At 38.4% G+C, this 288358-nt stretch overlaps 2 protein-coding genes and 1 pseudogene across 8 annotated transcripts; 1 reads left to right on the top strand and 2 right to left on the bottom strand.

Moving 5' to 3' along the window:
• The first annotated feature begins 47717 nt into the window (after positions 1–47717).
• Ptpn13 (protein tyrosine phosphatase non-receptor type 13) lies at positions 47718–244352 on the top strand. Of its 7 annotated transcripts, none has more exons than XM_070012346.1 (48): positions 47718–48183; positions 88857–88976; positions 101133–101311; positions 107028–107093; positions 109187–109372; positions 112951–113038; positions 125635–126201; positions 141352–141447; positions 142031–142124; positions 150116–150335; positions 156363–156437; positions 156549–156723; positions 159312–159465; positions 160193–160331; positions 161492–161644; positions 166549–166731; positions 170896–171058; positions 176567–176984; positions 177127–177221; positions 179295–179351; positions 187869–187958; positions 189654–189761; positions 189915–190046; positions 194528–194988; positions 195879–196010; positions 197604–197697; positions 198643–198728; positions 200412–200574; positions 202660–202874; positions 202973–203071; positions 204083–204447; positions 205814–205997; positions 207400–207558; positions 208626–208797; positions 208886–209096; positions 210869–210939; positions 214516–214577; positions 217246–217339; positions 219209–219343; positions 219806–219891; positions 223458–223519; positions 226908–227011; positions 228985–229133; positions 230681–230771; positions 235785–236122; positions 237121–237336; positions 239387–239449; positions 243475–244352. In XM_070012346.1, the coding sequence occupies exons 2-48, from the start codon at positions 88862–88864 to the stop codon at positions 243568–243570; spliced, it is 7461 nt and encodes a 2486-aa protein (XP_069868447.1). In that variant the 5' UTR covers positions 47718–48183; positions 88857–88861; the 3' UTR covers positions 243571–244352. The 7 variants fall into 7 exon arrangements, with proteins under 7 accessions (XP_069868447.1, XP_069868446.1, XP_069868448.1 ...); XM_070012345.1 differs by having other exon boundaries at positions 195879–196025; XM_070012347.1 differs by lacking the exon at positions 195879–196010 and having other exon boundaries at positions 243475–244351.
• On the bottom strand, positions 188627–189515 carry LOC138820915 (thioredoxin reductase-like selenoprotein T pseudogene; annotated as a pseudogene).
• Positions 244353–250038: 5686 nt separating the features above from the next.
• Positions 250039–287886, bottom strand: Slc10a6 (solute carrier family 10 member 6). Its single transcript, XM_070013022.1, has 6 exons — positions 287095–287886; positions 269850–269968; positions 264900–264988; positions 260075–260250; positions 255083–255240; positions 250039–253567 (listed from the first exon to the last, which is right to left on the bottom strand). Exons 1-6 carry the CDS (start codon positions 287469–287471, stop codon positions 253362–253364), a joined length of 1125 nt encoding a protein of 374 aa, XP_069869123.1. The 5' UTR covers positions 287472–287886; the 3' UTR covers positions 250039–253361.
• Between the last annotated feature and the right edge of the window lie 472 nt (positions 287887–288358).

Raw genomic sequence — 288358 nt, 5'->3', positions numbered from 1 at the left:
TAAGGGAAATGGAGAATGCAGAAGGAAGAGTAGTTGTGAATCATTTAGAGGAAATACCTGAACTGCCATCATTAAAGGTAGGCTGAAATGTTCTATATTTTCAAAAGGAACAAAAAGTTGAACATGAATGAAGGAAGGACTCCTAAGTGCTGATATTTTTCAGGGTTTTATCCTTTATAGCCTGTTTCTTTTACATTTTAAGGTATATTTCATTCTCATTCTAGAAGCTATTTGTATATTATGTTCCCAAGTCTGTCTTCAGGTCTCAATTCTCCAGCTTCAATTCCACAACTTTTTCAAATGTTTCTGCATTCTGCTCTACCACAGACACTCTAACCAATTTTTTTTTTGAGGGGGAGGAGAGGTACAGATGCTTGAACTCAAAGTCTCTTGCTTGTTTGGCTTGCTTTCTATCATTTGAGCCCTCCAGGTGAGCCTTTTGCTGGTTATTTTGGTGATGGAGCCTCTCAGATTTGTCTGCCCAGATTGGCTTCAAATTGGATCTCAGCCTCCTCTGTTTCTAGGATTACAGTTATGAGCCACCAGCACTTGGCCCAAACTCACTTTTGTGTGTGTGTGTTTGTCAGTCATGGGGCTTGAATTCTGGGCCTGGGCGCTGTCCCTCAGCTATTCAACTCAAGGTGAGCGCTCTATCATCTGAGCCACAGCTCCATTTCCAGTTTTCTGGGTGGTTAATTGGAGATATGAGACTCATGGACTTTCCTAGCCTGGGCTAGCTTTGAACCACGATCCTCAGATCTCAGCTTCCTTAGTAGGCATGAGCCACCAGCGCCCGGCTCTAAACACACTTTTTAAAAACTTAAATGGTCATTATCTTCCAAAATATTTCCATATTCCTAATCACAATTAAAGCAATCAACCTTCTCAAAACTCCCCTAGTCAGAAAAAATTCTTTCTGGACATATGGCTACAATCCCTGCACTTGAGAATCAAATCTCTAGTTTGAAGCCCAGTGTGGACTACATAATAAGACTGCCAGGAAAGGAAAGAAAGTAAAGGAAGATAAGACAAAAGAAAGAAAGAAAGGAAGGAAGGAAGAAAGAAAGAAAGAAAGAAAGAAAGAAAGAAAGAAAGAAAGAAAGAAAGAAAGAAAGAAAGAAAGAGAAGGGAGGGAGGGAGGGAGGGAGGGAAGAAAGGAAGGAATGAAGGAAGGAAGGAGAAGGAAGCAAGGAAAGAAAAGGAAGGAAGGAAGGAAGAAGGAAGGAAGGAAAATGAAACATTTTGGATTCCCTCATGTTTTTAACTATCCACAATTAAATCCTGTCAATTTTCTTTCAGACATAAATCCACAAACTGATCATTTTCCGTTTCTACAGCCACTAATTCAATTCTGGATCTTATCATTTCTGTCCTATTTCTATCCTATTATTTCTGCCATGTTGTCATATCTGATCTATTCTCATCAGTATTTCCTGAAACTCTTCTTTTTACATTTCTGTCTTATTATTTTCTTACCAAACAAATACAATTATACCCTTCCATTTGTGACATTTCCCTTTGATTTCCCACTAGCCACCCTATAAAGTTGAGCTCTTTTCCTGGGTACAGTCTCCTTCATGATGTAACCCCAATACACTGTTCCAATTTCATTTCCTTCCACTTCCCACAACAACCTTAGGCTCCAAACCACAATGAACGTCTCACGTATCTTTACAAAACTGCACGCCTCTGCACATTTTGTTCTCTTTGCCTGAAATGCCCTTTCTTCCTCTCCTGGATGCAGCAAATTCCTACTCTGTCTTCAGGACTGTCCAAAATTCACCCTCTGTCAAATCATTCTAGATTTTCCTACTGTTTACCAGGACATTTATTTCTGTGTTCTCCTCTTACACTTGACTGAATTCTTTAAGAGTGCATACAGATTGTATATCGTTCATTTTTGTATTCTGGGTGCCTAAGTAAAATGTCTTGAATATATATTAATATGTTGATTGATATAATAATGAATGCCCTAGACTGAAACCAGTTGTTGGGCAACTAAAAGCTGGTGTTTATGTATTTTGCAGAGCTTTTATTAGCTTTAATTTTAATCTTTTCTTGATTCTCTTTATTTTGGTTTACACACAATAAAATATCAGCTGGGAAAGAAAGTAAGTCTAAATATTTGTACCTTATTACTAAAATTTAGTTAAGGGCTCAGAATGTGGCTTAGTTGTAGAGTGCTTGCCTAGCATACATGAAGCCTGGGTTTGATTCCTCAGTACCATATAAGCAGAAAAAGCCAGAAGTAGCACTGTAGCTCAAATGGTAGAAGGCTAGCCTTGAGCAGTCAGTACCCAGGCCTTGACACCAAAAAAAAAAAAAAAAAAAAAAAAGAAAAGAAAGAAAGAAAGGAAAAAAGAGACCAAAAGAAGGAGAAAGAGAAATATGGATATTTTTGTTACTCTTGTTTTTGCTTTTAACTTTTTTGTAGAATTATTCTAATACACTAAAAGTATACATATATGGGGTGCCATGTGGTGTTCATAAATATATGTATATATGTAATATATTATCTACATATAAATAATAGATAATATATTACACATAATATATTACATATATATGATATATCTATATTTAATATAGATATAGATACTGTTCAAGTGAAGATGAAATATTACATCAAATATTTATCAATTCTTTATGGTGAAAAGGTTCAAAATCATTTTCTTCTTGCTTTTTTGAACTGTATGATGATTGCTGTTATTTATAGGCAACATACTGCACAATAGCACACCAAAGCTTCTTATTTTATCAAATGATAACTGCTTCTCAACATTCCTCCCTATTTTTCCTGTACTCTCCCCAGGCTCTACTAAATAGCATTTCTCTCAATTTTACAGAAGTGAGATTATGTAGTACTTCTCTTTGGGATCTGACTTCTTTCATTTGGTCTCATGTTCCATTCATGTCATCATAAATAACAAGTGAATATGTATTCTTATACTTAATGTAATGTTATATATCTTCAAGTTGACAACATTTGAGGAAATCTGAATTATCTACATTAGCTATTCTAGTAAGTTACAATTTCTCTCTCCATCAGAGAGTTTTTATCTGTCTTTTTCTCCAGTGAAAGTATTTTGCAATTATCTTTCTCATTATATTAAATAGGAGGCTTTTTCACTTTACAATATTCTTGATGTGATTCTAATAAAATTTACTTACCCACTTATCTAATATAATAAAACATAAGGTATGTGTGCCTAAGAAAATAAAAATGTTTACTCTTACTCTTATGTAATATTTAACAAAAGTAAATAGAAAGGTTTTCCAGACAATTTTGGGGAAGAGGAACCTGCAAAAATAATTGTTGATTTAATCATTGGGGATGAATTCAGTTTACTTCTGAAAACTAAAAGCAATAATACATGAAACAGATATGAGAGAAAGGAGACATTTTTCTTTCACAGAACACAGAACTGTGATTGCAAAAGAAAAAAAGTAGATGCTGAGCAAAGCAAAAAAAAAATGTTTATTTATTCATGGAATTCTTTCAAGTCTCAGATTAAAAAAAAAAACTAACTGAACCAAAAGATAACTTGAAAAAGATTTCTTAGACTCTTAAAGTCTTTAAAATTTTAAATGTACCAGTGTGAAAAATGAAAAACACTGTCAAGAAAATAAAGTTACAAGATATCTTTAAATTTTCATGGTTAGCTTGAACTCTGCTGTAACCTTCCTGACTTTTATTTTTCTGAGTAGGCTGGGCAGTGAAACTCATAAGATTTGCCCTCAGGGACAGAGCCATTTTAAATACAGTCTTCTTCCTACTCATCAGACACAAGAAAGCAGTGAATCAGTCATCTTCTAACCAAAATTGCATCACTATCAACCTTGACAGTTAATGTTTACATTCAAAATTTTGGATAAAGAGTAAATGAGTTATTAACAAGAGAAATATGAAGTGAATCATTTGTAAAAGTGTAACTAAAGTGAAACCAAATATTTTCTTTCTTTTTTAATGGTAATAGTAAATGTTTTAAAGATGTACTACTGCTTGTTTGCCAGTCAGTCTTTTTCTTGACCACAACCAGTATAGGATATAATAATTCTAAAATAACAACCTCTCAAGCTCTGTTATTGTAGACTAGTTTTACAACCCAACCCATACAAAAATAAACATCAGTAATGAATTGTTCCCATGAACTGACATAAGGAAAGCTTCTAGTCTGCCACTAAAAACTAGCATTTTTACAAAGCAGAGTGGTACTCTGAGATATGAGTCTTGCTGCAAATTTGTATTATCTAAGACTGTCCAACTTCCTCAAGAAATAAAATCTCAAGAACATTACTGACTTTAGCTGCAATCATTCATTGATGAATTTAATGATATTACAAAGGGTAAAATTGTTCATTTACTTAGCTGTTGTGATTAATGAAACTAAAATATTCTTCAGTCACAGCCAAAAGTAGGAGACTAAAATTTATTTTATTTATTTATTTTTGTCGGTTGTGGGGCCTGAACTCTGGGCCTGGGCACTGTCCCTCAGCTCTTCAGCTCAAGGCTAGCATTCTACCACTTGAGCCACAGTGCCACTTCCAGCTTTTTCTGCTTATGTGGTGCATGCAAGGCAAGCACTCTACCATTGAGCCATCTTCCCAGCCTCCTAAAATTTTTTTCTAATAATATAACATACATAGAGGTGACTAGAATATAGAAGTGACTGATTCATCAAAATATTTGTTTCATTTTTTGTAATAGCTGGTATCCAATAAACTCAATATGTCATGGGAGTGGGGCGTAGTAGAATATTTCTAAAATTAAAATAGCCAAAAAAATTAAATTAAATTAAATTAAAATAGCTGTTTTTGCATTCATTTTATTGACTCCTAAATTCAAATAATTTAAAGAAAAATATTTTCCTTGACTCAGTAGAGATTAGTAATACTGTATTCTAAGATGAAGTAATTCTAAGATGATAAATTATTACAAAAAATTGCGTATCCCTAAGAAGCTCTTCTAGACTCAGTTATTCTTGGGTGGCACTTAATTATCTCACTGATACAACTAGAGGAGAGATAATATTTAGACAGAATATATATTTAGGTAGACTATATTTAAATACATTTATAAATATGTTATATATTTTATATTATATTATTTATATTTATACTATATATTTATATAGAATACCATTAGCTATACTTTTCCTATATATATACTTTTAATGTATATTTATTTAGCATGTATATTTGTATATATTTATAAATATATGTTCTATATTTATATGGAACACTCTACCACCAGCTACACTCCTCCCAGTCTTAAGTGGCCATAATTTTGATTTACGATTTTGTTCTATTACTCTAGCTTGAAAATTTTTAAATATAAAACACATTTATGAGCCAATTCATTATTTAGGTAACACAAACCTAAGAAAGTATGTTCTTATTTGATGTTTCCGAATTTTTCCACCAATGAATAAGTTCTCATATTCCATCAGCTTCTGTGCTGATGAGGCTTTGTACTTAATATGACATCTTTCATCTTGGGCCTCTGAAACTCTTCATCGGCTTTAATTAGTTCTCACCACACCCCTCAGAGACAAGTTGGTATTATGTCCTCTTTATAATTGAAGAAATGGAGACAAAAAGAGATTAGGACATAGTGACATAGAATAAATCAGAGAGGAATTCAGTGTGGGCTACAGATAAAGGTTCTTCGGCCTCTGTTTCTCTTTTCTCTCAGTACCAATGTTTTAACATCCTCAATAGAGAAGGATATTCTCTTAGCAACATAGGTTAGTCAAATCACTTTTTCACTCTGAAAAACTTACATTTCATCTTTGAAAAAAAGAATGTTTTGTTTTCTTTTTGCAACAAACTGGATTTTTGTATGATTTAAGCATTTGCAGTTAAATATATCTGTTGGTATCCTGTGGAAATTAGAATATGCATTATTTATGATTAGATAGAAAACTTTCAGATAATGTATAGCATGCAATCTCCAATTATAGAGACAGTTTAGGGGCTACCAAGGCACTAGAAATCTTTGTGGTAATATTATGATATATCCTCCTTAAGCAACTGGCGTTGGCTTGTTCAGACATGTGCTCTTTGTGAACTGAAGATTTGCTGTAAACCCAGTTATAACTAGTTTCTCTACTTTTGCATTATGCCTCACACTGACTGGTAAAATAAATCTGCGTGCTTTTTTTTTTTTTCTATCAGAGATCAGTGGTGACTATCTGCTACAGAAACTCCAAATGTCCAAAAGGCACTTTTTTTTTTTTTTTTTGGTGGTAGTGCTATAGACACAACCCAGGGCTTCATGAATTCTGAACATGTGGTATATCACTGACCTATACTTTCAGCCTCAAGATATATTTCTCTTGGGGGCTGGGAAGGTGGCTCAGTGGTAGAGCACTTGCCTTGCATGCCTGAGGCCCTGGGTTTGATTCCTCAGCACCACATAAGCAAAAAGAAAAAAGCTGGGAGTGGCGCTGTGGCTCAAGTGGTAGAGCGCTAGCCTTGAGCTGAAGAGCTGAGGGACAGCGCCCAGGCCCAGAGTTCAGGCCCCACGACCTGACCCAAAAAAAAAAAAAAAAGATATATTTCTCTTGTTATTTCTTTTGTATCTTGTTGAAATACTCCAGTTTATTTTATTTTATTTTATTTTGGTCAGTTATGGGGCTTGAACTCAGTGACTAGGCACTGTCCCTGAGCTTTTCTGCTCAAGGATAGTGCTCTACCACTTTGAACCACAGCTCCACTTCCAGTTAATTGTGGTTAATTCGAGATAAGAGTCTCGTCAACTTTCCTGCCTACGCTGGCTTTGAGCCACAATCTTCAGATCTCAGCCTCCTGAACAGCTAGGATTACAGATTATGAGTGGTCAGAGCTTGGACTCCAGTTTATTCTTAAACATAACCATATCTAATGGCTTTGCTGTTTACCCTAGCACACCATCAGCAACGCTTTCTATTATTCTATTAGCATTTTTATTAACATGTTTACTGTACAAGGAGGATTTCATTCATTATGACATTTCCATACATTCATACAATGTATGCCCTTAAACTCAACCTCCCCACTTTTCTCCCTCATTCCCTTCTCCCCATTTAGATTATATTTACCCTCAATCATCCTCTCCATTGGCCCTTTTCTCTCCTGCCTCTCCTCTCTGCCAATTTTATTTTCTATCATTTTTCTGGTAACGATGAATTATACAAAGTAGTTTCATAATGGTATTTCACATGTACATCTATTATAATTTAGCCTATGACTATGAGCATAAAACAGCAACCTTTCTTTTTGGTGGTGAATTGGAGATAAGGGTTTCAAAGACTCTTCTGCCCAGACCTCAGCCTCCTGAATTAGCTATACAGGTGTGAGCCACCAGAATCTGGCAAAATCAGTAATTTTTTTTTTTTTTTATGGTTGTGGGTCTTGCTTGAACTCAGGGCCTGGAAGCTGTCCCTGAGCTCTTAACTTAAGGCTAGTGTTCTACCACTTTCAGCCACAACTCCACTTCTGGTTTTCTGGTGGTTAATTGGAGATAAGAGTCTCATGGACTTTCCTGGCTGCGCTGGCTTTGAATCATGACCCGCAGATCTCAGCCTCCTGCGTAGCTAGGATTACAGGTGTGAGCCACCAGCACCTAGCCAGCAACTCTTTTAAGAGAAACTAATACTACCTTTCCAAAGAAATAATAAATCATAGAATTTAAGACATAACTAAGGGGCTGGGAATAAAGCACAACAGTAGAATATATGCTTATTATACTGGGTTTGATCTCCAACAACAATAAAGAAACAAATTTTACTCTTTCATTTGCCTTCTCTAAATGATGATCCTCTTTGATATTCTCAGAATGTCATACTCCACTAAATTATATCCAGTCATGATATTAGTCCCTCTCTCTCTCCTTCCCTCCCTCAGTCCCTCTCTCTCCCTTCTCTCTTTTTCTCTCTCCAAATAAAGTCTCTGTTTTCATCTTTACTTTGAATAATTTATGTAAATACAATGTAAAGTTTATCTCAGAGGTAAAGGTAAAGGTAAGTAGGGGAAAAATACCATTTTAGTTTTGAAATTTTATCACTGAAATATTTTAACATTCATTTTGTACATATTCAGCTTTCTTACACAAAACCAGCAAATTGTGTGGGGTTTTTTTGTTTTTTGTTTTTTTTTAATTTTATTTTATTTTATTTGTGAACATACTGTACAGAGGAGTTACAATTACATGGGCAGGATAATGCGTACATTTCTTACCAAGCATTGCAGCCTCCTCCTTTGTTTACCCTTCACCTCCCTTCCCAGCCTCCCCCCTACCCCCCAATCCCAATCCTTCTCCTTCCCCTCCTCTTCCCCCCCCCCACCGACGTTGTAAAGCTCGTTTTGGACATGACAACTTGTACTTCTCATTGTTGCAACAGGTCCACCTGTATCCTTAAACAACTGGTTTTTCCCCATCTCCTCCACAAGTTATACTGACATCAAATATAGTGAAAGCAGAGGTTATACTGTGGGGGAGGGACATACAAAGCAACAAAGAGATAATCTTATAAATGCATTAGAAACACATGCATAAAAGAAAAAAACATTAAAATACACATCTAAGGGTTCATTTTCCTGACATCACATTATCTGACCTTTTCCGCTTAACTCATACTTATACTAGATATTACAAATAAGGGAAACCATGGGACCTATGTTTCTTTGGGCCTGGCTTACTTCACTTAATATAATTTTTTCCAAACCTTTCCATTTCCTAACAAATGGGGCAATGTCATTCTTTCTGATGGAGGCATAGAATTCCATTGTGTATATATACCACATTTTCTTGATCCATTCATCTACTGAGGGGCATCTGGGTTGGTTCCATATCTTAGCTATAGTAAATAATGCAGCAATAAACATAGTTGTGCTGGTAGCTTTAGTGTGGTCTTGTTTGTAAACATTTGGGTAAATGCCCAAAAGTGGGATTGCTGGGTCATAGGGGAGCTCTATGTGAAGTCTTTTGAGGAACCTCCATACTGCTTTCCACAGTGGTTGAACAAGTTTACATTCCCACCAACAATGAAGTAAGGTTCCTTTCTGTCCACATCCCCTCCAGCATCTGTTGTTGTTAGAGTTCTTGATTTTTGCCGTTCTAACTAGAGTGAGGTGATATCTCAATGTTGTTTTGATTTGCATTTCTTTTATGGCTAGGGATGTTGAACATTTCTTCATGTGTCTATTGGCCATCCTTCTTTCTTCTTCAGAGAAGTTTCTCTTTAAGTCTTTCGCCCACTTATTTATTGGGCAGTTGTTTCTTTGAGGATTTGTTGTTGGGGGTTTAATTTTTTGAGTTCCAAGTATATTTTAGATATGAGACCCTTGTCCATTGTATGGCTAGTAAAGATCTTCTCCCAATCCGTGGGCTTTCTATTGATCTTGCTAGCTATGTCATTTGCCCTGCAGAAGCTCTGCAACTTTATGCAATCCCATTTGTCCAACCTTTCTTTGATTTGTTGTGTTTCCGGGTCTCTATTCAGAAAATTTCGGCCTGAGCCAAGGAGACCTAGGGTTTCTCCTATTCCATCCTGTAATGTTTTCAGAGTGTCTGCTTTGACTTCAAGGTCTTTGATCCATTTGGAGTTGATTCTGGTGCAGGGTGATATATAAGGATCTAGCTTTAGTTTTCTACATGTAGTTAACCAATTTTGCCAGCACCATTTACTGAAGAGGTTGTCTTTCTTCCATTCTATTGTTTTAGCTCCCTTATCGAAGATTAGATGGCTATAGGTCTGTAGGTTCATTTCTGGGTTTTCAATTCTATTCCATTGTTCCTGAGGTCTGTTCTTATGCCAATACCAAGCTGTTTTGATTACTATGGCTTTATAGTAGAGTTTGAAGTTTGGTATTGATATTCCTCCAGCAGTGTTCTTTCCATTGAGGAGTGTTTTTGCTATTTGGGGTCTTTTATTGTTCCATATGAATTTTTGGATTGCCTCTTCTATTTCCTTGAAGAATGAGGTTGGAATTTTGATAGGTATTGCGTTGAATTTGTAGATAGCCTTGGGAAGTATTGCCATTTTCACGATGTTAATCTTTCCAATCCAGGAGCATGGGAGGTTTTGCCATTTCTTAAGTTCTGTGTTGATTTCCTTTTTTAAGATTTTAAAGTTTTCATCATAGAGGTCCTTCACTTTTTTAGTTAAGTTAATTCCTAGGTATTTTATTTTTTGTGGGGCTATTACAAATGGAGTTGCTTTCCTAATTTCAGCCACACTTTTCTCATTGTTGGCATACAGAAAAGCCATTGGTTTTTGGGGGTTAATTTTATAACCGGCTACTTTGCAAATTGTGTGTTTTTTAGAATGCAATTGAGTCATATGATTTCAGTAGGAATCACTTTGCTTTAAAGTCCTGTTGCATTAAATCATGGTGAGTATAAAGTCTTTGTATACAATCATATAGAGAGAGCCTAAGGGAAATAAGATTTTTTACTGTAAATGAATAATTTACTCAGAGTTTCAAGGACAATCAGATTGAGACCTGTTGTTAGCAAATATCAGTTTGTAGAAACATTACATAGTCGCCAAATGCCTCCAGTGTGGGCTTATGAAGTATAAATAATCTTTTCCTTTTGAACTGGGAATAAGTTCTATTTTCCTCAAAAGAAGGAGCCATCTTCTTTCAATATTTATTACAACTTACAATGGAATTCTTGTTCAAAGGTTTGTATACAATCAGTTATATTCATTTGCTATGTACTCCCAAATATTTATTTTAGGGAGTAGCTGATAAACCTGCTGGTTCTATCTGGACGTTTGAAACTAGGTCAATTTCAGCATTTGGGGCTAAGCACCATTCATCACCCTTATCTGTCTAACAACTACTCTGGAGTAGTTGACTAGTAATATGTTGGCATTTCCCTTCATAACTGATGCAGTAAGCTATAAACAGCATTCCAAAACAGAGGGAAAATTGCCATAATCTTTCTTGACTTTTGGGGTAGACATGTTGGGAAATTATTCTTTGTTCAAAATAAGAGATCTAAAATTATTTTTGTGTACTTAGTAGATTCTTCCCTATGCAGTCTTAGGCTAGAATATATTATATTTAATAAGCAGTACAATAAATGAAGCTTTTTTGCTGCTAGTGAGACCAAGTCAGAAATAGTACCTGAAATTCTGCTCACATCATACATGGCTCTGTTCAGCTGCAAGTGACTCTGTCAGTTGCTGGGTATCATGAGTTTTTATGATATACTGTGAAGAATAGAGTGCTTGTTAGTGGTAGTGGTAGCATTTCTAATATTCATTCTATCGTGCCTTAATAGTTCAGACTCTTATGTGCTCCAGGCATATTGGAACTCAGTTTCAAAAGCTCTTTCATTTTTTACTGAGAGTAATTCACCAAAACTGCCTCCCTCTTATTCACAATCAACTCTTCATTGTTGCTTTTCTTGTTATTTTACAGTGAATGAAACACTGCTTTGATATTACTGAGGTCTGCTTTTTTTTTTTTTTTTTTTATGGAAAACTAGCTGTGCTGGCTATCCAAAGAGAAGGCATAATTTTTTCAAATAAACTGAAGCATCTTGATTGTATTTGTCTTGTTAGACAGATACAAAGCACAATTACTCAAAATCAGACCATATAAAAATGGATGAAATACATTATAAAACACTATGCCAAGCAATATGGCATTAGGAAGACAAAGAACCATAGCCCTTGGTTTCACAAAGTTAACATCTAATTAGAAGAAATAAAAACTAATTTGAGCATTTACCACTTTATCATGGTAATTCATGACCCCAAAGATAAATTCCAGTCTGATAAATTCCTCCACTGGATCCTTCCTAGAGTGACTCTTCTGACGTCTACATTCTTTGTTTACATAGCTATTCTGTACAAAAGGCTGAAGAGTTGTCTTTGAAATAAAGTTTAAATTGTGTGTGTGTGTGTGTGTGTGTGTGTGTGTGTGTGTGTGTGTGTGTGTGTGTGTGTGTGTGCTCATACTGGAACTTGAATTTAAGACTTGGGCACTGTTCCTTAGCTTTTTCACTCAGGGATGGCATTCTGCCACTTGAGCCAGAGCTCCACTTCTGCCTTTTTGGTATGTAATTGAAGATAAGAGTCTTACAGACTCTTCTGGCTTTGGTCCACAATCCTTAGATCTCAGCTTCCTACGAAGCCAAGATTTAAAGCCAGCCACCAGTGTCTGTCTTTAAAGTTTTAGCTTTTTCATCCAGCTTCAGTCTCACTGCATCTAAAGTCAGATGCCATTTTACCCATCGACTCTCTGGCTGCACCATCCCCATGAACACTACATGTAACTTCATTGTAAATCATTCCCTGTATATGAGACACACTTTCCCTATTTCTCCCTTGGACTACAATGCTACCTATGCTCAGCATTGCCAGTGTTGAAATCCTACTCTAGCTGGGCACTGATGGCTCATGTCTGTAATCGTAACTACTCAGGGGGCTAACATCTGGGGATCACAGTTCAAAGCCACGGATAGCAAAGCTCCAAAAAAACGATTCAGAAAAGGCCATAAGTGGTGCTGTGGCTCAAGTGGTAGAGTGCTAGCCTTGAGTTAAAGGAGCTCAGGGACAGCACCAGGCCCTGGGTTGAAGTCCCAGGACTGGCACAAAAAAAATCCTAACCCATGTAAGGTCAAGCTCATATACCACTGCTTTCATAAAGCCTATTCAGAATTCCTTGCGATGAAACTACCTAAATGCTTGAAATTCATTCTTGCGTCACCTCCAGGTGCCAGTCAAATACTACCTTGTATTGTAATGCTCACTGCATTCTTTATTATGAGCCTATAAAAACCTCACATAGCCCCTGGCATTTGTCTTAAGTATATTGGGTCCTCAGTAAATATTTGTGAGGTGTTGAGTGAATACAGGGGAACAAGCAAGTTTAGAGAACAGAAGAACAAATGTGTAGGTGGAAATATATGTCTTGGGAACCTTTTTTAAATGAAAAAAAAAAAAGGATGGGCTGAAGTTTCATGTTGAAGAAAGGAATTTTATTCATATCTTGGCTTATAATTTCCTTACAAGAAACCTTCCATTTCTCACATCAACAGTTAATTCATTTATAAATGGAGGAGGTGCAAAAAAAAAAAAAAAAGTGTTGAGATCAGTGGGTAAAACCACCATGGAAATTTCAGGAGATAAATAAAATCATAATACCTAATAAAGAACTTGTTTGACAATTTTTATGCATCTGTTTTTAAAATAAAATATTTTAAATGGCGCAGTGTTCTTTGTATCTAGACAATGAAGTGCCCATAGTTATGTACTGAAATACCTATTCATCTGTACTCTTCTGTTGCTTTTTTGTTTTGTTTTATGACAGCTAGGCCCATTTTAGGACATTTTTGATTACCTGATAAGTCAAACCTGGGTATTTTGGTTGCATAGCTTTGCGGTGAACAGTCTCCTGGTAACTGAAAAGTGTCGGGATGTGTGGTGTTTTGAAAAAGAAAAAGAAACATAAGGCAAGAAGAGAGAAGGGCTAAAACGTAAAGCAACAGTAGCTGCTTCCCTTTAAGTAACTTGATTTAGAGCCTCTTCTTCTACATTGCAGTCTTTTCCCCTCTCCTCCCCCACTTAATATATAGTACAAGGCTGAAAAGGAATGCAAGTCAACCACAGAACAAGATAAGGAACAATTGTGTAAAGCATTTGTTTGCTGTGGATGAAGCAATGCTAACACTCCCTCCCCCCAGATGGACCCTATTCTCCCAACCCCCCCTCCTCCCCCCGCCCCGCGCTGCAGCAGATGGAAGTCTGAGCAGATTCCCTGGAAGTAGGGGATGTTGGAGTGAGACCAGCACTGTTTTAAGCAAAGTCTTTGGGATTTGTTTTAAGCCTCAAAGCCCAGAAAAGGGTGCCTTTCCGGTAGGGCAAGATAGTCTTGGGAAGGAATTCGTCAAGCATACATGGTCAAACTCCTCTGAGAGAAACACAATGAAGTCTTTGCCTAGGCTTGCGGAACAATCTGAATTCGCGCACCCCAGAGATGATGAAGGAGGTTTCAGGGCCTCCCACACTGGAAACTACTTGAAGATTTGGCATCCTGAAACCTTATCCAGACCAGCGGGAAGAAGTCTAGTTCTACCACCGTGCTTCTGTGAGAATCCTCCATACGTACGTACTCCCTTTCTCTTGATAGTACTGTTGGATGCACACGTGGCAGCCAGATTGCCCTGATGCTCACTCAGACAGGACAGAGGAAGGGTCAGCCTCCTACTGGACACTGACAGCACATTAGTCAAATCAATTTTATCTACACAGGGTTCACTTTCAATAGCTCAGGGCAATTCATTTTACTGTATATTTTCAAGTACATACCTCCATCTCTCACTTTGCTCCGAAAATTAAATCATGTTAAATGAACTACTAGTTCTAAATTCTATCCGTTTTCTGCTCTGCAGTGATGGGTTTTGTTTTGTTTTTATGTCTCAGACTGGATTCAGCAGCTCAGCTGAGATTACCTGCCTGTAATCACTTTAAAAGGGTAGGTTTGGGACAAATCTTTTTTTTTTTTTTTCAGTCGGTCCTGGGGCTTGAACTCTGGGCCTGGGTGCTATCCCTCTTCAGCTCAAGGTGAGCGCTCTACCACTTGAGCTACAGTGCCACTTCCGGTTTTCTGGTGGTTTATTGGAGATAGGAGTCTCACGGTCTCTCCTGCCCAGGCTGGCTTTGAACCGCGATCCTCAGATCTCAGCCTCCTGAGTAGCTAGGATTACAGGCGTGAGCCACCAGCGCCCGGTTGTGGGACAAATCTTAAATGTACAAGCTATTAAGTAAAAATCCTAACAATGCAATGGGCTAAAAACAAGTACTTCAGTTCATCCAAATGTAATAATTGAATTTTGAGAATGAGAGGAATGATACACAGTAGAGACACATGAAAAGCTTCAAGATTCTTCACAAAGGTTAGCAATAAAGTTGTACGCAAGTTTTTGGAAACCAACTCTAATGGAAATAAAGCACAGTGAGAAAGGTACATAAAAGTAGTATTTTAATATTACAAAAATAGCCGGGCGCAGGTAGCTCACGCCTGTAATCCTAGCTACTGAGGAGGCTGAGATCTGAGGATCACAGTTCAAAGCCAGCCCAGGCAGGAAACTCTGTGAGACTCTTATCTCCAATAAAACAATAGAAAACCAGAATTGGCAAAGTGGCTCAAGTGGTAGAGCACTAACCTTGAGCTGAAGAACTGAGGGTCAGAGTTCAGACCCAGAGTTCAAACCCCATGAATGACAAAAAAATAGATATATATATATTCATATACATATATATAAAATAATTGGCAGTATTCAAAACATCAGCCTAGGAATAAAAAAGATTTAGTTTGCCTAGAATACTTGCAGCCTTTTCCATCCTTATTTTCCTGTCTAAATTTCTTTGACTATTCATCATTTCCTGCAGTCAAATTTCAGTCTCCTTTTCTTGACCTTCCTCATCACATTCCTCTCACCATTGTAAATGGATCACCAACTACTTCCTTACATAAAATTTCTGCTCAAGGCAAAATGGTAAATTCATTGTTACTGGACAGATATAGTCTACCTTCATGGGTTTGCTCAAGCAAACCCATTATTTCTTTTTTGTTCATTATTTCTTTTTTGTTTAGGTTGTACTTTACCTTGACTATGTAAATTACCTTGTATTTCCTTCAGGATCTTTTCTCAATGATCTCTCTATCAAAAGATCTGCACAGTTTTGCATGCTTCCTTCTATTTTTTAGACAAATATTCTCTGTACCATCGTTTAGCATTGTTCTTCAGTTTATTTATTGCTATCATGTATGAATTTACTGAACTACCTCTTCCTCGTGTCTCATATTTTTTTATCACTGGAAACTAGAATTGAAAAGAGCACAATAAACACTGCTGTTGGTAAGTAGTATCCATGTGGTGCTACAAATGGAAAACAGACTAGGCTGGAATACCTTAGGAAATTACTGGTCAACAAATGTAGATAAAACAACAACAAAAACCAAGTTGACTTCAGTGAAGACTTTCTTGTACCTGCTATTCATTCACCAGATAGAAATTTATAAACTGATGACTTCATGTCTTCATATAAGCATAATAATAATTGCATTGCTTTATATCTTTCAAGATTGCATGGTCAAATTATGTAAATTTTACATTGCACAAAAAATAATAAAAAATAATATTTTGAGGGGGAGAGAGCAAGGAAGAGGTGACATTGTCCAAAAAGAAATGTACTTATATAAGGTACCACATGATTTTTTTGTTGCTTTCTATGTTCCTGCCCCACAGTATAACCCCTTTTTTCACTGTATTTGATCTTGGTATAATTTGGGGAGGGGAAGGGAAAAAACAAATTGTTTAAACAGGGATACAGGTTGACCCATTGCAACAATGAGATGTACAAGACGTCATGTCGAAAAACAAACTTTACAATTTAGCAATGGAGGTGGGGAATATAGTTGTGGAGATGGGAGGGAAGGGATGGTAGGGGAAAAACAAAGGAGGAGACAAGAAATGTATTCATTACCTTGCTCATGTAACTGTAACCCTTCCTTTGTACAATAAAAATGTATTAAATAAAAAGAAATATACTTATTACTGACTTATAAAACATAACTTCTCTGTGCATCATCTTTATAGTAAGAATTTTAAAAATACATGGCATTTTATACTTAAAAACTCAGAACAAAACATTATTTCTAGGGCTTTTATTTAAGTAAAATTTATAGGGTTTTTCTCCCCCAAATGCTCTAGCACATGCTGTTTACTTAAGCCTCTGATAAATTCTGTTTACTTTTCTTCTTTTTTAAAAAATACTTTTTATTGTAAATATACTACACAGAGCGGTTACAGTTACATGAGCAAGGTAATGAGCACATTTCCTATCAAGCATTGTTACCTCCTCCGTTGTTTTTCCCCTACCATCCCTTCCCTCCCACTTCCACAACTACACTCCCCTCCCTCTACCTAAATTGTAAAGTTCGTTTTTCAACATAGTGGCTTGTGCATCTCATTGTTACAATGGGTCAACCTGTATCCCTGTTTAAGCATTTTGTTTTTTCCCTTCCCCTCCCCAAATTAGAAAAGTGTATATACAAGATTCAGGGCACCGACATCAAATACATTGAAAACAGGGGTTATACCATGGGGGAGGAATATACAAAGAAATTTAAAAAATCACATGGTACATTATAAATACGTTAGAAACAATAGCAAGAAAGGAAAAAAACAAAACACTTGTGTCCCTATCTTGGAGTTCATTTCGCTTAACTTCATCTTATCTGGTCATATGTACATAGCTTTTGACCTTTTCTACTTGTCCCAGACATATACTAGTTATTGCAAATAAGGGAAACCAGGGGACCTATGTTTCTTTGGGCCTGGCTTACTTCACTTAATACAACAACAAGCTGGGCATTGGTGGTTCACGCCTGTAATCCTAGCCACTTAGAGGCTGAGATCTGAGGATCTTGGTTCAAAGTAAGCCCGGGCAGGAAAGTCCATGAGACTTTTATCTCCAATAAACCATTAGAAAACTGGAAGTGGCATTGTGATTCAAGCGGTAGAGCGCTGGCCTTGAGTTGAAGAGTTGAGGGACAGCGCCCAAGCCAGAGTTCAAGCCCCACGACTGACCAAAAAATAATAATAATTTATATATATATATATATATATATATATATATATATATATATGTAACAACAACAGATGCTGGAGGGGATGTGGCCAGAAGGGAACCCTACTGCATTGTTTGTGGGAGTGTAAAGTTGTTCAACCACTTTGGAAAGCAGTATGGAGGTTCCTCAAAAGACTCCACATAGAGCTCCCCTATGACCCAGCAATCCTACTTTTGGGGATCACAAACAAGGCCACACTAAAGCTACCAGGACAACTATGTTCATTGCAGTATTATTCACCATAGCTAAGATATGGAACCAACCTAGATGCCCCTCAGTAGATGAAAGGATCAAGAAAATGTGGAATTCTATGCCTGCATCAGAAAGAATGGCGTTGCCCCATTTGTTAGGAAATGTAAAGACTTGAAAAAATTATATTAAGTGAAGTAAGCCAGGCCCAAAGAAACATACTTTTCTTCTTTTTTTTTAAGTCGGTCTTAGGGCTTGAATTTAGGGCTTGGGCTCTGTACCTGAGTTCACTTTGCTCAAGGCTTACTCTCTACCACTTTGAGCCACAGCTCCACTTCCAGTTTTCTGGTTGGTTAATTGCAGGTAAGAGACTCATGGACTTTCTTGCCATGATCCTCAGATCTCAGCCTCATGAGTAGCTAGGTTTCCACGCATGAGCCACCAGCACCCGGCTAAGAACACTTTTTTTATTTTTATTTTTTGCTTGTCAATCGTGGGGCTTGAACTCTGGACCTGAGTGAGCACTGTCCCTGTGCTCTTCAGCTCAAGGCTAGCACTCTACCACTTGAGCCACAGCACCACTTCCAGTTTTCTGATGGTTTATTGGAGATAAGAGTCTCACAGACTTTCCTGCCTGGGCTGGTGAACCTCGATCTTCAGATCTCAGCCTCCTAAGTAGCTAGGATTACAAGTGTGAGCCACCAGTAAGAACACTTTTATTACCATATATTAGTTATGCAAAGAGTTTTCATTGTGATACATGCATACATGCATTCAGTGTGTCCAGGCCAAATTCACTTCCTCTATCAGTTCCCTTCATCCCCTTACCTAACTTCTAAAAACAATATCAATAGGTTTCATTATTCCATTTTAATGCATGTTATATTTTTAGTTAATTAAGGAAACTCCATACTGCTTTCTCTCATTGCTACACTAATTTACATTTCTATGAACAATGTATAAAAGGGTCTCTTTTCTTTCCTGCCTGCTCACCATCATTTGTTTTCTTTTTTTTTTTTTTTTTTTTTTTTGGTCCAGACATGGGGCCTGAACACTGGGCCTGGGCGCTGTCCCTCAGCTCTTCAGCTCAAGGCTAGCACTCTACCACTTGAGCCACAGCGCCACTTCCAGCTTTTTGCTTTTTTACTTATATGGGGGTGAGGAATCAAACCCAGGGCCTTGAGCATGCAAGGCAAGCGCTCTACCACTGAGCCACCTTCCCAGCCCCCATCATTTGTTTTCTTGATGACAGCCATTCTGATTATCATCAAGGAAACTAAGTGTTAGAAACTAAGTGTCAGTGATACTATGACTAATCTCTGAGTTTTCAAATAATTCTTAAATTTTAAAATGTGCATATTCTTTTTCCTGTTGTATATTAAATAGCAGAAATAAAATAAATCTGAAACTTCTTATAGGAAAGGTAATAAGTACATGAAGTCAAGATAATATCCAGATGAATGAATGTCTGAGGCAATCGAATTTCTTTATAGCTTAAAAAAATGATTTTTTGGACTGGGAAGGTGGCTCAGTGGTAGAGCGCTTGCCTTGCATGCCTGACGCCCTGGGTTCAATTCCTCAGCACCACATAAGCAAAAAGCAAAAAGCTGGAAGTGGTGCTGTGGCTCAAGTGGTAGAGCGCTAGCCTTGAGCTGAAGAGCTGAGGGACAGCGCCCAGGCTCAGAGTTCAGGCCCCACAACCGGACCCAAAAAAAAAAAAAAAAAAGATTTTTGGAAGTGGGGCTGTGGCTCAAGTGGTAAAGCACTAGCTTTGAGCACAGACAGGCTCAGGGACAGAGCCCAAGAGTTCAAGTCTCAGGACAGGGGAAAAAAAAAAAAGATTTTTAAGTTTTAAGTACCTATAATGTGTTGCCTTGGAATACAAAGATGAGTAAGATTCAAGACAAGTCCAAAAATCTCCAAATGTAGTAGGAACACAAAGTTAAGCAAACAGATCAAGGGTCAGCAGATGATACTGAGTATCTTTCTAAAACTTGTGAGCTAAAAAATGTTTCTTATAGACTAAAAATTTGAAATTTATTTGAGGACAGGACTAATAACTTTGAGCACCAACTAAGAAAATTGTTACCCTCCACCTAAAGAATCCTATTCCACTAACATACTGCTATTACCAAAAGAATAAATCTACTTGTTACATATATTCAATTTTTTTACTTAAACAAAATAACTTTTTTTTTAATTTACAGAACTACATTAAGCTAGAGTGCTTCCACCATCATCTCATGTTCTTTATCATTGTCCTTTCTTCCCTTTGTCATTTATCCCAACTTATTTTGATGTGCTTGCCTCTAAAATGAAGGGGTATTTTTTTAGTATTATATTTTATTTATTTATTTATTTATTTATTTATTTATTTATTTATTTATGGCAGTCATGGGGCTTGAACTTAGAGCCTGAGCTCTGTCCCTGAGCTCTTTTGCTCAAGGCTATGCTCTACCACTTTGAGCCACAGCTGACTTCCAGTTTTCTGGTGGTTAATTGGAATTAAGAGTCTTAAGGGCGGGCTGGGAAGGTGGCTCAGTGGTAGAGTGCTTGCCTTGCACGCATGAGGCCCTGGGTTCGATTCCTCAGCACCACATAAGCAGAAAAAGCTGGAAGTGGTGCTGTGGCTCAAGTGGTAGAGCACTAGCCTTGAGCTGAAGAGCTGAGGGACAGTGCCCAGGCCCAGAGTTCAGGCACCATGACTGGCAAAAAAAAAAAAAAAAAAAAAAAAAAAGAGTCTTAAGGGCTTTCCTGTCTGGGTTAGCTTTGAATCCTGATCCTCAGATCTCAGCCTCTTGAGTAGCTAGGATTATAAGAATGAGATACCATGCAGGGCATGAAGAACTTCAAAAAAAATCTTTCATAATGCTCACTGCTTTTTTCTTATTATTCCAATATCCAGATCAATCTAAATTTTCTGTTTTTCTTTTACATGTGAAATGGATATTAATAATAGAGGTTTCACCAGCACATTTTCAAGATTAAAATTTAAGACTAAGAAGGCATTTCAAAGAAATGGCATGCTATTACATTTTTTTGAGGGGGGAGGGTCCGGTCATGGGGACTGAACTCGGCCTGGGCGCTGTCCCACAGCTCTTCAGCTCAAGGCTAGCGCTCTACCACTTGAGCCACAACACCACTTCTGGCTTTTTTCTTTTTTACTCATAAGGTGCTGAGGAATCGACCCCAGGGCCTCAGGCATGCAAAGCAATTGCTCTACCACTGAGCCGCCTTCCCAGCCCCTACATTTTTGAGAATTTAAATATCACTGTTGGTACTAAAAATTAATATTCAGTTTCAGAGGCATATTCTTTCATTGGACATTATTTGTAATAAATAATCTAGTTCATTACCATTGTACTGATTTCAGATATATAGTGTGACTCAAAGTATACAACTCTGTACATATTAGAAACATCCATCCACATATTAGAAACATGCCACCAAGACAAGTGTTGCTCTAAGCAAGTCTTAGGGTTCACAGCCATATTAACCACATATCTTTTCCATGACCTGCCACCCTAGGAGAATTCTGACCAGAGGTCAGAACGAAGCAATATGCTTTGTTCCCAATAAAACAAATACTAGAAAAGCACTATGATTAATGTCTGAGATTTGAATTGAGCCAAGTCTTTCAAAAAATATGTGTAATCTTAAAAAAATTCCTTTCCTTCATGAATCAGCAATGCTTCATCTTCAAATAAATCACAATCAGGTCTTAGTTCACCTCATTCAACATATGTTCTCATTCAGCATTTTCTTGAGAGCATCACAAAGATTTTGTAAGTGAAGTTTAAATTTTCCAAAGGGTAGGTAGATAGATAGATAGACAGACAGACAGACAGACAGACAGACAGACAGACAGACAGACAGACAGACAGACAGACAGACAGATAGATAGATAGATAGATAGATAGATAGATAGATAGATAGATAGATAGATAGATAGATAGATAGATAGATAGATATAGATATAGATATAGATATATTATTTTGCCAATAAAAACTGTGGGAATTTTTTTATTGTAAATACCTTGTCTCTTGACCTGCAAATTCTAAAGTATTTACTCACTGTAACTGAATTTGAGAAGTTTTCTCAAGCTGGGCATTGGTGGTTCACACCTATAACCCTAGCTACTTAGGAGGCTGAGATCTGAGGATCATGGTACAAAGTCAGCCCAGACAGGAAAGTCCATGAGACTCTTACCTCCAACCAACCTCCAGAAAACCGGATGTGAAGCTATGGTTCAAAGTGGTATAGGACTAGCCTGAGGAAAGGTGCTCAGGGACAGCACGCAAGCTCTGAGTTCAAGCCCCATGATAGACCCCCCTCCCCCCCAAAAAGTTTTCTCACCCTAACAATAAACAATTCACTATAATATACTGTAGTAAATACAGTGATAGGAAATGTACCCTGAGAATTCAAGTCATTGTAAAAGGTAGGGAAGAAACACTTCAGTCAGATTGGTATGATGGTTTCAAGGAAGTCTTCCTGGGGTAGGCAGTATTGAGCTGTGTTTGCAAAGCTAAATAGGTCTACAAATGAGCAGAGGAGTCACTAGCATGATTAGTGGAAGAACTTCCATCACCATGGGAAATGTGGATCCTCAAAGAAGCAGTTATCAGGATAAAATTTAGTAGTCTCAGTCTTGATAGATTTGCAACTGTATCATAGACCTGTTCCCAATTATAATCAGTTATAACATTCTTAACCACTTGTGGAAGAACTCTGTCCATACCATCACATGGGTTTAATATATAGATACATATGTGGCTATGTCTATACTCCCTTGATCTCTATATCCTTTCATACTCCTGTGTTATAATGGCCTTCCTATTGTAGCTTCATAAGTTTTGAAATCAAGTAGTGTAAGTTCTTATGTTTCAAAGTCATTTTGTTTATTATACTAGGTTCTTCACATTTCCAAATAAAATTTAGAATATGCTGTTAATTTCTGACCCAAAATCTGGTCAGGTTTTGAGTGTAATTGTATAGATTCTCAAAAAAAGCAATTCTTAGCTGGGTGCCAGTGGGTTATACCTGTAATGCTAGCTACTCAGGAAGCTAAGAGCTGAAAATTGCAGTTCAAAGCCAGCATGGGCAGGAATGTGAGACTTATTTCCAATAAACTACCAAAAAAAAAAAAAAGCCAGAAATGGAGCTGTGGCTCAACTAGGTTGAGTAGCCTTGAGTAAGAACTAGTGCCAAGGCCCTGAGGTTAAGCCCCAGGACGGCACACAAAAAAAGTCTTTCAGTTCCGAAATTATATATCTCCATTTATTCTTTCTTTTTGCTTACCAGCCTTATAGTTTTCACTATAGAAATTTACATTTAACAATTTATCCCTTGATATTTATGCTTTATAAAAATGATATTTATAGAAAATATAGAAATATAATTGGTTGTATATTTCAATCTAATCAATCAATATTTATGTTAGAATATTTTGTGATTTTTTTTTTTGGGAAAACAAATGTGAAAATTCCGATAGTCTTGTATCTTCCTTTACAATCTGAATACTTTTTGATTTCTCTGGCTGTAGCAGGATAGCTGAGACTGAGTTATTTATAAAGGAAAGGAGTTTACTTTTGCTTGCAGTTTGGGAGATTGCAAAGTCCAAGGGCATGGTGCTGGCATCTGCTTGGCTTCTAATTGAGGGCCTCACTGTGAATGGGCAAGTAAGTGTGTGCAAAAGAGATAAAATAAGAAAGGGGGACTTGATTATAACAATCATATTTCATGGCAATGAATCGAGTGCTCTGTGATGAAGAACTTGGACATGGGAGAATGGGAGAATATATTAATCTATTTATAGAAGTTTTCTATGTGACCCATAAACCTACCACTAGGCCCCACCTCCTAGCACTGCCACAATGAGGAGTTTACTTTCTAAGTAACCTGAGGACCTCCTACGAGGTCCCTCTCTTCAAAACATCACCAACTTCTAACAAGTGGACCCTTGGAGGCACACTCAAACTTCACATGCCCAAGTGATGTCAATGTCTTTATTAGGTTGTTAAATGCTTTTTTTAATTTTAGAAATGAATATTATCATTATTATTATTGTCTACTGATATTGATTGGATTTTCAAATAACAAACCACCTTTGCATTCTTGGGATATCATTCTCAAACATGGAAAGATAGAAAAGGATAACAAAAGATTTGAAGGAAACCTCTGACATAAAAGAAAAGATCAAAATAAACTGTAAAAAATAGAAAACATTGAAAAACATCATTATTAGAGAGATAAAAAGATACTGTGTGCTAAGAAAGAAAGAACTATGTGCTTTTTCCCCAAAGATGTCTTTATGGAAATTAAGTAAGTAAATAAATTTCACAGTACTGTGGCATAGTTATGCTCAGCTAAAGTTATAAACACATTTTGACATTCATAATGATAGGCATCATTATTCTCATCTACAAAGTTTATGAATAAAGAAAAATACAAAAATCTCATTTTACATAAGAAAAAAAGTTTAACTCTATGAAATTAACAGTTAAATTATTTCTTCCTGATCAGGTGATACGTACATTTCTTTTTCTTTCTTTCCTTTTTTTTGCTTAGTATCAGATGTTCCTTCTTTCTCTCTCATTCTTCTTCTCATTACTGCCTTTGAGTTGCTTAGTTCTCTTTTATCAATATCCAGTGCAGTTGATGGAACCCTCTGTTGTACTTTTTCACCTGCTTTCCACTGATCCTGTGCCCTCCTCTCACCTTCCCTCAGATAGAACTTTCATTCAGAGAGAGAGAGAAAGAGAGAGAGAAAAAGAGAGAGAGAGAGAGAATTGCTGTAAATTTAAAATCTAAGGCATATATGTCTAACTGGGCCAATTGGAACACATCTGTAATGCTAGCAGTTGGAAGATGGAAATCCTAAGTTTGAGACCAGCCTGGGCTGCTCAGAGAGGCTGTTAAACAAACAAACAAAAACAGACATAATGGGCTGGGAAGGTGGCTCAGTGGTAGAGCGCTTGCCTTGCATGCATGAGGCCGTGGGTTCGATTCCTCAGCACCACATAAGCAGGGGGGAAAAAAGCCGGAAGTGGTGCTGTGGCTCAAGTGGTAGGGTGCTAGCCTTGAGCTGAAGAGCTGAGGGACAGCACCCAGGCCCAGAGTTCAGGCCCACCACTGGACAAAAAAAAAAAAAAAAAGACAAACATTTAATTAGAAAAAAAACATACCATTTATAAAATCTTCCCAGTTGGGGTGACACTAATTGAGATGCATTGCTCTCATGAACTGATATGTTGAATTGTATCCTCTGTACAACTATTTAAGGATAGCAAAGAAACAAAAATATACTTTTTATAAAAGGACAAAATAACATCCCAGAATGATGTGGGGTAGGGGAACAAGAAGTTATCAATAAAAAGCAGAATAAAATTACAGTTTCAGCATTTGATCAATAGCTACACAAAGAATATGCAAAAATATTGATGTGGATGTAGGAAACACAGGTAGGTGAGTTAATGGGGTTACAAGAGCATTTCCCAGACTGAAAGACTAGTTTCCAATGCATAACATAATTATTAGAAAGATCTATGTAAGCCTCAGAATTGTGAAATTTCTGAGTATTATTAACAAAGATGCTGAACCTTTCAATGAGAAAAAATTACAAAAATGCAGGAACTGGAATGCAGACCTTTCAATTCTAATTTTAAAAGTCAAAAGACAATTCCTTTGCTATCTGGATGGAAAATTATTTTAAATACTATATATAGAATAAATATATATATTAGACATTCCATGATTCTATTGGAAGTTGTATTTCACTGAACCAAAGTAGGAAACTGAAAAGAAAAAAAGCATAATACCCAGAAATAGGGAACAAATCCACAATAAGAAGAATCCCAGGACAATGGTTCAAAGGAATTCCAGGATATCTATGCTGCAAGACTGGAGAAGCCTGTATTGAGGCAAAAGTAGGTCTCTGGGGGGGGAAAACTGTCAAATGTGTACAATCTTATTGAGAAATATTTAACAATAATATTACCAATTTCTATAAGTATAAATATAAAATCAAGCAAACAAAAGTGTAAATTATTTATGCTGTGTGTGTGTGTGTGTGTGTGTGTGTGTGTGTGTGTGTGTGTAACTGGAGACTGAACTCGAGTGTTCTACTACTTGAGATAAAGTCCAGACCTGTGACTCATTTTTGAGAAATTACCCTGGTATAATCATTTTAAGGGTGAATATTTATATAAACAGAAGTCATGACAATTGCTTTGGAAAACTGTGGAGGAGGGGGAGAATTAATGTCTCATAGATAAAACATAGAAGGAAAGAAGGTTAACGATCATTTTATTGAGAAAAGATTTAAAGACTACTCCATTCTAGGAAGCGTTTTGCAAATATTGTCCATTTACTCTGACAAAAACCCTGAAGTAGGTATTATTATTAATTCCAGTTTGCTGATGAGGGCACAAAGACATATGGAAAGCAATCAGCTTCTCCAAGATGAGTAGTTTTTAACTGGCAGTGATTGTATCAACTCCCCAGGGTTCATTTGGCAATATCTAGAAGATATTTATAGCTGTTGTAGCTGAAGTAGGGGTTCTTCTGGACTAGTGAACAGAGGCCAAGAACTCTGCCAAACATCCTACAGTGATAAGACGGCTTTTTAAACAGAGCTACCTGGCACAAAATGTCACATGGGGAAATACAATAATCATGTGGCACAATTGTGCCTTAGTTCAAAAGCTACATCTATTCTTAGACATCATGGCACTGCAAATGAAAATTTCACTGAGATTGGCTATCATTAAAAAATTTTTAAAGTTAAAAAAAAATGAAAAAGTAGGCTGGATTGGAGAATGAAAGCCAGTAACATCACTGGGTTTTTTTTTTGTTTTTTTTTTTTGTTTTTTTTTTGAGGGGGAGCTATTTTCAGTTGTTTTCTTAAAGACTTAAGGAAGAACTATTTATGGTGTTTATAATTATATGCTCTTTTAATGTGCAGATTCAAATAAGACTAATTATCATTTTCTGTATTTGAGTGTTTATTAAAATGCATTTTTAAAGAATTATCTCTGTAAGTCTTTGTAATGAATACAAATAAAAAAGTTCAGATGGGCACCGGGCACCAGTGGCTCTCACCTGTAATCCTAGCTAACTCAGGAGGCTGAGATCTGAGGACTGCAGTTCAATGAAAGTCTGTGAGACTCTTATCTCCAATAAACCACTCAGAAAACCAGAAGTAGCGCTGTGGCTCAAGTGGTAGAGCACTAACCTTGAGCTGAAGAGCTGAGGACAGCATTCAGGCCCAGAGTTCAAGCCCCATGACTGACCAAAAAAAAAAAAAAAGTTCATAGAGGAAAGAATATATAAAAAGAATAATTTTCTTTTGACTGACATCTTGCACATTGAGGTCCAACTTGTAAGAAGAAACATTTCAGAATGAAAATCCTAAAACTCCAGATTTGTTACAGAAAGCCATGTAGACCTTAGAAACAAATAAAAAATTATTACATGTATAGAAACATTAGCATCAGAGAAACAATGAAGTTAAAAAACACTAAAAAGCAACTAAAATAATGATGGCATGTATTCATAATTGCTTCTAAACTCATAAATATAATCTTTAAAAATCCATATCCCTTGTATTTCTTTCTTTTTTTGGGGGGGGGGTCCGGTTGGGGGGGCCTGAACTCTGGGCCTGGGCACTGTCCTTCAGCTCCTCAGCTCAAGGCTAGCACTCTACCACTTGAGCCACAGTGCCACTTCCGGCTTTTTTCTTTTTGCTTATGTGGTGCTGAGGAATGGAACCCACGGCCTCAGGCATGCAAGGCAAATGCTCTACCACTGAGCCACCTTCTCAGCCCCTCCCTTGTATTTCTTACCAGCAACAATGTATCTTTAATGTAACAGGGTACTCCTTGAAGAATAGGAAAAACAAAAAAACAAAAAAAAAAAAAAACAAATTTATGTCATTACCCACTAATTTACTGTATCATCAGACCCTCTCACTCTTTAGCCTCAGAGATAGCAAAAACTATCTGCAGGAATCCTGTCCATCTCCATTTCTTTTTCTTTTTTTCTTTTTTTTTTTGGTCTGGTCGTGGGGTCTGAACTCTGGGCCTGGGCGCTGTCCCTCAGCTCCTCAGCTCAAGGTTTGCACTCTACCACTTGAGCCACACCTTATATGGTGCTGAGGAATCAAACCCAGGGCCTCATGCATGCAAGGCAAGCACTCTACCACTGAGCCACCTTCCCAGCCCTCCAGTTCCTTTTCCATATCCCTCTTTCCTGCAGTGTCTTTTTCTCTTTAAGGCTCACTATGTGTGCTCTTTTTTTTCTGATTAGGTAATTTTACATGTTTCAAAAATCTAAAAGATCTCAAGAGATATATAATGGAAAGTCTTGAACCTTGTACTGTTCATATCTGCCACATTCTTCTCAGTCCCTTATAGCTAACCTTTAGTTGTTATTGCTGTGCTGGGGCTCAAATCTAAGCCTCATGAATGCTAGACAAGCACTATGGACTAAACAACAGCTACAGCCCTCAGATAAACATTTTTAATAATATGGATCCTCTCAGCGTTTGTTTATGTACGTATAAGAAAACACATATGTGTATACCACATCTTTAATGTCTTGCTTCGATTCAAATCATGTTTTAGAATAATATTTAATATGTTAATTGTAGTCTGGCTTCTTAAAAATCCTTAATATTTAAATTCAGAGAGTTTTTAATCTATTAAAAATGTTGAATATTATAATAATTATTTAACAAACTTTAAAGTATTTTCAGTTCTCAGAAAACTATTTTCTTAAATTAAATATGATTCTGGGGTATTTTTAGGGCTTTCAAAAGTGACTAGAGCCAGTTTCTGGTGGCTTACACCTCTAATCCCAGCTACTTAGGAAGCTGAGATCTGAGGATTGCAGTTCAAAGCCAGCCCAGGCAGAAAAGTCTATAAGACTCTTATCTCCAATTAACCACCAAAAAGCCAGAAGTAGAGGCTCCAATGCTAGTGTACTAGCCTTGTGCAAAAAAGCTTAGAGACAGCATCCAAGACCCTGAGTTTAAGGCATCAAAAGAAAAAAAAAGTTGCTAGATAGTGTAACCTTGTACTTTTACAAATAGTGTATTTGGAATCAAATTCATGATGGAACCTCAAAATACCCTTTGTATAAAAGTGTATCAATTACTTTAATTTGACTCAATTTTGTACTACTTTCTGTACTTCGAAGTAGTAATTACTAAATATAAAATGCTATTCAGCTTTATTAAAATGAATATGTCTCTTGTATACTCAAAATCACAATGTAAATGTTAAAATCACATTGAAATTAATTAATTGGAGCAAAGTTATAATGGAAAGCAATGTATGGTAGCACATGTCTGTCATCTTAGCATTTAGGAGCTAGCAGTAGGAAGATCTGGAGCTCAAGGTCAGGTTGGGCTACACATCATATTTCAAGAAACTAAAACAAATTGAAAGACCCCCGGCGTGGAGTGTCCTTCGATCTAAAGAGACCCTTCCCCAAGGAACAACGAGACCACTTGTACGGATGCAAACAGCACGAGGTTTATTCGGGCATGCCTCGGCTCCCAGGTGCACTTAACCACGAGATCCACAAGGTTCGGGTCAAGTGTCTGGGAACCGGTTACACGGGTACCCGGGGCGACAAAGTCTATCGGGAGACTTGTGCGCCGAGTGCTTGAAAGCACCCTCTTTTTATGGACAGCAGAAGCAAGGTTACAGAAGCGAGATGCTTGGTTACAGAATATTGATTGGTTAATTTCAAATTACGCTCAGGGTGGGGATTGGTCAGGTTAAGCTGGCCAGATGGGGCAGGTGGGGTTGGGGGAAAGCTGACGTGTCGGTACTTGCCCTGACAAGTCTGTGCTGGTCGTCATGCACCGAAACTGTTCGTTCCCTAATTTTGACAAGTGATTTATTACCTCCTGACCTACCCTGCCATTATAGCTAAGTTTTACAGGAAGGGACGGGAGGGTCGGCTATTTTTCAGGAATGCCTGGCTTTAGGGCATGTAATGACTTGCCTGTGTCCTGCTTCGCTCTCTTAGGTATGCAGGGGAAGGGGCAGTGGTTTTTCTTAAAGAGCTCAATGGATGAACGTATTCTGGGGTCTGGGGTCTTTTCATTCCCCCATTTTCTTTTTGCCTGAATGAAATCCTTCATTCAACTGGAGATTCCTCCGTTAATTTAAGTTGATGATATTGTTGGGTTAATACTAGGGCCTGCACGACCGATAGGCGGTCCTTACAAATTGTATTAGGCGATTTACGATGCAGGGGCCCACAGTAAGGATTAACATGAGGAGTATTAGGGGTCCCATTAAGGATGATATTAGGGTAGTAAACCATGGAGTCCACAACCCTTCATACCAAGTTTGTTGAGACTCAAATTCTCGCTGTCTATTGTTTAATCTTTCTTCGAGTTTGTCTAGGGTCCTGATTACCACTCCTGTTTTGTTAGCATAAAAACAACATTTTTCCTTTAAGGCTGCACATAGGCCCCCTTCCTTTAGAAAAAGCAAGTCTAACCCCCTTCGATTTTGGAATGCTGAGTGCTGAGTGCGATTTTACGGAGTTTGTCAGCGCCCAGACAGACTAATGTAGAGGATAACAAACTTTTATCAGCAAAAGGTTATACAATCTTGCTGCAAGGCTTCGTTCTTGGATGGTCACCAGCTGGTCGCCTGATATACCAGCTGTACTTGTAAGCTCCAATTTTAAGACATACTCATACCATTTGCGACATACTTAAACTTTCTGAGGTTTGTCTTAAAGACAATCCTTACTTTTTAAATTTCCCCAATTCTCTTTCCAAGGCTTTCTTTACTTCTTTCTTTACAATTTCTTTCCCAAGGCTTTCATTACCACCCTCTTTCCTTACAATTTCTTGACCATCTTTGTGGCTGTAGTTTAAAACTGCCCAATTTTTCCTTTGGCTTGCGGAACCTTTATCTTAGAACAGCCTTAAGGCACCACCGTGATGCAGAAGCTTGCTAGATTTTAAGGCTAAGAGTATTACCTCTATTGATAACACACTCAGGTTATTACCATATCAGAGTCAAACTAGGCTGTGAACATAGAGTGGATTTCCAGTTACTATGCACTGAAGTGCCTAAGACAAGCAAGCCAGTGATATCCTTGTCCCCAATATCCACTGTGGGAAGAGAGGGTTTCTGGATATCACCCAAAAGAATGTCCCACAAGATCTTAGATTTAGCAGCTTTCAACCAGGAAGCCGACTCAGGTGATGGAATCAAGCAGGAGTTCCTCCAGGTGACTGTCAGGCCGTCGTTGAACTTTACCCATTACGGTGTACAGCAGCAGCAGCAGCAGCAACCGGAACAGCAGGGTCTCTCAGTGGCTCCAAGGGACTGTCACACTTCATGCTGGGCTGTAAATTCCTACACAGACTGGTTAAAGATACATTGCCTAGGCTTGGCAGGCTTTGATCCTGCTGGTTTTTAAGATCTTTTAAACAATAGCTCAGGACAATTTACCAAAATCACAACTTTTTACTAACCAGATATTTTTGTAAATAGACACAGAAGGCTTAGTCTTGTAACCATCTCTGACAAATGCAGTCTCCACACCTTGCACACCTACAACAGTTAACACTATTTTTTATGCCCTTATTAAAAATTATTTTATCTATTTTGCCTCATTTTTCCAAAACTGACTCTGGACTCTTGATCTTAAAATGGGGGTAGAAGGGCGAAGGTCCATCTTCTGTAACTTCTTCAAGCTGACTTTAGGGGCGTTGATCTTACCTAGCCAGGAGCCTATAACCTTACAAAGAGGCCATCAGGGTTAGAAGTCATTAAGAACAATATTTAACTTTTGACAACTGCACAGACCTTTTCTCCAGCTATAGCAGTATAGCTTGTTTAGCACTCTGGTTTGTAAAAGCATCTTTCTGGATGACTTAGGAATGTGATCTCTAGTAACCCTAACACAATGCCTGAGTTACCTTTGCAGGCCTTTAGACAGATATCAATAGAAACACACTCTCAGGTTTACAAACTTTTTCCTGAGAAGATGAATTTCATGTAACTGGTGTCAGCTCAATATTACCGCCAATTAGAGCTTTTGGCACATAAAGGGGTTAAGATTTAAACTACCCCCCACATTTTATAACATTAGCTTTTTACTATCACAGAGGACTGGCAAGTTCCTGTCCCTTACAAGGTAGTCATGAACATTAGGCATGCTTCCAAACTATCTTCCTATGACCTCCCGGCTCTGACCAGTTTTGAAGGGCCACACACAAATGACTCCAGGATCTGACATTTCTGCCATCCAAGCAGTGGCTTACTGCCTCTGGATGCTTCACCATTGCTTTTGTCTCAGGAGTGTCTTCTCTACATTGGGATAAATGCCTCATTGGCATTTTCCTTAGCTGGTTGCTGGACTTGAACTCAGGGCCTGAGCACTGTCCCTCAGCTCTACAGCTCAAGGCTAGCACTCTGCCACTTTGAGTCCCAGACTCGGGGCTTGAATGCTGTCCCTTAACTCTTCAGTCCAGGGCTAGTACTCTGCCACTGTGAGTCCCAAAGCATTTCTGCTTGCTCTTTCAGCACTCTGCTGGCTGAGTAGAGGTGACAGTCTCACAGGGACCTTTTTGTGCCCGGGCTGGCTTTGAACCGGTTTGCAGATCAATGAGTCTTACAAAAGGCCATTTTACTCCAATTAAAAGCAACAAGGTGGTCAACATAGAAGTAGCTTTTAAGCATGCTCTTACCTGAAACTTATTAAGATTCAAAGTTACATCTGACAACTTGTAAGAATCCTCTGTGCTTTGCTTTGGGCTTGCTGGAAACTTGAAAAACCTATAAGAGCAAACTAGAATAGCAAATATTTTGGTAATCCTAATTTTTCCTTTGTGCACATTGAGGCCAATGTTAAGAACAACTTTACCTTTAAACTTTATATCCAAAAATCCATTCCTAATTTTTAAAGCCTCTTATTAATCATTTTTAATATTTTATACTTTAGTTTTCATTTGCATTTTGAAAAGATCCCTTGAAATCTTGAGGCCAAGTGTCACTCATTGTCTCTTGGCTGCTTGTTTTAAAACAGACACACATTAAAAATTTTAAACTCAAATGACAATTTTCCTTAATGCAAGAATTACAGTCACCTTTACTATATCACAAAGCTAGACTTAACACCGTTATAACTTTTAAAAAGCATCCTAATTGTGGAACATAATTGAAAGTAAGCCACATTATACAAATAACTTTTTTTACCCTCTTTTTAAGGCCTTCCTAATTTTAATGTTAACACATCCAAGGGAAAGTTTTAGCAATACTAATCAGATCATCACATCATTCATTTTAACCATCATGTTTTCAGTGCCTATCTGCAGGGAAAAGAGACAGAACAACGATGGGCCACTTGGCCCCTCCTATGGAATAGGCAGGCACACACCCAATCCGACTCTTTAGGGTTAGATGAACTGCGTTTGTGCCAGTTTGCCTCATCATGCTTGGACTCCTCCCAGGGCCTGTCCCACTGCATGACCAGCTGAACTGCACTTCTGTTTGTTCACCCTTCACCCCTAAAGATAGGTCTTCTGTTGGTTTCTAAGTTTTTCCCCGTCTCTTCTCTTGGTTCTCAAATGAAATACAGTTTTAGATAGAACAGGTAACATCTTTGACAGTGTTAAACTAACCTTTACATTTAAATTTCTAATATTTATCCCCAAATTTTAGCCAAGGGAATTAGACCCCAAACAGCCAATGCATTTTTGTTAAGCCAGATAACTTGATTACAGTATAAACAGACTTATGCATTTTAAAATATTAGTTTTTAAAATACCAGATTTTCTAATTTGCAAGTTAAAGAACCTTTTAAAAAGCCATTTAAAACAATGTGAAGATTTTTAAAAATTTTTGGTAATGTCCAAACTCATAACCTTTTGAAATTTAAATTTAAATCACCCAATTGTTACAGCATGCTGACAATTTTTTTTTATCTTAGAACACGTTCACAGACACACACAAAACACACAGATCTTAAAGTGCGCAAAAATCAAAATCAGTTGTACGTACACTTTCTAAAGGTTTTAAACAAAAAAATTTAAGACAGTATTTCTTTTAGAACTAGGTACCTTTGTTGTGCTTCATTTTCACAGAGCTTGCTTGTTAGCAAGGCTTATGAATCTCTTCTGAGTTGGAGGAGGGCTGAGGGAGGGAGTCACCTAAGACTAAACTGGCCTGATTTTTTTTTTTTTTAACCCAATTTTAGACAGAACTAGCTGAAAAGTCCAATCCAGGTACACAGCCTTCTACGCCCTCACCTGTCCTCCAGCAGCCTCCACTGGGAGAAGGTGCAGCCTGAGGCTTGAAGGGAACCAAACTAGCCCAGTAACCCTTCATGCCTCGCGGGGAGGGTGGGCATAGCAGGTCTGTGACTAGGCCCAGCTGGAACTTTTATTCCCTCAGAGATGTTTAAATAAATAAATAACAAAAACACAGATAAACACAAAAACCAAGGATCCACATTTAAAACTGGTACCAATTTTAAAAACAGAACTAGACAAGAACTGAAGGCTGAGTTGGGGACTAATGGGCCCCAGTTTATCCCTACCGGAACTCTGTGCTGTTCCCACTCAGCAAGCTGAATCCAGAGTCTGCTGGGTGAGCCTGCCACACTCACCCAGAACTTTCCTACCCCATAAAACAAACACACTAAAGTTAACAAGACAAACATGTGGCCACAAAGACAGAATCAAGTCTCAGTGAATAGGGCGACATCTCACCACCATTCACTTACCAGGGGACTCAACCCCCCTACTCACCTCCGGAGGATTTTTCTCTTAGAGTCCTGCAGACGTTGACCCGGGGGTCTTCCAAGGCAGAGGCGAATTCCCAGTCATCTTGGGGCAAGGGAAGGAAGTCCCTAGCGGCTGTTCCCTCAGACTGACAGGTTCTCCCCCACGCTCAGACCCCCCGAGCCAAGGCCCGAGGCTGAGATCTAACTGAGGCCACCTGCAGATGGTCAGTGGCAATTTCATAATTGACAAACAAGCAAGTTCCCAAAACCTGACAATCTCGGCTCAGGCTGTGACTTCCAGTGATCTATAGTCAGACTTAAGGGGGTTGTTAGTTGCTGCCCCATCCCTTTAAGGACAACAAAACAGACAACAGAAACAATTAACACTAAACAGAAACACAAAAACAGACAGGCGCCAAACAGAAAAAGCGACTTCAGATGGGAGTGGCCGACCATGGCTAAACTCCCCGGGAAGGAGAGAGAGCTGAGGTTGGGAAATTGGAGAGGGAAGGAGTGGGGGAGAGAGCTGAGGGGCAGATGGAAGGGTTAAGTGGTGTCGCGACAGTTTGTCCCATTTTAAAACTGTTAACGAACACAAAAACAATACAGACAACAATACAAACAACAATACAGACAACACTTGGCTTCGCTGCGCGCTGTTGTTAATAAACTGAAAGCAAAACCTGATAGAGACCTGTGTAGTTTTAACTTAAGGTTTTCACAGTAACACACTCTCCCAAATTTTCCACAGCGAAGGCAAAGACAGCAGATCAACAGAAAAACAAACCACAAGGGCAGAAGCAATGCAAGCAACCAAAACTCTACAACAAACAACATTACAATTATAACTGGTCACGTTACTTTTTCGCTGCGCGGTTTCGGCGATCAACCGAAGGCAAAAACCAGACGGAGACTCGTCTCCCAAGCAATCACGCGTCTAAAAAGGACGGAGTTCCAGAAAACAGGCGGGCCACTTTTTCAGGCCCCGGACGAGCCACTCTTTCAGGCTCCGGACGGGTCACTTTTTCAGACCCCGGATGGGCCACTCTTTCAGGCCCCGGACGAGCCACTCTTTCAGGCTCCGGACGGGTCACTTTTTCAGACCCCGGACGGGCCACTCTTTCAGGCCCCGGACGAGCCACTCTTTCAGGCTCCGGACGGGTCACTTTTAAGTCTGCTGAGTGAGCCTGCCACGCTCACCCAGAACTTTCAGACCCCGGACGAGCCACTTTTTCAGGCTCCGGACACCCCCAAGACGTCTCCTGGGGGCTGCGGTCGGGAGTACGAGCTCGTCAGCTCCTCCACGGGTCCGCCAGATACAGACGAGTACGGCCGAACTCACAGAATCGCAAGCGCACAATAATTGGACACACAGATTGACTTTAAACAGCACACAGACAATACACAGACAATACACAGACGCTGGCCAGCTTACCTCCCGAAAATGGGTCGGTGGTCCCTGGGTGAGGGTCTCTATCCCGGACGAGCCCCCAAGATGAAAGACCCCCGGCGTGGAGTGTCCTTCGATCTAAAGAGACCCTTCCCCAAGGAACAACGAGACCACTTGTACGGATGCAAACAGCACGAGGTTTATTCGGGCATGCCTCGGCTCCCAGGTGCACTTAACCACGAGATCCACAAGGTTCGGGTCAAGTGTCTGGGAACCGGTTACACGGGTACCCGGGGCGACAAAGTCTATCGGGAGACTTGTGCGCCGAGTGCTTGAAAGCACCCTCTTTTTATGGACAGCAGAAGCAAGGTTACAGAAGCGAGATGCTTGGTTACAGAATATTGATTGGTTAATTTCAAATTACGCTCAGGGTGGGGATTGGTCAGGTTAAGCTGGCCAGATGGGGCAGGTGGGGTTGGGGGAAAGCTGACGTGTCGGTACTTGCCCTGACAAGTCTGTGCTGGTCGTCATGCACCGAAACTGTTCGTTCCCTAATTTTGACAAGTGATTTATTACCTCCTGACCTACCCTGCCATTATAGCTAAGTTTTACAGGAAGGGACGGGAGGGTCGGCTATTTTTCAGGAATGCCTGGCTTTAGGGCATGTAATGACTTGCCTGTGTCCTGCTTCGCTCTCTTAGGTATGCAGGGGAAGGGGCAGTGGTTTTTCTTAAAGAGCTCAATGGATGAACGTATTCTGGGGTCTGGGGTCTTTTCAAAATAAAAACTTTAGGCAATAAATAATCAGACCTCACTCAGCCCTGTGCAACGCAGTCAGCTCAATTGGAAAACTGAGATTAAAATGAGGACTTGTTATGGAACAGATTGAAAAAACAACACATGACAACTACACACCAAGTTAAACTATGAATATCCCTCTTCTAAAGCTTATCAGCTCTGCTGATTTGTCCTAGAAATGTGAACTAAAAGGCAGCTTGGAGTTTTCTGTGTGGTTCTGCCAAGATTCTTCCAGGGAGTGAAGCCTATTCAAGTCATAGGAAAGTCAATGGGATTTTGTTTTTGTTTTTGTTTTTTCAGTACTGGAGGCTTGAACCCAAGCCCTTGAACTTGGGAGGCCAAAGGCTCTAGCACTTGATCCTCCACGTCCCAGCTGTTTTCACTTTAGTTCTTTTTCAAACAATCTACTGTTTATGCCCAGGCCAGCCTAACACTCCTATTAGTATCTCTTCTCTGTGCCTTTCTCTTCTTTCCCCAACAAACTAACGAAGTTTAACATTTGCTGAACACTTATACAAACTATTATGCTAAGCACTGTATGCAGATTTTGCAAAATAAAAAAGCTCTACTAAATGACCTCCATTCAATCAAATCATTAGATTAACTAAGGTTCTCCAGTCCCACTACAAAACATACATACTAATGTTTATGGCAACTGAATGTTTATAAATAGTCTACAACATAGGATATTTAGGATTCATTACTATGAGCTCCTCATTTATCTCATTAGTGATCTCTAAGTGCCTATTTTGTGACCTACACTATCCTAGGAGCTCTACCACTGATGTGCAGCCCAAGCACAAAGCTGTTGTTTGGTGCTGCAACTCAGTGGTAGAGTGCTTGCCTAATAAACAAAGTTTTAGCTTCAATCTACAGTACAGCAGGGGGAAAACTCTTATTTTCCATTGGGGGGAGGGGCGCCAGCTTTTGCTAGCCATGTGCTCTGTGCTCTATTGCCTGAGCACTCAGCCCTTTAGTTATTTTTCACATAGGGGACCATATTTTTTTATCCAGGCTTTCCTCAGTCCAAAATCATCCTCCCTGTGCCTCCCAATTAGCTGGGTTATTACAATGTCCAATTATTTGAAATGGGAGTCTTGCTACCTTTTTGCCTGGGTTGTCCTTGAACCAGGATCTCTCAATCTCTGCCTCAACTGAACAGTTAAGATTACGGTTGTGAGCCATTGGGCCCAGTCCTCCCCAAATACTTCAGGAGTTATTCTGCTAATGTAAAAAATGATTTAATGTTTATATGTTCAATTAAAAGTAAGTGAAATGATGTTTTCCTATTACCCATGAGATCACACTAAAAATGGCTGGAATAGAAACTTTGATGCTATGTATATTTTATCATAGTTAAAACAAAACAGCTGGCTGCCCGTGGCTCATGCCTGTAATCTTAGCTACTCAGGAGGCTGAGATCTGCAGATCACAGTTCAAAGCCAGCCTGGGCACAAAAGTCTGTGAGACTTTTATATCCAACAAACCGCTAGAAAACTGGAAGTGGTGCTGTGGCTCAAGTGATAGAGTGCTAGCCTTAAGCTGAAGAGTTGAGGGACAGCGCCCAGAGGTAGAGTTTAAGCCCACTACCAAAAAAGAAAAGAAAACTTCAATTGCTGTTATCAATTACCATGGGCAAGAAGACTGGAATATACTATACTACACATATAAGATAAAGGCATCCGAAACTTTTACTGTCCCACTTGTGTCCCTTAAATTCTACATTCCTTTAACAAATGAACAGAAAAAAGTAGATTTTGCTTTATGGGAGGTGTTTATATTAAAAAAAAAAAAAAAGACAATAGAGAATTTTCAACAGTAGATCCATGGTCAAAAATCCTTATCCCAGCATTAAAAGATCATCTAATGAATGTGATAAGGGGCTTTTAGTGAAAGGAAAGCATATAAGCTATGTATGCATAACGTTTACAAGTTCTCCATTTTTGTTTTGTTTTGTTTTGTTTTGGGTCCGGTTGTGGGGCCTGAACTCTGGGCCTGGGCGGTTTCCCTCAGCTCTTCAGCTCAAGGTTAGGGCTCTACCACTTGAGCCACAGCACCACTTCCGGCTTTTTTTTTTTTTGCTTATGTGGTGCTGAGGAATGGAACCCAGGGCCTCATGCATGCAAGGCAAGCACTCTACCGCTGAGCCACCTTCCCAGCCCAATGTCTCCATTTTTGTTTTTACCAAAGAACTACTCAACCATTTCAGCTCCCTAAATTTCCACCTTTTATATTGTTTTCAAATACCAAAGTTTAGCATTTCTCTTTTATTTCCTTTTATATGAATACTATGTCTGGATTTGGCCCTACAATGATAATCAGTCTCTATGTACAACCATTTTAAGTTTTTCTTTAGATACTATAGACAGAGGAAATATAAGAATCTGGACAGTCAACTTCAAACATCCTTTTATTAAAAAATAAAAAAGCAAGTGATACCTTGTTTTATGAAACACTACCTACCAACACCCTTAATGACCAGCTTTCTTACACAGCATCTCACGCCCATCCAGTAGTGATCCCTTCCAAATAAACAGAAAGCAGAAAGCTTACATTCTGTTGTGGTCTCCATTTTGGAGAACACTTTCAAAAAATTAAGATTAGCAGCCATGAAATTTAAACCATCTTTCTACAGGCCAGGTTTAGATGACAATCTATTCCTACGAATTACTTAGTATATATTTAATCATGGCTGTTTCAAAAAATAGAAGGGTTATGCTTATTTACCACACTTCCTTCAACCGAATTGAACAGGCAGTTATATAACTTGCCAGGGCAAGCAGTAGAAATGAGTCAGAGACAGGACCAACCCTAGTAAAAATTGTGAATTAGGCAGTTTGACTTTAGTGCCACACCCCTTTAGTACTGTATAGACTTCCCTGAACTCCTCCCTTGGTATTATCAGCCCTAAGGGGCACTCATACCACATCCACATCCCTTCCCCCCCCACCAAAGTCCCCCCCTCCCCCTTCTTTCTCAGCATTGAAACTGGTTTATCCTCTTTTCCTTTCATTAACCAAAATGTCAGGATTTAAAGTGACAGCTACCTAAATTGATAACCCAATAGACACTACTGTAATGTGTACAGAGAGAAAGGTAGAAGGGGAAATGAATTTTTAACTATGACTTTCTAAAGATATCTTTGCAGCTTAACTCATCAGTGGCAAAGTGAGAATGTCTAGTCAAGGAATATGGGTGAGGAAAAGATTCTGGTTTAGACTGAGCCTTCAAACACCTGGAAAATCAGATAGAAATAGATAATCACATTTAGCCTAATCCTAGTAAGTAATCAGTCCTGGTCAGTGTAGAATGGTGAGGGACACTGGAAGATAGCAAAATAAAGTTGGTTGGCAAAGAAAATGAAAATCACAGGATTACTACACTTAAATATTTCTGTCTTAATCTTTCCTAAGGTTAGCTAGTTCTAATACTTAATACATTTCCCCAAGTTTTTCTTTAGAGGGAAAGTGATAATTTTTATTTTATTATTTTTTTTAATTTTTATTCTCTAGGAGTAGGTAGGACATTTTATTTAATGGCCAAAAATGGAGTAGAGAATCTCATAAAGTGTCTTCTTCAAAAAAGTTATTAGCATAAATTAAAGAGATTATTTTAAAAATATATCTCACCCCCCCAAATTCACTAATTCCAAAATATGTTTGGCTTTTTGGTTTTGTTTGACTTTATAAACCAGTGCTTTAAGCCAGGTGCCAGTGGTTCATGCCTGTAATCCTAGCTACTCAGAAGACTGAGATCTTAAGATCAAGGTTGAAAGCCAGCCCAGGCAGGATTTTAGGATTAAGGTTGAACGCCAGACCCTTATCTTCAATTAACACACACACACACACACACACACACACACACACACACACACACACACACACACACACACACACACGCCAGGTGTGGAGCTGTGGCTCCAGTGGGTAGAGCACTACCACTTGAGCACAAAAGCTCAGAAATGGCGCCCAGGCCCAGAGTTCAAGCCTCAGGATAGGCACAACACAACACAACAACAACAACAAGTTAAAGTTTGCAATCAGTTCTCTTACAGCTATTTATTTCACTTGGACCTGCTGGCTATTTCCAGTCTACCATGGGTGGAACATATTAACTATTCTTATTTTGTTCACTTTGTAAATGTGGGAAATGAGGGTCAGAAAAGTTTGGTGGCTTGCCAAGATTTGTACCTAGGTCTTTTGAGTGTCATACTGCACTCTTTTCAATGCATGGGACTACCAGGCTGCCTCCCTACATTTGGTTATCTATGCCATTGCTGTCATGTAACTCTACATCCTAGGGGAATTCTCAGATTTTAAAGAGGATTCAGCTTCCACCAAAAGAAAATAACCTGTGTATTCAGTGGAGTTGAGGGTAACTGTAGTTCTATCTGTTTTCCATCTGCATTTTTTTCCCCCTGGTTAATTCTTGCTTCACTTGGAAGTGTGAGGACTGCCTCACAAAGTCTTCCTTGAGCACTGTCAGAATTTGTGCTCCAATTACCTACTCATGTTTTGGTGAATTACTTATCTTGCTTCTGCTTCTCACCTGGGCAAAGTTCCCAGCACAGTCCTTACTCTGTAAGCAAGAAAGGGTAATAAGTTTCTGGGCATGAAAAGGAAGAAAACACTAACATAGCTGGTCCAAGCCATAATACAAATATTTCACATTGAGATGAACACAAGAAGCCAGCTGGGAAAACATTAATGTTTACAGATCAGGATTAGCCCAGAATTAATTTCAGGCTTTGAGGTAAATGGTGGTGTTTTAAAATCATTGACATTTAAAGCACACAATCTTAAAATTTGAGAGTGAGAGAGAGAGAGAGAGAGAATGGGGGGTGAGAGAGATCCCTTTGTAAATTTGTCCAAACATATTATGAGTGTTTTCCTTAAGAAAAAAAAATAAGACTTGTGCACAAAGTAGCATGTGGTTCTCAGGAAGTCAATGACTTGTATGCCATCTTTTGACACACTTAGTCAAGAGTGTTTTGTGTACAATGTATAGATTATCCCATAAGAGACTCCCCCAACTATGTGTATTTGTGTTTATAAACCCTTTACCATGTGACATACATTGAAATTGCATTTTGAAAGACAGCAAATCCATCTATAATCCTACGAATCATCATATTTCTTTTACATAGTTTCACCAACAACAATTACATTTTTAAAATATTTCCAATGTGATAGCTATAAATGATATCTTGTTTCTGTTCTAGTTTGTCTTCTTTATTAAAGGTAATTTTAATTTCAAATACTCAGTGCTATTCTGTATTTGTTCATGTGTGTGTGTGTGTGTGTGTGTGTGTGTGTGTGTGTGTGTGTGTGTGTGTGTCTGTCTGTCTGTCTGTCTGTCTGTCTGTCTATCTGTGGTCCTGGGGCTTGAACTTGGGGCCTGAGCACTGCCTCTGTGCTTTTTTGCTCCACTAATGCTCTTCCACTTGAGGCACAGCTCCACTTCCAGCTTTTTGGGGGTGCTTATTTGGAGAAAGTAGTGTCACAGACTTTCCTGCTCAGCTGGCTTTGAACCTTGATCCTCAGAGCTCAGCCTCCTGAGTAGCTAGGACAAGCCTGAGTCACCAGTATTCAGCAGTTTTGTCCTTTTGTAAATTTCTTGTTCATATCTTTTTCTCCACCATATACAGATCCAAATCATTCTTACATTTCATATTGATTTTTTTTAGGGGGGGGCGGTGGTTGTTATAGGGCCCTGTTCCTCAGCTCGTCAGCTCAAGGCAAGCACTCTACCACTAGAGCCATAGTGCCACTTCCGGTTTTCTGGTAGTTTATTGGAGATAACAGTCTCATGGCTTTTCCTGCCCTGGCTGGCTTTGAACCGAGTTCTTCAGATCTCAGCCACCTGAGTAGCTAGGATTATAGGTGTGAGCCACCAGTGCTCAGCTTTTTCATATTGATTTGTAAAGTCTTTTTTACACTGAGGATTTAGCCTGTTCTCAGTAATAACTACCAAAAGGGCATTTTGAAAACTCTAATGCTGGGGCTGGGAAGGTGGCTCAGTGGTAGAGCGCTTGCTTTGCATGCATGAGACCCTGGGTTTGATTCCTCAGCACCACATAAGCAGAAAGAAAAAAAAAAGCCGGAAGTGGTGCTATGGCTCAAGTGATAGCGTGCTAGCCTTGAGCTGAAGAGCTGAGGGACAGCATCCAGGCCCAGAGTTCAGGCCCCATGACCGAACCCCCCCCCCAAAAAAGAAAACTCTAAGACTTTTTATGTACTATTTTCCATTACCCTACAGAAACATTACTTATTATACAGCAAATTGATAAATTCTTTCCTTTAAAACCTCTGTTTAAAACCCTGTTTGGGGAAGACCATCTTTACTCTAACAAACTCACTGTTACCTCATATATTCTACATTGACATCTAAATATCACTGGATTGAATAGGATCAGAAGTAGACTTGAAACCACAATTTGTATGTGATATAAAGAACATTTTGTAACTCTGGGCAGGGGGAGGGAGAAGCTGAATGATGTGGTAAGGATGTGATAGTCAGATGGCAGCTGCTGTCCCCAAAGTAAATTACATTTGGATCAAAATATAAAATATGGGGCTGGGAAGGTGGCTCAGTGGTAGAGTGCTTGCCTTGCATGCATGAGGCACCCAGGCCCAGAGTTCAAGACCCACCAATGACAAAAATAAGTAAATAAATAAAAGTATAAAATATGATAAGGCCCAACAAGTTAAAAAAAAAAAAAAAAACAACAACAGGAAAGCCGGGCGCTGGTGGCTCACGCCTGTAATCCTAGCTACTCAGGAGGCTGAGATATGAGGATCACGGTTCAAAGCCAGCTCGGGCAGGAGAGACCGTGAGACTCCTATCGCCAATAAACCACCAGAAAACTGGAAGTGGCGCTATAGCTCAAGTGGTAGAGCGCTTGCCTTGAGCTGAAGAGCTGAGGGACAGCACCCAGGTCCAGAGTTCAAGCCCCACAGCCGACAAAAAAAAAAAAAAAAAAAAAACCAGGAATGGATTTTTTGACAATAGAAAAGGAAATGACTTGGAAACATCTAACAGTTGCTCACCAGAGAACTAAAAATTATATTTGTAATGAGTAATTATTATATTGCAATGGTCAGTAAAGTTTGATAATGCTATATTTGTTGAATACAATTTTTCATATTTGTTAGGATGACTATAACTCTCATTCTAGTTTTCTGGCAGGTAGATTTTGTCTATCAAAATATTAAATATGTCTATTTTTTAAACAACCAACTATACTCCAGGAGCTAAATCATATGTAAGCCAGGGCTAAGTAAGAAGAAATGCATTGCAACTTGTAAGGCATGGCAAAATCTGTGTGTACATTAAAAAGAGAATAGTTAAATTATGCTACAAAAAATACTGGACAGGGGCTGGGAAGGTGGCTTAGTGGTAGAGTGCTTGTCTTGCATGCATGAGACTCTGGGTTCGATTCCTCAGCACCACACATAAGCAGAAAAAGCCGGAAGTGGCACTGTGGCTCAAGTGGTAGAGCGCTAGCCTTGAGCTGAAGAGCTGAGAGACAGTGCCCAGGTCCAGAGTTCAGGCCCCATGACCAAAAAAAAAAAAAAAAAAAAAAAGGACAAAAAATTACTGTATATCCTCTGGAAAGAACTAAAGGTTCTGGTGCAAAGATCAAAAAGTATTAGAAAGTGAAAAAAAAATCAAGGTATTAGATGTTTGATAGCCTTTGAAAAGGTGAGTAAGATAGATGTTTGTCTAAACAAGAAATTGGTTTTTCAACATAGTATGTTACATATCCTCCTTTACAGTACTCTGCTGATAGCATTGTCATTCATAATTTATTTCAGCATTTTCATGTAATTCTTTACACTTTTCTTCTTTTTGAATATTTTTTATTCTCTTCTACTTGTTTTTAAACTTTTCTGTCAAATTCCTTAAAGTATTGTGTTATTTAATTAGCTATTCTTCATATGTAAATTACTGTTTAAAGATTTATAATTATACAATGTTGGCATCTTTGTATTTTTTTAAAATTTTGTTACTATAAATGTCATGTACAGAGTTGTATTTTTTTTTTTGGTCAGCCTTGGGGCTTGAACTCTGGGCCTGGGCGCTGTCCCTCAGCTCTTCAGCTCAAGGCGAGCGCTCTACCACTTGAGCTACAGCACCACTTCCAGTTTTCTGGTGGTTTATTGGAGATAGGAGTTTCAAGGTCTCTCCTGCCCAGGCTGACTTTGAACCGAAATCCTCAGATCTCATCCTCCTGAGTAGCTAGGATTACAGGTGTGAGCCACCAGCGCCCGGCAGAGTTGTATTTATTTTTAAATAAAAATAAAGTTCTAAAATTCTTCTGTCTCAGGTGTTATATTGTTATATACATTTATCTCTAAATTTTTGTGATTATTATAATGTATTTTCTAGTTAGTTATGGTTTATATATAGAAAGTCTCTGGGGTTTTATATGTTAATTTATAACTTCTTACCTTAACTCATCTTTTATTGCTTCTAAATAAAAAATTTAGCTGATTTTTTGGTATAATTCAAGGTATCTCTTTCCAAATTAAAAAAAATATATTAGTAACAATGCTGGATTTTACAAAATCTTTGCAGCATCAATTGAAATATACTATTTTTCTCCTTGGACCTAAAAATATAGTCAAATATGTAAAATCAACCCTACAATTATGGCTATGTATGCCATTCCTATGTGCCACAATTCCTATATAGCTACAGTAATTCTCACAATGTTTGCATATCATTTGTAATGCAGTTCTAGGCTTTCTTTGTTAAGATTTTATTTTGATTTTTACATTATATGCAGAAGAAGATTAACCTGTAGATTTCCTTTTGTGTATCTGGTTTTATTTTAAAACCAGTCTTTCAGCTCATCCTAAATAGAGGGATTACTGGTGAAAAAGCCTTGGGGGCCACCACCTGAAATGGCCTATGGAGAGAGAAGAGAGAGAGAGAGAGAGAGAGAGAGAGAGAGAGAGAGAGAGAGAGAGAGAGAGAGAGAGAGAGAGAGAGAGAGAGAGAGAGAGAGAGAGAGAGAGAGAGAGAGAGAGAGAGAGAGAGAGAGAGAGAGAGAGAGAGAGAGAGAGAGAAGGGGAGGGTCGGGAGAGAGAGACAAAGAGAGACAAAGAAAGAGAATGAGCTTACAACACACAGGCTGTTAAAAGCATGGTGGATACTACTTTTCTTTCCAACAAATACGTAAACTTTTTGTCAGTGGCTAACAGAGGCAAATGTTCCATGAGGGTTTTTGTGCTTGCAAACTGTTTTCTCCCTATCTTACCTTACAGAATAGAGAACCAGAACATTTAAAACTAGGAGAAGAGCTAGAAAAGGGCAGCAAGTCTTAACACTTTCTCCTTTTCAAGAAGGTTGGCCTATCTTACTTATTTACCTGCCCTATTCTTTCCTCCTGCTAGTAAGTTCATGTTTTTTCTTTTGTCTTTGTCTTTGCTTTGTCCAGTTAAAGTCCAGTTAAAGTCTCTTGTTCCAGAACTTTCCCTTATCTGCTGTTCTACTCTAGGTGAATGTTTTGGCTACAGTCCTTTTAAAAATTATATAGCTTTGTTTTGTAGACTCCAGGTTTATTAATGAGCTCCTTGAAGGCAGGAACTTTTATCTTAAAAATCTGCTGTACCTTTTCCATTGTGTTCTACCTTGTAAGTGGTCACATTCAATGTATACTTGCCAGGTAAAATTGACTGAAGACTTATATCACAGTTATTCATTTAGCAAATGAGATAATGAAAATTCAAATACTAGCCAAAGGTAATCATTATTTCTACTTCCCCCATTCTTTCTGTGTGTATGATAGCTTTTGGGGGCCAGGGAACACAAGATTGCAGTTTTCTTGGGAAAGTTAGATAAGCCTCAAAGATTTTGTTTTTGACCTAGCCTTGAAGTAAAAATTCACTTTCGGGTCTTAAAGTATTCAGAGGCTAATCAGAGGCGGGGGAGGTGGGGAAAAGGGAGGGTTTCCCTGAATGGAAACTGGTTGGTTATCTTGTACCTCCGAGAATAACTCAAAACCTTCAAAATTCATATCACAGATACTTCGTTGCTCATGGATTCCGCAAGATCTCCTTGTAAAATAACTGATACTGAAATCTTACAATTTTCTTACAGGATACCTACCAGGCTATAGCTTGTTCAAGTCGTAGGGATAGAAAAATGGAGATTAAAAAAAAAATCATGTTAGCTAAACCTCTTAAAAATGTTAAGCTTTAGGATTAACTTAGTTTTATAGAGAAAAATAACAAAACGAGAAGTACTATTTTTTGTTGTTGTTGTTGTTGCAAAAATGAGTGAGTTTTCCTGAGGGCATTTTGGGTTGTGCTGCTACCACACCTTTGAAGATCATTTTAACAAGTGTGGGAAACGCACCGAGCTGTTTTCATTGACCTCGCCATGGCTAAGTTGCTATATTGCTCCAGGGAGCTGGCACCGCTCTGCTCTTTCTCCCCCTGGCTCCTCCACTCTCCCCTCACCCTTTCAAAGCCCAGATTGCCAGGAAAGACCCAGGAAACTGGCAGTGGGGGAGGGGCTGCTTAGGTCGCTAAGAAGAGCTGGCAGGTCGGCATTTCTCCCTGCACACGCTCCTCAACCACATAAAGTTTTGTTCTGCATCAGGAGTCTATAACTCGGAGACTCGAAACTTTGTGGAGCAGCCATCAGCCTGAGCTTCTGGGTAGTCAAGAGAACATTGAAAACCAGGCCCAAGGCACCGGTTGTCAAGGGAACCCGAGCGCTCATCTCCCCGGCGACCTCGTCCCCTGGGAGGGGGCGTGGCCGAACGCCCCGGCCAGCCAATGAAGTGGAGAGGAACACAGGGTCGGAGATGCGCTGTCCTCCCAGAGCCCGGGAAGAGATGAGTGACAGGACGTGGAGGGGCGGTCGGTGCGGCCGCCCGAGGCGGGGCTTCCCGAAGTGCGAGTAGCTGGGGCGGCCTCGCCGCGGCGAGGGTGACACACCATGATCACCGTCCCTCGAGGTCTCAGAGCTACTGCCGAGCGGCGCTCGCTGGTGCTTCCGTCTCCCTCGGCCGCCTCGGCCGCGTTCGGAGCCCGTGGCCAGCGTTGAGGTGCTCGCGCCCGAGGGTTTGGACGGAGTTGTGGAGAAGGGGCGCGGAGCACCGTCGGACGGCGAGACGTGAGCGCTCGGCTCGCGAGTCAGGCCGCCGGCGAGGGTCGCCCGCCCGGGGCCGTTTCCAGGGCGTGGTGGCGGCGGGGGGAGATGCGGCTGCCCTTCGCCCCTGCCCGAGGCTCCTCGCTCCGCTCCTCCGGCCCGCGCCCGCAGCCCCTCCGGGGAGAAAAGGTGGTGGCTTTTCGCGCCCGCGGCGGCAGCGGGCGGCTCGCCGGGAAGCCGCGTCCCCACAGCCCGCGCCCCGCGCTCCAGTAGCCGGACCCGGGGTTCCGACGAGCCGGTAAGGACCGCGGCGGCGGGGAGACGCCGGAGTACACCGCGCTCCCCCCGCAGCCCTCGTCCTCCTCCTCCTCCACCTCGCCGTCTTCCCCGTCCTCCTCCCCGTCCCCCCCTCCCCGCTCCCCTCACCCCCAGCTTTCGCTCGGGCCCCTGGAACCCAACTTCGGTTGAGCTTTCCCTGGCTTTGGCGGGTGGGATTTTGGACTTGTTCTGGGTCTGGGAGAGGAGGAGGTGGGCCGGCTGGGGTGGGGAAGGATGAGCTGAGGCTTTCCTGTAGCCGCCTTCTCGGGAAATGAAAAGCCCCGGAGGGGTGGGGGGGTGGGGTGGGGGGTGGGGGACGGTGGGGAACGGTGGGGGGGGGGGTAATGGGGAATGACACGGCCCCGTCGTGCTTGTACAGACAGCGAGCTCTGCCCCGTGCGTGCTTTGGGAAGGACTCCCGGAGTGTCTGTTTCTAATTTCTGTAAATGATTGTGGGGTTAGTGTGGTGAAGAGGCCGCCCTGAAGAATGTGTGTGTGTGTGTGTGTGTCTGTGTGTGTGTGTGTGTGTGTGTGTGTGTGTGTGTGTGTGTGTAAGAGATGGGGTGGGGAGGGGCGAGAAGAGGGCTGAGAGACACACTGCCTGCTGCAACCTCTTTTGTGGCTTCTCTTCTCCTTTGACGGAGTTCAAACTTCACTCCTTTGCTCATTCCAGGATCGCGTCCATGCAGAGAGCTGACACGTTAAACCAAAGTCGTGAACATTCTTAGGAACGTTCATTTCCTCCCGTGGTGGTGAATAGATTGGGGAAGGGGACGCGGGGAACTCAAGAGTATCGCTGAGAACGATGTGAGGAATACCGTTTTCGTTGGTCTCCCAGGTCTCTCTGATCGACAGCGCCTCACACTAACACACCTAAACCTTTTAGACAGCCTTGTGTCATTTTTTTTTTGTTTTGTTTAATTGCATCTTTGCAACAACAAACGCCGTGACCTCATAGGGAGCTGCCTGGAGCTGAGTTTACCTCTCAGAAAATGGGGCAATCGGGTTTGTTTTCAAGGCGGGATCTAAACAAAATGTGGGGCATCCTGATGTACGTGGGTTGAAGGACGCTGGAAACTAATTAGCAGGATTTTAGTTTTGTATCTGTAGAACATGTTAGAGGATGGGCAAAATAAAGTTGCCATATTATGAAACAGTACTTGGTATTTCCAACTTCCTGACAACTGGGTTGACAGGGTCAAGGGGAAAACTTGGTACATTTTCGTTGGCTGTTGATAGTGGTGCGATGATGATACAAATTGTTTTAATATCACTTGACACTTTTTTTAAAACTAAGTTTGTGCATGTAGTAATGAGTTCATAAGGTTAACTGCCTTACCATCCAATGCTAAATTTGTTACAACTTTTTTCATTACGTTTTGTTCTGGCTTTGATGATCATGAGGCTTTGTGGGAGTATGTGTGGTTGAGAGAGCGAGATGGAATTCTGCATTAAAAAATAAAAAATAATAAAAAATAAAAATTTAAGGTTAGCTATTAAGAAAGGCACTAAGTTTATAGCGTGTTTCCCTTTTACCATTAGAACCCACACTTGCTTTACCATTAAGTAGATTTATTGTTGAATTTATATTTGTCCCACCAAATTTTTTTCTAGCATGTAAAACCTATTATTTTTCAGGATGATTACTAGCATGCAAAACTTAAGTTTCAGCCCCGGGCGCCGGTGGCTCACGCCTGTAATCCTAGCTACTAGAGAGGCTGAGATCTGAGGATCATGGTTCAAAACCAGCCGGGGCAGAAAAGTCCAGGAGACTCTTATCTCCAAACCACTGGAAAGCCCCAAGTGGTGCTGTGGCTTAAGCGGTAGAATGCTCCCCTTGAGCTGAAGAGCTCAGGGAAGCGCCCAAGCCCAGAGTCCAAGCCCCATGATCGACAAAAACAAAACACCTTTAAGTTTCTTTTCGTGCTAACAAGTAAGTCACATCACCATCATCATCATCACAATTATTATTGGAGGAGTACTCTTAAATGCAGTAGTTCAATTTGAGAGCAGTGGCTATAATCAGTTGCTTGTAGGAAGAGATAGGTTTAGGTGTTCTTTTTTTTTTTTCTATTTGTTTTGTTTTTGCAGTGCTGAAGATTATTAATCCCAGAATATTGTCCATGACAAGCAGGTGTCCAAGCCCTAGTGTTTATCATTAAATGAATGGAGTTTATTCTTTAAGAATAAGATTTGTCTCACTTCTAATAGGCTAAGGATTGGATAGGGAACTTTGTAACTCCATGAATATCAGTTGCATGTGTATTTTTCTAGTTTGTATTCCTGAGCAATCCCTAAAATATTGAAGGAAAGGACTGAAAGCTAAACTAGAATTTCTTTTATATCTTCCTAGTTGCCTCCTTCTGCTTCTGACAGTGCATAGCTATTCAAATACATTTTTATGGTTGGATCAAATGATAATTAATATTTGAAATAGAAAAGAAATACCATCATACACTAAATCAGGGCATTTAGTAGTTTCTCCTTGTTAACATATTTTTTACTTTATAATTTGTTTGGGCAATCTGGGTTCTAGGGGGTTGATAATCCTAGCTCTCAAGAGGCTGAGATCCAGGGGTTTGTGTTTCAAAGCCAGCTCAGGAAGAAAAGTCCTTGAGACTTCATCTGCAGAATAACTAAACCAGCCAAAAGTCAGACTGCACATGGTTCAAATGGTAGAGCCTCAGCTGTGAGCAAGCAAACTGAGCAAGCTGGAGGCTTTAGGTTGTAAAACCCACAATCAGAAAAAGGAAAAAAGTGAATTTTCAGTGAAAAGTTGTGCTATTAATTTGAGTAGCAAGTTGAACATATTTTATCAGGCCTCTGATGAAACCAAATATAACTATTTGAGTTAATGTAGGGGCCTAACAATAGAGAAAAAAGGTTTGAATCCCCCAAAAAGAAAGGTTAGTGTTGAGGGAAAGGGTGGGGAATCAGTTGCTGAGTTCTCCCTTCCCTCTTTTTTTTCCCTGAAAACTTTTCTCTCTAAATTTGAAAATCAGTATTTGTCAAACAACTCAGAAACTGGATTTAAAAAAGACATCTTTAATGAATTCTTAACATGACTTTTAATGATCTAAAGTTATCAATTCCACATTTTTTTGCAAATATGTCATATCAAAATGTGGGGTGTAAAGTGCATTCAGAGGAAGAGTTCCAATATTCATTTGAGTTGGGGGGTGGCGGGAGTGAAAATGTCTTTAAGATTCTTCTTTTCTAGTTTCCTGAATAAGCTTCTGTTCTCAAAGCTGTTCCCAAATAGTTTGTGAAGCAGAAGACCAGTTGTTTAATTTTAAGAGATCTAATATATAGGCTGGTGTACATCTATTCCCTAAACTTCTAGTGTTTTTTTTGCAGTTTGTTATCAGATGTATAAGAAGTTTGGGAGCAGTGTTTAATTCTAGTACTTGTTTGAACATATTTGCTTTATCTTATCCTCTAACATTGAATCCTACCTTTTCCTATGTTTTTCTTTTGTTCTTTTTTGGTTTTACAATGGAAAAATGTAAAAAAAAAAAAAAAAAAAAAAGAAAGAAAAAAGAAAAAGAAAAAGAAACAAGTTGCCAAAAGAAAATATTTCTGTTTTGAAACGATAAGGACATACCTAGATGACCTCTACCTGGTGTCTAAATCCTAAAGAACTACTTTGTGTGTTTACTTTTCTTGTTCATAAATAATCATGTCTTCCGTGTCTTCCACTATTATGTTTATAATTTAGATGTAACTTCCACATAGGAGAGTAAACTGCAGTCTCTTTGAGCCTAACTTACTTCAGTTAGTTGTCTTTGTTTTCATTATTTACATCAGTATGCTCTGGGTCTAGAACTAAATGGTTTAATTGCCCTTATATCCCACAAAACTTAAGCTTTTTGAAATGTAATATTCCAAACACTGAAAATAATAGCCACCATTTCATCTCAAGACTGGAAAGATTTTCCTTTTTTGTTGAGTTTCCCCCCTCCCCTCTTTTGTTTACATATGAGGATCCTTACAGCAAGATCAAAAATTTTAACAGAAAACTTTTACAACATTTTTTGTTGTTGTTGTTGGTCCTAGGGCCTGCCTGAATTCTGGGTCTGGGCACTGTCTCTCAGCTCTTCAGCTAATGTACTACCAATTGAGCCACACTAGCACTTGCAGCTTTTTCTGCTTATATGGTGTTGAGGAATTGAACCCAGGGCCTCATGCATGCAAGGCAAACACTCTATCACTGAGCCACCTTCCCAGCCCTTGTATGATTTTTATTATTTTTGTTTGTTTTATTGCTCTGTGTATGTGTGTGTGTGTGCACGCACCTGCCTGTACTAAGGCTTGATCTCTTGCTCATAGCTGACACTCTACCACTAGAGCCAGGCCTCCAGTCCAGCACAGTGCTGCTGGTAAGTTGAAGTTGGGAGTCTGTAGAGTTCATCAGATGGAGTCTGGTTGTCTTCAAATCCAATTTTTCATGTCTCAGTCTAAGTAGCTAAAATTCTATGTGTGAACCACTGGTGCCCAGCTCTTATTAATTTTAAGATGAACATATGCAAGACAGACTGTTTTTTTTTCCCTACAAGAAAAAGCATTTCCTTAGGGAGGAGGGAATAAGGATAAGATCTTATAGTTAGAAAGTAACTCTGTCATTGAATTTAACATTTGCCACTTGTTAATTAATGAAACACAGAAGAAAGAACTATAAAGTTTTTCCTATCTGCATCGTCTCATTAAAAGAAAAGATGTCCTTTAATCAAGATTTTATTGGTTTAGTTTGTTTTGAGTATAAGAGAGCAAAAATTAAATTAAAATATCCATTCTTGGTGGATGGTGCTTATTTTTTTCCCCAGGCTGGCCTTGAATTCAGGACTCAGCCTCCTGAGGATTATAGATATGGGGCATTACACCCAGCACCACTTCCTTGTCTTCATGCTTCTCCCCTTAGATTCTTTTTTTCCCCTTTTTCTTTATTCCTTCCTTCCTTCCTTCTTTCCTTCCTTCCTTCCTTCCTTCTTTTCTTCCTTCCTTCCTTCCTTCTTTCCTTCCCTCCCTCCCTCCTATCCCTTCCTTTCCCTTCCCTTCCCTCCCCCCTTTTCCTTTCCTTCCCTTTTCTCTATTCTTTTCCTTTTCTTTTTTCTTTTCCTTCCTTTCCTTTCCTTTTCTTTTCTCTTTTCTTTTCCTTCCTCTTTTCTTTTCTTTAATTTTCTTTTCTTTTCTGAGCCTGGGGCTTGAACTTAGATCCTAGACACAGTCCCTGAGCTCCTTTTGCTCAAGGCTAGCTAGCGTTTCTTTTGAAGGCTAGAATTCTGCCACTTGAGCCACAGCTTCACTTTGCACTTTATGGTAGTTAATTGGAGGTAAGATTCTCTTTCCTATCTGTGCAGGCTTTGACTTGTGATCCATAGATCTCAGCCTCCTGAGCTAGGATTCAAGCATGAGCCACTGGCACCCATCTCCCCTTAGTTTCAAATATAGTCATGGAATAAAAATGAAACATTCTTGGTGAATAACCAGAGTAGAATGACTATATAACCTGAAATTATAGTAAAGATCCTTAAAGTTGTATTTGTTTTGTTTTTAGAAGATAGTCTACAAAGTTTTTAAAACACAATTTTTTTTAAAAAGGAAATTTATTTCCTAATTTTTGTAAAAAAGGGGACTCTGGCAAGGGAATCAGCAGGAAACAGGACAGGAAAAGGAGAGGTTGATGGAGAATGAATATGATCAAAGTGCATTATATCTAGCATGTATATATTATAAGCATATATATATATATACATATATATATAATAGCATAGTGAAACCCACTAAAATTTAAAGAGGAAAGAAGGGGTTAAAGTAGTGGGGTGAATTTAATTGAAGAATATTGTATACATATATGGAAAGATAACATGAAACCTCTGTATAATTAATTTATACTAATAAAAGAGAAATTTAGTTTGTTTTCCAGCACAGTGATTTATGTTTAAGTATCTAGAAAAATATAACTAAAAATAGACATTTAAACTATTTAGAGATTCTTAATTATTTTAGCTCTCATGTAAATATTTCCTCTGAAAAATATAATGTGGTTAGGGTGTAGGTTTATTTTATTTTATTTTATTTTATTTTATTTTGCCAGTCCTGGGGCTTGAACCTCAACGGTCTGGGCACTGTCCCTGAGCTTCTTTAATTCAAGGCTAGCACTCTACCACTTGAGTCACAGCACCACTTCCAGCCTTTTCTGTTTATGTGGTACTGAAGAATTAAACTCAGGTCTTCATGCATGCTAGGTAAGCACTCTACCACTAAGCCACATTCCCAGCTTTGTGGTTAAGTATTTTAAAGAAGAGAATAATAAGTATCCTTGAAAAATGAATTCAGTTTTTGATTAACTGATTAGTTGAATTGAAACAAATTAATAATTACATTCACTGGGCTGGGAAGGTGGCTTAGTGGTAGAGCACTTGCCTTGCATGCCTGAGGCCCTGGGTTCGATTCCTCAGCACCACATAAGCAAAAAAAGAAAAAACCAGAAGTGGCGCTGTGGCTCAAGTGGTAGAGCGCTAGCCTTGAGCTGAGGAGCTGAGAGACAGCACCCAGGCCCAGAGTTCAGGCCCCACGACTGGACCCCAAAAGCAAAAACAAAAACAAATAATTACATTCGCTGATATGAATTGCTTGCTTCTTTCATGTTATAGCTTTCCTATTCCTGACTTGAAATGGTATATAATTTCTGTTTTAATTTTATTATGATACTGTTTTCTATGTCCAGTTCAAAGAATGAATTTATAACCTATCTTAATTTTCTAAGTACTTTACACAATGCCAGAATACGCATTTGAAAAAAATCTGAAAAGTTGAAAACTTCAATTTAATAAATATAATGGAATTTTAGGTCATAAATGTTCATTTGTCAAACCTAACCTAGACAAAACTGTGTGCTATTCAATTGGAGTTCAGTTAGAGCCTTAAAATACTGCCTTAAGTAGTAGACATGCAACCCAGCAATATTGTAACGTCAGTATAAATCAAATAAACATATTCTCCCATGTTTATTGCTATTATACCATATATCTTTTAGAGTCACTATGAAAAATCTAGAACATATTATTCTCCAGTATTAAGATTAGTGGGAATATCTTTCAATATTCAAACAAAAGAAAATATTTTATATGGTCACATAATATATCACAGTATGTGACCAAAGACTAATCTAAGCTGTTTAAAAATAATATTGCCCCTTGAGTCTTTCTCCAGGTTTTTTTTTTTTTTTTGTCGGTCGTGGGACTTGAACTCTGGGCCTGGGCGCTGTCCCTCAGCTCTTCAGCTCAAGGCGAGCGCTCTACCACTTGAGCTACAGCGCCACTTCCGCTTTTCTAGTGGTTTATTGGAGATAGGAGTCTCACGGTCTCTCCTGCCTGGGCTGGCTTTGAACCGTGATCCTCAGATCTCAGCCTCCTGAGTAGCTAGGATTACAGGCGTGAGCCACCAGCGCCCGGCTTCTCCAGGTTTTTTTGCACACATCAAAGCTACTTCTAATTTTAAAGCAATTTTAAGATTTTGTTGATAAAGTTTAGATACAGTTCATTAAGATTAAATTGAAAAATAGATACTCTCCTTGCTTTTAGAGGGATTTTAAAGAATTCACAGTTGATAAGTCACACCATTGGAGTGTTGTCCAGTAGTAAATCTGTAGTGGTGAATCTGGGCACACTTAACCACATTCTTATACCAATTTTGTTGTTTTCATTTTTTTTTTTAATTCACAAATTCTTATCCTCTGGTAGGTATTCTACCAGGCACCATATGTAATAGACAGAGGGGACATATCTTCATATAGCTTAGATACTAATTTTGCTCACTCTAATATCACTGCAGTGAACTATTTGTGTTGCTTCTTGTAGCAGTTACAAATTTTTACTGGGTAGCACAATAATGAGTGACCTGAAGAAGGTTGGGATTTCATTTCTGTTCTATCATCAGGTATAACCCTTTGGAATGCTTGATAACTTCAATGCTTGACAGACAGTAAACACAGATAGCTATTTTTCTGAAATGAATGAATCCTCAAAATGGCCTTATGTCCTCCAGAATTCAATTTAAAAATGTCCTTTGAAAGTAGAGAAAATATGGAAGAAGTGGGAAATATAGTAAAAATATTGTGCCTTGTAATGGAATCAAATCCTTACAAAAAGTTGAAAGTCTTACCAGCGCTTTCTTTTTGGTTTAGCCATTCCTATTTAAGGGAAGTTTAGAATTGTATTTTTTTCCCTGGGAATTTGTTACCACAAAGTAAAAAACTAGCAATATGTATATTACTAGTTGAGCTTTTTTGCTCAAGGCCTGCTCTTTTACCACCTGAAATACAACTCTATTTCTGCCTTTTTGTTGGTTAATTGGAGGTAAGGTCCTCATAGATTTTTCTGCCTGGGTTGGTTTTGAACCAGTATATTCAAATCTCAGCCAACTGAGTAGGCAGGATTACAGACACAAGCCACTTGCACCCAGCTTATTCTTAGACTTTCTAATATCTGGTCTCTCTCTGTTGCTTCTGGTTTGGTGGAATTTGGTTTCAGTGAGCTTAGAAGTATTATTTTAGATGAAGTACAAGGTTTCTTTTTGTGAGAGGAGCTGTTTTGTAAATTTCACTCCTGATGCTAGTAAAGGGCTTTCACCTAATTATTTATATTTGTTTTACTTTGTTTTTGTGACAGTCTTACTATGGCTGGCTTGGAACTTGCTATGTAGATCAGGCTGGCCTCTTAATTCATGATCCTCCTGCCTCAGCCTCCCAAGAGCTAGCACTACAGAAGTGTGACACATAAGGCTCTAGAAAATAATTGACACAGTAGAGTTACTCTTCATGGAAGCTGATTCATAGCCATTAAGATTATCTGGAACTTTTGAATTTTTTTTTGCTTTGTTTTTAATTCCTGCTGTTAAAATGCTGTTAGTATTAACCTTTTAACAAAACACAATGTTTGTTTATGTTCATTTGTAACTACTTAGCTCTTGTGAAAACTGAATCCAGAGAGTCACAGTTTATGCATATGCAAACATGTTAGAAACACAGTATAGAAGAAGAGTTTGGATTTTGAACTTAGGTGTAGTTCTCCATCTGAGTTTTAGCATTTTTTTAAAATGGAGTGATTTTTGGATAACTAACTTAAACTTCATGAATCTGTTTTGTAAAATGGAAATAACACCTGCTTGTTTTATATAGCCATCATTTTGAATTATAAACATAAATGATTGTGTATATATCACCATTCCATCTCATAATAATTCTTTAAATTCGGGCTGGGAAGGTGGCTCAGTGATAGAGCGCTTGCCTTGCATGCATGAGGCCCTGGGTTCATTTCCTCAGCACCACATAAGCAAAAAGAAAAAAGCCGGAAGTGGCGCTGTGGCTCAAGTGGTAGAGTGCTAGCCTTGAGCTGAAGAGCTGAGGGACAGTGCCCAGGCCCAGAGTTCAGGCCCACGACCGGACCCCCCCCCAAAAAAAAAAAAGAATTCTTTAAATTTTACTTCTTTCTGCTGTTGGAGGACTTGGGGAGAGAGTAGCCTGAGAAATCTGATAATAATGCTGAGACAAAAACATAGCTTACCTGTCATCACCTAAATTTTAGCCTCACTAATATAAACTATGTCTATGTTCTTTGATTTTCAAATTGCTTTTTTCTGCAAGGTCGCGTGTGTGTGTGTGTGTGTGTGTGTGTGTGTGTGTGTGTGTGTGTGTGTGTGTGTGTGTGTGTGTGCGCGCGTGCGCGCGCGCACGCACGTGCCAGTTCTAGGGCTTGAATTCATGGCCTGAGCTAGACTGTCCCTGACCCTTTTTTGCTCAAGGCTAGCACTCTACAACTTGAACCACAGCTCTGTTTCCATTTCCAGCTTTGTAAGATCTTTTTAGCAAGCATAAATAGATAGAGGTCACAGGACAAAAAAAGGTAAACAGTTTAACGGAACTAAGTGGGTAAATCTGCCAGGTGCCTTGGGGTATTTGAAAAATACGGAAATAGGCAAAAAAAATGTCCACAGTATTTTTGGCTACTGAAATAGCAACAATCACAAATGTTTTGTAAACATTATAAAATTAACTTTATTCTGAATGTCTTGTTTCTTCTTTAAACAAATGCTTCTCAAGTATTGGCTTAACCATTCTAGTATCCTGAGATAAGCTGAAAAAGAAGAAAAATGGTTCCTACCAAAACCTTAAAATCTAGGTTAAAACCACACTCATTGGAGTGGAGAACCAGAGCACTTGGAAAGCCAAATTTCCTAAGAAGGGGCTACACTACTACCCAGGTGCAGGCTACCTCTGCAGGCACAGTGAAGACAGGACTGCCCCTCTTTCCTGAGAGTATGTGTGGGGGGGAGTGGAGAGGAAGGCGGGGAGAATCTACCTCCAAACAGGCAGTCCCAGAGGGCTAAGGATGCCTGAGTTCCCACTAGTTGAGCCCCAACTGGTCAATTCCCAATATCCTGTGAGAAGCCCAAGTGTTTCTCTATATGGTGAAAACATAACAAAGTCCAATTTTCTGCCTTTACTGACTTCCTTGGATCTCTATCTAAATGGAGCGGTATGGTGCCTGGTGGTGCTAAAACCACAAAAGAACAAAAGATTTACTGCTGTCCTAGCTTATGGGTATGCAACATTTTATCTTCCCCAAAGACTTCTTGTTTTTATCAATATGCCTACCTCCATGTCAGGCAAAAATATTTTGATTACTTAAGAATAAAATGTTTTTATAAATTGTATGTACAAATATATTTTAAGATTATTTTCTTTCTTGGTATTCATTTAAAAATGCTACTGAGTACTGAAAAAAGTTCCATGTGAATTAAAAAAAACTGTGCACATTATTTCAAAATGAAAAGGGAAATAGAAAAGGGATTTTTCTCAAGTAGTTAAAATACAGGAAACTGTTTTGGGGGAAAGAAAGTTAAGGGAATAAATGAGAGGGATGGTAAGGGTGAGACTGATCAATATGCATTGTACACATTGATGTGAAACCCATTTGTTCATTAATGAAAGAAAAGGAAAGAAACAACAACAAAAAGAAACCACTCAATGGAAAGTACAATAAGATGTATTCTGATGTCAGTAGTAGATTCAATTGGGAACAGAGCTTGCTAAGCTGAGCCCTGAAGATAACATTAAATGTCTTGGAATGAGCATGCTGTTTTCCAGATCAAAACAGATGATATGAGCGAGTGGATTCAGGAGAAAGAAGTTTAAAATAAGGCCTGAAGATGGCATGAAAGTCAAGAAAAGGGAATATTTAGAAAGAAAGCAAAAGAAAGGTACTGTTAAAAGTGCTTTAGGGAAGTCAATGCAATAGGGAGCCCACCAGTGAAGACTAAAGACAGCTAGAAGAAAAATGTGACAAGCTTGATATTGTTGCCTGCAAAAGAACCATTTTATACACTTATATGGGGTAGGGACTAGGAAGAAAATTAAGGAATATCATAATTGGTGGCAAATAGATGAGAGTTAGATGTTCTGGGAGATTTCATAGGGTCAGGAAATGGAAAAAGAACATTATTCTAGGAGTAAGAGATTTAAAATGGCAGAGAGAGCAAGAAATATCATTTTCTTTTATGAGGATCTGTCCAGAGAAATGAGATAGAGTTGTTACTTGTAACTGAAGAGACAGACTTTTCTCCATGAGAATGAAGGGAAGACTACAAAGATGTGTGTGGTTCTACTGGTAAATAGAAAGAAAAAGAAAGTTCTGTGAGAGAGAATTGACTCTTAATGTTATTGTCTTCAGAAACTAATGTCATAGGATGCATAACTTTCAATCTTTTAGATATCATTTGGATAGTGGAGAAACAGTCACTATTGGGAAAGTAAGAAGAGATTGATAAGGATCTGTAGAGATCTTACCAATCTAAAGCTGAATAATTTGAACAGTTATGGCCTCAACATCTGCAGAAGATTAAGGTGTAGAGCTTATGATGGTGAAGTTAAATATGGAGGCTGAGGTAATGAGTTTGAAAGACTGGGATAGGTAGGGAATAATTTTAGGGTTCCGTGTGGTGTTTCACACCCCAGTAACTCAGGAGGCAGAGATAGGAGAATCATGATACAAGGGCAGCTCAAGCAAAAACTTAGCAAGATTTAAAAAACAGAACAAAACAAACAAACAAAAAAACAAGCCAGATGTGATGGTAACTCCTGCTATTGAAAAGGTGCATGCAGAGGATCAAGATCCGAGGTAGAGGTAGTTCTGCTTAGTCTATACAGAACAAACCAACTCAGAGGTGGGAGGAGGGGGAGGGGGGGAGTGCAGAAAAGGAACTAGGGACATGGCTCCAATAAGAGAGTGCTTGCCTAGGAATCAAAGGCCTTGAATTCAACCCCCCAGTAACACACACACACACAAACACGTACATACACACACATTCTGAGTTTCCCAAACACACACACACACACACACACACACACACACACACACACACACGTACATACACACACATTCTGACTTTCCCAAAACTCAACTATTAAGGATCTTTACCATTTTCTTCAGTATTGTAGTTGTTTGGACAAACTGTCAAAGGATCTTGAGTCTCAAATATATGTGGTGTTTAATGTAAAGTGTTCTGTGGAACACTTTTGGGGCTTGGGGATTGCATTTAAGATCAAACAGCCAACCTACTCAGCAAACTGTTTAAATCAAACCTTATCTTGTTGGTTAATATTAAGCTATCAGAGTGGGTTTTAATTTGCCATTACTCTGATAAGCATAAAGTAGCCTTTATATTTAGTTTATTATGATAATCAGTAAAAATCAAAGCTCAAAGTTAATTAGCACTGTTTTATGCAAATTGTTTTGACTACAGAGTAACTTTTTCATTTTTATTATTTATTTATTTATTTATTTTTGGGTCTGGTCGTGGGGCCTGAACTCTGGGCCTGGACGCTGTCCCTCAGCTCTTCAGCTCAAGGCTAGCGCTCTACCATTAGAGCCACAGCGCCACTTCCAACTTTTTTCTTTTTGCATGTGGTGCTGAGGAATCGAACCCAGGGCCTCATGCATGCAAGGCAAGCACTCTACCACTGAGCTACCTTCCCAGCCCCGAGAGTAACTTTTAAAAAATAATTAGCATTCTACTTGGTATCTAAAAAAAACTTTTGAAATGAATCTCAGCTTTCCATCTTAAATCCAGTATTCTATCTAGTATACTATCAAATGTGATACAAGTCACTAATCACATTTAGATTATTACCCACTCAGAACTTGATATGTACATTTTTAATTCCAGAAAAAAATTATGAAACTCCTTGGCTTATTAACAGGTACTTAGTTGATTGCCTAACATAACTTTGTAGATTGTAAATTAGTTATACAATTTAGCATAGGCTTAAAATAGCATCTTAAGTAGACAGATATCTGGAGGACTGTCTCACTGCCTTGATAAACAAGATGTGTGTAATGTTGGCCATTATTTTCAGCTGCTTTTTATGCTACCAGACATTTCTAAGGAAATAATCCTTGAGAATCTAATGTTAGTATGTATTCACTTAGCATCTCTTTAAAAAATTTTAAGTTAACTCCTGTTGTCAGATGCCCTGCATCTTCTATATACATATTTCTAATGTGAGGAGGGGAAGGGAAATAACAAAATGATGAAACAAGGATACAGCTTGACCCATTGTAACAATGAGATATACAAGACACTATGTTGAAAATGAACTTCACAACTTTGGGGTGGGGACAGGAGGAGCTGGGGAACTGGAGAGGGAAGGGATGGTAGGGGAAAGACAAAGGAGGGGATAACAATGCTTGACAGGAAATGTACTCATTCCCTTACTCATGTAACTAACCACTCAGTATCTTTACAATAAAAATATTAAAAAATTTAAGTTTACATATGTATCAGTGGTTTTTAAAAAAATTTCTATACATGCATACAATACACTTAGAACAAATTCACCCCTTACTCCATATTCCCATGGTTCCTCACTTTCCTGTCTCTGTATATTTTCTACAATTGGCTTTTTATACTACACACAAAATATTTGAAAACTCAGTTGCAAGGCTGTAAATATGATTCTATTATTATACACTCTCTGTACAACCTAATAAGATTAATTTATATACATGCTATAAGTCTATATATTTATTTTGTCTGCATAAATGAATACTGAAAATTGTTAAAATGACAAGATTCTATTGCAATATTTACTGTTTGCCAGGTATTTTTTTTAAGAATTTGACATGTATGCAGCTAGGCATGAAAGTACATGCCTGTGTCTTCAGTTTGCCTGGAAAATATGAGAGATTTGGGCATTCTAATTTGGAACTTGTACTTATGAGATTGTTCATGAGCTTTTGAATAGCTTGTACTTATATTTTTCTTTTAATTCCCTTCCCCCCAACCTTTTTTTCCCTCACCCCCACTCTCCTGTCACTTTTATCTCTCTCACTTAGCTGTCTCTTATGGTCTTTAACAGAAGTGAGTTGCTGCAAAACTTATGTATAAAGATAAAAAAGTGACATTTTGAAAAACCATAAACATTCCAATGTTTGCCACATCACTTAACTGTAGAGTTATACAGTTGGAAGTTATGTAACAAAGATGATTTAAAGTATTCTGAATTTTAATGACTTATTTATTTAATCAGTCGTGGGGCTTGAATTCTGGGTCTGGGTGTTGTCCCTCAGCTCTTCAGCTCAAGGTGAGTGCTCTACCACTTGAGCCACAGCACCAGTTCCAGCATTCTGAATTTTTACAGTAGATTTTGTGATTAGCAAAAATTCAAGTGATGAGAAAATATGTTGTTCAATAAAAAAACTAAAGATTGTAATTATAGTTCTTGTTTTTCTTAGTTTTTGAAAACTTTGATCTAATACTATTAAAAAGTATTCCTAATGATATATAAGGGAAAATCAAACTTGTGAAGAATTTTTAAGAGTGTAGTATCTGCTGAGTTGAGAAGCAGTGGATTTATGATACTCTATCCAAGAGGCTCTTTCTTTTTCTTTTTCTCTTCTTTTTTTTTTTCTGTTTCATTTTCCCTGTCTTTCCCTTCTTTTCTTATTGCTGGGAATCATAGGGCAACCACCCTACCACTAAACTACATCTCCAGTCCTTAGGACTTCCTTTTTTTTTTTTTTTTTTTAATGTGGATGTGGTTCACAGATTACCATGTGTTATATTATTTTAGCCAGTTCTTCCATTAGATCTATTAGACATAGTTAAAGCTGGGTGGATATTTTACAAAGATATTTAGATAATAGTAATTAAGAATAGTATATATTTACACAATATACTGTTTAATGTGGTAAACAGTTCCTCTAAACAATCTTAGAGTACATGCTAGTACTATTTTTCAGATGTGAAACACATGACAAAGCTTATGTGAAGTATCTGACCCAGGGTAGTATAGATTATATGTAGGAGAGCCAGTCCTGGATCCAAAGCTTCCAAGGTCTTTGTACTTAGACACTACACACTAGATATTTTAATAGTGAATATCATGTCTAACTTTTGGTTCAGGGTTAGAAGTAAAACATGCTCTTAAAGACAGTTTATAACCAAGTTTCCATTCCATGCTTAGTACAATTAAAAATTGTTCTTTAACTGGTGCTATGGTAGAGTGTCAGCCAGGCAAGCAAAGCTGAGCTAATGTGAGACTCGGAACTCAAACTCTTGATACCTGAAAAAAAAATTCCTTAAAGTTAAAAACTAGTTGGCATGGAAAAATGGTAAGTGGTTCATATTTGTAATGGAAACTATTCGAAAACTAAGAATAAGAGGATTATGTTGCAAGGCCAAGGCAGATAGAAAGTTATTGAGACAACCCCACTCCCAACCCCCACCTCCATTTCAACCAAAAACTGAGCATGATGATGTATACCTTTCCTCCCAGCTACAGGGAAAGCTTGAATAGGAGGATCATGTTCTACACTCCCCCTGGCAGAAAGCAAAACCATTTGAAAAATATCCTGATGTGTAAGTCAGGTGGTCTGCCTGTTTCGCATGTGCACAACCCTGAGTTCAAACTCCAACATTGCCAAAAGAAAAGAAAAGAAAAGAAAAATCCTCATTGACAGCTGTTATTAACAGAGCCCCAAACTGCTGGTGACTGAAACAAAGTTTCTTTTCTTCTTCTTTGAATCAAGTCTTTCACTAGGCCTGGATGCTTTGTATGTGGCAGGATAAAGAGTGTCTAATAGGAGGACTACAAGAGTTTCTAAATTTTAGTTTATTGTATGGCCTTAAAATTCAGTCATAGTATAGTTGGCTGACATTTGGACAAATATATTTATGTCTTAGAGTTTGCTTGAGACATTAAGTTAACATCACTTTTAACCATTTCCTTCAAACTGTTCATGCCCTTTCTCTCATTTTTGTACCTAAGAGTTATGTACAGATACCACATGCAAAGAGTTTTATAGTACATTTTTTTAAAGTAAAAGTTTTGTTGTCCACTGAAGGGCATAAATTATATAGATTTTATTATAGTAGATATAGTTTGTCTTAGTATTTTTAAGTATCTTATGATTTAGAATAGTTGAAACTTGCATATTGAACAAAGTTGAAAACACATTGAGGTTGAAAAATAAAATCACTTTTCTGTGTTATCTTCCCTCTGTGGGGTGCTTTTCTTTTTTTCTTTTTCTTTTTTTTTTTTTTTGGGTCCAGACGTGGGACCTGAACTCTGGGCTGGGCGCTGTCCCTCAGCTCTTCAGCTCAAGGCTAGCGCTCTACCACTTGAGTCACAGCGCCACTTACGGCTTTTTTTTTTTCTGCTTATGTGGTGCTGAGGAATCGAACCCAGGGCCTCATGCATGCAAGGCAAGTGCTCTACCACTGAGCCACCTTCCCAGCCCCCCTGAGGTGCTTTTCTGTACACTTCATTTCTATAATGTCACAAAAGCCAGGAGAAAACAATAAGGACATGCCAGTTGATGTTTTAGTCTTTCCTCCCATGAAACTATATGTACCCTCTTAAGATGATAAAAAGTCTGAAGACTTTGAAAAAGTTTTTTCAAATAAAATTTTCCTTTTTTTTTCTGTGCTAAATAACATTCCTTTGTTTTTGTTTGCTATTTTCCTCAAATGACCTCATTAGTCAAAATATTCTCATGACTCTGATCTGTTAGTCTTGTTATTAGCAGTTTAAGCATCTGTTGGTAGGAAAAACAAACTTGAATGTATTAACATTGATCCTAATTTTAATGTTTAAACTAATTTTTTTCTTTTACCTGGATTTGACAAATTCTGAATACAACTGAACCTGGATTATTTTCCATTTTAATGATAACTTAAACCTACTTTAGTTCCCTTTTAAAATATGAGAATGCTAAGAAGTTATGTATATATTTTTTCTTTGAGTTTAACCATAAATAGGGAAGACTAAATGTAGATTTGTTCTTATTATGTATCAGGTTTATATATTTTTTTCTTACTTAAATATAGTTCCAGAAGAAAGACATGCCAGAACATGATTTTCTCATAGCTTCACTTCAACTATTTGCATTGTTTTTCATTGAAATAGAGATAAATAGAGGGTATAGTGTGGTTCTCAAGCATAAACTGTATCTGGATGATCTGTGAGCTTGTTTAAAAAAAAAAAAAAAACAACAAACCTTTGGGATCCTGGTGTAATGATAGAAATCTGTAATACCAGCTCTCTGTAGGTAGAGGCAAGAGGATTGTGAGTTTAAGGCTAGCTTGGGTTATATATTGAGATCTTATCTCAAAAACCAAAACTAGAAACAAAAATAAAACACATTTAGAATATTTTCTGGATCTTCAGGAATCTATAGTTTTTTGTTTTTTTGTTTTTTTTTTTTAAGTCCCAAAGACCATTTTCCTCTATTGGCAGAAAATAAGTACTCTTTTTGGTGTATCTTTCTAGGAGTTTTAAAATCCTCCTAAAGAAATTATCTTGTGTTTTTATTTTCTTGCTAAGAATACAAGTTCATTTCTTGGGACATTAGTATATATACTCCACATCAGGTATCATTATCCTAAATGTTTAAGGGACAAAGAAGGCAAAGGGGCAAAAGAAATTTGAATGGAGATGAAAATAATTGTGTGACTTTAAGAGGTCAGACTCTACTTACTTTGAGTGCTGCAATTTTTTTCCCTCAAGATTTTTGTATGAAATCTCTCTTTAATTTTTTAACCCTCCTCATTTGTATTGGCCACAAATCCACAATTTTGCAAGATGTGGTGTTGACCATTGCTCTGTAGACCAAACAAAAAATGGCTGTAAGCCAAGAAAGCACATAGTTCAGCAGTGGGCAACATATGCCTTACACTAGCTTCGCTTTATACTTACACGAGCTTACCATATTTTGTTTTTGACATTTATTAGGGAGTAGTAGTGGTAATAATGATTCTAGGTGTCTTTTTCAGTTAACATTTCACTTTAGCATCCTACTAAATTTTGGACTCTTATGGAGAAAAAAAGAAGCAAACTAAAAGATAGCTCCTGAAAAGCACAGAGGATGGTATGTTACTTGTAAATGTATCAGATTCCTGGTCTCCAGGATTCTGTTAATTAGTTAATTAATTAGTGATGATGCTAGGGTTTGCTAAGCAGACATTTACCACTTGAGTCATGTCGCCATCCATCCATGATATTTTATGAATTTTATAATTAATCTTTCTTTTTAAGGCCTACTACTCTTCCCTTTACATGCCTTTATATTATCCCTCTCACCATGAATGTTCTTTTCATTTGCAAAGTTATAACAGAAAAATTCTTCTTAAACTATAGAAGGAAAATCACTTTGTGTCTTAACTTAGTTAGCTACACAAACTTCCAGACATTCTTCCCCAAAGCACTAAAATTCCTTAGCCTTAATACTATTTCTTTCAAATGTGCTTTTTAAGTAAAAGAATGCCTGCCTTTAAGGATATTAATGAAAGAACCACAGAAATAATTTAGAGGGGCAACCTCTTCCAATCTATCAACTGAGATGCCATTTGCTGTGGCTTATTGCAGAGAAACAAGTATAATAATCTAGTGAAACTTCTTTTAGTCGTAATGGAATAACAGTGGTGAAATTTACCCTCCTGCCTACAGCAAGTGAAATATGAACAAAATACCTGAAGCAATTTTCAATACTTAGAACTTCAGATAATGAAAAAGATGGACACAAGATGGCCTGATGGCTGCCTTGGGAGAGTTTCTAGGATGTGGCATGTGATAGGGAAACTAGGGGAGAATGCTGGCCTCAAAGAGTTTAGAAGATGGAGCTGGAAGTCTAGAGAGTTAGCAAAGTAGAGTACTGAGGAATGAGAATTGCAGAGCTGGAGAGCTACAGAGCTTTTTCAACTGAGTTATCAGTATCACATGCATGTGAGGAAATTATCTGAAACCTGGAAAGGAACCAAAGAAGTAAGGAAAGTACTTGTACTCACAGAAGGCCCACAGAAGGCCTGTTTTGATAGACTGGAAAACCTCAAGACTCCTAAAGTGTCTTGCCCAAAACAGAGGAACAATAGGTATTGGTGTGGACAAGCCTAACAAATCTTAAAAACCAAGACCTGAAAGGAGCAAAATTCAAGAATATCGACAGTCATTTGTCACCCAACCTGTATAAAATTCATACTGTGTCCAACCAAAAATTTCCAGGAATACCAAGAAACAGAAAGGTATGATCTATAATGAGAAGATGAGTCAACAAGCAAAACTAATTTAGAAGATAGTATTGCCAGATAATAATTTTAAAATAGGTTTTATAACTATATATTACATGTTCAAAAGTGAAGTCTAAACACAACTGTTATAGTTTAGATAAAATACCTCTAAAAGACTCACATGTTAAAGGCTTGTTCACCAGCTGATAGTGATATTAAGAGGAGAATCAAAGATACTAATCTCACCAAAGGTCTGGGAAAATGGGTCATTGGGGACATGCCTTCGAAGGGGTATGTCCCTGACACACACACACACACACACACACACACACACACACTTGCTCTCTCTTTCCTTTCTTCCCTTATATCCCCCCTCCCCTCTCTCTGTCTCTCTGTCTCTGTCTGTATCTGTCTGTTTCTATCTGTCTGTCTGTCTCTGTACCACATGCTTCCACTTAAGGTCTCCCTCACCATAGCCCAGAAACAACTGAGTGAAATGACCATGGGTTGAAACTTCTGAAACCATGAACCAACACAATTCTTTTTTTAGATGGATTTTCTCAGGTGTTTTTGTTGTAACAGCGGAAAACTGAATAATGCAGTTAACAGATCTACAAAGATAGAAAAGTAAATAAGAACATCAGTGACTTGTAGGAATATTTTAAAGGGCTTATTACATGTGTAGTTTGAGTCCCTGAAGAAAAGGAGAGGCATGCTTTTTGTTTTTGTTTTGTCAATTCTGGTGATTGAACTCAGGTCCTGGGCGCTGTTGCTGAGCTTTTGTGCTCAATGCTAGTGTTTTACTACTTGAGGCACAGTTCCACTGCTGGATTTTTGCTGTATAATTGAACATAAAAGTCTCATTTACTTTTTTGCCCAGGCTGGCTTCCAACCACCATCCTTAGATCTCAGTCTCCTGAGTACCTAGGATTACAGGTAGTCAGCCATTATTGGTGCCCAGCTGTGAGAAATTTTTTAAAAAGTGAAATTTTGACTGAAACTTTCCTAAATATTATAAAATTACAAACCTTCAGGTTCAGAACTGAGTCCCAAGCATATAAAATATGGGAAAATTACACCAAGGCACATCTTATTTAAATAGTTCCTGTAAAACAGCTAAGTCTGTAAATTAAAAAAAAAAAAAGCTTGAAGGCTACCATAGAAGAAAGATACACTATGTGTAAAGGAATAAAGATGACTGAATAATTTTTTTGTCAAAGCAATGCAAATATGAAAATAGTAAAGTACTATATAGCTTTCATAACAGTTGACAGACAAGTGATAAAAACTTGGTAAGATATATACTTAACAGCATATCAGCAAATCTTACTTGACATTTACAGGATACTCTACCCAACAATACATTTTTTTCCCCAGAAATTATTTACCAAGATAGTTCACATTCTGGAACATCTGAAAGTATTCAACGGATATAAAATAATATCTGAGAAATTCCCAAATAAAAGAATATATAGTATGGGATACATACAAATGAAAATTCAGCATATCAAAACATGTGAGATGTAAGCTCCAAAAGACAGAGTCAGGGTTAATTTGTAGAATTAAATAACAAAGTGAAAAGAAAATGTTTCAAAAAATGACTTCAACTTTCACTTACAAAAATTAGCAACTCAGAAGCATTTGCAAAGTAGAAGGAAAAAAGATCAGAGTATAAATACATAAAACTTAAAAACCTAAACTTGTCTTTAAGGAGATTACCTAAACCAATAAACTAGTAAGCAGACTGATCAGAAAAGGGAGAAATAAATTACTAATACCAAGAATGAAAGAGGTAGCCTGGCACTGATGGCTCCTGCCTATAATCCTACCTACTAAAGGGCCTGAGATCTGAGGATCATGGTTTGAAGCCAGCCCAGGCAGAAAAGTCTGTTATTTCCAATTAACTACCCAAAAGCCAGAAGTGAAGCCATGTTCAAGTGGTAGGTTGCTGGCCTTGACTGCAAAAACTCAAGGACAGCTCCCAAAACGTGAGTTCAAGCCCCAGGACACACACACACACCACCACTACCACCACCACCACCACCACTACCATCAATAACAAAAGAGGTTATATCACCAGAGATTCTACACTTACTAATAAGGGATAATAAGTAATAATTGATAAGGGATAATAATTAAAGTTCAGTAAGAGAGCAAATGCATATCATGTACAATTCCCTGATTCAATCACAGCATAAATGTGAACACACACACACAGACTTACAAGAATAAGAGAATATTATCTGTGACTGTGTGTTTATACATTTGACAACTTTGAAAATGACAAGATTTGAATAATTTACTTGAACTCTAAATACCTTAAACTTTAGAAATTACTAAAGAGTTATCATGAAATGAAATACTAAGTAAATTAGTTTTATAGTATTGTTTTCCTTAAGAAATTAATCTAAAATAGTCAATAATATCCTATCTTTGCATAACTAAATTTTTAAAAGTATGATGATTCATTCATTGTAAATGATGAAATACATTATTTTAAAATACTGAATATAAGAGGTAGGAAGTTCAAAGGTATATTCATTGGCTTAGTCATTAATTTCATAAAGTCTACAATAGTACCAAGTACTGCCCATGGACATCTCTCTAGCTAGTGTCAAGGATCACCCTTGTGTTTCATGGTTTGCTAAGGGGACTTAGCACAACAGATTTATTACAACAAGAAGATCGAAAATAACAGAGAAGGCAATGCAACAAAGACTGGAGGAAAACATGCCCAAGTCCAAGGATCCTTTTCCAGTAGAGTCACAAGATGTCCTTAATTTCATTTAGCAATGAGTTCTGACAATACATATAAAATGTTGTCTTCTTTGAAGAAGCTCATTAGAGATTCAATGCTGAAGATTTTTACTGTGGGTTGATCATGTGGACACACTAGCACATCTTAAAATTCCAGATACCCAGAAGGAAAGCAGGTGTTCAGCCTAAACCACAGGTTGCACAAACAACTTAGACACAGTGACCCACTCATAAGTGGTTCTGGGAGTGGTGGGAACCTGCCTAAAGTCTAAGTTCCCAGTTACCAGCCAAAAGCCAACTTTGCAATTAGGCCTGTCATTTCAATTCTTTTCTGCATGGCTAGACATGGAATAAAATCATTCCTCCTTATGTATATTAATAGGAAAGAAAACCCTTGGTTTCTGTCACTAGATTTTGAATTAGCTAAGTAATGGGTATGGGTTCTTGCTCATATCCTAACTGCAGTGATGCTGGAAGTTAATTAACTGGCATTTCCATTTCTGGACCCTCCTGTAACCAGGAGGAAGGACAGAGTGAAGTAGAGTGTCTTAGGAAGCTAATTTTTTTTTTTTTTTTTTACATGAGTCAGTCCTAGTAGTTTCTGTTTTTGTTTTTGTTTTTTGCCAGTCCTGGGGGTTGAACTCAGGACTTGGGCACTGTCCCTAAGCTTCTTTTGCTGAAGGCTAGTGCTCTACCACTTTTTTGTCAGTTGTGGGGCTTGAACTCTGGGCCTGAGGGCTATCTCTGCGCTCTTCAGCTCAAGGCGAGCACTCTACCACTTGAGCCACAGCACCACTTCTGGTTTTCTAGTGGTTTATTGGAGATGAGTCTCATGGGCTTTTCCGCCTGGGCTGGCTTTGAATGGAGATTCTCAGATCTCAGCCTCCTGAGTAGCTAAGATTACAGGTGTGAGCCACCGACCGGTGTCCGGCTTCACTTTGGCTTTTTTTGTGTGGTACTGAGGAAGGGAACCTGGAGCTTTAAGCATGCTAGGCACACACTCTACCACTAAACCACATGCCCAGCCCAGTTTTAGTATTTTTGAGGATAAAATGCTGAGACTTGTGGCTAGAAAAAATAAGCACTTGATCATTTAATTTCCACATAAAATATAAGGGGTAGGGAGTATAATTCTGGATTATGTCTTTAGTATACATAAAGACCTGTGTTTGATTCCTAGCACCACTAAGAAGAGAAAGAGGAAGAAAGATAATAGTAGAGTTTATTAGCAGATTTTTAGTTATTTCAGGTAGCATTTGCTACATTTTAATCCACAAAATGGGTTGGTAGACAAATTAAGACACAGGAAAACGAAGTTCCAAATTACTCCCACTTACAAACAGAACAAGGTAATTCCCCTCTAAATGTCTCAGTTGGCTTATTAAAGAAGCTGCTTTTATTAAAACTGTGTTACTGTATTATTTCATACAAAAATTGAATCAGTAGTCAATTAGCTCAGATTAGTTACAGCATAATTACTGATTTAAAGGATTATCACCCAGATTCTGCTAACAAGTTTGAATCTAGTATTTAACTGTGTCTAATGTTAGCATATATTTTACAAACACAATTTGTTTTTTGCTGACTCAAGAACTAAAGAATTAATTGACTGGTTGTGAGTTGAAGGGTGATTCTCATGATACACTGATTGGAACTGAGAGCTCACTATGGTTTTGTTGGTTTAAGTGAAGTTTTGTAAGAAGGCTTGTGCTATTGAGTTGATTTTGTTTGGCTTAACAAATATATTTAAGGATGATTCTCTAGTTGTAACTATACTAATAGAATCAGAGTTTAGGTTGAACCAATAAAGATGGTCATGTTAGTTTCATGCGGCTCACCTCGTACTTGGGTCTATTTCTATAAGTACAATATGTTCTTAATTTTTCAGTAGAGTATGTAACAATTTTTTCTCATTTTTATTCCATGCTGTCTGTCAACATTGAAAATTATTATAATAAGCAGGAAGCAATTGTTAGAAATGACTGAAGTATTAATATTCTTTATAGTATTTTACAGATAATATTAGAGTTAGAAAACCTGTTAGAGGTTCTCAAAGGCTACCCACTAATTAATTAAAGACTACCCACTAATCTAATTGAGCAAAATGTCCGACATACCCTATAGATAGCTATTTCTTCTCTTCTTAACCAGTTTAGAATATTTCTTTTTTTCCCCTTCCTTCCTTCCTTCCTTCCTTCCTTCCTTCCTTCCTTCCTTCCTTCCTTCCTTCCTTCCTTCCTTCCTCCCTCTCTCCCCCCCCCCCCCCCCCCCCCGTCTGTTACCATGAATGGGATTCAAACTTGGTATCTGACACTTGCTTTCTCTCATTGGCTGGTGCTTTACTACCTGAGCCATACCTCCAGCCCCAAGGACTGGCTATTTCTTCTCTTTCTTTTTTTTTTTTAAGAGTAATATCTTGAGGTTTTGTTTTTTTGTAATTACTATAGGAAAATCTAATATTGAACTAAAGAAACTACCCAACTTGAACACTATGAATTCTTAATTCTGCTAGGAATATCATAACAAAGATTACTATTTCAGGATGGCAAATGCTTCATCATTGAAAGAGAGACATCTTAGCCAGGAATGGGGCACAACCAGTAATTCCAGCCCAGCAGGAGACTAAGGCAGAATGATCATGTGTAACCTATGCAATATATCAAGTTCACTGTCACCCTGGGCTATATAGCAAGACAAGTAGGGAGGGAGAGAAGAAAGGAGGGAAAAAAGGGAAGAAAGGGAATGTAGTCTTAGTATTTCTCACTCTCTTAGCCAAGAGAAACAGTTCCAATCATTTCCAACTGAATTCATAGGCCTCCAAACTTTTGTATTTAGAGAATTTTCATTTATTATGGTAATCTAATGATAAGATCTAAGCTCCTTTCAACTTGAATTACACTTGTTGTCTAATGAAGTGCCTTGTAGATAATTAGCACTGAAAAGTGTTATTCAAATCTCAGTAACTGAGCCATTATTGAGATTTGTAATGACTCAGTTACTGAGATTTGAGTTTTTCATTTAATGATTACTAAGAATCTACTGTGTGCCAGGAATTGTCCTAAGCATTTGGGGATCAATCATTTAACAGTTAACAACAAAAGCCTTTTGGAAGAGTAGTGTTCAAGACAAATAGATCATAAGAGTTTCTGCGACAAGAGTTGAAAATGTCAGAGCTGAAAGGGAATGTGAGTGCTTGAGATAGAAGGGAGACTGAGGAAAACTCACTTGGGGTAGGGATTTGAGACTTTGTTCTAAGTGTGATGGGAAGTCATGTTGTAGAGAAGTGATGACTGGACCTAAATTTGAAAAAGATCATTATATAGTAAGAATTGTCAAAGGGACAAGAGAGGAAACAGATTTGTTATAATTCCATTATCATCATTTTCTAGACCTTTACTACCTAATAATGGTAGGCACATCACTTGTGGCCATTTAAATGCATATTCATTAAAGTTAAATATAATAAAAATTCATTTTCTGTTGCATTAGCCACATTTCAAAAATTTGATAAGTGTTTTGTGACTTTACTCTGTTGTACAACACAGATATGTATCCATCATCACAAAAAGTTAATTAGGCAGTTAATTAGATAATACAGAAATTGTAGTATAGCAGTAGAGGTCATGAAATGAAGCTCATCAGATGTCTTCAAGATATATTTTGAAGACAGAACCACAGAATTTTCTAATTTATTGGATGTGGAATATGAGCAAAATCAAACAACTAGGTCACTGAACTTTGTGACCTGAATAAATGGTTTTGGTTTCTGCATTGAATAAATAATGGAATTGTTAGATATGATAAGGGCCATTGTGTAATAGCAACATAAATGTTATTTATTTTAATTATTTCTAGTTATTAATTTTTGAATTTATTTTCTGTTATCTACACATCAGGTCTATATAATTAGAACTTTTCTACAAATGAAGGTAAAATTGTTTTGTGCATAATAACAGAAATGTACCCTGCTTTCCAATTTATGCAGGCATAGATTTATGCACTCAGTTTTCAAAGTCTCTATCTAAATAATCACACAATGTGATGTCATGTCACCAATTCAGAAGATAGAGATCTGATGGAATACAGTCTGAGAACAGTTCAGACAAAAATGAAAACTCTACCTGAAAAATAACTTAAACAATAAAATGATTTAGGATGGGGTAGGCCTTTTGCCTAGCAAGTAGGGGTCCTGAGTTCAAATCCCAGTACTGTTAATTTTTTGTTGTTGTTGTTATGGGGTTTGAACTCTGGGCCTGGGTGCTATCCCTCAGCTCTTCAGCTCAATGTGAGTGCTCTACTACTTGAGCTACAGCGCCACTTCCCGTTTTCTGGTGGTTTATTGGAGACATAAGTCTCACCGTTTTTCCTGCCCGGGCTGGCTTTGAACCATGATCCTCAGATCTCAGCCTCCTGAGTATCTAGGATTACAGGCGTGAGCCACTAGTGCCTGGCTTTAAAATATTTTTTATAGTACAGAAACTTGTATTCATAATAGAGTCAATTTAAAAAGCAAGTGATAAAAATTATTATCTAGAAGTTCTAAAAACTTCCAAATCAGTATAAGGAGCCAGGGTATGTGAGGAAACAAGTTAGAAACAGAATGAGATTTACAAGAAAGAACAAAAAAAGGACAGACCCTTCTTTTCCTCTTTTCCTCAGAAACCCAGGACAAACCTAGATAGAGTTGAGAAACACAGATAATGAAGGAAAGCAGAGTAAGAGATGCTATATCATGCTTCATTTAAAAAATTCCACTAAATTATTGAATTTTTATATATTTTTAGCATCTGTCCACAAAGTCTTAACGTATAAACAGCAAATCATTTTTGCTTATAGTTTTCAATATATCAAAGATGGAAGAAACTCCAGGCCTTGACCATGTATGTACTGCTTATATGTTGAGCTATTATTTATCTTTCCTTGGGGAGACAAATATATGTCTCACTTAATTTAGAAGGGGTTATGAGAATTACAATGAAATATTAAAGGTGAAAGAGTCATTTTCAAGCTCTTCCTCTCCTATTTTCTTACCCTTTCCTTCAAACACAGAGGGAATCAGGAAGAATTGCCCTTTAGCCATAATATGGCAGAGGCAGTACAAGTGAATCTGTCACTTTATTTTTTTCCTCCATTCTCTTTTCCAGTAGTGAAGCTGGTAGCCTGAAACTAGACCCATCAGATCCATTAGACCCATTAGAAAAAAAGAGAGATACACATGAGTTTAGAGAAAAGCATCTTCTAAGAACACTTTTTAGTTATATATGTAAATGTATATACTTTGTGCTCTGTGCATGCATATGTGTACTGGGCTTAAACTAAGGGCCTGGAATGTACTAGGCAAGCTTTGTACCACTCTTTTTTTTTTTTTTTTAAAGTGTTTTTCTGGTGGAATCTTGAGCTTTTGCCTGGAGCTTGAGCTTTGACTTGATTAGCTGGGATTATGAGTATATAACACACACACACACACACACACACACACACACACACACACACACACACACACACACACACACACACACACACACACACACACACACACACACACACACACACACACACACACACAGCTGTGTTGGCTATTTGGACATGAGGTTCTCACACCATTCTGGGTCAGGAAATTTGGAAGCAAGTTCTAGAATTTCTTTGTTTTTGTTTTTGCCATTCCTGGGGCTTGACCGCTGGGCATGGGCACTCTCTCTGAACACCTTTTCATTTTATTTATTTATTTAGTTAATTATATTCTCGAGGTAATGTATAGAGGGGTTACAGTTATATAAGTAAGGTAATAAGCTCATTTCTTGTCAGACTTGTTTCTCTTTTGATCACTTTTTCCTACCCCCCCATGCAAATTGTACAGATCATTTCCAACATATTGTCTTGTGTATATTGCTGTTGCATGGGTTCCCCCCTTGTCCTTTGTCTCACCATTCTGTTGTTTCCTTTCCCTTCCCTAGTTCAAGTAATGCATCTGCAACACTAAGGTCCTGAACACCTTTTTGCTCTACCCCTTGAGCCATATGCCACATCCCGCTTTTTCTGTGATTAATTGGAGATAAGGGGCTATTTTGGGCTTTCCTGCATGGGCTGGTTTTGAGCCGTGATCCTCAGATCTCAGCCTCCTGAGTAGCTAGGATTATAGGCCTGAGCCACCAGCACTCAGCTTCTAGAATAATTTTACTACACTCCCCTATACAAGTATGTTCTATGTTAATGTACCTTTTTGCTGAATCCTCTACCTCTACCCCCACCCTGTCCTGGGCCTTGAATTCAGTCGGGGTCTGAGTGCTGTCATTGAGCTTCTTTTTCTCAAGACTGTCTTTCTACCACTTGAACCACAGCTCTACTTTTAGCCCTTTTTTATTTTATATTTTTGATAGTTTATTGGAGATACGAGTATCAAAGACTTTCCTGCCTGGGCTTCACACCCAGTCCTCAGATATCAGCCTGGGTAGATAGGATTACAGGTGTGAGCTACACAGCTTGAGTCCTCCATTTTAAGGAATAGCAGTTTCTTAACCTGTATTTCCTACCCTCATGATCTTTGCTACATACAAATGTCATTTTTAAGTGTCTCACTTTGAAAATATTTATTTTAAAAGGAAAAAAGTACCATTTCCTTGAATGGTAAAATGTTCCATAAGTGAAAGATTAATACAGAGCTAATATCAATGTGAAACATAAAACTCAAGGATGTGACTAAATATATGCTATGGCAGGTTGACCTGACTGTGAAGTGATACTCCCATCTTGGGCCAAGTATCTATTGGTTAAAAGGGGAGATTAGCTGAACACTGGTAGTTTACCCCTGTAATCCTTGCTACTGGGAGATTTCAGGATTTGGTTTGAAGCTAGCCTGGGCAGGAAAGTCTGTGAGATTCCTGTCTCCAATTAACCACCAGAAAACTGGAAGTGGAGCCTTGGCTCTTTAAAGTGGTAGAGAGCTAACCTTGAGTATAAAAACTCAAGCCCTGCGTTCAAGCCACATGACCACCAACAAAAAAAAAATATTAGCAAGTCAAACTAGCACCAAACTGGGACTTTCTTTCCCCCATAACCTAATTGAAAGTATTGAAGGAGAATTAAAAGTGCCAGTGGCTCACACCTGTAATTCTAGCTACTCAGGAGGCTGAAATCTGAATATCAAGATTGTAAGCCAGCTTGGGCCACAAAGTCTGTGAGACTCTTATTTCCAGTTAGACCAAAACACAGCAGTGAAGCTGTAGCCTTGAGCATGAAAGCACAGGGACAGGGGCCAGGCCCTGAGTTCAAGTCCTAGTTATTACACAGACACCACACAAATGTAAATCTTGCTTATTTGCCTTGAATTTAATTCATTTGTTACTAGTGGTAGAACTCTAGAACTTAAAGTGAAAGGGAAAAGAAAATCAAACTTAAAAGTATAACCAGTGCCATACTATAATGAAGGAATTACTATTTTATGTTAAAAGTGATAACACATCGTATGTACCTTGTTTGGATCATCATTTGAACAGATGTTATTTAAAAAGCCAAATCTATTTTGTGATATTCAAGGATCTCTGAAGGAGAAGGGCTTGGGGAAAAGCCATACCTACTTCTCTCTTTGTTTCTCTCTTTCTCTGTCTCTTGGATTTGTCTTTTATCTTTATATATTACTTTAGAGATCTCATGACGTTTCAGGGCTTTAAAGTATCATTTATATGCTCTCTATATCTAAATTTATATCTCTATCTCATGTAAATATTAGTCTACTTGGCTTGTCATTTGCATGCCTAATTGGCATTTCAGACATCAAAATCAAACCACACTCTAAACTCAGAAACAAAAACGAAGTCTGAAGCCGGGCGCTGGTGGCTCACGCCTGTAATCCTAGCTACTCAGGAGGCTGAGATCTGAGGATCGCGGTTCAAAGCCAACCCGGGCAGGAGAGACCGTGAGACTCCTATCTCCAATAAACCACCAGAAAACCGGAAGTGGCGCTGTAGCTCAAGTGGTAGAGCGCTCGCCTTGAGCTGAAGAGCTGAGGGACAGCGCCCAGACCCAGAGTTCAAGCCCCACAGCCGACAAAAAAAAAAAAAAAAAAAAAAACGAAGTCTGAAACCTTTCCTCCAAACCAACTCTTCTCACAGTCTTATCTTTAATGGCAACTTATCCTTCCAATTTATCAGGACAAAGAGTATCAAATTCCATGTTACCCCCTTCAAAATACTTCCAGCATCTGATCATATCTTACCAGTTCCATGGCTACCACTTTGGGCTGGCCTATCATCATTGCTTGCCTAAATTCAGTATATAGCCTCCATATAAGCCTTCCTGTCACTCTACCCTTGCCCTTCTATAGTCTATTGTCAAAACAACAGCCAGAGTGATACTTTTAAAGCACATCAATTTTTTTGTCGGTCGTGGGGCTTGAACTCTGGGCCTGGGTGCTGTCCCTCAGCTCTTCAGCTCAAGGCGAGCGCTCTACCACTTGAGCTACAGTGCCACTTCCGCTTTTCTGGTGGTTTATTGGAGATAGGAGTCTCACGGTCTTTCCTGCCCGGGCTGGCTTTGAACCGTGATCCTCAGATCTCAGCCTCCTGAGTAGCTAGGATTACAGGCGTGAGCCACCAGCGCCCGGCTTCAAATTTTTTTTTTAAAGCACATCTCAAAACCTTACAGGAAGTTTTCCATTTTAATGTCAAAGTCAGTATTTTCAGTGGTCTAGAACAAGTTTATCTTCTTTTTTTTTTTTTTTTGTCGGTCGTGGGGCTTGAACTCTGGGCCTGAGCGCTGTCCCTCAGCTCTTCAGCTCAAGGCGAGCGCTCTACCACTTGAGCTACAGCGCCACTTCCGGTTTTCTGGTGGTTTATTGGAGATAGGAGTCTCACGGTCTCTCCTGCCCGGGCTGGCTTTGAACCGCGATCCTCAGATCTCAGCCTCCTGAGTAGCTAGGATTACAGGCGTGAGCCACCAGCGCCCGGCTTATCTTCTTTTTTTTATTGTGAAAATACCATATTAGAGGGGTTACAATTACATGAGCAAGATAGTGAGTACATTTCTTATCAAGCATTGTTGCCTCCTCCTTTGTTTCCCCTTCCCATCCCTTCCCATCTCCCACTCCACAAGTTTATCTTCTTTTGCTTCTCTCCTGTACTCGCTCACTGTGCTTCTTCTCTCTCTTCCTGAGATAACTTCCTGCATCAGAGCATTTTCAATTTCTGCCCAGAATATTTTTCTCCAGTATCTGTGTGGCACATTCTCATCTCCTTCAGGTCTTTTCTCAAGTGATAAAATCACAGCTAGGGCTTCTTTGGTTATCTTATGTTAAATGTTCACCATCTAATCTTCCTGATTTTTGCTAGCCCCAATTCTTTAATTGCTTCCCTCCATAGCATTTATCATCATACAATATTCTGCTTGTTGTATTTATTATTGTCGGCTTTGCCTAATTAACTGTAAATGGCATAAGTCTAGGTATTTTTGTCTGTATCCTTGATATCTAAAAGTGTCTGCCTCATAAGAGGTACTTAATAAAAAACTTAGCACCTGCTAATGTCTGGCACATACTTTGAATCAATATTTGAATAAAATGTTTAATTTTCTAGTTGGTTTATCATTTTATTCTGTCCAATCTATTTGCCTTTCTTCTGGATTTATTTTCTCTCTATTTTTCCCCCCTCTCTAAATTCTCTTGAAAGTTGTCATAGGTACCGCCGCATTAGCCTTGGGCATCTTCATTCGTATGTGTTCATTGCTAAGTACAACCATGAAAAACGCTGAGGATTTGACCCTGGTGATGATGATTCTGTAGTATCTGAGTTCTGCAGCGCTAGCATTGTTTTGCTTTAGTTAGTTTTTCAGTTTTATACACTGGAAGGACACTACTTAAAAATAGTAATTTTGTTCCTTTGTTAGTTTAAGAACCTCCAACCTTCTTTTGAGGCATGGAAAGGGAATGATGAGCTGGCTGATCTCTTGAGTAATAAGGATTTTTTTCATTTATTGTTCACCTTTTAGAATTGATTAAACTCATAAGAGTTATTGGGATTGAGGGTTAAATTTTTATTAAAAGATGTTTAATGTAGTGATTCCATAATATTACTTTGTATGTAAATTACCCAGGGGACAACAGATACCTTAATAGAGCCCCAAAGAAAGCCAATTTTTGGATGTGGCAAATATCATCATGTGTTGAACAGCCACCTCACTCTGTCAATGAGGCCACTAGGCAAGAAGTCTTTCAACTAGCTGGTTCTGTGTATACACATCATTTTTTTTTCTTTTCTATTGTGGACCACAAGGTAGAAGAATAAACTCTTCTAACCTTTATGACTTTATCAGTGCCTTCTTTCTGTACCATCAGCCTCTACTGGCTCTTGCCTTTAGCCTATAAACATAAAATACATTTTAAAATTGAAGCAACATTATCCAGTCCACCTTCAGATATGTCATAACTTTACTCTTTCTACCACCAGCCAAGCTTCTATAAATTGGTCAATACCTAATATTGTTTTCTATTCTGTATCAATTTGCTTCTTCACCCTCTTCCAGACTGAAACCTTTTGATGAAGTTGTCAATGTTATGTATATAGTCAGTTTGATATGTGTTGATTAAGGGCAACTCTGTAGAAATCAGTGGAATGATGATGAACAACACTTACTATTTTTTCTCTGTCAGGCCTTGAGCCAAGGATATCACGTGCAACTCATTTAATTCTTGTCAGAATCTGTGAGACAATAACTGTATATTAATAACTTGTTTTTAAAAGAAATCTGAACCTAGAAATATTAAATGGTTTGCCAAAAGAAATAGTTCTTGGGGCTTGAACCTAGACAATATGGCATAAAAATTCACATTCTTTATCTTCTACTGATTACCTGTGTGAATCTTCTCTTTCATACTTTTTAATGTGAGAATCCTTTATAATAGTTGTCTTTGTAGGTCTCTCCCTCCTCCTCTGAGTAGTCTCAGGTTCTTTATTTGGCCCTTTTTCTTGATATGATCTTCTTCACTGATTATGCAAACCCATGACTTTCTCCAACATTTACATATTGTTTATTCATTTAGTGGTTCCACTTTATTATTTAATACTTTTAAAAGTTCAAATTTCATAATTGTATGACCTCTGAAGTCTATCAATACCTTCTCAAAGGTTTCAGGATAAAATTTAAACTAACTAGAAAATCATACACAAAAAAAGTTTTTATGTCTAGTTCCTATTTATCACTGTACTCTTACCTCCTTTCCATTTCTAGAATTTGAACACCTACTCCTTACTGTTTTTTTTTTTTTTTTTTTTTTTTTGGGGTCCGGTGGTGGGTCTGGGTGCTGTCCCTTAGATCTTCAGCTCAAGGCTAGCGTTCTACCTCTTGAGCCACAGTGCCACTTCCGGCTTTTTTTCTTTTTGTTTATGTGGTGCTGGGGAAACGAACCCAGGGCCTCATGCATGCAAGGCAAGCGCTCTATCACTGAGCCACCTTCCCAACCCCTACTTACTGTTTTATATATCTCTTCATATAGGTTATTTCCTCTCTCTGGGAAATTTTAGTTATAATTGCTTTGTATCCTCTTTATTTGTTTCCTACTTATCTGATTGTAATCACTCAAAGGTCTTCTCCACTCTAGTATCAGCAGATTTTCTACAATCTTTCTTTCTGGTGTGATAAAATGTCCCTTGTAAAAGCTCCGGACACTTTCAGTCTTTATCACGTAGAACATACTATTCTGCTGAATTTTAAGAATGCTCTATATATTCTGGATAAAAATCCTTTATCAGTGATGTGGTTTGCAGATAGTATATTTTATGGCTTCTCTCTCGGTTTTGGGATTTTGTAGCAGAGACTGGTCTCAAACTCATAACCCTCTTGCCTCAGTGTTGTAAGTACAGAGGTTACAGACATCCACCACCACGTCTGGTTTTTAATTAACAAAAGAAGTCTTCAGAGCCTGTCGCCAGTGGCTCAAGCCTGTAATCCTAGCTACTCAGGAGGCTGAGCTCTCAGGATCACAGTTCAAAGCCAGCCCAAGCAGGAAAGTCCATGACACTCCTATCTCCAATTAACCACCAGAAAATTGGAAATGGCACTGTGGCTCAAGTGGCAGAGTGCTAGCCTTGAGCTGAAGAGCTGAGAGACAGTACCCAGGCCCAGAGTTCAGGCCCCACGACCGGACCAAAAAAAAAAATAAAGTCTTCAGTTATTAAATGGGTCCTTGCTCAAAGCTGATCGTATACATTGAGCTCCATTTTTCACTCTTCCTGAAACATAATGCTCTTATCTTCTTAGATTCAAGTTAAATATTCTTTATTGATATACCCAGAAAAATTATTATATCCCTTGATTGGGTTCAGTTAATTTTCTTACTGGCTAATTTTGTTCTGCTTCTCTCTCCTTTTTTTTTTTGGTCAGATGTGGGGCTTGAACTCTGGGCCTGGGTGCTGCCCCTCAGCTCTTCAGCTCAAGGCTAGTGCTTACCACTTGAGCCATAATGCCACTTCCAATTTTCTGAGTAGTTTATTGGAGATAAGAGTCTCAAGGCCTTTCCTGCCTGGGCTGGCTTTGAACTGCGATCCTCAGATCTCAGCTTCCTGAGTAGCTAGGATTACAGAGTGAGCCACTGGTGCCTGGCTTCTGCTTCACTTTTTTTTTAAATTTAAATTTAAATTTTAAAATTTGAACCCAGGACCTCACATTAGGCTTTTTGCTGGTCATTTGGAGATAGACAACTAGGGACTTAAAAAAAAATCTTTAACTTCTTTTTTTGTAAAGCATCTGAAAATCTGTATGTATTCTGTTGCTTAGATGATATCCTTTTGAAAAACAAATGTTCCTTCTCTGCTTTTGAATTCTTTTTCCAGCTAAAAGTAGACATAGAAATCCTATACTAAAAAGACAAAAAAAATTATCAGTGGATTAATAGTATAACTCAGAGCTGCAATCAGTATTAATTACACCTCTAAAGCACCAGAGATGTAATCTTTGCAGGTAGAAAACTCATGGCAGTTACTTTGGCGTGTTTTTTTTTGTTGTTGTTTGTTTGTTTTTTTGGCCAGTGCTCAGGCTGAATTTAGGTCCTGGGCACTGTCCCTTGGCTTCTTGTGCTCAAGGCTAGAACTCTACCACTTGAGCCACAGTGCTACTTCTGGCTTTTTCTTTTTATCTGATATAGAGGAATCAAACCCAGGGCTTCCTGCATGCTAGCTGAGCACTCTACTACTAAGTCAGATCCCAGCCCTACTTTGGCTTTTTAAATTTCTTATTTGTAAAAAATAATCATGATTTAAACCCTAATTTCCTTTAAAAATGTAACCAAAACTCAATATCTTAACCCAAAATTTAACATATATAAGCCATATTTATAATATAAAAATCTGTGTAAAATATGTCCCATTTCTTTCACATGGAATACATGAGACTCATAAGCAATAACAGTCATTTAATTTTAAAAGTATTGTCATTTTCATGATTAAAAGTAGTTACTTGGTATATTAATCGACATTTCAAAGCTACATCTATTTCTTTTTTTAGCTAAAGTTACCTATAGATAGATTGGCGGGGGGGGGGGGAGGAGGGAGTGAAGAGGGTGGGAGGGGGTGGCTTTCCTTTCTCTTGCTTATTTTCTCACCCACTGAAAACTTGCTGTATTGACCCTGTCATAACTGGAACTGAGAAAAGAGATAGTGATGCAGTTCTTAATAACTCGCCTGTGTGTGTGTGTGTGTGTGTGTGTGTGTGTGTGTGTGTGTGTGTGTGTGTGTGTGTGTGTGTGTGTACACGTGCATGTGGTTGAATTCAGGGCTGAGTGCTGTTCTTAATAACTCGCCTGTGTGTGTGTGTGTGTGTGTGTGTGTGTGTGTGTGTGTACGTGTGCATGTGGTTGAATTCAGGGCTGAGTGCTGTCCCTGAGCTTTTCTGCTCAAGCCTAGAGTTCTAATACTTGAGCCACAGCTGCACTTACGGCTTTTTGGAGGTTACTTGGAGGTAAAGAGTCTTGTGGACTTCCCTGCCTGGTTTAGAACCACAATCCTCACATCTCAACCTCCTGAGTAGCAATGACTATAGGTATGAGCCACTGGTGCCTAACTGTTTTGAACTGTTTAGTTTGTTTTGAACTTTCTATGTAATTGGGAAAGGCCAAAGCTTTTCTTTGTGCATATTTAGTTGGATTTTCATTGGAATTGTACCACCTGTGACACTCCACAAAAATGTTTCTCCAAGTAGAGAGTACCCACTAAACCTATGAGCCTTCAGCCTGCTTTTCTATTGGGGCATCCTGTTCTATCAGTTCTCATTCTCCTCTAACTCCTTTCCTCCCTCTTCTTCCTATTTCCTTCCTCCCCTTGCTCCTTCCTCCTCCTTGGAGGTGCTCTAGGCACTTCAGATGTTATTTTGAAATGTAATTTACTGATTTAACATGTGCTTTCAATAGTATTTTTTTTTTTAGTATCTACATAGAGTTGTGTAAACCACTGGCACTATTAAACCTTAGGATGTGTTTATCCTCTGGGTAGGATTTTTCATAGCTCCTGGCTTGCCCTTTGTGTTGTCCTCCTTCCTTGTCTCTCCACTGTATTTGTAGTACTGTATTTGACTCTCTCTACAGTGTGCCCCTCCTTGCTTCTGCCTCATGGTGATAGGTAGCCCCAGCCTTTTATAGTCAGTGCCTTCTAGAACTCTGGAATGTCTATCAAGCCATTACAGCCTCCTTAGTTAGAGGTGAAAAGAAGTTTTCCTACATGTCTTATGCTTTGGGGAGACATGAAAATCATCTCAACTCTTCAACGAAATCATTCTTGTGTAATCCTCTTTTTACTATCCTGTGGGTAGGTTTTGGCACAGTCTAACCAGTTCTCAAACATAACACTGGAAATTTGCTACAAGGTAGTCTTTCCCACATGTCATTCTGGTATCTGATAACTAATAGCATCTTGATGCTTCTGTGGAAACTTTTAGTTCACTAATATGTTTTGTTAGGAAGATAATAACTCATTCCTCTGAGAAAGAAATTCAGCTTCTAAATTGTTTTTCTTCAATAAATGTGTTATTGTTACAATAAAGAATAAAAACCTAAAGACTATATGGGCTAGAAGTCTGAATAAATGATCACACTTTTTTTTTTTTGTCGGATGTGGGGCTTGAACTCTGGGCCTGGGCGCTGTCCCTCAGCTCTTCAGCTCAAGGCGAGTGCTCTACCACTTGAGCTACAGCTCCACTTCAGATTTTCTAGTGGTTTATTCACGATAGGAGTCTCATGGTCTTTCCTGCCTGGGCTGGCTTTGAATCTCAATCCTCAGATCTCAGCCTCCTGAGTAGCTAGGATTACAGATGTGAGCCACCAGCACCTGACCTGATCACACTTCTTTTAAGTTCAATAAAAATCCTTTGGCTTGAAATTTTCTTAATAGAGACCCAGAAACACAACAAATCAAAGAAAGGTTGGACAAATGGGATTGCATGAAATTGCAGAGCTTCTGCATGGCAAAGGACATAGCTAGCAAGATCAATAGAAAACCCACAGATTGGGAGATCTTCACTAGCCATACAACGGACAAGGGTCTCATATCTAAACTACGTGAAACTCAAAAAATTGAATCCCCCAACAACAAATCCTCAAAGAAACAACTGCCCAATAAATCAGTGGGCTAAAGACTTAAAGAGAAACTTCTCTGAAGAGGAAAGAAGGATGGCCAATAGACACATGAAGAAATGCTCAACCTCCCTAACCATAAAAGAAATGCAAATCAAAACAACACCTCACTCCAGTTAGAAAGGCTAAAATCAAGAACTCTAATAACAACAGATGCTGAAGGGGATGTGGACAGGAGGGAACCTTACTGCATTGTTGGTGGGAGTGTAAACTTATTCAACCACTTTGGAAAGCAGTATGGAGGTTCCTCACAAGACTCCACATAGAGCTCCCCTATGACCCAGCAATCCCACTTTTGGGCATTTACCCAAATGTTTACAAACAAAACCACACTAAAGCTACCAGCATGACTATGTTTATTGCAGCATTATTTACCATAGCTAAGATATGGAACCAACCCAGATGCCCCTCAGTAGATGAATGGATCAAGAAAATGTGTATATATACACAATGGAATTCTATGCCTCCATCAGAAAGAATGACATTGCCCTATTTGTTAGGAAATGGAAAAACTTGGAAAAAATTATATTAAGTGAAGTAAGCCAGGCCCAAAGAAACATAGGTCCCATGGTTTTCCTTATTTGCAATATCTAGTATATGTCTGAGTCAAGCAAAAAAGGTCAGATAAGTTAATGTTAGGGAAATGAACCCTAAGATATGTATTCAAATGTTTTTTTTTCTTTCATGTGATTGTTTCTAACACATTTATAAGATTATTTCTTTGTTGCTTTGTATGTCCCTCCCCCACAGTATAACCCCTGCTTTCACTGTATTTGATGTCGGTATAATTTTATGGAGGGGAAGGGGAAAAACAAATCGTTTATATATACAGGTGGACCCATTGCAACAATGAGATGTACAAGTCATTAAGTCGAAAATGAACTTTGGTGGGGGGGAGAGGTGGGTGGGGTGGGAAGGGGAAACAAAGGAGGAGGCTACAATGCTTGATAAGAAATGTACTCATTATGTTGCCCATGTAATTGTGACCCCTCTGTACAGTATTTTCACAATAAAAATTAAAAAAAAATCCTTGGCTTCTTTAAAATAGTATCTTATATCTTCCCTTTAACTACATTATGTCTGTAAGGAAACATGCCTCAGAAGCAGACTTTTAAACTTAAAATATTACAGTAAACATTTGAAAAGGGAAATTGAAAGACTAAGCTAGCCTTCTCTGTAACTAGAATAGCTTTTACTCAGTCTGGATTAATTATCATCAGTGTAAATTAAGAGTATTAGCTGTTCTTGTTAGTTGGGGAAACAAAATTAACTTATCTAAATCAGTCAAACCTATCAATATTTAAATAAATACATATATGTTGTTTTTTTTTTTTTTTTAAGGAAATGATGTTTCTAAGTACCATCTAACCTCTTTTTCAAACAACAATTTCTGGCCATCAAAAATGTGTGTGTGTGTGTGTGTGTGTGTGTGTGTGTGTGTGTGTGTGTGTGTGTGTGTGTGTGTGTGTGTGTGTGTGTGTGTGTGTGTGTGTGTGTGTGTGTGTGTGTGTGTGTGTGTGTGCGCGCGCATGCGCGCTGAAATTGGCTAGAAATTTAGCAATCACTATTGAAAAAAAACCACAATGTTTTCTTCAAGGCATTTCAGTTCAGTAAAGCTTATAGGACAATTTTGAGTAGCTACATTTTTTTTTCTTACAGAATAAAAACAGGATCATTGAGCCCCATAGAAAAATTTAAATTTTGTAAATATATCATCTACTTAATTAAATTTTGAAAAAAATTGATCCTATCAGATAATTATCCCACTCAACTTTGTAGAGTCTTAATTCATCAATGTAGAGTCTTAACTTACAAAGCATGTTCACAGACATAACCTCTTCCCTTCCCATACCTACTCCAATATGGCATTACTATTACAACTACTAGGGCTGGGAAGGTGACTCAGTGGTAGAGCGCTTGCATTGCATGCCTGAGGCCCTGAGTTCTATTCCTCAGCACCACATAAGCAAAATTTAAAAAAGCCGGAAGTGGCCCTTTGGCTCAAGTGGCAGAGCGCTTGCCTTGAGCTGAAGAGCTGAGGGACAGTGCCCAGGCCCAGAGTTCAGGTCCTACGACCGGACCAAAAAAAAAAAAAAAAGAACTATTACAACTACTACTTTTATTGTTATTAAATCAAATCACCTCTAAACACAGATTAGAGGAGCAAAGGGTAAGTTGACAAAATAGTTCCATTCACTGCAAAACTTGCAACTATAGTACATGTATATGTAAAGTATTATATATAGTAATAAAACGAAGATAAATTATGGAAGAAATGTGTTCCCCTTTATTCCCAGTTTCCTATTATGATTGCTATAGAATCTCTTCTCCATACTGTGTCACTCTTTGTACTTGGGATGGATAGGATGAAAATTGGAAATGAACTCTGAAAGACCTTGAATTGCTTTGGTTTCATGAGCCGATTTTGGTGCCTCCTGGTACACTGGTTTCTCTGTTCTCATGAAGCAGTCACTAACACTGTTTCCTAGTTCTGTCTCTGAGATTAATTGTTAGGCTAGATCAAGGGGTTATTTTGAGAGTTTTTCCCTTAATTCCCTTATACTTTTTAAGTTTTTAGATTGCAATACTGTATTTATACTGAAGGCAGTATTGAAAAATTAGGTAGAAAACTGGCTCATGGTATCCCGCCATGGACCTAGAGCTTTCACTAATAGAAGTGCAGTTGAGTGGCTAATGTGTGGACCATCCACTGCATTGTTTTTCAGGTAATATGCATGTGACGCTAGCTGAGGCCCTGGAGGTTCGGGGCGGACCACTGCAGGAGGAAGAGATATGGGCTGTACTAAACCAAAGTGCCGAAAGTCTCCAAGAACTATTCAGGAAAGGTAAGGCATTTAAAAAAATATTTTATTTTTCATACTGGATAACTGAAAAGCAGATACAGAGTTAGAAATTAGAATTTTTACTTCAGTATTGCTGTTTCTGATAGTGCACCATGCAATGAAAATGTCATGTTATCAAAATAAAAAAAAACTATTTCTTGTCTGATTGGACCTTAACCCTTAAGTGTAGAAAGTAACTATTAATAAAAGTGATTGTTGTTTTTAATTTTGTTTGATAGCGATGAGGATTTTACTCAGACCCTTGCACTTTTCTGGGCAGGTGTGAATCTCATCTCCAGCCCCTTTTTGCATTAATTACCTTCAAGGTATGGGCTTGCTTAATGTCCAGGCAGGCCTGGTCTACAGTTCCCCTAATTGTGCTTCCCTGTGTGTCTGGGAGTGACAGGAGTGCCACTGCTCCCAACAACTGTACTTCCACTGTACCTGGGATGACAGATGGGCACCACTGTACCCAGTTACTGGTTGAGAGAGAATCTCATAAACTTTTTTTGTAACCCTGATTGGTCTTGAACCTGAATGCCCTGATCTCTGCCTCCCAAGTAGCTAGGATCACAAGCTTGGGCCAGTGTGCCCAAACTAATAAAACACTATGTAAACAAATACAAAACATGTGTACCATTAAGCCGGGTGCCAGTGGCTCATGCCTGTGATCCTAACTCCTCAGGAGGCTGAGATCTGAGGATAATGGTTCAAAGCCAGTCTGGGCAGGAAAGTCCATGAGACTCTTATCTCCAATAAGAAAACCAGAAGTGGTGCTGTAGCTCAAATGGTAGAGTGCTAGTGTTGAGCTGAAGAGCTGAGGGATAGAGCCCAGGTCCAGAGTTCAAGTGTCATGACCGACCCCTCCCCCCCACAAAAAAAGTATCATTAAAAAAAAGTGAAGCCATGACAGGTGCAAAAAGGAGGATGTTTTGTGGTCCTGAGAACATGTAATAGGAGGATTTTACTTGGTAAAATCCATATAGAGAAAAGAAAGTCTTCCCTGCATAAATTGTTCCCGAACATAGACCTGAAAGAAAAGTAGAAGTGGATAAAAGGGAGGGGAGAAATTTCTGCAAAGAATTGTGCATTCTTCTTAAAGTAGGATAATGTAGGTCTAGTAAGTAGTTTGGTGCTTCCCTGTCAGTGGCCACTTCATTCAAATGGTTGTGTGGCATTTCAGTACTAGAAAAATTAGGCACCATTTGATTGTCCAAAACCATTTGGCATACTGATAAAGTTCCATATGAATACCATGTTTGTGGTTGACATCACATGTGTAACACCTATTTTGCAAAGAAGGAGAATAAATCAAGCTTCAACTAATGGAAGAATCAGGATTTATTTATTTATTGATTGATTGATTGATTTATTGGGTCTGGTCGTGGGGCCTAAACTCTGGGCCTGGGCGCTATTCCTCAGCTCTTCAGCTCAAGGCTAGCGCTCTACCACTTGAGCCACAGCGCCACTTCTGGCTTTTTTCTTTTTGCTTATGTGGTGCCGAGGAATGGAACCCAGGGCCTCAGGCATGCAAGGCAAGCGCTCTACCACTGAGCCACCTTCCCAACCCAAGAATCAGGATGTAAAACAGCATTAGTCAATTAGATGCAAGAAATGTGACAAATAGGTGAGTTTGTAGGTAGCAAAACTTATTAGAATGCTAATACTTGGGCCACATTACACACCTAAAATAAGAATCTCTGGTATGGATCCCAGTGATCTGTGTTTTAACAGGGGAATTTGGGTGCCAATCATGTATAGGATAGAATTGCTAAAAAGTAAGAGCCATGGGAATCTTTTGAAAAGGTGTAGGAATAGCCACTGATTACAAATCTTGTACACAGTGGAAGAGGGTTTGATGACAGATAGTAAAGCTTTATTGATGATATGGTTTTCCAGTCCAGGGTAGGAACAGTGTTAAGTACTAATAAATTTGGAAATCTTTGGTTAGCGGTACGATTAATCTAAAGAAAATGCATTATTTTTATTCAAAACCTTGTAGTTTTAAATTTACAGTGCTGCTTTCCTGGTTTCACTTTAATTTTTCAGAAAATTCAGAAGTATAGCCACTCTAGAGTTTTGTAGAGCAGAAAACCATGCTACAGAGGTGTTGTTGAAGGAAAGATAGGTTGGTGGAATTAGTATATTAACAATTAACAATAATCAATTACTGTTAAGAAACATCTACTTATGAGGTATTATGTGGATGATCTGAATAAATACAGTTGCCCAGAAGGGGTTTATTTAGATCAGACAAATGAATGTGCAAAATTTAGCACTTCAAAACATTGAGCCAAATGAATGACAGAGACAATGAATACTACAGACGTTCAGAGGAGGAAGAGATAATACCATATTTATTGTACTGATGGCACTGCTGTAAGTGATCAGGCCATGATTCAAAAAATATAAAGCAACTTACACATTGCAAGTACCTAAGGATTTTTCCTTCTTTCAAATTGAATGCCTGAATTTACTTGTTATTGTGAGATAGTTATTGCAGTAGACTTAGTGGATGTGTTGTAAAATTTATTGTGAGGCAGCTGTGTATTTACTGCTCAAAGGGAGCTGGTTTACCATAAGGCCTAAATTGCAGAGTAATATCGATAATACAGAGAAATTAAATTTGGCTGCTTTGGCAGTAGGAGATTAGCAATTATTACCATTGCCCAAAATTTATTTGGAGAAAACAAATGCTTATTTTTCATTGCTTATGTTTGCTAATTGTGTCATTTTAATACAAGTTCTTCTGTTGAATCATACCAAACTGCTGCTTTTTTGGGAATGAATTGTAGTATTTATTCTCTAATTACTCTTGAGTAAAATCAAGAATGATAATGGAAGAGCAAGTAAGATATGATGGTCTCTAAGAAGTTTGATCTTCTAAAATGTATTCTCCTGTGTGGGTTATCTTTGTCTTTATATCTGCTATATAAAACTTGAACTTGTTTGTTGCTTCTTTCTTTTTCAGTAAGTGAGAACAGCATGCTATAGGTATCTAAGCAGGTTTACTAGTGAATTGTGTGTGTGTGTGTGTGTGTGTGTGTGTGTGTGTGTGTGTGTGTGTGCGTGTGCGCGCACGCGCGCGCATCTGTGTACACTAAACCTCATGTTCTATTATTTATTGCTCTACCACTTGAGCAACATCTCCACTTCCAGTATTTTGTTGATTAATTAGAGATTTATTTCTTTATCATTTTGCACTCCTAGTAATTTAAAGCTATGAACATTTTTTAAAACAAAGTCTTTATGGTGACCATTCATAAAGAAAAAAAAAAACTATATCCAACTATGACCTTGTTGAAAGACACAATCTTCAAATTGAGCTTTTCTTCTGAGGCAGAAAAATGTAAAACTTTTAATAAACATGCAGTTCCAAACACAAAACTGATGGTGATGATGGTAATTGGTTATCCTTTTGTCATAAATTTCTTAGTTATTACCTTGTGGTCATTACTATGTATATCTGAATGATTACTGCTTGGAAATTTGAATTTTTTTCTTGTGGTCTTTTATGTGATCTAGCTATAATATATATAGCTATAATATATTTAATAATATATAATATATTATATAAAATATAATATGTAATATATAATATATATAATATAATATATAATATATAATAATCTAGCTATAATATATATTCTCTGTACTTTCTGCTTCAAAGCTTTAACTTCAGTTTGTTAATGCTGTGACTTCTACATTGTCTATATCATCATTATTACTTTCTGTATTTGGCCTCTAAAAATTCTTAGAGATAATTAAAATCAACTGTGATCCCATGGGTATGGTTTTATAATTATGTCTTTTGTAATTATATATTTTCATGTAATTATTATGATACGTATAATGATTGATGACTAATATAAAACTACTACTCTTTGTATTAAATTCTCTGTAATTTGCTTTTGATATTGCCACCTTACATAGTTAGATTCCATATACTTGTCCTTTATCTATAACTTCTGTGTTTTATAAAGAGTGGAGAATTGGAGAGTGTGTGTGTGTCTGTGTGCACGCACGTGCGTGTGTACGTGTAGTACAGTGTTTGGCTTTGGGGCACAGTATGCTCTACCATTTAAGCCAGTCTGCTTTTTTCTGGTGGTTATTTTACAGATGGAGTCTAAATGGGCTTCTCCAGATCTCAGCATCCTTAGTAGTTCGGATTATAGGCATGAGCTACCAATTTGAGCTACCAGCTCAAATTTCCATTTTCACTTAATTTTACCTCTTTGCATGCATGCATGTGTGCGTGTGCGTGTGCGTGTGCGTGTGTGTGTGTGCGTGTGTGTGTGTGTCTGTTGGTCTTGGGGCTTGAACTCAGGGCCTGGAAGCTACCAATACCAGCTCAAATGTCCATTTTCACTTAATTTTACCTCTTTGCGTGCGTGTGTGTGTGTGTGTGTGTGTGTGTGTGTCTGTCTGTCTGTCTGTCTGTCTGTCTGTCTGTCTGTCTGTCTGTTGGTCTTGGGGGGGCTTGAACTCAGGGCCTGGGCACTGTACCTGAGCTTTTTGTTGAAGGCTAGCACTCTACCACTTTCCATTATAGCCCACTTCCTGCTTTTTCCATGTTTAATTGGAGATAAGGGTTTAATGGATTTCCCTTCCAGGGCTGGGTGGGAATTTTGATCCTTACATCTCACCTTCCTAAGTAGCTTACTTTATTTACTTAAGAAGTGAAATTGTCATCACTGAAATAAAAGTTGGGGAAGAAGTTCATTAAAAGTCTTAATGCTTTATGTCTTCCTAATTATAGGCCTCTCAGTCCCATCTTACTAACTGATTGGGAAACATAGCTTATAATAATAATAATAATAACAATAGCAACATGTAGGTACAGGGCAAACAAACACAGTTTCTCTTGTACTTTCAGTCAGTACACCTTTGGTCACAGTAATATTTACTGAGGAGTGAGTCTGACAAGATATGAGGCCATATATAATGGATTGGAGAGCTTTGCTTTGTTCCTGGGTAGGAAAGCTCTGTCAGTTTCCTGTAAATCTATAGACTCAATGCAGTCCCAACAGACTTTATTTTTGTGGAAACTGAATTCATTCTAAAATTGATATGGAAATTCAGTGGATTTCCAGTAACCAAAACAACTTTTAAAAAAACAAAGTTTGTGGAGATTTACTGCCTAATTTCAAGACTTACTTTGAAGCTGTGGTGATCAAAATAGACAGATCAATGGAGCATAATAAGAGTGTGGAAAAACTCATATTTCTAATGAACTTCAAATTGGCCTTTTTAAACTTTTGAAAAAGAAAGCTTTTTTGGATTAAGAGTTTTTAAAGTAAATCTTTGTATGGTGTGTATGGCTTTTTTGAAAGCTAGATCCTACCTACTCCCTTTTTTATTACATTCCTAATTATCTACAGCCATAATTTTGTTGATTAAGAGGGTGTATCAGTTGTCTTTGACATGCTACATCTTGCCTTGCATTATAAGGCCAGAACTAGCAGGTCCTTCAGGTTAAATGTGTTTGAGTCAGATAAAATTATTCCATTTGTTCTCTGGAAACAAACTATAAAACATGAAATTAAGCTTAATATCTAGCATTCATAAAATGAATAACACAGATTGTTTGACAAGTACATGAAACACTTGTAACAAATGAACATTCTCTTACTCACAAGCACCAGTGATACATTGTACTAATTTAAACTTATCTTAACTTTAAATATTCTGAACAATTTTATAAATTTGAAGATTTACACATTTAATGGGAAAAGTTACTAGAGATCATGCTTTCTTGTCCTGTCTTTGGTGATAAATGTAATTTTGCTCACTGCATTTAAGTTTTATACTTACAGAAAACTTTTAATGTTGGGTATAACCTGTACAGTTTTTTAACTGTACAGCCTAATGAATTTCTATGAATGCATGTACACATCCATGTCCCCCCCCCCCCTCAGAGTGAGATATAAGACATCTTTAGCACTTACTTAGAAGGCTTCCTCAAGCTCTCTTTTTTTTCCTCATCAATTCTTGGTACTCAAGGATAGTCACTACTATTACATATCACAGACAAGTTTGGTCTAGTTTTGGGGATCACATAAAAAGAACCATAAGCCAGGCACTTGTGCCTCATGCCTGTAATCCTAGCTACTCAGGAGGCTCTAGAATGCTACATGTCTCCCACTAGAAACTGGAAACGTACTAATCTACTAACCTTTCATCTGGCTCTGGGAAAAAATGGAATAAATTCCAGTCCCTTTGGATGTTACTGGTTTTTCTGCCTTTGTATATTCTAGGCCCCAGAAAATAAAATGAAGTAAATGAGTTCGTTCTTTTAGTTTAACAAAGCCTTTGGTTTTATTCAGATAGCAAAGGTAGAAGAACAAGAATATCCTTTTTTTAACTTGAAACTTTTATCTGCAGTTGGCAGGAGAGAATAAAACCTACTCTTTATAAAAGACTTTTACCATAAAACTAACTTCTTTTACTAATTATGTCTATTAGCATTTGGCAAAATACAATGTGACAGATGATCAAGAGTCCAAGGTTGTTAGATGGCAACACAAGTGCCAGCACTTTGAGAAGCTAAGTACTTCATTCCAAAATTTCTGAGGCAAAATTGTTAAAAGCTATAGCAAGAAGATTGTTTTAAGTAGATGTTACCATTCACAATTAACATTTTTAAACCATATAAATATGATGGTCAATCAAGATATGATTGTTGCTCAGGGAGAGCACCCAGACCCTGAGTTCAAGCCCTATAAACAACAAATAAACAAATACATATGTACATACATACATAAAATAATTACTTATGTAACCCCTTCTGTACATCACCTTTACAATAACAATAAAAATATATGTTAAAAAATGAAACTAGAGGGAACTGTTTAGATTTTTCTCTGTATCCTGTAGCTTCAGAGATAAGAATGTGCCTTTCCTCTAGGCTTAAGGAGGGCAGAGTATAGGTATTAAAATGGATCTTATGGCCTCTCTAGGACAGTGACTTTCTCTGTAAACAGTTTTCACTAATGCCAGTGTGTCATATTTTAGGGTAAAACCTACAACCTATCAGTAGGAAAGACACTTTCTAAAAGCCAGTGTCTTCCTTTGTTATTTAGCCAGCTTCCTCTTTATAGACAAAAAAGCTATTTTGATCTCATTTTAGTCAAAAATTATTTGATAACTCTTTGGCCTTTGTAATACAATGATTTTATTACAGTTTGGATAAAATAGTTTGTAACATTTCCTGGCTTATTTTTGCCTCACTTTTAGCTCGTTTTAGCTTTTCTTGTTTTTTGTATTACTTGTAGTTGTCAAGAAGGGTGAATTAAAGACTGATTCTAATTTAATTTAACTAAGTAATTCTAATTTAATTTAATTCTAATTTATAAGCTGTAAAATAATTGCAAAACATTCTGGAAGTATATAACACTCATACAGATGCCATTTTAGGATGAATTAGCAGGTTGACATAGAATTGGAAATAGGTATAAGAACAGAAGCATAATTGAGCTGTGATATCTTTTTTTTTTTTTGGTTGGTCATGGGGCTTGAACTCTGGGACTGGACATTGTCCCTCAGCTCTTGAGCTCTTCAGCTCAAGGTGAGCACTCTACCACTTGAGCCACAGCGCTACTTCTGGTTTTCTAGTGGTTAATTGGAGATAAGAGTCTCACGGACTTTTCTGCCCTGGCTAGCTTTGAACTATGATCCTCAGATCTCAGCCTACTGAGTAGCTAGGATTACAGGCGTGAGCCACCAGCGCCTGGCATCTTTTTTTTTATATAGTACAATTTGTGTTAGCCTCCTGATTACAGTTGTGCACCACTGTGCCTGATTCTTAGTCTTTACATAAATGTGGGACAAAAAAAGCTGAGGGGTGGCCTAAAGGAAATGAAAGATTTCTCAGCGAAGAAAAAGCATGAACATTTAGTACTCTGGGTTTTAAGAGAACTTTGAAGAGAGGCTTGAAGATGTTTCTCTGCATATCAGATTTCTGCTTATTTCTAGCTTTGTTCTTCTACTTGAAATTCTGTCTGAGAAACTTTTTCTGAGGAATGTTGGTAAGTCTCTGAATAGAATCACTTGATACTGAAATTAGTTCATATTGGTTTACTCTTTCATAATAGCATTCTTGAGTACAAGTGAATGAACAACTGAAATATAGGACATAAAACTAAACTTCTGGAATTCTTTTGTTAGCATTCTTTGATTTTGGAAACATTTCCTTTAAATTCCTTCCTTTTAGTTGTCAAGAAGGGTGAATTAAAGACTGATTCTAACCACAACTCTCGATTTCTTCACTTGTTGGTTTACATAACTCCTTACAATTACTTAAAAATGTATTTTGTGGTTTGACTGTTTTCTCAATACTCTAATACTTAGATGTCATGTGTGTGTTTTGGAAAGTTGACAGCAATATAGTTGTGATCACAGTTGTACTAGCTTTATTATTTATCAGTTAAATAACACTTTGAAAATGTATCATTTCTCTGTTTTTTAAAAAGCAAAATTATAATCCATCAAGATAATTTATTTCTCACTATTCCTCTGCCAACAATTCTTGATGTTCGCTCTCCAAACTTAATCATTTCCTGACTACATGCCTTTGCTTTGGCAGTTTGTTCTGTTTGTAATACTACCTTTAGCTACAGTTACATGTTACCTTCTTAAAGAGACACACATACTAAAAAAATTTCTCTGTACATTTCAGTTAAGGTAATTTTGCTGTCTGCAAAACTCTCTTGTTTTTCTCTTAAATACGTTTTATATCTTGTGTTTATGTGTACGTTTTATTTTTCAAACAGTATTTTTGATTTTATTAGCAAATGACTTTCAGTGTTGAAAAGATTATGCTAATCTATATAGTACTTAAGATTATTCTGTCCATTAGGTGTTCCACAAAAACAAATGCAACTAAAAGTCTATTACCATTTCCTGCCAAGGGCCATTTGGATATTATAACATCATTCACAGACCATATAAAATCACCAATACAGATAGATAGAACATGGAAAGCCAATTAAAAGCATATATATTTGTTCATTGTGCACCAAGTGATTTCAGGGACTTTATATGGCTCAAGTGTCAAGAATTTCTCACCCCTTTTTATACTATGAAGTTGAAGGTAAAATACACATTTTTGCCAGAGTAGTAATAGTTTTATTGACTTTAGTTGTATTGGTCAATGAGTAAATCTCAGTTTTAGAGTGATAAGCCATAATAGACTGCTTTCACTTTCAACGTCTTCTAGTTGGTGTTACCATGGTGAAAACAAGACAGAGTTGGTCTGTGGCCTAGGATGAGGAGGAAGAGTATAGCAAGCCCTTTTCTAGTTTGTGCAGATACCAGTATCCAGCTGATCCCTACCTATTCTGTATACCACTATTCTACATACCACTGCAGGATATAGTATTTAGATGTGATCATCTATACATTTGAAACAGTAACAGCTGTATCGGAAATCATTAGGAAACTGTTCAAATTAAAGGCTGTCAAGAATTAGCCATGGGAATTAGAATGTCAGCCTCTGACCTATGTTGAAACCTGGAACTTGGGAACTGACAGAAAGGCTAATAAGAAAAATTAAGAGTAGGGTAAACATTAGCAGTGGTGAAAAAAGTATTAGAGGGAGTTATAGCACAATACTTTCAAGTATACACAAGAGAAGAGGAAGATCCTGGGGAAAAAGGGAGAAGAAACAGTTTATGCCCATTTTAGGAGTGCCCTAGGGTCTCTTCATTTCCTTTTTTTTTTTTTTTAAGCAAAACTAACCAGTATTTAATGAATAGAAAGACAAGCTTCCTTTCTCTCTCTCTCTCTCTCTCTCTCTCTCTCTCTCTCTCTCTCTCTTAAACACACACACACACACACACACACACACACACACACACACACATTTAAATTTTATTTTTATTTAATTTTCTTTTCTTTTTTTCTTTTCGTCGGTTGTGGGGCTTGAACTCTGGGCCTGAGCGCTGCCCCTCAGCTCTTCAGCTCAAGGAGAGCGCTCTACCACTTGAGCCACAGCGCCACTTCCAGTTTTCTGGTGGTTAATTGGAGATAAGAGTCTTGTGAACTTTCCTGCCTGGGCTGGCTTTGACTCCGACCCTTAGATCTCAGCTTCCTGAAAAGCTAGGATTACAGATGTGAGCCACCAGTGCCCAACTTCTTTCCCATATTTTTGGCAGACTGTTTCCTAATTTATTCCATCACAGAAGGGAGAGTACATCTGAAGACTCATTGCTGCTCTGACCCTGTTTTTTCTAGTCTTAAAACCTTCCCTTCCACATAGGAGGGAAAGCATGCAACCTGTGTCTCTTTGGGCCTGACTTCCTTCACTGAACAAAACTTGAAGCCTTTTAAAAAACAAACAAACAGACACATAACTCATTTTATTGGTGATGGATTCACATAACTTTAAATACAGTCTTCTATATCAGGAACTCGCATATATCTCTGATTCTGACTCTCACACTTCAGATCCAAGTGTCTTTGACATCTCTGCTATCAAGGAAAAATTTTATGTTTCCAGTTACTCAGTTCAACCTGTTAGCATCATCAGATTGCTTTCACTCCCATGTAATCTGCCAGGAAATTCTGTTTTTACTACCTCAAAAATAAATTGTTTCCATCAAATTCTCACTTCTACTGCTCTTACCTTGATTTCAAACCTTTATCACCTTGTTCCATGTAGGATTACATTGGCTTCCTAGTAAATACAATAAAAGTTATTTTCATAAAATTATATACTTTTTTTGATAATACTATTCCATGATCTTCTGTAAATTCCTTATATCTTGACCTACAATGATATCAGAATAATGCACTCAGATTAAATAATGGAATTGACAGTCATAGCCTTCTGTGAACCCAGGTCACCCAACAGTTAGCTTAAACCCTACATCGATATTAGAAGGCAAAATTAAATTCCTTCAAATGAGTCTTTTGACCTTTTTAATGGATTGCTTGCTTTACTTTTAGGAAGAGATCACCTAACTCTAAAGAATATTTTTAGCCTTCATATATAGTGAGCTTTCCAGCTATACAGGCAAACATTAAAGCCAAAACTTAAGAGACCCTAGTAGTTATATTGGTAATATACAACAAGCTGCCTGAAATTCTAGTGTAATGATGAATCAAAATAAATGACAAAATTCAAATTCAAGAAAAGAACATTCTGGGGCTGGGAAGGTGGCTCAGTGGTAGAGCGGTTGCCTTGCATGCCTGAGGCCCTGGGTTTGATTCCTTAGCACCACATAAGCAAAAAGAAAAAAAAAAGCCGAAAGCGGCGCTTTGGCTCAAGTGGTAGAGCGCTAGCCTTGAGCTGAAGAGCTGAGGGACAGCGTCCAGGCCCAGAGTTCAGGCCCCATGACCGGACCCCCCCCCCAAAAAAAAAAAAAAAAAAGAAAAAAACATTCTGTTTGGTTGGTTGGTTTGAGTTTTGATTTGTTTGGATTTTTGAGAAAATGTCTCACTAGGTAGCCTAGGCTAACCTCAAACTCTTGATCCTCCTACCTCAGGCTCCAGTGTTGGGGTTATAATACCATGCATGGCAACCAAAAAATTTTGACTTAAAAAGCAAACAACTGCCTCTCCCAGATCCTTTAATTATAGTTGGAACCCTTATTAATCTTAAATCTGAGGAAATTAGTTTATGAACATTATGGTCCAAATTAAGGAATCTTAATCAGGGAATTTGGCATAAATGAGATACATGTGTATTAGTGAAGTTCAGAACCTATGTATGGAGTTTTGTATTGGGGTACCATGTCTTGAGGGACTATAGCTTTCACTAATTTCTTAAAGGAATCCAGGGAATTTAGAGGGAATTGTGGATTCCCTCTAAAATTTAAACCTACTGATCCTTACCTATTCTATATACCACTATAATAAAACAATTGAACCAACATTAATTTTTATAACCAGTAATAAACATTCACAAGTTTTTTAGATCTGTCTTCCAGATTTGAATTACTAAACTAAATCAAGTCATTAACATTAACAATGCTAGCATTTGCATTTATATAATACCTATTGTTGATTTCAATGTGTATAACCACAACATCTATGCATATATAATATATATGCTGGAATATATTGGTACTAATGTAAGTAGTACAGTGATATTACTTCTTCTGATAATAATTTTAAGAAATTTTATCTTTTTTTTTTTTGGATACAATTATGAACCAGTAAGCATAGCTGATCCTGCTGCCCTTGGCTTCATCATTTCTCCATGGTCCCTTCTGTTGCTGCCATCTGGTAGTGTGTCATTTACAGATGAAAATATTTCCAATCAGGACCTTCGAGCATTCACTGCACCAGAAGTTCTTCAAAATCAATCACTGACATCTCTCTCTGATGTTGAGAAGGTAACTTAGATTTTAAATCTTTACTTTGTTTTAATATTTGTTTTAATATTTTAATGTGAGTAGGCAAGACAATGGGCTACGCCAGCCCCTGAAAAAAAACTTAATAATTATGTGTTCAAAAAGCTTATTTTACTTAAGAATTTCAAACAGTTCTAGACAAAATTATGAATTTCAGCAAAATACTAAAACAATTGAGAGACTGTTAATTCATGCCTACAAAGAGTTGTGAAATACCTGTCGTGTATACAACACTGCTGTAGGAAAGATACAAAACTGAGTTGGAAGTAGGTTCTGATGAAGGTGTACAGAACAATCTGTAATATGTCAGGATGAGATGATTTCTGTGTAGAGGAATAAAATGTTAAGTAGCATTTGCCTTGGGCCATGAGAAACTACTAGATTTTAGATGAGTACAAATACATAGAAAGAACATTTTCCTCAAGGTTAATAGTGTGGAAAATGACAAGACGTATAAATTATTCACTGTGGATGGAAATGGTTTATCAGAGCAGCTAGGCTAAAGAAACTGTAGCTAAAGAAGCAAGGGGACTTGAGAGATTTTGTCCTAAATGTACTAGGGATCATATTAATAGAATTGTGATACAATGAGTTTATGCTCCCCCTCCCCCCAGTTTTTTGGTGGTTAATTGGAGATAATGAGTTTGTGGACTTTTCTGCCCAAGCTGGCTTTGAACTACAGTCCTCAGATCTCTTGAGTAGCTAGGATTACAGACATGAGCCACTAGTGTCGGCTTACATTGTATTTTAATCTGGAGAGAAGAACAGATAACTCTATCCTGGAGAATATATAAAAGTGAACATAAAGAAATGAAGGCAAAACTAAGAAATAGACAATTCATGTGAACAGTGAAGAAGAAGGAAACATTATGTTAGAAACAATCTGGCTATGATGATATTGACATAAAAACTTTTGTGCAAATGTTTAAAATATCAGACTATGGGTCCGGAATTTCTGGAAAATTCAGAATCTGCAGTGAACCAACTTTCTTTTCATTCATCATTCCACATAAATGTAAAAAAAAACTTAGTAATTTCCTGATAATAAAATTGCTGTCAAAATGCACATTTTACTTTTTGCTACCCATTGCTAGTTGCAATCTACAGTGATGCTAGCCCTTTTTGCTGATGGCAATATTTTCATTTTCAGAGATTAAACTAGAGGTCGGCCTCTTGATTTAGTCCATCAGTAGTATATATGAAGAAAAAACTGATGAGAATTGGTAGGATATTTTGGGATTAAGATGATCTCTCTTTTATATTTTAAGAACTACATACATTTTGGAAGTATAAACAATCAGCAGAGGGAAACAATAGCTTTGAGGTGATTGCAGTACTTTAAGGCATTAACCCTAAGAAACTTCTCCATGAGATGAGGAACTTGAAAAGGACTTTGTTTACTGTAGGTATATACAGTATTGGTCATTGTTCATGGAGTTATTAAAATGTATAGATAATGTTTTATTTAGCTGAAAAAAATATATATAGTTACGCAGTATTTTAACAGTATGAATTCATCCTGTGCCTTGTCTGATTTCATTTAATAGTAATATACTTTTTGACTCTTATGTCAGTGAAATGGCATCTTTTTTCCTTCTTTATTAAGATTAAGTGATTAAGGATTACATAAATTTCACAAAATTCATAATATTGTGGGATAGTGATACTTAGTTTAAGTCACAAACACATTTTTTTCTCTTTTTTTTTTTTTGATTGGTTGTGGGGCCTGAACTCTGGGCCTGGGTACTGTCCCTCAGCTCTTCAGCTCAAGGCTAATGCTCTACCACTTCGAGCCACAGAGTCACTTCTGGCTTTTTCTGCTTATGTGATACTGAGGAATCGAACCCAGGGCCTCCTGCATGCAAGGCAAGCGCTCTACCACTGAGCCACCTTCCCAGCCCCACAAACACATTTTAACCTTCACCAGGTGCATTGTCATTATCATGGTCTATGAAGCTTATAAACTCTACAAACTTTGACACTACAGCTATTTTTTCCAAATCAAGTGATATGGACATTTCTTTCCTTTTGCTTGGTGTAAGCTGTTCCTTCTTTCTCTCTCATTCCCTTCCTCCCATCGCTGCCCATGAGTTGCTTAGTTCACTTTCATTCATGTCCAGTGCAGCTGATGGGCTCCTCTGTTGTATTTTTCCCCTGTTACCCTCTGATTCTGTGCCCTTCTCCTAGCTTCCCTTAGATGTGTACATGTGTATACCATATGTGAGGTCAAGAACATGGAGTCAGGCTGGGATGTAGCTCAGTGGCAAAGTGCTTACCTAGCAAGTGCAATGTCCTGGGTTCGATCCCCAGTACCAAAAAAGAAAAGACAAAAAAATACAGTTAAAAAAAAAAAAACCCAAACAAGAACATGGAGTCATCTAAAAATGATGTGACAAATTAAGAAGAGGTCCTTTGTTTCTGGAGTTTACTTTGTCATATCTCCTTGCATTTTGAATTTAACATCTGCATATTACAGAGACCATGTGCTGTTTGTCTCTTTGAACGTGGCTTATCTTGCTTAACATGATTTGTTTTAGTTCCATACATTTCCCTGAAAATGCCATTATTTTGTCCTTTCTAATGGCCGGGTAACATTCCATTGTATATAGGTACCATAATTTTTTGATCCATTCATCTGTAGTGGGGCATCTGAGTTGTTTCAGTATCTTGGCTATTGTGAATAGTGCAGCAATGAACATGAAAGTGCATGTGTACTTGTATCCTGGTTCCTGTTGGTTGATGCCTAGCAGTGGTATGGCTGGGTCATAGGGAAGGTCTATATTTAGCTTTCTGAGGAATCTCTAGACTGCTTTCCAGAGTGCTTTTATTAGTTTACATTCCCACCAGCAATGCAGTAGGGTTCTTCTTTCTCCATATCTCAGCCAACATTTGTTGTTGGCTGAATTTAGGATATAGGCCATTCTGACTGGGGTAAAGTGGTATCTCAGGGTTGTTTTTATTTGCATTTCCTTTACGGCCAGGGATGATGAACATTTCCTCATGTGTTTCTTTGCCATTTTTGTTTCTTCTTCTGAGAAGTCTCTCGTTAGTTCCCTTGCCCATTCAATGATTGGTTTATTAGATTTGGGAAGGATTATTTTGTTGAGTTTCCTGTATACAATAGATATTAAGCTTTTGTCTCTGATATATTGCTGGTAAATATCTTTACGCTGTTGGTTGGCTGTCTTTCTAGTTTGGAAGCTTAGGTTTTTAGCTGTGCAGAAACTTTTTATTTTAAGGTAGTCCCATTTGGCGAGTCTCTTTCCAATTTGTTGTAACCCTGGGACTTTGTTCAAGAAGTTCCTGCCTGTGCCTATAAGTTCAAGTGTCTCTCCTACTCTGTCCTGCAGTAGTTTCAGAGTTTGGGGTTTGATGTTGAAGTCTTTAATCCATTTTGAGTTGATGTTAGTGCATGGTAACAGGCCGGGGTCCATTTTTAGTTTTGAAATGGCATCTTAAATTCTGTGTGTGGTCATCACTTTAGGAGATAATCTCTTAAATGGGTCTAATGTCTCAAAAAAATAACTACTTAATTATAGTAAAGCCATATGTATCTGAGATTTACAAACTTAAACTGATTTATACAAGAATCTCATTCTCTAGTTATGAAAAATTTTGTGTAGGCATCTATGAATCCTTTCTGTAAGGCATTTAGAATCTACAACAAAAGAAAAAAGTAGGACTGAACCGTGATACCTCATCACACTTGTATTCTCAGCTACTTGGAAGGTGGAGCACAGGGAGATGATAGGTAAAGACTAGCCTGAGTAAAAACTTACTGAGATTGCTCCCCCCCATCCTCAAAACATAAACTAGAAGCTGGGTGCTGGTGGCTCATGTCTGTAGTCCTAGCTATTCAGTAGATAGAGATCTGAGGATCATGATTCGAAGCCAGCCAGAGCAGGTGGTTTATTGGAGATTAGAGTTTCACGGACTAGGAAAGTCAGCCCAGGCTGACTTTGAACCATGATCCTCAGATCTCAGCCTCCTGAGTAACTAGGATTACAGGCGTGAGCCACTAGCGCCCGGCAGTGTGAATACTCTTAACACTATTGAAATTATATATACACTCAAAAATAGTTCATATTATGTGCTTCCTTTTTAAATATAACTTTATTGTTGCTTAATAACAACAATACGGAGGGATTACCACTACATAAGTCAGGTAATGTGTGCATTTCTTTTTTTGGATGATATCACCCCTTCCTTGCTTTCTTTTTTTTTTTTTTTTTTTTTTTTGGTCCGGTTGTGGGGCCTGAACTCGGCCTGAGCACTGTCCCTCAGCTCTTCAGCTCAAGGCTAGTGCCCTACCACTTGAGCCACAGCGCCACTTCCAGTTTTTTTCTTTTTGCTTATGTGGTGCTGAGGAATCGAACCCAGGGCCTCAGGCATGCAAGGTAAGCGCTCTACCACTGAGCCAACTTCCCAGCCCCTTCCTTGCTTTCTTAAAGGTGTTTCTTTTTAAAACAATTTTTAAGGCCTTAAATAGTGGTTTTGATTTGTTTTGTTTTGTTTTTGTTGGTCATGGGGCTTGAACTCTGGGCCTGAGTGATGTCCCTCAGCTCTTCAGCTCAAGGTGAACGCTCTACCACTTGAGCTACAGCGCCACTTCCTTAAATAGTGGTTTTGAGAAGTATAAAAACATTGTAGAAATTTAGCTCTTGGACTGGGAAGGTGGCTCAGTGGTAGAATGTTTGTCTTGCATGTATGAGGCCCTGAGTTCAATTCCTCAGCACCATATAAGCAGAAAAAGCCAGAAATGGCGCTGTGGCTCAAGTGGTGGAGCACCAGCCTTGAGCTAAAGAGCTGAGGGACAGTGTCCAAGCCTAGAGTTCAGGCCCCACGACCAACAAACAACAAAAAAAGAAATTTAGCTCTTGGTTTTGGAAGTATAGAATGATAGAAGGCTTCCTTTAACATTTAGTTCAATCCTCAGAACTGCTAAAAAAGAAAAAAGAATTTGCATCTTTAAATAAAGGATCCCTTTATCATTCTGTTGCACTAGCTATAAACTAATTTCTGGTAATATATATAGTGTAGTGCCTTAATGAGATAGTTCTATCATGTAACATTTTCATTATATCAGTTTTTAAAAATGTAGCATCTAAACTTGGCAGACCTTGGGCTGTGTACATGTTAGAACATCTTAACTTGAAAGCAAAATAATACAAATTCTGTATACATTACTTCAGGATTAACTTAAGAGAAATTGCTCCAGTGTATAAAATGACATTAATGTTTGCTAAAACATTATTGATAATGTCAGAAATGTAGAAAAACCATACCTGCCTATTAATAACAGATTGAGTAAATTAATAGTTTACAGTACACAGTAAAATTCTATGCAGCAGTCAAATAAAGGTTTCCAAGCAGAAAAATCTCTTTTGGAAAGTTAGAAAAATAGGCCATGAGTAAATTTTAATGTTTCTCACATTCTATAAAAGAAGAGGAAAGTAATATATATTTGTATTTGTTAGAATTTGCATTAAAATTTTAAATAAAACATAATAAAATGATTATAACATGAGTTCAGAAATGAAAAAAAGCATTGTAATAATTTTTAATCATTTTGTTTTAAGCTCTCATCTTTTATGTAAGATATAAAATGACAGTCTCAAAATACATGTTATGCTTTCTTTGGAACAAAGAAATTTGTTTTATCTCATTTTATCGTAATTATAAAAATTTCTGTTCCTAGATCCACATTTATTCTCTTGGAATGACATTGTATTGGGGAGCAGATCATGAAGTACCTCAGAGCCAAGTAAGTCAAGATTTTGCATTTGTTATGCTTTTTACATTTTAGTTTTACACATATAGAAAAGCTCTTTGTGTTATATGTGTTCTACAGCATTATGCAAGGCATGCTACTATTTATGTACTATCGGGATGAAAGTGCAGTATTCTCAGAAACGTAGCAATAACTACCCAGATTTCAACAATTCATCCTGAGAGAAGGAATTGACCACTGATAATACTCAACCAGGCATGGTAGTATATATCTGTAATCCCAACATTCAGGACAGAGACAGGAGAATCTCAAGAGGACTATAAATTAGAGGCTGAGAGACATACCACATTCAATGGTAGCCCTTTTTTTTTTTTTTTTTTGTCAGTCATGGGGCCTGAACTCTGGGCCTAGGCTCTGTCCCTAAGCTCTTCAGCTCAAGGCTAATGCTCTATCACCTGAGCCACAGAGTCACTCCCAGCCTTTTCTGTTTATGTGCTGCTGAGGAATCAATCCCATGGCCTCATGCATACAAGGAAGCACTCTACCACGGAGCCACATTCCCAACCCAATGGTAGCCTTTTTGAACTGTGTATGTATGCACATACACATCATATATAAGAGAAATCATGTGTAAGAATTCAGAAATATAAGAGAAATATAAGAGAAATGAGAGTATATTTTATTTCTTCTATTATGATGACTTATAAGAGGGATGATAGCCAGGTGCCAGTGACTCATGCCTATCATCTCAGGAAGCTGAGATTCAAGAATCAAGCTTATATGGCCTGAGGGCTGGATGTTTCCATCCCTAGTACATGTCAGTTTTTTCCCCCCATCAGCACTAGAGGAAAGCCCAAGTTGCTCTACTTGCCATTCCTTGGTATTATTACTATTTTTATTTGTGGATGTACAGGGGGGTATTTTAAATGTTTATATAGGGGGTGGGAAGGTGGCTCAGTGGTAGAGCGCTTGCCTTGCATGCATGAGGCCCTGGGTTCAATTCCTCAGCACCACATAAGCAAAAAGAAAAGAGCCGGAAGTGGCACTGTGGCTCAAGTGGTAGAGCACTGGCCTTGAGCTGAAGAGCTGAGAGACAGCGCACAGGCCCAGAGTTCAGGCCCCACGACCGGACCCCCCCCCCAAAAAAAAAGTTTACATACATACATATATATATATATATATATATATATATATATATATATATATATATATATGCATGTGTGTATTCATGTATGGATGGATGGATGGATGGAGGATGGATAGATGTACTTACTTATTTTGGTGGTGCTGGGGATTGAACCTAGGGACCCACTCATAAGCAAATGCTCTATTACTGAACTCCATCCTCAGAACTATAGTGGCTTCTTTTAAGTTTACTTGAATTTCTTAGTGGATGATGTTGATTGTCTTTCATAATATTTTACAAGTTTGGTTAAAAGTCTCATTCTAGTTTCTTAATTTCATCAGATAATTGGAAGTTGTGTGTGAGTGTGCACGTGTGCACATATGCATGTGTGCACATGCTGGTTCTGAGACTTGAACTTGGGGCCTACCAGCTGCCCCTGAGCTTCTTTGGCTCAAGGCTAGCACTCTGCCATTTGAGCCACAATTCCATAGTTCTTGATTTATTGCAGTATCTGATATCTTCTACTTTATTGTGGAAATGACTAATTAATTTTATGGAGAAAATAGATTGTCTTATGGAATATTATTAGGAAATAGTTTACTTTCCCTAATGATGTATATATAAATAGCTATTGAATAATAGAAGATAACTTATTACCCCCAGTAGTTCCCACTAAATGGTATAACATGGGAATTGATTTTCAGAACATTTGAATAACCAAAGAATTCCATGTCTTAATCAAAAGAAAGAATTTTTTTTTTCTGTAATACTTCTTGTCTGGGAAAATATATGCTAACCATTTTCTGTCAAAAATATCTTTGGTCTAAGGAAAGATGAAATATAGAGATCAATTCTAGAAAAGAAAGAACACATTTTCTCCAAGTATTTGAAATGTGTTTACTGTGTGTCCTGGGGTTCCAGAATGGTTTTTTTTTTTTTTTTCCATAGTAGAAATAGGATTTAATACTAGTGATTAACATGGCTTTTCTTTTATTTTTAGCCTATTAAACTTGGAGATCATCTCAACAGCATACTGCTTGGAATGTGTGAGGATGTTATTTATGCTCGGGTTTCTGTCCGGACTGTCCTAGATGCTTGCAGTGCCCACGTTAGGAATAGCAATTGTGCTCCTTCCTTTTCCTATGTGAAACAGTTGGTAAAACTGGTTCTGGGAAATCTGGCTGGGGTAAGCTACCTTTCCAACTTGTAAGCATAATCACATTTCAAATTTAGTATTTAAGCATTTTCTTTAAAGATGGCATTTTAAAAAAAGATAACTTCAATTTTCTTCATGAAGATTACATATAAATAAATAAACAAACAAATAAATAAATATTATCCAGGAGTTCTTATCTAATGTGCTATAACCATTTGCTTAAGTATAAAAATCCAAATAAGGCTATGAAAAATAATAGAAAAAATTAAAATTCAATTGGAATTTGTGGGAAAGGGGTACAAATTATAATTGCATTTAAAAAGTTGTCCTTTGAGACAGATGCTGTCAACTAAACAGTTGTTGTCAGATGAAAGTGAACCTCAGTAAAGGCTGTGAAATGGCAGGTAGCAGAGTATGTTTGGGGAATGGTAATAAATTTGGCATGGATATACTGGGGGTTGTTCAGTGGGAGAGAAGAATTGAAGAGACAATTGGAATCTGCAGGTAGAGAGAACCTTTCTTGATAAAGGCAATTTTACTTTTACGGAGTATAATAACACTTCCCTCATTTTTCATTGCTCTTTTCAGGCTTCTGGACAGAAGCAGCTCCAGCAGCTATATCTTATTGCAGACCCTGTGCTACATGGTTTATTTGTATTATCACGTTAATTCGTCTTAACAACCCCTTCCTAAAAACATGCTTTTTTCTCCTTTAAAGATGATGAAACTAAAGCTTAATTAGATAATTTGTCTGCAGCCACTCACATGGCAAATAGACAGCTTACTTGTCTTGTTTCTCCCAATATTGTAGAATTTTTTCCTTGGATTTATTCATCTATCAAACAGGGATATTGGTACATGTCATCCGTACATACTACTGAACATTACTAAAGATAATTTTCAGGGTTGAGCTTCTTTAAGGTCCTTACAAATTTCTTTGCTATTTTTCAATTTACCTGTAGTATGAAACTAATAATATCTACCACATGAGGTTGTGTGTGGATTAAATAAAATTTTCAAGCCCTTCAGGCAGTGCTTGGGACATAGTAACTATCCAATAAGAGTTCAATAACTATTATTGATCCCTGCCTCAGAGCAGGTATTCCCAAATATGCAGGATATTCACTATGTCTTCGGTTACCAACAATACAGTATAATCTATACTAATGTCATAGATGCAGTTCAAGAATACTATATTTAGGCAACAGAATGCTTGAGCCTTGAATATACTACTTTTGATAGGTTTCTAATTCATACTCATTCATATTCAAATTTCAGTAAGAAAAGGATAAAAGGGAATGTGTCAGTATGCTGGAGTCTATCCAAACATACAAGAATGTATTCATGTCCTTGGTACTAGGTTTAAGCAATTACTCTTTACCATTCTTGCTGCTTCTACTTTGTATGTCAATGTTATTACTATTCAGCTGTCTGAAAAAAAAACATTGTCCTAACTGTTAGGTTTTTAAAAAGAGGTAGCCGAGTAAGAACCACACCATGCATGTGGTATTCAGGTAAGGGGTAGGTTTATTCATCGTTTCGGCTGGCACCAGGACATCTTGGTCCTCCACGTGGTGGGGAAAGGCCTGGGAAAGAGAGCTGAGAGAGCCAGGAAAGAGAGAGAAAAGAACTAAAAAAGAGAGAAAAGAGCTAGAAAAGAGAGTGTCTGGGAAAGATGGGAAAGAGATAGATAGCTAGGAAAGAGAAGAGAGCTGGGAAAGAGAAGAGAAGGAAAGAGCTGAGAAAGAGCTAGAAAAGAGCAGAGAGAGCTCGTCTGGGCCCGGGCTAGGCCTTATCTAGGATATGGGTGGAGAAAGGTGTGGCCATATCAAATTCAGATGTGACCTCACCTGGTGCAGATATGACCTCTTCCAGGTGTCCCAGTTGCCTAGGTAACACAGATACTGGGTGGAGACTTTGCTGCAAGGAGGGTGGAGTCTGCTAGCCATCCTGGAGCGGACCTTACACTAACTTTCCATTTCTTAGAATGTGAAATTTGAACTAATTTGACATGGTTTACTTTAAACAAATAATCCTTGGGTAAAGCTATTGACATGTAAGACTAACAAAACATTTAATTATTGAAAAGACCCAAAAGAGCATGGATGCTGGCCACCAGTGGCTCATGCCTGGAATACTAACTACTTAGGAGGCTGCGATGTGAGGATTGTCGTTCAATACCAACCCGGCAGGAAGTCTGTGAGACCAGTTTAACAAACAAAACCATGCAGAAACCACACACGGAAGTGTAGCTGTGTTTCAACTGGTAGAGCATGAGCCTTAAGCAAAATAATTTAGGAATGGGGCCCAGGCCTTGAGTATAAGCCCTAGGATCAGCACTAAAAAGAGCATTGACGGAAGATGCTGATGGCTCACCCTTGTAATCCTATCTACTCAGGAGCCTGAGATCTGAGGATGGAGGTTTGAAGCAGACAAGCAGAGAAATCTTAAAGACTCGTAATTCCATTTAACTAGCAAAAGCCAGAAGTGAAGGCATGTTTCAAGTGGTAGTGCATCAGCCTTGAGCAAAACAAAGCTAAGTAAGAGCTTGAGGCTCTGAGTTCAAGCCATACTACTAGCACAAGAAGAAAAAAATTGAAATCTGTCATGGTCAGTGTGTCCATACAAATAATTCTGGCACGTAAGATCTAAAAAATATTTCTTTTCTTTTTTTTTTTAAATGCTAGTCCTGGGCTTGAATTTAGGGCCTAGGCACTATCCTTGAGCTTCTTTTAGCTCAAGGCTAGCACTCTACCACTTGAGCCACAGTGCCACTTCCAGCCTTTTCTGTTTATGTGGTGCTGAGGAATTGAACCCAGAGCTTCATGCATGCTAGGCAAGCACTCTACCACTAAGCCAGATTCCCAGCCTCTAAAACATGTTTCTTTAAATAATAGCTTCAGTGAATGGTTACAATCAATATAAAAACTAAAATAATTAGAAATTTTTATAAAATTTATTCTTAATTAACTTTAAGTAGTTGTACAAAGAAATTTGAATTCAATGTATCAGTTATGAGTACAATACACCTTTGTGTTTTTTTTTTTTTTTTTTTTTTTTGGTCCTGTCGTGGGGCCTGAACTCTGGGCCTGGGCGCTGTCCCTCAGCTCTTCAGCTCAAGGCTAGCACTCTACCACTTGAGCCACAGCGCCACTTCTGGCTTTTTTTTTCTTATGTGGTGCTGAGGAATCGAACCCAGGGCCTCGAGCATGCAAGTCAAGTGCTCTACCACTGAGCCACCTTCCCAGCCCCAATACACCTTTGTTTTAAAATTTTAAAACTTAGAGATGAAAGTAGTTGGGAAAAAAGAACATTTTGAGTTTACTGTTTTAAAATATAATTCATTTTAACTACAACTTTAATATAGTTAACTGTGTACCTAGGTAACAAATTACTATTTAGTAATTGTTTCTTGCCTTTTAATTTCCTGAAATGAATTGGCCAGTACTTATCTACATAAATCTCTTAGTCAAGGAATACAAATGACAAGATAGTCTCTTTCCTTAATGCTGATGCCTCCAAAACTAATTAGTGTCATTCTGTAGGCAATTATTGTAAAAACAAGAGAGATTCTTTGTCAAATTTGATTTTTGATTACCTGTGTACAGATGGATCAGCTTTCCTGTAACAATGAGCAAAAGTCTGACCGAAGCCAAGCTATTCGGGACCGTTTGAGAGGAAAAGGATTACCAACAGGTAAGAATACTGTAGAAGTTTTAAGACTTTAATCTCATTCTATTGTTTATAAAACTAATACTTACCTGACTTGGAAATCTAATAGTTATTACTATGATGAGCTAGAACATTAGGATGTGAAGTGAGGGTAGGGAAGCCAACATAAATACTAGCTGCATGATAAATAAATTCATTCATGGTAGGTAGAAAGCATTTCATATCAGGACTCCCACAATAAATTATTTCCCCTTCCAACCTTGTTTTATCAATAACATCATCACATATTCAGTTTGTCATAGCTTTTATATAACAAACAATATGTTTTAAAGCATGACTAAATTACATATATAATATAAACTTATATATATATGAAATGAAACATCACTGAAACCAAAACATTTCAGAGATTAACATTGTTTCCATGTGCTGATATTTTCTTTTTTAAATGCTAGTGACAACCCACTAAATTGCTTTTATGACTAACTAATCACATAACTTGTACTTACTGCCTTAACCTAACAATACTTAAGAATTCAGACAAATAATGAGTAGTGGTTTTGTTATTTGCCAAAGCATTATATAAGTCCTATAATAATTATCCTGGAGATTTAAGAGAAATGCATGGAAATTCCAAATATTGACATTTCCAAATATAAAAGCAGAATATATAGAATTTCACAAAGCTGAATTTTTTATTTTGTTCATTGACTTCTTTTTGAACTACTTAAAGCAGTATTGAAAATCATGATTTACATAAACATTAACAAAAATATTTTGTGGGTAAATATTTTTTATACTCTTAAATTTTGGGTGACGCAAGATGCAAATGTAGAAATGTGTTCTAATTGTTATTATATAATAAAATAGATAAAAAGTCAACATCTAATTTTTAATCTGGCAAATAACATACAACTCTCTTATTTTAAAATTCTATGAGAAACTCCATGTGAAAATTAAATAGACATTTGATTGGCTGGACCAGATATTTTGCAGAGGTGAAATCTCTTATCTGAGAAAGAAGAATGTGCCTTAAACAAGTGTATTGCTTATCTTGAGAGTTAAAGAAAGGCAGTAAAATTTGGACTGATTCTTTAATGACACAGTTAGTTAAATGTCTGTTTTAGTGCTCCTTTTATTTATTGTGAATAAAGACTACTTTTGCATTGAGATAAAGCTGCTTCTGAATAGATTTTCTATTCTTTCTCTTTAAATTATTTTTATTTGAAAATGCTAAAAACAAAAAATTACTATATTCTGATAATTGCCTATTCTGACATATTTGTTATTAGTTTATATGTGAATAAAAAATACAGGATGAGCTTTGTCTAACTTTTCAGATTGTTTTGATATTAAGTACAGTATTTTAGTCCCTTTTCCCAAGTGTTTGTTTTTACCATATTTCATATGTTTATTTATTTCCTGTTTATATGGAAACATTTTCTTATAGATAAAAATGTATTTCCTGTTATACAGTAGTAGGATTTGAGATAAGATAGAAATTATGAGTAGAACCTTGCTGCTAAAAATAACAGCAGGTTGTTTACCCATCAAGTTTCCAGTCACTCTCCTGTTTAGAATGAGATAATAGCAAAGGGTTGATAAATGTCAGACATAAGGACCACTTACACAAGTAAAACATTAAAGTACACTATTTTCTTCTTTACCCTCTTTACCTCTTTGCTCCATATCCTCTCTCCTCCCTTTCTTCACATTTCCTTTTTCTCTCTTTCCCTTCTTCTCTCCCTCTTTCCTCTCTCCCTCCATTTTTCTTGCCCTCTACTTTCCCCTCATTTCCACTTTCCTTTCTCCCTTTTTCTTTCTCTTTACTGTTATCTGTAATCGCTTTCTGACATTCTCTATCATCTCCTACTACTATTAATTGACTATTTTATGGAATTGAAGTTTATTTGCTTATTGTTTGCAATACATAATTTTGTATTTTTTTTCTTTTTCTTGTTGGTCGTAGGGTTTGAACTCTGGGCCTGGGCGCTGTCTCTTCAGCTCAAGGCTAATGCTCTACCACTTGAGCCACAGTGCCACTTCCAGTTTTCTGGTGGTTTATTGGAGATAAGAGTCTCACATACTTTCCTGCCTGGGCTGGCTTTAAACCGCGATCCTCAGATCTCAGCCTCCTGACTAGCTAGGATTACAGGCATGAGCCACTGGCACCTGGCCTAATTTTGTATTTTTAAGGATTAGTTTTTATAACTTGATTTTGCTTAAAAAAAAACAAAACAAAACTGTTGATGGATAGATACAAGACTTATTCTATCCCATCATCAGTTTATAAAATAGCACATTTGCCATAGCTTACTAAAATTTGAAGATTATCAAGTATTAACATAGATTGTTTAGATTATATTACTTTCAGGTACAGAACCATAGCATCATATAAGTAATTACTGTAAAGTATTTTAGAGATGATAGAAATTGAACTGGATCTGTACCCACTCTATAATTTCTTTCTTCTTAGTACTAGTGTTTTAACTCAGGGCCAGGGACTGTCTCTTAGCTTCTTTGCTTAAGTTTAGTGCTCTACCACTTGAGCCACATCTTCTGCCTATATAACATCTTGATTCTCAGACTTTTTACCTATGTACATACTCTCAAAATATAGTTGTTAAGCCTTCTGAATATGTAGATCCTAGAAATAGGGAAAACTCTATAACAGATTATCCATTGGATTTATTCTAATATTCTGTTATTATATACCAGAGTCTATCAGAGAATAAAATCTCTTATATCTAAACTTAAGAGAATGTTTAAGGAATTACAGTTAGTCTCAGAATAAACCAGCATTTGTTTCTTTGTATTTTTATGTAGAATTAGAAGTTGTTTGGATCAACTTTGACAGAAGAGTATTTGTCATATCTTCTTAGCCAGTGCTTCCACAGAAGTAATAGTAGTGCAGAGGAACACTTTTTAATTTGCCATTTGCAAATATATAAATCCTCTTTTCAAGGACAGAAGTATACTAAGCATAACCACTACTAAGTAGAAACAATTATCAGCTAATAGTCATATACTAATTTAAGGAGTTTGAGACTGAAATGAAAAAGAAGTATTCTTCTATGAAATTGACATTACTTTCTAGGGCACAAATAGTCCATTCTTGCTGGTGACTTTCAGCAAAGCAACCTGTTCTATATTGCTTGCAAAGCATTCTCTTCAGTGTGCACCCAACTTAAACATTTATGTGGTGAAAGACTTAGTTTATTAGGTTCCTCACCAATGAAGAAACATCAAGATGGGTAGTGAGATACAGAATTAGATTAAAAGAAATAAACAAATTTAAGAATAATGCCTTATTATATTTAGTAGTTTAGTTGTTCAAATAGAATTTAAGAAAATCTTCCATCTATGACTAAATGACCTTAAAAGATGTCTCCTTATATCTTACCTCTGAAGTCTATTCAGAAGATAAAGCTAACTTAGTGGGCTGTCTACCCCTCCTTTGTTACTTAATACTGCCAGTGCTGATAAAATGGCTTCCCTAAGCAGAAAGAAATCAAACATTTCCTGCCAACTGCAGAACCCTACACCACATGAGATCAGCATGATAGCAGTTCAGAACCTGGCTGTATTGACAATCTCATGTTTCTTATTTTATGTACTTGAACACATCTGTGAAGACAGATGGGGAATTGAACCACTTAATACTGAAATATCATATCAGTATTTCAAAGCTAATTTCTAGAGATGATGTGAATTTTTGAGTCTCTGTGTGAGGGGAAGGGTAAACGATGATGTTCATGACATCCAACTAAGGATAATGTTAATTACACATAACAAAAATAGTTACAATACAATGGACATTGTTAAGGAAGATTTTTTTTCCAGTTTAAAATAAATGGGGGAAGTGCTGCTGTGGCTCAAGTGGTAGAGCGCTCACCCTGAGCTGAGGAGCACAAGGACAGCGCCCTAGCCCAGAGGTCAAGCCCCACGACCGACAAAATAAATGAATAAATAAGTAAAATAAATGGGACATGTTCTATTATAAAAGTATTTTATGTTCTTAAAATCTATTATTTGTTCTCCCTGTATGATAATCTATTTAGATACTTAGCTATTACAAGCTATAATTCTCTAGAAAGAAAATGTTTATGATTTAATTTTAAATTTGGATGCTTAAAATTGTGTCTAATCTAATGCTGTATGTAAACTACCTTCTGAAGTCAGAGCTCCTCCCCAAGAGGTGGAAAATTCACTTACAGTCACATTTTTGCTCTTTTGAACAATGTGATACTTTTATTAATGTATTTAAAACTTTTTTTAAAAGAGATTTTCCAATATCTAGTTTCATTATTTTCTCTCAAAACAACTCTCCCACCCCCAGTAGATAATTATGTGCTTAGGAAGGAAAGCAAAGCAGAAATAGAAAAGAGAGGCAAGGGTAACATGGGTCATAAAGAAACATACTCATTATCTTACTTATGTAACTGTAACCCCTCTATACATCACCTTTACAATAATAGTTTTAAAAAGACAAAAAGAAAAGGGAGGCTTTTTTTGTCAGTCATGGGGCTTGAACTCTGGGCCTGGGCACTGTCCCTCAGCTCTTCAGCTCAAGGCGAGCACTCTACCACTTGAGCCACAGCGCCACTTCCGGTTTTCTAGTGAGCTCGCTTTGAACCCAGATCCTCAGATCTCAGCCTCCTGAGTAGATAGGATTACAGGCGTGAGACAGAATTTAAGAGCTCAAAATAACTCATATAGGTTAGTTCACTAATAGTATCGTTGCTTTAAAAATGTATAATAGGGGGGCTGGGAAGGTGGCTCAGTGGTAGAGCGCCTGCCTTGCATTTATGAGGCTGCATGCATGAGGCCCCAGGTTCGATTCCTCAGCACCACATAAGCAGAAAAAAAAAAAAGCCAGAAGTGGGGCTGTGGCTCAAGGGGTAGAGCTGAAGAGCTGAGGGACAGCACTAAGGCCCAGAGTTCAGGCCCCACAACTGAACACCCCCCCAAAAAAAAAATGTATAATAGGTTATTTCCATGTTTTGAAGATAACTGAATGGAGAAACAGGAAATTGAGTGGCTTTTACAAGATTCTAGATTGAATAGAAAACTAAAATTAAAACACAGATCTTTTGATAGCTATAAACAATGCTATTTTAAATTGGTATTAAAAGTTTTTAAATATTTCATAGTCCATTTTATTACTGTTCTTTTGAATCTACTTTATTAGAACTGGAATACAAAACAAATCAGACATGGTCTGTATGTTTTTATTCCAGTTGAGAGTAGGGGAAGCTAATGGGAGTAATGACAGATACATATATATACAAATACATATATATGTATATGATTGTTTTTATACACAGAGACAAAACAGACTCAGCATGCTTTGTGAGTACAAAATAATAGGGGAAATACCAAAAAATGTGCCTTCTGCCTGAAATAATTTGAGTAGCTCCTTTTTTTTTTCAAATTTTTTATTGTGATTAAGTGGTTACATAATTTTCCTAATTTCACAGTATTGTGGGATAGTGATGCTCAGTTAAAGTCACAAACACATTCTGACTTTTAATTTGAGTAGTTCTAATGGCAGTGCTTTCATCCAAAAATATTAACATAATTCCTTGTGATCAAAATGGATAGTGATCGTAGCTATTTAATGATTCTAACACTATTATTTATCTGTTAAGTAAAATAATTCAGGTAGCCTGTACACATACTTAGAAAGCTTTGGAAAGTAGTTATATGCAAATTATTAAGTAACACTAAATTTAACAATAATCCTTAATCTTTACTTTTTTTTTTTTTTTTTTTTTTTGCCAGTCCTGAGGTTTGAAGTCTAGGCCTGGATCCTGTCCTGAGCTCCTTTTGTTCAAAGCTAGCACTCTACCACTTGACCTACAGCACCACTTCCAGCTTTTTCTGTGTAGTTTATTGGAGATAAGAGTCTCATGGGCTTTCTTACCCAGGCTGGCTTCCAACCTTGATCCTCAGATCTCAGCTCCTTGAGTTACTAGAATTATAGGCATGAGCCTCAGGCATCCAACTTTGATCTTCACTATTATAGTTGGATTAAGAATCAAATAAATATGAACCCAGAATTTCATTTCTTTTTCCTTGTATGGCCAGGTTCTACATTTGAGTTTTCCTTTGGAGTTACAATATTAGTGAATTTTTCCCTAATACTTGAGCAACATGAAACAACTATAACGCGTTGAATCATTACTTTATGTATTATTACTTTATTTAGTAACATTTGTAAATTCAGGACTTATTATTATAAGTAGTGTGGATTTTATTTTGTTTATTGGTGGTACTATGATTAAAGCTCAAGTCTCCAGTAGAGGAGAAAGAAAAGATGAAAAATAAAAATGAACAATCCAAGAGGAACTAGAGGGAAACCAAGCTTGTAAAAAGAGGAAAGTGGTTCAGTAAGGAATTATCAGTTATTGTCTAGAAGTAAGATTTAAGAAAGGATGAAATAAAAGCATCCACTGACTTTCACAACATGGAGGTCATAGGTGATACTGAGGGATTCCCAGTCATGGAGTAATTAAAAGCTATCTAAAGCAGGTAGAAGAAGGAATGGGAAGACATTGGAGACAACAGTAGCTAAAAGGAAATGTGGAAATAAAGGAGGAACTGGTTTGGTTTGTTTATGAAGAGATTATATTTGAAGCAAATGATTCAGTAAAAAGGGGAAATAGCCAGGCACCAGTGGCTTACACCTGTAATCCTAGCTACTCAGGAGGCTGAGATCTGATCAAAGCCAGATCAAAGCCAGCACCGGCAGAAAAGACTGATACTCATCTCCAATAAACTACTCCAAAAGAGGCAGAAGTGGCTCTGTGGCTCAAGTGGTAGAGCGCTAGCCTTGAGCACAAAGAGGCTGAGAGACAGCACCCAGGCCCTGAGTTCAAGCACCAGGACATGCAGAAATAAGGGCAGGGGTGAGGGTAGTGGAGATATAATCAGATAGCAGCAATGTTAACCACAAAATCAAATTAATTGGAAAAGTAAAAAGAATTCATATTGGGGACTGGCCTTCAGTGGGTAGGAAATCTCATGCGTTGAGATGACAGGAAAAAAAAATCTGTGGACACAGGTAGATTATGTAGAATTAGTCATGGAAAGATGAGACAGCACTACTCAGACAGCTACTCAGACAGCTTCTTTTTCCTTGGTGGAATATGAGACAGGGTCATCATCTAAATGAGCAATGAATTAAGGTAAGAAATTTATGAAGAATGAGGAAAAATGAAAATTGCTGTGGAGAGTGAATGAACTTACTGGTAGCACATGGTATTGATTATATAAATGTGTATTTATTGTGTTGTCAGAATACCCATTTGTTTGAAATTTTTTTTCCCTGGGGGTACTGGAGTTTGAACTCAATGCATTACACATGCCAGCCTGGCACTCTATTACTTGAGTCAGTTCTGCCCTTTCCCAGTTAATTTTGGAGATGAAGTCTTGCCAACTTTTCTGCCCAGGCTGGCCTTGAGCTGTAATCCTCCAGACCTCAAGCTCTTAGGTAGCTAGGATTACAGGCATGAGCCAACTTGTGCCCAACCACTTCTTAGAATTGGTTTCTTAAGTTTTGACTAGCTATTCATAGACAAGGCATGGTGTGTGTGGGGGAAGCAGGAAGGCATACAGTGGCCTTTATGATTCTGAATTCTTTCAGTTAGTACATCTTAAGTGAATTTCATCAATATGTAAAAATAGCACTATTTCTTTTTTTTTGTAATTTAATTTAATTTTATTTGTGAACATACTGTACAGAGGGGTTACAATTACATGGGCAGGATAATGCATACATTTCTTACCAAGCATTGCAGCCTCCTCCTTTGTTTACCCTTCACATCCCTTCCCAGTCTCCCCCCTCCCAATCCCAATCCTCCCCCCCCCACCCGCACCGACGTAAAGCTCGTTTTGGACATGACAACTTGTATTTCTCATTGTTGCAACAGGTCCTCCTGTATCCTTAAACGACTTGTTTTTCCCCATCTCCTCCACAAGTTAAACTGACATCAAATATAGTGAAAGCAGGGGTTATACTGTGGGGGAGGGACATACAAAGCAACAAAAAAATAATCTTATAAATGCGTTAGAAACACATGCATGAAAGAAAAAAAACATTAAAATACATATCTAAGGGTTCATTTTCTTAACATCACATTATCTGACCTTTTCCGCTTGACTCATACATATACTAGATATTGCAAATAAGGGAAACCATGGGACCTATGTTTCTTTGGGCCTGGCTTACTTCACTTAATATAATTTTTTCCAAGTTTTTCCATTTCCTAACAAATGGGGCAATGTCATTCTTTCTGATGGAGGCATAGAATTCCATTGTGTATATATATCACATTTTCTTGATCCATTCATCTACTGAGGGGCATCTGGGTTGGTTCCATATCTTAGCTATGGTAAATAATGCAGCAATAAACATAGTTGTGCTGGTAGCTTTACTGTGGTCTTGTTTGTAAACATTTGGGTAAATGCCCAAAAGTGGGATTGCTGGGTCATAGGGGAGCTCTATGTGAAGTCTTTTGAGGAACCTCCATACTGCTTTCCAAAGTGGTTGAACAAGTTTACATTCCCACCAACAATGAAGTAAGGTTCCTTTCTGTCCACATCCCTTCCAGCATCTGTTGTTGTTAGAGTTCTTGATTTTTGCCATTCTAACTGGAGTGAGGTGGTATCTCAATGTTGTTTTGATTTGCATTTCTTTTATGGCTAGGGATGTTGAGCATTTCTTCATGTGTCTATTGGCCATCCTTCTTTCTTCTTCAGAGAAGTTTCTCTTTAAGTCTTTCGCCCACTTATTTATTGGGGAGTTGTTTCTTTGAGGAATTGTTGGGGGATTTAATTTTTTGAGTTCCAAGTATATTTTAGATATGAGACCCTTGTCTGTTGTATGGCTAGTAAAGATCTTCTCCCAATCCGTGGGCTTTCTATTGATCTTGCTAGCTATGTCCTTTGCCGTGCTGAAGCTCTGCAACTTATTGAAAGAAATTCTTGCCTTTTGTTCTTGAAGCTGATCTTGGGGCTCAAACTGAGGCCCTAGGTTCTGTCCCTGAGCTTTTTTGCTCAAGGCTAGCACTCTAGAACTTGAGGCCCAACTTCACTTCTGGGTTTTGGGGTTGTTAATTGGTGATAAGAGTCTCACAGACTTCCTCCCTGGACTAGCTTCAAACCATAATCCTCAGATCTCACCCTTCTGAGCAGCTAGGATTATGTGTGAGCCACCAGTGCCCATCTGGTCTGCCCTGCTGAAATGTGGATTGTGAAAGATTGTAACTGACCCCTATATCCTGTAATACTGTATAGTGTACTTCAGTTTTTGAGATATAGTAGATTAGAAGCTAGAGTCTATGATATGTTCAGATGTAGTTGTTGTTTATATATGATGTTGTTTATTATATGCCTCCACATGAGTATTATCTGTACTTGACTGACTATCGATAGATCTTTGTTCAGAGGAAGATGGAGTATAAGGAAAGCACAAAGTTTGAATATAATCCTCAAGTAAGCAATTATTCGTTGCCATTTTGAAATGAATCTCCTTTTCCTAAGTTTTTTGTTTTGTCTTTGTTTTTTGATTTTGGTGCCAGTCCTGGAACTCGGGGCCTGTGCACTATCCCTGAGCTTTTGCTCAAGGCTAGTGCTCTACTACTTGAACCACAGCTCCACTTTTTTTTTGCCAGTCCTGGGGCTTGAACTCAGGGCCTGTGCACTGTCCCTGGGCTTTTGCTTAAGGCTAGTGCTCTACTACTTGAATCACAGCTTCACTTTCTTTTAATTTTACCAGTTCTAGGGCTTGAACTCAGGGCCTGGGCACTGTCTGTGAGCTTCTTTTTGCTCAAGGCTAGCATATTGCCACTTGAGCCACAGCGCCATGTCTGTTTTTTTCCTGTTTATGTGGTACTGAGGATTCGAATCCAGGGCTTCATGCATGCTAGGCAAGCATTCTACCACTAAGCCACAGTCCCAGCCCACAGCTACACTTTTTAGGTAGGGTTTTTATTTTTATTTATTTATGCATGCTAGGCAAGCACTCTACCACTAAGCCACAGTCCCAGCCCACAGCTACACTTTTGAGGTAGGGTTTTTATTTTTATTTATTTTTATTTTTTGTCTGTTGTGGAGCTTGAACTCTGGGCCTGGCCACTGTCCCTGAACTCTTTGGCTCTAAGCAGCACTCCACCACTGATCCAGAACACCACTTCCAGTTTTCTGGTGATTAAGTGGAGATAAGAGTCTTACAGCATTTCTTGCCTAAGCTAGCTTTGAACGGTGAATCTCAGATCTTAACCTCCCGAGTAGCTAGGATTAGAGGTGTGAGCCACCAGTGCCCAGCTTTTGGTAGTTTTAATGGACATGAGTCTCACACACTTTGCGGCTCTGGATGAGTTTGAACTGCCATCCTCAAATCTCAACCTCCTGAGTAGCTAGGATTACAGAGCTCCAAGTCTTGCTTGCTTGCCTGCCTGTCTGCCCTCCCTCCTCCTTTCCTTCCTTCCTTCTTTCCTTCCTTCCTTCCTTCCTTCCTGTCATCCTGGAGCTTGAACACTGGGCTTGGGCTCGTTCCCTGAATTCCTTTTGCTCAAGGCTAGCACTCTACCACTTTAACCACAGTGCCAATTCTAGTTTTTTCCTGTGATTAATTTGGGATTTGCCTGGGCTGGTTCCAATCCTTGATTCTCATGTCTCAGCCTCCTGAGTAGTTAGGATTACAGGCATGTCGGTGGACACCCAGCTTCTAAGGCTTGTTTGTTGGTTTTTTTAAAGATAAAATTTGTTGTCATGGAATTAAGGATTATAATTGTTATTCTGAAGAGGCAGTTAACAGCTTCAAATTAAGCAATTTGTTACTAGGAAGGTTTTAGTGTCATTACTCTACATTATATTGAGTAGATTCCTAGAATATCAAAGAGAAATCACAGAGTGCTGCACAGAGAATCAGTACTTATGGGCTAATTGGTTAATAACTATACTATACAATTATACAACTATACAATATTTTCCCACATTTTTTTTTTTTGGGGGTCTGGTCATGGGGCCTGAACTCTGGGCCTGGGCACTGTCCCTCAGCTCTAGGCTAGCGCTCTACCACTTGAGCCACAGCACCACTTCCAGCTTTTTTCTTTTTGCTTATGTGGTGCTGAGGAATTGAACCCAGGGCCTCATGCATGCAAGGCAAGTGCTCTACCACTGAGCCACCTTCCCAGCCCTCCCACATTTTTAAATAGCACAAATTACTATTTTATAAATCTTAAAATTCATATTTGAGTGGACATTTTGGTATATTTCAATGTATTTATAGACTGCTGCCTTAAAAACAAAGAGAGGCCCTAGTTTTAACTAAATCAAGTTTCAAAGAATAAGAATTGACATTTTATTCCAGTTGACAGATAATACACTATGTTCTAAATGGAAAAAAAATACTATGTAGTACTTGATGGTCTACCATGAAGAAATTTAGTATTCTTTTATAATTTAAATGAAATCAATCTTATTTTTACATACTACAAACATTTCTGAAGATGTATCTGATTATAATAAAATTTTGAATTTATGGCTGGATGCTAATAGCTTACGCCTATAATCCTAGCTACTCAGGAGGGTGATATCTGAGCAGTTTGAAGCCAGCCTGGTCAGAAAAGTTCATGAGACACTTATTTCCAATTAACCACCAGAAAACTGGAAGTGGAACTATGACTCTAGAGCAGAAAAGTTCAGGGTCCTCAGTTCAAGCCTCACAATCAACAACAACATTAAACAAAAAAACCCAAAAACCCCCCTTGAATTTATGAATTCTAAGTACTTATGGGTACCAATGGCCCATATCTGTAATCCTAGCTACTCAGAAGCCTGAGATAAGAAGATCAAGATTCTAAGCCAGCCTGGGCAGAAAATCAAGACATTCCATCTCCATTTAACCAGCACAATGCCACACAGTGAGTCATGGCTCAAGTTTAGAGCACAAGCAGAGAAAACAAGCTGATAAAAGTGCAAAGCCTTGACACATAGACACACACAATTTCAAGTACTATAGTACTATTTAAATATATTAAAAATTATACCACTTAAAAAAGTTCAATAAATATATTGCTTATTTAATAAGAGGCATTGCAGGAAGTGGTGCTGTGGCTCAAAGTGATAGAGTACTAGCTTTGAGTGAAAAAGCTGAAGGCAGCACCCAGGCCCTGAGTTCAAGCCCAATGGTCAACCAAGAAAAAAAAAAGAGAGAGAGAGAGAGTAAAAAAAGAAACATTGCACAGGGTATATATAGCTCAATGGTAGAAGTGTTTGTTGTTATTGTGTGGCAGTACTGAGGTTTAATCTCAGAATTCTCAGCTTTCTAGGCAGGTGCTCTATCAGTTGAGTTATGCTGCTAACCTAGTTCAATGATTAAGAGTACTTATACATACAAGTCCCTGGGTTTGATTTCCTAGCAGTACAAAAATAAAAAACAAAAACCAACATTTTTTGTATTTCCACTGTCATAATTGTTATCTCATTTCATCTCTGATTTCCCACTTGGAGAATTTAGAGAATTGCCACCACTTTCATTGTCAATAGTGGGTTGCCTTCCAGTTTATTTTCTAAAAAGTCTGTGCATACATGATAGATTCTTATCATTCCAGGAAGAAGCTCTACTTCTGATGTACTAGACATACACAAGGCTCCATTCTCTCATCAGACCTTTCTTAACAAAGGGCTTAGTAAATCTATGGGATTTCTGTCCATCAGAGACACACAAGATGAGGAAGATTATTTCAAGGACATTTTATCAGATAATAATTCTGGACATGAAGATTCTGAAAATATCTGCTCCCCTTACCAGTTCAAAACTAGCAGTCCACAAAAAAATGTTATCCCTGGCATTGAGGTACTTCCCAAGAAGAAAACTTGGGCTTCGTCCATGGACTTGCTTTGTACATCTGACAGAGACTTTTCCTCTGGAGAGACAGGCCAATATCAACTCTGTCACCCTGAGGCTGTAACAGGACGGACTTCAACTGTTCCTAGAAAAAGAGAGGCAAGATACTCTGATGGAAGCATAGCCTTGGATATCTTTGGTCCTCAGAAAAAGGATCCAGTATATCACAATCAAGAATTGCCCACCTCCTCTGCAATCTCAAGTGCTTTGGACCGAATTCGAGAGAGACAAAAGAAACTTCAGGCTCTGAGAGAAGCCATGAATGTAGAAGGTTAGTAATTTTGTGTATGTGTGAGACAGAATTGAACTAAACTATTTAAAATTCTATTTTGAAATAATAAAGGGTTATTAAGCCATTCCATAAGTCTTATTTCCATTGCCAAGCTTTTGTACCCAGGTTGACTTGTTCTCTGTCCAATTCTGTTCTCCATTCCACCAAAATCCTAGTCAGTCTATTGCTTTCCTAAGTCATCCCTACTAAACATGCCCAGTTCAGGCATTAAGTCTCTTACTATCTTCAGACTGAAACCTTTCAAAGGCAGGAGGCATGTTTTCAACTTGATTGGAAGCTTCACTAAATGATTGGTTCATGGAAATGAGGAGCAGCAAATAAAAATCAGCCACCCAGCCCAGCACCAGTGGCTCACGCTTATAATCCTATCTACTCAGGATGCTGAGGTCTGAGGATGGTGGTTTGAAGCCATCAGGGCAGAAAAGTCCCTGAAAGACACTTATCTTCCAGTTAACCACTCAAAAGTCAGAAGTAGTGCTGTGGCTCAAGCAGTAGAGCACTAGCCTGAGCACAAAGAGGCTCAGGGACAGTATCCAGGCCCTCAGTTCAAGCCCCATAACGAACCATAACAAAAAAAACAACAACAAAAAAATCGGTCAGTCACTCAGTGGGACAATAGTGTTGGGATAGGGCAGTGCTTTCAGATCACTAGTTTTATAGCACACAGTACCATGACATTACAGTTAGTGTGTCAGAAGTAAGTTGAATATATGTACCTAAAACCATAGTATCTAGTTTTGTAGTTTATTTATAGATTTAGTCAACTTATAGATTTAGAGTTCTTTATTCCATTTAGTATATCTGTGACCTTTAGCAGTTTAGTGATCTTCCCAAGTGTAAGTTATCCCATCTTTAAGAGTGGCCTGGTCCAAAATAGATTATTGTATAATGAGTGTTTAGTAATTAAACCAGTTGTATTTTTTTAGTGTGAGAAGCACAAAAACAGCTTTTGAAGTGATTCTTATTATTTTGGGGTAAAGCTGTGTTTCTAAAATAACTGGATTCACACGTACACAAACAATATCAAAAGTGACTATGGTCCTTAATTAAACTAAAAAGCACTAGAATATTCCTTTCAGTCAGCCAGGTTACAGGTTTGTTAAGGGTTTGTTTAGGAAACAAGAGTAGTTACAAAACTTTAATATGAAATAATACACAGGTTAATTAAAAATTCTTTCATCTGTTTGTACTAAAAATAGCTTCTATCGACAAGTTTAGAATAATCCATGTTTTGTTTACTCACCATATTACTTTTTAACTTTTAGAATTGTGATGGCTACAAGTAGGCACTCTCCTAGAAGTAGCTTAAAAGAAGAAACTCCTGGGGCTGGGAAGGTAGCTTAGTGATAGAGTGCTTGCCTTGCAAACTTGAGACTCTGGGTTCAATTCCTCAGCACCGCATAAACAGAAAAGGCCAGTGGTGGTGTTGTAGCTTAAGTGGTAGAATGCTTGCCTTGTGCTGAAAAGCTGAGGGACAGCTCCCAGGTTGAGTTCAAGCCCCATGACCAACCCCCCCCCCCCCAAAAAAAAAAAAAGCTGGGCCAGGGCAGGAAAGTTTGTGAGACTTTTATCTCCAGAAAACCAGAAGTGGCACTGTGGCTCAAGTGGTAGAATACTTGCCTTGAGCTGAAGAACTAAGAGACAACACCCAGGTCCAGAGTTCAAACCCCACGACCAAAAAAAAAAAAAAAAAAAAAAAAAGACATAACCTTAAAACAAAGAGACAATGGATCCTGTCTATAATCCTAGCTACTCAAGAGGCTGAGAAGAAGAATCAACTTTCAAGGCTTGCCTGAGAAAGAAAAGTTTGTGATATTATCTTGAAAATAACCTGCCAGAAGCAGGGTTGGAGGAGTAACTCAAGTGGCAAAGCCACTAGTCTTGCAAGTGCAAACCCCAGTACCATTAAAACAAAAAGAAGAAATTCTCATATCACATCATGTTTATGTAATATTACACAACAAATAGCATGTCATAACAATAATTCAAACTAGTCTAGCTAATTATGAATATGGTATATCAAAGACATTGATATAAAGAAATTATTCATTGTGAAAAATGAAAGTGATTCAAACATAAAATCATTATAATGGAAAACAAATAGGTATCTGTTAATCTAGGGGTTATTTCAAACACCTTAAGGATTGCGTGATATCTTTTCTTAAAAGATAAGTATTAAATGTGAAACCACAGTTTCTAATATTCTTGGGTTTTTGTTTGTTTGTTTGTTTTTATTGGTCATGGGGCTTGAACTCTGGGCCTGGGCACAGTCCCTGAGCTCTTCAGCTCAAGGCTAGTGCTGTACTTGAGCCACAGCACTACTTAGGGTTTTCTGAGTGATTTATTGGAGACAAGAGTTTCACAGACTTTCATGCCTGTGCTGGCCTTGAACTGAGTTGCCCACTTCTAACGTTCTTATGTGTTAATTTCAGAAGATCATTTGCTTTGGTGTTTGGCAAATCAATAATATGGATTAATAGATTAGGAAATCTTTTTTGCACTTGAGACTTGGTTTAAGAGTTAAATAGGAAAGAGCTCAGACATTTATAGAAAGATATTTGCTCTGATAAATTAAACTATAGTCAATTTAACATTTTGTTGAATTTTTGTTCAAAAGGTCATTAGTCACAGGGTATGACTCAAATGGTAAGAGTATTTGCTATGAAGCCCTGAGTTGAATTCCCAGTACCCCTCAAAAATAAAATAAATAGATAACCCAAACAGAAAAACTATTACAATATCATTTAGAAATTTAGAAAATTGAGATTTGTAAAGGAAATATAAACAAAGAAAAAGCTTTCTTTAAAGAATAAAATGTGCTTTGAATTATTTAATACATGACAGTTTTTATGCTGGAATATTTATTTGGTACTGCAAAGTTTTCAAAAGCATTTGCTGTCACAAAAAAAAGTATTGTACTGTTTCAGAAGATACTTTAACCACCACCTTCCCAATTAAGTAAACAAATAAAACATGAAAATGTGGTTTGGTATGGAAAACAAACATTGCTTTAAACAAAGCTCCATGATTAGATTGGTAAGGAGTAAATAATCACATTTGCTTTATACTAAAAGCATTATTTGAAAGAAATGTTTGAGGTTTGGTATTCAAAAGCAGTAATTCTTATTAGTTATTTAAACTGTTTGTAACTTGCTAGTTTTTTGGCTGTGGTTTTTCTAAAGTTTAGGTAATTTACATTAGCAATGCAAACAAAAGTGCAATTGTTAACATGAATATTTTAACTATTATGCAGGAAAAAATGGAAATAGGAAATATATTTAATTCTCATGAAAAATAGGCATCAGAGATCTTGTTCATATATGATAAATCAAGCAGAACAGTACAAGTTACAGCTATGTGTGGTTTACGTATTTTGTTCTAGATATCCATATTTTAAAACATCTGAAAATAAATAGCCCATACAGTTTTTATTATCTTTAGATTTGGTGGTTTGCTAATGGATTTCAATAGTTTTAGGATTAGTTAAGTTTTTAGAGCATGTTGTGTAAATATATTATTAGACTTGTTGAGATTTAATAACATACTATCACATAACTGGTTAATGATAAAATTTCTATCATTTGGAGATTAGAGATTTCCATTATGGATTTTCAGAATTCTGGTATAAAGATTTTCTACTTTATGTTACTTCAATTTTTAAATTGTTTTTAAGATGGGTTCTGAGGCTTGTGTTGTAGCTCATGGTGGAGTGTTTGCCTGTCAAGACTCAGTTCAAACCTCAGCATTGCAAAAAAATTACAGGAAAAAAAATACATTTTAGTGCTCTTTATCAACTAGCATAATAGAAACAGCTACATTTCAGCTTGTCCTTTTGAGTGTGTAAACACAGTCATTGAATCAATTGGTAACACTGTTTGTCTCTTAAACACAAACTATTTAGCCCTTTGCTTAGTCCACGTCTCATTCTCTTGAAAAGGACCTTTCCTAAATCACAGCATCTCCTTAGTTTCCATGAACTAGCCGACTCAGACAGAGGAGACTAAACCTAAATTTCATAGAGTTTGGAACTAGAAGGAATCTGGACACCATTTAAGCCATTTTCAAAGGCTTAAAAAAATAGACTAACTTGCCAACTGAGATACATAATTCATAACAGAACTGTATTTTGAATCATGACTTTTCTGTTTGCCATTCTGATTTCCAGCTGAGACCAAATGCATTTTTTTTTTGTACATTCTTGCTAAGATTTTTTTTCCTGCCTGGGAAGTTGGATATTCAGTTAATTACTGCACAAGCTCCTTGGGTCCCCTTAATAACATTATGTAATTTTTGTGCTCACTTCAACAGAATATATACTTAGATTGGAAGGGTAAGAGGAAAAAAAACTGTATAATTTTTTTTGTATGACATAGCAAAGCACTATGAAAGACTAAACACGAAACACCTGGTACTTTCTGCAATGCTTCATACTTTAAAGAGGTTAAGTGGAATACTATTGTGATACTGAGATGTGCTTCTACAATGGATCTTTATAGAGGATAATCCTATTGCTGATAAGGCAGTAAACTATCAAAACTCAGTGGTTGGAGTCCTGCCTTGTGGTACAATCCTGTAATCCCAGCTTCTTGATCGGCAAAAGAGACCTTATTTTAAAAACAAAAATGTAAAAGAATTAGGGGGTGTGGCTCAGTTGAGTGAATTCTTAACTGTAGGCCCTGAGTTTGATCTGTACTTGAACTAAAACTACTGAAACTAAACCAAATTAAAATAAATAAAATAAGATAAAGCAATAGTTGACATTGAGTTCTCTTCTTTGGAAACAGATTGTTCTCTACTCATATAAAATAGAAGGGAAAGGCTAGGAAGAAATATAATGGGCTTCTTTTGTGGAAACCAGTTTTAAATGTTGGTATCTCCCACCTTCCTGAACCCTCTGGTTTACTGCTAACCTTTCTTTTTTTTTTTTCACCTTAGCATACATAAGCCAGTCTCATTGTACTCTTTTCCATTCTTCTTTGTTCCAGCACTTTTTTTTCCCTATTTTCTTCTACTGGTTCTTAAGACCTGAAAACTGTTAAAATGAGTGACTGACAAGTTCAAGATGCCCTGCTAGTAGTTCTTTTGTTGGAAGCAGATTCCTCCTTATGAGATGGCCACTTGGAATCAGTAAATCAGTAATGTGAGTGGAACATGAGCTGCTTCCAACACCCTAGGTGGGGCCTTGGACTAGTATTTGCTTTCAGTAGTAGAAACTGCTCTGCATTCTGTATAGTACAGTAGTGTCAGAGATACAATGAAGAACAGATAAAGCTATTTTTTCCCAAAGTGGTTATGGTTAGATTTTTTTTTTTTAGCCAGTCTACATCATGTCAAAATTAATTATTGTTTGCTTCTTTCCAGAGTTCTGTCCTCTTGTAACCTAATTTTGTTCTGACATAACCTGTTAAAAGAGCTAAAAATGTGTTGTGTAACTAGAATTTGTGAATCCTTAAGTATATGAGCATGTTCTTATTATTGCACCACCTTAATATTTCATTTGGTAAGAGTAAATGTACAAGTTTACATTGTTATGGTTACATTTAAGAAAAGCAAGCAAGAGGATGCATTCATAATCCCTTTAGTTCCATGGAGATAACATTTGGTACAAAAATCATTTTTTATCCAAAACTACTAAAGATGAACTATTCCAAGTTTTATTTCTTTACCTTATTTTCCTTCCTGTAGGAAAAAGAAAGAAAAATTTATTTGGTTATTTTGAGTATGTTATCACCTAAAATTATTATTATTGTTATTATTATTATTTTATTTTGTTTTGCCAGTCCTGGGGCTTGAACTCTGGGCTTGGGTGCTCCCTCTGAGCTTCTTTTGCTCACGGTGAGTGCTCTAACACTTGGACCACAGTGCCACTTCTGGCTTTTTTTTAATAGATTATTGGAGATAAGAATCTCGTGGATTTTCCAGCCTGGGTTGGCTTTGAGTAATGATCCCTGGGTCTTAGCCTCCTAAGTAGTTAGGATTACTGGAGTGAGCCACTAGCACCACACCTACCTTTATTTAAAAATTCAACTTCTGTTTCATTCATATCAGTTCCACAGAAGTAATATCAATGAATAGGGATTTTATACCTCATATATTTTAGTTATCATGACTTAAGCCATAACTAGATATATTTTGGATATTTGAATATCACATTTAAAGATGGAATCAGCATCTTGATGAATCAAGTCTTTACCATGTTTCCATAGCTTTTTAAAAAATTATGTATTCTAGACCAACATTATCTAGTAGAACTTAATCACTTGAGGGAATATTCTTGGTTTGCATGGTCCAATTCTGTGGTACTTGCCACATGTGATGATCAGTATGCTGTGATGAGACACTATTTTATTTCACTTTCTATTACATAGATAAAGGAAGGCCTGATGGTGCATGCCTGTAATCCTAGCACTCAGGTGACTGAGGCAAGAGGATCACAAGTTTAAGACCAGCTTGGAATGTATAGTGAGTTCCAGGTCAGCCTGGTTTAAATTGTGAGGCCCTGTCTCAATAAGTAAGTAGGTAAAATTAGTAAGCTAATTAATCAGTTAATTAATTGATCAATTAATTTATACAACCAAATTCATTAGTAGCCAACATATCAATACAAATTTACCCATTCCTTTATAAGCTTAGTCTAGTAAATAATACTAGCATTTAATTATAGAAAGACTGGTTTTAGAAGCATTTGAAAAGAGCTCAGCAATAAATTATTCAGTAGTTTAAGTAATGCACCTAGACAGAAAAAAAAATGAAATTGTATTTTCAGACACTAAAGACAATTTGCCCAGGCTAGGCACCAGTGGCTTATACCTGTAATCTAGTGACTCAGGAGCATGAGGTCTGAAAAATCACAGTTTGAAGTCAGCCCAGGCAGGAAAGATTGTGAGACTCTAGTCTCCAATTAACTACCAAAACCAGCTGAAGTGGAGCTGTGGCCCAAGTGGTAGGACATTGGCCTTGAGCAAAAAAATCTCGTAAACAGTGCTCAGGCCTTGAATTCAAGCACCAGGACCAACATTAAAAAAAAAATTAAAAAAGAAGAAAAAACTTAGCCAGGTGCTGGTGGTTCACATCTGTAATCCTAGTTACTTAGGAGACAGATGTGTATCATGGCTTGAAGCAGCCTGGGCATAAAAATCACTGAGTCTTTCATCGCCACTTAACCACTAAAAAGCCAGAAGTAGAGCTATCAAGGGGTTCAAGGGGTAGCATGCTAGCCTTGAGCAAAAAAGCTCATGGATACCACCCAGGCAGAGTTTAAGCCTCCGGACCTGTACACAAACAAACAAGAGAATAATAGAGAGAGACATGGAAAGAGGGAGAGAGAGGAGAGAAAGAGGAAAAGAAAAAGAAATAAAGAATTTTGCTAGCAATGTTATTATAGTTTTTAAGAACCATCAGTTTTGACCTCCAAATTATTTGCATATATCATCTCAGTTCCTCTGTCTCTCCAATACAATTTTTGTCTCTATCGTGAAAACCTGAGAACATTTCTCTAACGATCATCCATTTAATGATGTATGATCACATAGGTAATATGAAATTCTACCTCTTTAGATCATTTTAAGGCTCTAGTAGTATTTGCATCATTCTCATTCTCTTCCCATCTCCTTTTCCTACTCTTCTCACCCACATCTTTGTGTGTGTACAGAAAATATATGTATATGTCTCTATATATGCATGTATATATATATACCTTGTATGTATATGTATGTGCATATGTGTTTATGCTTATTCATATGTGTACAGAGAATAAAAGAAATATGTATCCATCGACCTAAGTGTGTGTCTAAAGGCCATTTTATATTCCCATTACTTCATTCATGTAGCCATCCAGCCTTAAGAATTTTATAACTTCAGGTGTTGCCTAACTCAGAAATCTTTTTTTGACCTCAGTTTTAGATAATGGCCAATATCATTTTATTATTTTTTTTGTTTGGGGTTTTTTTTTTAACTGTATTTTTTTTGTCTTTTCTTTTTTGGTACTGGGGATTGAACCCAGGACATTGCACTTGCTAGGCAAGCGCTTTGCCACTGGGCTACATCCCAGCCCTATTTTTTTTTTTTTTTTAAAGCTTGTCTCCTCCAACAGACCTCTGAAATTTGGCATGTTGTCACTCATAGATTAGCTTTAGCACCTTGCTAGTACATTGACCCTAAATACGTGTTTGTTAACATAATCTGAGTATATCAATATATTAAAGAACTTCAGTCAATTTTAATGCTACTTCAGTTATGGGATATAATAGCATTCTCTAGTCAGTTATACAAATAGAAATCCCATTTTAATAAATAAACAATAAAATTTAAAAATCCCTTTTAATTTACTCTTAAAAGCAGAATTGCATACTCATTTACCTAAAGCCCAAAAAGGAAGGGCAAAAGTCACAACAAAATCCTGGAGTATGCCAGAAAAGTAGTACAGTGGCCCAAAACAGAGTCTCATTACATGACCCAGATATGAGTACTACACATTCAGGACCCCCATAAAGGAAGTTGGGGATTGTCTCTCTCTCTCTCTCTCTCTCTTTTTTAAAACTCTGGGTCTCAGTGCTGTCTGTCAGCTCTTTTGCTCAAGGAAAAAAAACAAAAACAAAAAGTGCTCTACCACTTTGAGCTACAGCACTTCCAGTTTTCTGGTAGTTAATTGGAGATTAGAGTCTCATGCATTTCCCTACCCTGGCGGGCTTTAAACCACTACACTCAGACCTCAGCCTCCTGGGTAGCTAGGATTACAGGTGTAAGCCACCAGCACTTGATGGGATTGTTTCCGTTAATTGTGCCTACCTCTGCACAAGCTTTTCACATTATGATTTATAGAGAGCTTCTCCATATGCCCTTCCTCACTTTCATGTATTCATTCTTGCGTGAGCTTTCTTCTCCAGGTTAAAGTTGTATTCATCAAGTCTAGCTCTGTTTAGGTCATATTCTGTTGATTACAACATAGTATAACATAGAATATAGTGGGCTCAAGGGAAAGGTGCAATCTATGATTTCAGAGTTAATCCTCTAAAAGGAAGCAAAAAAAAAACTTACCATATAATTACAAGATGATATCACGGTGATTTTCTGCTTTGTTTAAAAAGTGAGGGCGGGGAATGTGGGTTAAAGGTAGAGTGTTTCCCTAGCATGTGTGAAGACCTGGGTTCGAATCCTCAATACCACATAAACAAAAAAAGCCAGAAGTGGCTCTATGGCTCAAGTGGTAGAGTGCTAGCTTGGGCAAAAGAAGCTCAGGGACGGTGTCCAGACCTTGAGTTCAAGCTCCAGGACTGGCAAAAAAATAAATAAGTAAAATAAAAAAAATTAAAGTATTTTATTTGTTAGGACCCATATCCATAAATAGGTGAAGTTTTATGTTTGTTTGTTTTGTTCCAGTCTTGGGGCTTGAACTCAGGCCTGGGTGCTATTGCTGAGCTTTTTATGCTGAAGGCTAGTGCTTTACCACTTGGGCCACAGCCCTACTTCTCAGTTTTTTTCGTAGTTAATTGGAGATAAGAGTCTCATAGACTTTCCTGCCTGGACTAGCATGGAACTCCTAAGTAGCTAGTATTACAGGCATGAGCCACCAGCGCCTTGGCAATATGTGAAGTTTTTTTGTTTGTTTGTTTTTGTTTTTGTTTTTTGGGGGGGTCTGGTTGTGGGCCTGAACTCTGGGCCTGGGTGCTGTCCCTCAGCTCTTCAGCTCAAGGCTAGCACTCTACCACTTGAGCCACAGCGCCACTTCCGGCTCTTTTTTTTTTCTGCTTATGTGGTGCTGAGGAATCGAACCCAGGGCCTCAGGCATGCAAGGCAAGCACTCTACCACTGAGCCACCTTCCCATTCCAGTATGTGAAGTTTTTACAAAACATTTTATTGTTCAGTTCAGGTCTCCCTAAAACTTCTATCTGTCCCTAGAGTCTTGTATTGAAGATAAAGAAATGCCAAGCCTAAAGTGGTTATTTAGTTCTTGTTGTTGCAGTTGGCTGAGGCCCACATTCTGCATGTTACTTGTCTGAACTTGAAAATGTGTCATTTATAAGCAGTGTTTTTAGATTACAGTTTGTGCAGCCTTGGATTTGTTTTAATGTGAAGATTGTAGGCTGAAGTAGCTTTATGAATGCCCAGAATCTTATGCAAATCTTCATAATCAGAATCTGGTGTTCTAAACATTTAAAGTATAGTGTTCCCAATCATATGCTACAATTAACTATGTTTAAATTGCTGTGTGTTTTGTGGTGGTTGTAATTGTGACTCGTAGTTATCAAGAACTTATAACAAAACTAATCTACTGCAAAACTGCTTTTAGTATTACTGCATAAGTAGAGATAGTATGATAGAGTCAGGGTGAATTTTCTACAGAGGATGAACTTATAATTAAAATATAATAAAATGTTTTTTCAGGTTTTTACATTTTATATTCTGGCAAAAGTATATTTTTAATTATGATAAAATAGTAAAAGAAATTAAGGAATCTCTTCCATTTTCAGAGTAATGTATATGTTCTCTCAAAAAAAGTCTCTATAATTAAGCTGCTATCAAAATCTTAATTCTTTTTTTTTTTTTTTTTCTTTTTTGGTCATGGGGCTTGAACTCTAGGCCTGGGTGCTGCCCCTCAGCTCTTCAGCATAAGGCTAATGCTCTACCACTTGAGCCACAAAGCCACTTCTGGTTTTCTAGTGGTTTTTTTTGGAGATCTCCCTCCCCCCCTCCCTCCCTCCCTTCTTCTCTCTCTCTTTCTCTCTCTCTCTTTCTCTCTTTCTCTCTCTCTTTTCTTTCTTTTTTTCTTTTTCCTTTTTGCTGGTCATGGGGCCTGAACTCTGGGTCTGGGTGCCGTCCGTGAGCTTTTCAGCTCAAGGCTACTGCTCTACCACTTCAGCCACAGCACCACTTCCAGCTTTTTCTGCTTATGTGGTGCTGAGGAATTGAATCCAGGACCTCATACATGCAAGGCAAGCACTCTACCACTGAGCCACCTTCCCAACCCCTCAATATTTCTGTTTAGTGACATATCTAGCTGGTTTTATCCTTACTATTTGCTTTCTACACTCAGTATTTTTAATACTGTGATTTTTCCTAAAACTTTACTTCTCTATCTGAAAACTAAGTACTCATGGAAAGCCAAAAAGAAGGAAATAATCTAATAAATAAGAAAGAAGTATGACTCTAAAAGGGGCCCTACTATATCAATCTGTACATTGAGTTTCATTTAGATACTTGCTGGTTGAAAAGAGAAATTTGCAAATCAACGAACTCGATATTGAGACTGTTTTTGTCACACAAAAGGCAAATAAATTTTACAATTGTGTGGTGAAAGTGCAAAACATTTCCACTATAGATACAAGATTTTTTTTTTTTTTTGGGTCCAGTCGTGGGGCCTGAACTCTGGGCCTGGGCACTGTCCCTCAGCTCTTCAGTTCAAGGCTTGCGCTCTACCACTTGAGCCACAGCGCCACTTCCGGCTTTTTTTTTCTGCTTATGTGGTGCTAAGGGCTTCATGCATGCAAGGCAAGTGCTCTACCACTGAGCTACCTTCCCAGCCCTAGATACAATAATTCAATGAAAGAGTCACATGTACATAATATTCTGTAAACATAGAAAAACATCTTTTTGGTTTAAAAAAATAGTTTTATTACTTTCCAGCTAAAATAATAATTAACAGGTTTTGTTGATACTGAAAATGGCTATATGAAGATTTATAATTCTATTTGTTTCTGTGTTTAGAAAGTTGGGCTTTTATAAAATCACCTGGATAATACCACATGCTTGGGATTTGCACTAAAGCTAAAGTGCTAGGATAAACATTCAAAGATAGATTTTAAAAACGTTTGTTATATCTAGATACTTCAAAAGGAAGGCTATTCGTAATTTTAGTATGCTTCATTGAAAATTAGACAAGACCTACCTGTCTTTTGTAGATTAGAACTGAGGACAAAACACTTTAACTAGTGCCAACTAGACATCATTATTAATATAGGATATCTCAGAGAAATGTTCCTGCCCAGATGACCTGTAAGCATGGAAAATGTTCTGTTTCATTTATACTCATGCAAGATGTTCTTCGTAAAGGCATTTTATGATGATTATTGAAAACATTAAATTCATTATTTAATTTAGAAATAGAAAATTCATGTTTACAACTTTTTTTCATAAAAATGAATAATAAATTGTAGCTTAGAATTTTAATCTTATTATAAACTTTTTGTAAGCATGTCTAAGAAGTAAATATTAGGTGGAATTTTAATCTGGTTTTATCCTCTGCCATTACGCAACACAAATGTGGCTTAAGAGCATTTTCAAAAATAGGCTCCACAATGTAAAAAGTTTACAAAGTAGAGTTATATTATTTCAATTAATAGAGATTCTTCCAGCCCTTCCCTACTCTTAGAAGGAAAACATCTTCCCACCACTTAAAGACAAAACTAGTCATCTAGGTGTACTAAGAGTATCAAATCTCTACTAGTATGAAGCCATAAAGAATTATAAAGCAACACTTCCCTCCTCACAGGTCGGGTACTGGGAACCAAATTTACAGACTTAAGTTCATCAAGGAAAGACAATTCATTATTAAAATTTAAAGAAGAATTATCAAAGTTGTGTTTATCTTACAGAAGGAAGACAAAGATTGAAAATAGTTTGTCTCATTTTTCTTCATTTTGAAGAAAAAGGACATATATGCATATAAAACATAAGAACAATTATAGCAACACCAGCAAATGGAAATTCAGATTAAAGTTTGTGAATTTGTGCCCATTTTTCAGAAATAGTTATGAACCAAAATTTTACTTATTGCTTAATATAGAGCATGAAGTTGTTATTGCAAAGCATAACTTCCAAAATGACCAAAAGTTGTCCACTCAGTTTATTGAACAAACTTTATGAATCCCTGTGTTTCTTTGTACTATGTTAAAACTATGTTGCCTCTTTAAATTTGTGTCCTTCCTTGGCTTCAGTTTTACTATTCTGTAAGTTGCAATCAGAGAGTTGTAATTTGATTTAGTGCCTTTGGCAAAGCCCAACAAAACATTAGTGTGAAAAATTAACGAATAAATAAAAAACCAAAAGAAAATATTACCATAAGGATTAAGTAACCATAAAGCAAATATATTTTGATGACCCTTAAAAATAACAATTCTTCCTAAATAATCCCTTAACTGCGTGTACTGTACCGTATTATTAAATACAAAATGGTAATAAATCAAACTGTTGTTTAAATTCTCCATGATGCTGTCAAATCACATTCACATTAAACCAGTGAATTTGAAGAGTTGTTTTACTTTGAAACTTCTCTGTAATAGAATGAAGTCATATAAAGAGTAAATCACATAAAAAGGAAGTACTATAATTTCAAGTCTAAAACTCCATTAGTTATTAAAGTATTGTAAAGTATTCGTGTTCACTATACACAGAAGTGGACAAAGCAGTTTGCTGCAGTGTGCTTTGTTTTCTAGGTAAACATTACCCTGTCTACCAGTCCGTAGCCAGTCATCTACCCTTCTCTCCCCATTTATTTATAAGCATTCTCTCATCATAGCCTCTCAATAGCCTCTCCCAGCCTGGTTCCACAAGCCTGGTTCCCACAGTGCCATTTAACTTTCACTTATTCATTAACTTTTTCTTTTTACCATCTTTATTATATACCTTCCACCACAAATAATTCTTGTGTGAAGTCTCAGTGCTCAAGTTTGCAGACTACTGAAAAAGAAAAACCTCACCTGCTTTGATTATCTGCTACCATTAATGCCATGTCCCCTTCTTGGTTCTAGAAATTTCCCATAGGCTACTTTCCCCATTGCCAAGAAAAAGCCACAATAAATTATATTCAGTTCCACTAAAGTTAATGCATTTTAGCCTACATAAAGCTTTCTGGCCACATGAAAGATTTTATGTGGTTTTTATTGATCCTTGTCACATTCATCACAACTGAAGTTTTACACCATCCTCAAGCTTCTAGCAAAACAGGATCCTAGGAAATGATTCACTTTTTATTTTTATTTATTTATTTTTTTTGGGTCCAGTCCTGGGGCCTGAACTCTGGGCCTGGGTGCTGTCCCTCAGCTCTTCAGATCAAGGCTAGCATTCTACCACTTGAGCCACAGCGCCACTTCCGGCTTTTTTTTTCTTTTTGCTTATGTGGTGCTGAGGAATTGAACCCAGGGCCTCAAGCATGCAAGGCAAGCGCTCTACCACTGAGCCACCTTCCCAGCCCATGATTCACTTTTTATTAACAGGCAGTTTTCTGACACGAGTATTGAAATTTCTTCTATATTTTTAACTTTTTCCTCAACCATCGTTTCTTTTAAGAAGAAATGTTTTCTTTCTTCCTTAATCTAAGCCATCCCATAGGTGTTCTTCATTTTGTGTTTTCCTTAGCACAGTTTTCATCACTTCTCAGTATATCTCTTTGCAATTTCAAAAACAGACTTACTATCCAGTGCCTAGAATCAGATATAAACATTCCATTGTACCAAAAAGACACCAATACTCTCTATGCTTTTGATTTCCTTTTTTTCAAACCCTTAAACTTCTTGAAAACAAAAATATTGCTTGTTTTCTCAACTTTTTATCTAGTCCTACTTTGAATTCTTCCTAATTTGGTTTCTGACCTGAGTGAGCAATGAAAAACAGTTCCCTTGATGGTTTTCTTCATGTTATATCCTTTCTGTAATTGTGTTTTGTTTACTTGTTTTCTAATTTTAAAGTGTCTGGGATCATATCCTTGGATTTCCAATTCCTAGTAACAACTAATGGATAATTATACAAAGCATTCTTAAAACTGCCTTTTTATTTTTAACTTTCCTCTAAAAGCTTTAATGTGTTCATTTGTTTATTTCTCGCATTATAATTTGGTGAGAGTGACACTATTATTATAAACTGCTTTAAGTTGAGGACGGGGGGGGGGTGGTTGGGGGGATGGTAAATGAGTTACTGGTCCTCAGATACAAACACAGGTGGTCTGGCTCCTCTGTTCTCTGCTCTTAACCAGTATATCAAATCATGTCAAAATGGAACCTCCTTTTTAAATAGTCTGGTGATTGGTAATTTTAAAGCAATGTGTAGAATGTTCCTGCCCCACCAGTTTACATGTGCCTTAAAAAATGTGGAACAGCTCATAAATTTACTTTTTAATTTTTTTTAAATTACTTTAGAATCAGTTCGAAGATACAAACCTTACCACAGTGATATCTTCAGTACCTCCAGTGAAAGTCCGTCTATTATTTCTTCTGATTCAGATTTCAGACAAGGTGAGAGGTACCTGAAAACAAGCAACATGAGTTTAAGAAAGCAGATTTCCTTCTTCTTCTTTTTTTTTTTTTTTTTTAAATCAGAAGTTGTCAGGTGCTGGGGTTATGGCTCAAGTTGTAGAGTGCTTAGCTAACAAGTTTGAGGACCAGTGTTCAAACTGTGTTACTATCAAAAGAAAAACTAAGAAAGGAGGGCTAGGAAGGTGGCTCAGTGGTAGAGCGCTTGCCTTGCATGCATGAGGCCCTGGGTTTGATTCCTCAGCACCACATAAACAGAAAAAGCTGGAAGTGGCGCTGTGGCTCAAGTGGTAGAGTGCTTGCCTGAAGCCGAAGAGCTGAGGGACAGCGCCCAAGCCCAGAGTTCAGGCCCCATGACCGGCAAAAAAAAACCCACAAAAACCACTAAGAAAGGCAAAGAAAAAAATGTCAGAAATTAAACATTGCAAAATAGTTATTAATTTGGTTGTCTGGTTGTGATTTATACAGATTATATTTTATAATGTCTACTAAATGATTGAGTTTTGGATAGCGTTCCTTTCATATTTTTTTCACCTGTGACATTATTCATTTTATTCACAATTAGTGAGAAGAAGTGAAGCTTCAAAGAGATTTGAATCCAGTAGTGGTCTCCCAGGGTTAGATGAAACCCCAAGTCAAGGACAATTGCAGAGACCAAGGTATGTCCAGTGAAAAGAGTAACCACAGATTTTACTAATAGTGATACTTTACTAATAGTGACAGGTGTTAGTTCATTTGTTTTGCTTTTTTAGAATCAAGTAGATTTTTGTTTATTTCCCTGTACTTCTCTCATTTTCTTTTTCTTTTTCTTTTTCCTTTCTCATGGTTTTGCTTCACTTTAAGTTCTCAGAAATTCATTCAAATAGATGGAACGACTATATAATTAAAATCAGGATTGCTTCTGATTAATTATATTTGTGCTTGCTTTAAAAAAACTCTGTGAATACAAAATAACAGTCAAGATAGTAAAGATAGAACATTAAAAAAGTTTATGAGATGACAGCAGACTTTCATTTCTGAAAAAATAATACTTGTTTTGAAAGGTTGAAACATTCCATTGCTAGTTTTCAGTGAGAATTTATTTGTTTAATGAATCATGAGTAGATTTCTACTAAGTAATCTATTATGTAAAAAGTTAATTATTCTCTATCTGGCTTAAAGGAAGTTGTCTGATGTGTTTTTGAAGCCTGATACAGACTATTTAGACCACATTTTCATTTGGAACACTTGGCAGATTTCTTAAGATGTTAGTGTTGTTTGTGCTAGACTGATGATGGTTCAGTATTCATTTGCCATGTGAAGTCAGAAATCTACATGTTGATGTGTATCATTGTCATGTGAACACATACCCTTTACCAGGAACAATATTGTTAATGCTAAATTTATAATATGATATTATAATGATATTTAAGATTAAATTTGTAGTATGATATTAGAGATTCAAGGTAAAATCTCGAAGTATGGAAATCTTAAGTTGATTTTTCAGTTTCTTTGTTCAAGTGCCACCAAATACAAGAGAATTACTTAGAAATTATCAAAAATTGCCTCTTAGCAAATTAATTCTACTAGACACTAGATAACACTTATAAAATATTGGTAAACCAAGTAACCTTAGCCATGTGAATAAAACAATTTACCCATAGTTTCAAGTTTAAGTGATTAAATCCATTGCATTAAAACTGTTAATTAATGTTCTAATTTTGACTAAACTTACTTTACTTTGGTTTCTATGCATTTTAAATAGTCTATAACATTCTATAATGTTTTATTTCCTTTGAGGACACCTCCAATAAGCATTTGTTTACAGCCGGGCAATAGTCGCTTTTGCCTGAAATCCTTCCTACTCAGGAGGCTGAGATCTGTGGATTACAGTTGGAAGCTAGCCTGGGCAGGAGAGTCCTTAATACTCTTAACTCCAGTTAGCCACCAAAAAGCCAAAAGTTTAACTGTATCTCAGGTGATAGAGCAGTAGCAGTAGCAGTAGCCTAAAAAATAAGTCTCAAGGATAGCGCCGAGGTACTGAGTTCAAACCTCAGAACCAGCATACACAAAAAAAGTAAATCAAATAATTTATTTACCTAAAGCTGTGTTTTATGCATATTACAATTGTCTTGTGATGAAAGCCCATTATGATAGTTTTGAATAAAGAGGTTGAGGCAAAGATCTCCATTTGATATTAATGGGTTTTTTAAAAATATTTTTTAAATTTTCTTTAGGTAATTGGACAAAGGAGTTGCCATTCAACAGAGCAGTTTCTGAATACAGTGCTGATGTTAATGTTTTAATAAAGAAAAAGCATTTGGGGATAAAGGGCAAGAAGATGTTAATACTGAGTTTCACTATTTCAATGTAGAGGAAGAGTTTCTTTTACAATTTACTCCTCTATATATCTGAGCCACCTTCCCAGCCCCCCTTTTTAAAATTTTTTATTTCAGCTTTCATAGTAAAGAAATAAGTTGCCAAGATTTGAAAGGTATTAATTTTGACTGTTTTTTTTACATCTTATTAAAGGAAACATTAATATTTAGGCTACCTTAGACTATAAAATCTATTTTAAATATAGGGTTTTCAGCCAAGAAACACCATAATTCAAACCTATAATTCTCATGAGGCTGAGATTTGAGGATTGCAGTTTGAAGCCAGCCTGGGCAGGGAAGTTCAAAAACCCAGAAGTGGAGCTCTTTGTCTTAATGATTTTTGCCTTAAACAGAATAGCTAAGGGACAGTGAGTTCAAGCCCCAGTACCAGAACAAAAATATAAACAAAAATAAAAAATAGTTGTGGCAGTACTGAGGTTTGAACTTTGAGCCTTGAATTTAGGAGGTATTCTACCACTGTGCTACACCTTCAGTTCTATTTTCTACATACAGAAAAATACACATTAACTAAAAGATTGTCTAAATTACTCATGCAAGTACAAATTTCCTGAATGTAGGCAATGATATCCTGGTGATATCCTTAACACGCTAGCATACAATCAGGAGCTTCTGTTTTGTTGTTTAGGTCACATATTTGTGAGATCTATAAACGGTACTGTATTCATAAATGTTGCATGCTTCTTTATTAAAAAAAATTCCATTCCCTCTAGCTAGAATGAAATGGCAGAACAAATCCAGACAGTGTTATTAATTTCTGTAAGAGATTAGGGAGTATTAACAGGAAATTGTGAGTCAGATTCAGCAGAATATGTAATTTCTTACCAAAAAGAATATTCAAAACTATTTCCAAGGCTGGGAATGTGGCTTAGTGGTAGAGTGTTTGTCCAGCATACATGAAGCCCTAGGTTCGATTCCTCAGTACCACAGACACAGAAAAAGCTGGAAGTGGATCTGTGGCTCAAGTGGTAGAGTGCTAGCCTTAGTAAAAGAAGCTCAGGGACAGTGTCCAGGCCCAGAACTGGCAATAAATAAATAAACAATAATTAATTCCAAGAGCATCTCTAAGCTTTATACCCAGCATTTTCCTACTGTTTCTGATCCTATCTGCTTGTTGAGGTGACCATTTCTTTCTTTTTTTTTTTTTTTTTTTTTTGGTTGGTCATGGGGCTTGAACTCTGGGCCTGAGAGCTGTCTCTCAGCTCTTCAGCTCAAGGCGAGCGCTCTACCACTTGAGCTACAGCACCACTTCCGGTTTTCTGGTGGTTTATTGGAGATAGGAGTCTCACGGTCTTTCTTGCCCGGGCTGGCTTTGAACCGCTATCCTCATATCTCAGCCTCCTGAGTAGCTAGGATTACAGGCGTGAGCCACCAGCGCCCGGCGACCATTTCTTTTATAACTCCAAATAACCCGGTAATTCATTTTTCAGTAATGCAGACTTTCTGGATTCATTGGCTTATTTGGGGGGTTTTTCCTCTCAAAAATTTCAGTCCTAAAGAAACTTTAATCAGAAACTGTGTTAGAAGAGATTTTTTTGCTACCTGTGAGTAATTCTGATTGAAAATAATATGAACAGAAAGGCTAAGCCATTTGATGAAAATAACACATGTGAATTAAAATGTATGAAATGAAGTTTTTTTGTTTGTTTGTTTTGTCTTGTCAGCCATGGGGCCTGAACTCTGGGCTTGGGCACTGTCCCTCAGCTCTTCAATTCAAGGCTAGCACTCTACCACTTGAACCCCAGCACCACTTCCAGTTTTCTGAGTGGTTTATTGGAGATAAGAGTCTTTCCTGCCTGGGCTGGCTTTGAACTGCTGTCCTCAGATCTCAGCCTCCTAAGTAGCTAGGATTACAGGCATGAGCCACTGGTCCCCGGCTGATGAAGACCTTATAATAATAAGATCCTTTATCTCCAAGTGAGGATATGCCACTGATTGAATAATATATTTAGTTATCAGAAGACAAGGGGAAACCAATGCAATAGTGATATACACAAGAGAATATGTTGGAATTATCTCTAAACTGGGGAGTACGGGGGAAAGTAGGAGAAAAATGAGTGAAGGGGTAACAAGTTTGACCATAAATGTACTTATTACTTTACTTATGTAACTGTAACCCCTCTGTATATCACCTTAACAATAAAAAAAAGAAAAAAATATATTCAGTCATTCAGTCCCAGAAAATTATTGAGCATCCACTACCACATTTATGATATGGTGGACTTACGATACTAAAGACAGTATTGTGACTAACACATAAAAACTTAAAATGATTTGCTAGAAATGAGAGATAGATAATAAACCATAAAAAATGAATAACGAATGAACTGTTGTATAGTAGTAGTACTTTGAAGAAAAATTGAGTAGGCTAATAAGATAGCAAATCCTACTTTAGTTAATCATCAGCAAAAGTTTCTCAAGAGGTAAATGAAAAGAAAACTGAAGTAAGGGAGATTTGGGAAGGAAAACTTGGATGTAAAGTATAATTGGGTGGGGGGAGGGGGGAGGCTGGGAAGGGAGGTGAAGGGTAAACAAAGGAGGAGGCTGCAATGCTTGGTAAGAAATGTACGCATTGTCCTGCCCATGTAATTGTAGCCCCTCTGTACAGTATGTTCTCAAATAAAATAAAATAATATTAAAAAAAAAAAGTAGAACACTTAACTTGCTTTGTCTTTCCATTAGCAAATCAAATGGAAAGTTATCAGTTGAGAATGGAAGGGGAGAACTTCAAAGAGACAAGGGGGAAGAAGATCTTTAATAGAGTTAGAGCTAGAAACATGGCTCAGTAATACAGTGTTTATTTAGCAATCATGAGGCCCTGAGTTCAAATCCCAGTACTTCAAAGGAAGGGAAAAGAGAAAAGAAAGAAGAAAGAGGTCACCAGGCCGTTACTGTGGGCCCAGTGAGATTAGGCTGGGCTAGTTCTGCAATTTTCTGATCCCTGAACTTGTGTGTAAAAGATCGGTTTATTAAAACAAGGAACATGGACCATTGGAAGGGAAATAGCCAGAAGGAAAATGGTAGTAATTGAAGTTACTGATGGAGTTAATGGAGTATCTGAAGAAAGCAGAGGAAGCTAGAAAAAGTAAGATTATGCAGAGAATGAGAGGAATAGGATAGCTTAGAGGTGACACTGGTGTTGTTAATTGCTAACATGACTGTGGGAGGAGGTGGCAGGCTAAATGTGTTGGGAGATGCCTCAATCTATGTGACACCACACAATGATGACATTGAAATTTTAAAAAATTTAATAAGATTTTTTATTGTGAAAATACTGTATAGAGGGGTTGCAATTACATGAGCAAGATAATAAGAACATTTCTTATCAAGCATTGTTGCCTCCTCCTTTGTTTTTCCCCTACCATCTCTGCCCTCCCATCTCCATGACTACAGCCCCTCCCCCCAAAGTTGTAAAGTTCTTTTTTCAACATAGCATTTTTTACATCCCATTGTTGCAATGGGTCAGCCTATATCCCTTTTTAAACAATTTGTATTTTTGCTTTCCCCTCCCCAAATTATACCAACATCAAATACAATGAAAACAGGGGTTATACCGTGGGGGAGGGACATACAAAGCAACAAAACAATCACCTTATAAATATGTTAGAAACAATATCAAGAAAGAAAAAACCACTTATGTCCTTATCTTGGGGTTCATTTTGCCTAACAACATCTTTTTTTTTTTTTTTTTTTGGTCAGTTGTGGGGCTTGAACTCTGGGCCTGAGCACTGTCCCTCAGCTCTTCAGCTCAAGGCTAGCGCTCTACCACTTGAGCCACTGTGCCACTTCTGGTTTTCTGGTGGTTTATTGGAGATAAGAGTTTCACGGATTTTCCTGCTTGGGCTGGCTTTGAACCACAATCCTCAGATCTCAGCCTCCTAGGTAGCTAGAATTACAAGCGTGAGCCACCGGTGCCCGGCTTACATCATCTTATCTGACCTTTTCTGTTTGTCTCAGACATATACTAGTTATTCCAAATAAGGAAAACCATGAGACCTATGTTTCTTTGGGCCTGGCTTACTTAATTTTATCTAAGTCTTTCTATTTCCTAACAAATGGGGCAATGTTATTCTTTCTGATGGAGGCATAGCATTCCATTGTCTATATGTATACACCACATTTTCTTGATCCATTCATCTACTGAGGGGCATCTGGGGTTCCATATCTTAGCTATAGTAAATAATGCTGCAGTAAACATAGTTGTGCTGGTAGCTTTAGTGTGGTCTTGTTTGTGATCATTTGGGTGAATGCCCAAAAGTGGGATTTTTGGATCAGAGGAGAGCGCTATGTGGAGTCTTCTGAGGAACCTCCCTACTGCTTTCCAAAGTGGTTGAACAACTTTACATTCCCACCAACAATGCAGCAGGGTTCCCTTCTGTCCACATCCCCTCCAGCATCTGTTCTTATTATATTTCTTGATTATAGCCATTCTAACTGGGGTGAGGTGGTATCTCAGTGTTGTTTAGATTTGCATTTCTTTTATGGCTAGAGAGGTTGAGCATTTCTTCATGTGTCTATTGGCCATCCTTTCCTCTTCAGAGAAGTTTCTCTGTAAGTCTTTAGCCCACTTATTTATTGGGCAGTTGTTTCTTTAAGGATTTGTTGTTGAAGGATTTAATTTTTTGAGTTCCAGGTATATTTTAGATATGAGACCCTTGTCCATTGTATGGCTATTGAAGATCTTCTCCCAATCTGTGGGCTTTCTATTGATCTTGCTAGCTATGTCCTTTGCAGAAGCTCTGCAACTTCACACCATCCCATTTGCCCAACCGTTCTTTGATTTGTTGTGTTTCTGGGTCTCTTATTAAGAAAATTTTGGCCTATGCCAAGGAGACCTAGGGTTTCTCCTATTCCGTCCTGTATTGTTTTCAGGGTGTCTGCTTTGACTCCGAGGTCTTTGATCCATTTGGAGTTGATTCTGGTACTGGGTGATATATAAGGATCTCACTTTAATTTTCTACAAGTGATTAACCAATTTTGCCAGCACCGTTTTTGGTCTGTCATGGGGCTTGAATTCTGGGTCTAGGGGCTGTCCCTGAGCTCTTCAGCCCAGGTTGAATGCTCTACCACTTGAGCCACAGCACCACTTCTTTTTTTTCTGATGGTTAATTGGAGATAAGCGTCTTACAGACTTTCCTGTCCAGGCTGGCATTGAACTGTGATCCTCAAATCTCAGCCTCCTGAGTAGCTAGGATTACAGGCACAAGCCACTGGCACCTGGCTGCATTTAAATCTTTAATTAATAAAGTGATCAGTGGGCTGGGAATGTGGCTTAGTGATAGAGTGCTTGCCTAGCATGCATGAAGCCCTGGGTTCCATTCCTCAATAACATATGAATAGAATAAGCTAAAAGTGCATTGTGGTACATATGAACAGAAAAAGCTGGGAGTGGCACTGTGGTTCAAGTGGTAGAGTGCTAGCCTTGAGCATAGAGAGTCTCAGGGACAGCACCCAGGACCTGAGTTCAAGGCCCAGGACTGCAATAATAATAATAATAAAGTGATCTATAGGACAATAGATGTCTAGAACAAAGCAGAGTAGTGGATGTTATGATTTCCTCAAACGTACTTGAGGAGAGTGTTGATTAGAAACTGAAATAAGAATGAAGAAGAATCTCTTCCTATCTCCAGGGACTCACTGGTCTAGGCCTATAAGAATAAAACAGCCAACTGGGCACCAGTGGCTCACACCTGTAATCCTAGCTTCTCATGAGGCTGAGATCTGAGAATCCCAATTTGAAGCCCCATTGTGAAACTTCGCTGCCAATTAACCACCAGAAAACTGGAAGTGGTGTTGTGGCTCAGAGTGGCATAGCACTAACCTTGAGCAAAAACACTCAAGTACAATGACTAGGCCCTGAGTTCAGGCCCCACAACTGACAAAAGCAACAATAACAACAATAAAAAATAGTCAAGAGTAAAACAGCCATTTCTGGAAGAACCACAGGGGAAAGTAGTCTTCAGAACATGCTGAAAATGTTCAGAGAAGAGTTAGAAGATACAGGATAGCATTACAGCAACACATAGAAGTACAAAATGAATGCAGCTATGTTCTAGGGTGTTACTACCCACAGAAGATTTCTGACACCAAGCATACATGCTACATCACATCAGTGATCAATTCTTCAAATCTCCTGGACGCTTGCTAAGGGTCCTGCCATCTAATTCAGCAACAGTAAATGCCGCCAGCGTACAGACTGTTCAAATTCTATTTACCTTACTTAACATGGAATTTTCATCCCAATCCTTACCTTTCTCCTCTTTTATATATTACAGACAATATGAAACACCACTTGAGGGCAGCTTAATCAATCAGGAGATCATGCTAAAACGACAAGAAGAAGAGATGATTCAGTTGCAGGCCAGAATGGCTCTTCGACAGTCTCGGTTGAGCCTGTGTCCAGGAGACACAATCAAAGCTTCTATGCTTGATATCACAAGGGATCCATTAAGAGAAATTGCCCTAGAAACAGCCATGACACAGAGAAAACTGAGGGTGAGTCAATTCTCAGATTACTACATCTAAACTTGCTTTCAGAGAAATGGTACCCAGAGTACTTGAGAAATTGTTGTATGTATTCTACAGTTGCCTGTGGATGGAATTGAAATTTTCTTAGTTTCCATTGAGATTAAATCTCTTGTTGATTGATATTAAAAATAAATATTTAGCTTTTTCATTATTTTACCTTTTGTTAATTATTTATTTTATTTTATTTTTTGAGCTTAGGCTTAGGGCCTGAGTGTTGTCCCTGAGCTTTCTTGCTCAAGGCTAGCACTCTACCACGTAAGCCACAGCTCCTCTTCCTACTTATTGGAAGTTCATTAAAGTCACACACTTTCCTTTCTGGGCTGTAAGCCCAGCTACTGGGGAGGCTGAGTCAAGAGAATCATCTAAGAATTGAAGGCAGCTTGAGCACCAATATAAAACCTCATCTAAAAAGAAAAAAATCATAGTAATTTTAAGCAGGATATAGTGGTGCCTGCCTGTAATCTCAGCTATATAAGAGGTGAAGACAGAAGTATTGGGAGTTCAAGGCCAAGCCTGCACAAAGGTAACAAGATCCTGTCTCAAATAAAGTATAATCAAGGGGTAGGGGCATGCCTCAAGTGGTAGAGCCATTGCCTAGTCAGCATGAATCTCTGGGTTCAATCGATCACTGAAGGGCAAAAAGTAAAGAAAAAAATTTAAATTTGTTATTTTTACATAGTTATACAAAGGGGGTGCCATATAACGAAGCAGTTTATGAATATAATGCATGCATCTTGATCATTGTTACTCCCTTCAACGTTCTCACTCCCTTCCCCCCTGCCTTTTTCTTAATTTTGTGGTACATACAGTGAACTCTTGACTGCATTCTCTCCTGCTTCCTCCCTTCATTATTCTACCCATCTTCCCTTGGCCTCAACTCACCTCTTGCATGTACCCATTTCCTGATGTTGATTTTGTTGAGAGAACAAAGCATGCTTTGTTTCTCTGATTCTGGCTTACTTCACTTCACATAATTTTTTGCAAGTCTTTCCATTTCCTGGTGTATTATTATTCTTTCTAATAGATGAGTAAAATTCTGTTGTGTATATATACTACATGAAAAAATGTATTTAAAATGCATGCCTGAACCCTAATATTAAGAAATTGGCTGAACATGGGGGAATCATACCTTAATCCCAACTATTTATGAGTTAGTCATCTGAAGACTACCTCAGGCAAAAGTTGGTGAGACCCTATTTCAAACAACAAACGACATGGTGGTGTGCATCTGTGATCCAGCTTCATGGAAGATGTTACAGGGAGGGAGGCTCACATCCTGATCCAGTCTAAGCAAAAGGCAAAATCCGGTTAAAAATTCCTGAAGTAAGAAGTATTGTGGGCATGACTGACGTGATAGAATGACTGCCTAACAAGCACAGGCCCTGAGGGGTGGTGGGCAAGAATAAAGAAACTTATTATTCCATAAATTGAGAGAGGATGAAATAGAGTTCAGGGTTAGTTCAGAAACTGAAGAATGTTATCAAGCACATTCCATCTTTCTACCATTCTTGGAATTTAAGCAATAATTATCTTTATAGTTAAAAGATGACCACATTTCCTTCAAATGCCATATCCTCTCATTACAATATCCAAAGACTTTAAAGAACAACTTAGTCGTTTTTCTTATAGAAGGATATCTATATGTGTATATATATATATATATATATATATATACACACACATACACACACACATATGTGTGTATATATATATATATATATATATATATATATATACTGTATATAAATTCTCTTGGAATTTTCGTAAAGCATATGGCAAAATATATTTTATATACGTAAGTTCAAAAATGAACATGGATGGGGCTGGGAAGGTGGCTGGGAAGGTAGAGTGCTTGCCTTGCATGCATGAGGCCCTGGGTTCGATTCCTCAGTACCACGTACTCAGAAAAAAACAGAAGGGACAGTATGCCAGTGGCAGAGTGCTTGTCTTGAGCAAAAGAAGCGTAAGAACAGTGCCCAGGCCCTGAGGCAAGTCCCAGGAAAACAACTTTGTACCAGTTTTTGCTGCAGTGATCATACTTCCTTCACAACATTCTCACTTACTCTGTATTTTATCATCCTTTTCTAATCATCTACCAATTTCATAGGTGAGGCAGGATCTCATTTGTTTGTTACTTTAAAAATAATTCTTGGGCTGGGAAGGTGGCTCAGTGGTAGAGCACTTGTCTTGCATGTATAAGGCCCTGGGTTCGATTCCTCAGCACCACATCAGCAGAAAAAAAAAGTAGGAAATGGCGCTGTGGCTCAAGTGGTAGAGTGCTAGCCCTATGCTGAAGAGCTGAGGGACAGTGTCCAGGCCCAGAGTTCAGGCCCCACGACCAGACCCAAAAATAATAAATAAATAAATAAATAAACAAACATATAAATATATAAATATATAAATATAAATAAATAAAATGAAAATAATTCTTCAAAAGCAAAATAAGGGGGCTGGGAAAGTTGCTTAGCGGTAGAGTGCTTTGCTTGCATGCACAAAGCCCTGGGTTCAATTCCTCAGTACCACATACACAGAAAAAGGTGGAAGTGTCAATGTGGCTCAAGGGTATTGTGCTAGCCTTAAGCAAAAGAAGCTCAGGGACAGTGCACAGGCAGTGAGTTCAAGCCCCAGGACTGGCAATAATAATAATAATAATAATAATAATAATAATAATAATAATAATTAGCAAAGATGATATAATTGATACTGATCTAATTTTTTCTTAGTTCTTCACTAAAGTCTAATAATACCTTGTGGTAGGTTTTTATGTTGATTGCTTTAAAGAATTATCTCAAAAACATATTTAAATTTTCAGAATTCATATAAACTTCATAGTATTCAAGGGAAATAAACAGAATTGGGTAGTAAAAATCATACTTATTCTGCTCCTTATAACGCTATAATATATTTTTGTATACATTTTCAAGCTTTTTGCTTCATTATCTTTTTTTAAGTTTGGAATTCGGTAGTGATTTCTTGTGTGTGTGTGTGTGTGTGTGTGTGTGTGTGTGATTTGTAGTCTTTTTTTTTTTTTTGGTCAAAGTGATGTACAGAGGAGTTTTAGTTTTACCTTACATACGTAAGGTAATGAGTACATGTCAATTTTGTTACCCCTTCCCTCAGTTCAGGAGTGATTTCTAAACACATTGTCCAATTTCAAGATGTTTAGATTCTAGTAAAATATAACTGACTTCATTTTAGGCTGATAGAAAAAATTCAGTAAAGCTTTATCAATTTAATACCATTAGTAATAGTTATATCAGAATTAAAAAGCTGGAGGTCATACAAAATAAGATGAGCTTTCAGGATGTTTTTTTGTGTATGTGTGAGCATCAGTAAGGGTATCTACATATAATCACCTTTTTTCTAAACCATAGTTTCAGAGATATTAGTTTGTTGGCAATTCATTAATTATAGATTGTGCCTATACAGTAGGCAACTATTGCATATTCTGTCACTAAAAATCCATGTTTCCGGGCTGTGAAGGTGGCTCAGTGGTAGAGTGCTTGCTTTGCATGCCTGAGGCTCCATAAGCCCCACATAAGCAAAGAAAAAAAAAAACCTGGAAGTGGCACTGTGGCTTAAGTGGTCCAGTGCTAGTCTTGAGCTGAAGAGCTGAAGGACAGCGCCCAGGCCCAGAGTGACCAACAATAACAACAGCAAATTGGCTTCCTTTTTAGGAAGCCAATTTCTGGCTATTTCAAAGCAAGCTTGTTTTCAGCAGAAACATGTGGAATCAATGATGAGATAGATCCCTTTGAACTACTGTTCACTAAAAGGGGCCATGTAGTGTTCTGTTTTTCTCAAAAGTGAGTAAAAATGATATACTTTTGAGGCTGAAAGTATGTTGAGGAACAGTTTTACAACTGAATTAACATTCTTTCTAAAAACATACTTTTTTTGTTCTTATAGTGCAACATATTTTAATTTGTTGATACTCTGTTACCTAGTTGATGTTTTTTTATACTTTCTGTGTTTCCCATAGCAAACCAGGTTCATTTGTTCTAATCTATTTCTAGTTAGGTTTAAAATGTATCCTATTGGTTCTTTAATTTTAAAAAAAACCTTGAATAGTAGTAGTCACATCTTGTACACTCATTTAATTTGTAGAATTCCTACACTAAGGAACCAGATGAACTAGGCAACCAAATGCAAAGAAGCCAACAACAGCAACAAAACTCAAATAACCTCATTATGTCAAACGTATGTGCACACATAGGCACCACCTACCTGTAGCTTCTAAATTAGCCATGCTTTCTTCCTGCCTCCTGGATTAAATCCATGAATATACAAAAGGAAAAGGGAAAGAATGGGTTGAAAAGCTAGAAATTCAGAGTAAAGATATCACTGTCTTCATCCTTTGCGTCCCTTATTTCCTAGATATTTTCTTGCTGGAGGTTTCAGTAAAGGTCAGAAAATATGGAATATTTATACTGTCCATTGTTGTCACTATTGTTTTTTTTTAAATGTAGCTTACTAGGGCTCTAAGAGCATAATCAATTACAAACAGATATGTATATTTGTAGTCACAAATGTTCTTTATGACTCATTCTATTTCTTTTGCTGGGACAGAAATCCTCCTACATATGACCTCCTGTGTAGTTGAGATCACAGGTATGCACCATCCACCAGTTAATGGTTGAGAATGGGACTCCCTAACTGTTTGCTTAGGCTAGCTTTGAGCCAGGATCCTCCTGATTTTACCCTCCAGTAACATATTAGGTGTGATTACAGAAGTGTACTACCATGCTTGACTCTCACTGTGATTCATTTGAGATAGAATATTCTCACTTCGGGCTGGGAACGTGGCTCAGTGGTAAAGAGCTTGCCTTGCATGCATGAGGCCCTGGGTTTGATTCCCCAGCACCACATAAGCAAAAAGAAAAAAAGCCAGAAGTGGCGCTGTGGCTCAAGTGGTAGAGCGCTAGCCTTGAGCTGAAGAGCTAAGGGACAGTGCCCAGGCCCAGAGTTCAGGCCCCACGACCGGACCTCTCCCCCCTCCCCCAAAAAAAAGAATATTTTCACTTCACACACTAGCAGTACTAAACTAAATCTTTACATAAGCTTGTTAGCCCTATATCACTTTAATAATTAATACTACTTATTTTGCATTTTTTTTCTTGTGGTGATAGAATCCAGCCACGCACAAGTACTACCACAGAGCCACACAAGCCCACAATCACACTTAAAAAAAAAAAGACTATCTAGAGGTCATAGTGTAACCCTGTAATGTAATAAAATGGTATCAGGCAAGTCATATTTGACATCACTGGTTAAAAAACAAAACAAAACAAACAAAAAGATGAGTGGGTGCTGGTGGCTCACACCTATAATCCTAGCTACTCAGGAGGCTGAAATCTGTGGATGGGAGTTCAAAGACAGTCCAGGTGAAAAAGTCCCTGGGAGACTCTTATGTCCAGTTAACCACTCAAAAACCAAAAGTGGTACTGTGGCTCAAGTGGGAGAGTGCTAGCCTTGAGCACAGAGAAGTTCAGGGGGCAGCACCTAAGCCCTGAGTTCAAGCCTCAGGACCAGCAGGAAAAAAAAAAAAAAGATGAAGGAAAATTTTTGGTAAAACATTGCTCAAGGCATATTCTATCTCTATTCTTAGCAAATTTGAATGTACTTCTTCATTGAAAATTTTACATACTATTTTACTTCAATTATTCTAATGCAGTAGCTTTATATGCAACTCATTGTTCCATAATTGTCCTTATAGGGAAAAAGTGAACAGTAAAACACATTTATATTAATTGCATAAAGGTTTCATTATAATATTTCTGGACAGGTTTACAATGTATCCCATTCAAATTTATCCACTCTGCCATTTTCCCTGATCCCCTTTTCTCCCCTAAGACAATTTCAACAGATTTCACTGTGTTTTTCAAACATGTAAAAAATATTTTGGCCATACTCACCTTCCTTTACTCTCTCCTTGCTCCCTCATTTCTCGTACCAAATGGTAAAAACAATTTATTCTATTTATGTGATTTGCAGAATTTCTTTGGCCCAGAGTTTGTGAAAATGACTATTGAACCATTTATATCTTTGGATTTGCCTCCATCTCTTCTTGTAAGTAGTAGTAAAACTCTCTTAAAAATAAGTTTAGTAATTTTGTTTTAAAAAACTCATTTAAATGTAATGCTTATTTTCCTAAATGCTATTAACTTTTTCCAATTGTAGACCAAGAAAGGGAAGAATGAGGATAACCGGAGAAAAGTAAATGTAATGCTTCTGAGTGGACAGCGATTGGAACTGACTTGTGATACCAAAACGATATGTAAAGATGTGTTTGATATGGTCGTGGCCCATATTGGCTTAGTGGAGCATCATTTGTTTGCTTTAGCTATCCTCAAAGGTACTAAGATATTTTAAATTCAGTAGACAGAGGGGAATTTGGCAACAAGCTGACTTACCATACCTAATAGTAGGCATAATAGTGTGCCCAACTTTGCTTTGGGGAATATTAGCTTAATGAGGAAGTCAGCATTGCCTAATAGAAGTGAGTTAAGAATTTCTCCCAATTTATTGTTTTTATTTTTTGATTTTTTAAATTGTTATTATACAGGTGATATACAGAAGACTCATTGTTTTAATAACTGTGTGCTCATTAGGAATCTTCTGTATCTGACCATGTATTTTTCTTTGGCTGTCTTTGTATAAATAGCCTTTGTTTTATTTTTGGTTTTGCATTTTGAGATAGGATCTTACCATATTGCCCACGCTACTCTCAGATGCTGGTCTCACACAGTCCTTCTGCCTCAACCTCCCAAGTAGCTGGCACCACAGGTATATGCCACTGGCTAAAAATAAACTAGATTTTAATTATGACATTTTAGGAACCATTTTATATATATATACATATATATACACATATGTTTATATGTAAATACATACAGTATATATCTATGTGCATATATATTAAACTGAAATATAATATATATGATACACATTTCATTCTAATATGAAGCTAAATATAAAGCACAACCCTATTTCTGAATTTTTCACAACTTCTTTAACTTATTATCCTAATTTCATATAGTTTCTTTTAAAATGTTATTAGTTGATTTCTAAATCGTAGTAATGTTAAGTATATTTTAAGCATTTCATTCACTGAATTCTGTGACATATACAATCAAAACAGTCTCAGAATACTGCTTCTGTACAAACATTCTGTTTATCAGTTTAAGTTGTGTGGCTATAAGCAGCTTGGAAGAACTGATCTTTCTTTAATAAATCACTATATCTATTAATATAAATATTTCTCAATATTTCAGATTTCTCAACATGTAATTTAGGAAGCTCAGGCAATTAGAATACTGTAAAGGACAATCAAAGGGTCGAATGATCCTAACATTTTACCACATGATGAAAAAAATCCCTTTTTCACAAAATAAATAGTTCTTTCAGCATATTTTTTGAATATATGTGCCTTAAAAATGAATACTGGCGCAACAATGAGATGTACAAGACGTTATGTCGAAAAACGAACTTTACAACTTTGGCTGGGGGGGGAGGAGGATAGGGGGTGCTAAGGGATGAAAGGGTGGCGCGGGGTATGGGGGAGATGGGAAGGGATGGGGAAACAAAGGAGGAGGCAACAATGCTTGATAAGAAATGTACTCATTACCTTGCCCATGTAATTGTAACTTCTCTGTACAGTATTTTCACAATTAAGAAAAAAATAAAGAATACTGGCTGGGTGCCAGTGACTCTTGCCTGTAATCGAGCTACTCAGGGAGACTGAAGATAGTGGTTCTAAGCTAACCCAGGGCAGATAAATCTAGGAAACTCTTATCTTCAATGTCTTCAATAAACTACAGAAAAAAAAGAGTGGAACTGTGATATAAGTGCTAGCCTTGAACCAAAAATAAAAAAGCTCAGGAATAGCACACAGGCCCTGAGTTCAAGGTCGGACCAGTACTAAAAAAGAATACTGGATTTTTTGAAGTTATTCAATAAATATGCATTAAGTACCTACCAGTGTTCTTTTACCTAACTTCATTTTTAGAGAAATCAAGCAATTCTATCTGCATAATCAGTTAAAATATCTATTTTAATTTGCCTATGTTCCTTAATCATGTAGTAAAAATCATATTAAGTCATGATCTTTTTCTGGACTTTACATGGTAGCCAGGTGCCAGTGGCTCACATGTGTAATCCTAGCTACTCAGAAGGCTGAGATCTGAGGATCCTGGTTCAAAGCCAGCCTGGGCAGGAAAATCAGTGAAAATCTTACCTCCAGAAAACTACTCAGAAAAAGCCAGAGGTGGTGCTGTGGCCAGGGTAAAGCACTTTCCCTGAGTACAAAGAGGCTCAGGGACAACACTCAGGCCCTCAGCTCAAGCCCTAGGACTGGCTAAAATTTTAAAAAATGCAAAAACCTAGTATTTGTTGAAGCAATGCCACATACTATTTGTATTCTCAAGTACTTTCTTATCCACTGTATCACTTGGTCTTTGTAACAACTTTATAAAATAGAAATTGGCATTATCCTGATCTTATACACAGGAAAACTGATGTCCAGAGAGACAATATAATTTATTCAGTGCCCTATATTACACATATATATTATATGATTAAATTATGTATATATTAAATGATGTCAGCAATAGCTGAATCTAGGCTGTTTATCTCTTCAGCCCTATTTTGTTTTTATTTTTTTATTATCTCTAAATTTAACACAAAGTTTTCAACAAATCAGTTTATGATTACAATACATCTTGGTCATTGTTACTCTTTCCATTATTCTCCCCAATCTTTCCCAAACAGAATCCCTGTTTTGAAAAGATTGAACTACTGTTGACTCCATTTTTTTCAGTCCTAGAACTTACTCTCATTTTTCATCATTGTTTTGCATTATTCTTCTTGACACTATTGGACAGAAAGATGAAGTCAAAAGGAAATAATTGGTTTTATCTGGATGTTTTTCTCATTCCGTTTTAGAAAATGAGTATTTTTTTGTTGATCCTGACTTAAAATTGACCAAAGTAGCTCCAGAGGGATGGAAAGAAGAACCAAAGAAAAAGAACAAAGCCACTGTTAACTTTACTTTGTTTTTCCGAATTAAATTTTTCATGGATGATGTTAGTCTAATACAGTGAGTACATATGGTTTCTCTTTTGCTTTTTTTCAGCCCTCACTCTTAGGATCTTTAGTGTACTGATACTGAATTATTTGATTCTTTATGGTAAGAGAAATGCAGTTATCCATCCTTATCCATTGTTTTATTTTCCTACCTTCCCAAACGATATTCAGAGAAAAATTCCAGAAACAATATGTTTTTAATTGTATGCAGCATCTTTTCATCCTGCTTCATCTTTCTCAAGCCTGAATCATCCCTTTCTCCTGTATCACTGAGTTGTATACATTACCAACTCCAGTCACTTACTAGCCATCTTAGTTATCCATCAGCTGCCAGGTGTATTAAAGTAACCTGTATTTAATAATGGCCCCAAAGCATTCAAGAGTAGTGATGCTGACAATTCTGATATGCCAAAGAGAAGCTGTAAAGTACTTCTTTAAAGTGAAATGATAATATTTCTTATTGTAAGGAAAGAAAAAGATCGTATGATTGACTGTTAAAATTCATGATGAGTTATCATAGCTCATCTCTTCTAAATTACAAGTTAAACTATCACAGGTATGTATGTCAAAAACAAAACAAAACAAAAAATAGAGAGTCTGGCACAATCCTTGTCTTCAGGCTTCTACAGGGCTCTTAAGAAAAGAGGTCCCCTCTTTTTTCAGAGTTTCTTTGAACAGAGTTTCTTGAATTAAGTTGCTATGCCTATAGTATAACAAAAGATGTTTGTATATTTTTTCAGACATAATCTAACCTGTCATCAGTATTACCTTCAGCTACGGAAAGACATTTTAGAGGAGAAGATGCACTGTGATGATGAGACTTCCTTATTGCTGGCATCCTTAGCTCTCCAGGCTGAGTATGGCGATTATCAGCCAGAGGTGGGATTTTCTTTTTCCCTCTAAAAAGTCTTTCCTATAGGTGGTCTTATCCTTGGCATAATTAAAGAGGAAAGCTGGTTGAAATGTTTGATGTTTACATGTAAAGTTGTTTTGGGGCTGGGAAGGTGGCTCAGTGGTAGAGCACTTGCCTTGCATGCATGAGGCCCTGGGTTTGATTCCTCAGCACCACATAAGCAGAAGGAAAAAAAAAAGCTGGAAGTGGCTCTGTGGCTCAAATGGTAGAGCACTAGCCTTGAGCTGAAGAGCTGAGGGACAGCGCCCAGACCCCACGTTCAGGCCCCACGACTGGACTCCCCCCCCCAAAAAAAAAAATAAAGTTGTTTTTGTTTTTTTTTCGTCTTTGTTTTTGTTTTGCTGGTCTTGGGGCTTAAATTCAGGGCCTGAGCACTGTCTCTGAACCTCTCTGTGCTCAAGGCTAGCACTCTACCACTTGAACCACAGTGCCACTTTGGGATTTTTCTGTTTCTGTGGTACTGAAGAATTGAACCCAGGGCTTCATGCATGCTAATCAAGCACTCTACCACTAAGCCACATTCCTAGCCCAAGATCTAAAGATTTTTAAAGTTGGCTGAATGTCTCAAAATGACCATGCTTTCCCACTACATTCATTGACTATATATGTTTGTAGGTGAGATTTAATTTTCTATTTAAAATTATCTTGTTTTTCACTTTAGAGATATCTAGCATCAACTCCTCCTCCCATGTTTTAACTAAACATAGGTCTATAACCAAATGTCAGAGACATTTTGTGCCTTCTACACATGATAATTTGGGAATTTAGCAAAGTTTCAAAGTATGGTAAATTCCCTGTATTAAAACCCTGGTGTTCTTAAATGAAATCATTCTATGAGTGACTAATGGGCTAGAGACTGTACTAACTGCACTGAACCTTTACAGTATCAATCCTTAGAGTGAGGCACTTGAATGTCATGCTCTGAAGCTTGCCAGTCAGCTTTACTCATTCCTCCTCATTGAAGAGAATGACTGACGCATTTCCTCTAAAACTCATTTCTTAGAAAGAGAAGTAGAATTGGAAATATTTCATCTTTTGACTGGAGCAAGTAATTTAAGATAGGAGGAAGAGGGTTCACTCCAATAAAGGCAAATAGACCTACTTACAGAAACAATGTTCTTTCTAGATTCATGGTGTGTCTTACTTCCGACTAGAGCATTATTTGCCTGCCAGAGTAATGGAGAAACTTGACTTATCTTATATTAAAGAAGAGTTGCCCAAATTGCACAATACCTATGCCGGAGCTTCTGAAAAAGAGACAGAGTTAGAATTTTTAAAGGTAAGCATGCAAGACTATAAATGTAAACCTTGTAAATTGTTCAAAATAGGAAAATTGAAGCACACACATCTAAAAGGTCATGAGCCAATTGATACTTTACATTATTTTATCTCCTATTTCTGAGTGAAACTGTGGTTTGGGTTTTTTTTTCCCTTTTGTAAACAATGGAACTGGAGTGCTCCCAAGGTCAGCAGCTACTCTGTTGGACAGTAACACTCTTTGAACCTATATCCATCTGGCTATGGATTCCATGCTTTTATCTTATTTCATACTGTTAAAATTAAGATTCAAAGCCAGGCGCTGGTGGTTACTCAGGAGGCTGATATTTGATGATTATGGTTCAAAGCCAGCCTGGACAGGAAAGTCCATGATACTCTTACCTACAAATAACCAGAAAAATGGAAGTGGCTCGAAGTGGCAGAATGCTAGCCTTGAAAGAAAGAGCTCAGAGGCAGTCCCCAGGCCCTAAGTTCAAGTCCCACACCGAAAAAGGAAAAATAAAAAAAATCAAGGTTCATTATAACAAAGAAACAATTTAACTTGGTGATGAGCTGGATTTGAAAGGGCAGTTCATTCTTATTCTAGAGTTATTTAATTTTGTGTTTTTTTCTCAAAAGGCTAAAATTCAGTAACATTCTCTTAAAATTAAGTCTTTTTAATAAATGCCATGTAATTCACATAGGGATAGAAGATTTAAAAAATGGCTTATGGTTATTTTCAGTTCTGAAAATAACTCCCTGTTAGAACACAAATAAATAATAGTTCATTTATGATCAAGAAAATCAGAACTATGTAAGCTTCTAAAACAAATAATAAGTATAAAATAGTATTTTAAAGAAAGCTTTCAAAATATTCTCCTTGAATTTCAGCTCACTCACTAATTGATACTGTAGGGATTTGGGTTTCCTAGTCCTACAAAAATCTGTGAGGGAGCCAGGCATCAGTAGCTCATGCCTGTAATCCTAGTTACTCAGGAGGCTGAGATCTGAGGATCACAGTTCAAAGCCAGCCCTGGCAGGAAAAGTCTGTGAGACTTTTATCTGCAATAAACTACTCAGAAAAGCCAGAAGTGGTGCTGTAGCTCGAGTGGTAGAGTGCTAGCCTTGAGCACAGAGAAGCTCAAGGACAGAGCCCAGGCCCTGAAGTCAAGCCCCCGCATTGCCCCGTCCTTGCCCCCCCAAAAAACAGAAAACTGAAGGGCCTTCATTTACAGACTTATGTTGTCTTTAAAAAAGGGTTCTTAACATCATCTTATCTATGTTTCTTTGGGCCTGGCTTGCTTCACTTAATATAATTTTTTCCAAGTTTTTCCATTTCCTAACATGGGGCAATGTCATTCTTTCTGATGGAGGCATAGAATTCCATTGTATATACCAACTCTTTTTTTTTTTTTTTTTTTTTTTTTTGGGTCCAGTCATGGGGCCTGAACTCTGGGCCTGGGCGCTGTCCCTCAGCTCTTCAGCTCAAGGCTAGCACTCTACCACTTGAGCCACAGTGCCACTTCTGGCTTTTTTCTTTTTGCTTATGTGGTGCTGAGAAATTGAACCCAGGGCCTCATGCATGCAAGGCAAGCGCTATACCACTGAGCCACTTCCCAGCCCCCATTGTATATATAGTCCACATTTTCTTGATCCATTCCTCTACTGAGGGGCATCTGGGTTGGTTCCATGTCTTAGCTATGGTAAATAATGCTGCAATAAACATAGTTGTCCTGGTAGCTTTAGTGTGGTCTTGTTTGTAAACATTTGGGTAAATGCCCAAAAGTGGGATTGCTGGGTCATAGGGGAGCTCTATGTGAAGTCTTTTGAGGAACTTCCATACTGCTTTCCAAAGTGGTTGAACAAGTTTACACTCCCACCAACAATGCAGTAAGGTTCCCTTCTGTCCACATCCCTTCCAGCATCTGTTGTTGTATTAAGGAAAGTAAGCCAGGCCCAAAGTAACATAGGTCCCATCGTTTCCCTTATTTGCAGTATCTAGTATATGTCTGGTACAAGCAGAAAAGGTCAAAAGCTATGTACATATGACCAGATAAAATGATATTAAGCAAAATGAACTCCAAGATAGAAACACAATTGTTTTTTTCTTGCTGGCTATTGTTTCTAATATACCATGTGATTTTTTGTTTGTTTGTTTGTTTCTTTGTAAGTTCCTCCCCCACGGTATAACCCCTGTTTTCACTGTATTTGATGTTGGTATAATTTGAGGAGGGGAAGGGAAAAAACAAAGGAGGAGGCAACAATGCTTAAGAAGAAATGTATTCATTACCTTGCTCGTGTAACTGTAACCCCTCTGTACAGTTTTTTTTTTTTTTTGGTTGGTCGTGGGACTTGAACTCTGGGCTTGGGTGCTGTCCCTGTGCTCTTCAGCTCCAAGCAAGCGCTCTACCGCTTGAAGCACAGCGCCACTTCCAGTTTTTTAGTGGTTTTATTGGAGATAAGAGTCTCACGGATTTTCCTTCTCTGGCTGGCTTTGAACCGCTATCCTCAGATCTCAGCCTCCTGAGTAGCTAGGATTGATTACAGGTGTGAGCCACTGGTGCCAGGCTTCTTTCTGTAACTAGCATGGCTGTTATTCATTACCTTACCCTATTATTCCTTTACAATTCCTAATACTTTTTTCTCTTCAGCATCTTTCTATTTTTTGGTACTATTTTTGGTAGTTCATTGGAGATAAGAGTCTCATGGACTTTCCTGACAGGCTGGCTTCAAACCTCGATCCTCAGCTCTTAGCCTCCTGAGTAGGTTGAATTATAGGTGTGAGTTACTCGTGCCTGGCTTCTGACTTTTTGTTTCATTTTGATTTTTTAGTTTGTTGGGTTTTTGTTTTGTTTTGTTTTTGCTTTTGTTTGTTTTGTGCTGGCCCTGGGGCTTGAACTCAGGGCCCAGGGTCTGTCCTGGAACTTTTTTTTTTGCCCAGGGCCAGTGGCCTTCCACTTGAGCTACAGCTCCATTTCTGGATTTTTGGTGCTAATTGGAGATAATTGTTTGGAAGACTTTCTTGCCCAGTCTGGTTTTGAACCACAGCCTTCAGATTTCAACCTCCTAAGCAGCTAGGATTACAAACATGAGCCATTGGCACCCAGCTCTGTTATTTAAATGTCTGAATTTAGAGTTCTGCAAAATGTTAAATTACCTTTAAGACATCTCTATCTTTTTGCCAGTCTACTTTATTGAGGTATAATTTATATAAAATAAAATTTATCACTTTTTAAGTGTTCAGTAACTTTTGAAAAATATATCCAGTTGGGAAACAACTCTGTAACCATGATAAAGAACAAGGTTTAATAAACTATGGCTTACCTATTCAGTAAGTAAAATTTAATTAGAACTTGGCCATATCAATTTGCTTGCATATTGTCACTATATTACAGGGGTGAGCCACTGGCACCTGGTTAGTTATCTTTTAATAGGATCATACATTTATGCTCTGCTTGCTTAGGACCATGATCCATTTGTTTATAATTTTCTACATACTAGGCTGACATGCACATACCACCATGCCAAGTTTTTATTGGTTGACTTTGAGTCTTGCAAACTTTTGCCCAGACTGACCTTGAACAATCCCTACCTCTTCCACCTAAGATTATTGGAGTGAGCTACTATGCCCAACCTATCATCATCATTGTCATCATTATCATCGTGGTCATCGTCATCAGTAGTAATAGTAATTTTCCTTTTAGTAATGAGTAATTTTCCTTTTACAGATTTACAATTTGTGTGTTCTTCCACTAATTGATAGATATAAAGCTGCTATAAATATTCTACTGCTACCTATTTTTGTTAGAACATTGTTTTTATTTCTCTTAAGAAAATATCTACCAAAGGAATTGACAAGGCTTTCGGTAGATGTATGTTTAACTTTTTCAGAAACAGCTAAACTTTCCCAAGTGGCTATAAAATTTTAGTCCTCCATTAGAAATGTATGGTAGTTCCTATTGTTTCACATCCTCAACAACACTTGATATTTTCAGTCTTTTTCACTTTCGCCCTTGAAATAGGTGAGTAGTGATATATCATTAGTTTCATTTTGTATTTCCCTAATTACTATTTTATACTGAACTTTTCTTTGCAGGTTTTTTTTTTATATGACACTCATATATCTTTGTTCATGTTTCTAACTTTTTGCCCATTTTATTTCTTTCTGGTTATATGCCTACTTATTTCCAAGAAATACAAGTTCTATGTACATACTGAGAACAGGCTAAGATCTGAGGATTGAGGTTTGAAGCCAGCCTGTCAGGAAAGTCTCAGTCTGTGTTTGAGTATTTTAATACTGAGTCTTTTTTTCCCTGGCACTGGGGCTTGAAATCTGGGCCTGATTGCTGTCCTTTATTGCCCAAGGCTGGTGCTCTATCACTTGAGCCACACCACCACTTTCCACTTTTGCTATGATTAATTGGTGATAAGAGTCTTATGGCCTTTCCTGCCTGATCTGGCTTTAAACCTCAATCCAGATCTCAGCCTCTTGAGTAGTTAGGATTATAGGCATGAGCCACCAGCACCCAGTTTAACATTGACTCTTGATGAACAATGTTAGTAAAGTATTTGTTGTTGTTTATTTCTTTGTCATGCTGGGAATTAAATCCTGTGAAATTTTAATTTATAATTTTTTCTTCTATGATTCATGTTGTTGTTCATGTCCCATCTAAGGTTAAAATGATTTAGTTTCATACACTTAACTCCTGTATTTTGGCCTGTGGTCTGTTTTGGATTATTTTTTATGTATCAGGTGAAATAAACATTGAAATCTACCTTTTGGCATATGGATCCAAAATATTTCAGCAGTATTTGTTGAAAAGCTATCGTTTCCCCCATTAAATTAGATCAGTAAAACTTCTGTAATGTTGTCATTGTTTGTCAAAATTGACTGAATATTGTGGTACTATTCCACTATTCCAACAGGTCTGCCAAAGGCTGACAGAGTATGGAGTTCATTTTCACCGCGTACACCCTGAGAAAAAGTCACAAACAGGAATTCTACTTGGAGTCTGCTCTAAAGGTGTCCTTGTGTTTGAAGTTCACAATGGAGTTCGTACATTGGTCCTTCGCTTTCCATGGAGAGAAACAAAGAAGATTTCTTTTTCTGTATGTTCATTTTAACCTTTATTTCCATCATATTTTCAAAGAAGTATTGTCAGTTTCCAAGTAACATATCAGTGTATTAATTTAACATATTAACTTACTTCCTGTAAGTCAAGTTTAGGTCCTACCATTGTCTTAATATTATTTTAACTCTCCCTTTTTAGTTGTAGAAAGTACTATTTAGATTTTGGTTTGGGTTTTCTCAGCAGGTGAGTATTCAGAGTGAATCATACATTACTAGCTGGTTATATGCTCAATGAACTTTAGTTAAATTACAACCAAGTTGAATATTCTATTACAAAGTCAAAACATGTTCTTTGGTGGTAACTTTTCACGTGGAGAAATTCTTCAAATAGTTTCAAGATAGATAATTATCTTAATCCCCATAAACTTTATCTAGCTCAAGAACAGTTTCCTCATAACAACTATTATGAGAATCTGAGAAGTTCAGAGATTTCCCAGATTTTATATATTAGTTCCATCACTTTCTGCAGTTTTATGCTTTAGTGTACACGTTCTATGAAGATAAAATTAGAAAAGTGATTGTAAGAAAGTCATATTAACAGCATATTTTTATTTTGGACATCAAGTATCTGAACATTAAAGTGCTACTATTGGCAAATCACAGATGGGAATCAAAAATACATTTATTCTAAGCACTAGTGACTTATGCCTATAAGCCTAGCTACTCAAAATCCCAAGATCTGCAGATCACAGTTTGAAGCCAGTCCAGGAACAAAAAAAAGTCCATCAGACTTATCTCCGATTGATTACCAAAAATGTGGACATACAGCTGTGGCTTAAGTAGTAGAACACTAGCCTTTAGCTAAAAACCGCACTTAAGCCCTGAGTTCAATCCCCAGTACTGGCACACACCCACATAGACAGACAGACAGACAGACAGACACATATTTATTTTCCAGATGGTATTCAGAGATTACTGATAGCTGTAATTCATATTTAGGCTCAAATACATTCTCAACAGAATGATATTTATGATAGGCTCTAGATTATGTTCAATCCAAGGACCTTTGAAATTATTTCTAGACCTAAAGGTTGACTTATGTGAAACCCCAGAGGTACCATTAACATTACCAGATAATAGTTTGTTACTTCAGCAAAGCCCAGATTACTTTCATCTTTCCAAAGTTGTCAAGACCAGGGAATTACTTGGGTTTAATTTCATCTTGGCCAGTGCAAATTCTGGCAGAGCAATTAGCTAAAGGTAACCTTAGATTAAATTTTAATGTAAATCCAATTTGGGCCAGTTTTGGCAATAATCAAATAGCCATAAAATATTCAGATCTGTCATTTGACAAGCTATCGCACTAGTCCCTATATATGAGTATGAGTGTGTGTGTGTGTGTGTGTGTGTGTGTGTGTGTGTGTGTGTGTGTGTGTATATAGCTACATTGACATATTTTAAGATCTGCAGTAATAGAGTAGAACACATTCCCATGCATACTCTGCTTGTATTTAACCTCATTCATTTATCCTGAAGTTCCTTCTCAAATACAGAGCTATTTAAAAAAACAACAACAAAAACAACTATTAACTTTTGGGAGATGGGAAAAGACTCACTGTTGCCCTTCTCATCTTTTAGAATTAGTCCCCCTCAGTACATTTCTTGTTCATTCCATCAGTTAACTCTCAGAGAAACAAATGTTGTTCTAGTTTGTTTCAATCTAGGATCTCTTTGTTCAATTTTTTTCCCTATAATATCACTTTTCCTTATAATTCTGACTTGTAACCTGTCTTTGGTGAGGCTTTTGTTCTCTATCCTCCTTTGTTGCCTTTGAGAGTTTTATTATAGGTATTAATTGACTCAGGAGATTCTTTCTTCATATTAATGCTTCAATCAATAAAATTTATAGTTTGTAGAGTTCAGTGTGTTTGTGAATTACTTAACAATAGTTAACTGATATGTTCGTTAGGGAAGAAAAGGTCCCCAACCATTTGAAGAGTTACTAGTTACACTAATAATAATCAAGATATTAGTTAGGTGCTACTACATCCTTAATACCTCTCTAATAATACTGGTTCCCAGTTTTAACAGAGAGAACAAGTTTAGTCCTAGAGATTTCATTGGCAACACACAAGCTAGAATTTAATAGTATTATTTTATTGTACTTTATTGTAATTTTTCTCTATATCTGTGTTCTATATCTGTATTTTATATCTGGCAATGGTACTGGTTTCCTATTTATAATTATGTAAAATTTCTTTAATATGAACTTAGGTATTTTAAAAAAGTCAACTTAAAGAATATATGTAAGTCTGAATGCATGAAGATTATAAGTTTAGGTAATACTCTGTTATTATATCTTTTTTTTTTTTTTATGTTCAGTGCTGGGGATTGAGTCAAGGGCCTTGAACATGGTAGGCATGAGTTCTAAGACTAAATTATATATCCGGCACTGTCAATTTGACATTATTGTGGCTATTTCTGAGTTCAAAAGAAAGATATGAGATATGAAGTGGGGAGAATAATCTACACAGTAGGTGGAACTAGAGTAGAGCCTAACTAGATTTCAGTATTTCCTTAGAGGCATGACTGTTAGAACCTGGTATGTTGAATGTTTGTCTTTAAATGTATGTGGACCCACTGCAAGCTTCATTGTGTGTGTCACACATTTTGAAATGAACTCTTACATAGTGACATAGTATTTCAAAAAGCAGGAAGTGGCTCAAGTGGTAGAGAGCTAGCCTTGAGCTGAAGAGCTCAGGGACAGAGCCCAGACCCAGCGTTCAAGCCCACAACCGACCCCCCCCCAAAAAAAAAAAGCAGATTTGCTATCTTCATACTTAATTTGAATTTGGAAAGAAAAGCCTTTTTTTTTGCTTTTTTAATTTTTTAAATGTTATTATAAAGGTGACCAAGGGATAACAGTTACATAAGTCAGGAAAAAACTACATTAGTACCCCTTCCCTGGCTCTCTCCCAGTTTTTTCCTCTCATCTTCACCCAAAAGTAAGAACTTAAAGCCATTTCTAAATATTAAAGCTATTCATCTCTCAATTCAACAATTATGTTGGTACCACCACTTCATTCTCACGTTTTCTTCTTCTCTTCCTTTTTTTTTTTTTTAAAACTATGATACCCTTAGTACATTGTTCAGGCTGGCTTCACACACCTAGGCTCAAGTGATCCTCCTACCTCAGTTTCCTGTATACTTGTTTGCAGGTGTGCACTGCTCCTCTACACACTTGTACACATTTTCCTTAGCTTCTTAAATCATCTATCTGAGCCATCATGCCACTTAAATTCTACTTAGCTAAATCATAGCTCTTATTATTTTGCATTAATTTAAAAAGACAATTCTTGCCGAACTTCAGTTTCTTTACTAGGGGAATAAAACATTTTTTTCTTTGTGTAAAAACATTGTTCTCTTTGTATGTGTGTGTACGTGTGTGTACGCACGCATATGTGTGCGTGCGCCCCTGTGCACACACATGTTGAGCCATGGCTCCACTTACAGCTTTTTGCTGATTAATTAGAGATAAGAGTCTTACAGATTTTCATCCTTGAGCTGGCTTCAAACTGGGAATCTCAGATCTCAATCTCCTAAGTAATTAGGATTGCAGGCACAAGCCACAATCACCAGCTCTCATTCTTTTTTTAAACAATTTAAAGTGTTTACAACTATTACTATCAACTCAAACTGAATAATCTCATTAAATTGAACTATTTCCCTTGCTGGTGGTTGATACACAGTGTGATTTAGATTACAATTTCTGAAAGTATAATTTTTTTTCTGAATTTGTTTGTAAGAATACAGGATTGGGGCTGGGAATGTGGCTTGGTGGTAGAGTGCTTGCCTTGCATGCCTGGTGCCCTGGTTTTGATTACTCAAGACCACATAAACAGAAAAAGCCAGAAGCGGTGCTGTGGCTCAAGTCGTAAAGTGCTAGGCTTTAACAAAAGAAACTGAGGGAGAGTGGTTGGGCCCTGAGTTCAAGCCCCAGGACTCACAAAAAAAAAAAAAAAAAAAGAAAGCAGGATTGTATTTTCTGTATTTGTATTAGTTCTAGGTGAAGGGACACTAATGCTTAATAATAAAAAATATAAATAATATTTGTACTTATTATAGTTTAGAGTATTTGGCCATACAAAAAGTCATAGGTAAGCATCCTAATTATGATTATCTGATTATTATTATTATTATAGAAAAAGAAGATCACATTGCAAAATACATCAGATGAAATAAAGCATGCCTTTCAGACAGACAATGCTAAGGTATGCGAATACCTGCTGCATCTCTGTTCTTCCCAACATAAGTTCCAGCTACAGATGAGAGCAAGACAGAGCAACCAAGATGCCCAAGACCTTGGTAAGGAAAGGCATTATGGGTGACTCGGAGGTATATGCATGATTTTTGCTACAAATTTTAAAAGCTAAATTTTAAAAGATGTTTAAAGTGAAAAACTACAAGTCTACAAGACTAAATGTCTTCACTCAAGCCTGTAAAGACAGTTTGGAAATAAAAGGCTCTTCAGATGAGTGAAAGAACATGGAAAACAAGGGAAGAAATGAAATTATCCCTGATAAAAGTATCTCAGTCAGAATTGAAATATTTAAAGCTTTAAGCCTTTATGTAAAGATTAAAATGATACAAAAATTACATTTTATAGTAAATTCACATAGACAATGCACTGAAATATGAGGTTAACAATGTATAGCACTAGTAACCTTATGCTTATGAATTCTTTACTTGAACTTTCTCACATTCTGGTATTCTACCGAAAATACTATGCCTAGGATCAAACAGGGGTGATGGAAATCTATGGATAAATGTTTCTTAATCTGTCAGAGTAAAATGAAGACCATGTGTTTACTTAAAATGAAGAGCTGAGGAACCTATCTGAGACTTAGAAAATTACTGTTTGGAAATTGGATCTCTAGAATCTACATTTTAATAGCTTTCTTCAGCAATATTTATGCACACTAAAATATGATATGCAGAATTATAAAGTAATATTGTTTCCTCACTTTGCTAAAGATTTTAAATTCTCATATATTTTTAAAGTATAATATGAAAAATCAAACCCATTAGAGCTATCAGCACTCCTATTTGAACTAATACTTTATTCAATGCAAACTAGAGTTGAAGAATTAAAGATTATCTTTTAAAATGTGATAGAGTAAAAAGTATCAGAAAACAAAAATATTAAGCCAGATTTTTATCCTGAACAGTGATAATACTAAAGAACAATACAGCACAGGCTCAGTGATTTATATCCAAAAAGACTAGAGACAAGAAGTGTTGGGTCTGGGAAGGTGCCTCAGTGGTAGAGCTCTTGCCTTGCAAGCCTGAGGCCCTGGGTTCGATTCCTCAGCACCACATAAGCAAAAAGAAAAAAGCCGGAAGTGGCGCTGTGGCTCAAGTGGTAGAGCGCTAGCCTTGAGCTGAAGAGCTGAGGGACAGCACCCAGGCCCAAAGTTCAGGCCCCACGACCGGACCCCCCGCCCCCCCCCCCAAAAAAAGAAGTGTTTTGGAATTTGGAGTTTTCCAGATTTTTAGGAATCTTCACATCCATATAAGGAGATGTATTAGGAACGGAACCTAAATCGAGACACTATTTATACACCTTATATATACATGATCCTGAAAGTGTTTTTATGCAGTGTTTTAATGTGCTTTTGTTTGGACTGTGACCATTATAAGAGGTCAGGTACTGAATTTTCTACTTGTTCATCATGTTAACTCAGCACTCAAAGAGCTTCTGGTTTTAGAATATTTTGGACTTCAGATTAAGAATGGAGGTAGTTAAGAATATGTTACTTAAAGCTTTATACAAACTGCTTAAACTTTTTGCCTTAGGGTCTCATTTATAAAATGATTATTAAAACGATGATACCTATGTCATGAAATTTTTGCAAAGAAGGAATAGATTCATACAAAGGTCTAGTAGCTGAATGTTGTAGTTTGTTCCTCTAATCCCAGCATATAGGAAGCAGAGACAGGAAAACTGTACATTCCAGTGCCAGCATGGCTATATAGAAAGTTTCAGGCTAGTTTGTGCCATATAGCAAGACTTTGTCTCATAAAACCAAAATTAGTTTTTAAAAAGTATCCAGTAGTCAAGGGCTGGTGATCTAGCTTAGTGCTAAAGGGTTTGTCTAATGTATGTGTGAGTGCTAAGACTCATCCTCACAGTAAGAAAGAGAGGGAGAAGAGAAAAACAATGCCTGAAATAGTAAGAATTCAGTAAATGTTATTCTTATCGCCATCATCGTTGTTTTACCTCTTCTACGTCCACTACTAGTTAGTAGTAGTGGTGCTCATATAATAGTTATAGTATCAGCACCAGTAGGAGTACTGTAGTATATACTACTGTATTACTACTACTATGATACTGTATACTACATATAACTACTATACTATATAACATATGTAGTAATTGTAGCAGTAGTAGGTGAATGGCTTTAGAAAAGTAACTGAATTTTTATAGTCACATTTTCTTCGTCCTTGAAGAGGGAATGCTTTACATATCTCACAGACTAGTCCCTCAGATCAAAATAGCTATGTATCTTTGAACTCATTGTAAAATGAGTTCACACACACACACATACACCCCACCCCCTTGGGTCCTAAGGCTTAAACTCTGGGCCTAGGTGCTGTCCCTGAGCTCCTTTTGCTCAAGGCTAGTGCTCTACCACTTAAGCCACCTCCCCACTTCTTGCTTTTTCTGTGATTAATTGGAGATAAGAGTCTCAAGGACTTTCCTGCCCAGGCTGTCAGATCTCAGCCACCTGAGTAGCTAAGATTACATGCTTGAGCTACCACCAGTGCCCAACTTTGGTGAAAGAATTTAAAGATGATATTATCTAGATTTTTCCCATCATATGATAAACCTTACAGTGTTTATTGTCCAACTTTAAACTGAATTAGAAGTAGCTACATACCTACTTAGTTGACTGTACTAAAGAAATGAACATTACTGGTGTACCCATAAGAGGTTAGACCAACAACTATATGCTTCTTCTTTAGTAGTATAGAATGTTGATGCTAGAAACAAAGTATAAATTGTACTGATAAGGAAACTTGTTCAAAGAAGACAGGGTCTCAACCTAACCTCATCGTAAGAAATTAAAGTAGGGCACCCAGGCCCAGAGTTCAAGCCCCACGACCGACAAAAAAAAAAAAAAAGAAATTAAAGTAGGGTGGGACCCTGATCTCTTAATTCCAAGTCCAATATTTTCTGTTTGAAGAGTTTACAACTAAAATTCTGATGAAATACCACTTATTGAGCTCTTACTATTTACAAGTAGTATGGTAGGATATCAGAATTAATTATCTTTAAAAGAACATGCAATTAAGTTGACATTATCAGGAAGAACAGAACCCAACAAAGGACAGGCTCCTTCTAATATCTTTCTATTCTCATGCTTTACGTTGGGTGGATGGCAGTTTGAGTAGGATGTAAATAGAATTGAATTGCATAATCCCTCAAAAACAGATATTCTCAAAAACAGATAAAACCTAACTGAACGGGCTACCCCTATAACTATCAGAGATTTTTCTTTTTCTTTATTTTACTTTATTTATTTTTTTGCCAGTCCAGGGCTTGAACTCAGGGCCTGTCAGTGTCCCTGAGTTTCTTTTGCTCGAGGCTAGTACTGTACTACTTGAGCCACAGAACTACTTCTGGTTTTTTTCTGTTTATATAGTACTAAGGAACCAAACCCAGGGCTTCATGCATGCTAGCAAGCATTCTACCACTAAGCCCTATTCCCAGTCCCAAGATTTTTCTTAAAGATGAAGATTTCTGTTGGGTAGAAAGGCATTTCCTGTAACTCAATCTGCTTTCTGTTTTTCTTCTGGTTTAAAGGTTACTTGTAAAAGTAAAGAAAAAAATAGTATTGTTAGCCTTAATTTTTTTTAAAAAAGCTCATATTTTACATTTAATAGGATTCTGGGAGCTTCTAAAAAGGATCTATGTTGAAGTTCTGTTTTAACTTAATTTCCATATATACTTTAGAGAAAGAACATTGAATTTTCCTGGTGAGAATAAGATATATGTACTGATGCGTGAATATTAAAAATAAGTCTTCAATGTTTTCCTACCTGTTGTCTGAGATGGAATAGTATTAATATTCCTAGGAATAAGAAGACAAGTCAATTAGAAACTAAAGATCTAAGTCAGTAATGATTTATAGTTTTCATTTTTAAAGTTGTGCCACCTATTTTAAATAGTGGCTAAGCTTTACTGTAAAGCTTTACACTATAGAGTATAACAGTGTTGTTGCTTTACACAGGGGACAGCTGGAGGGGTTTGTGATGTGGATTTGAAACTTTGTGCTCCTAGTCCTGTATTAGGTTGTGATGTAAGTCTTTTGTTAATGGCTTCAAATGATAAAATACTGCTATAACTTTAGTACCTATCAAATAGAATAGCCAAGGGCTTGTTATAAGTTTAGACACTAAAAGAAAGCTACAGGTGTATATTTAGGAGTAAAAATAAATTTAATCTAGCAAAACCCCCAGCTCACTGGTCATGTTAATTTGTAGATAGCAGAACAGAGAGAACATTGGTACTCTCTTAGTGTCCCTTGGCTTTTGTGCATTAGTCAAATTATTGTGGAAAGGAGGGGCTAGCATAGGAGTGAAATAACAACCAAAAAGGGACAGCACCCAGGCCCTGAGTTCAAACCCCATGACCAAAAAAAGAAAAAAAAAAGATGCCTTAAAAGCTTTTTTTTTAAAAAGAAATTTAACAGTACTCTATAGTATGTTTTCATAGTATACAATTGTAAAGTATACAAGTCAGTGAGAGTTTTTTAGTACATTCACAGAACAGTACCCCATCACACAATCTATGTTCAGCCTTACAAAACATAATGACCACTGGGGTACCGATGGCTCACGCCTGTAATCCTAGCTACGCAAGAGGCTGAGATCTGGAGATTGCAGTTGAAAGTCCCTGAGAATCTTATCTACAATTAACCACCAGAAGATGGACGTAGAACTGTAGCTCAAAAACCAGGAAATGGAGCTGGCTTAAAAGGTAGAGTGCGGGGCTGGGAAGGTGGCTTAGTGATAGAGTGCTTGCCTTGCATGCATGAGGCCTTGGGTTCGATTCTTCAGCACCATATAAGCAGAAAAGGCCAGAATTGGTGCTGTGGCCCAAGTGGTAGGGTGCTAGCCTTGAGCTGATAGAGCTAAAGGACAGTACCCAGACCCAGAGTTCAGGCCCCCTGACTGACCAAAAAAAAAAAAAAAGGTAGAGTGCTAGCCTTGAGCAAAAAGAGCTCAAAGACAGTGCCCAGGCCCTGAATTCAAGCCGTAGGACCAATGCACATGTGTGCACACACATGTACACACACACACACACACACAGACACACACACACAGATCTCTTTCTCTGGGCAAAACACTTCTCTGCACTGCATCTTTTTCGGGCATGGTCAGCCCATCCAGGTTTCATCACTCCCTCTCCCCATTCTTGGTTTGCTGATATTTTAGCAAAGCCTCTACTAGGGTTGGAAATTTCTCTTTTCAATGTCATTCTCATTTCTAATTCAAAGTCATGAGTTCCAGTGATTTTCAATGGAAGCAGCAGTCCTAAACTGTGAATGCTATTGGATCCAAAGAGAATTAACAAATGAGGTGGAAGTGATGAGGGGCTGTTGTGTTGCTGAGCAAAAGCCAAAAAGGATAGAGAGATGGTATGAAAATCAGGATCTTGAAGCCACTTCAATTGGCCACATTTGAAATCTACTTTTGCTGGCAATCAAAATGGTTAAAAACTGCATGCTGTATTTTACTTACTAAAATAACTTTTCATGAAGGTACTGCAGTGTTTCCATCACATAAAGCAATCCTATTTCCTTATAGAGAGAGCTTCGTTTAGGAGCCTGAACCTCCAAGCAGAGTCTGTTAGAGGATTTAATATGGGACGCGCAATCAGCACTGGCAGTCTGGCCAGCAGCACCCTGAACAAACTGGCCGTTCGACCTTTGTCAGTTCAAGCTGAGATTCTGAAGAGGTTATCCTGCTCAGAGCTGTCGCTTTACCAGCCATTGCAAAACAGTTCAAAAGAGAAGAGTGACAAAGCTTCATGGGAGGAAAAGCCTAGAGGGATGAGTAAATCCTACCATGATCTAAGTCAGGCCTCTCTCTATCCTCATCGGAAAAATGTCATTGTTAACATGGATTCCTCCCCACAAACTGGTGTGGAGTTGGTGGGAAAACCTTTTCAGCTGATGGCAAGATCTGATACAGAATCTTTGGCAGAAGTCACAAAACTTCCTAAGTAAGAGCATGCTTGATTAACCCAAACTACATGTTTGTAAATCCTACATTTCATACATTGTTTTTGTCTTCGACGTTTTATTATTTTTTCCATATTCTTTTTACATTGACACTCCCCCCCCACCTTCCTTTTCCCTCTTTAGTTCAAAGTCTGTTGCAAGTTTAAATAGAAGTCCTGAAAGGAGGAAACATGAATCAGACTCATCCATTGAAGACCCTGGTCAAGCATGTGTTGTAGGTCAGCATAAACAAGCTTACCTTCTTTTTCCCCTACTTCATGCATAATTATAGTGAAGCAAACTGAATGCTATTCATTGCCAAGAATTTACTTTGGCTTCCATGACCTAACCACCAAAATTATGAATATGAACTTAAGATGCACCAAGTGGAATCAAAACTCGATTTAAAACAAAACTTGGTGTATCTATTGCTTCATGGCACTGTTCCTTAGCTTCCTCTTGGTCACTGTACTCAAGGCAATCGAGCTGAGAGAAGCTAGAAAATCTTGTGCAGTGCTTTGAATTGTTTTCCACGGCTTTTCGTACAAGCCTGTGTGAATGGCTTTCATAATGAATAATTTGTGAAGGTGTATTTAGCCTGCTTTCAATTTAAAACAAAGGAATTGTCTAAAAATGTAGATAATATTATTAAATATGCTCTTCTTAATAGGTAGAAATTCTTAGTTGAGAATTTTGTGAGTTTCCACAGAAATCTTTTAGTTGATTATAAGGGGGCCTACCAAATGTAGCAGTTGTGTGTGTATATGTGTACATATGTGTATATGCACATACATACCTTATAAGGTATATAATTTTTTGCCTCTTACATCTTAGGCTTCAAGAAAAATAGATATTTAAGCACAGAATATGAAACAGCTAAAAGAAAGAAAGGACACTTTCTCTCATTGTTTTATCAAATTCTACTACTTAACTTTCTCCTTAGAATCAAAATTTAGCCCTGATTACCCAAAAAGTTTTATTTTTCATTTTGTGATTGGATTTAGGGTTATATAAAGTAAATGAAGTCAGAAGGAAATTCTGTATTGTGAATGATAGATATTTTGGGGATCCAAAAGATAATTTTGGAAGCCAGGCACCAGTGGCTCACGCCTGTAATCCTACCTACTCAGGAGGCTGAGATCTGAGGATCGCCGTTCAAAGCCAACCCGGGCAGGAAAATCAGTGAGACTCTTATCCCCAATAAACCACTCGAAAACCAGAAGTGGCGCTGTGGCTCAAGAGGTAGAGCGCTCAGCTTGAGCTGAAGAGCGCAGGGACAGCGCTCAGGCTCAGAGTTCAAGCCCCATGGAAAAAAAAAAAAGAAAGAAAGAAAAAAGATAATTTTGTAAAGCAATATTACTAACATAGGCTTCTGCAGCTTTCAGAGATTTAAATTAGCCATTAAAAAATTAAATTATAGAAAAGGCAAGATTTCACCCTGTAGGTAATGCCACATTGTTAAAAATAGTATGAGACTAATCAGTGTTTTAGAAAATAATTTTCAAAATACGATTATATAATGAGATCTCAGAATATAAGCTGTTTTCATTCAAAAGGCTTTGTCCTACATGAAAATATAGGAAATATTCTATAGAAAAACAGACATAATAAAACTTACCCATAAAAAGGAAATGTATTTTCTGCATTTGTCTATTGAAATTTCTTTTAACATTTGAACAAATACATTTTAAGACTCATTTTATTATAATACCAATTCATAGCCAGGCATTGGTGGCTCATGTGTATAATCCTAGCTACTCAGGAGGCTAAGACCTGAGAATCATGACATCAAAGCCACCCCAGGCAGGAAAGTTCCTGACACTGTTATCTCCAGTTAACTAACCCACCCCCTATCCCCACCAATAAAAAAAAGAAAAGAAAAGAAAGCCAAATGTGGAGCTATGGCTCTCATTAACCTTGAACAAAAAAACTCAGGGACAATGCCCAGGCTCTGGGCCCTAAGGTCAAGCCCCAGGACAAGCGCACGCGCGCACGCACGCACGCACGCATGCACACACACACACACACACACACACACACACACACACACACACACACACACACACACTCCAAGTTTCTTTCATAGTTGACATTTCAAAATATAACTGTCAGAAACAATACATTCATGTTTAAATTTATCCTGCAAAACAAGGTAATATGTATGCCCATTGTGGGAAGACCTATTTCTCTCAGTATACATAAAAGAAAATGCTATTGCCTTGAGGTTTATTGATTTTCATGAATTCATCAGAATTACTTCTGTAATATCTGACCATTTTATAAAATGTCTAATAATTTAATTTATATCACAGGAATGACTATGCATAGTTCTGGAAATTCTTCATCCCAAGTACTCTTAAAAGAAAATGGTAGGTCTTAAAAATGTTTTCCCCTCATTTCCATCATATCCTTTCTGTTTTCTGGTACCTTATATCATAGTCTTACTTCATGTCAAGGATTTAGCTACATAGAATCAAAGGAGAGTTATATTTTCCGGAATGCTCATTGAGATCTGTAATTTTAAGTTTGTGTTGTTGCTGGGCGCCGGTGGCTCACACTTGTAACCCTAGCTACTCAGGAGGCTGAGATCTGAGGACGCCATTCAAAGCCAGCCGGGCAAGAAAGTCCGTGAGATTCTTATCTTCAATTAAGCACCAGAAAACCCAAAATGGTGCTGTGGCTCAAGTTGGTAGAGTGCTAGCCTTGAGCTGAAGAGCTGAGGGACAGCGCCCAGGCCCAGAGTTCAAGACCCATGACTGACAAAAGAGAAGTTTGTGTTGTTAAAGTAAATAATAGTATATCTGAGGTAAGGACTCTTTGGAAAGCTAAGATAGTAGTAGTATGAGAGATAATTCTGACTAAAAAAGTTTATCTGAGGCTGTTATTTTGAAGGGACACTTGAGGCGAATCTTAAAATGATGATTTTTCTCAAACAGAAGAGCAGAGATCAGCATTTTAGATAAAGGTATAGATGATTACAGTCATTCAGGACTCTGGGAAAAAGCAAGAGACTCTATAGAAGCATATTGGGTCAAAATAAAAATTCTGTATCCAACAGGAATCAGTTTTGAGACTTAACCTAAATATTATTGGGAAATTTTTAAGAACTTTAGATGCTGAAATTTATAGTTTAGAAAGAATCTAGAGTTAGATGAAAAAGAACTATGCAGTGACTTGAGTCAGTAGATTCAGAATTTTTAGTATTTAGATTCCAAGTACTTTTATTTATGTTGCCTTCTTTAACACTTGTATGGGTAGAAAAAAATAACTTACTGTTATCCATATACCATTTTCCTCCCAAAATGCTTCAGTCTTTGAAAATTGAACTAACTGAAGTGTGATGAAAAAGAAGCAAATATGGCAATCAAAATTAATGTACAACCAGATGTTGATGGCTTATGCCTGAATCCTCCTGGCTACTCAGAAATTTGAGATCTTAGGGTTGTGGTTCAGAGCTAGCCCTGAGTTCAAGCCCCAGGACTGACACATGTACAAAAAATTGTTGATGTAGCTAAACTTGAAGTGAAAAATTCAGTTCTAATTCTCCTGATAGCAGAACAGAAGTTATGAGAGTAAATTTAACTATGGAGAATTGATATTTTTATAGTTCAAAACTGCCAAGCAGCAGAATCTCATATAAGTCTCATTCTTCAATAAAAATACTATTTCTTCAAGAAAGGGAAGTTTTTTTTTCTTGGAAGAATAATTCAGAATTAAAAATAGATCCAGTATCATAAATACACATAGCAAATGAAAAATGTGTTGCTTTTTCTTCATTTCAATTTTGGATGTATGGTTCTTCAAAAAGCTGAAGATACATCATTAATGAAAAAGTTGAATGTATACATGGGCCTAAATTATAAAAACCCTGAAATGTTTTTTATTGATCAAACCTCTTACATAGACTGAATTTAAATCGCCTGTATATCTAAAATAAGTTCACTGTAACATGTCCATAATGATAGTAATTGTTGACTGACACTTACTGAGTGCTTCCTGTATCCTAACACCTTTCCAAGCACTTCATATTACTTGACATTTAATCCACATAACAACTCTGTTTGATGGGTGATGAAGTATTTTCACTAATGTGAAAACAGAGCATAAAGGACTTCGGCTGTGCAGAAATTCACAGAGCTAGTGAACAGTGAAGTCCTGACTTGAATGCTGAGCTCTCGCCCTAACCTGACGTGCTAATGCCTAACCATTTATAGTATTCTGTTTCCCACCTTAACTTTTTAAAGAAACCGAATAAGAATCTATTCAAGGATGAAACTTTTCATGTGTTTTAACTTAGATTTTAATGGAAATAAATGTAAACTTAGATGAAGTAGCAGACCAGCATGTACTGATTTAAATAGTTAAGGCTGTACAAGGCTCAGCTCCCCACTTAGGCCTTACAGAAGGGCTGGTCTGTCTTCCTGTGGAAGTGTACCTAGTGAGTTTTCAAACAAGTCTTTTCTCAGAATTTTTTACTCTGCCTAAGGAGTAAATTAGTACTCTGTTGAGAATCAAGTTTCCACATAATAAAGCATGGTAGTCAGGCATGTCAAGTATTCCCAGCGAAGACAACATAAAGTCAGAAAGTTAAATTACTTGCCCACAAGTCAAACATGGGATTTATTTTCATTCTTCTTGTTTGACTAGGAGTATTAGATGACAGTTGTAAATTGGCATCACTTAATTCTGCATTATTTATCACTTAGAACCAAATGCTTCTCCAGAGGTTGTGGCCTGTAGAGATTTTTTAAAGAATGTAAAACTGAAAAGAGAAGTGCAGAAACTTATGAATCTTCTAAACACAGACATTCAGATAGAGATATTAAAAGGATTCCAGAGTCTTGGATATGATTAAAAAGAAAATCAGTCAACTCTTCCAAAAATCATAGTTCTTAAAATGATTTTTCATAAAAGAATACAAACAAAAAAGTAAAACTTACCAATGAGATTTTTTTTGTTTGTTTTTGTTTTTTGGGGGTCCGGTTGTGGGGCCTAAACTCTGGGCCTGGGTGCTGTCCCTCAGCTCTTCAGCTCAAGGCTAGCACTCTACCACTTGAGCCACAGCGCCACTTCTGGCTTTTTTTTTTTTTTTGCTTATGTGGTGCTGAGGAATCGAACCCAGGGCCTCAGGCATGCAAGGCATGCACTCTACCACTGAGCCACCTTCCCAGCCCCTGTAAGATGAGTTTTTAATGTTCCTTGTTTTACTGTAATTGTTATATATTTAGAAAATAACTTTAATCTCCATTTATCATTCTGTTTCCTAAAGCATCCGGACCACAAAATTCATGCTCATATTTTATGGAGTCAAGCACAGGACTGTTAACACTAAATTAAAAAGAAATTACTCCTAAGCCAGGTGCCAGTGGTTTACATCTGTAATCCTAAACTACTCAGGAGGCTGAAATCTGAGGATTTCTATTTGAATCCAGCCTGGGCACGAAAGTCTGTGAGACTCTTAGCTCCATTTAACCACCAAGAGGCCAGAAGTGCAACTGTGGCTCAAGTGGTAGAAATCAAGTTTTGAGCACAGAAGCTGAGGGACAATGCCCCAGATCCCACCAAAAAAAAAAAAGGTTATACTGATCCAGAGTCATATGGTACAAACAAATAGTTTCTAACATTAAAACTAATTATTGGCCAGGCACCAGTGGCTCACGCCTGTAATCCTAGCTACACAGGAGGCTGAGATCTGAGGTTCTAGGTTCAAAATCAGCCCAGGCAGGAAAGTCCATGAAACTCTTATCTCCAATTAACCACCAGAAAACCAGAAGTGGCACTGTGGCTCAAGTGGTAGAGTGCTAGTCTAGAGTTGAAGAGCTCAGGGACAGCACCCAAGGCCCAGAATTTAAGCCCCATGACCGAAACAAAATAAAACAAAAAACTAATTATTGGTCTGGATGGGGTATAACTCAAGTAGAAGACTGTTTGCTTAACAAGCATGAGGCCTTGAGTTCAATCTTTAGTACTGCCAAAAATACATAATAATTATAATAATAAAGTAAATAAGGGCTCATGGCTCCTGCCTGTAATTTTACTTCTCAGAAGGCTGAGATCCAATGATTGTCCTGGCACAAAAGTCCATGAGACTCTTATCTCCAGTTAACCCTCAGAAAATCAGAAGGGGAGCTGTGGCTCAAATTGTAGAGCACTAGCCTTGGGCAAAAAAGCTCAGGGACAGCACTCACACCCTGAGTTCAAGCCCCTCGACTAACCAAAAAAAATAAATAACACTAAGCATTTCATTAATTCCAAGTAACAAAATAGACTAGTAAAACACTTTGTATAGTCATACATTGAGACCTATTGTCATTAAAATATTAATATTTTCTCCCACCAAAGTTTAACCTACCTTCAAAGTTAAAAATCATAGTTAAAAATAAAATCCAAAGTTTACATAAAATACACAAATTAACAAGATATAATGAAAAGAGATACAGTTTATCCAAATCTTTTATTCTATGGATGATTTAAAGGAGCCCCAGAGATGTCATAGGGTTCCAATTGAATTAGCTAATAAATGCTGGCACAGCAATAAAGCTATGAAATTATGTTTGTTATATCATGACCCCCTTCTTACCTTCGGATAGGTAGCATATTAAGTAGCAAGACAATATTTTTGATGCAGCTGTTCTAGCATCCTCAAGATTTGAACTAGGACTTTTCCCCAGAAAAGATTTTTCTAAAGTCTCTTCTGACAACTCTTTCAATGTCTTGGAGCTACCTGATATTTACAGTTCCAAAGAAAATTAATTTCTACTAAAAAGAATAGAATGGCTGCTCATTTATAGGTTGATTTTTGTTGCATAGCCATCTCTATATTCCACTTAGTAAAGCTCTACCCTACTTCCTTGAATTCCTCTCCATTCTGCTTGGGCATGGTCAGATCCATTCTCTCACTAGGCAACTCAGTGGCCTCAGAGATATCCACCATCACTATTACTTCAACTATGCTAGGCAAGCACAGCATACAGACAAACGAACTTCAGGAGAGATGAGCAATGGCAGAGTGGATAAACCTAGAATTTCTAGATTATACATCAGACCAGCTATTTCCCAGGGAAACTAGGAGGAATGGTACCAGAGGTATTACTAAGAACTAAAAATTGCAAGTTGAAATAATTTTTCACCTTAAAATATTTAAAAATGTGCTGTGATTATAGTATTAATCTGAAAGCATTATGTTAACATTTTCAAAATAAGTAGTCCTTGAATGTTCATGTGTGTCTTCATATAATAATAACTCAAATGTTTTGACACTTAAATTATCTAGCTGGCTCAGGGATTTAGAAACTGTTAGATCCCCACAGAATTCTACAAATGCCTTCAAGTATAGAGATTGCGATGTACTTTATTTTTTTTATTTTATTTTATTTTATTTTATTTTTGGTCCGGTCGTGGGGCCTGAACTCTGGGCCTAGGCGCTGTTCCTCAGCTCTTCAGCTCAAGGCTAGCGCTCTACCACTTGAGCCACAGCGCCACTTTCGGCTTTTTTCTTTTTGCTTATGTGGTGCTGAGGAATCAAACCCAGGGCCTCAGACATGCAAGACAAGCGCTCTACCACTGAGCCACCTTCCCAGCCCCTGCGATGTACTTTATATTTTAACATATTGTCTCCTCAATTTAAAAAAATATCTAATAAAATTCTGAACATTTGTTATGTAAAGATAATTGAAGATAATCAGTCAGCATGTCTCTAGTACTGCTCAGTATCATTCAACTACACTCAAATCTCCTTCATTCTGCCCTTCCTTCTTGCCTACGCTAAGAGGGCAGAAAGAATGTCCCTATTAAAGGAGAATAGATGAGCAATATTTCCCTTTCTAATCAAATATTTATTCAGCTCCACCTGTTCAAGTCTTCTAAAGATATTACCCCAGAACACTTCTAACAATCTTGCCATCTCCCCATAGCAAATTTTACTTGATGTAATACAGCTATCTGTATGTTCTGCATAAAATAAAATCCTACTTTACTTCCCAGAGGAAGTACTTCCTCTACTTCTGCAGGAAGAAGCCTCTTACCTCTCTGAAAGACTGTTAGGACCTCTCTCCTAGGTCTGATGCATGCCTTTGTAGTGCAGCTATTTCATTCATAGTCCTAACAGCATTCTGTTTAATACTAAAGTAAGATCTTTGTTTTCTCACATTTTCCATGCTAGCAGCTTTCATTTTGATTGTATTGTATTTCCCAAGAGTCTAGTGATAGGCTTTCACAGGAAAGTTGCCCATTAAAGACAAGTACAACTGAATGAATGAATAAGTGAATAAATAAATAAATGAACAATGAAACCAGAGCATAGAATTCTCAAATATAAAGAGCACTGTTATCTCTAGTTATTTTATTTCCCTTAAGGGAAATAAAAATACTCTATATGTATATAAACACATGAGTACTTACTGGCCAGATAGATGAGCAATATAAATAACCCTGTCCTGTTAGTTAGCTCACACGTTGGAAATAAACGTACAGAAAATGGCATTTTTATTTGAATGGTATTTATTTATGGCTTCTAATAGGACCACTAGGAATATTGATGAAATGCAGAAACACTCTGCAAATGAACTTAGCTTTCACAATAAATGAGAGAAGTTTCCATTTAAAACCCAGAAGTTGTCTCTTAAATTGGGAGAAGGAACACAATAAACCAGGAATAATTATTCCCCCAGCCTAGTTTCTCCTTCTCTTTTAAATTTTATTCTGTCTATAGAATTGGCTTTTCTGGGAAATACGTATGTTTAGACTTACCAAGTTCCTTAAAATAAGGAATTTCATCTGTCTCCAAATATCCTAATTTCTGAATGCTAAATGCTTAACTCTGAAATATGGGGACAGATGAGATGGAAATTCAAAGCAATATTACAATTACTTTACAAAGCACATTGCTTTTATCTGTTTTTTGTTATTACTGCAACAAATGTGTTTGCTTAAACACTTTCCTGATTTAAATTCTTTTTAAATTATATTGGTATTATCTTTAACAAGATATTATATTATCTCTGGTATTGTCTTTAACAATAAGACAGTTTATAATTCAACATGTCAGTTTATATGAGTGCAAATATCATCCCTTGTATCATTCTCCCCCAACTCCATCCATCCCTTCAAGATTTTAATACTTAATGTGACTTCGCTCCTTATTTTATGATTTTTGTTCTGTGTTATTTTATACTTGTTCTAGCTGAAAACTAGAACTTCTTGTATTACAGAAGAATTGTGGATACTTAGGTGATATTAAATTGGGCATTAAATAATAGGATGGGCTTTGATTTAGGATTGCCTAACATGGAAGGCTCCTCACACATTAATGAAGTGATATTTTGATAATTCTATTAATTCAAATTTCTACTACTCTGGAACTAACAAGCTTATATTTAAACCATGCTTAAGATCTGAAGTTAGGGCTAAATTAATGTCTCAAGTGGTAGAGCTAACTCTTGGATAACAAGAGTTAGGCCCTGAGTTTAGTCTCCATTATAGGAAAAAAGTGAGGAAGGAAATCCTAAGTTAATTCACCATTGAGAGGAAATGGTTTGTTATTGTTTTCTTAATGTAAAAGAATTTTATTTCTAGAATATGAAGTTGTACATTTACATCACTTGAGCATCATTGTATAACAAAATTACCAGTTTTTTTAGAATAGCATGTTAATATAATTTTAAGTCTATGAATGGTTGTGTTTTGAGCATACAGAAATAAGATCCATGTACATAGTAATCTGTTTGAAAAATGTATATGAAAGTTTAAGGAAATTCTGTGTTAATGCATTAGTGAAGCCGTAACTCTACTTTCCAAACACTTTAATATGCTTATGAACTCTGTAGGGTTGAATTCACTTTTAAAAAATAATGTCCTGGCCAGGCACTGATGGCACATGCCTGTAATCTTAGCTACTCAGGAGGCTGAAATCTGAGGATCACAGTTCAAAGCCAGCCCCAGTAGGAATGTCCGCGAGACTCTTTGTCTCCAATTAACTACCAGAAAACTGGAAGTGGCTCTGTGGCTCAAGTGGTAGTGTGCTTGCCTTTAGTTGAAGAGCTCAGAAATGGTGCCGAGGCCCAGAGTTCAAGCCCCCCAACCACCACCACCACCAACAAAAAGTCCTGAGTGTTGAACTTAGTCACCATGACCACCTTCATACATAGACCAATTTGTGCTATCAAACTGTAATTGATGTTAAGAACTTGGTGGTGATGAGGAACATTAAATACTTGAATTGCTAAGTCATAGTTAACCTGATTGTTCCAGTTAGTTAAGATATTTATGAATTACTAGTCTACTTTTAAAAACTAAGTGGAAATTAGACAAAATAAATTTATTTAGCCTAATTTATTTAACTCAGTATTGACTTTTGGCATTTTTCTGGGCTAGAGTAGCTGCTCCAATATTGAGGAACTTGGACTTACTCCTCATCTGAAAAATGGTGGTAACAGCCTTTTGAGAATAGATCTGCTAGTCATTATTCATAAGATTTGAAAAACATAGATCCAGTTTTTTCTTATGGCTATTTTACTCAAGCTTTTACTAGTTGCATTTAACTATTATAAATTAAAATGTCACTATTACAGGAGAGTTCCTAATCTATTGAGGGAGTGATCAGAACACCTAAATTGAAGGTTCCACTCATTTCTGTGCTGACTAACCCTGCTCACATCATTAATTCTCTTGAGACTTACTCATTTGTAACTAAAACATACTATGTCAAGAGGAATAATTTATGAGGAATATATGTGATAATATATGGTCATTATTGTGCAGTAAAAATAACAATAAAAATGTGGTATGTTTAAAGTGACTGAGCAATCTGTGAGCAATCTTATCACAGACTGATAGTCTTAATGCCCAAACATGTTATGTTTATTTTTTTAATTATGAATTTCCAATAGATGTGCTACACAAAAGATGGAGCATTGTGTCTTCACCAGAAAGAGAGATCATGTTGGTGAACCTGAAAAAAGATGCAAAGTATGACTTAGGTGAGTCACCATGAGATTCTTTTTTTTTTTTTTTCCCAGTTCATCATTTTATTAGTCAAGGCAAGACTCTTGAACTACAATGATAATTTTTAAAAAGCAGTTCATTTCATAGTAGTACTCTGGTAGTCACACACACATATACACTAACTGGTAGAGTATTCTGGATATTGAATTTCCCCTCATAATTTTGTATAATGCCTGTTCATAATCTGGAGTATTTTGAAACCTATGAATTAGAAATATTAGATATTAGAGATATTTGATGAACTCTTACAAATGTTGACTTTAAAAAATGAAGATTATACAAAAGCACAACAAATTTAACACATCTTGAAGAAAATTAAATTGTAACTCAATAATCTACCTTTTCAAATATGACTAAGAAAAAAATTGCATTAGTAATGACGACATGTAAAAAAAATTATTAACTGAGTGAATTTGGAAGGAAAAGCTATACAGTATCATTGCACTCTACAAATGTGCAGCTTTCCAAAATGTGCCCATACTGCAAACACTCTTGCACTGAGGTTTCCCAAGAGGTACAGCAAGGCTGCAGGGTATCTGGTCTGTACCAACAGTATGTGTCTTCAGTACAGGCCTTTACTGTGCCAGCCACGGTGCTCTTGCAAAATCCATTAATATAAAAGACTTAGGGCTGATAGGTGAGACTATGATCGATGATGTGAAATCTAATCTATGTACACGTTGAGATTCATTTCATGGTCAAGAATTTGAACAAGTTGCTGGATGGATGGAAGGTGACCAGATTACAGTTTAGACCAGACAGGTACATCATTCAAAGTGATCTAAAATGTACCTGTTGATATACACTGGTTCTCAATCATGTTGCTCAAGAAGAAAACCATCATGCATGCATAGACCTTGTTTTCTTGGCCCCACTGCCAGATTCTAGGAGCTTACATGCCAAAGAAAGCAAAAGGATCTTTGCCAACTGGTATTATGCCTATTAATACTAATATTAATACTCATGTTATAATAGTACAATCCTTGCTATGAGGATTGACACGGAAAAAATGCTATATGTCTATAAATTGGTTGAGGGAGGTAATTTTCTCCTTCAATGTGGATGTCTGGATATTACTGGCTGATAACCCATATGTACTCCCCCACCAATACCCTCAAGAAACACAGATCTGGAACTTGAGCAGGGGCCCCATGGCATAAGTCATCTTCAGTCTCTTGCTGGGCACATTGCCCAGCTTGGCTGAGGCTTCACTCCAGGCCACCACCGACACTTCCACCAGGAGCAGCCAGGAACTGCATCTTCACAGGCACGGCTGCTAGGCTCACTGTCGTGAGATTCATGCAATGAGAAATAGAAAATTTGGGCCTGTTCTTGGGCTTGAACTTGGGACCTGGGCACTGTCCCTGAACATTTAGCTCAAGGCTAGCACTCTACCATTTGAGCCACAGCTCTATTTCCAGCTTTTTTGGTGGTTAATAGGAGCTAAGAATCTCAAGGACTTCCCTGCCTGGGCTGGCTTCAAACCTTGGTCCTCAGATCTCAGCCTACTGAGTAACTAGGATTACAGGCATGAGCCATCATTGCCAGGCTTCTATTTTTTATATTAGATATTAATCCTCACAACTTTGTTTCAAGAGGGCTAAGAATTAGTCCGCAGAAGCACCGGTATCATGAAGCTCTTTTTTTTTTTTTAATGTTATATTTTACAGGATTTCAAATTATTGGTGGGGAGAAAATGGGAAGACTGGATCTGGGTGTGTTTGTCAGTTCAATTACCCCTGGAGGACCAGCTGACTTGGACGGATGCCTAAAGCCAGGTATTATACATTTTGGTCATTTCCTAAGTATGCCCTAATTCATGAATTGCACACAAGGCAAAAGTGGAACTTAGATCAAACAAAACTAAGGAAAGAATGTTATTTCTAAGATTTATTATGAATTTCTATGTTGTTGATTATCTCTTTTCCCAGGAGACCGTTTAATATCAGTGAATAGTGTGAGTCTTGAGGGCGTTAGCCACCATGCTGCAGTTGAAATTTTGCAAAATGCACCTGAAGATGTAACACTTGTTATCTCTCAGCCAAAAGAAAAAATATCCAAAGGTAATGTTATGAGTATCTTCTAGCTATGTGTTCTTTTTCACTATTGCAAATACTTTAATATATTGACCCAATAAATTATACTTAAGCTGCTCATTTCCTTTTTGGCAATTTAGTGTACACTTATTTTATTTTTATACATCAGTGCACATTTCTATTTATCAGCTCCAAAACACTGTCTCATTCCTCTTGATTATAGATGTGAATTCATTTGGGCAAATATGATGTCACTTAAGTGAATTAGTTGGTTTGTTCTGTCTTAGTCCAAGGGGAATTAGAACTTGTTATCATTGTATAATTGATATGGTTCTATATTAGTTGTCTACAAAGTCCTGTTCAAATTTGTATTTTATTAAAAGATTAAAAAACAAATTCTTTAAGACCATTTTGTCTCAGAATCCCCACCCAGCATATGTGGAAAGAGTGAGACTCTTATCAACTACTAAAAAGCTGGAATTGGAGCAGTGGCTCAAGGGTTTATGGGGGATTATACATCAGACTGGAGAGAGCAGTCACATGAGAAAGATTTAAAATACTGAGTTTGAGGCTGTGCTACTACTAGCTGTATGAATCAAATCCTCTAGAGCCACAGTGTTGTTATTTAAAGAGGCTTCAGTGGTCTCTGATCAATACAGAGTTGCTAATCGGGTCATTGGTAGGACAGATAACACACAGAGAAGCTAAAACTAAAGCAGAAGCCCAGGAACCATCCACCTGCAGCTAACATGCACTAGGAATCACATTGAGTCCAGGGTCAGACTATCCCCACCATTTGAGCAAAGCCTTCCAACTCATTACCTCACTGTGCTCAAAGTTCTAATGATGGCATGTTTTATAGACTATGAATATTAAATGATAATGAATATGAAGATATAATACATGCTTGGTACATATTGAGTACTTTAAAATGTCATTAATAATTTTTGTTTTGGTTTGGTTTTTCTGTGGCCTTGGGGGGAAGGGCAGGTAGAACTCAGAGTCTGGACTCTGTCCCTGAGTTTTTTCCACACCATCTACCCTTGAGCCACAACTCCACTTCCAGGTTTTTAGTAGTTGATAAGAGTATCACTCTTTCCACATATGCTGGCTTTGAACCATTACCTTTAAATCTCAGCCTCCAGAGTTACTAGCATTACAGTCATAAGCCACCAACACCCAGCTTAATAGTGAAATTAGCTGAAATGAACCCGCAGACCTATGGCCACCTAATCTTTGATAAAGGAGCCAAAAAATAGGGTGAAAGAAAGACTGTCTCTTCAGTAAACTGTGCTAGCAAAATTGATTAAACACCTGTAGAAAACTAAAGTTAGATCCTTATATCACCCTGCACCAGAATCAATTCCATATGAATCAAAAACCTTGAGGTAAAAGCAGACACCCTGAACACATTACAGGAAGGAATAGGAGAAACTCTAGGTCAGAATTTTCTTTATAAAGACCCTGAAGCACAACAAATCAAAGAAAAATTGGACAAATATCATTGCACTAAACTGCAGAGCTTCTGAATGACAAAGGACATAGCTAGCAAGATCAGTAGAAACTCCACAGATTGGGAGAAGATCTTCACTAGCCATACAATGGACAAGGGCCTCATATCTAAAATATACTTAGAACTCAAAAAATTAAATCTACCAAAACAAATCCTTAAAGAAACAATCGCCTGATTAATAAGTAGGCTAAAGACTTCTCTGAAAAGGAAATAAGAATGGCCAATAGACAGATGAAGAAATGCTCAACATCTCTAGCCATAAAAAAAAAAAAAAATGCAAACCAGAACAACATTGAGATTCTACCTCACTCCAGTTAGAATGGCTGTTATCAAGAAATCTATAACAGATGCTGGAAGGGATGTGGCCAAAAGGGAATGCCACTACACTGTTGGTGGTAAACTTGTTCAGCCACTCTAGAAAGCAATATGGAGGTTCTTCAAAAAAGTACACTATGACTCAGCAATCCAGCTTCTGGGCATTTACCCAAATGACCACCAACAAGGCCTCACTAAAGCTACCAGCACCACTATCTTTATCACAGTATCATATACCATAGCTAAGATATGGAATCAGCCGGGCGCTGGTGGCTCACGCCTGTAATCCTAGCTACTCAGGAGGCTGAGATCTGAGGATCACGGTTCAAAGCCAGCCCGGGCAGGAGAGACCGTGAGACTCCTATCTCCAATAAACCACCAGAAAACCGGAAGTGGCGCTGTAGCTCAAGTGGTAGAGCGCTCGCCTTGAGCTGAAGAGCTGAGGGACAGCGCCCAGGCCCAGAGTTCAAGCCCCACGACCGACAAAAAAAAAAAAAAAAAAAAAAAGATATGGAATCAACCCAAATGCCCCCTCAGTAGATGAACGGATCAAGAAAATATGGTAAATATACACAATGGAATTCTATGCCTCCATCAGAAAGAATGACTGCTCCATTTGAAAGGAAATGGAAGGACTTGGGAAAAATCATATTAAGTGAAGCCAGACCCAAAAAACCATAGGTCTCATGGTTTCCTTTATTTGTAATAATTAGTATACATCTAGGATAATCTTAGCAGATGAGCAGAATAGGGAAGTAGCTATGCACATATGACATAAGATAATACTAAGCGAAATGAATCCCAAGATATGGACACAAAAGGTTTTTCTTGGTTGTTGTTGTTCTCTGTACTACGTGATTTTTTTCTTTTGTGTTTTTTTTTCCTCCTATGGTTTATCCCCTGTTGTCTTTGTATTCAATTTTGGTACCCTGGGTATTGTATATACATTTACCTGAACCAGGGAAGGGGAACAACAAAAAGGTGAAACCAAAGGACAAAGTAGGAACCTATGCGACAGCAATACTGACAATATGTTGGAAATGATCTGTACAACTTTGAGGAGGATATTGAGGGAAAGGAAAGTAGGAGAAAAATGAGGGAGGGAGTAACAAGTTAGACAATAATGTCATCATTACCTTACTTGGGTAACTAACCGCTCTGTACATCACCTTAACAATAAAAGTAAAATAAATAATTTTTTAAAAGATTTCAGGAAAAAATAAGCTGAGAAGATTGGACAGTAAATTTTAGACATAGATTGAGTGGGGGGACAGGAGGAGGATGGGAAGGGATGGGAAGGGGAAACAAAGGAGAAGGTTACAATGCTTGATAAGAAATGTACTCATTATCTTGCCCATGTAATTGTAACCCCTCTGTATGGTATTTTCACAATTAAAAAAAACAGTAAAAATATTCATCATAGTAAAAAAAATTTAGACATAATTTTAGATGCTTATGTAAATTAAAATCTAATGTCAAACATTTCATCTATATATATTTTTTGGGGGGTGTCCGGTTGTGGGACCTGAACTCTGGGCCTGGGCGCTGTCCCTCAGCTCTTCAGCTCAAGGCTAGCGCTCTACCACTTGAGCCACAGTGCCACTTCCGGCTTTTTTCTTTTTGCTTATGTGGTGCTGAGGAATCGAACCCAGGGCCTCAAGCATGCAAGGCAAGCGCTCTACCACTGAGCCACCTTCCCAGCCCATTTCATCTATTTTTGAATTTTATATTTTTCCTACGTTGTAAAATTCATGTTTAATGTAGAAAATCATTTCTAAATTTATGTTTTTACTATACCTCTTTTCTAAGACATTAGTTTTCAAAAAACATCCTTCCAACTGGGCACCAGTGGCTCACACCTGTAATTCTAGCTACTCAGGAAGCTGAAATCTGAGGATCACCATTCAAAGCCAGCCTGGGCAGGAAATCTCCAATAAAGCACCAGAAAACTGGAAGTGGCACTGTAGCTCAAGTGGTAGAGCGCTTGCTTTGAGCTGAAGAGCTCAGGGACAGCACCCAGGCCCAGAGTTCAAGCCCCGTGACCACCACCAACAACAACAAAAATTCCTTCTAGGGTGACATTATTCAAGAAGCATTGTATTCATTACCTGACTTAAGGAATTGTAACACCTTTATACAACTTAATAATAAAAATTTGTGTGTGTGTGTGCGTGTGCGTGTGTGCGTGCGCGCACACGTGCACACACGTTGCTTCTGGGGCTAGACCTGGGAACTATCCCAAATCAAGGCTAGTGTTCTGCTTCTTGAGCCACAGCACCATTTACAGCTTTTTCTGAGTAGTTTATTGGAGATAAGAGTCTCACAGACTTTCCTGCCTAGCCAAGCTGGCTTCAAACCATCATCCTTAGGTCTTAGCCTCCGGAATAGTTAGAATTACAGGCATGTACCACCAGTTTCTAGCTAACAATAATGATTTTTTTATTATGAATTTTTACAAGTTAAAAAAAATCTTCCACTCAAGATTATATTTGCTGGGCAACAAACAATACTTCATGGGTTCCAACTTTCTTTTCTCCCTCCCCTCCTTTTTCCAAATTGTTCTTATGAGTGAGCGATTTCAATTTTTATTTCCCAGACTATATACTGAACAAGGGTATATGTGTAAACAAAAGCATATGCCAATGACTTACTGTGCTTTTTGTTGCTTATTAATTTTTAGTGCCTTCTCCTGTGCATTTTGCCAATGGGATAAAAAACTACATAAAGAAGCCTTCCTACATGCAAGACAACACTATGGATTCTTCTCATGATCACCATTGGCCACGTGGTACCCTGAGAAACATCACAGAAAGTGCCTTTGGGCTGCCCGGGGGCTTGAGAGAAGGAAGCCTTAGTTCTCAAGATTCTAGGACTGAAAGTGCCAGCTTGTCCCAGAGCCAGGTCAATGGCTTCTTTACTAGCCATCTAAGTGATCAAGCCTGGCAGGAATCACAACATGGCAGCCCTTCCCCATCTGTAATATCCAAAGCCACTGAGAAAAAAAGGACTTCCTCTGACAGTAACCGAAGCAAAGCTAAAAAGCCAGGCATTTGTGATGCAACTGATAACTCTGACCGTGGAGATTCAGACATGGATGAAGCCACTTATTCCAGCAAGCAGGAGCATCATGCGTCAATAAAGGCATAATCTAATATCAATGATTTTTTTAATTTAACATAGCAAACAGCAGCAAGTATATTGCAGAGTACTATAATCTACTAAACTGTTTGCATGATTCTAGAAAGGAAAAAAATAGCTTATATCTTCTGCTACTAACTGCTACTGCACACTACTGCACACTTTCGGAGAAATTAGAGGCTTTGCATACTAAATCAAATACTATACTCAGATTGCAATTGATTACTTACAAGGTGGTCATCTATTACATATTTAACTCATATTAGTAAGAGAACTTTAATATCTGAAAATTTGTTCCTGAATAATTCATGTAATGGACAGTTGAATTTACCAGTTATAGCATAAGTTCTTATGAAATCCTGAACAAATAGCTGAAAGAAAAATAGAACCTCACATTAGCAAGCACTTTTAGAAGCACTTTTAGAAGGTTTTAGCCTTATAACTAGGCTTTCACTGCTGTCCTTATGTGTATGCTAAATTTGTAAACATAAACATGAAGTCCATTCATCTTAGAGGCTCAGGTTAAAGCCACTGATTTTGAGATACATTAATTTTTAAAGAAAATCTAAATACTTTATAAACTTGGAAATGTAAGCATTGGGCAAGGATTATAGAGAATCTAATTTGTAAGTGGGTCCTATTTTTCCATCTGCTTTATCTGCTTTATCTGTCTGACATTTGAAACAGACATCAATTTCTACAACCATAAAATATGAGTGCATTAGACTACATGCTCTCTTGAGATTCTACAATTCTTACATTTTTGAATACACTCTGTTCCTTAATAACTGCTTTTTAAATTTTTTTCAACAAAATACATATTTGTCTTCCAGCAATAATTTATTTTGACTCTAACAAGAAATCCTTTTTTTTGTTTGTTTTTCTTTGTTAAGGATTCTTCCTCCTCAATGAATACATCCAACAAAATGAATTTTAAATCTTTTTCTTCATTACCTCCTAAACCTGGAGATATCTTTGAGGTTGAACTGCCTAAAAATGATAACAGCTTGGGGATAAGTGTCACGGTACTGTTTGACAAGGTTTTCAAATGTTTCCTCTTCTTTGTTGCAGCAGACTAGTTTATGCCAACTTACTATTTTCAAATTTTAAAAATTGAGTGCTCAATTTCTGTGTGTGTGTGTGTGTGTGTGTGTGTGTGTGTGTGTGTGTGTGTGTGTGTGTGTGTGTGTGTGTGTGTGTGTGTGTGTGTGTGTGTGTGTGTGTGTGTGTGTGTGTGTGTGTGTGTAGGTCCTGGGGCTTGAACTCTGAGCTTGGGCTCTTCAGCTCAAGGCGATTGCTCTACCGCTTGTGCCACAGCGCCACTTCTGGTTTTCTGGTGGTTTATTGGAGATAAGAGTTTCACTGACTTTCCTGCCCCGGCTGGCTTTGAACCATGATCCTCAGGTCTCAGGCTCCTCAGTAGCTAGGATTACAGGCGTGAGCCACCCGCACACAGCTTAAATGCTCAATTCAAAAAAAAAAAAGCTTAAAAAAATCAAGTTAAAATTGAGTAAGTCATTTCTTCTTGTGTTTGAAAAAAAAATAGGTAAACAAATCAAATATTTGATACTGGTTTAATCTGAATAGAAACTATACAAAATATAAAACTGATTATTCTTTGTATAGATTTGACAGGTTTTTTTCATAAGCATGGAATAATGAGATGATATGTCTTTAAACTACGTTATCATTTATCACATTCAAAGAATATTGATAATTGTACAAAGCTGTTTAGAAACATAGCAGAAACTACTACATATATAGAGATCAAAAACAAAACGTAATTTTCTGACACATTTAAAAATGTAATATTTTACATTTTTAATCTTGCTCTTATTTCTTTAGCGTTTTATTGTCTCTATGGTGAGGGTAGATAAAAGTTGCATTTTCATAAGAGATAAAAAACTGATTCATTAAATTGCTTTTCTACCAAAGACTTTTAAAAAAAAAAGAGAAACTTCTTTATTGATTCATGGTGTTTGCTTTCAGATTCACAAATATGATCTCAAATATATTAGTCCATCTACTGTTTTTTTTCTGATAATTATGTTCTCTCACTAATTTGCATGAGTGAATTTTCCTTTCTGTTTGCTTACAATGCATGATTGTAGACTTAAAAAAGGAAGAGTGATTCCTCATATAGTCAAGATCCAGTATATTTTCACTTTCTGAACTGAATCAATAAATACTAAAGAGAAACTTTTTTAATATCTGGGAAATGTAGCTAACAATATTCTTTTGGTATTAAAATAATTGCATAGGGGCTGGGTAGGTGGCTCAGAGGTAGAGTGCTTGCCTTGCATGCCTGAGGCCCTGGGTTCGATTCCTCAGCACCACATAAGCAAAAAGAAAAAAGCTGGAAGTGGCGCTGTGGCTCAAGTGGTAGAGTGCTAGCCTTGAGCTGAAGAGCTGAGGGACAGTGCCCAGGCCCAGAGTTCAGGCCCCATGACCGGACCCGAAAAAAATAAAAAAAAAAATTAAAATTAAATAATTGCATAGACTGAAATAATGCCTCTGTTTTGTCTGATGACTTGAATCCCTATTCTAGGGGTTAGATTTGAAGAAGAACATGCAAAAGTTACAAATTACTAAATGTTATTTTGTCAATTTCTATTTAGGGGGGTGTGAATACTAGTGTCCGGCATGGTGGCATTTATGTTAAAGCTGTTATTCCCAAGGGAGCTGCAGAGTCTGATGGCAGAATTCACAAAGGTATGTTACATACACAAATACCACAAGAAAGAGTAAATTACAAAGCTGGTATAGACTTTTTAATTTGTAATATGAAATAGGAATATATTCAGCCTTAAAACTGCATCTTAAAACTCCTTGATGATACAAAACTCTTCCAGCTTGTGTTTTATTAGAAAATATCCAGATAGTGATTCATTGGATGTTTTTCAGCTCCTAAGTAAATTGCCAGAGAATTAAAAAAGTGACAGTACCCTTATAAAAACATGTCCACATTTCTAAGAACTAACTAGAGACTTGGCTTGTTTCTCCCACTTATTTCTCCATTATCTTTTCTCATGATTTAAACTGACTTTTATAAAGATACAGTTCTAGCCATATAGTGGCACATACCTGTAATCCTGAGGCTTACAGGAAGATCTTGAACAGGAGGTCAGCATGGACTACATAGAAAGACACTTTATAATATATACATGTATTCACACACACACATATATTCACACAAATATATACGTATATATGTATATATAATTCTGAGTGTAAGATTAGCCAGAGAACTGAGCAGTAAATTAAATAATATGTTAAAGAAACTAAGCCGAGTGCTGGTGGCTCACGCCTGTAATCCTACCTACTCAGGAGGCTGAGATCTGAGAATAACGGTTCAAAGCCATCCCGGGCAGGAAAGTCCGTGAGACTCTTATCTCCAGTAGTCCACTAGAAAACCGGAAGTGGCACTGTGGCTCAAGCGGTGCTCGCCTTAAGCTGAAGAGCGCAGGTACAGTGTCCAAGCCCAGAGTTCGTTCAAGCCCCATGACAGACCAAAAATAAAAAAGAAAGAAAAACTATTCAGCACAGTTTTGCAATGAATCAATCCGCAAATTAATATGAAATACAATCACCAGGTATTGAAGAACTTGTTTGAACTTTTATGACTTTTTTCTCTTAAAATAACTGCCTTATTTATAGGTGATCGCGTGTTAGCTGTCAATGGAGTAAGTCTAGAAGGAGCTACTCATAAGCAAGCCGTGGAAACACTGAGAAATACAGGACAGGTAATAAAGCACACTACCAACTTGTTAAGGTAACTTAGAAGAACATAAGACTGTGTGAATAAGTGCAATCTCGAGACCTCTAAATTTGTTCAAGAAACCAAGCTTGATTTTTATAACCATTTTGGTTTGTTTGGGCTTTTGAAAAATTTTTTGTTTTGTTTTTTGATTTTTTGTTTGCTTGTTTTGGCTTTTTTGCTGCCCTGGCATTTGAACTCAGGGCCTAAGTGCTGTCCCTGAAAATTTTTACTCAAGGCTCTATCTCCCTACCACTTGAGCCACAGCTCCACTTCTTTTTTGTTTGTTTGTTTGTTTGTTGTTTCTTTTTGCTGGTCATGGGGCCTGAACTCTGGGTCTGGGCGCTGTCCCTCAGCTCTTCAGCTCAAGGCTAGTACTCTACCACTGGAGCCACAGCACCACTTCTGGCTTTTTCTGTTTATGTGGTGCTGTGGAATCAAACCCAGGGTCTCATGCTTGCAAGGCAAGCACTCTACCGCTGAGCCACCTTCCCAGCCCCCACACTCCACTTCTGATAATCCTCAGATCTCAGCCTCTTGAGTAGCTAGGATTACAGGTGTGAGACATCAGCACCTTGCTTTGCCTTTTGTTTTTGCATCCCAAATTTAAAAACAACCAACAACAACAACAAAAACCAGTATTATGCCAGGCACTGGTGGCTCACACCTGTTATTCTAGCTACTCTGAAGCCTAAGATCTGAAGATTGCAGTTCAAAACCGGCCAGGGCAAATAAACAAGTGTTATGACAAGAGTTTTTCTATTGAGGAAGCTGGTATTCTGTCATATTTTAGCCCTGATATTACTAATGAGGTCTGATGAAAGATGGAGTATTCTTAAATGTTTCATAACATGTTTGTGATATCATTATAATGTCTTCTAATAGTTTTTGTTTTTTTTTATCCTTTTATATGGAAAGTAATTTTTTTTCTTTTTTTTCACTTGCTTTATGCTGTGGTGAACCAAGTAGTTACTTTAAATTTTTTCAATATAAGATGATGCTAAGCTAAATGAACTGCAAGATAGGGAAACAAGAGATTTTTCTTTGTTGTTATTGTTTTTAGTTAATATGTGAAGTTATTTCTTTTTCTTTTTTCTTTCTTATTTCTTTTGTCCCCCTATGGCTTTTCCTTTGTCACTGTATTTGATTTTGGTATCTTGTGTATTGTATATACATTTATCTGAGTTAGAGAAGGGAAGGGGAGCAACAAAATGGTGAGACAAAGGACAAATCAGTGCAACAGCAATACTCATAAGATATGTTGGAAATGAACTTTACAACTTGGAGGGGGGAGAAAGTATGAGAGAAACAAGGGAGGGGGTAACAATGTTTGACAAGACATGTACTCACTACCTTACATATGTAACCGCAACCCCTCTGTACATCAGGGTGATGTCACCCTGACAATAAAATTAAATTTTAAAAAATGTTTTATATTTTGATTTCCTAGTACCATGTAAGCAAAAAGAGAATAGCCAGAAGTGGCACTGTGCTCAAGTGGTAGAAGGCTAGCTTTGAGCTGAAGAGCTGAGGGACAGCGCCCAGACCCAGGCCCCACGACTGGACCCAAAAAAAAAAAAAAAGTTTTATATTCTTACTGTACAAAAATTCTAAAATTACCTATTTTCTTGTCATTCTTAATTAATGAACTGCTCTTCTATTTTTCTAGATGGTTCATCTATTGTTAGAAAAGGGGCAGTCACCAGTATCCAGAGAGCATATTCCTGTAACCTCACAGTGTACCCTTCCAGAGCAGAAGACCCAAGGTCAAGCCTCAGAAAAAGTGATGAAGAAAACAACTCACATCAGAGACTATAGCTTTGTCACTGAAGGTCAGGTGTTGGCTAGTAATATTACTGTAAAATTATTGCTAGGTTATTCAAATTGTAGTCTTTATATACTAGATTATAAATCATGCACTAACTTTATTATTTTTGCAAATAAATAATCTGTTGCAGAACTTTTCAACTTCGGGTGGGGGAGGGGAGGATGGGTAGCGGCAGAGTGTGGAAGGGGGGAGGAAAGGGATCATGGGACAAAAACAAGGAAGGGAAGAGGTAACAATTATCACAATTAGTGTACACATGGCCTTACTCATGTAACTATAACCCCTTTGCACAGAATCTTAACAATAAAATAAATAATAATCTGTTGCAGCTTCACACTGAATATAAAAACAAACATTTGTAGCTCATTGAATAGTTAAGTCTTTGGATAATGAAGCTTATATGACTACACGCATTTAATAATGCCTAAGATAATTATAAAGTAAAAATTAAATTTGGGCTGGGAAAGTGGCTCAGTGGTAGAGTGCTTGCATCGCATTCATGAGGCCCTGGGTTCGATTCCCAGCACCACATAAACAAAAAACGCTGGAAGTGGCATTGTGGCTCAAGTGGTAGAGCCCAGTCTTGAGCTGAAGAGCTGAGGGACAGTGTCCAGGCCCAGAGTTCAAGTCCCACGACCAACAAAAATAAATAAATAAATAAATTTGTAAGGAAAAGATAGTATAAATTAATATGAAGCTTGCCCCTTAAAGTTCTATATTTCTCTTTAGCTTTTATGAATTTGTGATGGTTGACTTGAATAGAAATTCACCTAGAACCCAAATACTAGTCATTCTTCCAAAATCTGCCAGCACATGGAAAAATGACTGGCTGGCAGTAAAATAAGAAAGTTAGAATAGTAGCGACGAATTTTTTCTTTGTGTTTTGGTGCCAGTTTTGTGCTTGAACTAGGTCTAGATGCTGTCCCTGAGCTTTTGTGCTCAAGACTAACCACTTGAGCCACAGCTCCATTTCCAGTTTTTTGGTAGTTTAGATGATAAAGAGTCTTACAGACTTGCCTACCAGGGATGTCTTTGAACTGAGATTCTCAGCTCTCAGCCTCCTGAGTAGCTAGAATTACAGACATGAGTCACTAGTACCCAACCAATAATGAGTTCTTCATAAGGCTAAATACATTCATAATACTAGAGTGCCAGCTATTCTGAGATTCTAGTACCAGCCTCTTAAGGCAAATAATATTCTTTACTCTAGAAATGATTGGTATGCAGTCATTATTTCCCTTTTAATTTAAATTTTTATTTGATTACACAAATGTTGGCAATTCTGATTCAATCCCAAAAATAAGGAGTAAATTAGTCTACTCTGAATTGCTTTTTTTCCTGATTATGAAAATAAAGTTCATGTATCTTAAATAATCACACTATCCTTTCCCACTATTCTGTATGTTCTTTCCCCTGCCACATCAAATTTTCTCTTTTATTTTTCTTGTGATAATTTTATTGGAATGACACTGGAACTTGTCTGGATTAAAATAAGTCTTCACAAAATCTCACAATGTCAATTTATTTTCTCATATCCTAGCCTAACCTTTTGCTATTGTCATCATCATTCTTCATTGGATAGCTGAATTTCTCCTGTTTGTTTTCTTTCCTAGAGTCTCCCCCTTCCAGTTTTGTTTTTTGTTTTTATTATTACGCTATCTTTTTTTTTTAACGCATGGGATTGAAGAAAACTTCTGTTTTCATAACTCCTCTATGCAAGCATTTTAGTTTGTGCAATTCATTTACTAAGTTTCCTTAGTGAAAAGAAGAACATGGGGTACTACAAAAATATAATGAGTATACATTAATATACGGTGATCTTATATCTTAATATACGGAGTATATCTTAATATACGGTGAAGTAGGCTTTTTAAGTGTGTTTACGGGGTTGAAGGTGTGGCTTAGGTGGTAAGAGAGCCAACCAATGAGAAAAAGCAAATGCCAGGTACTTAGTTCCTAAGTCCAGGTCTCCAACAACAACAACAACAACAAAAAGAATGTGTGTCTAAAAGTGTATATGTGTATTTAGATGTTCATGTGTCAACACAGCTTTCAAATATTTATAAATATTACATCTCTTTTTCTCTAGAAAATACATTTGAGGTAAAACTGCTTAAAAATAGCTCAGGCCTGGGATTCAGTTTTTCTCGAGAAGATAATCTTCTACCTGAGCAAATGAATGCCAGCATTGTAAGGGTTAAAAAGCTCTTCCCTGGACAGCCAGCAGCAGAGAGTGGAAAAATTAATGTGGGAGATGTTATCTTGAAAGTGAATGGAGCCTCTTTGAAAGGACTGTCTCAGCAGGTGGGCTCCCAGGATTTCAATAAAGGTGTATTGGCTTTCAGGGAGGTTTCATAATTCTGGCTTATCTGAGTTTTCATTTATCATTCATGGTCCTCCAGGACGTCATATCTGCTCTCAGGGGAACAGCTCCAGAAGTATCCTTGATTCTCTGTAGACCTCTACCTGGTGTGATACCAGAAATGGACACTACTGTTTTGGTAAGATCTATAAAAATTAATTTCTGATTTTGTAGAATATCAATTTAGTGATTTGCTAATTCAGCTGTAATTGATTCACTGTGGTTCACCTTGTCTTCTCCCACCTTTAAAATTCTAGAATGCTAGGTTTCAGGAATTTGTTTTCTAAGCATAAGTTGGAAAAAAACAGAAACAAGGCTTACAAAACTTTATTTTTATTTATTTATTGAACCAAACAAGCAACAATCATTCTCATTCTGACCTTGTTTGGCTAACAGTTAAGGTGATTTAAGATTTTTCAGCTATTTTTTTGTTGTTGTTGTTTTTGCTTATGTGGTGCTGGGGAATCGAACCCAGGGCCTCATGCGTGCAAGGCAAGCGCTCTACCACTGAGCCACCTTCCCAGCCCCTTTCAGCTATTTTTTTAACGTAAAGCAATAGACAAAATATTCAAAATCGATTTTGAGGTTGATTTACAAATTGCATACTGACAGTCAGGAAGCCAGACATCCAAGACCACTAATACAATTAAAGAAAACTTACCTTTGCCTTGTATACTTCAAATAGCTTCACTACTAATGAATGTTTCCTGGATCTGGAAAACCAGAAGCCTTGATCCCTGTACTGGGGAAAGAAGTTTTGGGGAGACATTACTAGGAAAGTAATTTTTTTTAGAAGTTGCATTGAAAGTAGAATTTTAAGAGATTAGTTTGATAGAACAGAGCCCCAGATGAAATGAACTTGGTAAGACTTTTGGGAGGACATCAAGTAATGTAAATTTTCAGAAAGCAATTTTGAAATATTTACAAGACCTTTAAAAACACCTCATGTTAGGGGTTGGAGGCATGCTTAGTTGGTATGTCATGTCTAGTAGTGTGAAAAATTACAAAGAAGAAGTAACCTAAGTAAAAACTCAGGGTATATTTCAACAAGTTTTCTTAGATTTCTGATATTCAACAGGTGTATTTTTACTTGATTGTTTATACATTTAACACTGTATCACCCCAATCTTTTTAACTGTGTCCCTTACAGACCCCACTTCATTCTCCAGCACAAATACTTCCAAGCTGCAGTAGAGAGCCTTCTCAGCCATCATGTTTGGAGCAAGGCACCAGCTCAGATGAAAATGAAATGCCTGACAAAAATAAGAAACAGTGCAAGTCCCCATCCAGGAGAAATAGTTACAGTGACAGCAGTGGGAGTGGAGAAGATGATCTAGTGAAAGCACCAGCAAAGATATCAGACATGATCTGGAGTTCAGCTTTGCATCAGACTCTAAGTAACATGGTGTCACAAACACAGAATCAGCATGGAACATCCAAGAGTCAAGAAGATACCATTCATACCATGTTTTTCTGTCCTCAGAAAACAGCCAATAAACAAGAATTTGAGAACAGGTATTGTCAATGTTATATGCAACACTTAAAGCAACTGGTAATGTTAGCAGCAGACACATCAACATTAATGTCTTTAAGAATGCAATGTGCTGCTCAATGTCGGTGGCTCACACCTGTAATGCTAGCTACTCAAGAGGCTGAGATCTAAGGATCATGGTTCAAAGCCAGCCTGGGGAGGAAAGTCTGTAACTACTCAGAAAAAGCCAGAAATGGCACTGTGGCTCAAGTAGTATAGTGTTAGCCTTAAGCAAAAGAAGCTCAGGGACAGCACTCAGGCCCAGAGTTCAAGCCCCAGGACTGGCAGCAAGAAAGAGGTGGGGGAGGGGAAGGGAGGAGGGGGAGTAGGAAGTGGGGGAGAGAGGGAGGGATGGAGAATGCATTGTGCTAGGTACTGGTAGCTCATACCTTTAATACTAGCTACTCAGGAAGCTGAGATCTGAGGAACAAGGTTCAAATATAGCTCAGGTAGAAAATTCCATGAGATTCTTATTTTTAATTAACCAGCAGAAAGTTGGAAGGGGAGGTCTGGCTCAAGTGTTAGAGTACTAGCCTTGAGCAGTAAAACCAAGCAAGAGCTCAAGACCCTGTGGTAAAACCCCAATTCCAGCCCCCACCAAAAAAAAAAAAAATTAACTGTGTCTGTGAACTTAAGAATGGTTAAACAAATAATAACTCTGTTAAGCTGTCTAGCTGTTATGACTGACAGTTTTAGTTAGTAAACCAGTAAGATATCTAGCTCCAGTTAACATGTCTTACTTCTCTTTTGAACATATTAACTAGTAATTGAGAACATTGCTTCTCAATACTATTTAAATAGTATATATATATATGTATATATATATATGTATATATATATACATATATATACACATACATATAAATATATAGTGATACAGTAGAAGATTAGAGAAGTACAAAAGGAAGTTTGGGCGAGTTTGCAAAAGTCAGGACAGGCAATAGGAAAGAAGTGACTGTCAGCATAAAAGCCAACAATGAAAAAGATATCTGCCTTTAATAGTTATTCCTCTTTTTCATTGTTTGCTTGAATATTTGTGTGTATCTAGGTTCAACCATATTTGTTCAAGTTTTTTTCTCTATTTTATCATTCATAGTAACCACTGGAGTAAGACTTTATTCTTAATTAACTTGTCTAACAGTCCTTACACAGCTTTAAAAACTTCAAAATTGAACCTGGGTAGAGAATAAATATTTGTAATCTAGCAAATAACAGACATTGATTAAACTCTAAAAGGTAGCTAGAATCTCAGTCAAAATTCAAATAAGAATATTTGTTAAGCATTTTCTGTTGTGGCCATATTGTCATTCGAATGAATTTGAACATAGTTTTGCTTCTTTGTTGCTATAGCAATCCTCCCTCTCCTCTACCACTGGAGACAACTCCTGGGCAAAGCTGTCAACCCCAATCAGAACCCACTTCTTCTAATTCGATGGGTAAAACCTATACACATCATTCCTCTGAATCGACCACACAAGAAAACTTGACAACTTTGACAAATGACTTGAAAAAACATTCTGAAGAATTGGAGCTTGTGAGTTGTTTTCCTCAGCGGGAAGAAAAATAGTGCACTTTTTAATGACGATATAGACACATACTGTTTTCCTCTAGTTAGAGAAAAAAGCTGTCTTTTAGAGTAGCTTCATATTTACAGCTAACACACCTACATCTAATAAATGGATAATATATCTAATATGTTTCTCTGCTAAGAAATTAGGGAAAGTAACAAGAAGATCTGACACAGATCTGACTCTACCACTGCCTTGCTTTGTTTGGCAGATAGTAAAGAGACTTGTACAGATTATTCATTTAGAAACTATTATTTTTGGCTTGTTTCTCAAATTCCAATTGATTATTTGGTTTCTAGCATTTGAATATAATTTTTTGTCTTCCATGTTATCTTTGGAATCTATTTATATTGTTGTAAGAACTTCTACCTACAAATCAATCTTGAAACCCAGATTTCTGAGTTTAACATCCTTTGTATGGATAGGAAGCTAGCTATTTTTAGTATTATTGGTTATTATCCAAATATTGAATGTTTATTGTAGAAAACTTAAAGAGAAAAAAATGTTAAAGCCACTTATATTATTACTCACCCCCAAATCATAAGCATTGAAAAATATCTTTACAGATATTTTGTTTACCTGTAACTGTGCATATATATGTGGTATGAATAGCTTGTTTCATTTTTAGCAAGAATGAAGGTAATTTTAAAATAATATTCTTAGAAATCTGTCATTAAGCAACTTTAACATTTCACTTAAATCTATTCTTTTATTCATTTATTCTTTTAGTTATTCATTTTTTTTATTTATTAATTATTAGTCACTGGGCTTTAACTCTGGGCCTTGGTGATATCCCTGGGCTCTTTTGCTCAAGACTAGTGCTCTACTACTTTGAGCCATAGCTCCACTTCCATTTTTGAGTGGTTAATTGGAGATAAGAGTCTTATAGGGACTTTCTTTACCAACACCCTGCTACAGTTAGGTCTTTAAAATTTGGCTGAGCAATGCTGGCTCATACCTGTAATCCTAGCTCTCAGGAGGCTGAGATCTGAGGATCATGGTACAAAGCCAGCCCATGCAGAAAAGAGCATGAGACTCTTATCTCTAATTAATCACTGAGAAGTCAGAAGTAAAGCTGTGGCTCAAATGATAAAATGTTAACCTTGAGCAAGACAAGTTTAAGGATAACACCCAAGCCCTAAGTTCAAGCCCAGGACTAGCCCATAAAAAGAAAGAATGGAAGCACAAGTATGTCCTGTCTCTGCTATCTCTAGACAAACACACAATGTGGTTAGCAATGTGGTTGAGAGAAGGGAGCATTCTGTCAGAGCTGGAAAGACTTGTTCAATTGAAACTTTTGAGATTTGGTTTCTTCTGTATGAAGAAATTAACAATAATAATTGTACTGTTGTTGTTGTTGTTTTCTAGGAAGTAGAACTCCTTATTACTCTAAATAAGTCAGAGAAAGGCAGTCTTGGTTTTACAGTAACCAAAGGCAATCAGAGTATTGGTTGTTATGTTCATGATGTCATACAGGATCCAGCCAAAAGTGATGGAAGGCTAAAACCTGGAGACCGGCTCATAAAGGTGAGATATTTAAAAGGAGAGATTTGTAAAATGTGAGTCTTAGTTCATCTTTGTCACTGGAGTCGCATACAGCAGGGTAATTTTATTAAATTTATGAATTTCGTGTTTTAAAAAAGATGTTTATTCTGCTCACAATTTTAGAAGTTTTAAAGATATCAGTTGGTATCCACACAGCACGCTGAAGACATCATGGTATCATAGTGGGATCAAGTGTGATAGGAAGAGATTATATCTCAAAACAGGAATCCAAATATGCTTCCTGAGTCCAGAAGGGCTGATGGCTCACACCTATAATCCTAGCTAATCTGCAGGCTGAGATCTGAGGATCACAATGCAAAACCACCCCAGGCAAGAAAGTCTGTGAGTCTCTTATCTTCAGTTAGCTACCAGAAAACCAGAAGCGATGCTATGGCTCTAGTGGTAGAGTACTCACCTTGAGCTGAAATGCTGACGGACAGTGTTCAGACCCTAAGTTCAAGCCCCATGACTCACAAAAAAAAAAAAAAAAAAAAGTTGCTTCCTGAGAACAAAACCCCTCAGGGCACTTTCCCCATCCACTTTCCCCTTGGTTCACTATATTACAGTCCATATTTGGGATCAACCCAAATATTTGAGGGACAAACAAACAATTGGCAAATGATAGTAATGACCAAGGAACAAACCAGGTTCAGTATCTTTCTTCTCCAAAAGTAGAAACCTCTGTGCAGTTAACTGTTGAGGAAATTTGAAAGTCTCTGTAATCAATTAAAGCATGTAAAAAGTGTCTCAAGTCACAAATATACAAAGTTTCTTCTGAAAGGATGTATTAACAAAACTATGATGCATACTTTAGGGACTTTATTGCCCTAATGATTTCTAAAATCTCCTTTGGAAGATAATCTAATGAATCAGAAAAGAGAGAGTTGGTAGAATGAATCCATAAGTCAGGAAAAAGGAAAAAACAGTATTTGCTGTGTATCACTTGCTGGCTACTATATTATGTAAAAGCTAAGATATTATTCTTTCTTAGCAATTTAGCTTTCATGTTCTAAGAATTATAATTCTAGTTTGTACCTTTCATTTTTTAGGTGAATGATGCAGATGTTTCAAACATGACTCACACCGATGCAGTGAATATGCTCCGAGCTGCTCCCAAGACAGTCAGAATAGTTGTTGGACGGGTTCTAGAATTACCCAGACTGCCGGTGTTGCCTCATTTGCTTCCTGACATCACGTTAACATGCAACAAAGAGGAGCTGGGTAATGAAGCATTGTTCAGTGAGATTTTCTTGGCTAGATTCAAAATACTCTTACAACTAAGAAAACAATTATTTTCTATTCTTTGTAGGTTTCTCCCTATCTGGAGGTCATGATAGTCTTCATCAAGTAATATATATTGGTGATATCAATCCACAGTCAGTTGCAGCTATTGAGGGCAATCTCCAGCTTTTAGATATCATCCATTATGTGAATGGAGTCAGCACACAAGGAATGACCTTAGAAGAAGCTAACAGAGCATTAGACATGTCACTTCCTTCTGTGGTACTGAAAGCAACAAGGTAATGGCTTTGTTTATATGTCTGTGTGCATATCAGGTTGTTGATTATATTTATGTGCACCTATAGGATTACTGAATTGGCAATTTAGACTTAGTAAAGTTAAAATGGACATCATGGAAAGCGATTCTAAGAACATTGAGTGGCTAAGTGTTTGAGACAAATTTCCAACCAACAGGGCAGTTAACACATTTATCAGTTAGAATACTTTCTAATGTAAATAAGAGAAACTACAATTCAATTTTGTTTAAACTGGGTGTGTGTGTGTGTGTGTGTGTGTGTGTGTGTGTGTGTGTAGGATTAGGCATTGTAGTACTAGGCATTGGACTTGGGGCTCTATAATTTGAGTCATAACTTAGCCCTATGTTATATTTTGTTTTGTGATAGGGTTTCACTAACTTTGCCTGAGCTGATACTGAATTCTCACTTCCCCTAGTGTATTACAAGAGAAGAATGCTATAAAGCAGCCTGAAAACCCCATGGTTTTATCACAGCCTGTTAAGAGAGCCTGGTTTAGTTTGGTTTGGAAGGGGATTGCTTCATTCCTCAAGAGGTTGCTGCCTGCAACGGGTCCTTGAAAAATGGCCTAGAGTGCAGAGCCTTGACCTTGGGACTTCATAGCAAGAACATAGAAGAATGCTTAGGGCCTGTGGCATATTGCCTCTCCCACATTGTATATCTTATGTGACCTCCCTTTCCCTCAAGTATCAGCAACAATAAGATTGTACACTAATCTCTGTTCCCAAAGCACTTTTTGGTTACTTTTCATATAATCCTTTGAATATAGGTATTTTATCTAGATTTTCTCACTTTAAAAGTATACTGGGTACCCTGGCTCATGCCTATAATGCTAGCTACTCAGGAGGCTGAGATCTGAGGATCGCGGTTCAAAGCCAGCCTGGGCAGGAAAGTCTGTGAGACGCTTATCTCCAATAAACCACTAGAAAACCGGAAGTGGCGCTGAGGCTCAAGTGGTAGAGCGCTCGCTTTGAGCTGAAGAGCGCTGGGACAGTGCCCAAGCCCAGAGTTCAAGCCCCATAACCAACAACAACAAAAAAAGTACTTGTCAAAAACTACAGTTAGAAAAAAAATTTGTGAGTGGCTAGGTGCTGGTGGCTCACAACATCAGTCATGATCTTGTAATCGTGCTTCTCAGGAGGTGGACACCTGAGGATCCCAGTTCAAACCAGCCTAGGCAGGAAAGTCTGTGAGAAGTAGAGCTGTGGCTCAAATGGTAGACAACTAGCCTTCAGCACAAAAGCTCAGGGACAGCACCCTTCAGGCTCTGAGTTTAAGCCCCAGGACTGGTAGCAAAATAAAACAAAACAAAACCTTTGTGAGCTATGACTTCTGAGTTAACTAACTTTGAACTATCTCCAGAGTGACAGCAAACTAAGTTATTAGTTCATATTTCTGGTGTTTTAAATGGTAATCGAAACCAGTGGTATATTGAAATAAAACCCAAGGTAATATTCTGTGAGGTCTTGTCTGTGTGGTTATACACCTGAGTAATCCCACCCAGAACTCCAGAGACAGAGGCAGCTGGATCTTGAGTTCAAGCCAGCCTAGGCTACACAGCAAATTCCATGCCAAACTGGGATACTAATGGTTAGATCTTATCTCAAATACAAAACAAAAAAGGCCATTCTTCATGCTTATACACCCAACATCTGTGCAAGATGAAACTTCTGAAACTGGCTAACAGTGGTTTAAAGGATATTTAAGCAAATAAATCTATACACAAGCCCTGTCTTTTTTTTTTTTTTATTACACAGAGATGGTCATCCTGTGGCCCCCAGTTCAAAGAAATCTGCCATTTCAACACCAGAGTCAACTAGAGTCAATGGTAAGAATACATTTGTTTTATGACACAAATAATTGTAGAGAGGTTACTTTTTTCTGATGAGCAAGGTTGGATGTTACCACTAAAATATTTTTAATGTCCTTCCAGGATGTAATTCATAATCCCTTTGAGTGAAAACATTGTATTTACATAAAAGCATCTGTGAAATATAGTGAATGATAGGAAAATAATAGGACAAAGTAGACCATGAAATTTATAGCCCAATGCCCCTGAGTTCATAAGTTTTCTGATCCATAAATTATTTGATACTTACATAAGCCCTATCGATAAACTAAAAATATTAGTAGTAGCTAACTTGTGATGTTAACTTCAATAAAATACTTCAAAAATAACTTTTAAGTTAACTTCAAATACTAACATGAAGTTAGTCTTCAATAACATATAACTGTGAACCAACTATGAAACACCAGCATACTCACCACACAGTAATTCATTCTGACATACACTGAATTTTTCCTCTGAGCTAGCCCCTGTTCTGGGCATTGTGGATATAGAATATGCAAACAACCATCTGCCTTGCATTCTAGCATAAATAGAAATAGCAGTAGTAATTGTTGTGGCAACAGTTTCTTTAATGTTCATTTTGGACTAAGCATTCTTCTAAGTGCTTCAGTCCTCACCGGTTACCTCGTGGTTCTCGTGTTCCCTTCTCTATCATTAAATACTTCCCCTATATGACTGCTTTAGGTTATCAGACAGTAATATCAACAGCAGCTAAAAGAAACTTTACTATAATAGTCATTTATCTTCTAAAAGCCAAAGCTTTAAATAGCTAGAAGGTAGAAATCTTTTATGATGGTCTATGTAGTTCACTTTGTGGAAGAATTAGACTATCTCATAAAACTATCAGGAGCCAAGCACTGGTGACTCATGCCCATAATCCTAGCTACTCAGGAGGCTGAGATCTGAGGATCATGGTTCAAAGCTAGCCCATGTAGAGACTCTTTATCTCCAATAAACCACTCAGAAAACTGGAGGTGGTGCTGTGGCTCAAATGGTAGAGTGCTAGTCTTGAGCTGAAGAGCTGAGGGACAGCACCCAAGCCCAGAGTTCAAGACCCACAACCAACAAAAAAAACTATCAGGAACTGGGAGCATGGTTCAAGAGATAGGGAGCTTCCTTAGAAAGTGTGAGGTTCTGAGTTGAAGCTGCACTACTACCCAAAAGGTCAAATAAAATAAAATAATGAAGAGAGCATTTTTCCTAGTGTCCTCTGGAGACTCCTATTTGTAACTTTCCAGTGCTCTACAGCCTTATAGAAGTTACTTAGTGATCTACGAAATTCTCTGAGCATATTAAGTTCGTCATGGGTTTGAAAACTTATATAAAAGCCAGACAATAAATTGTATGCCAGATATGGTGACATATGCTTGTAATCCTAGCTACCTGAGAGATTATATCAGGAGAATTGTAGTTCTAGAGACCCAATCACAAAAGAAAAGGCTGGGCCTGCTGTTATGAACCTGTTAACCCAACTACAACAGAAAGCATAAATAGGAGGGTCACATTCCAGGACAGCCTGAGCAAAAGGTGAGAGCTTATCTCGAAATAATGACCAAAGCAAGAAGGGCTGTAGGTAAGGCTTATTGATTGATGCTCACCTAGAAACTGTGAGGCCCTGAACTCAAATTTTAGTATTGCCAAATATTAATTAATTAAACATAAATTATAACGTAAATTAATTAAACATAAAATTAAACTAAACATAAAATTAAACAGTGTGATCCAGCTATTACATTTTAGTTGTTTACTCAGGAGAAAAGTAAACACAATGTGAACAGTCTAGGTGATGATGGCTCCCACAACCAACACACACACACACACACACACACACACACACACACACACACACACAAAAGTGAACAGGAGGGCTGGGAAGGTGGCTCAGTGGTAGAGTGCTTGCTTTGCATGCATGAGGCCCTGGGTTTGATTTCTCAGCACCATATAAGCAAAAAGAAAAAAGCCATTAGTGGCGCTGTGGCTCAAGTGGTAGAACGCTAGCCTTGAGCTAAAGAGCTGAGGGACAGCGCCCAGGCCCAGAGTTCAGGCCCCACAACTGGACACCCCCTCCCGAAAAAAAGTGAATAGGAATCTTTCTTGCTTTTTTTTGTTTTTGTTTTGTGATACTGGAATTTAAACTCAGAGTCTTGAACTCACTTGACTTATTTGCTCCACTGGTGCTATACCATTTGAGCCATGCCTCCAGCCCAGGTTTTAATGGTTATTTTGGAGATGGAGCCTTTCAGACTTTTCTCTTTGGGCTGGCTTCAAACTCCTGGTATCTCAGCTATGATATGATATCAGCTCAGATATGAGCCAGTAATCCTAATAATTCCACAGGTGTCTCTGCTTTAGTATCTCTATAAAATAATGATACTAGAACTGTGGGTTATTGTGAGGATTAAAATACTTTGAAGAATGAACATTAAATTAAGACAACTATTGCTACTACTATTGCTATGATACAGGATATAATGTAGATGTCTAATATAATGTAGATACTATACAGCAGTGAAAAAAGAAATTGGCTGTTGATACATGCAGCAACATAGTTAAAATAACTTCAAAATAAGTATGATGAGTGAATATAAGCCAGAATGACAGAGTCCATACAATTCTAGACAATGAAAATTTGAGGAACAGAAAGCAAATTAGCAACTATATAAGGACAAACAGGAGAAGGAGACAATTAGGGGAACAGAAGGGAGAAATTACAAATCTACTGTGACTTACACTATTCAGATATGAATTTTCCAACCCATGATTTGTTATTAGCATAACTTTCATTTTTTCCTAGAATTCTAATAATGTATTATATTTATATTGCCTTTAAGTAATATTCAAGACATTATTAGGTACTTTGTGACAGCACCTACAAAATTATTGAAATTTGTTCACAGAAATTCTATTTCAACTTTTATTTTTCTAAGTAGAACTGGTGTCCTTGAATTCATGCACCTTTGTTTTAGTCTTTTAGACTTCACAACTTCACAATCTTTTGAAAATACAGTAAGAAACAAAATCTATTTACCATTCGTGTATGTATTACATTTTGTACTGATAACTGGGAGCTAAAATTAGTAATTTATTTAGAAATGTATTTAAAGGCCTCATTAGTATATCTACAACTTACTTTCCTGTGCTGAAGGGACAGTGTTTTTGAAATGAGTTGAACACTTGCTATCTTCTCTTTAATAGTGAGGTGAAAATAGTTTAGCAACTGTGGTGTCTCTCCCACTCAAGAGGGATCATTTTTATTCCATGTTTCATACTTGAATCATTCAGCCCCAAATGAATTTTCATTTGAACTATTTTAAGAAATTAGCTTTTACTTGGGGATTAACCCTTCTCTCATATTTTAGTCTATTTATTTGTTTTTTGTCACTATACTATACTAATAAAAAAATTGTTTCCTCAGAAATGTGTTTTATTTTTATATGTATGAGAATTTTTAATCAGGTCATGTGTTCAGTGTAGCAGAGCTTTCCATCATCATGTATCTTTAATCCTTTTCCACGTCTCTCATTGTTTTGACTGGCTCTGTACTGTTCCTTTCAGGATGTCATAGTATGGAGCCTTGTGGCCAGCCTGCCCTCACTCCCAAGCACTCATTCTCCCAGGCAAGTGAAAGTCCACCTTCTTTAGTGTTCCTCCTTATCTAAACAGCCACATCATTTGTATTTGGAACCAAACTAATTGCACACTTAAATGACTTTCAGCTTCGTGTATTGATAATAAAGATATATTTGGGAAAATTAGTAAGCTCTCCTAAGTAAAATCACACAACATAGAATTAACCTGTTTCCTTTGGCACAGACTCAGCTCTTCAATAAGCTTACATTTATATAGATAACTTAGTTTGAGGATTTTTTTTAAAATTTGTGTATACACTTTCTCAGCTGTCTCTTAGGCCACAGGAAGAGAAGGAGAATGTAATGAAGACAAAAGTGGCTCATATCTGTGATCCCAACTACTCTGGAGGCAGAGATTGGGAAAACTGAACTTCAAAGCCAGCATTGGCAAAAAAGATAGCAGACTTCAATTCAACCAATCACCTGGGCATGGTGGTACACATCTGTGATACTAGTTGCTTGAGAAGTATAGTAGAAGAAGCTCTGGAGGCATGGCTCAAGTGGTTAAGCATCCCAAAAGTGACATTATGAATCCAGGACCATCAGAAAAAAAAATTGCTCCTTTGGGTTAATGATGGCCAGGAGTGACCAATGAATGTTATATCTGTGCTGCTAAGAAAAACTTGAGTGACTAAAGAAATAGGTTTACTTAGGAAATGTTTTGCTACATAGTGAAATGAGAGGTTAAATCATTTAAGATTAACACACAAAAATCTAATTTTTCTTCATGCTCTTAGGTTTTCTTGTATGCACATTTATTTGGCTTTTATTTTTATGATTTACATTCTGGCATGTAATATAAATTCCTAAAGTGTTCCCAGCTGGATTTTCATTTTGTTCTTTTATTCCTACACTCCTGTACTGAATCTCACTATTCAAATACTTGCATTTAAAGTAAAATGTATAATGTCTTGCTATGCATAATATATTGCTCTTCTAGTAAATTGAAAAATCTTATAATCTCAGTAGGAATCTAGACATGATTTAATGTAAGAAAAGATAACTCAGTTAGTGACAGGGAGGCCATAATTCTATGCCTCTCATTGTATTGTTATCTCACACTAGTGACTTAAGCAATTCCTGTAACGATACTGAAGCAGAAGAAACATTAAGGCACAAATGACTGTGACACAAAAATGAAAATTTCTTGATACATACATGTTTGGATTGAGCTATAGTAATACTATTCTCTATTTATAAGATCTTCAATTACGCATAGCTGAAGCAACAGAATTTTTATACATTTCTATGTTATTCATGCTGTATGGTGCATGTTTCTTTTTAAATATCAGCATGTTGTTAAAATAGAGAAGGTAGGTTTTTGTTAACATGAAACTCTAGAACCCAGAGCTTTCATTGTTTGTAGTTGCCAACATGTCTTACTGGTGTTAAAATCTTCTAGGATGTCTCCTTGATGATGTTCTGTCCTTGAACCTTAATGTCCATGCATTGAATTCTCATGGAAATTGGTCCTTCACAATCCAGTGAAGCTCTTTGGCATTATTATATTACTACTTTATGAAGAAATAATAATTTTGTTGCATCTACCATGTGCCCTTTTATCTTAAAAAGAAAATGTAGACCTTCAAAATAAACCACAATTTTAATTTGTACAAGCTTATTTTAACTTATCCCAATCATTTAACTTTACATCTTGCCTAAATGGTTTGTTTTGTTTTGTTTTTGCTAAACTTCAGAGCAAGCACTGTACCACCAAGTGACATTGCTGCCCCATTTACTTTCGATAGGCTATGCTCCATGAACTGCTTCATAATTTATCATTGTATGACAAATGTACATTCTGAGGGCTGGGAATATGGCTGACTGGTAGAGTGCTTGCCTAGCACACATGAAGCCCTAACCCAGTACCACCCAAGTAGAAAAAGTCTAACTGGTGTTGTAACTCAAGTGGTAGAGCACTAGCCTTGAGCACAGAGAGGCTCAGGGATAGAGCCCAGGCCCTGAGTTCAAGCCCCAGGACTAGCAAAAAAAAATAAAGTGCATTCTTTTCAATGAGTATATTATAATTATATAGTTATGAATCTATTGAATTTTTCTTAAATTCACATGAAATTTAGACCCCATTGGAAAATGGGGTCTAAATGATCAGATCACTGCATAAGCACATACATCCATGTGTCAGCTTTATATATACTTGATTTTGATTGAACGTTATGGTACATGCTTGTAATCCCAACACTTGAGAAGCTGAAATAGGAAAGTCACAAACTCAAAGCCAGCCTAGAACACAAAAGAAGATCCTCTTTTTTTTTTTTTTAATAGTGGAGGGTCATATTTAAGCTCTTAAACTTTCCTAAAATATTCCTTATAAGATAAATATTATAAAATATGCCTCAAGTAACAGAGACACTACATATGTCAGTAATTCAAATTTTATGTTACTATTTTGAGATTACCTAGAATAAAAATATTGGTTTAATTTTTATTTAGCCTAGTGTTTTCAGATGTAGTTGATGGAAATTGATGTCACTTTTACACACTTAATTGCAGTGCGTAAAAAGTGGTGTGGGAAGATATGAAGTCGATCTTGTACTGAGGAAGAAAAGAAGGTCAATATTTATCACCCACCACTCTCATACCTAATAATTAACAAGCAAGTAGTAACCTGATTATTTACTTTGGCTTTATACCATAGGTTAATGGGGAAGAAATAACTGAAGCTTTGCACACTGAAGAAAAATATTCTATTTCTCAGATGGAGGAATCAGCCCACTTCACTGAGCCCAAAGGTAGTTTCCCAATAAGTCATCTACTTTACATGCTCTAAAAGCACAGGTAACATGGAAAATAATTGCTATTCAATCCTGTTGCTACTGTAGCTTTAAAAGAGCAGATTATTTTTTCAAAGAAATTAGAGAAAATGGAATGTATAGGCACTATTGTTAACTGCATTAATATACAAATGTCTATGGGCTGGGAAGATGACTCAGTGGTAGAGTGCTTGCCTTGCAGCCTGAGGACCTGGGTTCGATTCCTCAGCACCATATAAGCAGAAAAAATCAGAAGTGGCGCTGTTACTCCAGTAGTAGAGCACTAGCTTTGAGCTGAAGAACTGAGGGACAGCACCCAGGCCCAGAGTCCAGGCCCCACAACCGACCAAAAAGAAAAAAAAAAATGTCTAGCTTCTGTTCTTATCTCTGATTTAAAAAAAAAAAAAAAAAAAACTACTTTCAAAGCTTGCCCAGGCAAGAAAGTCCATGAGACTTCTATCACCAATAAACTACTCAGAAAAACTCAGAAGTGGCACTGTAGCTGAAGTGGTAGAGTGCTAGCTTTGAGCACAGAAACTCAGGAGCAGTGCCCAGGCCAAGTTCAAGCCCCAGACTGACAAAACAAAACAAAACAAAAACCCTACTTTAAAGTGATTGAAAAGATATCTGCTTATTTGATAGTGTTTCTTATATTTTACAAAATCACCCTTCTCAGCTCCTTTATCTTGGTAGTTTTTTAATCTAATCTGTTTTAAGATTAATTTAAGAAAGTAAATATCCGTCAGCCAACAGGTGTAATCCTAGCTCAGGAGGCTGGATCTGAAGATTACAGTTTAAAGCCAGCCCGGGCAGGAAAGTCCGGGAGACTCTTACCTCCAAATAAACACCCAAAAAGTCAGAAGTAGAGGTGTGGCTCAAGTGAGGAGCAAATAAAAAAGCTCAGGGGCAGGCCCCAGCCCTAAATTCAGGCTCCAGGACTGTTACCAAAAAAAAAAAAAAACCAAAACAACATAAAATACTTGGGCTACATTGTGACCACAGCACCTTATAGGTAGGTGTTTAAATGTAAAAGGACCTAGCTCACGCATGTAATCCTAACTATTTAGGAGGTTGCAACTCGGCAGATCAAGGTTCAAAGTAAAGCCCAGGATGGAAAAGTCTATCCAGGCCTGGGAAGGTGGCTCAGTGGTAGAGCGCTTGCCTTGCATGCCTGAGACCCTGGGTTCGATTCCTCAGCACCACATAAGCAAAAAGAAAAAAGCCAGAAGTGGTGCTGTGGCTCAAGTGGTAGAGCGCTAGCCTTGAGCTGAAGCGCTGAGGGACAGCACCCAGGCCCAGAGTTCAGGCCCCACGACCCGACCCCCCCCCTCAAAAAAAAGAAAAGTCTATCCAGAAAAGTCTTATCTCCAACTATCCAGCAAAATATCTGACTAGAGGCTCAGGAGATAGAGCAAGCAAAGCTCTGGTGCCTCACACCTATAATCTTAGCTTCTCAAGAGGCTGTGATCTAAGGATAAGGTTTCAATGCCAAGCTGAAGCAGGCACTTATCTCCAATCAGTCACCAAAACCAGAAGTAGAGCTATGATTCATGTAATAGAGTTCCAGCCTTGAGTGGAAAAGCTAAGGGACAGCGCACAGGCCCTGAGTTCAATCTCCAGTAGTACTGGAGAGGGGAGAGAGAGAAGAAAGACAGAGAGAGAGAGCAGCATCCATGAACAAGAAAGCCAAAGAAGAGTTTGAGACACTGAGTTAAAGCCCCAAAACTGGCACAAAAAAAAGGAAAGAATAAAAATAATTATAAAAGTCCATAGCATGTCAGTACATTTTGTCCTTTTCTCATGTCAGTATGTTTAAGTAAAACCCCATATAAATTACTGTTTTTCAAGAACTGGATATACCGGATGACAGTTATGATGATTCTCAAGAAGCTGAAGTGATCCAGTCTCTACTGGATGTTGTAGATGAGGAAGCCCAGAATCTTTTCCACAGGAATAATGCAAAAGGAGATGCCTGTGTTCCAGGTAGGTGAATAAATTGGCATACTGCATGATGTAAAAAGGTCTCTGGGAAACATATCTTTAAATAAATATGAAATATATAAGCATTTCCCTATCCTCAATTGTTAGGTAAATTTCAGAAATAAAATAGGATTTGTTGTCTAGTTTTCCTTTTGTATATTTGTAGATAAGCTACCTTAGTTGTAAGATTTAAAGTGTATCCTTAACATCATGGCTTTTATTCCTTAAAGTCCCAACATTTTCCCTCCCACTGGGACCAAGCTATTGCTACAGCAGTGCAGCCTTAGAAGCAGAGTAGGAATTTTATACTGATGTATACCACAGCTACTGCCTTCTTTTGCTTTGTTTTTGGCAGTCTCACCTAAGCCCCAACCCTAGTATTTCCCAGCTTTTGTGGGTGAATGTAAAATTTCTGCTGCACCATGGTTTCATTGGCTCATCTTTGCCTATGTATATCTCTCCCAGGTACACTGGTGGCAGAGGGCCAGTTAGCAGATGGGAGAGAAGGTACAGACTGCAATGGTCCCCCTCTACCTGGGGACATCACTGAGGTGAGGATAACACCTCCGCAGACCACAACAGTGTATCCCTCATTAGACTGTGTTTTAATCCAGAAGGTGAAATGACCAAAGTTGGTTGCTTATTTTACTGACAAGTTACATGTAGAGGGAAATGGAGGTTAACTTTTTTTTTTCATAACATGAGAATGTCATCCTGTCCTGGAGAAAGAAGTGAAGGACAGGAAGGTGGAGGGAGGAGAAGACCAGAAGTGGACCAGTGCAGTGGGGAGTGACCTAGGCATTTGGTCAGCATCATTCTGCAAGATGGCAGCATATACAGGCCAGAATGAAGTGAGGAGATCAAGGCAACCTCCAGCTGCCCTAGTCTAACATTGTGAGACTCCAGCACTGTGGTGTGTTCTTCCTGAAGCCAGCATCCAGTTTTGTATGACAGCCAAGCTGTGAGCATTCACAACAAGGCACTTGCAGGTCACCACGTAGAACTACCTGGGAGCTCCTGGTGTACTACTTGCAAGTACGTCCTATTGATGGAGAGGACAATTTGGGAGCACTCTGGTCTCTGGTCACTTCATTCCTGTAGTATCCTAGCAGAAGACAGTGACCCAGCCAGTGGCATTGAAGAGGACTTCCAGAACCTTTTTCATTTGTGCTGAAATGGAGACGTGAGCAGTCACATTGTGCAAAGAGAACACTACCCTGTGAGTGTCCTGTCAATTGGCTTCAGATTGTCAGCTGACTTTCCTATCCCCCACCAACCATCTCAGATACCCAACATGCTACATCCCTCCCACAGGAAGCAATGACCCACTCACTCACTCTCAGATTTGGTCAGGCAAAGCAGCATCATGAATGGGGCCTTGGCCTTGGGGTCAGCAAGTTCACAACTCTTGGTGCATGGAGTAGTGGGAGGAGGAACACCACTAGAAAAGACTTTATGAGACTCCATGGAACATTTCTGCAAGAACAGTGAAAAACTGAAATGAGTATACAGATAAACAGGAGAATAACAGCTTGGTTTGTATGTCACCAGAAAGATGGGGACTTTTCACTTGGCATTCGTTACATAGAATTATTTAAATTGTTGTCTAAAGCAACAAGAGAACTATTTGCATTAAAAAACAAAATGTGACCAGGCCTGGTAGCTCACACATGTGATCCTACTTCCTGAGGAGGCTGAGATCAGAAGAATCATGGTTCAAGACAAGCCGAAGCAAAAAGTTCAGGAGATACCATTTCAACAGAAAACAATGTAAATTATGCAGTAAAAGCTCCTATATCTTTGGACTATAAACTTTTAGCTTTTATCAGACAATTTTACAAAATTCAAGTGACTTGTAGCTGTGACCACTCACAAATCCAACCTTTTGTTTTGTCATATCTTCCACTCCAAGCACTTAACAATTTTATATCACTTGGCTGGTGCCTGCAGGCATTTGAGTTTATAGCCATAGTCTGTTCAAGTTGCCATACCAAAATACCATACCTTGAGTAGCTTAAGCAACAGAAATTTATTTTCTCACTGTTCTGAAGAATGGAAGCTCAAGACTGAGGTGCCAACAAAATTGGTTTCTGTCAAGACCTCTTACCGACTTGCCGATGGTACCTTCTCACTATGTTCTCACATAACCTTGCTTCTGTGTACCTCTTCTAGAAACACCAGTTTAATTGCAGGCAAAAACCTACTCTCTATGACCTCATCTAACCTTAATCATCTTTCTTTTTTCTTACCAGTATTAGGGCTTGAATTTAGGGCATTGCACTCTCAGTCAGCCCTTTTCCTCACAGCTGGTGTTCCACTACTTGAGCCAGGGCTCCACTTCCAGCTTTTTGCTGATGAATTGGAGATAAAAGTCTCAAGGATTTGTCTCCCCGGGCTGGTACTTCCTGAGTAGCTAGGATTATAAATGGAAACCTCTAGCAATCAGATAAATCGTCATCTTGAAGCTTTTCCTATAGCCACATTAGAATAAGAGCTTTCACCTATTTCAGTATATAATATTTGCTTAACTAGCTATAAATTAAGTAAAATTTTGTTCACAACAGTTACAAATAAAATTTCTAGGCATAATTTCGATCAAAATATAAAAGATTTATGTTCTGAAAACCAAAACTTTCCAAAAGGAGCAAGAAAGAAGTATTAAAGAAAAATATATCTTGAATCACCCATAAATTAAACATGGCTATCAAATATTTCAATTTTTTTATAGAGACAGGCAGCTAGTAAGATGATTTTAAAGTTTACATGGAAAAATAAAGATGTAAAATACTCCAGGAAATATGTAAAACTGTGAGTTCATAAGGGAAAATATTTCTACCAGTTATTAGGAAATATTACATACTTTGTGCACTCCCAAAAGTAAAGCTAGATCTGCAAGTCTGCACACTGAAAACATGAGGCTTAAAAACCAAACCAGTCCATCAGTAGGAATAATAAATTAGCACTTTTGAGTAGATGGGATGTCTGAGTTAGAATTGACTTAGTGGTAGCCAAACAAGAAAGTAATTACTATCAATTGCCCTTATGCAAGAAATGAAAAGCCAAAACATAATTACTGTAGGAAATAATTCAAAACATAGGCAAATTAATTGGACAGCTCTCAAAAGAAGTAAAAATGACCAGCAAATACATGAAAAATGTGCAACTTCTTTATCCATGCTGGAAATGTCACTACTATTTCATCTTATTCCAATCACTGTCTTCCATCATCAAGAAAACAAAAAACACCAAGTACTGGTGAGGCTGCAGAGAAAAGGAACCTTTAATACACCACTACTGGGAATATAAATTAGTGTAGCCACTATGAAAATCATTATGTACTTTCCTCAAGAAACTAAAAATAGAGTTACTTATGTGACACAGCAATACCACTTTTAGCCACATACCCAAAGGAATATAAATTAGAATATAACACTGTTCATTCACGTTTATTGCCAATCTGTGGAATCAGCCTAGATGCCCCTCCACTGCTGTGAATGAATACAGAACATTTTATGTATATACAATAAAGTATTCAGCCATAAAGAAGAATGAAATTCTGTCATTTTCAGGAAAATGGATGGAACTAGAAATTATCATGTTAAGCAAAATAAGCCAAGTTTAGAAAGACATATTACATGTCTCTCATGTAGAATCTAGACTGAATATTTGTGTGTGTGTGTGTGTGTGCAACGCATATTTAAGTGTGAGATTGGAAGTACAAGCTGGAAGGTGGCATAATAAAACACTAAAAACGGTTTAAATGGGTGGGATGGGTTGGAGAGCAATAGAGGGGCCAATCGAATCAAAGTGCAATGTTCATGTATGAGAGTGGTGAGACCCGTTTGTACAACTTGCAGTATCATTAACATTTTCAGTTTTAAAAATTATGAAAAGATGCTTCAATCACTGTTGAGAATGTATTGTGTGTGTATGTGTGGCATATAAGTATGTATGTGTGTATGTATGTAATATATATGTATATATATATGTATATATATATGTAATCACAGGAAGAACCATAACAGTAAATATAGGAAATAATTCATCATTAAGAAACATAAGTTGTTTTTTGATACAAATTTTTAATAATTTGATTTTGATTTTTCTTTTATTGTAGACTATTAAAATGAATGGTTGTAATTGTAAAGAATATTATGAAGAAAAAGTGAGCAATGAAAGGTAGGGTAATTTTTTGTTAATCTACAACTTTTTCTTTTATTATTTTAAATAGTTGAACAAAGGAGTTTCAGTTCAGCAAGTCAGTATGAGTACTTACTAAATAGTCTGAATGTTTCTTATTGTTTTTCAATAAAATAAAAAGGAATAAATTAGGAACTATGATTGAATATTGTTTTCAGGTTTTTGTCATAATAAATAAGGTTCTTCTGACATGCAAAATGTGTTTATTTTACTATTGTTCAAACAAATCAGTATAGGTCAGGTCTGGCCGGTGCCATATTGGACACATGGTGGATGGTAGGGTCTGGCATCCTGTCTTCATGCTGAGAGAAGGAAATGCTCGTGGAGGCAAGGGCGGACACTTGGCTGATAGGTTACTGAACCTGTCAGTCCAGTTAGTTCCTGGGACTGGGAATTTCCTGTGGATCCTATTTAAGCCCGAATCAGCCCAGACACCATTACACCATGCCACGTGGTATCTCTGTGATAATCTCTTGTGTCCTGTCTTGTCTCAATTGGTGTCCCAATTCAGTTCTCCATCAGAGTTGAATTGGTTTGTTGGTACTGTTTTTGTTTCCTAGCTGTGTTCTGTGTATATGGGGGCTGCAGGCCTTTGTAACGATGGGTTGCCTGCAGTCTAACTGTATAATAAAGACTCCAATCTTCCAACCTCCCCCCCCAAAAAGTCAGTATATTTTTAAGTTTGATTTAACAAAAAAGAATGAAAGAGTGGGTGTAAAAGAGGATGTGCTTGTGGTGATAATGATGTCATTTGCTAGGGTTACAGATAATTTTAGGTAGGTAGTTTAGGGTTTTTTTTTGTTTTTTTTTGTTTTTGGTGGTCATGGCGCTTGAACTCGTCCTGTGCACTGTCCCTCAGCTCTTCAGCTCAAGGCTAGCGCCCTACCACTTGCGCCACAGTGCCACTTCCAGCTTTTTCTGCTTATGTTGTGCTGAGGAATCGAACCCAGGGCCTCATGCATGTGAGGCAAGCACTCTACCACTGAGCCACCTTCCCAGCCCTAGTTCATTTTTTTATATTTTAATTTTCTTAATTTGCATTAATAAAGATACCAAACCAAAAACTCAAATAACACAAAGCCATGGGAGGAGCTATGGGTGGAACCCTGTAGTATAAAGATTGTCCTTATGAGGATTGCATTCAATGTCTCTTTGATGCTTCTTTCTTCCAAGTCTTGCTGCTTTCCTTTGGTGGCTAAATGTACTCTGCTTTAAAAAAAAATACAAATGTAAAATACTTGTTTAAACTTAATAGTTTTCTCCTTGAAAATAGAGCCTAATTTTTTAAATCACTACATGTCACTTACATTACATGATAATACACAAATTTTGCTTTACATTAGATAATAATCATAGGGGCTATTTACCCATAACATTGATATTTAATTTTTTACTAAATAGGTTAAACAAGGAGGTACTAAGTATTAATAAAGTAACAAATACAGTTTTGTACCTAATAGTCAAAAAGGAAGGATCCTGATGCTTTGTTAGGAAGGTATGGAAAGGAAGAGGAAAGTTAAATTAAGTATAGTCTCTTGAAAAGGCAACTTGGAAATACTATTAAAATGTAAATTTTTATTCATATTGCCAGTTCTTGGGTGCATTTTTTTGTTTTAACAACACAAATCATGAAGGATCTTACAGTTATATTTATTATTATTTCTTAATGTAAACAAAACAGTAGTGTATATTAGAAGATGGGCATTGTAGATCAAAGATGTGTGTAGTGTATATTACCTTTTACCTAACAATTCGATGTGAAAGCACTGCTTCCATTACCATATGCATGAATAATTACAGCATTGTTTATAGTAGTGAAGCACCGTAAGAGAGACAGTAAATTAAGGTGTACTTATATTATGAAATACTGAAAAAATGTTCAGAAATAGAAGAATGCATGATAGAAGGATCTTCAGACTGTGTCCTTAGAGACAAAATGTGTATTATCAACCCAGTGCATTTAGAACTTGCAAATGAAGCATTCATTATGATTCCCAGTAAGTTGGAGCAAACGAAACTATGCACCATAAAAGTAACAACACTGCTGATCTGTTATTGACATTTTGGAAGCATAAGTCCATGTATGGTATACATTAATATCAAGTACTCACTCTGTTCCCCTGATTATCCGAAGTTATATTCATATTTTATATGCTTGTCTATCTCATGTTAGCACTGAATATTATTCAACTTAATTTACCTTTTATAATTATCGATCTTACCAAAGACGATGTGTTAGTTTTCCATCACGATAACAAAATATCAGAAATAAATCAGAGAGGGGAAGGTTTATTTTAGCTCACAGTTTTATAGATGTTAGCCCCTGGCTCTTGGCCACCTTGCTTTGAGGCTATGGCAAGGCAGAATTTTATGGTGAAACATGATAAAGCAAAGTTCTTCCCCTCATGGTGGCCAGGAAGCAAGAGAGTAAAGGAGCCTGAAGTCCCAATGTGTTCCCTTCAAGGACACATGCACAGTGATCTAACATTCTCCAAAACCCATTCTTTTTGGGGGGGTCCGGTCGTAGGTTCTGAACTCTGGGCCTGGGTGCTGTCCCTCAGCTCTTCAGCTCAAGGCTAGGCTCTACCTCTTGAGCCACAGCGCCATTTCCGGCTTTTTACTTTTTTGCTTATGTGGTGCTGAGGAATCGAACCCAGAGCCTCATGCATGCAAGGCAAGCACTTTACCACTGAGCCGCCTTCCCAACCCCTCTTACAGGCTTTTGGGGGACACTCAAGATCCAAACCAAAACAAGTGGCACTTATGGTACACCTCTAGAATAACAAGAAGTTTTACTGAGTTTAAGTGAAACCAGTACAGTCCTGCCTCTAATTGTAGCAAAAGATTGTCCATTGATAGGGACTTCTTTAAGTAACTTAAATCCATATAATTCAGTAGAGGGAAACCGCTGTCAGAACTGAAATCACTTAGCCCTACTGAAGGATGAAAATTAAAGTGTCACCTTCTCCATCCCCAAAGGGTTCTTTCTATCAAAGACCTAGAATCTGTTTTCAAATAAATTTAAAACTATTAAGCTCTTGTGTAACCTCAGTTCACTTACAGCAATAAATTTGAAGGACTGAGGATTTGAGGCTATTTGTCTGTTTGAGACAATCTCACTATGTTGCCCTGGCTGGTTTCTAACTCAAGGGCTCAAGTAATCCTTCTGTCTGTTTCAGCCTCCTGAGCATCTGGGACTATCAGCATGCACCACTATCCCAGGCTTGGATTTGATTGTTTAAGTCAGGAAATCTGTTTTAAAATACTATAGTTAGTAATTTCTTACAAAGCAAGTAGATGGGGGCATAATATTTAATTGCATTTTAAGGACAAAAATAAATGTTGCTAATGTGTTTTGTTGGCACAGCTTAACTCAGAAGTCACAAACAAGAGAGACGGATGAAGATGAAATGACATGGGGAAGTGGTGACGCACAAGTGCCCACAGCGAGCCATGGAGATCATGAGAAAGGCAAGACTTTCATTACCAGACTTTCCATTAGTGACAGTGAATAGGAATATGAGTATTGGAAAATCACCTTTTTTGTACTTTTTTTTTTTTTTTTTGCTAGTCCTAGGCCTGGACACTGTCCCTGAACTTGTTTTGCTCAAGGCTAGCACTCTACCACTTGAGCCACGGTGCCACTTCTGGCTTTTTCTTTTTTTTCTTTTTTTTTTTTTTTTTTTGTGGGGGGGGTCCGGTCGTGGGGCCTGAACTCTGGGCCTGGACGCTGTCCCTCAGCTCTTCAGCTCAAGGCTAATGCTCTACCACTTGAGCCACAGTGCCCTTCCGGCTTTTTTCTTTATGTGGTGCTGAGGAATTGAACCCAGCGCCTCAAGCATACAAGGCAAGCGCTCTGCCACTGAGCCACCTTCCCAGCCCCACTTCTGGCTTTTTCTATGTATGTGGTACTGAGAAATCAAACCCAGGGCTTCATGCATGCTGGGCAAGCACTGTACCACTAAACCACATTCCCAGCCGAAGTTTTTTTTTTTTTTTAATTGGTTGTAGGGCTTGAACTTAGGGCAGGGGCTCTGTCTCTGAGTTCTTTTACTCATTGCTAGCACTCTACCACTTTGAGCCACAGTACCACTGTTAGTTTTTTGAGTGGTTAATTGGAGATAAGAGTCTCATGGGGACTTTTTCTGCCCAGACTGGCTTTGAATCCTGATCCTCTCAGCCTCCTGTATAGCTAGGATTTCAGGCATGAGCCACCAATGCCTGGCATAAATTTTTAAATGTATTATTTTACCAAACGGTGTATACTTTTTGGTTTTATATAGAAATTTAAATAATACACACAAATTAAATAAAATTAAATAATACACACAGTTTTATAGCCAGATTATTTGCACAGTTGTAGTCTAAAATTCTCAGTAGCTTGGAATAAGGAACACAACTAAATGTGTAAATGCTTTAAATAAAAACAAAAACTTATACCTTTGCCACTTGTGAATGAGAAGTCAAAGCACATGTTATCTGTAATAAAATGTGTGAAATAAAGTGCCTTTAAGAACAATTCAGAAGTTAAGCACTTGTGGCTTAGACCTGTAATCCTAGCTACTTAGGAAGCTGAGATCTTTGGATCATGTTTTGAAGCCAGCTTGGGCAGGAAAGTCCATGAGACTATTAAATCTCCGGTCAGCTACCAAAGCTGTGAGCTGTGCCTTAAGTAATGGAGTGCTAGCCTTAAGCAAAAATATTGAGGGATAGTGCTCAGGCCATGAGCTCAAGCCCCAGTGCTGCACAAAAAAAAAAGAGAGAGAGAGAGAGAAAGAAAAAAGAACAAGTCAACTGGTTTACTGCCTTTTTAAAAACTGTGCCAGAGGAAAAAAGAACATTCTGCTCAGTGTTTTATTTTATATTTTTTGGTTCAAGTTGTAGAATATCCGCCTTGCAAATACACAGCCCTTAGTTCAAACTCCAGTACCACCAAAAATAAAAAAGTCTTTTCTCCTCCTGCTTTAGTATAATTTCTTCTATTATAAGTAATTTCCATCGCATTTACTAAATTGAAATGACTGACTTCTCTAAAATACTTGACTAAATTCCTAAAGAGCCAAGGCCATTTATATTGAGAATTTGATTAGTTACAAGAGCCAGGCTCAGCCAAAGATGTTTTTTTTTTTTTTTTTTGGTCAGTTGTGGGGCTTGAATTTGGCCTGGCCACTTGAGCCACAGGACCACTTCCAGTTTTCTAGCTGTTTATTGGAGATAAGAGTCTCACAGTCTTTCCTGCCTGGGCTGGCTTTGAACTGAGATCCTCAGATCTCAGCCTCCTGATTAGCTAGGATTACAGGTGTGAGCCACCAGCGCCTAGCCAAAGATTTCTTTAAAAGTCTCCTCTTATAAAAAATAAAGTGGAAATAGGTCAAATCATTTCACTGATTGGTTGGAATCGTTCTAAGGAATTGTTTGAAGCAGCATCTGCTCCTTTGCACTAGATCATCTCTTTCTGACGCACGAGGAGCTTGCTGCCCTCCCCATAGTCAGAGTTCTTCCCTCGGGCAAGTACAGTGGTGCCAACTTAAAATCCATCATCCGAATGTTGCGAGGTTTACTCGACCAAGGCATTCCTTCTAAGGAGCTAGAGGTAAGTGGTATCTGTCAATGTTCTTTTCCCAGAAAAAAAAAATAAATGCATTAATTCATAAGGAAAGTGTGTTCTTAGTAGTCCAAGGTTAGGGACAACTTTTGAAAATCTAGCAGTAAATTAACTTTTCAAACCTGAGTCCTCAAAAGAATTGACTTGAGAAGATTATATTAATTACCCAAATTTGATATAGCTCCCTACCTCATACGTAAGGCTAAAGACTTAGAACGTGAGGAGAGGGAGGGGAAGAGGAAGGGAGAAGAAAAATGATCAATCCCAACTGTCCACTAAACTTCCTGTGATGTGGTTCTTTGTCAGCACTTGTATTAAATACAGCCAGGCTAGAGCATCCTTCCATTTGGAAGAAGCAGTGTCAGAGTTCTTTCTGCATTCTTTTTTTTTTTTTTTTTTTTGGTCAGTCATGGGGCCTGAACTCTGGGCCTGGGCGCTGTCCCTCAGCTCCTCAGCTCAAGGCTAGTACTCTACCACTTGGCTTTTTCTGCTTATCTGGTGCTGAGGAATCCAATCCCGGCCTCATGCATGCAAGACAGGCACTCTACCACTGAACCACCTTCCCAGCCTCTCATTCTGCATTCTTGTAGCACCATCCACATTGACCTGAGGGCAAGAGAAAACAGCCACACTGTGGTTTAGGGGTAGCCTTGCCCATCTGCCTCAAACCATTTGCTCATTTGTCCACTTCCTGGGTTTCGATGCCACTAGAAGCATCTCACTTTTCCTTAAAAGTTATAGTGATTTTATTGCTTTGTATAAATTCCCCCATAATATTTATTTCATTGCTGGGATTTAGAAATGAAGACCCTCAGTAATTAAATACATCCTACCTCTTCCTAAATCTCTATTTTGTAAAAGTGCTACCCTCTTTGAAGGCCTTAGTTTAAGATGTCATCCTCAAAGAACTTCCATCACAGCCCTATTAAGTTGTTTTTGCTTTGAGCTATGACAGCAGCATACTAATTTCTTCAAGGCAGATGTCACATAATTGTTTGTTTGCTTCTTTACTGCCTGTCTCCCAATAACCTGGGAGCCCCATGGAACTATCCTGTATCTTTCTGCTCACTGTCATGTTCTCAGCACTTAATTGCAGCGCTCTGCATGTACTACAAACTCGGTGTGTTTTCAGTGAAAGCACCAAGGCAAATGAAAAGTGGCTGGTCCTGTCAGTTCTGAATGTAGCACCCCCTGGAATGTCTGTGGCTGTGGACAGCACAGCTCTACACCATTGCTTCACATTAACCTTGTTTCCAAAAGTGGTGTTTTTTCTAAAATAGAAAACTTAGGATCTAAAATATTATCCCACAAAATTAGTTGATTATAACAGGTTCAATTAAAGATGTCACATATGATTCAGCTCATTTAGGAAATTAGTTTTGATTTTAGGCTTATTTAAGATGCTTCTATTTCTTAGCACTCAGAGTCCGCCGTGTTTTCCCAATTGTGTACTCTTTAAGAACATTTTCATTTGCTTAGTTACTGTTCCCCACAACAAAATAAACTTCATTTTCTTTTTTTTCCCTTGCTTACAGAATCTTCAAGAATTAAAACCTTTAGATCAGTGTCTAATTGGACAAACTAAGGAAAACAGAAGGAAGAACAGATATAAAAATATACTTCCCTGTAAGTTCTAATTTGGCTCTAAGTTGAATGTATGTTCACTATGTTTTGAATTCATTTAAAATTTTTAACCCATCCCTCTCATTAACATCTGTATACATGTAACAATTTTTATTAGTAACAATTAAGTTTAGATATGCAATGCAAATTCCTTTTTAAAGTATATATGCTGAAAATTAGAGAAATTGAAGTTTTAAGTACTTTTTAATATTACTGTATAAGAAACTAATCAATAAGGCCAGATATTATAGTGCATATTTTTAATCTCACTTAAGCTAGTTAGGTGGTAAAGATCAAGAGATTTGCAGCTCAAAGCTACTCACGAGGCTGAGATCTGAGGATGGGGTTCAAAGTCAGCCTGGGCAGGAAAGTCCAGAAACCACCAGAAAACCAGAAGTGGCGCTGTGGCTCAAGTGGTAGAGTGCTAGCCTTGAGCTGAAGAGCTGAGGGACAGTGCCTAGGCCCAGAGTTCAAGCCCCATGACCAACAACAACAAAAAAAACTAGCACAGGCAAAAATAGTAAGACTCCATCTTAATCAATAAGCTTGGCAGTACAGTGTATACATATAGTGTATACATAGAAAGTATAGGCAGGAGGATTATTATCCAAAGCTTCAACCCTAAGCAGAAATGGATACTGTACTCAAAAGAATATAACTAAAGTAAAAACATGATTTAGACATGACATAGGTGGTAGAATACCTGCCTAGCAAGTGCACACCATGAGTTTAAAACCTAAGTTTAAAACCGAGAGAGAAGCCGGGCGCCAATGGCTCACACCTGTAATCCTAGCTAATCAGGAGGCTGAGATGTGAGGATCGCAATTCAAAGCCAGCCAAGGCAGGAAAGTCTGTGAGACTCTTATCTCCAATAAACCACCAGAAAATGGAAGTGGTGCTGTGGCTCTCAAGTGGCTGAAGAGCTGAGGTTCAGCACCCAGGCCCAGAGTTCAAGCCCCACGACTGACAAAAAAAAAAATTAAAAAACAAGAGATCAAGCGACCAACTAGTGGACCTCCCACTGGTGGTTCATGCCTGTAATCCTAGCTACTCCAAAGCTGAAGTTTAAGGATCACAGTTCAAAGTCAGCTCAAAGAAAATCTATGAGATATACATATTTTTTTTTTTCTAGTCTTGGGGCTTGAACTCAGCGCCTGGGCACTGTCCATGAGCTTCTCTTGCTCAAGGTTAACACTCTGCCACTTGAGCCACAGCACTTCCAACTTTTTTCTGTTTATGAGGTACTGAGAAATCGAACCCAGGGCTTCATGCATACTAGGCAAGCACTCTACCACTAAGTCACATTCCCAGCCCTCTATGAGATTCTTATCTCTAACCACCAAAAAGCCAGAAGTAGAGGTGTGACTCAAGTAGTAGAACACCAGCCTTGAGCAAAAACCTAAGAGAGCATACTCAGGCCCTAAGTTTAAGCCCTAGTACCAGCACAGAAAAGAGAGGGAAGGGTAGAAAAGAAGGAAGAGAAGTCAGTGATGACTTTTTCATTTTCTTGGATTTATGTCACACCACCATTAATTTATTCTACTTATATGAAGTTTACAGAAATGCATATAGTACGTAGTGGCTGTGTACATTCATAAGACTGTAAGAAGCGGAGCACTTTTGGCTCATACCTGTCATCCTAGCTACTCGGGATGCTGATGTAGTTTAAAAGCAGCCTAGATAGAAAAAAACTCTGTGAGACTCCATTTCCAAAATACCAACAAAAATCAGGACTGGCAGGTAGGAATGTGGCTTAGTGGTAGAATGCTTGATTAGTATGCATGAAGCCCTGGGTTCGATTCCTCAGTACCACATACACAGAAAAAGCCTGAAGTATCACTGTGATTCAAGTGGTAGAGTGCTGGCCTTGAGCAAAAAAAGCTCAGGAACAGTCCCCAGGCCCTGAGTTCAAGCCCCAGGAATGGCCAAAAAAGAATCAAGGCTGGAAGCCTGAATCAAGAAGTAGAGTATCAGCCAAACAAGTGCAAGGCCCTAAGTCCCAACCCTAGTACCAGCAAAATAATAGATAAGATAAAAAGATTAATAATACTACCAGGCTACCTCTGATTTAATCATTTAGATTCCAAAAGGAAATAAAGTTATTTTAACCCAGTTTTACCCATTTTACCAATCACTAGTGTGGTTTTTTTTAAAATTCTAAGTGTGTGTGTGTGTGTGTGTGTGTGTGTGTGTGTGTGTGTGTGTGTGTGTGTGTGTGTGTGTGTGTGTGTGTGTGTGTGTGTGTGTGTGTGTGTATGTAGTTCAAATACCAACTGCTAACAAATCTTTATTGTTATCATTAGCTGTACTTATATATGAGCACTTCAGACCCTGTCAATAACCAAAACCTAACAGTGACATCATACAATGGATATTATTTTTTCTTCATTAAATAAACTTGTTTGTTAAAATAATCTAACTATAAATACAACTGTTGAATTTGCATCAAGCTCTAACTACAATTCAGGTTTTAATGGAAATACCAAAATTTAGCAACTGACATTTTTACAAAACAATGAACTGTTGTTCGATTTGCAGTAATCAGTTGTATTATTAACACAGATTACTGGCTTTTTCCTATCAAGAAGAGGGATATAAGATTCATTTGGAATATTTTTGTTGTTGTTGGTCATGGGGCCTGAACTCTGGGCCTGGGTGCTGTCCCTCAGCTCTTCAGCTCAAGGCGAGGGCTCTGCCACTTGAGCCACAGCACAACTTCTGGCTTTTCCTGCTTATGTGGTGCTAAGTAATAGAACCCAGGGCCTCATGCTTGCAAAGGCAAGCACTCTACCACTGAGCCACCTTCCCAGCCTGGAATACCTCTTATAAAACATTAATCTTAACGACCACCTGGCAAGACCACAAGCTAAGCCAAATGTCAACCAATCATAGGCCTGTAACCATGTAAACCCCCCCTTAAACCAACCATGGGCCAGTCATTTTACAAAGAGTGTTACAAAATTTCCCGCGTGGCAAAGTGATTGTTGGTGTATATGGTGACCTTTAAATGGACCAATCATGGGATGCTTTGTGTTATGCGTTAATCTTGTGGGTTTTACCTTTAAAAAGGGCTTGTAACCGCTGCTCGGGGCTCCCTGTTTGCTCGGGACAGAGAGTCCGTTTGCGCAAATGTCAAATAAACTCCTCTTGCTTATTGCAAAAAAAAAAAAAAAAAACAAACATTAATCTTGAGCTGGGCAGGTGGCTGGCTCAGAGCGCTAGCCTTGAGCTGAAGATCTCAGGGACAGCGCCCAGGCCCAGAGTTCAGGCCCCACGACCGACCGGACCCAAAAAAAACATTAATCTTAGGCCAGCCACCTGTAATCCTAGCTACTCAGGAAGCTGAGATCTGAGGATCGGGGTTCACTAGCCCAGGCAGGAAAATTTATGAGACTCTTCTCTAATTAACTACCAGAAAACTGGAAGTGGTGCTGTGTCTCAAGTGGTAGAGCACTCACCTTGAGCTGAAGAGCTGAGGGACAGCATGCAGGCCCAGCATCCCAAGCCCATGATCGACCAAACAAAAAAAAGGTTAATCTTAGAAAGTATCCTTAAAATGGAATAGAATATGACTCGGCATAAAGTAGATAAGAATTAATGTAAGGCTGAAAAATACCAGATTCATGTTTCAAAGTAAGAATAGGACAAGCCATAAATACAAAATGAATAAGTAGATGAATTTTCATAAAACTGTCACTTAATAGCAGTCAAGTAATGAAAGGCAAATGATTCTTTTCTTTGCAATAATGGGGTTTGAACTCAGGCCTTTGCACCACTTGAGCTATATCCCTGTGGCCCTTTTCCTCTTCAGTTATTTTTTTGGATAAGGAATCAAATATTTGCACAATGCTGACCACAGAACTCAATTCTCCTTATCTCCTTATCCTGCATAGCCAGGATCACAGGCATTAGCCACCATGCCTCATGATAGATGATTTTGAAACATACTATTACAAGGTTTTAGACTGTTAACTGCTAAAATTACTAGTTTACTGAGGTTTAAAAAAAAAAAGATTTCTAACATATATGCATATAAGTTAATTCCTTTGAATAAACCATTCACTATATAACCTAAGTAAAAGAGACCTTAGTGCATGTTTCATTGAGGTAGCCTAGTCTTAAGGGGTTTTTGGTTTTGTTTTGTTTTGACTATATAAGATTACAGTTAGACTAGGTATGGTGGCCTAGACTGTAATGCAAGTTATTTATAAGTTATTGTTCAAGGCCAGTCTGCAAAATGTATAGAGACCTCAGCTCAACAAAACTGGGCATGTGGTTGTGATCCAATGTACATAGAAGGGATAGGTAGGAGGATTAGGGTCTGAGGCCAGCCCCAAGCAAAAACATAAAATCATATCTGAAAAATAAAGCAAAGAGTAAGAGCTGAAGGTATGGCTTAAGTGATGGAGCCCCTCCCTCACAAGTGTGAGGCCCTGAATTCAAGCCTTAGTACCTCTAAAAACCTTATAATTAGACAAAGGTGAAATCTACATGCAAACAAGCTACCTTCTACTTAGTAGGTTGACTACTGTTTGGCTGCCTAGTAAAAAGGAAGTAATTTAACTGAGTCATAATTCATTATGTTGATAATACTTGCAGTTAACACCTTAATGGTGTCATTGGGATGCTAATTTTTTGTTTATAAGGAAGTAGCACTGTCATTCAATATTGCTATTGTCAGCAGCATTGTAAGAGTGATGAAGTCAAAAGTTGTTTTTCTGCAATTACTAACATTCTAAATGCATTTATTTTTAATTTTCTCAACCAATTCTATATAAATAATAACAAATTTTATACACCAAAAATTAATTAAACAGCATCTTAACTTAGTAGCATGAGCAAAAGGAGTAAATATAAATTAATGTGGCAGTGCTATTATTTGAAAATATACTTCTATTAAAATGTGTACTGAAGGTTTCATATACAGTTACAGGAATTCGTTATGCTCTTTGACTCACGTTACTGATGAAACTTATCTAACAATTCATATCTGTGGTTTTGTGGTGGAAATTCCAGACGATGCTACTAGAGTACCTCTTGGAGATGAAGGCGGGTATATCAACGCCAGCTTCATCAAGATTCCTGTGGGGAAAGAAGAGTTTGTTTACATTGCCTGCCAGGGGCCTCTTCCTACAACTGTGGGAGATTTCTGGCAGATGATTTGGGAGCAAAAATCAACAGTGATTGCCATGATGACCCAAGAAGTAGAAGGAGAAAAAGTCAAATGCCAGCGCTACTGGCCAAACATCTTAGGCAAAACAACAATGGCCAATGACAGGCTGCGCCTGGCTCTTGTGAAAATACAGCAGCTGAAGGGCTTTGTAGTGAGGGCAATGACTGTAGAAGATATTCAGGTAAGTGAATTGCATCTTCACATAACACTGAAAACCAGGCCTGGCCATCTTCATGATTCTATCAGTGTATTTCTAGATAAAAGCAGGTGACTGACTTCCTGGTCTTCTCTCCACCCACGCACCCCCACCTTTTTTTTTTTTTTTTTTTGCCAGTCCTGGGGCTCGAACTCAGGAACTGGGCATTGTCCCTGAGCTTCTTTTTTTTGCTCAAAGCTAGCTCCATACCACTTGAGCCACAGCACCACTTCTGTCTTTTTCTGTGTATGTGGTTGAACCCTGGGCTTCATGCATGCTAGGCAAGCACTCTACCACTAAGCCATATTCCCAGCCCTTTTTTTTTTTCCCCCGATTTTTGAGACATAGTTTGCTGTGTTATCTCATACAGGCCTTGAACTCCTGATCTTCCTGCTTCAGCCTCCCAAGTGCTGGGATTGCAAATGTTACAGGTATTCCACACCATCCCTAGCATATTTTTATTTCTTATGGTCCTTGAGGTTTGACCTCAGTCCTCACTGGCACTCTACCACTTGAGCTATCCGTTTAGCCCTTTTTTGTTTTATTTTTCAAATACAGTCTCACATTTTTTTAGTATGTATTATTTATATGAGAAGTTTCATTGTATTATTTCCATTCATGCATATAATATACATCAGTCAATCTTACTGTATTATTCTCCCTGACCCTCCTTCTTGAAACAATTTCCTACTTCCAAATATGCAGATAAACTACTTGAATCATATCCAGCTTCTCACATTCTTGCCTGGGGTCAAGATCCTTCTACTTCTATCTCCCATGTAGCTAAAAATTACTGGCCTAAGCTACCATACTACCCAAATTTCTGTTTCCTAGAGGAGTCCCTTTTGTTTCTTACATTTTTCTCTTCATCTGACCCAATGTACAGGTTAAAGTTTGAAAGGACAAAATAATATCTGGAAATAATTATATATGCAGAATACAACATGATATTACATACTACTTCCTCTGTTTTATGACTTCAGACAGGAGAGGTGCGACACGTTTCTCATCTGAATTTCACAGCTTGGCCAGATCATGATACACCTTCTCAGCCCCATGACCTGCTCACTTTCATCTCCTACATGAGATACATCCATCGGTCAGGCCCCATCATCACACACTGCAGCGCTGGCATCGGACGTTCAGGGACCCTGATATGCATCGATGTGGTCCTAGGATTAATCAGTCAAGATCTTGAAGTAAGTACAAAGCAGACACTGCAGGAGTATGGGACCAGAGGTAATGATGTAGCCTGCTGTTCTGTGGCATATTTTTAGTGACATACTCAAAAGTCTCTTATGCATTATGGCATCTTATCCTTTATAATCTTTAGGTGTGGGTAATTTAAGGTCAGTATTGTTAGCACGCCTTAGCAACAAAAATATTAAAATACAAAAGAAAAAAATTTTCCCATTGGTCGTGGGGCCTGAACTCTGGGCCTGGGCACTGTACCTCAGAATTCAGCTCAAGCTAGCTCTCTATCACTTGAGCCACAGCGCCGCCACTTCCAGTTTTCTGGTGGGTTATTGGAGGTAAAAGTCTCTCAGACTTTCCTGCCCGGGCTGGCTTTGAACTGTGATCTTCTCAGCTAGGATTATAGGCATGAGCCACCCAGCACTCAGCTAAGAAAAATATTTTTGAACTGCAAGATCTTGGGCTTTATCATTATTATTGTTACCTGTAAGTGAATAAAAATACTATTATACTAACTAATGTTAAATAGTCTATATCTAAACAGTTACTCATTACTAAACAGATCAAGCAAAAAACAGGATAACCTTGCTTTTAAACCAAAATTAGTATAAAACTTACTTAAAATGCCAGAATATCTTACCATATATAAAACGTAATTGAGGGCTGGGAAGGTGGCTCAGTGGTAGAGTGCTTGCCTTGCATGCATGAGGCCCTGGGTTCGATTCCTCAGCACCACATAAACAGAAAAAGCCGGAAGTGGAGCTGTGGGCTCAAGCGGTCGAGCACTCGCCTTGAGCTGAAATGCTGAGGGACAGTGCCTAGGTCCAGAGTTCAGGTCCATAACCGGCAAAAAAAAAAAAAAAAAGTAATTGAAGTGGGTGGGATATGGGAAGGGATAGGAAGGGGAAACAAAGGAGGAGGCAACAATGCTTGATAAGAAATGTACTCATTATCTTGCCCATGTAATTGTAACCCCTCTGTATGGTATTTTCACAATAAAAAATATATATAATTGAAATACTGGCTTAGTTAAAAACCAGTTATTAGTTACATATTAGTTAAAAACCAGTTCTATTTTGCCCTTCTCCTTCTATTAAAGCAACTGTGGTGATTTAAATAGGACACCAGCAAATAGTCTCCCTTGTTTCAGACTATCAAATGTCAACTGAAACCAAGGTTTGAAATTTCAATCCAAAAAACAATATTTAAAGAAAACAATTGATACTGTCTTTTAAATTGCAAGAAATTTCAAGAGAAGAGATTTTCTGTTAAAGATTTTGAAATATAATAATCTGCTCTAATTCTTGAAAAGATGGTAAATAAAAGCTGAGCACTGGTGGCTCAGGCCTGTAATTCTAGCTACTTAGGAGGCTGAGATCTGATTATCTCGGTTCAAAGCAAGCCAGGGCAGGAAAGTCGGTGAGACTCTTATCTCCAGTAAACCATTCAGAAAACCAAAAATGGTGCTGTCACTCAAGTGGTAGAACACTAGCCTTGAGCTGAAGAGCTGAGGGACCAGAATTCAAGCCCCATGACCAACAAAAAAAGAAAAGATGGTAAATAAGAATGCCAAATGAGGGGCTGGGAAGGTGGCTCAGTGGTAGAGCATTTGTCTTGCTTGCTCGAGGCCCTGGGTTTGATTCCTCAGCACCACATAAGAAAAAAGCCAGAGGGGCTGGGAAGTTGGCTCAGTGGTAGAGTGCTTGCCTTGCATGCATGAGGCCCTGGGTTTGATTCCTCAGCACCACATAAGCAAAAAAGAAAAAAGCCAGAAGTGGCCCTGTGGCTCAAGTGGTAGAGCGCTAGCCTTGAGCTGAAGAGCTGAGGGACAGCGCCCAGGCCCAGAGTTCAGGTCCCACGACCGGACCCAAAAAAAAAAAAAAAAGAATGCCAAATGATAGTTCACCATATTATTTTGTCTACCACAGTTTTCCCAAAACTCTTAAGAAGGGGAAGAGTTGGATGTAGAATTCTACATAAGCTACTTTCCTGTGATTTTAGTCTATAAATTCATCTGTCCCTGTTATTTGACATCTGTTCTCTTTCCCTGGGCAGTTTGACATTTCTGATTTAGTGCGCTGCATGAGACTACAAAGACATGGAATGGTTCAAACGGAGGTGAGTCTTGCTTTTTCTTTTTGTCTGAAGCGGGGTCTTGGCATAAAGTTCAGGCTAGCTTCAAACTCATGGTCCTTCTACCTCAGCCTCCTAATTGCTGGGATTATAGGATTGTTATAGTATATAAATTTTGTAATGATTCTAGAATTTTTAAAAGTTTTTTTGTTTTGTTTTGTTTTGTTTTGCCAGTCATGGGGCCTGAACTCTGGGCCTGGGTGCTGTCCCTCAGCTCTTCAGCTCAAGGCTAGCACTCTACCACTTGAGCCACAGCACCACTTCTGGCTTTTTCTGCTTATGTGGTGCTGAGGAATCAAATGCATGCAAGGCAAGCACTCTACCACTGAGCCACCTTCCCAGCCCTAAAGTATTTTTTTGAGTCAGCATCTCAACTGTGTTGTCCAGGCTGGCTTGGCACTCCTGAGCTCAAGGGAATCTTCCCATCTCATCCTAGCCTCCTTATTATCTGGGACTACAAGTGCATGTCACTATGCCTAACTTTCATTTCTTTTTTTGAAGATTCCCACGTTATAGCATTTATCAACCACTTACTATCATGGACTTTTTTATGCATATGAGCTAATTCAGAAAAAAGTTAAAATATAAATAGATATATAGATATAGATATATTGTCTGTCATAGGGCTTGAACTCTGGGCCTGGGTGCTGACCCAGAGCTCTTCAGCCCAAGGTGAGTACTCTACCACTTAAGCCATATCACCATGTCTGCTTTTCTGGTGGTTAATTGAAGATAAGAGTCTCACAGACTTTCCTGCCTGGGCTGGCTTTGAATGGCGATCCTCAGATCTCAGCCTCCTGAGTAGCTAGGATTACAGGCATGAGCCACCAGCGCCCCGCTGATTGATATGTTTTTAATTTTTAAAATAAAGAATGAGTATGGTTTTGGTGACTCCTACCTACAATTCTAGCTACTCAGAAAGCTCAGATCTGAAGAGAATAATCCAAAGAGAAAAGGAAAGAAAAAAAAAGCTGAAAAAAATAAGAATAAAGAGAGCTGAGAGCTGAGAATCATGGTTCAAATTCAGCCCAGGCTGACAAATTCTCAAGACTCTTATTCCAATTAACCAGGAAAAAAACAAAAACAAGAAGACATGTGACTCAAGTAGTAGTGCCAGCTGTGTACAACAATGCTGAGAGAAGTTGCAAGGCCCTGAATTCAAGCCCTAGTGCCAGCAAATAAATGGATTGATAAATCAATACGTAGAATGAAGAACTGTGGTGTTTGCACGGAGTAGGGTACAGAGTAGAGCAACAAATTGAAAGTGTTGTAGAAATGGCATCAACTACTCCATTTTAAAGCCACTTTCCCCCATTTCCAACCTAAAGAAGGGACAGAAGGTAGCATTCTTGCTACAGAAGTTCCCCCAGAGATACCTCAGCCAGTATTGTAGCCAGGTGGGCTAGTTGCTTGGCTCAGAGACGGTTCAGGGCAGTGAACCTATTTTTGTGAATGTCCTATTCCACTGAGCAGCAGAAGTTTTCCTGGGTGCTGGGAGCACACCAATGGATAAAACTCAGATCCTGTTTAGAACAACAACGCTTTAGTGGATAGTAAGCATCTACAGTAAATTTTGTAAGAGCTCTGAAAACGACTAGTGCTTTAGAGAAGGAAAAGTAGATGAAGGGACTCAATTTAAAACTAAATGGTACCAATTCAGGCACCAGTTGCTCACACCTGCCACCTCTAGCTGCTCGACAGGCTAAGAGTTGAAGCTAACATTTGAGGATTGAGGTCCAAAGCCAGGATGGAAGGGAAAGTATGAGATTATCATCTCCAGTTAACCACCAGAAAGCCAGAATTGTGGCTTGGATGGTAGAATGGTAACCTTGAACACAAAAGCTCAGGTAGAATGCCCAGGCCCTGAGCTCAAGCCCCGGAACTGGCACCAAAAAACAATTAGTGGCACCACTGAGCACGCTACAGTTGAGCAGAGATGACGGAGGAGACACAGATATGTGGAGGAGCCTTGAGGCATGGTGGACTGCTATGGGGCAGGGGGTGGGTCCAGAGCAGGCCTTGTGTTTTCAAGTATGGTCATGGCTGGTGTGGTGGGGAAGAGACAGGGGAAGGGAGAGGAGGAGAGGTTCTAGGGAAAGGGAAGCCAAGGGAGAAGGCCAGGGCTTGAGCTTTTCTGAATGAGATAGAACCTATTGCAGGAAGTAGCTGAGTGACATGGTCTGACTCATTTTAAAGGGCCAGCCCAGCTGCTGTGTGAAAATGAGAGGAAGGTGCAGGGTTAGAAGCAGGAAGTCAGGGAGGTGGCAAGCAGAGTGGCCCACACTAAAAGGTATAAGACAGAAAGAGGATGCTTAGTGAAGTGGCTGGTAGGTTGTGTAAGGGAAGGAGTCACAGAGGAATATGAGAAATGTACAAAAGCTACTATACAAATGAGCAACACATAAATTAAAAAGCCTCTTGAATTCATTCCTATTGTCATAACTGGTAATGTTTTAGGTGCTCTTAACTCCATAGTGCTGAACACATGCACATAGGCTTGTGTTTATACATACCTATGTGTGGCTGTTTTAAATGAGATTCAACTATGGTTGGTAGTTTATTGCTTTCAATTTAATATATTATAAATTCTTTTTTTGGGGAGGGGGGCGATCCGGTGGTAGGGCTTGAACTCTGGGTCTGGGCGCTGTCCCTCAGTTCTTCAGCTCAAGGCTAGCACTCTACCACTTGAGCCACAGCACCACTTCTGGCTTTTTTTTTTTCTTTTTGCTTATGTGGTGCTGAGAAATCGAACCCAGGGCCTCATGCATGCAAGGCAAGCGCTCTACCACTGAGCCACCTTCCCAGCCCATTATAAATTCTTTATTTTACTTGTATTTTTTTGTTTGTGTGGTGCTGAGGAATGGAACCCAGGGCCTCTGCCTGCTAGGCAAACACTCTACCAATGAGCCACCTTCCCGCCCTAAATTCTTTATTTTATTTTATTTTATTTTATTTTTTATTTTTTTCTGGAGTCCAGTCGTGGGGCCTGAACTCTGGGCCTGGGTGCTGTCTCTCAGCTCTTCAAATCAAGTCTACCACTTGAGCCACAGTGCCAATTCCAGCTTTTTTCTTTTTTCTGCTTATGTGGTGCTGAGGAATCAAACCCAGGGCCTCATGCATGCAAGGCAAGTGCTCTACCACTGAGCCACCTTCCCAGCCCTTAAATTCTTTATTTTAAAAATGAATTAATTCCTTGCAAAATAAAACAGCAGAGAATAATATTATTCTCAAATGGGTTCACTTTCAAAAAAATCTGTTATTTCTATATTTTTGTTCCAGAATATTGAATGAAAATTATTTCATATTAAAATAATGTTTAAATACAAATTACATTTCAAAAACATTGACTTCTATGTTTTTGTTACAAAATACTAAAACGATTATTTAAACAGCTTTTAAAACAAGGTAGTTTCAATACATCTAGAAGAAATTTTGTGATTTATTTTCCATGAAATATCACCAAAGCACAAAAATAAAAACGGTGAGCCAATCAGCTGCAATTAGCACCCCTCAACCTCCATCTTCCTTTCTTCTCTTTTTGTCATCCTTTTCCCTGGATATTGTTTACAATACTGCACAACTCTGCATGCTGCGCGCGCGCGCGCGCGTGTGTGTGTGTGTGTGTGTGTGTGTGTGTGTGTGTGTGTGTGTGTGTGTGTGTCTTAGACTTGGGTGCTGTCCTTTAGCTTCTAAGCTAGCACTCTATCACTTGAGCCACAGCTCTACTTTTGTCTTGGTTTTTGAGTAGTTTAGTGGAGATAAGAGTCTCATGGACTTTCCTGCCTGGGCTGCCTTCAAATCCTCAGATTTCAAGGATTACAGGTGTGAGCCACTGGCACCTGATTTGCACCCTGCTTTTTACAGATAGCATTTAAACAAACAAAAGATTCGCTGCTTTCCAAACTCCTTCAACAGCGCTATCTATGTATGGACATAGGTGCATACAACATATTCACACTGTGCATCTAAAGTCCTCTCCTGCCCCCACGCTTCTTTCTCCTCCCCTACAGGATCAATATATTTTCTGCTACCAAGTCATCCTCTATGTCCTGACTCATCTTCAAGCTAAAGAAGAGCAAAAAGAGCAACCTCAGCTTCCAAAATGACATGAGAAGAGCAGCCTTCTGAGTGTTTCCGCATCTCTCCTTACGCTGCAGCAGACTCCTGCTCTACTTATACGAAGTGTCCCAGAGCAGCAAGACCAGGCGATATTATTCTGCTTATTCTCCTCTGTCTTAGAGACGGGTATTCTTCCTAACAGCAGGTGTCTAATGCTGGATTTTTACAGCGACTTTACCCTGTTAGAAATTATTTAACACTAATTGAACAACACAGATCATAGGGCTAAAGACAGCATTTGATTGAGTGAGTGGGCCTTGTTACAAGGACACTCTGAGTCTACTATTAATGTACCAATCTTTGTTTATAGGAAAAAATTTTGCCCAGTATTTTAATAAAGTAGAGGTATTTTATAGGGGATACTTGAAACCAGTATTTAAGCTTTAAATGACAATAATATTGGCATAGAAAAAGTAGCACATGTTTACTATATCAATTTCTAATGTTTACTATATAGAATTTCTTGTAATATATTTGTATACTTTTTTCATGAAAATGAAGTTATCAGCTACTGTTTGTAATTGCATCATCTGTTTGTAATGCATTATCTCACGTTGTAAATAAACTGCACCTTAAAATATAAACCCTAATCCAGACATTCTAGTGCTGTGCTGGAGCTTCAGCACAGCGATGGAGTGCTTATGTAAGTATATGCAGAGCCCAGAGCCCCAAAACACAAAAGAGAAACTTTTCAGTGTGCTGTCTTTTAACACCTAAAAACAAGACACCTCTAGACCCCAGCTTGCCATCCTTCCCAGTTGTCCCAATGCGAGTCACAGATTGGGAATGTGTCAGAAATCCTGCTAGATCTTTCTTGAGGGCTGACATGATGGTCATGTACTGGCTTAACTATAGCTATGAAAGTGTCACCACGCTGTGGTGGCTCATGCCTATAATCCTAGCTGCTTAGAAGGCTGGGATCTGAAGACCGTGATTGGAAGCCAGCCCAGGCAGGAAATTATCTCCAGTTAACCACCACAAACCAGAAGTGAAGTTGTAGGCTCAAGTGATAGAATACTGGACTTGAGCGAGAAAGCTAAAAGATAGCACACGGGCCCTGAGTTCAAGCCCAAGTACCAGCACGCACGCGCACGCACACACATACACACACACACACACACACACACGTGTTCACACCAGGTATCAATGGCTTATAACTGTAAACTGTTAAGGAGGCTGAGATCTGAGGATCCAAATTCAAAGCCAGCCTGCCCAGGAAACCACCAAAAAGCCAGAATTGAGCTGTGGCTCAAATGGTAGAGCTCCAGCTTTGAGCAAGAAAGGTCAAGGACAGCACCAAGGCCCTGAGTCAGTGTCTTTGTTTCTTTTGCCCACTTATGAGTGGTGCTGACTTTGTTTATTCTTTGTAAATCAGAACAAAATACTGGTCACAGTAATACTCAGAACTCTTGACTGTAAAGAAAGAAAATGGCATCACTACCTGGGACGTTTGTATTTGGTTCTGCATGTAAAAATGCAGATCATGCATGAGTGAGCCTGCTTCAGTTTAGTGTGTCTCTTGATTCCTAGTACTCAACTCGTTTCTTTTTTTTTTTTCCAGTCATGGGGCTTGAACTCAGCCTAGGTGCTATCTCTGAGCACTTTTCACTCAAGACTCACTTTGAGCCACAGTGCCCCTTCCAGTTTTCTGGTCGTTATTTGGAGATAAGTCTCAGACATTCTTTCAAACTGCCATCCTCAGCTCTCAGCCTCCTGAGTAGCTAGAATTACAGTCGTGAGCCACCAGCGCCCAGCCATTTCACTAAGTTTTAATTCTAATAGTATCTCCCCATTTCATCCCTGGGTGATACCATTCCAAGACTCAAGACTTCATTAGGCTCTTCAAAAGGGTGCATCAGCTGAGTACTTGACTTGAATTTCTGATCTTAGCCAGGGGCACAGACCTCCTAAGTCCTGTTTCTGAGCTGAATCAATTTGAAGTCAGGAGACAGCACTGGGAAAGACAGAAAAGCCCATTATAATACATTTGACCCTCTACCGGGTAATAGGTCTGGCTTTCTGATAGACGGGTGCCAATGGCTCATACCTGTAATCCTAGCTCAGGGGGCTGAGCCAGCCTATGCAGGAAAGTCTGTGAGACTCTTACCCCCAATTAAACACCAAAAAAGCCAAAAGTGGAGTTAGGACTCATGGTAGACTGCTAACCTTGAGCAAAACAAGTTCAGGACCAGGTCTTAAGTTACCACCCCCCTCCAGAAATGGCTCTGAAGATGGCGAGGGAGGCTTCCTACTGCTTCCCTACTTGAAGCAGAAGAGTGCTTACAAGGTTGGCTGGTAGCCAAGGTTAGAATTCTGTAAAAACAGGATTTCTGTTGCTCTCAGACATGAAATTGAAGTTCTGAGGTTTGTTTGCCTGTCAGGACGTGTGAAGGCAAACTAGCAGAGCTGGGCTGACAAGCCAGTCAGCAGAACTGGGAGAGGCCAATATGAGGCAGACTTTTCCAGAAAAGAAGGTAGCCAGGGGATGGAATATAGGCAGAAAAGGCAAGTTGAAGCTAGGACCCCTGAATGGAGGCTTTATTCTAATACAACTGTCAAGACCTTTCACAGAGTATCTCCTCTGACACATAATCGGCTAGGGGCACCCTGGTTAGAAAGTAAGGGGAGACTATAGACTGAGCTGGCACATGGCATTCATTGTCACGTTAATGGTTGAATATCGCCTGGCCTGAACAGCCCTTGTTTTAGCTGAAAATTAGAAAGCGTACAAAACACATCATGCTTCCAGCATAATAGTTCGTTCCAGCAAGAGTTCATTTTAGCTAACAATTTGGAACAGGTGAATATACTAACAGGGCAGCTGTTTGCTCTGGGTGTGTTCACTTGCATGCATTCACATACGTGTACACTCACATACTGATACTGGAGCTTGCACTCAGGACCTTACACTCTGCCTCAGCTTTATTTTTTTTTCCTCAAGACTGTCACTTTGCCGCTTAAGTCACACCTCTATTTCCAGCTTACTGGTTAATTGGAGATAAGAGTCCCAGATGTGTCTTCTTGGACTGGCTTCAAGTTCTGATCTTCAGATCTTAGCCTCCTGAGAAGGCTGGATTATAGGCGTGAGCTACCAGCACCTGCCTTTCCCTCTGTTTCTAAGAAGCCAGACTGATGGTAGCTTTCCGGTCAATATCTAGCTCCCCAAATCATTCTGGGAATCTCCATTTCCCTAGCCCAAGGCAGGAAGAACACACAGCCACACCAGGCCTGGCCTGGTAGCAAGGCACATACCACTTTTCCTTCAGCAAAATCTGAACCAATAGTGGCCTGCAAGTACAAAAAAGATGGAAAACATCATTGATCAACTGTTCTTTCCCTGTGATAACACTAGAGGAGACCCAAAATTTAGTAGGAGATATTATCACATTGTGTGTTCTAAAATAACAAATGCTGGAGAGGATGTGGGGAAAATGGGACTCATGTAGTACAACTATCATGAAGAACAGTTTGAAGAACAAAATAATAAAAATGAAGCCATGTAACTAGTGACACACCTGTAATTCTAGCCACCTGGGAGATCATGGGTCAAGAGCAACCCAGGCAAAACAGTACATAAACCCCCTTCTTAATCCATAGCGGGATTGATGATACACATCTGTCATCCCTACTGGGATGCGTAGATCGTGGCCCAAGTGCACAGGTAGGCAGGAAGCAAAAAGACTTGGCTCAAAAATAACCAGTGAGCACATACAGCCTCATGACTATTCCTAGCTACTCTGGAGGCCTGAGATTCCCAAGGATTGTGATTCAAGGCCAGCCTGAGCAGGAAAATCATCTCCAAAATAATTAGCCAAAAGCTGGGCTAAGGCATGACCCAAGCGCTGGAGTAACAGATAAACAAGCATGAGATCCTGAGCTTGAATCTCAGTTCAGCCCAATCATCATCATCCCTTCAAAAAGAAAAAAAAAAAGGCATGGCAAATGTGCCCTGCATTCCAAAGCCCAGAACTGAAGGGCAAGGTGGGGGAATTAGTTTCATTTTGAGATATGTGATAAATCACAGTTAATAGTTGACCGCAGCTGTGTTCTAGTAATGGATGCTTGTTAGTAAAAGAACATGTTCTGATCTCTTAATTCAGAAATTTCCAAGGTACCTTTGTTCTGATAGAGATAATGTGATAAGTTATACACATAAAATTTAAGACCAACAAAATGTTAATGTACCACAGAAGTTTAAACAAATGAGTTTCTTTTTTTTTTTTTTTTTTTTTTGTCAGTTGTGGGACTTGAACTCGGCCTGAGCACCTCAGCTTTTCAGCTCAACGCTAGCACTCTACCACTTGAGCCACAGCCCCACTTCCATTTTCCTGAGTGGTTTATTGGAGATAAGCATCTCACAGGGGACTAGGAATGTGGCTTAGTGGTTAAAAGTGCTTGTCTACCATTCATGAAGCCCTGGGTTCAATTCCTCAGTACCACATACATAGAAAGAGCCAGAGGGCTACTGTGCCTCAACTAGTAGAGCGTTAGCCTTGAACATAAGAAGCAGAAGCTCAGGGACAATGTCCAGGCCCTGAATTTGAGCCCTAGGACTGCCCTTCCCCCCGCCAAAAAAAAAAGTCTCATGGACTTTCCTGCCCAGGCTGGCTTTGACCCAAGATCCTCAGATCTCAGTCTCCTGAGTAGATAGGATTACAGGCGTGAGCCACCGGCGCCTGGCTTATGAATTTATTTTCTTCCCTTAAGAAAACAAGGTATAGATTGTTGCTTGACTCTACAGCTCCAGAACATCAACAACTATCATTATTCTGGGTATCCCTTCCTGGTCTTCAAATGGCTGCTACATCTCTACCACTAACATCCATATTCCAAAAAGCAAATTGTCAAGGAGAATGGGTGCTCGGGAGAAGAAAGCAGGATTTCCCAGAAGCAGAAGTCTACCCCGCCCCCCTCTCTGTGTCTCTTTCTCTCTTTCTCTTTATTTATTTATTTTTTTTTTGGTTGGTCATGGGGCTTGAACTCTGGGCCTGGGCACTGTCCCTCAGCTCCTCAGCTCAAGGCTAGCGCTCTGCCACTAAAGCCACAGCGCCACTTCCAGCTTTTTCTGCTTATGTGGTGCTGAGAAATCGAACCCAGGGCCTCATGCATGCTAGGCAAGCACTCTACCACTAAGCCACCTTCCCAGCCCCATGCTTCTATCTTCTTAGCAAAAATGGTTCCATGTCCACTTCTAGCTTAAAGAACTTTACTTTTACAATTCTGAACAAAACTTTGGTTCTGTTAAGAAGGATTAACAATGTTGGTTAGCAGCAAGCAGACTGCTGCTCCTATGTAGTAAGTATTGTGTCAGTATTCTAAGATCATCTAGAACCCCAGAAACATCTAATTTTGTAACTGTTAAAGACACCCATAGATCTGGGCACTGGTGGCTCATGCCTTTAATCCTAGCTACCCAAGAGGCTGAGATCTGAGGCACTGTTTGAAGCCAGTCTGGACAGAAAAGTCCATGAGACTTCAATTAATCACAGAAAAAGCCAGAAGTGGAGCTCAAAGTGGTAGAACACTAGCCTTGAGCAAAAGCAGTTCAGAGACAGTGTCCAAGCCCTGAGTTCAAACCCCCTAGGACCAGAACAAAAGAAAGAGATCCATAGTTAAGAATTTAAAAGCAGTCTTCAGTTCTGTATTTATGAAACACAATTTTACTCATCCACACAAAATTAGGTATTCTATTCCCAAGATCATACTACAAAATCCTCAAGCCAATGACAAGCCATATGTCGGGCTAATGGGCTTATGGGGAGTTTTCCCAGAGGGGCGAGGAGGCACCAGTGAGGTGCTGAATGGAAGGCACAGCAAAGGCTCATCAGCAGATTGCCTACAGGGAAGGGCATGGTTAGGTTCACAACATGTGCTGTCTATATGAACCACATTTGTGACACCTAACGCACACACCTACAAAAAGAAGGGGGCACTGTGTTTGGACCGCTTGCCGATTGTACCAGGTGTTTTCATCTGGCCTCCTTTTTCAGGGTGTTTAGGTCGTCGTACTTTTTTAGTGCAGAAACTGGAAGACCAGGACCATTATACTTGCCTAAGGCTACACAAAGGACCAAGGTAAGAATTCAATTCCCAGTCAACCAGCTTCCACTTTGATTCTAGAGGCTGCCACCCCTTCACCTGGACTATAGCAATCAGGCCTGAGGAAGCCTGTGTCCTTCCCACATTGCCATGATAGCCTAGCTGATTCTTCCCACAAAAAGCTAGTAGACTTGTCACATGCTGCATTATCCCTTCATCCACTTCTTCCTCCCATTGGATTCCAGCTATTAGTAACTTAGATAAAATTGATTTAATTAAAGTCAGGTGCCAGTGGCTCATGCCTGTAATCCTCGCTACTCAGAAGTCTGAGATCTGAGGATCACAGTTCAAAGAAAAGTCTCTTATCTCCAATTAGCTACCAAAAAAAAAAGCTGAAAGTGGAGCTGTGGCACAAATGGTAGAGTGAAAAAGCTAAGGGATGGTACCCAGGCCCTGAGTTCAAGTACCAGTATTGGCACACATACAGACATACAGACACACAGACATACACACACTTTTAATTTTCACTGTCTTCATATTAACCCACTGGTTACTGGGGATACTTATGAAACAAAATTACAAAGCATTAAATCTCACATAGCATGCTTTCTCATGCACTTCAAAATCATAAATAAAAATAGATACAAAAAGGGATCATAGTTTAAAAACATAGGTAGTTATATGCTAAAGATGGCATTACAATTAGTGGAGCAAAGATGAACGATTCAATAGATGATGCTAAAATTTTTTTAAAAAATAAGTTCTTAACACCACACCCAAAAAAATGCAAATACCAAATAAATAACGACATATGCAGTCCATGAAAGTAACAGGAAAGTGTGTGGAGAATTATTTTTAATAATGTCACAATAGAGAAGGATGGAGTTTACCAGTTACAAGGCATTGTGTACCTGCACAGAGACAGTGTGCTGTGAAAGTCCCCCAAAAAGCTCCCCAGAAAGGGCCATCAGGACAATTCATGATCCACACAACCACAGCAGTTTAAAAGAATTTTTGAAGACTTAATAAAGCAGCCTGGGAATGTAGCTCAAATGATAGAGCACCTGCTTAGCAAGCATGAGGCCCTGTGTTCAATCCCCAGTACAGTCCCAACTATGGACACATGCACACACACACACACACACACACACACACACACACACACACACACACACACACACACACACACACCCCACATACAATAAAGCTGAATACATTTTTCACAATACAAAATTGAATAGGAAAAAAATGTAGGAAAAAAGTAACATTGGCAATACATAGAATCATTACATGTTCAAACGCATTTAAAAAGAGAAAAAGGAAAATAAAATGGAAAAGCAGACAAAGGACCGGAATAGTGAAATGATTGGGCAAGTGTTCTACTTCATTCATAATTTTGAAAATGTGATGAGTGAGATATTTGCATGAATCAAAATGACCAAAAATCTTTCCTTAGACTGAGACAGGAAGCCTGGAGCTCTCAGAAGAGCTGAATATTGCCAGAGAGCAATGTGTCCAGTCTCACCCCTAGCAGCAGCCTAGCCACAGTGTCATGGGAGAGAGCCACAGAAATGCTGGCACAAAGACAAGGGTGTAGCAGCACTGTGACACCAACAGGCTGGGACCAAAAAGATGACAGTCCTTCATGCAATACAAGACTTCCATCTAAAGAACGAGGTAGATTAATACACACTGACATGAAAAGATGTGCCAAAATATGTCATCAAGCAACTTGTAAAACCATGTGTAAGGAGCGAGGGAAGGAATGGCATTGTCCAAAAAGAAATGAGCTCATTACCTGACTTATGTAACTGTAGTCCCTCTGCACATCACCTTTATAATAACAATAAAAACTTAAAAATTAGAAAAACATAGTTAGAGCCAAATTGCTATGGTTTTGTTTTTTGTTTTTTGTTTTTGTTTGTTTTGTTTTTTTGGGTCCGGTCATGGGGCCTGAATTCTGGGCCTGGGCGCTGTCCCTCAGCTCTTCAGCTCAAGGCTATCGCTCTACCACTTGAGCCACAGCGCCACTTCTGGCTTTCTCCTTTTTGCTTATGTGATGCTGAGGAATCAAACCCAGGGCCTCATGCATGCAAGGCAAGCACTCTACCACTGAGCCACCTTCCCAGCCCGCTATGGTTTTTAAATAATCAGTGTGAATGCAGAGATTCAGAGAGTAAATCTGAGTAACGTAGATTTAAGGTACAGGACACTCATTTTTTTGTTTCCATTTCCTGGAGTTTATTTCAATTATTTCTTTTTTATGATCAGAGGCACATAGGCATTGTGCCTTTGTGTTATTCCCCTAAGAGTGTCCTCCTTTGGTGTTATTGTGTGTGACTGTCTAGAGTCCTTCATACCCTATAATTTAAATTTTACCAAGGTGCCAGGCACTGGTGGCTCACGCCTGTAATCCTAGCTACACAGGAAGCTAAGATCTGAGGATCAAGGTTCAAAGCCAACCTAGGCAGGAAAAGTCTGTGAGACTCTTATCTCCAATAAACCACCAGAAAACCAGAAGTGGCGCTGTGGCTCAAGTAAGTGTTAGAACATTAGTCTTGAGCTAAAGTTATGAGGGACAGTGTCCAGGCCCAGAGTTCAAGCCCCATGACTGACAATAGTAATAATAATAATAATAATAATAATAATAATAATAATAATAATAACAATTTACCAAGGTCTGTATATTTTAGCTCTAGCTTCCACATATGAGAGAGAATACACACCATTTGTCTCTTTGAGCTCAGCTTACCTCACTTAACATATTTGTTCTAGGTCCATCCATTCCCTAATTTATGACATAATTATTCTTTCTAATGGCTGTTGAAAATTCCGTTGTATATAGGTACTACATTTTTTTGATCCACTCATCTATTGTACGGTGTCTGGGCTGTTTTCACAACTTGGTTATTGTGAATAGTGCAGCAATGAACATGGATGTGCAAGTGTCTTTATGGTATTCTGGCCTGTGATGTCCTGGGTATCTGCCCAGGAGAGGACACTCACTTTTTAATCTCATATTTTCCTCAAATTCCCTCTAAACCCAGTTACATCTATCATCAGAAAATATATATTTAAGAGCTTAAAAATAATATTTAAGCTTACTTTTTATTTAAACATCACGTGGATCCAGAGTCCGCCTTGCCCCTCCACACAAAATCCTGACACTGGATTAAAATCCACAACATGGACGGGGCACCAGTGGCTCACACCTGAAATCCTAGCTGTTCAGGAGGCTGAAATCTGAGGATTGCAGTTCAAAGCCAGCCCAGCAGGAAAGTCCATAAGACTCTAACCTTCAATTAACCACCAAAAAGCCAGAAGTGGGGTGGTGGTTCACATAGTAGAGTGCTAGCTTGAGCACAAAAGCTTAGGGACAGAAATCAGGCCCTGAGTTCAAGACCCAGGACCAGCACAAAAGAAAAAGAAAGAAGAAAAAAACATGGGTCCTGCCATACAATGGCTACTGTCCACTACTAGGCACTGTTCACTGCCTGGGGAAACAAGATGTTACTCAGCAGGTTCACACCGGTTGTACAAATCCCCAAAAGATTCCTGCCATGAGCAACACACATTCTCAGAAAAGTGCTCCTAGTACAATCAACGATCCACACAAAAATGCATGCATTCTAACATTTGCTACTTAAACAGTCACACAGCCCTACCAACCAGCCTGGAGCGCTGCACCACTATCAGACCACCAACGAAGATGGAGGAGCAGCCTGGCCAGCAAGTCCCTCTAGTCACATGAAGTGATTTGGCCGATAGGCTCAAGAGCCCTGTGATAAAATATGGGTTCTGAGGGCCCTGGGCTTCCCCCAGCTTCTTCATTCGCCTCCAAGAAAGCTCCAGTCTCTTTGGGTTTCTTGTCGTGGCAGACTGCTGCACAATCCGGGGGCTTCCTCCTACCCTTCTTCTTCAGCCTCCTCTTGTATGCCCGGTATGCTGGGTGACAAGATACACAAGTGTTAAGAGTCACTTTAGCAAAGAGTACAATTTGAGAACACTGTATATTTGCCTATGCTGTAGGGGTTTGTTTGCCTTGTGCTATGATGTGTAATTACACAGGAAAAAAGAAAGGGATACAATGATTCATTGTATCTGAAGGGTTCTTTCTGTCTGGAATTGAGTCTCAATTCATTGGCACTGACAGGTCATTCATTCATTCATTCAATCATTCAATTATTCAGTAAACCCTTGTGGGGCATTTATTGTCAGGGACTCACCTGGACACTGAACTGTAATTGGGAATAAATCAGACATGATACTTCACTAAAATGTGGATCTGACCCCAGGAGTTTTATTCTGAGAATATTTCTCTCACCTCATGCAAACATTAAATTCCAAGTATTCTTTGGATGTCTCTGTATCCGTAAACCAGTATATAATAATCAATATTCTGTATATAACTAGTTAATGTCAATAATCACTGAGCTTTACTAAGAGTCTGTTTGATGACAATAAAAAAATATATAGCTGGGCACTATTACAGATGGCTTACACCTCTAATCCTAGCTACTCAGGAGGCTGAGATCTGAGGATCACATTTGGAAGCCAACTTGGGCAGGAAAGTCCATGAGATTCTGATCTCCAATAAGCCACCAGAAAACTGGAAGTGGTGCTGTGGCTCAAAGTGGTAGAGGGCCAGCCTTGAGCAAAAGAGCCTAGGGACAGAGCCCAGGCCCAGAGTTCAAACCCCATGACTAACAGCAACAACAAAAATTATAATGGTACAAAACTAAAATATATGTGGGTATGTGTACATCTATACACACATTTTTTCCCAATAATAGTGTTTGAACTCAAGACCTTGCCCCTACTTGGATTATTTGTTTGGCTGGCACTTTGCCACTTGACCTTCATTTGGAGCCCAGTTTTTGCTGGTTAATTGGAGCTGGAGTCAGTCAGACTTTTTCCCCAGGTTATATTCAACTCACAATGCTCCAGATCTCGACCTTGTGAAGAGCTAGGATTATAGGCATGTACCACCAATGCCCAATCAGGCTTATTTCATGAAACAGTGTTTCTCTAACTTTTTGTGTAAGTTTATCTTGAAGAGGAGAGTCCTCCTATTACTACCTCTTAAGTACAAATTCCAAGTGTGTACCACCATGCCTGGCTTGATTGTCATTTTTTGAGATCAGTAACTGCTCATGAAAACCTTGTCTTAACAATTCCTGGAATTAAGTTTGAACAGTGCATTAGTTCTTCTGAAGCATATTTTCTTGTAATTAGAAACTCTCAGATGTTTTCAAAATGTTTTTCTTGTGAAATTCCCACTATATCGAAATATCCTGTTTATGCATTTTATTGTCCCCCAAGGAGTCAGGCTAAAAATGTATCACAGGGGCATCACATCCAAGTTTGGATTGAAGAAAGGATTGATAAATTGGGGTATTTAATTTTTCAGTCTGAAATTGACTCAATTCTATCTCATCTACCCAGAGAAAGTTCATCCACCTGCCACAATGAGAAATCCATCCAGCATCTGGAAGAGTCCATAAGCCAATGGGAAGTTAAACATCTGGACCAAGTTCTCCGAGGCAAAAGATAACTGGAGCATGGTGATGCACATCTGAATGTTCTGAGCTCCAGTTTCTAAGGAAATTGTCCTGCACCTGACAATGAGAAAGAGTTCAAGAATGACATACTCATCTTCACAGTGGCTCAGACCTATTGTATACGTGAGAGCCCAAGATTGAGGGGCTACAGGCAGAAAAATTCATGCAACTCCATTTCAACCAATGGCTGTGCGTGGTGACACGCACCTCACGTCTCAAGCAGCACAGGAAAGTGCTAGTAGGAGGATTGCAGACCAAGCCAGCACTGGCATAAAGCAAGACATGACCTAGAAAATAATCAATGTGGAAGGAAAAAACTGGAGAAAGTGAATGAAGGGGTGACATTGTTTAAAAGAAATGTACTCATTACCTGACTTATATAACTGTAACCTCCCGTACATCACCTTTATAATAACAATAAAAATATATAAAAAAGAAAATAAGCAATGCTAAAAGAGACTGCAGTCATAGCTCAAGTAGCAGAGTACTAGCCTGGCAAGCATGAGGCCCTGAGTTCAATCCCACACAAAAAAAGTTATATAGTAGCAATATGGAATAGACTTAATTTTCCTCTTAGATATGCTAAATACAAGCTTCAAGCTTAGGCAATTAAAAGGGTTTGTCCACTTAGCAGTTATTTGCTGAGTGCCTATAGTAAGGGAATTTAAGCTTCTGAGAGGACCTGTGGAGTCAAAGCTTTATGAACCCTGTCCTGGGAACCTGGGTGGATCAACACCCAGGAAAGGATCAATAACAACACAAGACAAAGTATAATCTACCGCCAAGGAGATGCTGTTGAAATTTAGAGATGCAGAGATGCTGTTGAAAGGTAGAAGTGGTCAGAGAAGGTTTCCCAAAGGAAAGAAATCATGAATGGCAAGAGTCATTTGGTGAGAGGGGAAATGGAAGTCCCAGGTGTGCAAGGCATGGCTTACTCCAAAGGCATCATGTCTTCTGTTGGCCACACCGCCTGGAGATTAGAGAGGAAGAAGGAAAGCTGCATGGGCTTTTCGATAATTACTGGTTTTCTGATCAGAGAAAATAAAACACTTCAAATGAAAAGGGAGAAGGAACAGGGAAACCATGGGTAGGACATTAGATTAAGCCAGCTTAATCCCCACCCCAACCCTCTGTGTATGTGCATATGTGTGTGTGACAGAGAGAGAGAGACAGACAGACAGACAGACAGACAGACAGACAGACAGACAGACAGACAGACAGACAGAGAGATATGAGGAGGAGGAGGAGAGGGAGAAGGGGAGGGGGAGAGGAGGGAGAGACAGCACTGGGGATCAGCCTGGGCACTGCCCTTAGATTCTTTTTTTTTTTTTTTTTTTTTTTTTGGGTCCGGTTGTGAGGCCTGAACTCTGGGCCTGGACACTGTCCCTCAGCTCTTCAGCTCAAGGCTAGCGCTCTACCACTTGAGCCACAGTGCCACTTCCGGCTTTTTTCTTTTTGCTTATGTGGTGCTGAGGAATCAAACCCAGGGCCTCAGGCATGCAAGGCAAGCACTCTACCACTGAGCCACCTTCCCAGCCCTGCCCTTAGATTCTTTGCTCAAGGCTGTCACTCTTGAACCACTATCCCACTTCTAGCTTTTTTTCTGGTTCATTAGAGATGAGAGCTTCACAGACTTTTCTGTCCAGGCCAGCTTCAAACCTTGATCCTCAGATCTCAGCCTCCTAAGTAGCTCAGATTACAGGATGAGCCACCAGTGCTGACCTTTTCGCTCCAGTCTCTAACAGGAGTCTGCAGGCTTTTACACAAAGAAGTGAAGAGATGCAAAGAGTTTCTGAAGAGAACTTTGTCTATTTACAAGCTTAGTTGTAATGTGAGGCTCACAAGGGTGTGTAATGTGGAGGTAGAAACACTGTCTATGGTACAGGATAAGTTCTGCAATTCATATCTGTGTATGTGTGTGTGTGTGTGTAGACATGCCAGTCCTAAGGCTTGAACTCATGGCCTGGGCTCTGTCTCTGAGTTTTTTTGCTCAAGCCTAGTGCTCTACCACTTGAGCCACTGCTCCCCTTTTTTGGTAATCTGAAGATTAGAGTCTCACAGGCTTTCCTGCCTGGACTGGCTTTGAACCTTCTTCCTCAGAGCTCAGCCTCCTGAGTAGCTAAGATTACAGGCCTGCGCTACCGGTGGCCTAGCTTTGTGATTCATATCTTGTACTTCCCCTACTATTTGCCATACTTCCCTTAAACTCCTCGCTGCTTTCATGCACTTGACAATAACTTGATACAATAACGCAACAAAGCTGGAAGTGGCACCTGGACCATTCACAAGAGAAGGCTCTACCTCAGTCCCTGACAGTTCAGGTCATCAGAGATGAGAAAGACTTGGTTGCTGGCTATACTCTGCCATGGGGGTGCTTTCTCTTCCCATCCAGTTCTAAGGTTTTTGTTGGGTTTATTTTGTTTTTTAATTACCTTTAAGTAGATGTAACTGACATATAACAAAGCAGTTTATGAACACAGCACATCTTGATCAGCGTTATGCCCTTCAACATTCTCCTCCCCATTTGACCTACCGTTTCCCTTACTTTTCTTAGCTTTGTGGTCTGTATAGTGAATCCTTGACTATGTTCTTCCTCCCTTCCCTACTTCATCTTCCTCTCGCCCTTTGCCTCCCCCTCATGTGTACCTATTTCCTGGTGGTTTTGTTGAGCTTTTTGACCTAGTCTTTCTAAAAAGATTATGCTCTCATAATTGTTCATTTTTCTTGAAATCCAAGTTCAAATCCAAACTCCATCATTTTCTAGCTCTGGAGTTTGCTCAGCAGTTCGAAAGAAGTTAATGGTGGTGCTTATGAAATATGGACACTGGGTCTAACGGATGCCGTCTTGGCATCTGGGTGGATAGAAAGGGGCTTCCTGAAAATTCTTATAGGTGAAATCCCCTCCCATCCTCAGGTGATAGGAAGCAGGGGTAGAAACTTGGACAATGGGTTCGGGGACCTACCAGACCTGTACTATGAGCTTGCAAGCCTCTGAACTCAAGCTCCCCATGACCCTGAGCATGACCCTATTTAGGCCCCACCACCTAGTGTGCCATGCGTCCTGTCTCCTGGCTCTCCTCAGGTCACTTGGCGACCCTCTTCAACTCTCCATTAGAGTTGATCTGGTTTGTTGAGATTGCTTTTCTGCTCTTTCTTTACTATCCTCTTTCTCAGGTTCCTAACAGTATTAAGTGTATTGGAGGCTGCATGTGTTTGGGGGACATGTGTCCACTCACAGTCTAATAAAGACTCCTGATTCGACCTCTCAAAATGTCGCTTCTTGGTACCTCATGGTGGAACTTCTGTACCACACATACCTTCTCAGCGTTTAAAACAAGCTTGATTTGTGGAGCCTTGCACAGTGCACAGAACATTACTGACTTCCTCAGTGGAATGGAAGCAACATAAACTCACCCCCACATTTCCACCTTCCACCTCTGCAATCCAGCCACATCATTTCTTTTTAGTTGACAGACTTATCAAAAATTGTGAGAAATTTACCTAGAAACTGAAAATATGTAAGGACTAAAATGACCCTGAATCTCACACATGCTATATTTCTCCTAGTACTTTTCCACGCATACCATTGGTTTTGTTTTCTTCCACAAAGTAGGAATCAAACATTCGTTTTTTAAATTTTTTAATTAAAATTTGTTTCTTGAATATTTTCCAGAATTGTTAAGCTTAATGTATCTTATCTACCACATGCATCAGGAATTAAATATCTCCCTATTGTTAGATATTTAAATTATTTCCATTTTTACATGTATGAAAAACACTACAATGAATGCATCAGCATTCACTTGCATATCTTGGAGCACTAACTTTAGAATAGATCTTGAAAAGTAAAATACTGCTAGGTATAGTGGCTCAGGCCTGTAATGCCAGCACTAGGTAACAGAATCACAAATTTGAGGATAGCCTGGACTACCTTGCAAAGTCTGTCTCAAAACAAAAGTAAAATGACTGAGTTAGCAACTGTGAGTATTTATCTTAAGCTGTCAATATAATACTAAATTACCTTCCAGAAAAAAAAGTTTAATTAATTTGTGTCTCCCATCATTGTACTACAGCACTCATTTTAGGACAAGCATGCCCTCCTGGAGTATCATCGTTTCCAGTATTCTATAGTATTATAAACAAAATGCCTTAATTCACAGTAAAAATGTTGATGAAGAACTCCCATCTTATGCCTCAATTTGTCTCTTTTCTCTTCTTGCGTTTTATAATTAGTTATATAATTAGTATATGGCACAATGAATAAGGACTTACTCTCTTACAGCTCAGTTCATGCCTTACAATCATCTCTGGGTTCAGTGAAACAACCTGATAACCTCATTCCTCCTGCTTAATTCTTGGGTTAAAAAGAATTCCAAGAAATGGATTCATATTACCTTATGAAACTATAACCCCTCTGTACATCACCTTTATAATAAAATACAAAATATTAAAAATAAAAAGGATTTAGGACATACACACACACACACACACACACACACACACACACACACACACGCACACACACATAACACACACACACACAAGAATCCAGATTTCAACAGAATTTCAACCCCAATCCTAATTTCACACATTACCACTTCCTATTAATGTAGCCTTTGTATTAATGTACATAAAAGATTGCTTTCATCTCTCCATCTTCTGCTGCTGAGGTAACAGCCCCAACCACTGTATGACCAAAACCCTTCCTGTCTCCTGGCACAGCTGGACAGCAAAGTCTTCCAGTGATCAGGTATGTCACTTACGTTTTTCTGAAATGCCCTGGGGAGGTAGCTCAGAAAGAGCATGCTTGCCTAGCACACATAAGGCCCTGCGTTCAAGCCCCACAACCATCACCCCCACAAAGAAACACTTCTAGATAATGTAACTGTACCTTTGCCATGATTGGTGGGTAAGGAGTGCCAGCAGAAAGCCTGCCACATGGCCGACCAACGGAAAGATGAAACTGATGGTCAGAAAAGTGGTGTCTGAATTCCAGAATCCCTTTGCCAGCACCACTCCAGCAACTGTGACCACCAGAAGGAGGATCCCACCAACGACGGCCCCAATCTAAAACAAACCAACAAAAGTTGTAAGTTTGAGAACAAAGAAGGAACTTAGCATTGAATTTGAGGGCATCCCTCAACACACAGCAGATTATCCTGCTACTCATGTGGATGCCTGAAACCAGACACTTCTGAATCTCTGTATTCTATATGCTTGCTAAGCACGTACATCTACAAGAAAGGAAATGAGCAACTAATAATAAAAATATAACAAATAAATTGTCTCCATGATCAGTATGTAATGTTTCAAGAATATTTATACATGGCACCTAGTAAAATAATATAATGAATGAAATGTGCTGGGCAATCCAAGTAAATGAACACAGAACACTGTGGCAAGTAGAAGGCCCACTGATCTGGGACAGCAAGAAGAGATGTAAAGGGCAGAGAATGTGGCTTAGTGGTAGAATACTTGCTTTAGTGACAGAGTGCATTCATGAAGCCCTCAGTACCGCATAAACAGAAAAAGCTGAAGTGGTGCTGTGGCTCAAGTGGTAGAGTGCTAGCCTTGTGCAAAAGAAGTTCAGGAACAGTGCCCAAGTCCTAAGTTCAAGCCCCAAGACTTGGGGGAAAAAAAGAAAAAAAAGGAGGAGGAGGAAGAAGAAGTAGGAGAAAAAAGAGGAGAAGGAGGAAGAGGAGGAGGAGAAGGAAGAAAAAGAAGAGGAGGAGAAGAAGGAGGAGGAGAAGAAGGAGAAGAAGGAGAAGAAGGAGGAGAAGGAGAAGAAGAAGGAGAAGAAGGAGAAGGAGGGGAAATGTGACCCTGTGCTGGGGCCTGTGTGGACAAAAGCATGGACACAATGAACAAAAGGATGAATTATGATCCAGGTGGGATAAAGCAATATCACAATACTTAGTAAGTTTGAAACAGGATTGAACTGAAAATGTGAAATATTATTTCTGAGTTCCACTATATCTATGGCATATTAACTGAAACTGCAAAAAGCAAAAGTTAGAATAAAGAAGACTTTCATAGAGGAAAACCCTGAGTTCTAGTGTGGTCACTCAACTCAGCCAAATTAGCCATCAATAGGGATTACAAAACTCCAGGCTTGGGCTGGGAAGGTGGCTCAATGGTAGAGCACTTGCCTTGCATGCCTGAGGCCCTGGGTTCGATTCCTCAGCACCACATAAGCAAAAAGGAAAAAGCTGGAAGTGGTGCTGTGGCTCAAGTGGTGGAGCGCTAGCCTTGAGCTGAAGAGCTGAGGCACAGTGCCCAGGCCCAGAGTTCAGGCCCCACGACTGGACCCCCCCCCCCAAAAAAAGAAAAAGAAATGTACATATCACCCAACACAGAAATGTACATATCACCCAACACAGAAGAAATAGTTGTACTTGGGGCTGGGAAGGTGGCTCAGTGGTAAAGCACTTGCCTTGTATGCATGAGGCCCTGGGTTCGATTCCTCAGCAACACATAAGCAAAAAGAAAAAAGCCGGAAGTGGCGCTGTGGCTCAAGTGGTAGAGCACTAGCCTTGAGCTGAAGAGCTGAGGGACAGTGCCCAGGCCCAGAGTTCAGGCCCCACAACCAAACCCCCCCCAAAAAATAGTTGTACTGTCATAGTTTATAGAATTCACAAACTTTATAGACCAAGATAATGACAATTTGCCTTGTGAAAGTTAAAATGTGTTTGTGACTTTAACTAAGTATCACTATCCTACAATACTGTAAAATATGTGAAAATTATGTAATCACTTAATTTCAATAAAATTTATTTTAAAAAAATAAAGGCTGGGTGCTGGTGGCTCACGCCTATAATCCTAGTTACTGAGTAAGCTGAGATCTAAGGATCACAGTTCAAAGCCAGTCCAGGCAGGAAAGTCTATGAAACTCTTATAACCAAAAACCACCAGAAAACTGGAAGTTGCGCTGTGGCTCAAGTGGTAGAGTGCTAGCCTTGAGCTGAAGAGCTGAGGGACAGCACCCAGGCCCAGAGTTCAAGCCCCATGACAGACTATCTTAATGAATTAATTAATTCATTAATTAATTCATTAATTAAACATGAGAAAACAGAAAAACTCCAAGGCTTGTTATTATATTTTAATTGTGTGTGTGTGTGTGTGCACGTACGTGCACGCATGTGCACCACTACTGTAACTTGAACTCAGAGCCAAGGTTCTGTCCCTGAGCTTTTCTTTCAAAGATGGTACTCTACCATTTGAGTCATAGCTCCACTTCTGACTTTGCCATGGTTAATTGGATGTAAGGGTCACACAGATGCCAGGCACCAGTGGCTTATACCTGTAGTCTTAGCTATTCAGGACACTGAGAGCTGAGGATCACAGTTCAAAGCCAGCTGGGCAGGAGAAAGTTGGAGAAACTCATATTTCTAATTAATCACCAAAAACCAGGAAGTGGAGTTATGGCTCAAGAGGTAGAGTGCTAGCCTTGAAAATAAAGCTCAGGCCATGAATTCAAGCCACAAGACTGGAAAAAAAAAGTTTCACAGACTTTACAGCCCAACAGGCTAACTAGGAACCACTATTGTTAGATCTCAGCCTTGTACAAGTAGCTAGGCTTACAGTTATGAAGCAGTCACCACGGACACTGAGATAGTGTGGGCAGAAACACTCCCCCAGGGAACGTCTGCACAAAGAGCAGAACTAGTGGCACTAACAAAAGCCCTTCAAATGGGAAGAGGGAAGAGACTAAACATTTACACAGACAGTCGGTATGCTTTTGCCACTGTGCATGTCCATGGAACCATTTACCAAGAGAGGGGGCTGCTGACAGCTGAGGGAAAGACTATTAAAAACAAACAAGAAATTTTAAGCCTCATCCGGGCCATATGGGAACCAGCAAATATTGCCATTATGCACTGCCCTGGCCATCAAAAGGAAACTGATTCTATAACCAAAGGAAATAACTTGGCCGATCAGGCAGCTAAGAAGGTGGCCCTCCAGCCCAGAGCGGAAGTACTGACTCTAGTAGACCCAGGGCCACAAGCTTTGCCTCCTGAGCCTCAGTACTCCCAAGAAGACTTGGAGTGGATAAAGAAAATTCCCATGGCCTATAAACCCCAGACAGAGAAGGAAACAAAGACTGGTGAGGGGAAACTTATCTTGCCACAAAGATTGGGCAAGGGGATTCTTAAGAGAATCCATCGGGTCTCTCACATGGGAACCCGAAGAATGCAGGACTTGCTCCGACACTCAGAAGTAAAAATTAGGCAAGGAAATCAACTCATTGAGGACAGTGTTAAAAATTGTAAAGCCTGTCTGCTCACCAATGCCCCCAATCAACCGGTTACAAAAGGAGCTCGCCTCCATGGAGATAGGCCAGGTGTGTATTGGGAAGTAGACGTCACAGAAATTAAAACTGGAAAATTTGGATATAAATATTTGCTAGTTTTTGTAGATACCTTTTCAGGATGGGTTGAAGCCTACACAACAAAGCATGAGACTGTGAATGCCGTGGCTAAGAAGATCCTGGAAGAAATCCTATCCAGGTATGGCTTCCCATCGGGTTGGACAATGGACCGGCCTTCGTCTTAAAAGTAAGTCAGGGAATAGCCACGGCACTGGGGATGGATTGGAAATTGCACTGTGCTTATAGACCCCAGAGTTCAGGGCAGGTAGAAAGAATGACTCAGACTCCAAAAGAGACCTTAACTAAATTGGCCTTGCAGACTGGAGCAGACTGGGTATCACTCTTTCCTTTTGCCTTGTTTAGAATAAGAAATTCACCCTATCAGCTTGGCTTTACTCCTTTTGAAATAATGTATGGCCACCCACCACCCATTATCCCTAGCTTCAGACTGAATTGCTTCCTGATTTGGATGATACTGAATTTCTGTGTAAGCTTGACTATTTACAGCTGGTGCATAAGAATATGTTGCCCCAGCTTAGAGCATTATATGATTCTGCTTCTATTCCTACCCCCATTCATTTAAACCAGGGGACTGAGTGTTTGTTCTAAGGCACAACTTGAGATCTCTGGAACCAGGATGGAAGGGACCTTACATGATGCTACTGGCTACACTCACTGTCCTTAAGGTGGATGGCATTGCTGCTTGGATCCACTGCTCCCATGCCAGACTAGCTCACCCCTTTGCTCTGGACGACCGTGGGGAAACATGGGAAGTCTCCAAGCATCCTACCCAACCACTCTGCATACGCCTCAAGAAAAGAAAAATGGACTCATTGTTATTGGTATTGTTGTTTATGGCTAAGGTCAGAGAGGGACTAGTCAAGATCTAGAGCTGTTGGAGTTTAGTTTGGGGCCAGAGCCATAAGATTGTGTCTCAGGACCATAAGTCAAAGGGGGGGAATGAAGGGTTAAAGTTTTGAGGCAGTGACCACTTGTTGCTTGTTTAAACTAAACCTAAGATCAGCAAATTCTGTCTAGCAGAGCAACACGTGGTGGTAATCCAAACACCGGGTTGGTTGTGTGCCTTTATAAGCCCTGTAAATGTTTAGCTTGGGGCTCTCCTCCTAGGCTCCGCTGTGTCGGAGGGTAGGACGAGGCCCGAGCTGCAGCCCATTTAAATAAAACCTTAAAACAGCTGTAGAGTCTGACTCTCAGTGGTCTTCTTGGTGGGAGTCCTGAGACCTGGGCACAACAGAAGAAGCCCGGATCAGGTTAGCTCACTCACTCCAACAGTCACCTCCTCCTGTCTTTCAGGTCTCTGTGTCTGGAGATGTGCTAACACACTCACCTTAAGGATGATCTTTGATTGTTTTGGCCACCTGTAATTCACATAAACACCAAAAGCCACAGGAATGGCCAGGCACACAAGGGTAATTCCTAAAGAGAAAAACAGAAATCCATGAGGTAGTGCGTCCTCTTACCTCTTACCTCTTGCCAGCCTGGACAGGAAAGTTCCTGAGACTCTTATCTCCAATTAACCACCAGAAAACTGGAAGTGGTGCTGTGGTTCAAGTGGTAAAGTGCTAGCCTTGAGCTAAAGAGCTCAGGGACAGCACCCAGGCCCAGAGTTCAAGCCCCACAACTGACCAAAAAAAGAGTCAATCACATGACAGTTTAGAGACAACAGGACATGTACAGGTTAGAAAAGAGTAAGTCCCTCCCTTTTAAATCTGTGGAACTCTGGGGCTGGGAAGATGACTCAGTGTTAGAGCGCTTGCCTTGCATGCATGACGCTCTGGGTTCGATTCCTCAGCATCACATAAGCAGGAAAAAAAAGCCTGAAGTGGCGCTGTGGCTCAAGTGGTAGAGCGCTAGCCTTGAGCTGAAGAGCTGAGGGACAGCGCCCAGACCCAGAGTTCAGGCCCACGACCGGACCCCCCCAAAACCTGTGGCACTCTTTGGTCATACTCTAGAACTATAATTGTTATTTCCATCTGAGGCTACTTGCTTCACAAAATAAATAATGACTCTTCCAGATGTGAAAACAGCATTTGCTACAATACCAAAGCAGTTGGTCATACTGCCCAAGTGTCACCAGCTCACCTAAAGAAGGGTAGACAGAAAAGCCTTTGTAATTAGCACAAGTGAACAAAGGCATGAAGGCAGGCTTAGGAAAGCAGAGGGATCTGTTTGCTATCAGTAAAATCCAAATCCTGACATTTTCCACTGTTTGGATCTGGAAAAGTGACTACAATCCTGACTGTGAAGAGATATGAGTTGCTTGTGACATTTGTAGTTTTTATTGTTTATGAGTTCCATTCAGGTCACATTACCTACCAGTCACCAGTTACTCAGGAAGCTGAGATCTGGGGATCACTGTTCAAAGCCAGCCTGGGCAAGAAAGTCTGTGAGACTTTTATCTCCAATTAACCACCTTAAAATCAGAAGTTGTGCTGTGGCTCAAAGTGGTAGAGTACTAACATTGAGCACAAAGAGCTCATGGACTGTGTTGAGGCCAAGTTCAAGCCCCATTACAGACCAAAAACAAACAAACAAACAAACAAACAAACAAACATATTGCCACAACATAATATATGAAATCACTTTACAGAAAGTTACATATGAAACTGTGATTTCTTTTTTGTTGTTTGGGGGGTTAAATTGGGTTATTGTTTGTTTTATTTTGATCCTGTGGCTTGAACTCAAAGCCTGGACACTGTCCCTGAGCATTTGTTCTCAAGGCCTGTGCTCTACCACTTGAGGCACAACTCCACCTCCAGCATTTTGTGTGATTAATTGGAGATAAGAGTCTTATGGATTTAGGGGCTGGGAAGGTGGCTCAGTGGTAGAGTGCTTGCCTTGCATGCATGAGGCCCTAGGTTCAATTCCTCAGCACCACATAAGCAGAAAAAGCCAGAAGTGGCACTGTGGCTCAAGTGGTAGAGCACTAGCCTTGAGCTGAAGAGCTGAGGGACTGCACCCAGCCCAGAGTTCAGGTCCCACGACCGGCAAAAAAAAAAAAAAAAAAAGAGTCTTACGGATTTAGCCTGCCTGGGCTGACTTCAAATCACAACCCTTGGATCTCAGCCTCCTGAGTAGCTAGGATTAAAGGCATAAACTACCAGAGTTCATCAAAACCATGATTTCTAAATTAAGGCTTTACTCAAATTTTACAAATACAGCATGTTCCACCTGTTATGGGAAGATGGCTGCATTCAGGCTTTGCAACTGTGAGTGAGGTGACACTGCAGAGGTTTTGTACATGCTAAGAGGTTTTGTCCTCTCATGTATCACTTCGGTCATATTGAGAATCATAGCACTTAATTCTCCAGCAACTCTGACCAAACTAGCACAGGCAAACCATGGTACTACATTCCTCTTCCAAATGAAATTTCCAAGTATAGCACATCCACAGTGATCTTTAAAATAAGATCAGAGTTTTGTGTGAAATATCTTGCAAGAGAAAAGCTAATGAGAAAAATTGGTTTGACTGACAAAAGGGGGAGTTTTACTGATTAGTAGGTACCATTTATGTTTAATCTGTAAGAAAAAAATCTAGGTTTGAGAGGAAGTTAAAAGGTGAAGTCATGAAAATGAAGGTATGATCAGAGCCACTAGATCCAATTCAACTTTGGATCATAAAATACTCTTTCTGAATTCCTGTTCCAAACATGGTTGCTTTCTCTTGTACATGCACTTCTGCCATTACTATCCAAAATAACCAGAGGATGAGGGACTCCAGAACTTGTGCCATGCTGTTTGGACTTTTTTGGGGGAAGAGGGTCAGTTCTGGGGCTTGAACTTTGGGCCTAGGCGCTGTCCCTGAACTTCCTTTTACTCAAGGTGAGCACTCTACCACTTGAGCTACAATACCACTTATGGCTTTTTTGAGTAATCTATTGGAGATAAGAGTCTCACAAAATTTCTTGCCAGGGCTGGGAATGTGGCTCAGTGGTAGAGTGCTTGCCTTGCATGCATGAGGCCCTGGGTTCGATTCCTCAGCACCACATAAGCAAAAAGAAAAAAAAGCCAGAAGTGGCGCTGTGGCTCAAGTGGTAGAGCACTAGCCTTGAGCTGAAGAGCTGAGGGACAGTGCCCAGGCCCAGAGTTCAGGCCCCACGACCGGACCCAAAAAAAAACCAACAACAACAACAAAATTTCTTGTCAGGGCTGGCTTCGAACCATGATTCTCAGATCTCAGCCTCCTGAGTAGCTAGGATTATAAGCATGAGCCACCTAGCTCTGCTTGGACTTTTAATTGCCAAAAGTGGGGATTAAATTAATAAATCTTCTTCTTAACTAGCCCACTTCTGGTATTTTATTTAAAGAAGAAGCTGACTAATTCCTAGAGATCAACTTTTGGGTTCTGCAGTCCAATTCTTGAGTTAGAATACCAGTTCTGCACTTACCGGCTATACAATCTTCACAAAGCTGCTGAATCTAGGAAATTGAATGAATAATAAAAGTCCATAGACAATATTCTAGGCATTCACACATAGTCATACTAAAGGAGACTATCCTTAGGGGAGGAAGCCAAAGGTGTGCAACTCCTCTACACGTAAAATACTATTTATCAAAATGAAAATGTGGAAATGTGGGTGTTTTGGTGGTGGCGGCGGTGGTGGTGGTGATAGTGATGGTTGTGGTGTTTGTTTTTGCTTTTGTCTGTTTTTTTCTTTTTAGGGGGTGTCGAAGAGAAGGCATAGAAAGGGAGGGAGGATGGGTGAACAAATTAAATCATGCTTTTCAGTATCTGCAATGTGTAACTTGTGGGCAAGAACAGGAGGAAGAAACTAGAGGAAAGAGAAGCAATGGGATGACATTGTCCAAAAAAGAAATGTACTCATCACCTGACTTATGAGATAGCAACCACTCTATACAATACCTTAATAATAAAAATAAAATTATGATTTTTTTAAAGTGCATAGGATTATAAAACTTTTTTTAATTTTTTATTATAAAGATACTATACAGAGGGTTACAGTTACATGAGTAAGGTAATGAGTACACTTCCTATTGAGCATTGTTACCCCCTCCATTGTTTTCCCCCTACCATCCCTTCCCTCCCTACCTTCCCCGAGGTTCTTTTTTTTTTTTAATTGTGATTAAGTGATTACATAATTTCCCAAATTTCACAGTATTGTGAAATAATGATGCTCATTTAAAGTCACAAGTTCATTCTAACTTTCCTGGAGCAAATTGTCTGTCACAGTCTATAACATATAATGGTGTACACATATACACCATACATGTGATCAGCAGCATGGGGATATTTAGTAGTGGTTCGGCCATATGAGTGAAAGTTCTTTGTTTCTTAAGTCCTGTTAATTTTGTTCTATCACCTAACATTTTGGATTTAACATCCACTTATCAGGGAGACCATGTACCATTTGTCTCTTTGCTCTTGGCTTACCTCGCTCAACATGATTTCTTCTAGCTTCATCCATTTCCCTGCAAATGCCATTATTTTGTCATTTCTAATGGCTGCATAATATTCCATTGTGTATAGATACCACAATTTTTGGATCCATTCATCTGTGGTAGGGTATCTGGGTTGTTTCCATATCCTAGCTATTGTGAACAGTGCTACAATAAACATGGAGGTGCACGTGTCCTTGTATATTGGTTCCTGTTGTTCAGGGTAGAAGCCTAGAAGTGGTATGACTGGGTCTTAAGGGAGGTCAATCTTTAGCTTTCTAAGGACCCTTTCCAAAGTGGTTGTATAAGTGTACATTCCCACCAGCAGTGTAATAGGGTTCTTCTTTCTCCACATCCCCTCCAGCATTTGTCATTGGCTGATTTGTGGATGTGGGACATTCTGACTGGGGTATGGTGGTATCTCAGGGTTGTCTTTATTTGCATTTCCTTCACCACCAGGGATGGTGAACATTGGATTACAAAACTTTAACAAGTTTATTTTAGGGAATTATGTGATACCAAAATATCCTACATGAAGCTGGGTGCCAGTGGCTCACACCTGTAATCCTAGCTACTCAAGAGGCTGAGATCTGAGGATTGTGTCTCAAAGCCAGCCCGGGCAGGAAAGTCCATGAGACTCTTATCTTCAATAAACCACCAGAAAACTGGAAGTGGCGCTGTGGCTCAAGTGGGTAGAGCACTCCCCTTGAGCTGAGGAGCTGAAGGACAGAACCCAGGCCCAGAGTTCAAGCCCCATAACAGACAAAACAAACAAAAACAAAACCAAAAGCCCTACATGAAAAGATAATAAATTAATGGAAGCATCAACTATTATTTGAACTATTACCATGGTGCTCCATTTCACAAGCCCAATACACACCGATGTTCTGGTATGGAATGGTGAGGTTCTGCGCCAGGTCCCAGGACCAGGTGTAGAGATACAGGCAGAGGGGCATCATTCCCAATGCAGCCACTGTGGAACAGGTTGTCATACTGATGCTGAAAGTAAAATTAAAACCATACTTAGGAGGGAAAAGTAGACATTAAGGATTTAGTCTTTTCTAACTTTGAGAACTTTGTCTTGATGGGCACTGGTGGCTCAAGTCTGTAATCCTCGCTACTCAGGAGTTTGAGATCTGGGGACTGTGGTTTCAAGCCAGGCTGGTCAGGAAAATGCATGAGACATTTATCTTGAACAAACACAGAAAAAGCCAGAAGTGGAGTGGTGGCTTAAGTGATAGAGCACTAGCCTTGAGCAAAAGAATCTCAGGAGCAGCGCCTAGATACCTGAGTTCAAGCCCCAGGACTGGCGCACACACACACACACACACACACACACACACACACACACACACACACAGACACCCCTAAGGTGGAAGGTATGGCTCAGTTGGTAGAGCATTAGCCAATGAGTGAAAGTGTCAGATACTGAGTTCTGGTGGGGGGGGGGGGGGGACATGGAGAACTCATTCTTAGCTGAGTGCAAGTAGCACAAGCCTATAATCCTAGCTACTCAGGAGGCTGAGATCTAAGGATTGTAGTTTAAAGTCAACCCAAGAAGGAAGTTCATGAGACCCTCATTTCCAGTTAGCCATAAAAAATCCAGAAGAGGAGCTGTGGCTCAAGTGGTAGAGCACTAGCCTCAAGTGGAAAAGCAAAGAGATAGCACCCAAGCCCCGAGTCCAAGTCCTAGTACCAGCACAGCAAATAATAGCAATAGTAAATTTGAATTTACCAAAACAACAATTGAGACAATCTCCTAAAGATTACCCGCATAAACTAGTTGCAGTAGGAGTTAGTTGGAGTTCACTTCTCTAAGCTAGTTGGAGTTCATTTCTCTCCTGTCCAACAAATAGTATCTTCACTTCCAGCAGTGCTTGTCATCCATCCATTCATTTACCAGGCATCTGCTTCCCTAAATGTTCTGCTAAGTGCTATATATAGGACAGGTTTTTTTCATATTCTCTTTCTATTGGGATGCAAATTCATGACCATAGAACTCATCGTTTAAAGTGCACAGTTCAGCCATTTTAATATAACTCCAAGACTGTGTATTTACAGTATGATTTCCATCAAAAAAAAAAAAAGCCAAGTACTTGTGGCTCACCCCTGAAATCCTAGCTATTCGATAAGCTGAGATGCATAATGTAAAGCTAGCTCAGGCAGTTGCAGCAAGCATGAGGCCCTGAGTTCAAAAGTTCCAACACTAGTACAGGAAAAAAAAACAAAACCAAAAAGCCAAAAATAACCTCCATCCCCATTAGCAGTAATCCCCCACCCACCTTTCCTCCAGTCTCAAGAACCACTACTATGTTTCCTGTCTTTAAAAGATTGCCTATTCTGTGTTTTTATATGAATAGAATCATCCAATATGAGGCCTAGTGGTAAGTCTAGTTTATTTCACTTAGCTTAGTGTTTTCAGGACTCAATCCGTGGGCCAGCATATATCATTCTTTTTTTAATGGCAGGTGTTTTTTTATTCTGTTAATAAGGAGTAAGGAGATCATGCCTGAAATCCTAGCTTCTCGGGAGGCTGAGATCGGAAGATCATAGCTTGAGGTCTGGAAAGTCTGTGAGACTCATTTCCAATGAAGTATTGTTTAAGTAGTAGAGCACAAGCCTTGAGCAAAAATCTAAGAGACAGCACCCAAGCCCTGAGTTCAAGCCTCAGTTCTAGCACAAAAAAAAAAAAAAAAAAAAAAAAAAGGAGAAAAGGAGTAAGTATACTGATCTTTGTGTGTTAAACCAACATCGTATTTGGTGATTAATCCCACTTGAACATAGCGTGTGGTCCTTTTTGTGTGCTAGATTCAGTTTCTTGGTATTCCATTGAGAATTTTTGCATATATTCATAAAGTATATAGGCCTGTAGGGTGGGAATGTGGCTAAGTTGTAGAGTGCTTGCCTACTATGCATGAAGCCCTGTGTTGAATTCCTCAGTACCACATAAACAGAAAAGGCCAGAAGCGGCGCTATGGCTCAGGCCCTAAATATAGGATTAAAGTTTACTCGTTGTGTGTCCCAGGCCTGGAGCTTGAACTTAGGACTTGAGCTTTTATACTCAAGGCTAGCAGCTCCACTTCTGGCTTTCTGGTGATTAATTGGACACAAGAGTCTCACTGACTTTCCAGACCAGATTGGCTTTGAACCATGATCCTCAAATCTCAGATTCCTAAGTAGCTAAGATTATAGTCATGAACCACCAGTGCCTGGCTTTTTGTGATATCTTGATCTAGTTTTGGCTCAAGGGTGAATTATAATAAATTATAAAAATGCTGACTAAGGGGCTGGAAAGGTGGCTCAGTGGTAGAGCGCTTGCCTTGCATGCATGAGGCCCTGGGTTTGATTCCTCAGCACCACATAAGCAAAAAGAAAAAAGCCAGAAGTGGTACTGTGGCTCAAAGTGGTAGAGCACTAGTCTTGAGCTCTGAAGAGCTCAAAGACAGCACCCAGGCCCTGAGTTCAAGCCCCACAACTGACAAAAAAAAAAAAAAGAGAGAGAACTGAGTTCACTTAGCATCAATTTGTGTTTGTGTGTGTGTGTGTGTGTGTGTGTGTGTGTATGTGTGTGTGTGTATGTGTGTGTGTGTATGTGTGCAATACTGGGGATTGAATTTAGGGCCTCACACTTGCTACGCAAGTGCCCTTCAAACATGTTATTGTATAGTTGTTACTTCATCCATGCCCCCATTGATTTAGCATTAATTTGAAGAGATCTGTTAAGATAGAGAAGATAATTGGGTATTCAGTCAAAGTCTCCCATAAATAGGCAAGGAACACCATCTTCACTATCATCATGGGGAGGCCAAGTGGGATCACCAACTGGATGAGCCAAAGCAAAATGGTCAGCATAGCTTTACCTGGAAAACAAGTGAAGTCTTTGAACAGAATCTTGGTTCTTGTTAAATAAACCTGGAATGGTTTCAAATAGAAAATTAGCTTAGCTAACCATTGTTCTTGAGATTGTGGCTGAGTTACAAAAAAATTTCAGATGGACTAGATCATAAGGATTTGCAAATATCTTGTGTCTGGAAAATCATAAATCTTTTGGTTTAAGGTCTTCAAAAACTGTAGATTACTGCAGTGGTGTGGGTACATCCCCAAATCGTGTGTTGGAGACTGAGTGTGGCTAGGGCCCTGCCCTCCTGAATGGATCAAGGCTTACTGAATGGAAAAATGTTGACAGAAGAAGCCAATTCTTTCTTGCCCTTCTACCTTCTGCCATGGGAGAACTCAGCAAGAAGTCCCTCATCAAACAACAGATGATGACACCTTGCTCTTGAATTTCCAGCCTTTATAATTGTGAGGAAAAAATATCTGTTCCTTATTAATTATCCAATGTCAGGTGTTATAGTAATATAAATATGGCTTAAACTATATATATATATATATATATATGTATATATATGCTATATATATATAGGTTGGTTGTGGGGCCTGAACTCTGGGTCTGGGCACTGTCCCTCAGCTCTTCAGCTCAAGGCTAGCACTCTACCACTTGAGCCACAGCACCACTTCCAGCTTTTTCTGCTTCTGTGGTACTGAGGGATCAACCCCAGGGCCTCATGCATGCAAGGCAAGCACTCTACCACTAAGCTACCTTCCCAACCCAGAATTAACCATATTTGTGTATATATTTTTGTTGTAAAAATACTGTACAGAGGGGTTACAGTTGCATGAGTAAGGTAATGAGTACGTTTCCTATCAAGCGTTGTTACCTCCTTTGTTTTTCCCTTCCATCCCTTCCCTCCCCACCTTCCCAAGTCCTCCCTCCCCCCTCAATTAACTATATTTTTTATTACATTATACTAAGTAAGTTAATGCACCATAAACTACCTAACATTTCTGTTTTGTTTTTTTTCCCCAAATATGTTTGGTTTTTGTTTGTGCCAGTCCTGGGGCATGAACTCGGGGCCTGGGAGCTGTCTCTGAGCTCTTTGGGCTCAAGGCTAGTGCTCTACTATTTCAGCCACAGCTCCACTTTGGGCTTTGGGGGTGGGGAGGGAGTAGTTAATTGGAAATCAGAGTCTCACAGATTTTCCCACTTGGACTGGCTTTGAACTTCAAACTTCAGATCTCACCTCCTCAGTAGTTAGGATTACAGGTGTGAGCCACCAGTGCCTGGCTTAATTCATAGGAATCCATTGTTGCACTATTCACAATAACCAAGTCATGGAAACAGCCCAGATGCCCTATAATAACTGAGTGGATCAAGAAAATGTGGTACATATACCCAATGTAATTTTACTCATTCATTAGAAAGAATAATATTAATGTCATTTGTAAGGAAATGGATGACATAGAACAAATCATGTTAAATGAGGTAAGCCAAGCTTAAAGACACAAATGGAATGTTTTCTCTCATGGAAGCTAGATCTAGAATACAACTGGAAATAATAAATTAAAAAGGGCTGTACACATTTACATACACACACACACTGACAAAAGGAAAATGCACTTAAAGAGGAACCCAAAAGCATAACTCCTCTAAACATCTAAAATACTACTTACCAAAACAAATTCCAGGAAATCTAAACATGGTTTATTGCTGTTGTTTGTTTGTTTGGGATTTTTAAAATTGTTTTTAGGGGAGGAGAAGGAGTAGTGGAGGGAGGAAAGGTGAATAAAGGCTGTCACTGTATTCAATATACACTATGCAAAAATGAACTGTGCAACTTGTAGGCAGGAACAGAAGGGAGAAAATGGGGGAAAGTGCAGGAAGAGATGACATTTTCCAAGAAGCCTTGTACTCATTACCTGACTTATGGAATTGTAACCCTTTTGTACAACTCCATCATCATCATCATCATCATCATCATCATCATCATCATCATCATCATCATTTTTTTAACAAATAAAGTTAAGGTAAATGTCATCAGACATAATCAAACATTTCACCAAGTTCGTTGTGGATATTTTGAGAAGTTGTTTAACTTCTAAAATTGTCCTGTTAAACTAGGCACAGTGGCTCATGCCTGTAATCCTAGCTACTCAGGAGACTGAGATCTGAGGATTGCAATCTCCAATAAGCTACTCAAAAAAGCCAGAAATGGCACTGTGGCTCAAGTGGTAGAGCTCTGGCCTTGAGCAAAAGAAGCTCAGGGACAGAGCCCAGGCCCAGAGTTCAAACCCCAGGACTGGCAAAAAAAAAAAATTGTAATGTTAGAAGATGTCCCTTAGCAGGCACCAGTGGTTCACACCTTTAATCTTAGCTACTCAGGAAGCTCAGATCTGAGGATTACGTTTTTGAAGCAAACCTGGCAGGAAAGTCCATGAGACTCTTCTCTCCGATTAAGCACCAAAAAACCAGAAGTGGCAGTGTGACTCAAATGGTAGAGCTTTCACTTTGAGCACAAAGAGGTTCAGGGACATTGCCTGGGCCCTGAGTTCAAGCCCCAGGACCTACACACGCACACACATAAGTTATAGTTTATATAGTATAAAAATATAAGAATAATTTATTACCTTTGTACTGAGAGGTAAGAGTGCAAATTTAATTTACTGAATCATTATTTGCCACTAACTGAATTTTCAACTTTATAATGTGTTAAATATCCAAATTTATTCAAAATATTTTCTTAAAACTATTTTCTAGCAGGGCACTGGGGTTTACACGTATGATCCTAGCTACTAAAGAGACTAAGACCTGATGATCAAGGTTTGAAGTCAACCAGGGCAGGAAAGTTGGTGAGACTCTTAGCTTTAATTAATGACCAAAAAGCAGGAAATAGAGTTGTGGTTCAAGTGGTAGAGCACTAGCCTTGCACACACAAAAATATTTGGGGCTGGGAATGTGGTTTAGTGGTAGAGTGCTTCATAGCATGCCTGCAGCTCTGATTCAATTCCTCAGCACCACATACAGAGAAAAAAACAGAAGTGGTGCTGTGGCTCAAGTGGTAGAATGCTACCCTTGAGCAAAAGAAGCTCAGGGACAGTGCCCAGACCCTGAGTTCAAGCCCCAGAACTGGGAAAAAAAATCTCAGGAACAATGCCTAGGCCCTGAGTTCAAGCTCCAATGTCTGAAAAGCACAAACAAACAAACAAAAAAACAGAAACAAAAACAAGCAAACAAAACAAAACAAAAAAAATCCATTGTAGTTCATGGATAAAGAATTTTTTTTCTGGGGCTGGGAAGGTGGCTCAGTGGTAGAGCACTTGCCTTGCATGCCTGAGGCTCTGGGTTCGATTCCTCAGCACCACATAAGCAAAAAGAAAAAAGCCGGAAGTGGCGCTGTGGCTCAAGTGGTAGAGCGCTAGCCTTGAGCTGAAGAGCTGAGGGACAGCGCCCAGGCCCAGAGTTCATGCCCCACGACCTACCAAAAAAAAAAAAAAAAGAATTTTTTTCTGAAACAAATCCTACACTATTTTATTCTCCACCCTTATCTATCCTGTCTCATTTCTTCTCTGACTGACTTTGGTCTCTTAATATTCAACGGGGTACAGAGGATTGATAGTCTGTTTTTTTGTTGTTGTTGTTTTATGTGTTTTTGTTTTTTTGTCAGTCGTGGGGCTTGAACTCTGGGCCTGGGCGCTATCCCTCACCTCTTAAGCTCAAGGCTAGCATCCTACCACTTGAGCAACAGCACCACTTCCAGTTTTATGAGTGGTTTATTGGAGATAAGTCTCACAGGGCTGGGAAGGTGGCTCAGTGGTAGAGCGCTTGCCTTGCATGCCTGAGGCACTGGGTTTGATTCCTCAGCACCACATAAGCAAAAAGAAAAAAGCCGGAAGTGGTGCTGTGGCTCAAGTGGTAGAGCACTAGCCTTGAGCTGAAGAGCTGAGGGACAGCGCCTAGGCCCAGAGTTCAGACCCCACAACCGGACCCCAAAAAAAAAAAAAAAAAAAAAAGAGTCTCACAGAGTTTCCTGCCCAGGCTGGCTTTGAACTTCAATCCTCAGATCTCAGCCTCCTGAGTAGCTAGGATTTCAGTGTGAGCCACTGGAGCCCAGGGTTTGATAGTCTGTTTTCTGTAGCGGCTTCTGAGCTGAAGGTAGATTGCTGAACCTACCTAGAAAGGGAACTAACCAGTCATTTTTCTATTTTATTTTATTTATTTATTTTTTGGTTGTGTGGCTTGAACTCTGGGCCTGGTCGCTGTCCCTGCGCTCTTCAGCTCAAGGTGAGCACTCTATTGCTTGAGCCACAGCACCACTTCTGGGTTTCTAGTGGTTTATTGGAGATAAGAGTCTCACAGACTTTCCTGCCCAGGCTGGCTTTGAACTGGGATCCTCAGATCTCTGCCTCCTGAGTAGCTAGGATTACGGGTGTGAGCCCCTGGTGCCTGACTCATTTTTCTATTTTCTTTAGGAAGCGACATAGGGCAAATTCGGTTGGCAGGAGATTTAGTTTATAGGTTGCAACAGTCAGATCAGAATACATTAAGTTATTCAGTGGCACTGTGGCTCAAGTGGTAGAGCACTAGCCTTGAGCTAAAGAGCTGAGGGACAGCGCTCAGGCCCAGAGTTCAAGCCCCATGACCGACAGAATACATTAAGTTATTCTTTTTTTGCATGTACAGGTCCTGGGGATTGAAGTCAAGGCCTGGGTGTTGTCCCTGCTTTTTAAAAACACTTTTTTTTTAATTTTTAATTTTAATTTTTGTCAGTTGTGAAGCTTGAACTCAGGGCCTGGGTGCTGCCCCTGAGTCTCTTTGTGCTCAAGGCTGGAGCTCTACCACTTGAGCCATAGCACCACTTCTGGTTTTTGAATAGAATAGAAGACAAAATAATGGGCTCTCTGCCTCTGCCTTCTCATTAAAAGGATAAACAGATGGGGAATTGGGAAGATAACTGTCTGGCAAAAAGAAGTGAAATGGTGAGACAAAGGACAAAGGGTGAACCAATGCAACAGCAATACTCACAAAACACATTGGAAATAAATTTACAACTTGGCAGGGGAGTGGGGGGATAGGTGAGGGGAAGAGAAGATGGAAGAAAAATGAGGGAAAGGGTAACAATTTTGGACAAGAAATGTTACCTTATGTATGTAACTGTAACCCTTCTGTACATCACCTTTACAATAAAATTAAATTTATAAAAAGAAGTGTTATTGTTCTACTTTTCCAGGTGAGTCTCAATAACACCTCCACCCATCTTTCCCAAACCATTGTCTAAAAGATGAGGGTGTACATTGCAACAATGAGATGTACAAGTCATTATGTCGAAAACTTTACAACTTTGGGGGGGGGAGGAGGATCCGATGTGGGGGTGAGGGGAGGATGGGAAAGGATGGGAAGGGGAAACAAAGGAGGAAGCTACAATGCTTGATAAGAAATGTACTCATTATCTTGCCCATGTAATTGCAACCCCTCTGTACAGTATTTTCACAATAAAAATAAAGAAATAAATAAATAAAACAAAGATTATTCTTCCAGCTCTTAAAACATAAAGGACACAGACAAGAGCTACCATATTTAAATCTTTACTCCCACTTTCTGTTTGAGGAGCAGGAAATGTTTCTCATTGTTTCCTCATTCCTCCATACTCTATCCTGCTATACCAAGATAAATCCTCATGAAATTTTTTTTTTTTGGTTGTGGGGCCTGAACTCTAGGCCTGGACACTGTCCCTCAGCTCTTCTGCTCAAGGCTCGTGCTCTACCACTTGAGCCACAGCTCCACTTCTGACTTTTTCTGCTTATGTGGTGCTGAGGAATGGAACCCAGGGCCTCATGCATGTAAAGCAAGCATTCTACCACTGAGCCACCTTCCCAGCCCATCATGAAAACTTTCTAAATACCAAAAGAGAAAGTTGGTAGATAGGAGTATAACTCAGTAGAGTGTGCTTGTCTACTATATAGGAGGCCCTGGCTTTGATCCTCAGCACCACAAAAAAATAAAATAAGCCAGGTGCCAGCCTCAAGTCTATAATCCTTGCTACTCGGGATGCTGTGATAGGAGGATTATAGTTCAAAGCCAGCCCAGGGAAGTTAAGTTCCTGAGACTCTTAATGCCAATTAATTATAACATGCTGGAAATGGAACTGTGGCTCAAGTGGTAAAGTGCTAGTTTTGAGCACTGGGGCTCACATACAGCACCCAGTTCAAGCTGCAAGATAACACACACACACACACACACACACACACACACACACACACACACACACACACACAATAACAATAACAATAGTAGTAATAATAATGATGATGTGTACATAGGATTCCTGGCTAAATTAAAGGAAGAAAAAAAATTGTTGCAGCTTTCAAAACTATGTCCATCAAAGGGAGGAATTGTGAGACTACATTCTTAATCTCTGACACTGTTACATTCCTTGGCTCTCTATGTACCAGGTCCTGGAAGGAATTCTACATTACATCACTTTAATCTGAACTTGGAGGTATACCATGTCATCTCTTCTTCCACCTGTGATTAGCTTTGGCTCAAATGGTGGCTAGGCTAAGATTCACAATTGTGAGAAGCAAGGCTTAGGATTTGTATCACACTAACTGTATGATCTTGGCTTCCTAAATTCTCACTTCCACCCTCTTTAATTGTTCAAGTCATGACACTCATGATAATGGTCAAAGATGACAAGAGAAGATCATAGTGCTCTGCCAATAGTGACCAATACCAGTGAAACTGAAAAAGTACAGTGAAAAGTTACACCTTTCATTTTACTGCTATGAAATCAGAGGATGTAGCTAACTAGGTCTTTCCACTACTCACATGTTAGAAAATTGTTGGCAATATCTGGCTTCAATAGAACAAGACTCCACTTGTACTAAGAAGTATGGCTCATTCGCCTCAAATTATCATAGAGAATAATGAGATAGTTTAAGCAAGTCAGGACAAACTGGTAACTCTTGTATCTCTTTTAAATTAGAAAAATTATATAGAGACATAGATACAGATATATGCCCCATTCAAATGTAGTGCCAGTAATGTTTTGAAATTTAACTCTTAAATTATTCAAATATTGTCATAATTTCAAGCTCATAAAATCAGGATCTGAGCTGGACACTAGCGGCTCACATCTGTAATCCTAGCTACTCAGGAGGCTGAGATTTGAGGATTGAGGTTTGGAGTGAGTGGGGGGAGGGCAGGGGAGTCTGAGACTCTAATCTCCAATTAGCTTTAATCTCTTATCTTTTCTGGCTCCAAAAAACCAGAAGTAGAACTGTGGCTCAAGCAGTAGAGCACTAATCTTGAGCACAAGAGTTCAAGGACAATGCCTAGGCCCTAAGTTCAAGCCCCAGGATGGGCACCAAAAAAAAAAAAATCAGAATCTGATTTCAAAATGAAAGTATATGTTTGCTTCCCTGTTAAAAGAAAGAGTTGCCGGCCTAACTAAATGACAGCATTGTCAGCTTATGTCCACAGAAATGATTCCATGTAAGAGTTTAAGATTCTATTCCATCCCCACATACAAATGTCACCTTCATCTGCTGCTTCTCAACAATGCTACTAAGCATTTTTGAGTACAGTACTATGAGCCTAGTATTATACTCATGTTTTTGTTTTTTCTCTTTTATTTTCAAATTAATTTTGTCAATATTACTTCTAGAGATCGTAAGGTACTGTTACAGGAACTTAAGTGAGGTCTGGTGGATTGAATCTCAGTTTTGTCTCCAAACCCTTAAGCACATATGACCTGCAGTTCTGCAGGCCATGAGAGGCATGACGAAATTGAAGTTCAATTTCCAGAGTCTTCGATAAGAACCAAGGGTAAGGGAAGGGGTGACATTGTCCAAAAAGAAATGTACCTTTACCTACCTGACATATGTAACTATAACACCTCTGTATGTCACCTTTATAATAAAAAAAAAAGTATCAAAGACATCTTTAAAGTTTAAAGGGAATACAATGGTCAGAAGGTGCCACTGACCTCCTACAGACTCCACCAGTGTGTGGACAGAATCCTTTCTCTATAGCTAAAGATAAAATAGAAGCTCAGGCAAGTGCAGACTTCATAAACATCAAAAGCTAAGCTGTCCTGAGTTGTACTCATAAGCAGATTACTATTCCAGGGAAGATGTTATGGTTACACAGGGCAACAAACATGTTCATGCAGGTGTTCACGCTATTTGTCAATTGCCTACCACTCCCAGCTACTGAATAGGAAAAAATAAAAAAGCCTCAAGTAGCTGACAGACCTGGGAGTCGAGTCAGGTGAGAAGCACAATGATTGTAATGCCTTCCACCAGGTGAGGCAAATCACATGCTTCACCTAAGGGGGAGGGGGGAAAAGGGGGAAAGAAAATTTTGGTAAAAAAATGAGGATAGGAGCCAGGTGCCAGTGGCTCACACCTGTAATCCTAGCTACTTAGGAGGCTGAGATCTGAGGACCATTGTTCAAAGCCAGGCCGGGCAGGAAAATCTGTAAAACTCTTATATCCAATAAACCACCACAAAACTGGAAGTGGCACTATGACTCAAGTGTTAGAGTGCTAGCCTGCTAGCCTTGAGCTGAAGAGCTGAGGGACAGCACAACCAACCAAAAAAACAAAAAAGAGGATAGGAGACGATTTGGATTGTTTATTTATTTATTTATTTATTTATTCATTTATTTATTTATTGTCAGTCATTGGGCTCGAACTCTTCAGCTCAAGGCAAGTGCTCTACCACTTGAGCCACAGCACCACTTCTGGTTTTCTAGTGGTTAATTGGAGATAAGAGTCTCATGGACTTTCCTGTCTGGGCTGGCTTTGACTCACAATCCTCTGATCTCAGTCTCTCCAGTAGCTAGGATTATGGGTGTGAGCCACAGGTACCTGGCTGGAGATTTTGCCTTTCTTTTCCTATAGTCACAAATACTTCATACTTCAAGAGCAACTCTCAAATCCATACCTCAGTATATACCCAACCAAAAGTCAAGACACAAACAGATATTTGCATACTATATTCATCACAATAGTTAAAAGTAGAAGCAATTATTCCCAACCATCCATTAGAGAATCAATACCTAAAACACAATATATACATGTAATGGAATATTTTCATCATTAAAAAGAAAGGAAATTTTGTTGTGCACAGTGGCTCACAGCACTAATTCAGCTACTACAAAGGTAGCAAGCAGGAGGATCACTGTTGGAGGCCAGTCCAGAGGTGGGGGCAAAGAATCTCAGGAGAGCCCATCCCAACTAATAAACTAAGCATGGTGGTAAGTGCTTGTCATCCCAGCTACACTGGGAGTATAAACAGGAAAATCATGATTCAGCCATGTCAAAAAATATGAGACCCTACTCCTAAATAACTAAATCAACCAGGAAAAACCCAAAAGTGGAGCTTGGTGGTAGAGTGCTACCCTTGAGCAAAAATAAATAAATAAATAAATAAAAATAAAGCTCAGAGAAAGTGCCCAGGGCCTGAGTCCAAGCCCCAGGAAATGCAAAAACAACAATAACAGTAAAAATAAATAAATAAATGGCTGGGGACATGGCTGAAGTGGTAGAGAACCTGCCTAGCAAGCTCAGAGCCCTGAGTTCAACCTCTCAGCAGAAAAAGAAAAATTAACAGAATTATTACTCCTATTAATCTTTGGAGGTGTTATGTGATGTTAATATATATATAATTAATTATAACCACATATAATCAATATTATGACATATGATATATGTCATATATAATATTCCATAAGGTGTCCTGCATAGTTGAATTCACATAACTGAGAATAGAATAATGGTTACCAGTGTAGCTATTGTTTAGTTGAAACAGATAAAGATGTTTTGGAGACAGATGGCTGTTGTTATGGTTATTCAACAATATGAATGTTCTCAACACTACTGAATGATAACATTTAAAATTTGCTTAAGTGACAAATTTGGTTCTGTCTATTTTACAATATAAAGAAAGGACCTTGAAAGACAGGCTCCCATGGTTCACATCTGCAATCCTACCTACTCAGGAAGCTGAGATCTGAGGTTTCTATTCAACGCCAGCCTGTGCAACTCTTTTTTTTTTTTGGCCAGTTCTGGGGCTTGAACTCAGGGCCTGGGCACTGTCCTTGAGCTTCCCTTTGCTTAAGGCTAGCACTCTGCCACTTGAGCCAAGCACCACTTCTGGCTTTTTTCTGTTTATGTGGTTGATACTGAGGAATCAAACCCAGGGTTTCATGCATGCTAGGCAAGCACTCTACAACTAAGCCACATTCCCAGCCCCTCTGTGAGACTCTTATCTTCAATCAACCACCAAAAATCTGGAAGTGGAGCTGTGGTATGGCTCAAGTGGAACAGCACTATCCTTGAGCAAAAGAAGCTTAGAGACAGTGCACAGGCCCCTGAGTTCAAGCACTAGGACCAAAAACAAAAAACAAATGAACAACAACAAAAAAAAGACAGCTGAGCCTCAGTGGCTCACGCCTGTAATCCTAGTTACTAAGGAGGCTGAGATCTGAGGATCGAGATTCAAAGCCAGCCCAGGCAGGAAACTCCGCAAGACTCTTAACTCCAATAAACCACTCAGAAAACCAGAAGTGATGCTGTGGCTCAAGTGGTAGAGCGCTAGCCTTAAGCTGAAGAGCTGAGGGACAGCGCCCAGGCCCAGAGTTCAGGCCCCACGACCGGACCCCCCCCCAAAAAAAAAGAGTTCAAGCCCCACAACCACCACCAACAACAACAAAAAAAAAGACCTTGGCAAGTCTTACAAATAAAGAAAATGATGCCCCCAGTGGGCAACTAACTTGTGTCATGAGCAGTAACTAAAACAGAGTCCTGGCAGGACTCCCAGTTTTTTTGCCTGTTTCATACCATAGTTCATATAGCCAGCTGTACCAAATGAAAGTCTAACTCTTAGGTCTACTAAGTTAGACAGTGCTGACAACCAATGAAAGAAGTATGCTTCCCCTGGTTTTAGAAATAGGGAAACTGAAGCAGAGAGAATTTGCATAACCTGCCAAACCAGCCCCGTTAGTAAGCAATGCAGCTACTGTTTCCAGAGTGGTGCACTTCACTGCAACACTCTCCCCAGGCCTTCCTGTTCCAGTCCTCTTCTCCAAGGCAAGAAGCTGTCCATCTCTATTACAGGATCTTGGAAAAATGCCTCTAGTACCCCGCCTTTGTCTGTTCCCTCTGCCATGTAACTTCATAGTTCATCCATTTTGTCTCCATTAAGAAACAAATTAGAATCCCCTACTGCATAATCAGCTGGCCTTGCAATTTGCCTTGGCAGAAATGATCAAGTAGGTTCAACCTCCAGCCTAAAGAAACCTTGATTGCTTCCTCTTTCTTAATACCCTGTGATTAGGTCTAAGCTAGCCTGCAGGAAGGTAGTAGCCCCTGCACCCAAGAGAACTTCATTGTTTCAGCCAAGAACTTCCAACACTGGTCTACATCTAATCAGCTCCCAAACATGTGCAAAAACCCAGCCAAAGTCAGCTGAACTCAGCAGAGGGGCAGGCTGTGGAAAAGACTTTTCTAGCATACAGGCCAATTTCTCTCTAGGACAGTTTTGAGGAAGAATCATGACTGCAGGAGACAAAAGAGGCCAGTTAGCATTAAAGGGTCTGTGAAGAATATGGATAGATGAAAGCTGGAAATGCATGCAGTACTTAAAACAGTACTTTGTCCATTTTTACTGTAAACCAGTTGTGTCTAACAGGTTAGTAAGAAAAAACCTGGGGAAGTAGGGCAAACTGGCTTAGGGATTTCTGCTCCTTTTAGTAGTGGGAAAATGAGAAACTTTTTTTTTTTTCTTTTTAGGGCCAGTTTTGGGGCTTGAACTCAGAATTTTGGTGCTGTCCCTGAGCTTCTTTGCTTAAGGCTAGCAGCTTTACTTTGGACATTTTTGATAGTTCTGTGGAGATAAGAGTTTTACAGGCTTTCTTGCCTGGGCCTGCCTTGAACTGCAATCCTCAGGTCTCTGCTTCTTAAGTAGCAAGGATTACAAGTGTGAGCCACCAGCGCTCAGCTACTAGGAAACTTGTAACTTTAAACATGGGCATTTTTTTTCTTCACAGTAAATACCACGGCAGAAGGCTTATAATTTCCATTGCAGAAAAGAGATGTGGTCAGAATTTGAAAACAGGCAATCTGACACCAGAGACTACCTTGTTCACATACTCGAAAATTATAACCAAGAGACAAAGTTCAGAGAACAGTTTAAAAAAAAATACTTCATTTGGCCAAAAATAAGGCCTGCCCTGAGGAGGGACACTGGAAAAAGACAGGGTACAAAAAGTATTGGCAGCCTAGCAACCCATGCAAAGATGAAAAGCCCTGGGACCTGGAAGCGATTGCTTCCTAATCATAATTAATTGTGAAGCAATCTATAACTGGAATATTATTTCAGTCAATAATACTGTATTTTCTATCTGAAGCTTTTACTGAAAATTAAGATTTTATGTCTTAAATCGATAAGATTTCCTAGTCCACGGTTTAAAACTTCATTTCCTAAATTTTATGTTTTTTCTAATTTTCTTTTTGTTTAGTTAGATTTAGTTTGGTCTGTTTATCTAACCAAAGTTAAAAGCTACAAGGATAGATTGGTTAAGAGAAGCAAAATGAGCTTTATCTTTCACAGACTTTCTATTCATTGCCAGTAAGAGATGAAAGTAATAAACATTCCCTTTCCCAGAACAGAAATGTTTCAAAACATTGTTTCAAGATTTATGCTTCTACACATAACAGAACATACAGTTATGTTACTAGATGTCGTGGGGATGCCTAAGTTGCAGATTGATATAAAACAGATGTGAATTCAAATGTGAGTTCTGCCATACTTCTTAGTGGTATTTGACAAACTACTTAACCAGTCTGACTCACAGTTTTGTCAGCTGTAAAATTCAGTTTAATAAAAGGTCACTGACAAGGTTAGTATGAAAACCAGAAAAGAAACTAACCCATAGTTCAGCATGATACTGAATAAATCTTAGTTTCCTTTTACTTTCCAAAAAGTTTCTGGATCAGACATTTATCAATGATAGGTAGACTTTGTGTGAAGACTATTTATCATTTCTTTGTTTTGTTAATAATCAACTTCATTGAATTTAAATTGGTAGCATATTAATACTTAGACATAAGATACAAAATATATCAAGTAAATTTTTTTTCAAATTTCTCCTAAAGAGACAACTAAAGACACTGACATATGAATGCTAATTACTTGTCTGAATGGTATGAACACATTAAAATTGATAGGTAAAATCTGTTCTACACATCAGCACACACAGGAAACTAGAAACCCAGACCTGCATCTCACTCAGTGATATCAGCCCCCAGCTCATCATCCCCTCTGATTCTGTCATTCATTTTTTGTATAGTAAGTCTCAACTAAATGACAAATACATGGAACAAAGATTTAAATGTGTATGCAGTTTGTTCCCTTGATGGGGAGTGGTGAAAGGGGAAGAGGAAGAGAGTGTAAAACAGAGTATTAGTAATTCAGCAAAGAATCTAGAATGGTTGTTTTTAGCTCTTCTGTTTTCCAATCTTTCTTTCCTCAAATGCTTTTTTCCCCATCAAAACATGTTTTCTTTCCCCAAATATGCAAATCATTCATCCTCATTAAAGTGTAAATAAAGGCTTAATGTCTCTTTATTCCACATCTGGGAATAAGGTCAAATAAAATGAGTACAAGTCCAATGAGAAGCACAAAACATCTGCCAGGGAATCAGAAAGAACAATTTAAATCCTACTCCCCAAGTCAATCAACTTAAAGCAGGATGTCCATCAGATACCCCTACAGCTCCATTGTTCAGTTTTCCAAAATAACTATTTCCCAAGATAGATGCTCAGGAAACATGTACTGATGAAAGCTACAAGGGCTTCCCTCTGGTTATACCCTTTGCCACCTTCACCAACAACCACCAGCCTCCAAATCACTGAGGTCAGCTTTGTGGGATTCTCAGTGGATGTCCTAGGAACTCTTGGTTAATGATGTCAGTCAGCACAGATGAGAGTGAGTTCATGCTTGGGAAAAAGCTCACCAAGTGAGGTAGAGTCCAACCTCCATTTTCACATACAAACCAGATTCCCACTGCTCAGAGCATAGAAGCCAGGAAAGCAGAGGATGGCTACCCAAAGGCAGCCTGGAGCTCGGGAAAGAAAGTCTGTTGGTGGCTGACCAAGCTTCTGCAACGTGTGTGATATTTCCCACGGGGATCTACCAAAGGACTGCAAGTATTGTGCATGCAAAGATGTCAGTTACTACCAGTCCCAAGAGAGAGACTGACACATTTCCAGGCATCACTTACCTGAGATCCATATCTCCATCAACCCAGAAAGTGAAAACATTGGAGATGGTTCCCCCAGGGCAGCACCCCATGATGAGCACAGTGATAGCTTGGATTGGTTTCAGAGAGAAGCTGATGGCTAGCACATACGCTGTCAGAGGCATGAGTCCAAACTGGCAGAGAAGGCCCACAGCGATGCCCCAGGGTCTCCGGAGGTGGGACCAGAGTTTCTGGACCTCCACAGAGCAGCCCAGAGAGAACATGAGCAGACCCATCATCACGGCTGTCACCACGGTGAAAACCAGCTGCAGGTTCCCAGGTGTCTCCAGTCCCCCTGGCAGCTCCTCCTCTGAACTGTTGGCAGAGCAGGCTGAGCTGCTGGAACAATTCGCTCTCATCTCCTCAAGACAGCGTTACAAATGAACATCGGCACTGAATACTGGGCAGGTCTCTCCTGCCACATTTTGTAATAGTGCAACAAAGTCACACGTGGAGAATCATTCCAATTGCCATTGGCCAGCCAGGTGATTCACCCTCATCTAATCAATTTATCCACAAGTGGTATTATAAAAGTAATGAGTATCGGCATGAACCACAGAATGGACTGTGGTAAGCCAGGCTCTCTGCTCCGATTCTTACTCACCCTTGAATATTCAAGTAAAATGAGACAAGCAAACTTGTTGTCAAGAGGAATGACCAGGCTGTAGTCAGCAACACATCGTGTTCCAGGAAAGTACACTGGATGCCAAGACATAATTTCTCCAAATTCAGTAGGAATTTCAAAGAGCAGGATGCAACATTATGTGGAGAGAAAGTCCGAGTCCGGAAAAAACAAAAGCAACTGTGCCAAAGCCCCGCCTCAAAGCATTAGCAAAGCATTTCTGTTAGAAATATTAAAGCAAAAGTAGGCTAGTCAAGAAAATGTTGGGAGGGACAAAAGAAAATTGCAACAGAATTAGATTTGGAGTTAGATTCCATTTTTCTTCTTTCTACATTGGCGAGAATTGGTATCTCAAGCCAATACTTAAACACCCGCAAGAAGAATACAGTGTTAAGCACCTGATTGTGTCTCAGGACACATGTGGAAACTTGTGGTTTCTATAACCAAAATTATTCAAGACAGCTACCTCTTTCTTTTGGAGCTTCAGGTCTAATTTGAGCCACAGCACCCTTGGGCCATCTGATAATGTATGGGAATACTGCAAAGAAATGTAGTAAACACCTTGGTCTAGAGATGGGGTTTGAGAATAGCTCCTGGCCACAGCATCCCAGAGGGCATTCTAGC

This window comes from Dipodomys merriami, unplaced genomic scaffold (genome assembly GCF_024711535.1).
Source record: "Dipodomys merriami isolate MVZ:Mamm:240054 unplaced genomic scaffold, mDipMer1.0.p SCAF_9, whole genome shotgun sequence".
Lineage (NCBI taxonomy): Eukaryota > Metazoa > Chordata > Mammalia > Rodentia > Heteromyidae > Dipodomys > Dipodomys merriami.
This window is presented reverse-complemented; position numbering and strand designations above follow the sequence as displayed.

What these genes read in the sequence shown, in the direction of transcription:
- Slc10a6 (XM_070013022.1), bottom strand. Translation starts at nt 287,471, where the DNA reads ATGAGAGCGAATTGTTCCAGCAGCTCAGCCTGCTCTGCCAACAGTTCA. An exon ending in GATGGAGATATGGATCTCAG is followed by an intron (nt 269,969 to 287,094) that starts GTAAGTGATGCC and finishes TTTTACTTTCAG; the next exon opens with CATCAGTATGACAACCTGTT. An exon ending in AATCAAAGATCATCCTTAAG is followed by an intron (nt 260,251 to 264,899) that starts GTGAGTGTGTTA and finishes GGTTTGTTTTAG; the next exon opens with ATTGGGGCCGTCGTTGGTGG.
- Ptpn13 (XM_070012345.1), top strand. Translation starts at nt 88,862, where the DNA reads ATGCATGTGACGCTAGCTGAGGCCCTGGAGGTTCGGGGCGGACCACTG. An exon ending in CCAAGAACTATTCAGGAAAG is followed by an intron (nt 88,977 to 101,132) that starts GTAAGGCATTTA and finishes ATTATGAACCAG; the next exon opens with TAAGCATAGCTGATCCTGCT. An exon ending in AAAAGAAAAAATATCCAAAG is followed by an intron (nt 190,047 to 194,527) that starts GTAATGTTATGA and finishes ATTAATTTTTAG; the next exon opens with TGCCTTCTCCTGTGCATTTT.